We start from the raw sequence: 288358 nt of genomic DNA, 5'->3' as shown, positions 1-288358 counted from the left end.
GTGGTCTATAAACAACTGGAGTTTATTTCTCACATTTCTAGAAGCTGGGAGTTTGAGATCACGGCACCAGCATAATTGGGTCAGGGTGCTCTTCAGGGCCGCAGACTGCTAGCTTCTCACTGTATCATCACAGGGTAGAAAAAAAAAAAGAGTTAGCCAGCCCTCTGGTCTCCTCTTGTAAGGGTACTAATCACACTCAAGAGGATTCCACTATCTGGACCTAATTACCTCCTAAAGTCCCCACCTCCTAATACTATCATATCAGGAGCTAGGATTTCAACAAATGAATTTTGGGGACACCCGAACAGTGAATCCATGCAGAGTTTATTACTCTACCTGTGAACTGAACAGAGCATGCTGGTGTTATTTTCCTATACATGAAGAGAAATCTTAAGAACAAAATGTTATTTTTTCTCATATTCCTATAATTTACATTAGATCCTTTTTAAAATGCCCTATTGTTATTTTTTGAATTGATGACCTAGAATCTCAAAGAAGATAGGACACATCCAATGCTGATGCTTAGCTCTGTTTCATTTCCACATTGATTCATTTTTGAGTAAATATTATTTGTTCCCTTTCCTGTCTTAATTACCCAATGACTCTGTCTTTTTCATAACATAAGCAATATCAGCTTCTCAGTGAGGTCATTTAGACTCTCTTCAGAAAATCAGAATAAGCACTTTTCTGAAACATACCTAAGGGAACTGCTATTCCAACACATCACCCATCAACTGCCTTTAGCAAACAAAAGATAATTTTTAGATTCTGAGCATTAACTTTTCTTAGGCCCATTAGCTACAAGGGCATGGGTAAATTGGGTTATTCAATCTCTGAGCATTTCTGTCACAGAGTCAAAGATGTATATTATTGTCATTTATTTATTGAAATATTCCCTCAGCATTCATGCCTTACCCATCTGAAAACTTTCTTAGCCCCTGGGATATAGTTCTTACTTTTCAACCATAAGATAATAATTCAATGTCTTTTCCTCCAGATCACCCAATTATTATTTGTTAGTAAGTGTGGTGGTGCTAAATAGCTATTATTTCTACTTGGCGATTTTATCTCAGCCCAAGGGGGGAAAAAAAAAAAAACTTTTCAAATAGGGTAAGAAAAGAAATCTTTTAAGTCTTTGACATGACATTTATCACTGAAAATTCCCCAGGCTTTGTTGACCTCCAAAGCCACAGTATTTTGATACTGCTTTTTAAACAGTTTGAAAATAACTTTAATTTACCACTTAATAGTGCTTAAGATTGCGACTTGAACACCTAATAAGTATCAAGGATAAAAAAGCAGAATATAAATAAAAAGGAAGGGCAGATGGGAATGTATTCACTAAATTGTATCCACATTCAATATTTTACCCTTTGTTCTGACAAAATAGGGTAAGCCTCCAAGTTTTATACAGTAACCCTTTAATCCTGGGAAGCGAAGGGAGCGATCATCATAAACATGCTTTTTTTGTTGTTGTTCCTTTTTTCTTTCTTCAGAGAGACTGGAGTTTAAATCTTTCATTCAGTCCTGAAGTAACAGTCAGCACGAAGCATAGCAAAGGTACTAATGATACTGAGTAAAAATAGTAATGATGAATTGCCAACCCAGACTCATGTCATGATGAAAAGGTAGAAAGAGAAAATCAGTGACAATTCTTTTCTCAATCAGACACACAGATTTATGACAGGTGATCAAATTTCATGAGGGTTAAGAGGATTGTAGATAGATTTTAGAACCAAAAAAATCATGGTAGTACAGGTCAGTGACCTCCCGTGGACCAGCAGTGTCCCTGGGAAAAAAAAAAAAAAAACATTTTATGGAAATTTAACCCCAACAACTGTGACATGTTGCAGTTTCTACAGTACAGACAGTCAATCCACCAGATTGCCCCCAGCAAAGAGATAACCCACTGTCTGTCTGTTCCTTAGAACTAGAGAGGGAAAGCTTGCATAACGTGCGGTTCTTCTTGGTTTGCAGGGATCATGTGCTGAAATTACTGGGTCCAGAAACATGGGCTTTCAGGCCTTCTTCAAATAGATAAAACATGCAATTTTTAATAAACAGTTTAAAAAGTATGGCTTTCTTAAAGTGCTCCCAGATAACACTAATCTTGTGAACAAGCTACATACTAAATATGTCATTTAGAGGTTGGGCTTAAAGGCCAAAACAGACATGGATCCACCATTATTAACCATTGATCTAAACCATTGTGCTCAGACTTTATTATTCATTAGAATCAGCTAGAGCGTGCATGCATACTCAGTTGCTAAGTCGTGTCCAACTCTTTGCACCCTAATGGACTGTATCCTGCCAGGTTCCTCTGTCCATGGGATTTTCCAGGCAAGAATACTGGAGTGAGTTGCCATTTCATTCTCCAGGGAATCTACCTGACCCAGGGATCAAACCCACATCTCTCGCGCTGGCAGGCAGATTCTTTACCACTAAGCCACCAGGGAAGTCCAGAATCAGCTAGAGGGCTGCTTAAGACACAGATTGATATAGAGTTCACTCATAGAGTTTCTGGACCACATCTCAGTAGATGTGAGGTGGGCCAGAGAATTTGTATATCTAAGAAGGACAGAGGAGTGGGAAGTGATGTTGATACTGCTCATCCGGGGACCACATACCGACACCACCACTTTAAGGTTCCATCCCTCATGCCTGCTGTGCCTCAGTTTCTTCACCAGTTACTTGAGAATATTAACACCCACCTTCCTGACTTCAGTTCAGTTCAGTTCAGTCACTCAGTCATGTCCGACTCGTTGCGACCCCATGAATCACAGCACACCAGACCTCCCTGTCCATCACCAACTCCCGGAGTTCACTCAAACTCATGTCCATCGAGTGGTGGATGTCATCCAGCCTTCTCATCCTCTGTTGTCCCCTTTTCCTCCTGCCCGCAGTCCCTCCCAGCATCGGTCTTTTCCAATGAGTCAACTCTTCTCATGAGGTGGCCAAAGTACTGGAGTTTCGGATTTAGCATCATTCCTTCCAAAGAAATCCCAGGGCTGATCTCCTTCAGAATGGACTGGTTGGATCTCCTTGCAGTCCAAAGGACACTCAGGAGTCTTCTCCAACACCACAGTTCAAAAGCATCAATTCTTCGGCACTCAGCTTTCTTCAGAATCCAACTCTCATCCGTACGTGTCCACTGGAAAAACCATAGCCTTTACTAGATGGGCCTTTGTTTGCAAAGTAATGTCTCTGCTTTTGAATATGCTGTCTAGGTTGGTCATAACTTTTCTTCCAAGGAGTAAGCATCTTTTAATTTCATGGCTGCAGTCACCATCTGCAGTGATCTTGGAGCCTAAAAAAATAAAGTCTGACACCGTTTCCCCATCTATTTGCCATGAAGTGATGGGACCAGATGCCATGATCTTCATTTTCTGAATGTTGAGCTTTAAGCCAACTTGTTCACTCTCCTCTTTCACTTTCATCAAGAGGCTTTTTAGTTCCTCTTCACTTTCTGCCATAAGAGTGGTGCCATCTGCATATCTGAGGTTATTGATATTTCTCCCGGCAATCTTGATTCTAGCTTGTGCTTCTTTCAGCCCAACGTTTCTCATGATGTACTCTGCAAAGAAGTTAAATAAGCAGGGTGACAATATACAGCCTTGACGTGCTCCTTTTCCTATTTGGAACCAGACTGTTGTTCCATGTCTGGTTCTAACTGTTGCTTCCTGACCTGCATATAAGTTTCTCAAGAGGCAGGTCAGGTGGTCTGGTATTCCCATCATTTTCAGAATTTTCCACAGTTTATTGTGATCCACACAGTCAAAGGCTTTGGCATAGTCAATAAAGCAGAAATAGATGTTTTCCTGGAACTCTCTTGCTTTTTCCATGATCCAGCGGATGTTGGCAATTTGATCTTTGGTTCCTCTGCCTTTTCTAAAACCAGCTTGAACATCTGGAAGTTCACGAGTTATGATAACCAAATCAAGTAATATGTTGAACCCTCTTAATGAAGTGCCTGGCACATATGAAGTTCTCAATCTGTGCGAGCTGTTATAACTATTTAATTCTATGGACCCTGGAGGATTCCAAAAATGAAAACAATGAATGGTTAGTTATAATTGCTTTGATTTTCTGCTTTTAACTTTAGATCAGAGTAAACTCGTGTTTTCAATTGTGAGTTAGAAATGAAAGATTTTGTTTTTCAAGGATGCTAAATTCACATTCAGTTTGGCAACGTGATCTGTTTATGTGGTTTTACATTCCTCATTTGTTTCTCACTCTGTTCAGTAAAATATTCATGATTTCGGTTGGCTGTAAGATACCGTAAAATGTCCCAGGATGAGTGAGGAAAAAGAACTGTGCATGGTTCTACCTTGTAAGATACATTAGGGACAAATTTCTTTCTACTAATGCACACTTGGACTGCAGACAGAGATAATGCTACCATTTCTGGATTTTCACACTTTTAAGTAAATTTACTGTCTCTGGTAATTAAGTTGTCTCTTGGTAAAGATGTTCCTTAGAAGATACAAGATGAGAAACTCAACTCCTTTGCTTATTTGGAAGCAAAGCTGAGTTGGATACCGTTAATGACTGTGAGTTCTTTCTGACAGAATTACCTGGTTCTTATGTAAATAAAGGTATGTTGTTGGTGCCTGTGTACAGAAAGGAAAAAAAAAAAAAGAGTAGAATGCAAGCAATAGCAATGAATGACAAAACCTAGAGATCGAGGGTTAAAAATCACTGATGGTTATGAAAGAAGAAATTATTCTTTTTACTTTATGAACATAAGGGGGAAAATAAGACTCTTGAGTGGTGGAAATGGTTTTGCTAAAAGATTCTGAGCTAGTATGGATGAAGCTTATGCAAGAGTATGGAATAATACGGGTCTCTGGTGCAGCAACTTATAGCCTTGTGTCCTGGATTAAAACAATCAAAGCTCATCGTGTGGTGCTGCGTATTCAGCACTACCGTGCAAAATTACTGCTGTCTCCCTTGGCGCCAGGTAATAGTAGTCTTCATCATATACAGGCTTATAAAGGAACTCATCGGAAGTCAACTCCCAAGTTAAGATACCTTGGGAAACATTCTTATGGTATCGATTTCTTTGCGTATTTTTTTTTTGTCTTTTTATTTTTTTATTTTTTTTTTAGTTTTTTATTTTTTAAATTTTAAAATCTTTAATTCTTACATGCATTCCCAAACATGAACCCCCCTCCCACCTCCCTCCCCATAACATCTTTCTGGGTCATCCCCATGCACCAGCCCCAAGCATGCTGCATCCTGCGTCAGACATATACTGGCGATTCAATTCACATGATAGTATACATGTTAGAATGTCATTCTCCCAAATCATCCCACCCTCTCCCTCTCCCTCTGAGTCCAAAAGTCCGTTATACACATCTGTGTCTCTTTCCCTGTCTTGCATACAGGGTCGTCATTGCCATCTTCCTAAATTCCATATATATGTGTTAGTATACTGTATTGGTGTTTTTCTTTCTGGCTTACTTCACTCTGTATAATCGGCTCCAGTTTCATCCATCTCATCAGAACTGATTCAAATGAATTCTTTTTAACCGCTGAGTAATACTCCATTGTGTATATGTACCACAGCTTTCTTATCCATTCATCTGCTGATGGACATCTAGTTTGTTTCCATGTCCTGGCTATTATAAACAGTGCTGCGATGAACATTGGGGTACATGTGTCTCTTTCAATTCTGGTTTCCAGACCGGAGTCTCCACCACTCAGGAGAATGACTTTCAGATTAGAAGGTAGAAAAAGAGTCATCAAGGCAGAACTGAAATTCGCCACTGAATGGGGGTACGAGGTGAAGTTTGTCACTTTAAAGAAGTGCTGAAATCTCTAGATGAATGATATGTTAGGGATTACAGATGTGTTTCTCCCATGATGGCTATATTTGAGATTTCTAGTGAGCTGAAAAGCTTCCAGAAGATTAGAAATAAGTAAAATATCCCACATTGGAAAGCAAGCAGAGGAATATAAATTATATATAGACAAGTATTCATACCAGATAAATACACTATACATCTATATATATATAGTATAAATATATATGCATATACACATATATGCTCTATTGATATTCAACAGCAAGACCTTAGAACAAATTATAGACTAGAGTCATAATACTAGGGAGTAAAGTGGTGTTACTGGCAGCCCATCTTATATACACAAGGTAATAAACAATGAAAAACTAACTTCATAGCACTTTTTGATAGTGTTTAATACACTGAAAACTCCAGTGGAACAATGCAGACATCATATTTTTATTTCAGCAAGGCTGTGGGCATACCATCAGTTCAGTTCAGTTCAGTCGCTCAGTCATGTCCGACTCTTTGCAATCCCATGAATCACAGCACGCCAGGCCTTCTGTCCATCACCAACTCCTGGCGTTCACTCAGGCTCACGTCCACCGAGTCAGTGATGCCATCCAGCCATCTCATCCTCTGTCGTCCCCTTCTCTTCCTGCCCCCAATCCCTCCTAGCATCAGTCTTTTCCAATGAGTCAACTCTTCTCATGAGGTGGCCAAAGTACTGAAGTTTCAGCTTTAGCATCATTCCTTCCAAAGAAATCCCAGGGCTGATCTCCTTCAGAATGGATTGGTTGGATCTCCTTGCAATCCAAGGGACTCTCAAGAGTCTTCTCCAACACCACAGTTCAAAAGCATTAATTCTTCGGCGCTCAGCCTTCTTCACAGTCCAACTCTCACATCCATACATGACCACAGGAAAAACCACAGCCTTGACTAGACGAACCTTTGTTGGCAAAGTAATGTCTCTGCTTTTCAACATGCTATCTAGGTTGGTCATAACTTTCCTTCCAAGGAGTAAGCGTCTTTTAATTTCATGGCTGCAGTCACCATCTGCAGTGATTCTGGAGCCCCCAAAAATAAAGTCTGGCACTGTTTCCCCATGTATTTCCCATGAAGTGATGGGACCAGATGCCATTATCTTCGTTTTCTGAATGTTGAGCTTTAAGCCAACTTGTTCACTCTCCTCTTTCACTTTCACCGACAGGCTTTTTAGTTCCTCTTCACTTTCTACCATAAGGGTGGTGTCATCTGCATATCTGAGGTTATTGATATTTCTCCCAGTAATCTTGATTCCAGCTTGTGCTTCTTCCAGCCCAGCGTTTCTCATGAGGTACTCTGCATATAAGTTAAATAAGCAGGGTGACAATATACAGCCTTGACGTACTCCTTTTCCTATTTGGAACTAGTCTATTGTTCCATGTCCAGTTCTAACTGTAGAAAATCAAAATTCATTGTTCAGGAGGAGAATGCAATAGTGAAATCAATAGTCTTGCAAAGTACTGAACCTCCCATCATTGAATGTAACCAAACAGATGCTAAATGAAAACCAGGGAAATCTCTTACTCTTCCTGCATAGTAGGCTTACATACTATAAGTTCCATAAAGGAAGGCATTTAACTCAGTTACTAGAATATTTTATGTGCTCAACAAACATGATTTGGTTTTTTTTTTTCTGCTGAATAAATGAATCTCAAGATTCAAGAAGGAATTGGATTTCAGTCTTTCCTAATGTTCAGACCCCAACTCTTAAATAGCTTTGAGATCTACGGGATTAGGTATTATTTGCTCAATGTAAAAAATATTAAAGGTGAGATAATGGAGATAACAATAAGATTAGTTGTTGCTGGGAGAAGTGGGAGCAGGGGAGATGAATAGAGCACAGAGGATTTTTAAGGCCGTGAAAATATTCTGTATGAGATTACAATGATTGTGTAAATGTCATTATACACTTGCCCAAACCTATAGAATGTGCAACACCAAGAGTAAACTCTAATGTAAACTACAGACTTTGGGTGATTGTGATGTGTCAATATAGCTTTAACTTTGTTTAAAAAAAATGCACCATTCTGGTGAGTAATGTTGATAATGGAGGAGGCTACGCATGTGTGTGAGCAGGAGATATGGGGAAAATGTCTATCTCCCTCTCTATTTTGTTGTAAACTTTAAACTTCTCTAAAAATATAAAGTCTTTTTTAAAAAACTTCGGCATTTTTAAATGAAAATAATTACTTGTTCCCCCAAATCTACCTTATATATTTTATCAATCTAATAACACTTCTAATGAAAGGAATCTAATTTTACTTGATATTGGGAAGTTTTTGATGTTAACTTTCTTAAAATTTGAAACTTTATATGTTGGAAAGGAGCTTAGGAATGTGTCAGTGAATGAGCAACCAGGGTTCAAGATTTCTGCCACTTGAATTTTGGATTCTGTTATTAATACTAATGTCATCCAGTGAGAGTATTGAAAATCTCAAGGTGATATTGTCTGTGTAACCTTCCCTTGAATGGAAAATAAGTAAGAGCACTGAGGGGAAAATGCTTGGAAATATAAATGGATATTATAATATGGGTTTGAAACATTTGCAAGCTCAGTTGCCAGAATAATTTAGCTACTGGTTAAGACACTAATCACTACTCTACTCTGCACCAAAATTAAATGGCTAAATGTTCTTAAATGGATTATACAAGATAAGTATCTCCCAGGAGATATTTGAAAATCTGAAAACCTTTTTGTTCGTCATAACTGGGAGGTGATGGTGGCATCTAGTGGAAAGAGACCAAGGATGTTTACAATTTTTGCTGTTGAGTAATAGCATACATGATGCATTTACAAAATCATCAGTAGATTAATCCATTCCTGCAGCCTTCTGGAGAATGTATAGTTTTGACTAAATTAAAGTATATATTTAATTTAACTAAATACCCTTCAGAAAGTTGAAGCAAATGCACTTTGACAGAACAAAATTTTAATATGACAGGAGAAACCCTTTTCACCACTCGTCAGTTTAGATCAAGTGATGTCATTCGCATCCACGGTGATAGGGATTATGCCTACTTTGCTTCCTACTATGCTCTCATCGACTATGATTTTAAGGGAATTACATGTTTATTAAGTGCCTTCTGTATACGAAGATATTGGCTTATATGCTTTCCCATATGTTATCTAAGTTTTATAACAAATGCATGAAATAGAAATGATTTTCCCTACTTTATAATTGAGGAAACAATGGTTCTGAAGGATTAAGGCACTCCCTAAGAGTGCATCACTTAAAAAGGGTGGAACTAGAACCTTGTTCCAATGATTCTGACACACTCTTGCTCTTCTGTCTCCATACCAGACGTAGACTCTAAAAGGTATATATGAGTATTTAGTCTTTCTGATTCATTATTCAGAGGATAAACTGTTGAACAGATACATACATTCTGTGTAAAGACTTCAGGAGTTTTCTCAGTGGTTCGGAATCAAGATAAGACTATGTATATGCATGATAGCTGACATGATCTCTATTTAGGCTGCTATACCAAACTACCACAGACTGATAGAATAGGTGGATGATAAACAACAGAAATTTGCCTCCCACGGTTCTGAAGGCTGGAAGTCCAAGAAAATGCTGGGTGCTGGCATGGTTGGGTTCTGGTGAGAACCCTCCATGTTTCAGACTGCCACCTTCTCACAGTATCCTTCTGTAGTGAAAACAGAGGGAGAGAGCTCTCTGGGATTTTTATTGTTGTTGTGTCCCACTCTTTGGCAGCCCCATAGACTGCAGCCTGCAGGCTCCTCTGTCCGTGAGATTTCTCAATACTGGGCTGAGTTGCCACTTCCTTCTCCAGGAACCTTCCCGACTCAGGGATCAAACCTGTGTTGCCTGCACTGCAGGCAGATTCTTTACCGCTGAACCATAGGGAATATTTTTTTTAATAGGGCATTAATCCCTTTGATGGGGGCTCCACCTTTATAACTTAATCAACCCCAAAGGTCCCACCTATTAATACCATCTTATTGGGAGTTAAAATCTCAACATATGAATTTGGGAAGACATGACCATTCAGTCCCTGGCATTTGCTGTGCTTAAAATACTGTTCTCAGTGCTTTCTAGGCACTTCCTCTTTTATCTGTCAAATCACATAACAGAACTCACTCACGAGTTGAGTACTATGATTACCTCCATAGAAGTGCAGACAGAGGCACAGAGGGGTTAAGGACCTTGCTGTTAATATAGCTGTTAAACAGTAAAGCCTAGATATGTATCCAGATATTGAAACTCGAAAGCAACCGCAGTTGTTAGCTGGGGGGTATTTTTCCCCAGGAGATATTTGGCAATGTTCAGGAAACTTTCTGGGTTGTCACGACCATAGGATGATACTGACTTCTAGTGGATAGAGGCCAAGCATGTTTACAGTGCACAGAACAGCTCCCAGAGAAAAGAATTATCCAACCCCAAATGTCAGTCATGGCAAGTTGGGAACTCTGCTCTAAAACCTACAATTTCAGCATTTCTCCGTGCTTTTCTGCCATCGAGCTGGGGCAAAATCATGGAAATAATGAATGTGACATCTGACATTACTGATGATTAATTCTCACCTATATTTAATCTTACACTACTTCTCAAGGCAATGTTGATTTTAACAGCAGTATATTATACCATACATCAAAATTATCTTGGCATCTTGTGTAAAATAAAAATGTCTGGTCTCAAATCTGAAAATTCTTACTGAATTGGTCTGGAGTAAGTCTCCTGAACCTATATGCAGGTCAGGAAGCAACAGTTAGAACTGGACATGGAACAACAGACTGGTTCCAAATAGGAAAAGGAGTACGTCAAGGTTGTATATTGTCACCCTGTTTATTTAACTTATATGCAGAGTACATCATGAGAAACACTGGGCTGGAAGAACCTCAAGCTGGAATCAAGATTGCCAGGAGAAATGTCAATAACCTCAGATATGGAGATGACAGCACCTTTATGGCAGAAAGTGAAGAGGAACTAAAAAGCCTCTTGATGAAAGTGAAAGAGGAGAGTGAAAAAGTTGGCTTAAAGCTCAACATTCAAAAAATGAAGATCATGGCGTCTGGTCCCATCACTTCATGGCAAATAGATGGGGAAACAGTGGAAACAGTGTTAGATTTTATTTTTAGGGGCTCCAAAATCACTGCAGATGGTGACTGCAGCCATGAAGTTAAAAGATGTTTACTCCTTGGAAGGAAAGTTATGACCAACCGAGACAGCATATTCAAAAGCAGAGACATTACTTTGCAAACAAAGGTCCATCTAGTCAAGGCTATTGTTTTTCCAGTAGTCATGTATGGATGTGAGAGTTGGACTGTGGAGAAAGCTGAGCACAGAAGAATTGATGATTTTGCACTGTGGTATTGGAGAAGACTCCTGAGAGTCCCTTGGACTGCAAGGAGATCCAACCAGTCCATTCCAAAGGAGATCAGTCCTGGGTGTTCTTGGGAAAGAATGATGCTAAGGCTGAAACTCCAGTACTTTGGCCACCTCATGCGTTGACTCATCAGAAAAGACTCTGATGCTGGGAGGGATTGGGGGCAGGAGGAGAAGTGGACGACAGAGGATGAGATGGCTGGGTGGCATCACTGACTCGATGGACATGAGTGTGAGTGAACTCCGGGAGTTGGTGACGGACAGGGAGGCCTGGCGTGCTGCGATTCATGGGGTCGCAAAGAGTCGGACATGACTGAGCGACTAAGCTGAACTGAACTGAGCTAAAGTCTCCTGTAAATCACATATATATTTTTTTAAGTTTCTTATGTGATTGATAACATGCAGCCAAGTTTTGGGAAACTTAAAGAAAGAGTGGAGATTTTTTAAGTGTACAATGCTTTCTATTCTCCATAAAGTAAGATAATAATGGCCCACAGTCATTGAGTGTTTATCTTGTGCCTATGCCAGAGGGGAATACTTTACAGGAATTATCATATTTTGACTCACTGGTAAAGACCCTGATCTTGGGAAAGATTGAAGGCAAAAGGAGAAGAGAGCAACAGAGGATTAGATGGTTAGATAGCATCACCAACTCAATGGACATGAATTTGAACAAACTCTGGGAGATGGAAGACATCTGGGGGATGTCATAGTGGAGGACAGGAGAGCCTGGCATGCCGCAGTCCATCGGGTCACAAAGAGTCGATCGCAACTTAGCAACTGAAAAACAAACAAACAAAAATTCCTCAACACTTCTATCAGGTACATGATCTTATGGCCATTTTTACAGGTAATGAAACTGAAGCATCAGAAGATTAAATAACTTATTCAGAGCATACAACCAGGATGTAACAGAGCTGACAGTTAACTCTGGATCCTTCTTCTTGGAAAACCCATACTGTAAACCAGTGACTCTGAGAAAGGAGCATAACCAGGGCCACCTGGAGGGTAGTGAGGACCCACATGGTTGCCCCCCCACACACACACCCACATCAGTGGTTCTAAGTCAATAGGTCTTGGAAGGGGCCTGAGAATTTGCATGAACTGTTTGAACTTCTCACAAGTTCCCAGGTGATGCCACTGATCCTGCTGCCCTGGGAAACTATAATTTGAGAACCACAGTAGTAAAGAGGGACAGTTTTTTGTTTCTATTTATTTATTTGGCTGCTTTGGGTCTTCCTTGAAGCATGCATGATCTTTAGTATGTGGCATATGGAATCTTTAGTCGCAGTGTGCGAATTCTTAGTTACAGCATATGGGATCTAGTTCCCTAACCAAGACTGAACCTGGGGCCCCTGCATTGGAAGTGCAGAGTCTTAGCCACTGGACCACCAGGGAAGTCCCAAAGAGGAACAGTTTTCCTTTATTTTTTTTTTTAAATAAAATCAAGCTCCCTCTCTTTTATGACACGTCTTTCATTTAAAAAGCTTCATCTCCTATTTAATCTCTGAATATTAGATTTTTTTAAAGGAACTTTTTAATCCTACTAGCTTAATGTCTTGTAACACCAGGGACAATCTAAGTACCACACTGGTATGACAAGTGTACAATAGCTGCTACCAGGCAATGCCAAAGAATGCTCAAACTACCGCACAACTGCACTCATCTCACACGCTAGTAAAGTAATGCTCAAAATTCTCCAAGCCAGGCTTCAACAATACATGAACTGTGAATTTCCAGATGTTCAAGCTGGTTTTAGAAAAGGCTGAGGAACCAGAGATCAAATTGCTAACATCCACTGGATCATCGAAAAAGCAAGAGAGTTCGAGAAAAACATGTATTTCTGCTTTATTGACTATGCCAAAACCATTGAGTGTGTGGATCACAATAAACTGTGGAAAATTCTGAAAGAGAAGGGAATACCAGACCACCTGACCTGCCTCTTGAGAAACCTATATGCAGGTCAGGAAGCAACAGTTAAAACTGGACATGGAACAACAGACTGGTTCCAAATAGGAAAAGGAGTACGTCAAGGCTGTATATTGTCACTCTGCTTATTTAACTTCTATGCAGAGTACATCATGAGAAACGCTGGGCTGGAAGAAGCACAGGCTGGAATCAAGATTGCTGGGAGAAATATCAATAACCTCAGATATGCAGATGACACCACCCTTATGGCAGAAAGTGAAGAAGAACTAAAGAGCCTCTTGATGAAAGTGAAGGAGGAGAGTGAAAAAGTTGGCTTAAAGCTCAACATTCAGAAAAGTAAGATCACGGCATTTGGTCCCATCACTTCATGGCAAATAGATGGGGAAACAGTATCAGACTTTATTTTGGGGGGCTCCAAAATCACTGCAGATGGTGATTGAATTCAAGAAATTAAAAGATGCTTACTCCTTGGAAGGAAAGTTATGATCAACCTAGATAGCATATTAAAAAGCAGAGACATTATTTTATCAACAAAGGTCCATCTAGTCAAGGCTATGGTTTTTCCAGTGGTCATGTATGGATGTGAGTATTGGACTATAAAGAAGCCTGAACACTGAAGAATTGATGCTTTTGAACTGTGGTGTTGGAGAAGACTCTTGAGAGTCCCTTGGACTGCAAGGAGATCCAATCAGTTCTTCCTAAAGGAAATCAGTCCTGGGTGTTCATTGGAAGGACTGATGTTAAAGCTGAAACTCCAATACTTTGGCCACCTGATGTGAGTAGCTAACTCATTTGAAAAGACCCTGATGCTGGGTAAGATTGAGGGCAGGAGGAAAAGGGGATGACAGAGGATGAGATGATTGGATGGCATCACCAACTCAATGGACATGAGTTTGGGTGGACTCTGGGTGTTGGTGATGGACAGGGAGGCCTGGCGTGCTGCAGTTCATGGGATCACAATGAGTCAGACACAACTGAGCAACTGAACTAAACAGAGCCAATGGTGGAGTGGGGTCAATGGAGAGCCATCAAGGGGAGAGGGGGAGAGATCAACTTTTTCTTCCCTCCAATGTTATTACTTCTAACCAGAGGAAAAGAAATCCAAACAGGACAAAGCAAAGACCTAACACAATAGGACATTGCCATAGTGGCAATTAAATGCCTGACAAAGAGGATGAGGGGGAAGGTAGTAGATTAGAGGAAAACAGGAAATCAAAAGAAGTTTTTTGGTCCAACTTCCTTGTTCCTAAGAACCAATTATGATTCAATAAAAAGCAAAAAGAGGGAAGAGTTTTTTTTTCCTTAATCTCTCATCTCCACTGAGTAGCAGCAAGTAAATAAGCCAATAAGCCACAGAGAAGGCAATGGCACCCCAGTGTTCTCTCCCAATGCTCTCCCAGTGCTCTTGCCTGGAGAATCCCATGGATGGAGGAGCCTGGTGGGCTGCAGTCCATGGGGTCGCTAAGAGTTGGACACGACTGGGCGACTTCACTTTCACTTTTCACTTTCATGAATTGGAGAAGGAAATGGCAACCCACTCCAGTATTCTTGCCTGGAGAATCCCAGGGACGGGGGAGCCTGGTGGGCTGCCATCTATGGGATCGCACAGAGTCGAACATGACTGAAGCGACTTAGCAGCAGCAGCAGCAAGCCCCCAAGATGAGAGCTCAAAGTGAAACACAGGTTACAGGAAATGGTGGGAGTAGGTGGTGAGACATACATGGCCCCCTAGTGCTACAGTCAGTCAGCAGGAATACACTCACCCACTGATGGACTCTACGTTTTATTGAATCTCTGTGCTAGATGTTGAGGGACACACAAAGAGAGGGTTTTATCCCTAAGAAGCTTACAGTCAAGGTGAAAGGTAAGCATATAAACAGGATTAATGTAGAATACCAGGACCAAATAAGTGGCAGAGACATAGGAGCCCAGGGTAATCACTGTGGATGGAGCGGTCAGGGGATGCTTTGCAGAGATGATGGGAGTTGAGCAGGGTCTTCAGGAATAGGTCACATGTGCGTAGCTAGAGCACAGTAGAGAGAGACCCTCAGCAGGATTGAGGAAGAAAGAGAAGAGTCATGGAAAAGGCAGAAAAGTGATGAATTTGGGGCAGACACTGAGGTTAGATGGATGACTCTGACCATGATCACAGAGTAAGTACCTGAAGACAGGGCTGCCCCAAGCTGTGAAAATCCAGACCAAACAGGAGATTGGGCTTGTCTTGCGGAGGGCTGGAAAGTTTTTGATCAGGCGAGTGGTGTGATAACGCCATAACTCTAGAGAAATCCCAACCATTTCGTTCTTTCTTTTCTGATCATTTGTCCCTTATTCAGGCTGAATTTGCTCTTTGTGCACGTGCTTTTATCTCCAATCCTGCCCTTTGTGGGGAATGTGCATGCTCTGGGTGTCAAGGTGCCATCGAGTCTGTTTCCATGTTCTTTGGTACCAATTTCCTGGCTCACCAGAGCAGGAGCTGGATTTATTTTCAAGGCTCAGGAGGCATGAGGAGTATCAGCTTCTAACCCAAGATTTGGCTCCCAGCATCCTATGAATGGTGCCTATATTTTTTGTTCCACACAAGGTAGTATTGACTCACCTTTAAGTAGTTCACAGAGAATTCAGCCTCTGCATTTAAATGGTAACACACAAAACATTTGGTATCCTCCAAATCTGTTTGCTTTCTGACTTAAAAAGTGGTTTTAAATAGCTTTCTTACCTATCCTTATTACCAAGAAGTCTTCTAAAATATTATTTCTACTACTATATAGAACATGACGATTACCATGGAAGAATTTAAATGGGATTAAATCCATAGGTTATTTTGTTTGTTTGACTTTTGGCCACACTATGTGGCATGCGGGATCTTAGTTCCCCACAGGGCATTGAACTTGTGCCCCCTGCATTGAAAGAGTGGAGTCTTAATCACTGGACTGCCAGAGAAGTCCCTAAATCCATAGGTTTTAAATACACATGAGAATGTGAACTCCATATTTATTTCCCAGAGCCTTGTACAAATAATAGTAATAATGAATTAATACGTATTGACTGAACAAATACTAATTAGAGTCAATAGTCAAAATGCATGTCTTAGAGATAAGCAAAGGCAAGCCGATTCATTTTCAAGTATAGTTTACTCAGTGTCCAACTGTGCCAAGGCCTTTCACATTTCCTCCTCATACAATTCAAATGGGCAGGTGTTCTGATCCTATGTTGGAGATATATAACCTGATATACGGAAAAAGTTATTAACTTACCCAAAAATTTAAGACCAGATATTCGGATTCAAAAATGTTTTAGTACTTACTAAAAGTTTAGTAACTTATCCAAGAATTCAAGACTAGATATTCTGATTCAAAATCCAAGATTCTTTCTTCAATTTTTCCCCCAATCTGTCTAATTATAATAAATTGTTGTTGTTGTACAATCGCTAAATTGTGTCTGACTCTTTGTGACCCCATGGACTGTAGCCCACCATGAAATTTTCCAGGCAAGAGTACTGGAGTGGGTTGTCATTTCCTTCTCCAGGGGACTTTCCTGCCCCACAGAACTCACATCTCCTGCATTGCTGGCAGTTTCTTTACCGCTGAGCCACCAGGGAAGCCCAATCCCAGGGGCTTATTATTCTAGCTTCCAGGCTCTTCCTCAGAAGACTCAAACTCAGTAGTTGGTGAAGGTCAGGAATCTATACAGTTAACATATGGCTCTTTTAATTCTGAGAGACTTTTCAGGGGCCTCTAGTCCTGACTACCCATTAGAATCACCATGGAAGTGTTTAAAACTTCAGATGCCTTGGCCCCACCTCAATGAAGCGATTTGTTTATCAATGGTAAATAAGAAAGAAATCCCAGGGTATCAGTATTTTTTAACTCCTCAGATTATTGCAATGGGCATCTACAGCTGAGAACCACCGGGCTCAGCTCTACTGTGCTGACAATAATATTTAATGGGTTTTCCCAGCCTCCTCTAAGCACTTCTCCACCCCTTGCCTTTCTTCCCATACAATGTGGGTCAGGAAACAAAGCAGAAATATTTCAATGAAGAAAGGAACAGAAAGGAAAGAGATCAAGAGACCATTTGTGACAAGTGATTAGGGAAAAGAAAATGAGAACTGTTGAAGGTGGTAGGGGGAAGTGAGGGGTGAAGGGCAAGGTTTGAGACTCATCATGGAAACAATTTAGTAACTCTAAGCAAAAGTTAAATAAAGCTGGCACTCATGTGAGCATATTGCTCTCAAATAAAGATCATGCTTTTTTTCTAGGGGAGTCTGAGCAATTTTTACATTCTCATATATTTATCCTTCCTCATGACAAGGCTTGAGGATCAGAAATTCTGTGTCTTTATTGTTCTTATTTTGCAAATGGGAGTCCTGAGACATGCTTGGCGAATAAATTCCCCGACTAGTTCCCAGGCTTTGTTGCCACCTCTGCAGTATGGTGTGCATTTATCTCTGCCTGTGAAACACTCATGGCATAGACAATTACAACCCAATATTTGGGGAAACAGGAATGTTGACTACCTTTATGCAGTCTTCCCTCCCCTGATTTCACTCAGGAGAGGATCCAAAATAATTGGAGCAAATTAATCTGATGGAAACTTATATTCTACTTTGATAATCAGAAATAACTTCTGTTACATGGCATCTGCCTATTGGATCTGTTTCCAAAGGGACAAAAGCAAAGGAGAATTTTGAAATGCAGAAATTATAAGCAGCTCTACACTTCTGGAGGGAGAAAATGATGTTCTTAAACTGCTGATTGTGATCTAGCAGGTGCTGCATTCTTTTGTCTCAAAAAAGAAAAACCAGGGTTCCCCCTCCTGCTTTCCTTGCCTGGGCAGCCCTTCACCTTCTCTTAATGAAACAGAACAGTTGATGCCTCTAACTCCTCTTTCATTTAATCTCATTAATGCAGTCTGTTGGGATTCTCGTTGTGGGGTAACATAGGGACAGTTGTTAGACCTCTAGTGAAAAGTGCAATATTTTCCTGTTAGACTTTTAATTGCAACATCAAAATGTGTGAGAACGAGCTCAAAACCAAAGCTGACGCCACTGGTGAGTTTTGCATTTTCTTCTTTCTTCTGATGCTTAGCTGTACTAACTATCCTTCAGCCAAGACAGTAAGCATGTATAAGCTCTCGGCAAAATAAAGTGATGGCTAAGTGTGGGAACAGTGAAATATTTTGACTTGAGCATGCATATGATAAACAAGTGACTCAAGCTTTATTTTACACTGGAGAACATCTTTGTATATAAATATTATCATATCCTAGAGCAAATAACCGAATGCATAAGTTTTGAGATTGAATTCATGTGGCCCATTACACTAACATGAGGTTAACAGTGTGAACATCCATGTCACAATTTTGTCCCTTTTCCATTCCTGTTGTTAAGTTCATTTTACTTTTCTAATTTAAAAAAAAATCAGTTTATCAATATATTATAGCAGACACTTTCTCGAATGTAAGAAATTTGTTTTCAAAACAATTCTATTTGGCTGAATGATTATTAGCAGTCAGGTGAATTATGTTTGAATTTTTCTTCTAAATTTTTCATAAGTTAATACATAGTTCCCTAAGCACATATCATCTCATAACATAGATTATGTGCATTTATTTTAAAAATATTTCAGGGCAATATGATGATTTGTTGCCATTTTTTTGCTAGTACTAGCACAACAGTTGGAAATATTAAGATGTAAACTGATATAATCATTTGTTTCAAATAATATAACCTAACAACTGTTCAAAAAAAGTTACTAAGCAAATTAAAACTCCTAAAATATTATATTAACTCAGAAGTACATTTTTTTCAAAATACTAGAGCTTCCTAGTGCCTGTATTTTTAGAAAAGAATAGATATTGTTTCAAGGCAATTATTCACTGATGTCAAAATATATATTTAAGGACTTTATGCATGACATAAGCCATTACAAGCAGATTGTAGTTCTGACATCATTGGAGTCTTTAGACAAATATTTATCCTTCCTACTGACAGATTTACTCAGGATATTGTTGCTATTGTTGTTTAGAAATTAATAACACTGGACGTATTAACATCTATGTACTTAATCCTCTTTGGGTCTGAATTACAATTAGAAGAAACTAACAGATAAACATAAGTGTCCCTTTCTCCCTTGATTGGATGTTTTAAAACAACAGGAATTTGTCCTCTATTGCAAAATTACATCAAACACAGAATTTAATTTTTGGAGCTTATATGTGTATGGGTACTCACACACACACACATTTCATTTTTTAAATGAACTATATGAAAAAAATGTGCCTTACATTTTGCAAAGAGAACCAGATATTTTAATTTCATCTTAAATTTAAGTGAATTAAAAGGAATATTCCAGATTAAACCCGCAGGGTGTTTTGGTTTTTTTCTGGTTACTGCAGTAGAAAATTTTGGTGCTGTGCTTAGCAACTGGTTTTCACCAGTCTTTTTCCTCTAGTATTTCCCCCCAAAATAAATATTTCTGCCTTGAATAATTCAAGCCTCTAAAGAAAAACTCCACTTTTTCCTACCAATTTAGACTACCTGGTAGCATCAAAATGCCTTTGGTAGAAATTAATGTATAAGAAATACAGCTAACAAATGGAGCAACCATAAACATCTCCATGAAAATGCTGTTAGAAGCTATCAAGCAATGATCATGAATTTGCTGCTTGTAGAAAAACAGTTCAAAAGAAACTTGTGAAAATGGAATGTGAAAATCACTGTATCTGTTCTTAGTACTTGGTCATCGTTGTTCATAGAACTCCTTCACCAGCTTACGTAAACACTGAATAAAGCTGTTAGGGATTACGTGCAGCATGCTGGATCTGATGAGCTCAAAAATAAGATAGCTTGGGTCCTATAATATTTAGGATTATGCTGGTAATCTCTTTAGGGAAAGTGTGCGGTATCAGCAGAAATGCACTTCAGTCTTCGAGGGAATGGGCACTAATAATTCTGCATTTGTTGGGTAGCTAAAGCTTTGCCTACCTTGATGTAGGGGCTTTGTGACATTTGTAATAGGGTGAAATCATAAGGGAGAGCTTCTGGAGTAACATCTTAAATTATCATTTTACCTCTAAAATAATTCCTGGTGCTACATGCAAATGAGAATACATTCCTTTACATTCCAAGTGTCTCCCTTTTTGAAACAGGCTGCCTATGTAAAGATGAACTAAACCCAAAGATTTCTTTCTCCAAAAGCCTCCAAACTTGTTTTCATGTCTAGAGGTGAAATAAAAATTCAGGTTGTCTTTTCAATACTATATATTTTTTTAAGATTCAATTCAGAAACAATACAGGCCTAATTGCAAGTTTGCTAGAACATAAATGATGTTTATGTAATCTCAGTGCAGAAACTTACAATATATTTTTCTTTTGTAGCATTATCTATGTTAAAAACAAAATCAAAGCTCTTGCAGTTAATCCAAAAAATGAGTTCCTAAAATCTTAGCTCTTATAGGATTAATGATCACTGACGTCCAAGTGTCCTCCCTTAAGTGAAAAATCCCTCATGACATGTTGGACTGCCCATTCATACAAATTTTCCCCTACATCAATCCTGTGATGGGAAAGGAAGTCTTTGGGGCTACTGGTAGTAATTTTTCTTCATCCATCTCATCCTCTTCTCCCCCACACCAACACACACAAAACTGGTGTAAATATCTCACCTATGGTCTAAACTTTGTTTATGTAATTATTTGCTGTATTTATGGCTAAAGGTATGTTTGAAAAACAGATTGTGTGTGTGTGTTTAGTTGCTCAGGTGTGCCTGAATCTTTGTGACCCTATGGACTGTAGCCCGCCAGACTCCTCTGTTCACAGGATTTCTCAAGCGAGAATACTGGAGTGGGTTGCCATTTCTTCCTCCAGAGGATCTTCCTGACCCAAATATTAAGCTCTCTAGTCTCCTGCATTGCAGGCAGATTCTTTACCCACTGAGCCATCTAAAAAAACAGAAGTGTCTGTAAATATGAAAGAGGGATAAATTATACTACTGTTCAGTTTTTGACTATCCAAGCAAATTGTAGGACATTGTGTGCCAATTAAATCAAGCTTTTATTACACTAGTAAGGAGAATGTTACTATGATGCCAACATTCTGATCTTATGTGGACATCATCCTCGTGTAGGACAATAATCCACGCAGGTATCTCATGAGAGACACGATGAGATGCCACATTTATTTCAAAGTTTTCTGTTTTCAAGAACAAAGGCATTGAATTGGGTTTTGGTCACTGTATTTTAGACTTTGTCTTCATCTTTTCCTCTGTAGTCCTGCCTTGTCTTTTGTTTTTATAACACTTCAAGGGATTTAGTCTTTACCATTATGCAGAAAGAAACATGTTTTTCTTATTTTTGAATTCTCTGCAAAAGTTTTGAGAACTTCAGGAATGGTCTTCAACGTTTCTATCAATGGAAAGAGTGAGAAACTAGTATCATGTTCCTTCCACCCCATTGTGCACTTTCAGTTGCTTGGGGTTTTTTGGGGATGTGTGAGTGTCTGTATCTGTGTATGTGTTTAATTAGTGTTGTTTTTTCAAAATTTGAATCCCTTACCTTCAAATATATATGTGTATTTTTTATGTTTACTTATTTATTTTATTTTTGGCTGTGTCATACAGCATGTGGGACCTTAGTTCCCTGCATCCCCTGCATGGGAAATTCAGAGTCTTAACCACTGGACTGACAGGAAAATCCTACCTTCAAATATATAATTTAGTGGCTTTATTTTTATATTTCTCTAATACATCCCTTTTAATTAGCCTTATCAAATATTCTTGAAAAGAACGTAGTATAGGAACCACATCTTAGAGCACACGGAACAGTAAATCTGGGTTGAATCACATGGAACTGGCAGTGTTGCCTATCTCCTTGCACAAAAGGGTGGCAAACTTATATGACTCAACCTGACATATGTGCCTACAGATAAAAGCATAATTATTTGGTAATCCTAAAAGAATTCTGCAGCTATTTATTTTTCATTTAACTCCATTAACTACCCTGCTCTCTTTCTAAGACCTGGCTCAAAAGCCACCTCATCCACCAAATCTTGCCAGTTTTCTCTACTTGAAACTAATGTATTTCTTCTTCCAGGTTTATTTAAGCATTCATCTTAGTCTGCCCTGTGTTGAGGTCATGTAGACCTGTGTGCGGCTATACAATCATTGTACTCACTTTGAAGATAGAAAGTTGGTTTGCATATAAGTGAAGTCGCTCAGTTGTGTCCGACTCTTTGCGACCCCATGGACTGTAGCCTACTGGCTCCTCCGTCCATGAGATTTTCCGGGCAAAGGTACTAGAGTGGGTTGCCATTTCCTTCTCCAGAGGATCTTCCTGACCCAGGGATCGAACCCAGGTCTACCTGCATTGCAGGCAAATGCTTTACCTTCTGAGCCACTAGGGAAGCTGGTTTGCATATACCTGTGACCTAAAACAAATGTTTGCTGAATTGCCTTTGCTGGGCTGTCTCAGACAATTCTCACTACCTCTATAAAAAGAAGCACTTTTCAGTAATTCAATTATTTTTAATATTTACTAGAATTTTTAGTGCAGTTTTAGATTTACAGAATAATTGAGCAGAAGTCTACCCACCCTCATATACAATTTCCTCCATTACTAATAGCTTGCATTAGTGTGATATATTAATGAACCAATTAATTAGTCAACCAATACTGACTTGTTATTAACTATGTCCATAGTTTACATAAAGGCTTATTCTTCGTGTTGTACTGTTCTGTGGGTTTCTATGAGTTTCAACAAATGCATAGACATGTATCCATCATTACAGTATCCCATAGAACACTATCACCACCCTAACACTTCTCTGTGTTTCACCTCTTTATCTTCCAAAGCTGGGATAACTGCTGTTGTTGTTTGTTTGTTTGTTTGTTTGTTTTGCTGTCTCTAGAGTTTTGCCTTTTCCAGACTGTCATATAGTAAGTAGCCTATTCAGACTTTCTTTCACTTAGCAATATGCATATAAGGTTTCTCCTTATCTTTTCATAGCTTGATAGCCCATTTCCTTCCAGCACCAAATAATATTTCATTGTCTGGATGTACCATAGTGGGTTTATCCACTCACTTATTGAAGGATATCTTGTTTGTTTCCAGTTTGGGGTAATTATGAATAAAGTCGCCATAAACATCCAGTTGCAGGTTTTTGTGTGGACGTAAGTTTTCAACTCACTTGTAAATACCTGGCAGAGGAATTGCCAAGTCATATGGTAACATCATGTGGCTGTGTAAGAAACTGCCAACCCGTCTTCCGAAGTGGCTGTACCATTTTGCTTTCCCACCAGCAACAAGTTCCCTTTGTTCTGCATCCTTGCCGGCATTTGGTAATGTCATATTTTTTTTTTTTTTAGATTTCAGTCATTCTAACTGTGTAGTGGCATCTCACTATTCATATTAACTAATTAATATTAAAATATTAATTTGTAATTTCCCAATAACATGTGATGGGCTTCCCTGGTGGCTCAGATGGTAAAGAATCTGCCTGCAATGCAGGAGACCCACGTTCAATCCCTGGGTCAGGAAGATCCCCAGGAGTAGGAAAGTGGCAACCCACCCCAGTCTTCTTGCCTGGAGAATTTCATAGATAGAGGAGCCTAGCAGGCTAGAGTCCATGAGGTTGCAAAGAGTAGGACACAGCTGAGTGGCCGATACAATAATATTGAGCATCTTTCTTTGGTGAGATGTCAGTTTTGATCTTTTGCCCAATTTTTTAGGTTTAAGAGCTCTTTGAATATTTTGCATACCAGTCTTTAATCACATATGCATTTTACAGTATTTTGTCTTAGTCTGTGACTTCTCTTCATTCTCTTAATGCAATTAGATTTTTAACATAGAAAAGTTGTATCTTTTCATCTTCTGAAAGGAGAATTTTTTGCTCTTTTTTGAATGTTTCTCCAGGGAGTGAACTCTGCCTGGTCACTCTGAATCATCCATGTGACCTGGTGTGTGGAATTTCTCCGTCTTGCCATCCATCAGTGAAGCTGGTTCTACATAAACCTGAACTTGCTATTGAAGTTTTCAGTTAAACAGGGACTAGAGAAAAGGGCTCAGAAAAAATTAAGGAACTGAAGACAGACAAAGTTTTTCACTGAAGCAAAATGCTATTTTATTCTCTTTATAAATGGAGAACAGCTATCAAAACAGATAACATGCCTTTTTTTTCTTGTATAAATTTCTCTTCACAGAGAATTGGAGCTTAGGAGACAGGCACCCTGAGAGTTAAATTGTAGAATGTCTTTCTTTTCTCTCTTTCAGAATTTCTCAAGCTGTGCTGTGCATATGCATCACAGTAATACTTTTAAGTGTAGATCCTGATTATATTGGTCTGAAGTAGGACCTATGTGCCCGCATTTCTATCAAGCACTCAGGCAATGCCACATCGCTGTTCTTCAGGGACCGCACTTTGAGTAGCAGGTCTCAAGACAGCATTATGATAGAGGAGAGGAATGTGATGAGTATCCATTATGACTGTTGAACTCTGTGTTAACTAATCTGCCTTCATGAGATGGGGCAGCTTTTCAAATGGTTTATTCCCAGAATTACCATGGGTAGCTAAAATGAGTTCATTTCTGTTTCAAACGTAGCTTGACCCTCTTACCTTTCACAAAAGAAGCAAACTTGGTGTGATTCAATTTTTAAAATAGAAAAAACTGTTGTTTAATCTTCTCAGGCTAGACATTTTTGAACTGAGTGTTGGGAGAGTGAGCTAGCAGCCAGTGCAACTAACAGCAAGTCCACAGTAGAGCAAGAACACACTACCATGCAGTGGTGCAATATGCAAAAGATGCAGGCACAGCTGACAGTCACTGAATCTGCACAAGAACCTGAAAAGCGAACACTGGGTATGCATTACAGTAATGCAGGATGATTCTGGGAATACACATTCACTGGCTTCCTTTCTTCTGCCTTGTCAATTAATGACCAGTGTTTTTTGTAACTAATCCTTCAATTGTCCTACTGCCTTTTGAACAAAAGAGAAATGCCTAAAAGACAATAGCAGAATCTGCTTTCCCAGAATCCTGTGTAGTTTTTCATTTCCCATAGTGTCAGGGAAATTAAAATTTCTATCAGTTCTCATAGTACCTACAACTGTAGTTACCTGGACATCATAGAACATTTGTTCCCAAACTTGAATGCTGTTCCGGAAGCTTGCTACAAAGCAAATTCTGTTGCCATTGGCCTGGGCAAGTCTTGATAGTCTGCATTTCTAACATGGTCCAGGTCCTTCCACTGGTCTACAGACCCCACTGTGAGTGGGCATGGGACACTTTAGTTGTATATTTATAGCTGGACACAATTAGCTGCTTTCAATCTGAATGATGTCAGGTCCTACACACACATTAGCTCATTATAATTAAAACTTTGACAGGACAAGATGTACTTAATGGAAATTAATTGAAGCCACTATGACTTATAAAAGTGATTTGCTTTGCTTCCAAGGGGATATTTAACTTTTTATCAATAGCGCTACTAATAATAATACTAATTTCTTTCTTCATTCTTTGTTGGTCTCATTCTGTCTCGTTTCACTCTTCTGGGGAGTCTGAGGGCAAGTAGCTCTTCAAGGATAAGTGCTCAAATGCAAAAGATAAATCAACTTCCTTCATGATAATCCTATAAATTATGCCTTTGAAAAAAATCACTTTTTGCCATTATCATATGATAGGTTTCTTTAACTCTAGCTTCAGTGATATACAGTTTAGAGAAATACGGTGATATAAAAATAAATGTTATCTTTAGATCATTCAAAAGCTGTCTGTCAACTGAATGGAACTGAGGGTTCAGGGACCCCAAATACTGATAGATGTGAGGGCATTCCAGTAGGAACTAAAATAAAGTACACTGAATTTTATGCACTATATTTGGTATTTTAGCAGGATGCTGGGATTAAGATGCTGTGTGCCCTGATGAGATAAACGAGAACACAAACCTGATCTAATATCAGGAATCTCTTCAAATCACCACATAGCATGATACAAAGACAAAAGCTCAAAGGCTTTTGCTCTTTTCCTGAGGGTCTCATTTTTCTACACTTTCATCCCACCCCAGTCTTCAGGCTGTTTTCTGATAAAGTTACAGTGGAACTAGATTTCAGGAATACCAGCTTCATCTTTGGGGATTGTTGCTATTTGATAGTAGAAAGTTTTGTACCTATTAGAGGTAAATACTTAATCTGCCAGTGAGAGAGAAGAAGAGTACAAACAGGGATTTTAATTCAGATTGGCCACAAATGATAGATGAGATATAATTTAAGTAGGAGATACAACTTGGGCTACTGAGACCATCTGCAAAAAAGATTTTTAACCAAAATGGTCATCTTTCTTGGAAATTTTTACATATGCAAATTGGGCTTCACTCAAGCATTAAGAGTTCTTCCTGCACTGTCCAATTTTAGCATAACTGTAAAATTCTGGGAACCAGGATCTGACAGGCAAACCTAGTGTCCAGGAATGCAAGTTATCATAGCCTGGGTAGATGATTCTTATTTCCCTTAAGAAAACAAAAGATGCTGCAAGGATAGCCCCCAAATGAAAGCCAGAAAATACAGAGAGAGTTACGTGTCACTCCTTAGTATTCTCAGATTCTGGCCTAATCCCAAGATTTTACTTCCTTTGCAGATGGTTTATGTGATACAAAGAATACCTTGTTAATAATTTGATTCATTTAATTCTCAATGGGAGTCTTTTATCATATCAGAATCACCTGGGGGCATTTTTCAAAATACATACCCACTCCAATCTTGCTAGATTTTTATTTCTTCTCCTCATCCCAAATACAGAAAATCAGTATTACTTAAAGCCTCTTTCATAAAAGGGAGTGTCAAATTTGTTGGTTGTATTGAAAAAAAAAAAATTAGGACTAACTGCTTTAAAGAGTAAGAAAAATTCTCTTTCAGGGTCCATAGAAAATATTTAAAAAGAAGTATGACCTGGACTCTGTCCTCAATGGATTTTAAATGCCCAGAATATAAAAATGGCTGGGTTGAAGTATAAGAGCTGGCATGGTAGAAAGGAAATGACGCAGGAGTACACACAGTAAAAAATGTTTCCTCCAAACAGAGAGTACCTAAAAGGCCCATTATCACTATGATTCCTGATGGATGCTTTTAACAGTTAAGGTATTTTGATGGATTAAAGTAATTCATTTTTCTAGTTAATTCATTAGCCTGGATTAGTTTATTTAACCTTAATACCTGGTATTACAGCAGGGGCTTCTGAAGGAGAACTAAAGATATGTACATTTTGAGAAGCAGGAAGAATGAAAAGCATGGTGACTTTGAGTGATGTTTTGTAAGGGTCCCTAGGAAGGACCCTCAGGAGTATGCCAGGGTGAGAACTGCCATCTTCAAAAAGGGAGACAAATTTGGATTACTACTCAATTGTTGAATAAGGTTTGCCTACCAACTCAGGAGATATTAAGCTAGTTGTACATCATAAATTATTCTAATATGAAGTAAAACATAAAATTATTTGTGACATTCTTTTGCACTATAAGAATATCATTTCCAAAGAAAAGATATAGGATCACTTTTATAAAGAAAAAGTTTAATTGGTAAATAAAAATTAACTCTAGTCTCTGCAAAGCTTTACCATAGAAAAATGTAAGTGAAAGGACAATATAAGAAATTGAAAACCTGATAAATGGGCATGTCTCAAGCCATCTCTCAGGGCATTTCAACTCCTCTAAATTTGTCTCTCAGAAGCTACTGTTGAATTAATCTGGAAATCCAGCCAAAGTATGGAAGTGAACTTGCTCCTCAGTCTCTGCCTATCAGCTTCATTGTCACAGTTAGTGAGGTCCAGGCCACCAAATCCTCCCTAGATATCCATCTTGAAACCATGATAAATAATTTGTCATTAGATCTGCAGCCACTGCAAGACAGTCACACAGCAAATGATGGCAAGTATAACAGCAAGACATTTAGAAATGGCAAACACTGAAGCAATGATCTGATATGTTGTCCTACTAGCTGCCATCTGTGGGGTCACACAGAGTCGGACACAACCGAAGTGACTTAGCAGCAGCAGCAGCAGCAGTGTCTGAAATACCCTGCCATGGAGATGTGTTTTATAAAATACATAGTGTGAACTATGAAGCTGTAGCTCCAAAGCAGTGTATTTTAAATGAGAGAAAAGGAAAATGATTCATGCTTTAAATTATTGAAATTCACCTTCACCTATAAAAACCTCAGACAATCTATTATATCATAGTAGATAAAAATGGTCATAGGTGTTCCAAACTGGTAACTCCCTTCCCACATACAGCCTTACACAAATACACTTTTCAGGGACTTCTTTCTCTTTAAAAATACCATTGAAATGTTTATGGTTCTTCAGGATTACATGTTGAGCTAGAATTATAAATATGTATAAATATGCAGATGCTCTATTGAATCATTCCTTATCCCATTTGTATTTCCGAAGTTGTATAAGATAACCTTTGTGGCTTTCCAAAACATCTTCTCTCACCCCAGGGGGCAAATTACCTCTATTTTCATTTCCTTTAGAGTTAGATCATTTTATAATTAAGAACTTATTGAAGCAGATTCTCCCCACGTGTAAGTTACTCCCTGGGGAGTAATTTATGCAAAGAGTGCCTCTGACTTAATATCATATAAGCCTAACAACTGTACAATGGATACCTGGCATTTTTAGTCAGTTTTGCAATCACTGAAAAAAATCCACAGTTAGAAATGTTACTCAAAAGAAAAAAAAGTACAAATAACTTACAGCGTCATTCATTTGGGCTTTTTAATGGTAAGATTTTTAATAAAGGAATGTGTCTTATATTTTTTGTTCAAAAGCATCAGTAATACCAGCTAATGATGACGTTTTTGATTGTGATGATTAAGACTGACATTTTGTAGCTCTTTATTATTTACAAGGTAAAAATAACTCATTTAATCCTCACAAATCTATGAAGTTTGTCAGCTAAACTTTCTAAACCAGAAAATGAGATCAGAGTTTTTTTTTTCCCCCTTGGTCCAATCATTAACAGATTAGGGACTGGAATCCAGGGGAACAGAACAGAGCAGAGTGATATAAAATATCACATTTTTTTCATGTCACAAAATTTTGAAAACAAATACTAGTTCATATATAAGAAGAGAAAGAGATAGAAATACTTAGTCGAGTAAGTTTTTTTCTTTGGATTTGTCTCCTGATATTTTTATTTTTATCTCTTTAACTGCTACATTTGAATAATATAGGAATTCAAAATTGCATTTGTATTTTATCTTTGTGGGAGGCAGTGAAAGGGTTACTGAATGAACTATCAGGACAATCAGCTAATTTCCGTGTTTTTTCCCAAGTCACCTTAAGAACATCATTAATGACCTGAATCCTCAGTATTCTTATCTGAAAAATAGAGACATAACACTGAATTTTTTGCTTATAAAGATGATTTGAACTTATTGTGAAACAATCTAAAAAATTTACTGTGCATCCATAAAGCTAAGTTATTTTTTTAATACTTAAAGCTACATTATTTTTTAAAGTAGAATGGTAAGAAAAAGAGGGTTATGTCATTGCATATTTGTTTTGCATATTCAAGGGTGAGAAACTGCATGAAAGCATCCAAGTGGCAGATTGATGTATAAAGCATTTTGAAGCATATTTTGCATAATTATTTTAAATTGGGAGTGGGAATAGCAGATCTTCCTAGTGTGTATAATTTTAACAACACTGAGAATACTATCAGAGACATGGGAACTACTACATTCTAAATAAAGTTTATATCAGGGATTCATCCATAACCTCAAAGATGATGACTTAAATCATCTTTCTAAGAGGTTCTATACGTGTTCTGTAAGGCATGACACTAAACTGCACACATGAAAAATGGAAGTCCTACGCCCTACCATACTCCACAGAGGAATTGCCTTACCAACCGCCCAGTTATGTCAAGTCTATCATTTAGTCCTACACTGAAGGCTAGGAAGCTACAAGTCACCTTTGATTCTTCATCAGTTTCCGCCTCTTTCATTTACCTTCTCAGTTCTTCCATTGAGCATCTTTCTATTTGCTGCTGCTTCTGCCTTTATCCTGCTTCTGAGGTAATTCACGCTTTCAGCTCCTGACACCCAGGTTGGGAATTTTAATTGTCTTCCATTTGTTTCTGGTCAGCCTGCCAAACTTATCTTTCTAAAGTAACCAAACCACCACTTTAGCCATTTCTTCATTCACGTCTTTGATTCCTTATAGCCAGTGATGTCAGGTGAAAATTCTTCTGCCTGATCCCCAGGAACTTTATAATCTGATATCACTCCCTCTATCCAGTTTTATGACCTAAGTTTCCATTAAAGCCAAGTTACTTGTCTCAGTGACCACCAGCCACAATCATTCGGGGCCATCTCAATTCCCCCCTGCTTGCAGACATACCTTTTGCTTCACACCTTCTACACAGTTTTCAAAATCAAAATATCTTTATCTCCAGTGAAATTGTTTCAGTCCTATTGAAGTGATAGTACCCACATGCTTTGGGCTTCCCAGGTGGCGCTAGTGGTAAAGAACCTGCCTGCCAGTGCAGGAGACTGAGAGACTCTGGTTTGATCACTGAGTCAGGAAGATCCCCTGCAGGAGGGCATGGCAGTATTCTTGTATTCTCGATCCAGTATTCTTGCCTGGAGAATCCCATGGACAAAGGAGCCTGGTGGTCACAAAGAGTCAGACACAACTGAAGTGACTTAGCATGTACCCATATGCTTTATCATTTTTTCCTTGATATCTCCATGTATTATATTTGGTTTATTGATTAGATAATTGGTGTCATTAGTATATCTTATGTCAACAGCCTTTATTATTTTAGTGGATATATAGATACTCAATAAATATTGGACAGATTATTCGTTGGCATTTTCACAAGTAAACCTCCAGCCATTTAGTATATGAAATTACCTCTACCCCTTCCAGTTTTGCTTTATTTACTCATTTAAAGTATCATTGAAAAAGGTAATGTGATCATTCTCAGTGACTTAAAGTCTGAAGTACAAAAAGAAAACCAAAACCACAGGTTCAAGAGATTTTTAAGTCACACTATATGAAGTTCGAAAAGGAAAAAACAATGAAACCAAAAGTTTAGAAAACTTCTAGTCCCTGGTTACATTTTCTAGGTTAAGGAAAACAAAACAAACAATGGTAAATGGATGCCCTTTATCTAGAAAGGGATTCCCAAATGCCTCAGTGATAGAGAATCCCTCTGCCGAATACAGGAGACGCAGTAGACACAGGTTAGATCCATGAGTCGGAAAGATTCCCTGGAGGAGGAAATAGCAACCCACTTAAGTATTCTTACTTGGAGAATCCCTTGGACAGAGGAGCCTGGCAGGCTACAGTCCATGAGGTCACAGAGCCAGATACAACTGAAGGACTGACCACCACCAGGTTACTTAGAAGAAGCTTAGGGAAGCCATTCAGATAGAATAGATGACCCTACAGCACCCCCCGCCCCCCTCCCCGCGCCCCGAAACACTGAGTCTTCAACACTGAGTCACGGCAGAAGTGAGGAGGGAGATGGGAGGGTGAAAGGAAGACGACTCTGTAAGCTCAAAACTGTCTGTTTTCCCCTTTCAGCACAAATTGAAGTGATACCATGCAAAATTTGTGGCGATAAGTCCTCTGGGATCCACTACGGAGTCATCACGTGTGAAGGCTGCAAGGTACGGGCATTAACAAGGCACAGCTGACAGCGTCTGTGTTGGCCTCAGGCATCTGTGTGCTTCACAATGCAAGAGGTGACAACTTTTGAAAGGCCTGCTAAAGGATTCTTATCCTGCTGCTGACACTCAGGAATTCTTGCTTGGTGGTGGGTGGGTTAATTTCTGTTATTTGGCCTTTCACCTTTTTGCCATTGTCTAACTCATCAGGAGCTGCTTAGAAGTGGATTGCTATTTAAAAGCCTCAGTTATTCACATTTACCAAAATATAAATACTGATGTGCTGTATTAACAGTCTTGTGTCCAGTAAACTCCACCACATTTATATCAACATTAAAGTTTAAAATAAAGATTATAAGTTAATGGGCCTGTATTTATTTATCTGCTTGAGAAAGAAGTCAAGGTAACATTTGCAATATGCTTGTGACTATCCTTTATTCTCATATTTCAGAAGAAAAAAAAAACTAGAAGTATGAAATCTTAAAAGTGGAGCAGATAACCTCTTGTCAGTTAAAAATAATCTGCCTCAATTTCATCAAAAAGGTCCTGGGTTATTAACAAGATTATGTCATATGGCCAATATCACTGATCTAGTTCATGAGAGAACATAAACAAACATGTTTGTTTTTTTTTTCATTCTCAGTCCAGTGTTCCCCTCCACGACAAATCCAACTAATTCTTCCAATTCCTATAAGCAAGTTGATTTTTAAAATCTTAAAACTGGATGAATAGCAGTTAACATAGACTAATCCTAAATAAGAGAAATTTGAAACTTAAGAGTAAATGTTTAAATTCAATCCTTAGAAGGTAGGAAAGATGAGAGACTAAATATCAAGGGGAAATGAAAACAGTTCTACAACTAATTTTAAAGGGCACTGTGTAACCAGAACAAATGAAAAGAAGCTATAGTCCAGGAAGAGAAATTGATAGACCGGCAAAGTTATTGGCAAAAGCAATTATTTTTTTGATCCATGATGCAAGTTGAGTGAATCATTAATTTAAGGTCAGTAGAATGAAGGCGATGCGGCACAATCACAGATTCTAAGAACCACCCTTAATCTTGTAAGACGTTCAGATATAAATGAAACAAAATGTACTGAAACTCAGATCGTCATGCTATATGAAAAACTGGCAGTATCTTCATAACAGTCTCGAAGAAATATAATTCCTGGAATTGAAACTGGGAGGAAAGGGAAAAAAAAAAAGGAATAAATGAAAATAAAGTCAGGAGAGGGAATGCAGAGGGGGAATAATAACACAAATGTACTAACGCAGCAACATACCAACCTGCTTTAGAGGTGATAAGCAGTAATCCATGTTTGAACATCATGAGATGTGCCTTGTATTCTGTTCTTCTGCAGACCTATAATTCAGAATTGCATGCTGTCTACCTTAATGTGCCTCAACTGATCTCATGAAACAGTAAAGCAAAATTACAGATCAGCAATTTATTTTACTCTCTTAGAATAAGTCATTACTTCCTCCAAGCAGATAGCCAATTTTCTTCATCAGTTCAGTTCAGTCACTCAGTCGTGTCCGACTCTCTGAGACCCCATGAATCGCAGCACGCCAGGCCTCCCTGTCCATCACCAACTCCCAGAGTTCACTCAGACTCATGTCCATCGAGTCAGTGATGCCATACAGCCATCTCATCCTCTGTCGTCCCCTTCTCCTCCTGCCCCTAATCCCTCCCAGCATCAGAATCTTTTCCAATGAGCCAACTCTTCGCATGAGGTGGCCAAAGTACTGGAGTTTCAGCTTCAGCATCATTCCTTCCAAAGAAATCCTAGGGCTGATCTCCTTCAGAATGGACTGATTGGATCTCCTTGCAGTCCAAGGGACTCTCAAGAGTCTTCTCCAACACCACACTTCAAAAGCATCAATTCTTCAGCACTCAGCCTTCTTCACAGTTCAACTCTCACATCCATACATGACCACTGGAAAAAACACAGCCTTGACTAGACGGACCTTAGTCGGCAAAGTAATGTCTCTGCTTTTGAATATACTATCTAGGTTGGTCATAATTTTTCTTCCAAGGAGTAAGTGTCTTTTAATTTTATGGCTGCAGTCACCATCTACAGTGATTTTGGAGCCCCCAAAAATAAAGTCTGACACTGCTTCCACTGTTTCCCCATCTATTTCCCATGAAGTGATGGGACCAGATGCCATGATCTTTGTTTTCTGAATGTTGAGCTTTAAGCCTGCTTTTTCACTCTCCTCTTTCACTCCTCAGCAATCAGACCCCTCTCCAGTGAAATCACCCTCACTCCCACTGTGTTGGTTTATTATACAATTTTAAGAGCTCTGGTCTAGTTTATACACTATCCATGGGGGGGAAAAAAGGGACTTCCCTGGTGACTCAGATGGTAAAGAATCTGCCTGCAATACCAGAGACCCAGGTTCAATCCCTGGATTGGGAAGATGCCCTAGAGAAGAGAGTGGCAACCCACTCCAGTATTCTTGCCTGGAGAATTCCATGAACAGAGGAGCCTGATAGGACACAGTCTATGGGGTCCCAAAGAGTCAGACAGAACTGAGTAACTAACACCACCATCATGGTGATGGTGATTTTAGACCACTGTCAAAGTGGAAATGTTTTGTTTTATTGTTTACAGCTGGATTTAGAAAATGTCTGATTTCAAAATATGAATCTGTGGTATTCCTAAGGAGCTAAACAGTTTTAAGCAGTAATTTTTAAACTATTGAACTACTTAACAAATATATTCCAACAGGTCAATAGCCAAGAATGAGTGTTTAGGTTCCTGTCATCTCTTCTATTTAAAGAAGGAACCCAGATTCAAAAAACTTGTGTTGTTATTTTGAAGCATATTCTGAGGTTTTAGTCAAAATGACATTGTACATCACACAAATTTTTTTATTTCATGGAAAAACCCACATTTGTAAATATGCAACATTTTTTCTCCAAATAGCAAACTCAAGAAATTCTCCTCAGAATAAGATATCAATGTCAGCACATTTAGTATCAATCTCTGAATTTTCATAATCCTGTTTTCAGGTCAACATAAGCAACCCACATTAAAAAAACATCATTTCAGCGTGTGGACTTATTCAGATTCCTTTTCATTCAATAAAAATTTAAAACGAAATCTCCTTTTCATGCCAAAAACCTCATTTGCAATAATGAGCAACAGATAAGCAAGAAATGCCTTACAATTAATGTCAAATTGGCCTTAAATTAGGGCTGTAGCTGTGACTTCAAAAAAAGCCTTTTCTGTCAATTCCTTTGCTAAGTGGCACTTAGAGTATCCACAGATAAAAACTGCACAATTTTTTTGTAAAATGTAAATTCCAAGTCATCTTTAATCAGGACCAATGGACTGAGGTTATGCTTTCTGACAGCTTTCACGGTAGATGAAGTACATCATTTCAATCCCTGGGGGCTTGGATGTGATCTCTTGTTTAAGGGCTCCGTGAATTCTTTCAAACTGGACAGTTGGATATCTTATTTTGCCACCACTGGTCCATTAAATAAATAATACGCTTGGAACTATGGGGGCAAAATTAGTCCTTGTTGTTGAATGGCTTGGGGCTTATAAACACAAAACCTTAGAGAGGAGATACTTGGCCATGCTTCGTTTTCTGAGTTTTTCACAAGATTGGCCAAGCTCTCTGTTGCAGTGCTTTGCCAAGCCATATGGAAGCCCAAGACAAAAGGAAAATCGGTCATTTTAATTCTGCTTTTATTTAAATTTTTGAGGGGTGTGCATTAATGTTGATCCTTAACATTTAAAATCAGTGTTAAAATATTTATTCTGAGTGCCACATCTTTTGGCAACCCTTAAATATGGGATCAAGATGGTTGCCTCACCAACCTCACCCTAGTCCCAGCCCTGCTCTATCCTCCCATTGATACTTGAGGAAACATGGAAGCTGTTTGAGATAAGTCAGGTGTCCACTTCCAGACCTCTCAGCAAGATGGGCATCGTGGGCATTGGTCAGCCCTCCTGAACATTTTCTAGGCTTCCTGCTGCCAAGAGACAATACTACAGGTTATCTTTTCTTAACATTTGTCTTGGTAAATCTGTTTGTAGCACTTTGCACCTTTGCTGGTTTGCAATTCAAGAGCAAGGAGTGATGAGGAAAACATTAAATAGGTAAACGAAAGGGTGAAGGAAACTTTCATATCTCTGGAGAAAATGTTTATTTAGGATTTTTGCTAAGATAACTAATATGGGTTGTAGCCAAAGAATTAGACAAAATAAATAAATAAATAAACTCAGCTGTGGATTTATTTATAAGGGTGCTGTATGGCCCAAGGCAGTTCATTTTGCACCAGAAAGCCCTAAACTTACTTGCTTGAGTACCTCCTGCATCACTATAGTCTCAGACAGTAACGGGAATGGGTTAATTTTGATCCATGCTGGGTCTACCTCTGTGGCGTGAGCATTTATTTTGCCCCTTTTGTTATTAGAGGCATACATAATGGCCTGCCTCGGGGAGACATGCCCCTCCTCACCAACACCCTCCACCCCTGGGCTAGGGTACCTTCGTCTGACTCACAGGAAGATAGCCTGACCCTGCCCACCTGTGACACACTGGGACAGTCTTGAGTACTTTGTGTGGGAAATGGCCCCCAATGTGGCTTGGCTCAGAAACTCACATTTGGGGGACCAGAATCACAGATAGCTGTGGTATGTTTGTTTATTGATATGACAGGAGATATTCCATTTTACACCACCCAAGAAATGACTGTAAGGAAGTGAAACTAACACATCCGCCTGTCTGAGACTTGCCATTCTAAGAGATAGTTGCAAGAATTAAATTGTCTTCTTACTTTGTTTCCTCACCTCCCCGCATCTCTGATCCATAAAAGAATCTGGCATCCAGGCCCAACAAGATGGTTATTTTGAGATGCTACTCTGCCATCTTCTCTGTTAGCTGGCTTTCCAAATAAAGTTGTATTACTTGCCTCAACACCTCGTCTCCTGGGTTTATTGGCCTATCTTGCTGCAAGCGGAGAGAGCTTGGACTCAGTAACAAGATCAAGCAGAGGGCATTCATTCAGTTTTTACTTATTGTTTATTTTTTTAATTGGCAGTTTATGAACCAAATTTCCTTTATTCAAAAGATGTAGCTGACTCTAATGTGCATCATTGGTTAGAAATACAACCTTCCAGATACATTCGGGCCAAATACAAACATTTTGAAATGGATGAAAAAGCATCTGAAAAACTGGGAAGGTAGTGGCACCTGTTGAACCCACAGTCCTCAGTACCCCAAGTTCCTCACTCACACAGCCTTGACATAAGCCTGTGTTATTGTCCCAGGTGGTGCTAGTGGTAAAGAACCTGCCTGCCAGTGCAGGAGCCTAAGAGACATGTGTTCAATTCCTGAGGCAGGAAGATCCCCCGAAGGAGGGCATGGCAACCCAGTTCAGTATTCTTGCCTTGAAGAATCCCATGAACAGAGGAGCCTGGTGGGCTATGTTCCATAGAATCACAGAGTCAGACACAACTGAGCACGCACGCATTACCCCCAACAAGTGTTGTTGTATGTGACACTCTCCTCTGCCACTCTTTCCCACTGCTCTCTGGAAGCAGAAACTCTGTTCTGTTTCACTTCACACAGAACAGTAAAGATGTCTTTAGTAAATATGAATGAATGAATGAATGATACCCTCATATCTTGGCAGAGTCCAAGTTTTCTCCAATAGAAATGTCTGTAAGCTATCCAAGGAGAGGTAGCCAAAGAGTTGTAAAAATTGAAGTCAGTTACTTTCACTGTAGTATATGTTAATGGTCCCTTCTCATAAATCTACCTGCCTCCCATTCTCTCTCTCCCTCTAGGGATTCTTTAGGAGGAGCCAGCAGAACAATGCCTCTTACTCCTGCCCGAGGCAGAGAAACTGTTTAATTGACAGAACCAACAGAAACCGTTGCCAACACTGCCGACTGCAGAAGTGTCTTGCCCTAGGAATGTCAAGAGATGGTAAGGCGTTGCCTTCCTATTTCTTACTTAAAGGCTTTCAAATGGATGCTTCGCTGGAATCTGTTTAAAGGGTTGGAAGAATTCTAGACAAAGAGAATTGGGGATCCAAAGTAAAGAAAGCTACATGCTGGCAGTGTATTAAGAGGAAAAGTAAGAGCATATAAATATATAGTTTTGCTTATGAAATAGGAAGAAAGGAAAGACTTTCCTGTATCTCACCAAGCAACCTGTGCTAAATAGATTAGGTGAAAGCCACATAGAGTGAAAGGTGACCGCTTGTCCAGGTTTTTCTGTGAATGGGGGATTTCCTGGGATGTGAGAGTTTCTGAGCTAAAACTGGAAAGTTTCAGGCAAACCTGGACCACTTGGGTAAATCGGACTGGTGCACAAGCTGTTTATTATGTGGAGATGCTCAGGAACAAAACGTGCTTCTATAGGAAGCCCAAAATCTCCATTAATGAATGTGGCCTATTCAGATGAAGATAGCAGAGGCTGCAGCAGAACTCCATGTCTTAGAAGGATTGTGTAGATGGTGTCCTTCTCAGAATAGACTCAGATGTGCACTTTACCATCACACCCAACCCAAATGGGTGGCTTGGCACTTTCTTAGATTAATGAAGAGGACAAATAAGCTCCCACAAAGGATTTCATCTAGCTTTGCTTCCATTAAGTATTCAGCTAAACAAATTCTTTCCGCACTGATACTGGCATAGCACTCCGATATTGGATTATGAACAGCCCTGAGTCCTGGGGTCATTTCTGTCTAGTTCCCACTGAATCCTCAGGATCTGGTTAAAAGCAAGCACCTAAGCATTTGCTGAATGAATCATGAAAATGTTTTTTATGTAGAGCTTGAGACACAGACAAAGTCCCTGATACTTATTCTCTTTATGTGAATCATTGTGATTTCTGTGTCTCTGGTCTCACTCCCTCTAACGAAGTTCAAGATAGTATGGACCAAAAAAGGAAAAAGAAACATTTCTAGATTTTAAAGAAATTTAGCTAATTGCCTTCACTGTCTCTTGGTATAAAGGGATTCTATAAGCTATTAAATAAATTCAGGGCTTTTAGTCATTTGGATAAATTTAGCTCTGCTTAGAAGATATCTAAACATATACACTGTTTACTTCTTAGCTTGCCTTCTCTAGATAGCTGCATCTTGAATTTTTCTTATCATTTCTCTAATTTCTAGCTCGCCTAAATTTGCCTTGCACAAAAGTACACCAATAAGATACATTTGACTCAAAAAATTAAAATAATCTGATCTTGAGCCCTTCAGTTTATAGGTAGATTCTAGAGCTACGGAGATTAAGTTTCCAAAACTTTTCTATTAGCCAATCTTTTTGTCTGTTTTTCTAAATTTGCTAATCACATACATTTACTCTTTAGGGTAAATTTGTAGCCCTGTGTACTTATACATTACTAAAGTGAAGAAATTATGAGGTAAGCGTTAAATGATTTTCAGAATTTATTTAGTGAAATTCTGTGGGAATTTGAGTTGATGATTTTGTACTTCATTTTTATAATTTGAAGGTGGCATAATAATTGACAGTGTCTGAAAAGCTCCATTAACAATTATACAGAGACTAACCCACTGAGAAATGGTGCTTCTTCCCATAATATAAAGAAGTATGTATTTGGAATGAGAGATCATGTTGGTGTGGGCTGGTGAGCAGAATCATGGGCAAGGGACGGGTGTTTGGTCCAAGGCAGATTTAGTGACATCAGCCTACAAAATCTAAGAGATTATCTCAATCTCACAACATAAAAGAAATATGTTGGTAGGGGAAGGATTGTTTATGGATAGAGCCACAATTCCTTCTCAAGGGGGAAGAAACTTACTGCAGCATAAACTTCTATGCAAGTAAAAGCAATACAGTACCTAAGGATGCTGAGGATTAAGAATAATGATCCTTCTTGATTTTAAGTCTAGAAACAATCCTGAGGCTTCCAGGAACATCATCCAAATTGCCTCCTAAACATGTCTTATGTCAAACTGATGATGAGAAGAAATACTAAGGGGTGATAGAAGTGGTTGGGAATGAGGAGAAGGGAGTTCAACAGAAGGAAAAAATGATTCTCTCTAAGGGGAAACAAATTCTTCTTTATCATTTGTATAGAGGAAGTTTGTTATAAGCCTTGAATATAAAGGGTACTTTGTAAACTAAGTAAGTCACACTAATACTTGGGAATGGACTTCCCAGGTGGTACAGTGGTAAAGAATCAGCCTGCCAGTGCAGGAGACACAGGAGACATGGGTTTGATCCCTGGGTCAGGAAGATCCTCTGGAGTAGGAGATGGCAAAAATTTCAGTATTTCTTGCCTGGAAAAACCTATGGACAGAGAAGCCTGGAAGGCTACAGTTCCAGGGGATCGCAAAGAGTCGGACATGACTTAGCACACACACGTCTGTCAAGTTCAATACCTGGGAAGCTAAATAGGGTTTATCTGCTATTGATTGCTAATGCCTAGTATGTGGTATCAAAGGATTACAAAGTCCTGAGGTTATGGTTGATTAGCCATGTCTATAAGGACTCAAGAATGAGAGGTGGCATGTCTTCTGCCACTGATTTATTACAGCTACCTTCTGCAGATGAAGCAAGCCTTTTCAAAGTGCTTTAGCAGTAGTACCAGTAGCCACAGTAAGTTATCTCACATCAAACTTCTTTCTACATAACACCCCATTCAGCTTCCCTCAGACATACAGTGGCATCTTCATTTTTATGTTTTTTCATTTGCTCTCTATAAGTTATGCCTGTCTGTAAGAATATTTACTTCACTATAGCCGGTCACTGAAACAGCATGACTACTAGTAGACAGCTTGATATAACTGTTGACTCCACTGGACTTTCATTCTCTCCTGAATTTCAGCTTTGATAGTGGTGGATTAGCCACAGCAGGTATATGAGTAGAAGACACACTCAGCAGTAACAAATTTGCTCAAATTTAGCATTGGCAAAGAATCAAAAGTCAAATCCACTTGGCAAACATAGAAGTGTTTGTGTGTATTAATGGGTGAAGATATTGTATGTACCTGTATGTGTGAAGTGAGGGCATGTATATACCCACCGAACCTTCTCCACCGTTGTATTTCTTTTTTTAAGCGGACCCTTCACAAATGTTAGCTATAGGAATCTTCAGTGTAAACTATTTCCAGTTGTATTAGTACTACTTACAAAAAAACATAAACAGAAAAAGGTTTTGTATCAGTAGGAAGAAACTGTACCCCAAAGGGCAAACATGGTAATTACCTTGCAATAAATAATTACGTATCCTCCAAATGGCATGTCTCTATGAAAACATGAAAGCTGCCTACAGGGGCGGGTGTCACAGGTTTGGCTTCTTCTTATCCAGCATGGCATTGTCCAATAAGGTATCTGCATGTCACTATTTAAATTTAGATTGGTTAAAATTACATAGAATTTAGACTTGTGGACACAGCAGGGGAAGGAGCAGTGGGACGAATTGAGAGGGTAGCATGAAAACATATATAATACCATATGTAAAACAGACAGCTACTGGGAAGTTGTCATATAACATAGGGAGCTCAGCTCAGTGCTCTGTGACAACCTAGGGGGTGGAATGGGGTGAGGGGTGGGAGGGAGGTTCAAGAAGGAGGGAACATATACATAATCATGGCTGATTCACATTGTTATATGGCAGAAACCAACACAACATTCATTGTAAAGCAATTATCCTCCAATTAAAAGTTTTTCAAATGAATTTTTTTAAAATTAAAAAAAATTCACAATTCAGTTCTTTAGTCATACTAGCTATATTTCAAGTGCTCAAAAGCCACATGTGGCTTGTGACTACCACACTCAAAAGCACAGGGAAAGTTCCATCATCACAGGACGCTCTATTGGAGTACAACCTGAGGAGGATGAGAAAGAATATTTCAAAATTATAACTAGCTTTAGGTAGATGGAATCAGATTATTTCTACAAATCTTAAAGCACTATAAAAAAGGCATATCCTTGACATTTAAATGTTAGATTAAGACCGGTTTCCTTGATAAGTAGTGAGATATAAACATTACAGCCAAAGATAAAATAATTTTTAAAATGACTATGAAAAGTCATAGATGATAAGTTCAACAACTGAATTCTTCTTGAAACAAACAAAAAAAAACCTTGTGTCTAGTTGTGTGGTAGAAAGCAGCAATCTTTGAAGAAGCAGCAATCTTTGAAGAAGCAGCGTCTTTGTTTTATCGTTGTTCAGTTGCTAAGTGGTGTCTGACTCTTTGCGACCCCATGGGCTGCAGCACACCAGTCTTCCCTGTCCTTCACCATCTCCCAGAGTTTGCAACTTTGTTTTAAAATTACTCCAAAAACTTACATTCCATTTTGAATGCTATCATTTCAAGTAGACCTGAAAAAGTTTCCAACACATTTACACAAAGTTGTTCTTTGCAAGTGTGGGATCAAAATCAGGTTTAAGAGCACATCACAAGCAAATACTATCATTGTTGAATATTTATGAAGCACTTGCAATGTATACAGAGCTGTGCTAGTTTCTTTGAGAGCTAGCAGTTTAACAAGAGGCTGCCTCCATACTCAAGTGAATCTCATTAATAGAATAATTCAAATTTGAGAGGGGCAAACATTTAAAACACGTGTTGTACTGATTAACGGGTAGTGGAAAGAAGAATGCTGCTGCTTGAAAATATAATAGTAATATAGCCTTTGCTAAAAATAAGTCTATGAATACAATAAATGTATTTACAAATAGTGAGAAGGAATTTTTTATTTATCAGGAAAGTTCAGTAAGTTTATTTTGCCAAGTGCTGTAACTTTTTTTCCCAAATATGTCACCACTTACTATAGAAAGGGACATAAAACTGAAAAACTGGCTCATCTGTGTTTCTGAAATGAACAGAAAATTTATTCTAAACTAATATTGAAGCCATTGTCAGCAAAATCCTTGATTTAGGATTAAGCCTGATTATTTCAAAATGTAGTGGAACTTTAAGTTTTTTCTTTGAAAATATTTAAGTTGTTCAGTGACTTGATAAGTCAGTTTTTTGGAAGAGGCATTACTATTCTCCATTGAGTGAGTTTTCAGATATTTACCAGGGCAAGGAACTTGGCAACGTACTTACTTGACACTGCTAGCTTTGATTGTGAGCAGAATTCTGAACCTAAAATTGCTAAATGTAGGGTGTTGTCTGGGTTCATTCCCACATCTTTTATCAGCTGCAGTTAGTTCTCCAACCCTCCTAATTGTAGTTGGCTTTGACTGAGATGGCTCTGCTGTGTTTCACATCTCTTATCCTCCAGCAGACTAGTTTAGGCACTCACACAGGCACTGTTTAAGTCTCTGTTTGCATTGTGTGTGTGCGTGCGTGCGTGCTAAGTGGTTTCAGTCGCGTCCGACTCTTTGCGACCCCATGGACTGTAGCCTGCCAGGCTCCTCTGTCTATGGGATTCTCCAGGCATGAATACTGGAGTGGGTTGCCATGCCCTCCTCCACAGGATCTTTGTGACCCAGAGATCAAACTTGTGTCCCCTGTGACTCCTGCATTGTAGGCAGATTCTTCACCACTGAGCCACCAGGGAAGCCCTCTGTCTGTGCGTGTGTTGCTCAGTTGTGTCCAACTCTTTGTGACCACATGGACTGTATAGCCTGCCAGGTTCCTTTGTCCATGGGGATTCTCCAGGCAAGAATACTGGAGTGGGTTGCCAGGTCCTCCTCCAGGGGATCTTCCCAACCCAGGAATCGAACCCAGGTTTCCCACATTGCAGACAGATTCTTTACTACCTGAACGACCAGGGAAGCTTACATACATCAATATCCCATGGGCCCAGAGCATGACCCTGAGTCAAAGGGGTGGAGCAGGATGCCTGCACAGAATGAAAGGGCATTGCAAATTTATATGAGAAAGAGAAGGCACACAGGCAAAAAGCATCAGGGTTATTAAAGCAGGCAATCCACTACAATAGCTGTTTCACCTAGTGTGCTTAGTTGCTCAGGCTCCTCTGTTCTTGGGGATTCTCCAGGCAAGAATACTGGAGTAGTTTGCCATGCCCTGCTTAAGGAGATCTGCCCAACCAGGGATCAGATCCAGGTCTCCTGCACTTCAGGCAGATTCTTTACCATCTGAGCCACTAGGGAAGCCCAGGAATACTGGAGCAGGCATCCTTTCTCCAGGGATCTTCCCAACCCAGGAATCAAACTGGGGTCTCCTGCATTTCAGGCAGATTCTTTACCAGCTGAGCTACCAGGGAAGCCCGTTTCACCTAGAGTGCATAGAAATCTAAAGCAAGGAGGTTTTGAAAGAGGTTTGAAAGATACTACAATTGCAGCAGTATTTACAATAGCCAGGACATGGAAGCAACCTAAATTTCCATCAACAAACGAACAGATAAAGATGTGGTACATATATACAATGGAATATTACTCAGCCATGAAAAGGAACGAAATTGTGCCATTTGTAGAGACAGGGATGGACTAGGGACTGTCATACAGAGTGAAGTCAGTCAAAAAGAAAAAAAGCAAATATTGTGTAATAATGCTCCTATGTAGAAAAATGATACAGATGTACTTATTGGCAAAGCAGAAATAGAGACTCAGATGTAGAGAAGTGAAGGCAAATGATGTTACTTAAAATTGTGTTTCTCACCCTGTTCTACATCTTGGTCTTACCCAACCTGCTATTTAGAAAATAGTGAAATAATAGGGTCTTGGCTGACAATCCAGAAATCCTAACGCTTAGGAGGGAAGTTAATGATGAGTGTTAGCTGACATTTGAATAGATACTATGTGGTAGTTTGAGATTTTTGTGAATTTTATTTTCCCCACAAGTAAGAAAGAACAAGGAAATGTGCCTTCTAACTTCACAGCAATGAGAAATACATCCATGAGTATTTAAATTTCTTCCTAGCTTAGACTTAGTTCTCACTATGCACATAAACCATTACAGAAATCCCTGAATATAGCCTTTCAGCAAACGTGGAGTGCAAACCAATGGACTCAGGGGCTATGGGACTTGGACTTTGTGCATTTTGTGTTGAGGAGACAGTCATCGTGAGCTCTTGAACTCCCAGTAGTTAATGAGAGAGATAACCGCAAGTGCCGTTTTCTACTTTTGTCTCCCGCCAGCTGTGAAGTTTGGGAGGATGTCCAAGAAGCAAAGAGACAGCCTGTATGCTGAGGTGCAGAAGCACCAGCAGCGGCTGCAGGAACAGCGGCAGCAGCAGAGTGGGGAGGCGGAAGCCCTCGCCAGGGTGTATGGCGGCGGCATCAGCAACGGCCTCAACAACCTGAACAATGAGGCCAGCGGCACGTATGCCAATGGACACGTCATTGACCTGCCGAAGTCTGAGGGTTATTACAACGTGGATTCCGGCCAGCCATCCCCCGATCAGTCAGGACTTGACATGACTGGAATCAAGCAGATAAAGCAAGAACCTATCTATGACCTCACATCCGTACCCAACCTGTTTACCTATAGCTCTTTCAACAACGGGCAGTTAGCACCAGGGATAACAATGAGCGAAATTGGTAAGTGGAAATCTTCCAGAACATTTTTGGAAATTCTACTTTGAAGTGGCCTTGGTCCTGTTTTGTAAGATCATTTTCTTAGGTTTAAGGTGAATTACTTGCTTTCATGACTTCTAATGTGAAAACTAATTGATTTTAAAATATAGTCTAACAACTGTCATTGTTCCCAAGGCCCATAAAAGTTTATTTCAAGCAAAGGAAGAAAGAAGGAATTATAAATAGATGCTATCTGTAAAGAACAGATGCTATCTGTTGGATTTGGGTTCATCACTGAAGGAAAAATGTTATTGGTATAAACAAAATTTCAGCAAGTGTTCAAAGTAATGCTATTAAAAGTGAAATAGCTAAGGGATATAGAAGCAGTATGTAGAAGAAAGTGAACGAACAGGGCTCCAACTCTCTAAGATAATGGGACAAATGTCAGTTTCCTTCTGTGTAGAGGCAGAAGGATAGACCCAAAGACCTCTAAGCCTCTTGTAAATCTCAATTCAAGAATTTTACATTGGAATAAAGTCTGAATTCCTGGCAATAAAAAGAGTACAATCCACCTTGGATCTGGAATGTAAACAGGACGTGAAAAACTTGGTGGAATCCAAATAAAGTCTAGAGTTCAGTGAAAAAAAAAAAAAAAGACTGTAGTTACAGAAGAGCAACAAATAAGCTCCACTGAGCAGGAAGAGTCCCAGGCACAGCTGCCTGAGCAACACTACCCTCTTGCTGCGGCAGTGTCCTTGCTAAGGAGTGGTGTTCCAGAGTGCATCTGTCTAGGTGCTCTATCTTCTCTCCTCACAACTCTTTTACCCTATTAAGCTTAAGAGTCTGTTAAATGTCTAGTCAGTTGATTTTATTCAGTAATTGCCATAAAAATATGGATGTAGGTTTAACACATTACCCTCCTGGGTGACAGAGCTGCCTGTTAACAGTGTCCCGGAGGAGCTCACAGGCAGTGGCTGTAGCAGGCTTCTTTGCAGTATTCAGTGCACAGGGGAAAGCAGTGTGGAGCTCAGAAGTCTGAGGCCTCCTCAGATCTCTCCCTAAGAGGTAGCAGAAAAGAGTGGTTAAGAACCAGGCCACTTGCAGACTTCCCTGGTGATCTAGTTATTAAGACTCTGCTCTTCCACTGCAAGGGAACTTCCACTGCAGGTTCAATCCCTGGTTGGGGAACTAAGGTCTCACTTGGCATTGCCAAAAAATAGGTACTAGGCCACTTGAATTCAAATCCTGGATCTGTGGCCTATTATCTGAGCTGGAAAGCAAGTTTCGCAATTCCAGTTTGCTTATTCTATTTGTTTCTCCAAAAGTACTAGCTCATAGATCTCACCATGGTTGTAAGAATTCCACGAGTTCATACATGTAAAACAGAGCCACGTTTGGCACTCAGTAAGCACTCAGTAGCTCTGAGCTGTTTCCACTTATCCACCACGTGTTCAGTCACCTTCTCTGTCTAAACAGTGAGTAGGAGCACAAAGCCTACGAGTGTTTTAAATAAAGTTGATGTGAACACATAATGAAGGACATGCCATATGCATCTTGGCTACTTCTCCCATCTGGCTGAGGAAGACGTGGTGTGACACAGTTACAAAACCTGGAACGTTATTTCTCTCTCTCAGCAATTAAGCCTGTGGCAGGGAGCAAAGAAGTGGTCGATAAAGCCCTTGTAGCAACATGCACAGCTGAAGGACGTAGAAAACTGCCCATCAGCGCTGATAACAAAAATATTCATTAGATTTCTCTCTTCAGCAGGGACCATGTCACAGGCACTTCACAAACTTAATTTTCACAAGCATCTTATAAGATAGGTAAAAACTATTATTCCCATTTTACTGATGAGGAAACAGAGGCTCAGAGATGTCTCGTGACCTGCCCATATCCTTTGATTACTAAAGGATAGCACCAACTTCCATCCCAGGCTATCTGATTCTGGAGTTCTCGTGCTTATCCATTACCCTACTATTTGCTCTGGGCTTGATGTCCACAAACTGCACTGTCAGTCAATAGAGGACAATCGGTTTAAGTAAAGTCACTCAGTCTTTCCAAGAGGACATGTTAAAAGGAAAAGGAACTAGGCACCATTTTTTGCTTTTAGCCTACTTAATATCTGAGTGCCTAAGTTTGCTACTGATTTGGAACACATGTTTAAAACATACGGAAGCAGAAACAATTGTTGGGCAGTCTTCTGTTCCATACAGAAAAAAGAAAGACTTCTAAGAATTCAAAAATCTTCGTGATTTAAGTTCTAAATCACAGTTTCTTTGCGATTTAGAATCAGTAGGAGGTATTATAGGAAGGGAACTGCAGCCACAAACATGAAGTTCAGGTAACTCTACCCAGGTCATTTCCCTTCTGTCCTGAACTAGAGAATCTCGAAATCCATCCAGATTTTCTACACAGACATTGACCCCAAAACAAACTAGCATTTATTCTTCTCATTTCCAGATACTATTAGTCTTTAGAGATCTCTAGATCTGCGGTAAATTTTGGAGGTTTCTTCCATCAGACTTTTGGGGATGCAATTACATTGTCCTCCCGAGAGCTCTCAAACTTAGCTGGCTCCTGAGCCTAAGCATTGCCTTGGTTCCCATTTCGTTAAAACGGCAACGCCATCTAGTGGACACAAACTCCTCTGCGCGTCGGATGGAGATCCCTACCGGAGCCACAACAGTGTGATGCGCAGTGTTTCCCTGCACCACCTAAAAGACTGCCATTCATTTCACTAAAGCATCATAACCGTCTCTGCGGGCAGGAGGGCACCAGCGATGCACAGTAGTTAAGAACTTCGGTTCTACAGTCGGACTGCCTGAGTTCAAAACCTGGCTGCGGCTTTTCCTTCAGTCAGTTTACCTAAGCTGAGTCTCAGTTGCAAACGTGATGCAAGAATAGCCCCAACCTGGGCATGTGGATCAAATTAGTTAATATTTGAAAATCCTTAGAACAGTATCTGTCCTGCATAAGCCTTATCATCATCACTGTTATTATCGATGATAATTTATATCATAAATGTATTCATCTCCTTATTACCTAATAACATTCCTAGTCATTACCAGTTATGTAATTACCTTTTATTGAGCACCTACATGGTGCCAAGGAATATTTAATGCTTATAACCCCCTCTTATGCCTGTTATATAAGTATTTGTATATCCATTTTGCAGGTGAAAACATTGAGTCTCAAAAGTTACAAAACTTATTAAAAGCAGAGTAAGCCAGTGAACCCAGGTCGGAGTAACAGCAAAACCCTCTCTTAACTACGTTTCCTCCCATCAAACAAAGGGAGCCCCTCACTAGCTAAGCAAAAGGCAAAAGGCAGCTGCAAATTAATAATTAGGCATCAGGTTTACCTGGTTTTAGCAGGAATTTTATCTCAAGCTGGCATGGTGCATGTGTTTATCTTTACAAATAAGATTTTGCAGCGGCTGGTGGCAGGGAGAGAGAGCTTTCTAGAGGCAGACTGGCAAACAAGCTGAGAAAGAAAGTGAGAGGCTGTGTGTTAGCTCCCTCACCACAGCCTTCCGATGAGGCGAAAAATTCTGCAGGACTAATACTCTTAATGAAAACTCATTTAAGCTCAAAGATGATTGACAGTGTATCTATGAGACACCAGACAGCAAGACAATTCACACAGCCAATCAATGTGCTTTTAAAAACGGGGGGAGGGGAATCCATCAAATTAGCTTCAGTGCTAATGGTATAGACTGCCTTTTACATATATCGTCTGAGTTTGCTGTTCAGTAATTTTCTCTCCAGAAGGACAATGAAATGTGAATTCATTGATCCCTGCTATATAATCTTAACTGTAGATTTACTTTCCTATTCCTTTTGTGTTCTATTTATGAAACCTGGAATTTTAAACATCAAAAGATAGAAATAAACCTCTTTTTAGCAAATTCTTCTATTCAGAAGCTGTGTATTAACAGAGAAGTTTACAAAAAGGGATTGGCCTAAAGGTGCTCTAATCCCTGTGATGTACTACTTTTTTTTATCAAAGCTAAATAGACACATGGAAGATATTTCTAGTGCTGTTTTATTGGGGAAAATTCTATAAAACTTGATCGTGTTTCAGTTGTTCTTTCCTAAGAACACCAAGCAAGTGCTACAGTCATAAGGCAGCATTTTCAATGGCATAGGCTTTTTGAGGTAAATATTTTATAACTGCTTAACTCTACTATGCATATTCAACTGCTCATTCAGAAATGGTACAGAGAATAGAGTTTAACTCCAGCTATGTATTTTCTATGTCTTCTAGTGGCACCTGTATCAAACACACATAGGCATTCCACTTAGGAGCAAGTGCCTAATAAGTCTTTAAAAATGAATATAAGTAGACTAAATCGGTGAGGAAAACCATTCAAGCAGGTCAGGGAAATGGAAATCCAGTGTCTTGAGCTCTTCCTTTTTGCCTTGGTGGAAGACATCTTGTGAACTTCCATTGTCATCTGACACTCCTGTCACCCTCACTGGAACACAGGTCCTATGCAGGCAGTTTAGGAAATCCTGGCTCCACATGCGAGCCACATGAACTTGTTCAAAATTATTCAGCTCTCTGGAGCTCAGTCTCTTCATTTGAAAAATAGGGCCAATGGACTAAATGATTTTGAAGGATAATGGTTCTCCCACTTCCTGGTGGACACTCTGGGCCTATGCACAAATATCCCCTTTGTTACAACTGCTTCCCAAGGAGAAGGGTACAGTAGTGGAGAGAAAAGGACTTATAGGCAACTAAGCAATCCTGAATGATGTCTGTGGTGGGAGTTTCCATAGGAAGTTTCCATGGGTAAAATGGTCCTGTCAACTATACAGTTAATAACCATAGTCACATCAGAAGTGTGCACCACCCTCTTCTCTTCACTCATGCTCTTGGGAAAAAAAAAAAAAGTCAATATCGAGGACAACCAGGAGCTACCCAAGGAGAGGGTGGTGACCAACCCCAAACCATCCCAAGTTTATGTACAATCAAAGTAAAGAGTAAGCTTTTGTATGGGTACAGCTTCAGGGTCAATCCACCTGTCCTCCCTGGCCCACTTCAACCTGATCACCTCCCTGGCTCCCTCTTGAAAGAAAAAGGGGGACAAATGATTAAGATATGTTCTTAGTTGAGCCGCAGGCCTATCCAGGTGACCTTGGTTACTTGAGAGGGATTTACTTGACATCTCTGAGTAGCGAACTATCCATGCACTACATCCCAAGAAGCCGCTTATTTCCAGAATCCCATCTTCTATCTCAAAAAGAAAAAAAAGAGAAATTTCATGAGTGTGGGGGCTGGGCTATGCAGCTCAATTTGTCACATTTCTGGGATCTCTACCATGGTCACAACTGTATTAAGTAGTCAATGGTCATGAGTTATTTTAGACCATCCCAGGACAAAGGACACTGTAACTCTTTCCTGTGGGCATGCTCTGTCGCTTCAGTCGTGTCCGACTCTGCGACCTCATGGGCTATAGCCCACATGGCTCCTCTGCCCACGGGATTATCCCAGCAAGATAATGACTGGAATGGGTTGCCATTTCCTCCTCCTTCTTTGGCAGGTGGATTGTTTTTACTACTGAACCACATGGGAAGCCCGTATTTCTTTCCTAGGTTTTTATTCAAATCCATATCTTTTCTCAGTTCAGTTCAGTTCAGTCGCTCAGTCGTGTCCGACTCTTTGCGACCCCATGAATCGCAGCACGCCAGGCCTCCCTGTCCATCACCAACACTCGGAGTTCACTCAGACTCACGTCCATCGAGTCAGTGACGCCATCCAGCCATCTCATCCTCTAGATATCCTTAAACAATCTGAAAAAAATCTCCAAAGTCACCTAGTAATGTGTTATAGTCACTCACCTATCATGCTCAGTGCAATGATTCATATATATGTGTGTATATATATATATATGCTCAGTGAGTGCAATGATTCATATATATATGTGTATATATATGTATATATATATATATATAAATGATCTACATCATAAGCAATACATACCTATATGCTCAACTGAAGTGCTTATAAGCCTGTGCCTCCACTCACAGCACATGTATGCGCGTTGGCCGTGACATGCTCACATCTCTGTCAGTACAGCTTTCCTTGCATGCTAGCATTCACTACATTAGGTAAATCATCTTTTCTGTTTTGAGTTGAAATTGTATAAAACTGACCTTCCTCAGGAGACTTCTCCTGGAGATACTAGTTTGGAATTAATTTTTGACTCAGGACATCCTAAGAAGACTTTAAAATCCACCAATCAAAAAAAAAAAAAAATTGGGAAGCTATGGGAAAACCAATTTCATTTTCTACACTCAATTTCAAAAGCCATAATAGACATAAACTATTCTGCAATAAGGAAGAGGAAAGGAGATTTCATGAGGTTCTGCTGCTGACTTATTGAAGGATAGAGTGTTTATGCTTATAAGACAGCCTCTGAAACAGCCCCACTGTTGACTAGGACTTCCCAGCATTGCAAGCTTGACACTGATTCTCAGAAATAGCTCTGAATCGTTCTTCCACTGATTGGGGTGAATAGGTCCTGCTTTGGCCACATTTTCAAATACCCATTTTGGGAAGAACTGGCAGGGGTTAAAATACCACATAAGCTATGGTACACAGAAATGTCAACTGATGGGTAGGAGTTGTTGGAGCTTGATACACTTTGGTTTTCATTACCATAGTACACAACCAACTTAACAGGCTCGCTCCCAACCAGTACAGGATTTATTTCTGTGATGTTTACAAGTGTGGGGAAGCCTGTTGAAAATGTTTCTAGCTGGAAAGACTTTTATTTTAGACGTAAGCTATAGATAAGGATATGTGACAATATACCCTTGCTACTGAGAAAAAGAAATTTACTTTTTAAATCTGAGCCCTGTTTATGCAGACTATTGTGGAACTGCTATTTGGTTTTCAGACACGTTTGTTCTAGGAACATTTGGTGCCAGACTATTTAGAAAATACTTACTTTAAAACATTAGTCAATGAATGAAATGTATTATTTAAGCAATCAAGTGACTTTTAAAAATTTAGATTAAATGTTTGAAAATGTAATAATTGCTTCCAAAGATGTCTTCTGATTTAGTTATTCCTACAGGTCAGAATTATATTGGCTACATTTCCAAAAGGGGGATAAGGTTGGGGAGGGATTGCTTCTGTTTAAATTAACGGTCAATCCATATGTCAGCAAAATCCAAATAGTAAAAGTCAATCCTAATGATGGCCCTGGGCAATTTTCATAATTAGGTTTCCATCATCTGTGACCTGCTGAGTGTCCTTTGGGTGACGTGGAGAGGGAGGTGCACTTTCTAAAAGAGAGTGGTTAAGATTTTCATGGGCTCAGGATTATGTTGTTTTTGCTTGTTCTGCTGCTGCTGCTGCTGCTGCTAAGTCACTTCAGTACTGTCCGACCGGCTCCCCCATCCCTGGGATTCTCCAGGCAAGAACACCAGAGTGGGTTCTCATTTCCTTCTCCAATGCGTGAAAGTGAAGTCGCTCAGTCGTGTCTGACTCTTAGCGACCCCATGGACTGCAGCCCACCAGGCTCCTCCGTCCATGGGATTTTCCAGGCAAGAGTGCAGGAGTGGGGTGCCATCGCCTTCTCCGTCTCTAAAACTAGACATGCACTATTGCAGTGAAACAAAACACTGTGTTCCAAAACAGCTTTCCATTATTAAATTATTAAGAAGTCACCCTTTTAGATAGTTAATTTGTTTTGCTGCTTATGGTCTTTTTTCCCTTTGGATATACTCTGTTTAAATATAAATGCCATATGGATTCTTTCAGTTTTTCTTTCTGCTTTAGTTTCTGTTTTCTTAATTTTAAAGTGCTCTCACCTGAGCTTCCTGAAATTTGATAAAATTATAGCCATTTTATTTATTAATCTGTTTATGCAGTCTTTGCCCAGGTATTATTACTTGTAGCATTAATCCAATTTTTCCACTGTTTTTCTCTGTGTGTGTTCATGTTTTATTGAATTGTATTTTATCACATTTTCATCATTTTTATAGGTAATAACATAATCTTATATTTTCTTAATATATCTTTCTAAAGAACTTTAGAGCATTTTGCTTAAGACCTACATGAAGTAAAAATCAGTTATGCCATTCTCTGATATAATAATTGGCTGTAGAATTTGTTTGAAAAGGAGACCAGAAGCTTTCCTAATTCACTGGTAAGAGAGCGATGAGTGATTGGACCTTGAAACTGAACCAACACATGAGTTATGGGTTATTTATGGCTCCAAATTCTTCTTCAAAAAATTTAAAGAATTTGAAATATGTGCTGAAAATCTTTCCTTCCTCCTATTGAGGTTATGGATCACTACTAGATGGCTGTTTTAAGCTTTAATATTGATGTTTCTATGCTGGTAGCACATTTCTACTTAGGCCCTCAAAATAATCATCTCTAAATAGAGATTAGAAAAATCAGAAAGGCCTTAAAAGTAACCTTGTCCTCTCTGACACTGTCGTCTGTTACACCCTAACCAGTAGACTTGTTCTATTTAATGACAGAAAGCTTATAAAACTGGGAGTCTATTGTCAAAAAGACAAAATGCACACTTGGTTAAATGTTCCACCTTTAAACCAATTGTTCTAATATATTAGAGTTACTGCCTCAGTGTGTGGGTTCTGAGGAGTCTTGATATTCTGAAAATCTAATGCAGGCACTTAAAACTTGCCTTGAGCAAGTCCGTGGAGATATCCTGGCATTAATTCAAAGCGAATCCCCTAAGAATTCCACTTCCACACTAGTAGTATAAACTAAACAGGGAATTGAGCAGTTCTCTAGATCCTTAAGGCAAGTGATAAATTAAAAATTCATTAATCATTTCGATTGAGGCTGATATATAGTATTTTAAGAAGAATACTTCCAAGTGTTTTTTTTTTTTTTTTCGTTTAATTCCTATGGAGAAGAATGAATAGGGGCTATAGTTCACAAAGAAGAAACCATCCTTTCTCATGAGAAAAAAAAGGAGGAAGAGAAAGAATTAGGAAGTTCAGATGCAACTCCCTCTAGTACTAAATATAGCTTTGAGCCTCAGCTTTCTCGCCTTGATACAGTTGGGCCACGGGTGCTCTTGGTAATAACACCGAAAGCAGCAGTTTTTAAAGATATACTCAACTTTCCCCGCTCCCAGGATGTGGGATTCTAATGAAACCACCCGTGCAATCCGTGTCTGAGACACTGTAGCCTTTGGAGCACACCATTTGCTGAAATGTCGAGTGAGAGCTAAAATAAGCCCCTTTGGTGGAAAAAACCCGCTGAGTGGTTGAAATCAGAGATGCAGAAGGTCACTTGCTATTTTAGTAGCTGCAAGCTGGTCCTCATTTTATGATATTGCAGTTATAAACAAGAAATTGCCACCTTACTTGTCAGTTTACTTACTTCTCATCAAAATAAGCAGATGTAGCCTTTTTTCTACATAGTACTAGGTAATTTAAATTACTTCTTTCCAAACTTTGCTTTACTATATGGATTAATACATAATAAGTTATTTTTCATATATTTCTTTAAACATTACTTCAAATATTGTTTTATACTGTCTGATATGATAAACCTTTTAAATCCATTGACCTGTGTGTCTCATGTCCATCTCAACCATTTGTAAATACTTTCAGGAGGGACTTTTTTCATACTTCTTTGATTTATTCCACAGATCACAATGAAGATTGACTGGGATTGGGGTAGGGGAGGGAAACTTTACAGTTTCAGAGAGAGACAGGTGACCCAACTAACTTCTGGAATTATTTAGATACAGTCCTTTTGTAAATAGAGGAAGGAAGTTAGTTCCAGATCCAGTGTTCTACAATTTTTGCACACCCTATTGAGAATTACTATCAATTTTATTCCAGTTTTCCCTTCAAAAACTTACTTTCTCTCTTCTTTTTGCTCATAAGTGGATCTAAGATTACTCCTAAAGCTTCTAGGGAAGTGTAGCAAATTTAACAGTATTTTTCATCAAAAAATTATAAAGTACATTTGCCTGCATCAGTTATTTCTTAAATCTCTTTATTGAGGTAATAATTGACATACAAAAATCTGTTCATATTTAATGCATACAATTTAATTAATTTGGAGGTTAATATACACCCATGAAACTATCACCACAATCTATGCCATAAACATATCTCTGTATCCATTATTTTAAAGATTTATAGGATTATTCTTTCATTTGAAATATTGTCTTTTGTATCTTGTAAAGATACTTAACGTGAAGTTACAAATTCTATTAATTGGTTTTAAGTCTTGGGTTCTAATAAGCCTTCCTTCAAGGAAAGTGTAACAGTAAAAGTCTAAAAATAAAACAGGAATTTAAGGGGGGAAAAAAAAGAGATGAGAGAGTAAATGAGAGCAAGATTTTTTTTTTAATTAGCAAAGAAAAAATGAGAAAGGTGGACTTACTATTAATTTGTAATTATACACCCTGTTTTTCCTTGCCAGCATCAATATTTACTTTTCTCCTCACTTCCTATTGGAAAGGAATGACTTGAACTGAACATATGAAATTGTTTTTCTCATTCCTTGATATCATTTTATTAACTATCAAAGCAGCCCATGTACTCTTAGTGAAATGGACAAACCTTTGTCTCATTGACATAAACCAAATCTTAACTACTGAGAAGATGGAGTTGCATTTTCAGATCCACTTAAGAAATCTCTAGCCTCATCCCTGGTCTCAGGGAGAGGAGAGTATAGTCCAGGGGCATCATCTCTGAAGGTGGTAGAATTTCCTATTATTCAGTCATTGGGGCCGTACATCTGTGGACCCAATATCCCAGCATAACGTGAGCCGACTCCTTTCTCAGCATGTGCGGTCTGCAACCCAAGCTGGTTAAAGGATCTGACCAAACCTGGGCTTTGAGAAGCAACTGCAGTCCAAGTCAGGGAAATGGATGAAGGATGTGTGATTGCCCAGAAAGATTCCACATCCCCTGCTCGTTTACTTCAGTCTCTTTGTCTGGACTTTCTCACGTGGTTGGTCCCTTGAGATCATACTGTTTACTCTCACCTTTTCTATTTTTCCAGGCAAGGACTCTTGAAAGTTCCTTTGGCGCCCAGCAGGAACTTTGCATACTGTATTCATTGTCTCTTCCTTTGTCCCCTCTTTTTAAATCCTTCTCCCCGTTTCACAACTGCAGACTCTCAGGCCAAACAAACCATCTCCTCTGATGGTCATGCATCTTTCTAATGGACAGAATGAGTCTTCTGGCCTTGCTCCCTAGGCACCAAGTCTAGCTTTACTTGTGTGGTTTATACAGACCTCACCCACCCCCTGCTGAGCCTTGAGAGGGTCAATCTGGCTTTTGCACAGGGCTCACCTTTGATCTGCAGACCCGAGGAAGGAAGTGGAAAAGGACTGCTCCTGCTCCTGCTGCTACGGTGTCTTGGCCTTTATTGATACAGGTCTTATGTCAGAAAGAGATCTGCCTTGTATTTCTCACCATGAGGGTACGGGAAACAAACACTCACGTTTACTGTTTGACTTCAAAGCTGTCGTGAGCGCTAATGCTTTAAGATCATCCAACAAAGGGTCAGTCTTAGCTTACTAAAATCCTTTATCAAATAAAGCAGAAAACGAGGGGATGAATGGATAGATGGATATTTTCAACATTATCTTTACTAACTAAACATTGGCTGAGTACCTACTGTAATGTTCTCTCTCTCATGCGCGCGTGCACACACACACACACACACACACACACACACACTCCCCTTGCTGATCCTGTGCATCCTTCTTCAGAACTGTCCTAAATTTAGCCCCTCCACTCTTTCTCTGTCATTCTCGCCTTGTCCAGAAATCCGTCACATTGCCTGTATTTTTCACAACAGCCTGATTAATCTCACTCACTCCATAGTGCCGTCTCATCTGCTTTGCCGTGGCCAGGATAACCCTTTAAAAACAGAAGACTGACCATGTCACTCTCCTGCCTCACAGCTTCCACTAACTCTGAATTGCTACAAGATAAAATTCGAACCCTTCGGCCTGGCTTACTCAGCTGCTCCATCTCCAGTCACAGTGTCCATCTCTAGTCTCCCTTTTCCCTCTTTTCATCTCTTCATGCACTCTACACTGCCAACAATATAGATGTTTTGCTGGGAAAGACAGAGCTGATTTCAAAACACCATTTGTTACCTTTGTGAAAATGGGTCTAAAGTCACTCACTCTTTCTGAACCTCACTTTTTTCCTCAGTCAAAGGGAAATTGTTTGTAAAAGGTAAAGATTGTAAAGATGTAAAGTATAATGTCAGCAGTTATCCAGCTCAGAGCTAGTTTTCTCTCTGTGCCTTTCCATCATCCCTTCTACCTCAGGTCTGTCTCTCTCTTTATGTGACAAGCTCCTGCTCAGACTCAGGTCAACAGGCATCTTCTCTATGGATGTTTTTCTGCCTTCCTCAGACTAAGTTAGACATTTTCTTCTTTGGGCTCCCACAATAACTCATGGTATTTGTTATATCACGATATGACAAGATATTATTATAAGATCCTTTACAAAAAAAGAATGTCATTTTTTACACTCTGTATCTTAGCCAGGCATGTAATACTGCCTCAAAAACCATGTGTGAGCGTGTGAATAAATATATGAAAGCACTATGTTGGGTTCTGCAGTCCAGTTCTTGAAGAATTTATAATCTGGAAGTGTGTAAAAACATCCACTCAAATAAGCACAATGTGAGCCTGACCGGAAGTAAGGCCTGGTTGAGTGAGAATTAAGTGTCATGGCAGTTAGCTATCCTACCTGAGGACACAAGCCATTCCTATTTGAACTGAGTCCTAAAGCATCCATGTGGAGTTAACTTTCCATTTTGCTTAATCTGTCCATGTGTTTATTATGTTCACTTCTCTCATAAGCCGTAGAAGCCTAAATTTTGGTGGCAGAGAGCTAGAGAATTCTTAACCTTTGGCCAAGAATTCTCAGGAAATGTTGTAAAAGAACAGATAAAAAGTTTTTCACAGTGCAATTTTGAGTGCAGTTGTAATTTTGCTTATAAACCCTGAAGCCTGTAAATTACTGACAAATCGTATATCTTTGAAAATGAAAACAGACTACACCGAGAAGATAAAGGTTTGAAAACTATAGAGCCATAAAAATCTTATGTTTTCATTATATACCTACTGAGGAATAGATATGTTTTTTTGAGTCTTAGTAATTAGACTGCCCAAGTGAAATTGAAAAATGATGAACCATGACATGCCAATCTATTTTAATATGATGTATAGAATATTTCCTGCCCTGTTTTACAACATAGGAGGATGTTCAATAAAATTTTGAATATAGGATTTTTTTAAAGAAAGGATCTTTATAATATGATAAGCAATGAAAATCTAGAAATGCTCAATGCTGAATCCAATAGAGCATAACAATAATCATAAGTTAGAATTTTGTAGCATCTTCTATATCCATCAGCTTATGGTTCTGACTGAACAACTCTAATAAATATTGAAATATCTTCCTTCAGTAGCACTGATTCCAAAATTAAATATCTCTGTTTTGTCTCCATTGTATGGTCAGATTGCTTCCCTGATGAAAAACTATGTAGAATGTCCCAATAATGACAATTGTGGCTACCATTTATTCAGTGTATATAATGTGCCAGGCAATGGCTATATGAGATTTTTTATTTGGAAGGTTCATTAGAAACTTAAGCTTACCTTTTTAATTCTCTACATTACTAAAACTCAATTTATTTCATGCCATATAAATCAGAAGCTTAACGAGGTAAAAAAAAAAAAAGGTACCTAAGTACTGCTTTGAGATTTCTCCTGCAGAAGAAATGAAATATAGCTACTTAAAAAGACAGAAATTGCATTTAAAATGGCACAGCCTGCAAGACAAGAGAAACTCCACTTCCATATGAGCCAAGAGCAGTTGCTAGGAAGAAACGTCGCTCATCTTCATTTTACTCATATCCCACTTACAGAATTCCTAAGTACTCTGATTTCCCAAGGGATTCCCTGGTGGCTCAGATGGTAAAGAATCCACCTGCAAGGCAGGAGACCCGGGTTTGATCCCTGGGTCGGGAAGACCTCCTGGAGAAGGAAATGGCTATCCATTCCTGTATTCTTGCCTGGAGAATTCTGTGGACAGAGGAGCCTAGTGGGCTACAATCCATGGGGTCACAAAGAGTTAGACAGAACTGAGTGACTAACATACTTTGGTTTCTCAAGATGTCACCTTCATGTGTTCAAATAGCAGAAGGGACTATGAGGGGACCTTCTTCCAGCTCCATCCAACTTCAGGAACTCACTGCAGGTTGTTAGATAGAACTCTTGTGTCTGGTGCTGTGACTCAACTTTCATACCTTGAAACTCAAAATGATCACTATTTAAGATACAATGCCATATGTAACTCATTTGGACTAAATGCCCCACCAAGATTGATTGTGTTTATTTCTACTTTTTCATGAATAAAACTATTTTCTCTTTTTTAACTTTTTCAGAAAAAAACTTTATCTTATGAAAAATTTGAAAGAATATAAAGATACTAATGACCTAACTTCAAAATTATCACCTCATGAGTCAATATTATTTCATCTCCCTCTCCTATTATTTATGGAAGATATCGACATGATTCCAAAGTCAAATCCACAAAATTAATACTATTGGAGAAATCTGACTTCTATCCTTGCCCACTCCCTATTTTCTTCTCTTTGCTCTATAGAAAACTATATTTTTAGATTATTGTTAAATCCTCCCTTTTTAAAATATAAGCAAAACATTTATATTTCAACTTCTCCTTTCTGAGATAAACACTGGTGATCTAGTGATTTTCAAAATATTTTAAAGTATTTGGAACTTAAACCGATTGTTACAGTATAGCAAATGTCACAAGACTGCTAGCAGACTTTCAGGCCAAAAAGCAAGAAACATGGTAATTTGTATCTATTTCAAAAATAAATACTTATTTGAACACTATAACTTTAAGACCCCAGTTTTGTGACCAAAAAGAGGAGGAGAAGGCAGTTAATTTTTATTAAAAGCATGATATTTGGGGGGGGGGGAGCAATAAAGAGTTTGTCTGGAGATGTGTAAATAGATAGTAGTGTTAAAGATACGCTCATATAAGTGGAGCATCTTCAAAATGCATTCCTTCAGGAAACACATTAAGAGCAGGTTTCCTTCAGCAGCTCCTGCTGCTGCTGCTTCAGTCGTGTCCGACTCTTCCCGACCCCATGGACTGCAGCCTACCAGGCTGCCCCGTCCATGGGATTTTCCACGCAAGAGTACTGGAGTGGGGTGCCATTGCCTTCTCCGTCCTTCAGCAGAGTGGGATTTTATTCACAAACCCTCAAAGTGATCTTCTTTCTTATAGATCGAATTGCACAGAACATCATTAAGTCCCATTTGGAGACATGTCAGTATACCATGGAGGAGCTACACCAGCTGGCATGGCAGACCCACACCTATGAAGAGATTAAAGCGTATCAAAGCAAGGTATTCTGGGAAACTAAAGGGTTTTCTGTGACTTCTCTGACTTTTTCAGCCTCAGCCCTATTGACGTTTCAGACTGGACAGTTCTTTGCTGTAAGGACTGCCCTGCACACTGTAGGGTGTTAAACATCATCTTTGGTCTCTACCTACTAGCTGCCAGTAGCATGCCCTCCCACGTAGTTGCGACAACCAGAACGTGTCCAGATTATGCCAAATCTGGAGGCAAAACTGCTCTGATTGAAAACCAGTGCCCTACTCGAGTGACAGAGGAGACTGGGCCCACATTGGATGATGTTAGGACATCTCTTGGTGGCTTCCTTTGTCCAGGCAAGGAACGAGAGCAGTTGAAAATCATAGCAGTAATATTTGCAAACTTACTCTAGAAAAATATTAAACAACACATTCTGAATGTTTTCTTCTTGCCCTACATGTTAAAAAGTGACCAGAGGAAAAAGGAAGAACTCATCCCACATTATTATAATTGGGATGTTGTTTTTATTATAATTATTATTATTTTGATTATTTTGTGTACATTAGAGAAGGTTTTAAGAGAAGGAATTTGTTGTTGTTGTTTTGACTCACATTATTTACAAGACCGAGATCCACAATCACAAAATCTACCAGTAAATTAACTTTTAGTAAAATTTATAAATATATCTTTATCTAAATATATGACTATAACATACTGATTTTTCTCCAGTGGAACAATTAAATGTTACCGTTTTTATATGAATAAGGAGACAAAAGCATAGGTATTATTACAGTCAATAAAAAAACAGAATTAACATACTTGGATTTCCAAAGAAAATAACCCAAGGATCAAAAGACATTTCCGGCTTCTGTTTTACTTAAGAGAGTAATTTGATCTGATGTCTTTTCCATTGAAATTCTTTTTGTACCCAAAAGCAGTCTCCATAAGTTCTGGGAGAAGAACACAACATAAAATATTGCAAATGTTTCAGTCGGATACACATTGAAAAAACCTGTAAATATCAATCTTTATGTACTATTGCAATATTTCCATTATTTTAGCTTCAGTACTTTGATAATTGTGGTGTGTCAAGGTTCAAATAAATCAAAACAACATCTTAGAAAATATTGCCTCTCTTCTAAAGGGGGGTGAATTCCCACCATGAACCCCCAAGTGACAGGTAAGCGCTGGTTAGAGCAACCTTGAGTATTTCACTGAGTCTCCAAGTTGTTCTTGGCTCCATGTACCTTCTGTGTTTTCTGTCTTGAAGTCCAGGGAAGCACTGTGGCAGCAATGTGCCATCCAGATAACTCACGCCATCCAGTATGTGGTAGAGTTTGCAAAGCGAATAACGGGCTTCATGGAACTCTGTCAAAATGATCAAATCCTGCTTCTTAAGTCAGGTAAGCAAGAAGATTCATTGCTGGGCGGAAGGGGGTCTATTTTAGACCAGGATGTGGTCCACCCTTAGCTGAGGTTGGTTCTAGAAAATCCTCCATCTGCTATGTAGCTCATTTTTACCACCCACACTGTCAACCAACTCCCAAAGGAAACACTCAGTAATAAAAATGCCCTGATACTCATTCAGCTCGCCTTTGAAGTCAAATACAATTTTGCTTATTGAAAGTGGAGCTATTAATTGCGGAGGTTGAGATACCCAGCTTGACAGGCAGTGCAAGTAATTAGCGTGTCAAGGTGGCTGAATTGCTGAGCTGGCTCTAAAATGTACTACTTGCCTTCTGTTGGGGGGCTGGAATCCAGGCTGGCTGAGCTCTGCCTCTGTGGTCATTTCCAATCATTTTAATGAGGATAGCCTGCAGCAAGAATATACTGTGAGAAACTCACTCTACTCTAATCTTTGCTCCCCCTTCTCTCCCACATACTCCCTGACACACGCACTCACTAAGGAAGCACCTCAAGAAACTGCACGGGGTTCACTTTGCAGCTGCCATTACCCAAGCAGGAAAACTACTTACTTGTCTTTCTCGGCCCTCTTTGAAAATAGAAGATAAGAACCACTCGGGTGTTTGCTACAGCAAATAACAATAACATAATTTTATATATGTAATAGCACACATATACATGTTTATGTTTACCTATGACTTCTTTTAATCTCATGTGCTCAATACAGTTTCCATCTTATAAACGAGGAGGCAAAGATTCGAAGAACTGAAGGGCTGTGTTCGATACCACATAGCCAGTACCTGGCAAAGCTGGCTTTTGAACTTGAGTCAGATAAAATAATTATTCTAAGCTATTGCTGCTTCTTTACCAAATGATTAAAAAGGAGGTACAAATCTTGACTCAAAGGTGAACTTGATGTATTTGTTGCTGGATTAAAAATCACCCTAAAACTTAGTTCACACAACAATAATAATTCATTTTGCTCCCAAAGCTGATCTGAGCAGGTCTCAGCGAGATGGCTTGTCTCTGCTTCCTGTGGTGTTCACCAAGGCAACCTGACTGAGGGCAGGAGGACCCACTTTCACGCTGGCTTATGCACAGGGCTGGCAGTTTGTGCCAACAAGTTGACAGCTCAGAGTTCAGTCAAGGCTTCAGGCTGAAGGGCCTCAGTTCCTATCCATGTGAGCCCCTCCACAGACTGCTTGGACTTTCTCACAGCATGGTTGCTGGGTTTCAAAAGTTAGCATTTCAACAGAGCAAGACAGACACAGCTTCCAAAGTCTCAGAGTGTTATTTCCACCTGACTAATAAGTCAGGGCAGTGATGAAATCCACTTTGGTTTAAGGGTAGGAGACACGGAATGTCAGTAAAGTGCCTTCCATATTGTAGATACTGAATAAGTGGTTCCTATTATCATTTTGGTCAGAAAAGCATTACGTCCATTAATATTTGTGAATTCCCAATGTGTAAGCCCCTATGCTAAGGTGACATATGAGAGAAAGCAGAGAAATCAGCAGAACAAAGAAATAAGATACCAGATTAAGAAAGGCACCAGGGATACCTCGGGGCACCACACGGGTATAGTACGTGTGTGTGTGACGTTCTCACGCAAATGTGTGACTTCTGACTGTGGATGTCACCTTTCAACCCACTGGGGGGGCAAAAGCCCCATGCAGTCATTCCTCAGGATGTCAGTAAGTATTCAGAGGGACAAGCAGAAGTAGTGAACTAACTCATTTAATAAAGATTTATTAAGCGTCTACTATGTGCCAGAGACTCTTCTAGGTCCTGAAGATATAACAGTGAGTAAAATAGGCCACAATTGCCTATGGCTACAGACAAGGGCCCTGCCACTGCTGGTCTAACAGAAAATTCAGAAATGTTGGGCCATCAAGGTTGAACAAGCTACTTCTTGATGGGATTTCAATAAACCTTCAATAAACCATCTGTGAATGTTGATTATAACTCCCTGGAGTGGATAATGCTCAGTATTTTGCCAAGACTTGTTTGACCTCTTTAAGGAACCCTTGTGTCAAAGGCATGAATACATAAACGATGCCCCAGAAAACATCCTGAAGGTGTCCTTAAGTCATCATATGCAGAAATATAAACAGACTGTGTTAAAAACTGAAGTAGCATGCAAGTTTTCCCAATACCAAAACTTCTACAAAAAGTTAACAGACTGGAGTTGCCTGTCACAAAGCTTCTTTCTGGGCCACTTATCATCACCTGTGAATTTGAAACTAACTTTAATACTAGTCAAAAATGGGCGGGAGGAGGGCAGAATGCATGCTTCCAAAGAAAACAGTGTTGCCCTCCATTTTAGTCACCTTTAAAGTACGTTTTAGCTTTCATTCCTCACATATGCATCAGGAGCATTATTTCTAACACAGTTCTTTTTTACTTGGGAAGGAATCTTGAGGTGTTTCTGAATGTGCATGTCTATGAGTCTGTGTGTATTTTAAAGTTTTTTGATGTCTCCTGACCTACATGCAGTAGTAAGGTCTTTATTATTGTGTATATATACATAACTTTTTTTCTCATAGGTTGCTTGGAAGTGGTTTTAGTGAGAATGTGTCGTGCCTTCAACCCATTAAACAACACTGTTCTGTTTGAAGGAAAATATGGAGGAATGCAGATGTTCAAGGCCTTAGGTGAGTTCAGTTTTATTAGCTACCATCAGTTTTATTAGCTACCATCAGTTTCTCCATTTAGATTATAACTGGTAAAAGAAATGTCCTGATTCTCTAATGAGAACTAGTATCTCATTATTCAATAAGGGTTGTAATAGGTGAGCCTCCAATGTTTCATCTAACTCCTCTGATCTTACAACTGTGCCTCCAAATATCAAAAGAAGGAAGGAAACATATTCTTTGCAGCCAAAGATGGAGAACCTCTATACAGTCAACAAAAACAAGACCGAGAGCTGACTGTGGCTTAGATCATGAACTCCTTATTGCCAAATTCAGACTTAAATTGAAGAAAGTAGGGAAAACCACTAGACCATTCAGGTATGACCTAAATCAAATCCCTTATGATTATACAGTGGAAGTGAGAAATAGATTTAAGGGCCTAGATCTGATAGATAGAGTGCCTGATGAACTATGGAATGAGGTTTGTGACACTGTACAGGAGACAGGGATCAAGACCATCCCCATGGAAAAGAAATGCAAAAAAGCAAAATGGCTGTCTGCGGAGGCCTTACAAATAGCTGTGAAAAGAAGAGAAGCAAAAAGCAAAGGAGAAAAGGAAAGATATAAGCATCTGAATGGAGAGTTCCAAAGAATAGCAAGAAGAGATAAGAATGCCTTCTTCAGTGATCAATGCAAAGAAATAGAAGAAAAGAACAGAATGGGAAAGACTAGAGATCTCTTCAAGAAAATTAGAGATACCAAGGAAACATTTCATGCAAAGATGGGCTCAATAAAGGACAGAAATGGTATGGACCTAACAGAAGCAGAAAATATTAAGAAGAGGTGGCAAGAATACATGGAAGAACTGTACAAAAAAGATCTTCACGACCCAGATAATCATGATGATGTGATCACTCATCTAGAGCCAGACATCCTGGAATGTGAAGTCAAGTGGGCCTTAGGAAGCATCACTACGAACAAAGCTAGTGGAGGTGATGGAATTCCAGTTGAGCTGTTTCAAATCCTGAAAGATGATGCTGTGAAAGTGCTGCACTCAATATGCCAGCAAATTTGGAAAACTCAGCAGTGGCCACAGGATTGGAAAAGGTCAGTTTTCATTCCAATTCCAAAGAAAGGCAATGCAAAAGAATGCTCAAAATACCACACAATTGCACTCATCTCACATGCTAGTAAAGTAATGCTCAAAATTCTCCAAGCCAGGCTTCAGCAATACGTGAAGCACGAACTCCCTGATGTTCAAGCTGGTTTTAGAAAAGGCAGAGGAACCAGAGATCAAATTGCCAACATCCGCTGGATCATGGAAAAAGCAAGAGAGTTCCAGAAAAACATCTATTTCTGCTTTATTGACTATGCCAAAGCCTTTGACTGTGTGGGTCACAATAAACTGTGGAAAATTCTGAAAGAGATGGGAATACCAGACCACCTAACCTGCCTCTTGAGAAACCTATATGCAGGTCAGGAAGCAATAGTTAGAACCGGATATGGAACAACAGACTGGTTCCAAATAGGAAAAGGAGTACATCAAGGCTGTATATTGTCACCCTGCTTATTTAACTTATATGCAGAGTACATCATGAGAAACGCTGGGTTAGAAGAAATACAAGCTGGAATCAAGATTCAGATTGCCGGGAGAAATATCAAGATTGCCGGGAGAATCAAGATTGCCGGGAGAAATATCAATAACCTCAGATATGCAGATGCCACCACCCTTACGGCAGAAAGTGAAGAGGAGCTAAAAAGCCTCTTGATGAAATTGAAAGAGGAGAGTGAAAAAGTTGGCTTAAAGTTCAACATTCAGAAAACGAAGATCATGGCATCTGGTCCCATCACTTCATGGGAAATAGATGGGGAAACAGTGGAAACAGTGTCAGACTTTATATTTGGGGGCTCCAAAATCACTGCAGATGTTGACTGCAGCCATGAAATTAAAGGACGCTTACTCCTTGAAAGAAAAGTTATGACCAACCTAGACAGCATATTCAAAAGCAGAGACACTACTTTGCCGACTAAGGTCCATCTAGTCAAGGCTATGGTTTTTCCAGTGGTCATGTATGGATGTGAGAGTTGGACTGCAAAGAAGGCTGAGCGCCAAAGAATTGATGCTTTTGAACTGTGGTGTTGGAGAAGACTCTTGAGAGTCCTTTGGACTGCAAGGAGATCCAACCAGTCCATTCTGAAGGAGATCAGCCCTGGGATTTCTTTGGAAGGAATGATGCTAAAGTTGAAGCTCCAGTACTTTGGCCACCTCATGCAAAGAGTTGACTCATTGGAAAGGACTCTGATGCTGGGAGGGACTGGGGGCAGGAGGAGAAGGGGATGACCGAGGGTGAGATGGCTGGATGGCATCACAGACTCAATGGACGTGAGTCTGAGTGAACTCCAGAAGAGGGTGATGGACAAGGGAGGCCTGGCGTGCTGCGATTCATGGGGTCACAGAGTTGGACACAACTGAGCGAGTGAACTGAACTGAACTGAACTAGGCCCTCTTGATACCAACCATGTTTCATTCAGAAGTCAATGAAAACTGATTCTAAAGACCTGGGATGCATTTTAAGCACTCTTTATAGGATCAGGTTTCTTTTACTTTCTAGCTTACTGCTTCACAAAGTTTATCGTATAGGCCACTGGTGGTCCATGGGTGATCTCTTAAGTTTCTTATGCAAGTTTATAATCATGAACTAAGATGTTTAAAGGAGGAACTCTTTCACTTGTTTTGCACCCAGAGTCATGGGTTCTCCCTGTTAATTCATGAAGTTCTGAGAGCACAAACAGCATGGGTGCCAACTAGCCCTAAATGATCCCCAGACCATTCTTGTGGGAGGGCAGGATAGAGTCAGTCTCTGGAAGTGTGTCATTCACTTCCAGTCATCAGTGTACGGGGTGGATAAGAATATTAGCAAAGATGGACTGATGCCAGGAAAGGTTTTAAGTATTGGCAGTGTCATTTGTTCCATATCCTGCCCACAGACATCAAAGAAGGCCACTTCCCTTTCACCTTTTGTGCTGTTAGCTGATACGGTAGCCAACAGCAAGTCCACCAGGGCCGGCAGTGTTTCCCTTCTGTAGCTGATACACATCCATGTCATCTCCAAAGCTAGATTTTCAAGAAAGGAGGGAAAACATTGGCAAGCAACCTGGGTATATTTCCAGCTTCATAAAATAAACATTTACCAAGGATCAGTGTAGGGATGAAGCATTGTTTTGTGAGGATCCACAATGGCTAAGCACCTGACCTGTGAGTCGTTCATTAGAAGGTAAAAAGGAATGAATGTTTGCTCCTCAATCAAATTTCCAGGAAAGTACAGGCACTTTATCTCCGTTCTCGTAGTGTGAGGCCCATGGACATCCTATATCACCAGTGACATCCTAAGTGTCACTAAAAATGACAGCCCTTGGCCCATTATACATAATATTTTAGGTTTCCCATGAATGCTATCTCTGTACTAAAGGATCCTCAAATCGCTAATTTAAAGTTTTTTAGTTGGAACTAATTTCAAATTTACAAGATTAGAGTGGGGTTATATAGCCCCAGTTGGATATTACAATGGGCGCACACTGTCTCTATCTGCCCTTCATTGGTAATTTTGACTTTCATTACCTGGTCAAGGCATTGCCCACTTTTCTCACTCACAATCATCACCAAATCACTTCTCAGGTTTTCCTGATGGTTCAGCAGGTGAAGAATCCACCTGCAATGCAGGAGGCACCAGAGATGGGGGTTTGATCCCTGGGTTGGGAAGATTCCCCTGGAGAAGGGAATGGCTACCCACTTCAGCATTTTTGCCTGGAGAATCCCATGGACAGAGGAGCCTGGTGGGTTCATGGGGTCCCAAAGAGTCAGACACAACTGAGTGACTAAGCGCACAGCAGAGCACAAATCACTTCTTCTGGCTAGGAACTTGGAAATATTTTTTTCTGTGTGCTTACTATGCAAGACCTTGAATAATTTCTTGATTATGGGACTTTTTCTTACTGTTATACCATTCTATTCAAGTATTTTCACTTGATTTGCCTTCTTTTATAGGTTCTGATGACTTAGTGAATGAAGCATTTGACTTTGCAAAGAATTTGTGTTCCTTGCAGCTGACTGAGGAAGAGATTGCTTTGTTCTCCTCTGCTGTTCTGATATCTCCAGGTAGGGAGGGCTGAGGTACTTACCATTAAACAAACAAAAAAAAACCTGTTTGCTATCTTTAACATGAATCACACCTACCCAAGCCAAGGTTCTCCGGAGAAACTTTCAAAGAACTATATTTTATTTAGCAAGCTTGTAATATTTTTGGATAATTCAAAGAAAAGTACCCTTACATTAATTTGAATGATCCATTTCATCTCAAATGCAAGAATAGGGTGTGTGGTAAGGTTGACTCCGGGTTCAGAAAAGCATCATCATTTCTTAAGGGATAAATGAAGACAAATAGTGGCCTGAATTATAACCAAGTTCTATTTTGATTTTTAGAATAAAGGACACAGAAAAAATGTCCAATAAGGTGAGGCTTAGAAATAACCTGAATGCACAAGCCAGCATAAGGATTAAAACAAGCACTTTCTTTTCTTTAAATATCTGTTTCACTGGCCTTTCTATCCAAATTATTGTTAGCATTCTTACTTCAGGCAAATGCTGGCGCCTCTTTGTTGTTGTTTAAAGCAATATTAGAAGCTTTAAAAGGAGGTAAGGACAGCAGAGGAAAAAATGGCTCCTAGTGAAGACTGGAAAAGGAAGAACCTCTGATGTGGTGGTAGACACTCTAGAACAGGTTCTATCACCAAGTATCTCGGTGACCTTAAACACTTGACCCCTCAGAATCTCAGTTTCCTCACCTGCAAAGAGGGTTGAGTTTCGTAATAATAAAGACCCAGTCTAGCTCTGAAATGCAACAAACAGTGGAAAGTTTTCAAAGCAGGTAAGGTGTGACATTCATAGATCAAATAGCACTATAGTCATTGAAATTCTTTTTAAAATCATGTGCCAGTTTGAAACTGTATAGAATCCTCATAAATGCATGGTTCCTTCCTCAACCAGAATGAAAAGTCAGAGCTGCTCATTCAGTCATCTGTTGGGTTAGATTTGAGTTCAAGGAATAGCAGTGTCATTAACAGTTCTTTATAGAAAGAAAGACACATTCCTGGTCATTTTATGGTCAAGAGACTCATTCCTTCTATAAACCATTTATCTCTAGAGACTTGCTCTTTTCTCTTTTCTTACACCTAACACATTTTTCAGTGAGGCTGGAAGAAATTAATCTTCCTGGTGATGGGACTTGTTGACATATCACTCTAGCTATGTGTACCCTTAATACAGCCTTTACACTTTGTATCCGGTAGACTTTATTACTTATTTTTTTAATTTTTTAATGATTTTAAAAATTTGGTTCTGTTTTTTATCACTTTATCAAAAATGGAAGTTAGTTATCAATTGGCATATTATTACTAACAGTTTCTTTCGTGGCTCTGTCTAAAATAAAGTTGCTCCTCCAAGCTTTTCCCTTTTTTTTTTTTTAACCCTAGAAGGTTTTCCATACTTGGCAGCACAAAGATAAATGAAAGAAGTGACAAGAAAGATTTATTTCTGGTAGCAACCAAATGCCAAATAATTTTCTGCCTGCCATTTTCTCATTGCATTTGCTTCTTCCCATCAATTATAGTTCAGGAGAAGATTGAGCCTGCAGGTCTGTGATGAGGCAGGTGGTTTCACTCTGATTCCCACTTCCTCAAAGGAAGCAATACAAAATTCATGTCCTCTTAGGTATGTGTGTGGCAAATCAGTAAATTCCTAGCAGCAAATATTTAAGACCCAATATAGCAAATCTAAACAATCCATGAAGATAATTTCCCCATTTGAAAGGCAAATGTGCTTCTTATGAGTGAAAAATCAGCTGAACTATGAGCCTTTTTCTAGGAAGAATATGCTAAAGCCATCAAATTCCAGAGTTTGGAAGCAAAGCATGAGGTTTAGCTTATTCTACCCGGTGGGGACTCTTCTAGCCCTGCTCACAGACCCACACTCAGAGGCTTCTAGAAGCAATTCCAAGATACCATGTTGGCCACCTTGGCATAGTGCCATATTCAAAGAGGAAAGACAGTTTTCCCGTCTGTGGAGGCTCCATCTCATGCCAGACACACCCTTCCGCCCAGGTTCTTGCCATAATAGTTACTGTCTATTCAGCTCCGGATGGTTTAGGGAAGGGAGAAGCAGGGAAACTTAATGTATTCTGATTGACAATGGTCACTAAAGGTTTTTGTGCTCACTTACGTAAGGGTTTGCTTAACTGTTGGCTAGACTTGTCCTGGCCCTGTCTAGGATTACAGAATCGAGTTTCTCACCTGACCTGAACTGTGTTCAGAAGGATCATGTGAAGTTCTTTTCCATGAGTATTTGTTCAGCATTTGGACACTCTGGGTGTCTCTTCACTGAAGTTTCAACCTAAGGCATTGATGCTGGACTGAATTTTGTCACCACAGTATAAAGCATCTGGGAAGAAAGAAGAACAAAATGAAAGAACAAAGAGAGGGAGGGAGGAAAGAAAAAAGAAAGTAGGAAAGGCTAAAGGAAAGGAGGGATTATCCTAGCCATTATTTAAACATTCAATATAGAAAAAGAGGACACGGGATTAATTTTTATGTTGATTCATGTCGATAGTATATAAAATATAACAGCTTATATAAAAGAAGGGAGATCCTGAATACCAAAAATGCTCCTTTACAATAGATTTTCTTCACTTCTATAATTCATTTCTTTACAAATCATTAACTTACACTTTGAAAGAAAATCTAAGCATATGTCCAGGGAATGAGTTAGAGATGTAAACTGTCACAGATAGTAAGACACATGGAGTGTCTTTGAATCACTGTGTCCTTACCTCCATCCTGATTTCCTGTAAGTGTTTTGTACATTACTGTCCTCATGGCATTACTTATAAACTATTTGTTTTAGAAAAATAATTACATGTCTTCAGAAGCGATTTAGACTAATTTGAGTTAGGTCTAAATCTCAGCACTTACATAGGTAGGTGAAATACAACGAAGCTTACCTTCTGTTCCCTTCCTACCTACCCTTTTCCTTTCTTAGACCGAGCCTGGCTGATAGAACCAAGGAAGGTCCAGAAGCTTCAGGAAAAAATTTATTTTGCACTTCAACATGTGATTCAGAAGAATCACCTGGATGATGAGACCTTGGCGAAGGTAGGTCCTCGGAGCACAGACCCCCTGTCACTGACAGAGCCCAGTGAGCAGGGGAGGGCTAGTCATATAAGGCAAGGGACATTTCTCATCAGCAACAAGGTCTGAAGTTTACCAAAGGTGGCATAAACTTCAAGTGTGCGTTTTAAAAGGGACACTGCTGCTGCTAAGTCACTTCAATCGTGTCCGACTCTGTGCGACCCCATAGACGGCAGCCCACCAGGCTCCCCCGTCCCTGGGATTCTCCAGACAAGAACACTGGAGTGGGTTGCCATTTCCTCCTCCAGTGCATGAAAGTGAAAAGTGAAAGTGAAGTCGCTCAGTCGTGTCTGACTCTTAGCGACCCCATAGACTGCAGCCTACCAAGCTCCTCCATCCATGGGATTTTCCAGGCAAGAGTACTGGAGAAGGGGGACACTAGGAAACTATAATAAGCTGAGAGCATAATAACTTCTTAGTCAAGGATGATACTGATGGGTCTGAACCCCAGATAGAGGAAGACACATTATAGGAACCGAGGGTGCTTATCTGAAGAACAAAAGCAAGGAAACAAGTCTTCAAAAATCACATGTGAAGAAAGAGGAGACTTTGCGCCACGAGGGAGTCTGGTCTGGACAAAAGAATGGTTGGATTTTTATTCAAAATAAGGAAGAACTATAAAGTGATGAGAACTGCTGAACAGACAGTAGACCACTGAGTGGAGTGAGGTCCCTGTCATTGGTCAGATTCTTAGAGATTCTGCCTTGTTTCCTTTCAGATATGTTTTTAATGGCAGTCCTACCCAGAGTAGAAGATTAGACTGATGCCTTGTAAATTTTCCTTCAACTCTAATCTCCTCACCTCTAATCTGGGATTTTTTCAAAATGAAATATCTCAAGGGCAGACTGCATGCACAGCGCCTTGTACTTCATTCACAATTCAGCTTAATTAAAAATAGTGATCCCTTAGAAGAATTCTGGAAAAAGTTATGTACCAACATAAAATGATCATAAGAGGAATAAGGAGTTTTCTAATGATATCTAGCATTATTTTAGATCCTAAAATATCTTAAATTTCTTAAGAATTGGAGTTTTTTTTTTAGAGGTTGAGCAACTAAGAAGTAGAGCTTATCCTCAGTTAAAGATGACAGTTATCCGACTCTATATTTTTATCATTAAAACTCTCCCACTCTGCTCTTGAAGTTCTTTATTTTAAAAGGCGGGGGGCGGGGAGGGGGACTCTGCTGGAGATACTATCAGATTTTACTTTGCACATACAGAGTACTACCATAAAAAACCTCCATGAGTTAAATATGCTGTTTCATTATGGTAATATTTTGCTAACATTAACACATCACTAGGAAGAACATTTCTATACCATAGAGTGATAGTTCTCTTTGATGTAACTTGTCACTTATCACATGGGCAAGGACAAATCCCATGCTCTTCATACCTCAATTTTCTCCCAGGTAAGAGCAAAACTTCTACATGCTTTCAGATACACTGTGCAGAAATGATGATACTGTGGATATATCTGTCTCTCTAATTGCTGTGTAGCATGTATGCATAAATGCATCGGGTTAGTTAATGTTGGCAGGAAGAATGTTTCTTGCATTTGGATCCCCCAAAGACTTTAGTCCCCATATTTACCACCCTAAAATCCAGAGTTAGACAAAAACTATTCCACTTCAGGAGATCATCTTCTTATCAGAAAACCATGGTTCTTTTGTCTGTAAAATGAAGATTATAATTTCTTACTCCTATAGAGAAGTATAGGTTCAAATGAGATATATACACTGCATAAATTCTAACACATTGTCACATGGTGATTATTACTTCCCCAAGACAGTAACCCTTGTGCTTATTCCATTTTCTACTACTTGGTTGGTATCCTGATGGTGATCTGAGGTATTTGGGGGTAGATAGGAGACAGAAATTGAAGATGAAACATATGTAATAGCAAAAAAAAAAAAAAAAATTAAAACACCAAGTAAAGTCAGCTTAACTCTCCTTTTTCCATCTTTAGGGGGAAAGGTATACAATTATTTTATTTTTTAAGTATAATTAACATACAACATTATATTAGGCTTAGGTATATAACATAATGATTCAATATTTGTATATGTTGTGAAGAGTCATGTCCGACTTACAAAGACTCAGACATGACTGAGCAACCGAACTGAACTGATATGTTGTGAAACGAACACCACAGTAAGTCTAGTTAAATCCATTCAGTTCTTTTCTTATGGAAAGAGAAAGTTGTAAATCTGGGAATCAGAGAAAGTGTTAGAAAGGATAATTTCTTATACAAAATTCACTGGAGTCAAATGACAAAGCATTGCTTCCACTAGTCATGTGTGGATATTGAGTTTCTGTGTGGACCTTTCGCTGTAACGGTCATCATTTGATAGGATGTTAAGTGAACTAGGGGCTTCCCTGGTGGCTCAGAGGGTAAAGAATCTGCCTGCAATGCAGGAAACCCAGGTTCATTCCCTGGATCAGGAAGATTCCCTGGAGAAGGGAAAGGCTACCCACTCCAGTATTCCTGCCTGCAGAATTCCATGGACAGGGAAGCCTGGTGGGCTACAGTCCATGGGGTCGCAAAGAGTCGAACACGACTGACCGACTAACACTATGTGAACGAATGTGGAGGGACCATGAAATGGAATGAGAATTGGGTTCTCGTTTCTCCCTGCTCTGGACCGTGTGGTTTTGCATAAGTCACTCCATTTGTCTAAGTCTCAGTTTCAAGTGTGTTGGGGAAAGGGAAGGGACAGGCAAGTCTCTTGAGTTCCTGATTGCCTTCATACTCTAAGGACAATGGCGCCATTGACATATAGGGACACCCACTCATCAAACCCACGCTCTCCAAAAGAAATAAACAGCTTCATTTAAATCCACGGAGAACTATTCCACCATACCACAGATACTTTTCATATTTTCAGAAATTTCTTCTTTCACCTTCATAGCCATGGAGCTCTTTTGCTCCATGACACCCCTGAAAGAGTGACCCCTCTGGGCAATCGGGCACACAGTATGAAGCTTATCTCCAGAAAACTGCACATATGCCACTGCTGTATTCAAGTCCAGTGGTTTGGGTTATAGTCTCAGTAAGTGGGGTGGATCTGCCTCTGTGCAAAGGACAAAGATTGTTAATACTGCCGGCCACTTTGACTCTGAACAGGTGTAGCCGGCTTCAAGTGAGGTGCAGGGTTCAGACATAGTTATTAGATTTCATCTTGAAAAAACTGTCTCCAAAACACTTCCTGCATGCCCACTTCCTGAAATTAAAGTTCAAGTAGCAATGCCTTATACTTTTGACCAAACTTGGACCTGGAGAGGATTTTAAATTCAGGAATTTTAATCCATCAACTAAAAGTTCTCAACCCCTGTGTACTAATCAGTTTATTTATTTTTTTGTTTGTTTAGGGTAAAAATAAATAATCTAGTTTCCTCTTTTCATGATCATAATGAGAATATGTACCATATATATAATGAACCATCAGAACTAGCTTAGTTATTCTGCACAAGTGACTTAACCTCTGTGTCTCGGTTTTCTTATTTGTAAAATGTGATTAAAGATAGCATTGATGTCATATGGTTATTTTGAGGACTGAATGAGATCAAATATAAGCATGGTACATGATTCATAACCAATATGTACATGCTGTTGTAGCTGCTGTGGACAGAAGAAACTTTTTTTCCTCAGGGAAATGTTTTATCCAAGAAATGGGTATATTTGAACTAATCGCTGATGAATGCATACTGTTTCAAAGGATGGAAGTTAGAGCTTTAGGGAGGTGAAGTATGGCATTCCAAGTGATGGGGGCAATGATATATATATAAGAAAGTATACGCTGTATGCAGACTATGAATAATAGTTAGATTTGGCTGGATCCCGGATTGGAGAAGTGAGGAAATGAGATAACAGTGGTCACTCTCACTACAGCTCACAAAAGAAATACATGGAGAAGAACATGGACATGTCAACCCACTCCAGTATTCTTGTCTGGAAAATCCCATACACAGAGGAGCCTGGCAGGCTACAGTCCATGGGGTCACAAAGAGTCAGATACCACTGAGCAACTAAACATATATACACATATACGGGCTTCTCTGGTGGCTCAGACAGTAAAGAATCTGACTGCTGGTTCAGGAAGATCCCCTAGAGAGGGGAATAGCTACCCACTCCAGTATTCTTGGAGAATTCCACGGACAGAGGAGCCTGGAGGGCCACAGTCCATGGGTCACAAAGAGCCGGACATGACTGAGTGACTATCACTTACTATGTATATATATGTATATGTATGTATATATGTATATGCATATATACACATATATTTTTAAGCCCCATATGACTAGGGGAGGCAGCCCATCTGTTCTCTGGGCTTCACTTTTTTTTTGTCTCCTAAATAAGGAGGTTGGACTGGATGGTCGTTAAGGTCCCTTCAGTATAACATTCTTTGACTCTAGAAGAGAAAAACAAAGGTTCCTTCTAACATCTTCTTTTGCTTCCCAGTATTCAGTCCTGTGCAGTAGTTTTAAGGACTCTTTAGATGTTCTGCCACTACAATAAGTGAATAAATAGATTTCTCCAGGTCTTGCAGATTCAAATGAGTACTCTATGCACTATTGTACTGAATTTAGGGTGATATTCTAGTCCCAAAGCATACACTGTTTATAAACCCCACATCCAGGGGTCAGCATTCCTATCAGGCTTTCTGTTTCTGGCAGAACAACAAAACTATCCAACACAGAGAGGGGAATTTTTCTAATGTAGCAGCAGCAAGTTTCTAAATAAAAGCTTGTATGAGGGGAGGTTTACACAGCCCTACTTTACAGTGTTAATAATTGAGATTTTTATCTGAAAGAAATCACTCCTAGTCACTCTCACTTTAGTAAGCACTATTAGGATACAGAGTTAGGGAAAAAAACAAACAAACAGCTGTGCTGACTCATAGGTAGGGTCTATGGAGCAAGCAAACACTGATTGAGAGATCAGTGAGAACTGCCAAGGATCATTTACAATGATTTTCATTGCTGTCTCAGTAAGATCAAAAGAGACTATGTCATGATTAACAATGGGATGTTTACGCCTGAAGCCTGCTTATTCTTTGTGCAGGACACTAGATGTCACATTAGAATTCCTAGCAGGTGGGCCTGCGATTCATCAGTTTAATCTTGAACAGCACAGTCTGTCCAGTCACCACTTGAGTCCCTGCTCAGATGATGTGGCCTCGTGGTCTGAGCCTCCCTGTTCTCCTTCATATTTAGTTAGGAATTTGTTTTATATTTAATTTTTCCATACTTTCTTAAACTACAACATACGAGCAGAAAGTTCTTAACTTGTTAGTATTTAGCTCAATGAATCATCACACAGTTAACATACCAGTGTAACCGCTGCCCAGGTTAGGACCAGGCACCCCAGAAGCCCTGCTCAGGTTTCGCCAAGTAGGATATATCCTGTAAAATAATGCAAGAAGAGGCAAGATTACAGAAAACAGTTCAACAGATCATCCAAGATTTCTAATTCCAAATCAATTCTCAAGAAATAGCTTTCTTAGGGAATAGTTTTCTACTTCAGCCTACATGTATAATGAGTGCGTATTGGGTGCCAGATGCAGGGGAGGGAGCAAAAAATAATACACAGTCTTGGCCCATGAGTGGAAAGTTTCCTTGAGGAATCCCTGAGAGAGATCAGATTATTTCAACTCATGTTAGTCATTTATAGTTTGCTGGCATACACTATAGGTCCCACACCCAGAAATGTTAGGGATTGTCTGTCAGACTAATAGTCGATAAGAAGAAGCGAGGTGTTCTTTGTCTGTTTTCTGGCTATTCCACAAGACATTCAGTATCTTAGTTCCCTGACCAAGGATGGAACCTGTGCCCCCTGCCATGGAAGCTCTGAGCCTTAAACCACTGGACCACCAGGTAAGTTCCAGAAGAGAGGTTTTGATGTTACTCCCCACTCACGAAGTTGCAAGTTGATGTATTGGTTAGGACTCTTGGGTTACAAGGAACAAGAACCAACTCCCGCTAGGAAAAGCAAGAAGAAAATAATAAAACTAATGAAGAGAAATCTCATGGAACCTAAGGTCAGAAATCCAGCCCCCATTCAGGAAATGCTGGGACAAGAAATTGAGAAGCCTTCAGAATTTTTCATCCCACGAGTTTCTCTCTCTTTAGGTATCTGCTTTCTTCTTCTCCCTCTCTGAATACCAGTTTTCTCTGCTTCCTTGGTCTTGGTGAAATATGGCTAGCTCTTAGCTCCTTAGGTCACTAGAAAGTAATTTAGAAAGTACATTTAGAAAGTAATTCGCTGGCTCTCTGTCTGATTCCAGATTCCAATCCTAGCTGAAGCAAGTGTCCGCTTCCACTTTAGTCAGCCATTCCAGAGTAGAGAAAACATCCCATACAGCATGGATGTCAGGATGGAGTAAGGATGGTGGAAGAGGGCTGTGACCTGAACAGATACCTCAAATTCAGTGCTGGAAGTCTAGGCCAAATATCTAGATTTAGCTAAACAAAAACTCCAAAAAGAGTGAATGGAGAAGACGAATGGATGTGCAGCCTCACTGTATATTTCCTGTCTTTATCAGTGCTTCTGTGGTTTCTTCTGCTTTAATTAAGCCATTGTTGACTTCCTGCTTCATGTAGGAAGGCATCATGATGGCCTAAAAGCTCACATGATCTCTAGCTTTCACCTTTGCATGTTCCATTTTTTCAACATCAAATGTGTCAATTATAAAATTGTGGGTTTTCTCATAAAACCACCCTCTGGAAAGAAGCATAGGATTATTATCTATTCTCAAGCAGCTATTTTTCTTCTTATAGACCCCTGTAGGTATAAGCTGAAGCTTCTTTCTTACAAGAAATGTTTATCATAAGAGAGTGAGATGAGTAAATGAGTGTGAAAATGCCTTTTTCTAGACCCTCTGTCTACTCCTGCCATGGGGATTATTTAAACATGATGAAATCTCATGATGATTTGAAATCAACTACCCCTTCCATCTCCAAGTGCTTCTAGATCACCACCCCAGCTATTTAAACAGTTGTTGAGCCTTCAACTACTGCTGAGGCTTCTCTGAGCTCCTTTTGACATGGGGGTTTCCCAGCTGCAGTACAGCTGAGTTTCCCAACTGAGTAATATCTTCTCAACCCAAGGTTTGAACCCACTTCTCCTGTATCTTCTGCATCGGCAGGAGGATTCTTAACTACTGAGCCTCCTGGGGAAACCTCAACACACAATATGTGTGTGTGTTCTCAGTCACTTGTCATGCCCGACTCTTTGCAACCCCATGGACTATAGCCCACCAGGCTCCTCTGTCTGTGGGATTATCCTGGCAAGAACACTGGAGTGAGTTGCCATTTCCTCCTCCAGGGGATCTTCCTGACCCAGGGATCAAACCTGCATCTCCTGCGTCTCCTGTATTGCAGATAGATTCTTTACTGCTGAGCCATCTAGGAAGCAAACATACAATACATAGAGAATCAATTTTGGTTGCTTGTTTAGGGGCTAAGCTGGTTTCTTGTCCTCTGTGTTGTTTGGCTGAACAAACATGACCTTGACTATTTCTCTCCTTGAGGGAAGCATTACTGTCATAGATGGCTTGTATTGACTCACTTAACCCTCCCAACAACTCTCTGAGGTAGGGACTGTCATAATTGTCATCCGACAGAAAGGAAGCTAATAGGTTAAGTGACTTGTCCAAGATCATACAACTGTAAAGAGCAAGTCAGGGATTCAAATACAGACAGGCTCATTGAAAGCCCGTATTTTTATCACTAGACTAATCCTCTTTATGTAGTATTTGTGTTTCATACGGAACTCAAGAAATTTCATTACTTGTCTCTCACCAAACTAATAGAACCAAGCAAATGAAACCTTCCCTCTCTAGATATGATCATTTCTGATCAGCCTCCAGAAAAGAAGCTAACTTGACACTCAGTTACCAGGACTATTTCTTATATGATAAAGAATTTGTCACTTTTAAAAAACAGCTGTAAATTTATAAGATTTGAATCTCTTAACAGTTCTTCTCAAAGTCTATTCTATGGACCCAGTGTACCAGTATCCTCAGGATATGTATTTCAAACATGAAATCTGAGCTCCACATCTAGGTTTCATGAAACAGAATCCCTACAAGTGGATTGCAGTAATCTGCATTTTTAGGAAGCACCCCAGCAATTCTTGTGCACACCAAAGATTGACAAGCATTACAGAGTTGCATCTGGGTGTTTTAGGAACTCTGCACACCATCAATTCAACTGCAGATGATTATAGAAAGCTTTCAAAGCCTCTACGCATTCAGTAGCTATTTCAGGGAGAATTGTAATGTGCAAGAAGTTTTCCGAAATTGTTACAGTCTCCTTCTGTGTGAACCAGCTGGTTAAGAAAGCTTGAATAATTTCCCAAGGGACTCTAGTTAGTGGACATTTGTACACTCTTCACCTATGAAAATATAGAGAAGACACTGCTTTCCACCAGGATTCAAATCAAATTTTCAGAATGGGATTCTGATCATCTTTCTTAAAATTCTTCCAAAGACCTTAACAGAGACCGTGAGACCTAGCATAACCTGACTATGCAGCCTCACCAGCTTTATCCTTGAACATGCTCACCCACTGCTCCAGGGACACTAAACTTCTTTTAGTTCTAATACCGCATATGATCCTGGAACATATTATACACCCCCGAGCCCCAGCATCTGGTTAGCTCTCTCCCCCTTCAGAGCCCAGCTTAAATGGTCCTTTCTCAGAAGTGCCTGCCTTAAAGAAGTCAGAGCATCCTATTATGTACCACTTGTCCTAGCATCGTTCCTCCATGGCACTCGCCACAGTTTTTCAGTCTGCTTTTGACTGTGTGGTCATATTCATCTGTCTCCCCACATAGATTATAAGCAATAACACTACTGTTTTGTGAATTCTAGTGTCTAATAGAAGTGTCTGCTACCAGTTTAAGTACCTCACAACGTTGAAAAGTCCTTATTCTTAGCCTAAAACTTAACATCCATTCTGTAAAGATTCTACAGTTTTGTTTTTTTATTTTTTCATTTCTGTCCCTGTGATTAAATAGCAGTGAACTGAAAATTCTGAACCCCAGACTTCTTTGTGTGTTCTAGATCCCTTTAATGAATATGTCAACAGCTCTAATCCTGGTGCTATTTTTAAATGGCTCATAGTGTGGTTATATAGTCATTAGTCGTTAAAAGGAAAGTTAATGAAAGAGTGGAAATTTCTGATTTTGAAAAGTCACAAAGTAACTAATTATCTATTTCCTCCTTTACTTCAAAGGCTGAAATGGTTTCTTATTATTGAATAGAGTAGGGAGAGCAGTGAGCCTAATTGGTGATTAGATGGGTTTATTTTATTTCATCATTGCTTTCAAGTGTACCTTTGGTCAACTATATGAACTATCAAGCTTATCTTTTGTAAAAGTATTATCTATATGAGAGTATTTCTTATTCCCACAGTAATTTGATCACAATGATACTTGGTTTTAAGCAATTTTGACACTAAATGATGGATTCTAAGTGTTTCAGAATTATAAGTGTGTTAAAAGCTAGAATTGTCCAGAACCTGATGACATATATAGTGTTTAACAAACTGTGGGTATTTTAAATTATTAAAACACTGTCTCCTGGGTATTTAAATTTAAAAAATTATATCTTACATGATACATATCAAAACCTAACAGTTATAAGTGGATGTTCTAAAAAATAATAATAATAAGTGGATGTTCTCCCATGACTTTTTAAAACACCTCCCCAAGGAAGCTGAGTGCCAGTGACCTCCCAAATTCTCCCTTAATTAAATATAGGTTTCATTTTGTGCATTAAAGTGGGAAAGGATTACAGAGAGAGTGGCAAGCTAGTGACTGGACAGCAGAGCAGTCCAGAGCATTGTGAATTACACCTCATATGACTGATGTTATACCTTTCTAACACTGTCATCTTCCAAAACTAAAAATCTGATATTCATGTTATAAAAATCTATGGGAAATGGTATTCATGTTATAAAAATCTATGGGAAATGGTAGATAAGGATATTAGCTAATTGTGTTTCATGCCTACAGTATTCTTAGCACTTTCATATTAATTTCGTCACTTGGTTTATACAACAACTCAATGAAATAGATGCTACGAGTAAGTCCATTTTACAAATGAGAAAACTGAGACATAGAGGGTGTCACAGACATATAGCCATTTAGCTACTTTAGAACCAGGATTCCAACTTAGTCAGCCTGCCCGGCCAGCACCTCCTCCTAATGATTAGACTAAACTCCCTTCCATACATACTTTCTATAAGAACAATGAACTAGGAAGCTTGGTCCTGCTTTCTTTCCTGCTCTTTATTTTCTCTTTAGAGAGTGGGGGAGGAAGGTGTTTTGTTTTGTTTTGTTCTAAAGGAGAAGCTGAAAGTGAGCCTTCTTTCTTTTTGAACATCTTTTTCCAAAGTCGGTTCCCTTCATCTGGGGCCAGGGAGGACACTGATTCAGGAGACAGAGCACTAATGAGCTTCCCTCTTTGTCTCCTTCCCTGTCTCTCCACTCTGCAGCTAATAGCCAAGATACCAACCATCACAGCAGTTTGCAACTTGCACGGGGAGAAGCTGCAGGTATTTAAGCAATCGCATCCAGACATAGTGAATACACTCTTTCCTCCGTTATACAAGGAGCTCTTTAATCCTGACTGTGCCACCGTCTGCAAATGAAGGCAACAAGCGAACTGTCTCATAGTCGTGGAATGCATCACCATTAAGACAAAAGCAATGTGTTCATGAAGACTTAAGGAAAATGTCACTACTGCAACATTAGGAATGTCCTGCACTTAATAGAATTATTTTTCACCGCTACAGTTTGAAGAATGTAAATATGCACCTGAGTGGGGCTCTTTTATTTGTTTGTTTGTTTTTGAAATGACCATAAATATACAAATATAGGACACTGGGTGTTATCTTTTTTTAATTTTATTCAGGTATGTTTGGGGAAACAACTGTTTATAGAATTTTATTGTAGATATATACAAGAACAGAGCAGTACTTTACATGATTACTTTTCCTGTTGATTGTTCAAATATAATTTAAGAAAATTCCACTTAATAGGCTTACTGATTTCTATGTTTTTAGATAGGCGATGCATGTATAAATTTGTAGCTGTCTTGGAAAGCACTGTGCAGGTATGTGATAAGTATATAATATCTGAGAATATTATATATGACTATTACTTATACACACACATGCACTGTGGCTTAAAATATCATACCTACTGGCAAAGGAGGTTCAGTCAGGCGCTCTTACGTTATTTACCTTCTGTGTTTTATGTTACCTTTATGTTAGACAATCAGGATTTTGTTTTTTCAGCCAGAGTTTTCATCTGCAGTTAATAGCAGAATGGTATCAATTCAGAAATAAGTTGATAAAGGAATAAATATAACGCATGACCTCTGTAGAAAAACTCTGTTTCGATCAATGACATCAAAGCCTTGTCAAAATGGTACATATAGAAAAAAAAAAATTATTTGGAGCCATTTTCCTGTTTTAAGAATTAGGCCACAGAAAACATTGTGGAGTCCAGGGCCTTTTGACCAAACAACAGATATTTCCTATTTTTTCACCAGGACACAAAAACCACCTTTTTTTCTTTGAATTTCAAGTTGTGAGAGAAACTTGATTTTGGTGCTTATTGTATCAACAGAGAAATACAGTCGGTAGATTATGACCACCAGCAATTTTTTCTAAAAAAATTGGAGTAAAAGAGTAAATCAGAACCCAGGGTCCTTATACCATTTCATGTAAACATTTTTATCTCTTTTGCAAAGAAGTAGAAAGAGAATATACAAAGCAAAAAAGTAGTTCTTTATGTTCATTCTCTTTAATAAGTTTGTTAGAAAAAAAGGAGCAATAAATAAAGGGGGAGGCAGGACTTTCTATGTTCTTCTAGTCTGGGACCTCTAATTTTTTCAACTCCAAAATGCCATATTATAAAAATATAGTAAAACCTTGATAGATTAGAATAAAAAGATCTGTGTTATTCTACAGACCGAATGCACCCCAAAGCCAAAACTCTTTCTGGTGCCGTTTGAAATTGCATCATCCATCTACCCTGGGGTTATTCTTTTAGAAACTTTTAAAAGTACAGAATGCCAGAGTTGAGATCAGGATTAGACAACTTGGATTTCCTAATACAAGATCTCACTTCTCCACTTGCCCTCCAACCAAAGTGATCACCAGAAAAACATAAATTCCAAGGAGCTTGTTCTGCTTGTGTTCTGGAGGCCTTGTGCCTTTAGTTTCATTTGGTCCCAAACAAGAGTTTTTAAAAGGAATCTAGAGAGGAGCTTTGTGTATAAGACAGGGAAAATTATGATCTGTAAGTGTAGCCTGGCCATCAACTCAAGAAGACCTGCTCTTATCTTGTCTAATACTCACACACACACACACACACACACACACACACACATAAACACACACAAATGCACACCTGCTTTGTGAAGTTTCTATCAGTGGAAACTGATTTTTTTTAATCTTATGCTCTCCTGAAGCTGGATGGTTGACAGCCGTCTCCATGATGCCACGGCACCGCTCACTGATGATCAAACAGTAGTGTTCATCTTGTCTTTTAGAAAACAGAGCCTTTTCCCACCTCATGATTGATGAATTCCAAACCAATGGAGAAAAAAAGGCTTTAAAATAATGAATCCCTTTCTCAACTACTGTTATATTCAATTAATTTAACTACACTGAACCAAATTACCTTCAGTGTCTAAGAAGACAGCTGTAGACTGCTTATTATGCTGCTACAGGGACTCAGTTCTTTTTGGTGTAAATGTCACTCCTGTTAGTTCTTTGTATAAAGAATTAATTCCAAGAGTCATATTTCCTTCTAATGGAAAGATTACTTTACTGATTGCTAGGAAAACAGGGTAATGGAAGGCACTCAATTAAACCAAGCTGTTTCCAAATGCAATGTATGTTTTATGATTGGCTTGTGATAGGCAATGCTTAATGTGTCTACTTGGCGTTTCCCTTTGAGCTTTGAACTTATGTCAAACTTTGCTTTCATTGTTCAGTTGGACTAGTGTTTCCTATTGTCAGCCTGTAATTCCTGCTCAGTTGCAAAGGGAACCATTTGTTTCCTCCAATTTACCTTAGAGGATTTAAATTGACTCAATTGATGAAGTGGCTGAGAATTTTCCCTCCCTTGTCCCATGGGTGATGTAGGAAAAAGATTGTTCCCCACACTGCCTCAGGAGGTCCTGGATTTGAATTTGTGTTGTTTCCACTGGTGCAATCATTTCACTGGGACGGCATGAACCTTTTGAAGCTAGGGGACAGGAAACAGCTAACAACTGAACCAGAACAAAACAGTGGAAACCAGTACGCGATCAGCCCCTTGCAGTTGAGAAAAGAGATTTCCAATTTTTGCCACAGTTGCCAAATCTGTCCCTTGAAAGACAGCCAAGTCATGTGTTCAGTGGTAACAAAGTACCTTTAAAAGCTGCCCTTTGAATGTCTCCTGTGACTACCTCTGGAGGTATTTTGAAATTTTGGTTAACAACTTTCTTGACCACATGCAACCTTTGTCCCTTCCCCATGAAGACTCACAAGTGTTTGCAACACATCCGTAGTAAGGTGGGCACTGGAAGAAAGGACCCAGGATCTGTACTTCTCACGTCATGCTTCGTAAATGACAATCACTGCTTGATGCAGATGTTGCACTGTATCCACTCAGGGATGTTTTGTTTTGTTTTGTTTTAAAAAAAGGTACACCAAGAAGGAGGGGGACAAAAACCAGGAAAATGACAACAAAATATAAATGGCACAAATTAAATATGCTAGTGAGAGAACCACTCTGACAAGGCTTTCAGACCAATGAGGGGTAACTTCATGCTGTAAGCTGAATTTACTTCTATGTTTGGACTTGCTGAAAAATTGCTCATGAGTAACAACTTAGCTTCATTTTCTAAAATCTCCTAAGAGTCAAATGATCCAGTTGCCCCATTTATAGGAATATGTATCTCCCAGAGAACCCAGGCTTCCTATACAAGTCCTATACAAGTCAGTGGCATTCACCACTTGACAAGGGAGGTGACTTGTGGTCTGTGAAAAGAAAGGCAAGTTTTGGAGGGAACATAGGAAAATAAGGAATTCCACATCTGGCCTAACATCTCATCTCAAGCCCAACTGTCTGTGACTCTGGTCCTCTTTGTATTCCTTTTTCTGCAGCTCTTTTACCCCCCACCCCCCCGCCCCCAAAGATTGAAAACTGAGGGTGGAGATGTAGTTGACAAACATACCCTTTCTGGATCTCCCTTGTTTTAAAAGTGTCTTCAGGACTCTGAACCACTGGGTAGGTAAAAACAGACAATACAGAGGTCTCTTAGGTAATCAGATTTCTTTGATAGAATCTAAGAGACTCTGGATTTTAACAGTAGGTTCCAGGAGGCATTAGTTCATGTCCTATCACAGCTGCCTGCTCCACACACAACTTCCCAGCAGTCAAGCTAAACTGCTTGTAGAAAACCTTGCACATGGATAGTCAATTCACGCTCACTCTCTCCAGTCCCATGTGTACCAGACTTGACTGCAAAAGCAATTCTTAGGTGCCAAGGACACAACTTAACAGCTTTTTTCAAAGCCATCAATCAGATGCAAATTATGTCAGTTTTGTTCTATATTCTGTTTCTATTTATCATAGAAGCAAGGAAAAATTCTACTGCTATTGGAAATTAGAAGAAAAAACATTTTCCTGATTTCTTTCTCTCTCGAAGTTCAGACAAGGGCATCTGTGCCCTGACAGAACCACCGTTTAAGAGAACAGCAATAACTTGAAAGTGTGCATCTGTAGTGACGGTTTGCACAGAGTCCCCTCTAACGAGAGCGGAAGTCCCACCATCTGCTTTAGATGAAGTAGTATTTGATTTTCTGTTCCCAACTGCTAATCCAAACAGCAATCTGATATGGGCAGCCACGTGTGTCTTTAGACGAGAGTTGGCATCCTTTTGGGGTTGTTGGTAGGGGAGTATCTCAGGACCAGAGAAACATGTTTGTTTAAGCTAAGTTTAAAAATTCAACAGTCTTAGAGGGCCAGGGAGTTGATGCAAATGAGTGAAGCAGTCTGGTGGGAAGCTAGCAAGGAAATGCCCCAATGAAAAGGGGCATCCAAGAGTCAGCTAAAGCTGAAATATTGCTAGTTTCTAAATCTTATGCAATCTCTTGAGTCGTAAATGTCAGTTGATTCAAGGCTTAGTGCAGACCAAACAAACATGTCTTGGGGCAGAAGGTGGTCACAGTCCCTGGAAATCCAATCTTGGGGCCTATCTGACTGGAGCCAAGTCTGACCAGATACAACTCTGGGTGACATTAGAGTCAGGGGTTCAGGGGCAAGAGGTCTTGCTCTTCTGACACTTAATTTGGTTTCCATATTTGACTAGAGGATATAGTAAGAGGTCAGCTTTAAAAATGGCAAACAAATCTGAAAATGAAAATAATTTCATGATGGCTTATAAAAGACACTGTTTTGCCCAAACTTTCAGCTTCATAGAGTCAGGTGATTAGACTTCTTGCCACTTTCTGTTTCTGAAAGTCCAATGCACAATTTTTATGCTTTTGAGTCTCGGTGTGTTTCTTTAAATGTGCGGTTTCATAATCTGCAAGTTCTTATTTTTCCCTTGGTTGTGTCTAAAGAATTTATTCCACAGTCACAATAACATAGTCCTCCATTGTTCTGAAGTGAGGGACCATGGATTTTTTTGCAGCGAATAGGGGTTGTCTGTGCACTTTTTTCCTTAGCTGTTGAAATTCCTCCAAAATGAATTGGCCATAGTAATCTTTGCCTCCTGCATGACTGTAAGCACGACCTCCAGTGGAGCAGACAGAGCAGCTCAGTGATTGTTCTTATGGCCAAAAATAAAGCACAAGTTTACCGAGATTGAATAAACCCAGTTGGGGGAAGCGCAGGGAATGTGCACCCCCACTGGGCAGCGTGATCCTTCTGTTAAACCATACTCTTCAGGCAGTGGCTGATGGAGGGCATACACCTGCCTGGGTCATGACTGAACACACACACACACACTAGGTATGTCAGAGAAGCTCCGGACCACACCCCCAAGCACGGTACCGTCTGCTTCATCTGATTTTCACACACACAACACACACACACACACACACACACACACAGGAATGAAAACTACACCTATAGAAAATTGAGTATGTATTGTAGAAATGTAGAGGAAAAAAAAATATTTTTTCAGATGTAATTACTTTTAATATATGCTTGTGGAAGGTCTAATATGATGTATGCTGTCTCTGTAATTTTTGCTGTAAATAACTGGAGACAGTGAATACACTGATTTTTCTATGTCTCTGTTTAAGCATAAGACTTTGTAATGATTTTTTTAGAGGGGGAAAAACCAACAAAGAGCGAATATGTACTTGCTTCCTTTCTGCGTGTTACGTACTTCTCAGAAACTGGTTGTAATGGTTTAAGCATCTTGATGGGTCATTGGTGTTAAGTGTACGCTTCCTTTTGTAAGACAGCTGAGAAAGGGACAGGGCTGTCAATTAAATCTGCTCCAAAGAATCTGTATTAAGATTTCCCTAAGACTTGTAAACCCTATCTGAACCAGACAACATGAAAAAGGAAAGTTTTTTAAAAAAGAAAAAAAAAAATGTTGCCTGAGTAAGTCCTCTTTCCTTGTAGCAAATGGCTTAGTCCATATCCTTTCTGCACGGAATAGCTTAAGGAAAACAAACTCTGCTTTCTGATGAACAAAATATTTTTGTACACATTTATTTCGTATTAATAACCTAAGGTCAGATCACTCATTCGCTGAAGCCATAACTGACCTTTACCAAATAAATGTTGTCAAGAACCTGGGGGAGGGTGGGGGGAGACTGAGAGGGAGGAAAGTTGAAGGTGTCATGAGCTGTAACAACACAGACAGGAGCAAGTCTGATGAGTCTGATGCTTTTCCTGCATCCCAAACACAACTTTAAAAGGCTAATATTTTATGATGATTGATTTATAATAAAAAAAAAGATATTTAGATTTAAATGAGACTTTCCAATATTTTTGAAATCCCTGACAATAATTCCTTGCTTTTAGGACTGAGAGAAATAATTTTCATGTACTTCCAACATTCAGAGATTTAATGTTTTTACCTGAGCTCCAGCCCACACGTGTCAAGTAGAGAGCAGAGGTCTGAGTCCTCCAGCGTTGAAACCATGTGGTCTGGGGCTTGGCTGTACCTACCAGCCACCACTGCACCTGGAATGTGCAGCTTGCGTCTCTTACTAGCACGCGTGTCATTGCTAGCAACGCACACAACCTGCATTGCCAGACTATGTAAAATAAAAGTATTCACTCTAAAAAGCATAATAATTATATTCTTTTTTTAAAGAAATAAAGCCTCCTAGAGGCTTTGATTTTTCTGGAGCTTAACTTACATTATTACATGCATTATTATTGGCTGATAGGGGCAAAAGGCAAACTACAAATAAACCCAGTGACATATGTAGTTTTAAAATCTACAGTTTTCTGATCTCTCTCTCCTTGTTTAATATGTAAGCCCTAATTTCTGTGTACGTGAGTAAAACTGCAGCCTGAGTCATTTAGGAAGTAAGCATTGAGTTTTTTTATTATAAATATACTAGAATAAAACAGCACTCCCTAACAATTAAAAAAAAGAGTTTTATATTACTTTAGAATGTAATAGGTTTTTGTCCTTATTTTATGTCCTGTAAATTATTAGTTGAATACTGTTAGCATTCCCTGGATAATGCACACATGATTTCTGAATGTTTTCTGTAAATGACAATCAATGTTTATGAAGTTCCCTCCTTTAATGCTGAACAAAATTAAAAGAAGAAAAAGGAAAAAAGTCTGGCCTCATTATTTTCTTTTTCTCACACAGGAAACAAGGAGGCTGTAAAGTAGATAGATAGATTTGGCTTTGAAAATATTATTCCATGGGTTCCAACTTACAAAATTGCCTTTTCCAGTAAATATTGGGTGATTTTTTTTTTCCTGGAAAGTCTTATGTCCTCATGGACCTAGTCTGAGTTAGAAATGCTCATTGAGAAAAGAGCCAGGCTTCATTCATTCTAGCCAAACAGCTTACCAAGTTGCAATTAAAATGAGAACAACACCTCTCGAAGACAGCAACTAAAATAATGCTAATAGCCCTACTTTTCTAGAACTTTCATAAAACGAAGCCCCAGCTAGCTGAGTCATAAGCAACTCCTTTGCTGTTGAAATGTTATAGCACATTTGAAATAGACGAAAGTTTTCAGATAATAATTAATAGTTAAGCCTCTCATCTGATTTTTTTTTAAGCAAAGCATCACCAAAATCAATGCTCACCAACATAGGAATGCTCTGATTCTTATTTGAAACTGCAGTAAGAAGTGATTGAGGCTAATCCCAGACTCACAATAATGTTTTTTAACAAGCAGTTCTAAGAGATGACAGCGATTTTTCAGGTGCTCGGAAGCTGTTGCAGGTTGTGGTCCCTAGAGCTGGCATGTTCTGAGAAATGTAGTTTAAAGCAAGATTTAATAGATTTTAAAACTAGAACCACTGGCCCATATGATAGGATAAGCATCAGAAAGCCTTTCTTCCATAGAGTCTCTCCCAACTTCAGTCTGTGAAATCAGCAGAAACCCTTGAAATATGTATGTTTCAAGACATCCAGATCCCCTGTGGGAATCTTAATTCAAGATCATCACAGATTTCTTGAAACAGAGAAATACACTGATGTTGTCCCTTGGTTTCTAATCAAGTCTTCAAGTGACTAATTAGAGACATCAAATATATTAACACAACCTATCCCAGGCTCATGTCAATTGTCACCAACAATAGATCGTAGAATTTTAACTATAAAATCATCTCGAGTTTTGTTAGAAACCTAGATTTAAGCAGGATTGAAACACAAGACGAAATTTACTATTTTTAAAATTGAGGTTGGATCATATAAGATGATGATTATTAACCTTTGATAGCATTACTAAAATGATGAATTAAGCCCTTTTTGTGCTCAATGCTTTGTTTCATTCATAGATCCTCTTTTTTATTTAAAAGTAAGAACTGGCAGCCTGTTTCCATAATCACACCAGGAATGAGGCATTTCAGGTATCAAAGAAGTAGCCAGGGTTTGGCTTCATACTCCCAAGTCACAACAGCTCCTTGACCCAAATAAAGATGAGGCAGAAGTGAAGCAAACCCTTTACTGTCATCTTGGTAGAGAGGTGTCTCAAATTACCAAACTATGCTATAAAAGTTTTATTTGTTTTCTCAATTTGAACTAGCTAAGCTTAACTAGTTAAGAAACTACAGAATTCTTAATGGCTGTGCCTCACAGCTCTTAAGTCTCCCGTGTTCATGGAGTAGAACATGGCATAGTGTAAGAATTCAGTAAATGTGGCAACTATGCATTGGGGTTCATTCTCCTATTATAATTTTAGCTTCCCAATGGTCTATCCTCCTGTCATCTCACTGGATCTTTCCAGCAGAGGCACAAGATACAGACATGCTTTTTACCATAAGCAGTAAGAGAAAAACAGTGGCCCATTGTCAAAGAGCAGCGGAAGGCTCTTTCCCTTCCTTTCTACAAAGATTTAACCAAAAGCAATAAGGGAAGAAGCCTGAGTGGATATCAGAGGTTAGACTTAATTTTCCAGACTTTTTACAGAAGACTCAGCTAGGCAGGAAGCAAACAGAGAGACCAGGGAGACATAAAAGCCTGGACTAGGAATATTCCTCTCAAATCTCAGTCTGGTTTCATTAAATCACGAAGTCTCATCAATAAGAACGGAATCTGGAGAACTGATGAATTCTTGAGCTATGTCACTGTACAAATAGGAAATTTTAGAGACGATACTGCTTTTTAAGAGATGGAACCCATTATAGCTGTAATCATGTGTTCCTGTTGCAGCAGTCACAACAATAGGCCAAATGTCATCTTAGATGTCATCTTAATCACTGGATACTTTGCATGTGGCCAGAGATGAGGGGAGCAAGAGAGAGCTTGCAGGATTACACAGGAGGTTGAATGGGCCAGGCCTGCACACACTCCATGAATCAGAATTAACCCCACAGCACCACATAATAGGAAAGGTTAAGGGAAATGCAGTCTACCTGTGTGCCCATGGGGAAAGGGAAACTGGACTGAGAAACCCTCAGCAATTCTGACACAAATGTGAAAGGAATCCACAGAAGTCTCTAGCCTGATTTCCTATGAGATACTGCAACAAACATTCATTCAACGAATATTCATTTCCACTAATATATGCCAGGTACTATGCACTGGGAATATAATTGTGAAGTATGATAGATATAGACTCTGCCTTATGGAATCTATGCTCTAGGTCCAAGAAAGGTGCTTATATAAACGGGCAAAAACATAACACAAATAACTATAAAAGATAAACTTTATTACAACTGTTATACTAGCTACAGGAGCCAATACCCTACATGTATATTAAACATGAACCAAGAGAAGGAAAGTTATGACCAACCTAGACAGCATATTCAAAAGCAGAGACAGTACTTTGTCAACAAAGGTCCGTCTAGTCAAGGCTATGGTTTTTCCAGTGGTCATGTATGGATGTGAGAGTTGGACTATGAAGAAAGCTGAGCACTGAAGAATTGATGCTTTTGAACTGTGGTGTTGGAGAAGACTCTTGAGAGTCCCTTGGACTGCAAGGAGATCCAACCAGTCCATTCTGAAGGAGATCAGCCCTGGGATTTCTTTGGAAGGAATGATGATAAAGCTGAAACTCCAGTACTTTGGCCACCTCATGTGAAGAGCTGACTCATTGGTAAAGACTCTGATGCTGGGAGGGATTGGGGGAAGGAGGAGAAGGGGACGACAGAGGATGAGATGGCTGGATGGCATCACTGACTCGATGGACATGAGTTTGGGTGAACTCCGGGAGTTGCAATTCATGGGGTCGCAAAGAGTCAGACACGACTGAGCGACTGAACTGAACTGAACTGAAGAGAATTATAACGCTTTCTCATAGCCAGCTAAAAATATTTAACCAGGAGAATGGAGAATGGAATTAATCATCACTTTAGAGCTCCAAGTAGCAGCAGAAGGGATTTACCAAATGGCAGGAAAGTTTTCCTGGAGCTGTGCTCCCTACTGAGCTATCATGTGGTATCATCAAGGATTTGTTAACAACTTCCTTCTCTGAACTTTCCATCCTTACCACACTTCACAAATCTGAAGCCCTGCAGTTCTCTAACATGCTCAAGTAAAATGCCATTTGACCTTTCCCTTTGGGAAGATAAAACATTTTTAAGGTGGGATGGAATTGACTGACAGTTGGGGTAGGTTAGAGGGGAAAGCAAAGTCAGGAAAGATTTTCCTCAAATAAATAGTAACTCTCATGACCCTCAATCTAAAGAAATTTGAAATGCCACACCTACACCATTGGTCAGGGAACTTTTGTTCATTACGTAGTGAAATTCCCTGTGTACATACTAGACAGATTATATGAAAATATGATGTGTGTAGAAACTTTTTTTTGGAGGATCTTAAGCACAAGAAAGGGGGTCTTATACTTAAAGCCATTGAGCCCTAGATGTTCCTAGTTTTCAAAGTCATAATAATATTATCTATTAAAATAATTCCTCCCCTCAAATAACCTTTTGGCACATATCTAAATTCTACATCAGGATTTCCTAGTGGCTCAGTAAAGCCACTGCCTGCAATAAAAGCATCTGCCTGCAATGCAAGAGACCCGGGTTCAATACCTGGGTCAGGAAGATCCCTTGGAGAAGAGAATGGCAACTCACTCCAGTATTCTTGCCTGGAGAATTCCATGGACAGAGGAGCCTGGCAGGGTACAGACTATGGGATCACAAAGAGTCGAACACTACTGAGCGACTACCACTTGCACTTTCACTTAATTCTATATCATCCAAATGAAATAATATCTTCATCTTTACTGATTCTTTCCATTAAAACTAATTATTTCAGCATAATAAAAAAAAAGGGGAGGTCTCTCACTAAATTCTCCTCTCCAATACACTGTTCCTCCCTGAAATTAGGAATTAAATTCTTAAAAGTACTCTCTATGAACCTGTGGAGATTCAACTCTCAGATAGCTAAATGGCACTATTCTGTGGAAAATACTCTGATATTTCACAGCAGAATTTAAATCTCTTATCTGGACAGGTTCAAGGTAGCAGTAGGATTGCACTTTCTAATTCCCATTCCTGATGCTATCTAGACACTTTCATCCAACTTCCAGCTTTGACTTCATTCACACATCCATTCCCCTTCACCCTGACAAGAATAAATTTCCGTCTCATTGCCCTCAATGGACTATGCAGTAGAACACGCTTTAAAAATAGACTCTTCAAAGAAAGAGCTCAGACATTTGCTCAAAACAAGCAGTAAATCTTTTTCACACTAGTTTTTCATGAAGATTGTATTAACTATTTTTCTGCTTGTCCCCAAAAATCAGGGATAACAATTTCCAAATGCAAGGCATTGTGATCAAATGTAAAAGAAAAATTTGAGAGGCAAAGCAGAAGGAGAGGTGAGCTCAGGCGCTACATCCCAGAATCATGTCCCTTTCCCTCATCCGTTCAACAAATATCGAGTGCTTTGTCGCTGTCATCATGCTTGGTCGCTCACTCATGTCCACCTCTTTGCGATCCCATGGACTGTATGTAGCCCACCAGGCTTCTCTATCCATGGGATTCTCCAGGCAAGAATACTGGAGTGGGTTGCCATTCTCTTCTCCATGGGATCTTTCCAACCCAGGAATTGAACCTGGGTCTCTTACATTGCAGGCAGATTGTTTACTATCTGGGCCACACAGGGAAGCCCATTGAGCGCTTATTATATGCTAAGTATTTGATCAGGTCTAAAGTATAGAAAGATGGTTAACATGGCCCCTATCCTTGAGGTTTTCATAGTGTAGAAAGACTGGCAGCCCAGCAAACAAATGCAGTGACACACATCAAAAGAGGCGTTTAGAGAGGATTTTGGTGACTATAAAGGGGGAGAAATGAAATCAATTAATATTTGGAAATAGCTGTGGGAGCAAAATGAAAAACAATGCCATCTGAACTGAGCCTTGAAGGATGATGCGATATTCTTCTGGAGAAAGAGTATTTCTAGTAGTGGAAGAAGCATATACAAAAAGAGAGAGAGAGAGAGATGTCTAGAATATGGAGCAACTGGCAGCTGCATTCCAAATATTACCCTCAGACATGTTTTGTTTGGTTTATACTTAATTAGGAAATTCCATGTGAAATTAGACTCTCCAGATTCTTTTATAAAAAAACAGAAGATCTGGCAATAATATTCCCACATTCTCACATGGAAAAATTGTTCCTTGGAGGACATGTTTTCTCAAGTTTTGCTCTTTACTCATGTTCTACCAGTCTGGCTCCTTAGATGACTAGGTATATGAACAATGATGGAAGATCAATAGAGAAAGGGTGAAAGTAGGCTAATTATGAAGGCTCTGGAATCCTGCCTGAAAAGCTTTCTGAAAAACTTATCTTTAACTCAGTGTTACTGTGACTATGCCCCCACAGAACTGGTTATCCACAAGTTGGGCTTTCCTTTTAAGTCTTTTTTTCAATATCAGGACTGGTTGCCACTCATCTACATTGATGTACTAGGGAAAAATATCTGTTATTTATAATCACAACTACCTGCTCCGAAAGGCAGTTTCTGTTAAGTAGAAAATGCTCCGTTCTATTCATAGACTTAATAGTATTGGAGAAGAATTCAAAGTTTTCAAGGCTCTCCAAGAAGGAGAAAGTATATGAGGAAATAAGGGGAGAAGACATAAATAAGGAGCGAATGAGATCATGGAACTTGGGTAAAGATAGGCCAAAGAATTGATGAGAAACTCTCAGAGGCAGGATTTTAAGATCAGGGATGGTAATGCATGATTTTAGATTGTTTGGTGCTCAATGGCACCACTACCACCACCAAGAGCCACCATCCCCAGGCTCCTGATTTTCAGTAAGGTCAATCTCAAAATGGTTTATGTGACCATGAGGATTCAAATACCAGGCAACTCACAGAAATCTTCAGAGGATGCTCAGATTTCTTTAGTTAGAGGTTAGCTAGAAGGTAGAATTGTGTGCTTAAGTTAGATCTCATAAAACAAGAAAGCCCTACTCAATATTAAACTTATACTGGAACTTAATCACTGATGAAATACTATGTAAAACAAAAATTGCTTATTAATTTATTTTATGACTAATCTTAATATTTGATAATAATGTATTATTTTCTGTAAGGAGCCACATGACTCTCAGGAGCTCTGACACCTGAAACACATCTGATGAGCAGGAAGCAAGAGATTTTCTGAGGCTCTCCACTTCTTTACTTGGGAAGTGATTCATGGAACTCAACCTAGGAGAAACCAGAGGATGTTTCCTCTAAATTTCCTCTTGCCTCGTATGGGAGACAGTGCCCTTGTGGGAAAGACCCTAGAGAGGTCTGTGCCAGCTTGCTTACTTGCACTTTGTTGGTGACCACAACTCTTTACCTGCAATGGAACTGAATTGCAAAGTCTCACCAGCTGGTGAAACAGCTTTGGCCTCTAATTCACTTCCTGGCTTGTGGTTCTTGTGTCTGATGAATGCAAATCCCCAAGCTACTCATTCTGAATGGTGCCTATGGTAAAGCTTGAGTCTCACAGTAAATCATCAACTCATAATCCTCCCTTCAGCTGGAATTAAATGTGTGCCTCAGATTTCTCAGTCTGGAGACCCTTGCCAAGAAAACAAAGGCCTGCCAGGTGGTTGGGGCTCAGGCAAGCATCTGCCAAGCTTCATGTTTGACCAAAATGACCACTGGGACACATGTATTCTGCAGATGTGTTGTCAGAATCAGCAGCAAAAAATGAAAAAGACCCCAACGCCTGCCTTTCAAATAAACATGTATGCTGTAATTTATTTCTAAATAAATAATTCCCACATATCCACTGTCCCTGGGCATAGAATCTCACATCCCTTTTGAAAAGCACACAGATAACTGAAAAGGAAATATGTGGTAAAGGTGGCCAAGTTAGGTATCAAATCAAATGAACATATTAATTGGGTACCTACTCTAATAATAGTGACTAACCATTGTAAAGTTCTTTACCTCTTATGATATGCCTCATGTATATTATTCATTTGAGCACCACAACAGCCCATTAAAGATAAAACATGCTCTATGGATCAATATTTGTAAGCACTACTTCCAAAATTCAGCTATGGAATATAATTTTCCACCATAAAATCAAGTAAATATAACTGAGAAATATAAGGAAGACTTTCAGATCTTAATATTACTAGAGATTCAAGATTAAGGCCATTGATCAAGTTATTAAGTTATATCACTAAAGTAAATTATATGTCACATTACATTATTACGATAGTAATATTATACCTTTTTACCTGTAAAAATTTTCTTTCCCAAGAAAAATGCTTCCTAAAAGTTATAAACTAAGCTTCACACCTAATAAGTTTGGATTCAAATGAATGTTACATAAAACTAGATTAAAAGAGAAGAGTTTAGAGTTTTACTAATAGCTGCCAAAAAGACATTTCCAATAAAAACTCTATGAGATATTTGAATAGAAGGAAACTGTGCATACCTGTCAAAGAGAAGTAGATTATCAGTGAAAATATTAGGAAAAAAGAAATAAAGTTATGTTTATATTTAAACAATATAATTATATATTTAGAAAATCCAAAAGACTATATTCAAAACTCTATTCATAACGGATAATTTCATTAGATGGCTATATGGATGATAAATATAAAAATATATAATTTTAAAAATACTGTATCAGTAAGAAATTAAGGGGAAAAAATTATTACTACAATAATAATACTATAAAGTTCCACTAGACAAATTGGATAGTAAAAGTACAGAACCTATGTGAACAAAATTATAAACTGTTACTATAAGGCAGAAAATAAAAGACTCAACACACGGCATTTGTAGAGGAAAAAGAGAAAAGAAACAATAGAGAGCATAATATGTATAAAACATATAATAAAAGCCCCCCAAAAAAGTTTATATACATTAACAATTTTTAACCAATCTGTTATTTCTCCATTATAAAACTTGAGGCACAGATCATTTTTTGGTAAAAAATTTTAGTGTATAATATTTTTTAAAGAGCTGAAAACAAATTGATACAGGAAAACTGAAAATAAATGAAGAGGTGACCTAGATAAAAACTAACAAAGATTTTCAAGGATGTAGAAATAGTAACAAAATAGAATTTAAGAATATTATAGTAAGGATTATTAAGTATTTTAAGTTACAAATTTACCTAGAAGATTCAATGAGTGAGTGAGTGAAAGTCACTCAGTTGTGTCAGACTCTGCGACTCCATGGACTACAGAGTCCATGGAATTCTCCAGGCCAGAATACTGGAGTGGGTGGCCATTCCATTCTCCAGGGGATCTTCCCAACTCAGAGGTCGAACCCAGGTCTCCCAAATTGCAGTCAGATTTTTTACCAGGTGAGTCACCAGGGAATCCCTGGTCATCTACTTTTTTATGTACCTAACAATGTGGTTTTGAAATATATAAAGCAAAATTTATTAGAATTTTAAAGAGAAATTGAAAAAGCACAATGGATAAAAATCACAGAGATCTCAGATCCTAGAAGATTAAATAGATTTTTCTTAAAGAAAATTTAGATATTTTAATAACACAGTCACCAAGTTTGATCTCAGATAAATTTAGTTGTGTACCAATAAACAAAGAATTCACTTTATTTTCAAACACATGGAACATTCATAAAAATTGACAATGTAATGAATCACACAAAAACTCTCAGTAAATTCCAAGAAAGAGAAAAATATTCATCACAATGGAAAAATTAGAAGTAAAATCACAACATTGAGATCCCCTTCCACCACACACATGGAAAATCAAAGCATATGAAAACTTAAAAATAAACTTCTAATTCTTGGACTAAAGAAGAAATCAAGATTTAAATTACAAATTATTTAGAAATAAAAGGTATGTGAGCTCTTAATATCAATACTTATGGACTGCAACCATGCAGAACTATGTGGAATATATTGGGATGCCATCACCTTCTCCAATATATATATAATATAAATGTACAGATATATATGTTCTAGAAAACAAAACTAAACTTCCAGCCCAAGAAACTGAAATAAACACAAATAAAATTGACAGAATGTTAGACAAATCAGAAATTAATCAAAGTTAAGTAGAGCTGACCAATAAGTCAAAAAGTTGACTTTGAAAAAAAGCTGTAAAACAAATTTCTAACAGGTCAGAATCTGGGAGGCAATGGGATGGGAAGAGCTACAAATAGACATCATCAGTTAGTAGGAGAATTTCTAAATTTTATATATATTTTTCTATCTCCATAGATCTTGCTTCCAGCAGCAGGGCTGTCTGAATCCTTTTTGCCGACCCAAGAAGGAGCACCTTTAGGATCATGATTATCACCTTTGACAAGTGATGGTCAACACCTGCAGCTGTTGGCCAGCCCTGATCCCAAGGCCTGAAAATCAGTCTACTGAAAAGTTGGGCCCAGGGTTGTTCTTGTCAGTTTCCCTGTCTGTTCCCAACCCCAAGGCTGTGATCAGCCCTGACTTAGAATTGACCACCTACCTGAATGTTTAGCCCTGAGGGCCACCTTTTGAGACTGCAAAAAATGGAACAAAGCAAATGGTTAACAAAGCAAAGAGAGAGACAAACCTGAGTAGGGCTTAGAAAATGTAAGGGAAAGAGAGATGAAATTTTCAAAAAATCATTTGAGAAAAAAATAAATAGATACAAAAAGTAAATCAGAGAGATCTGGTCAATGAAGACAGACATCAGAACAATGGAATAAGGAATAAATAAGGACAAACCTCTCCAAATATTTCAGACTGGGCGAGGTCACTCTGCTCCAGGCAATTTACTAAGAAATGGTCCGTGCCTAAATAAATGCACTAAATGTTTACATTTTAAAGTAAAGAATCCAGGCTCCAACCTGTCACTAAATCCTGATTGTTTTTCACTTAAAATATGACATATCCAGGATCCACCCACTTTTCTCTATCTGTTACCACCAACCCAGTTAAAGACTTTCACCTCTGCCCTTCCCTATTGCTTCAGTCCTTTCTTTTTTCAAGGTTAAATTTACTTATAATACCTTCTTAGAAGGGCTTTTACTTTATATTCTGCATGTAAACATAACCACACAGTTAGGAAACACAGACTTATATATGTTGATTGTGACATAATTTTTATCATGTCATATATGAAGTGCCCAAGATTTCAACTTTAAATACAACACATATTCAAAAAAGAGGGAAAAAAACTGACTCTTTTGTTGACCATGATGGCTACTCCATTTCTTCTGAGGGATTCCTGCCCGCAGTTGTAGACTTAATGGTCATCTGAGTTAAATTCACCGATTCCAGTCCAATTTAGTTTGCTGATTCCTAGAATGTCGACGTTCACCCTTGTCAGCTCTTGTTTGACCACTTCCAATTTGTCTTGATTCATGGACCTGACATTCTAGGTTCCTATGCAATATTGCTCTTTACAGCATCGGACCTTGCTTCTATCACCAGTCACATCCACAACTGGGTATTGTTTTTGCTTTGGCTCCATCCCTTCGTTCTTTCTGTATTTATTTCTCCTCTGATCTCCAGTAGCATATTGGGCACCTAATGACCTGGGGAGTTCCTCTTTCAGTATCCTATCATATTGTCTTTTCATACTGTTCATGGGGTTCTCAAGGCAAGAATACTGAAGTGGCTTGCCATTCCCTTCTCCAGTGTACCACGATCTGTCAGACCTCTCGACCATGACCCGCCCATCTTGGGTTGCCCCGCAGGCATGGCTTGGTTTCATTGAGTTAGACAAGGCTGTGGTCCTAGTGTGATTAGATTGACTAGTTTTCTGTGGGTATGGTTTCAGTGTGTCTGCCCTCTGATGCCCTCTTGCAACACCTACCATCTTACTTGGGTTTCTCTTACCTTGGACGTGGGGTATCTCTTCACGGCTGCTCCAGCAAAGCACAGCCACTGCTCCTTACCTTGGATGAGGAGTATCTCCTTACCACCAGCGTTCCTGACCTTCAACATGGGATAGTACCTCTAGGCCCCCCTGCGCCTGCGCAGCCACCGCTTCTCCCGCTGAGGGCCCTGGCTCGTGCGTGGGTGGCTCCTTCCAGCTGCCGTCCCTAGCCTCGGGCTCGGTGTGGCTCCTCAGGGTCACCGCCCCTGACCTCAGACGCGGTGTGTCTCCTCCTGGCCGCCACTTTCCTGGGACGCGGGGTAGCTCCTACTGGCCGCCGCCCTGACCTCGTTGGCAGGGTTTCTCCCCTTGGCCGCCTCTGGCCTCGGATGCGGGGTAGCTCCTCTCGGCCGCTCCTGCACCATCGCAGCCTGTCACTCTAGGCCTCTGCCCCTGACCTCGGTCGTGGATAGCTCCCCTCGGCCGCGCTTAGTGCGCCGGCCCTCGCAGCCGCCCGCGCTTAGTGCGCCGGCCCTCGCAGCCGCCCGCGCTTAGTGCGCCGGCCCTCGCAGCCGCCCGCGCTTAGTGCGCCGGCCCTCGCAGCCGCCCGCGCTTAGTGCGCCGGCCCTCGCAGCCGCCCGCGCTTAGTGCGCCGGCCCTCGCAGCCGCCCGCGCTTAGTGCGCCGGCTCTCTCCCTTACCATCTTTTATTATTTTTCACTGCATTTGTTGTATATTTATTGGTATGTAGAAAAGAAAGAGAGGTCTCACCCAACAAGAAGTCTGAATTTTGTTCATGGTTGCTGAGAGGTGATCTCCAGGCCCTTGGAACGTACTGTCTCATGGGAGTCCTTTGTGTGGAGGCTTTGATCACTGGACAGTCTAACAATCTGATTCATGATTGGGGGCTTTGGACCATATCAGTTCTGACTTCCAGAGGAACTAGAAATTAAAGAGTTAATCTCAACCTTCAAAAGAAAAGACATTAAAGACAGCTAGGTAGACAGTATGCAATCAAGCCCAGAGAAATATGTTCAGACACTAAGAGCAAGGTGAGCATCCCTGGTTGGCAATATTCCATATGGATTTGCACACATAGTGATGAGGAGTAGATAGTATCACCATGACTCCATGGAGTGAGGACCACTGGAAGCCTCACATTTGGACTTTTCTAAAACTCTACCATATGTGTCTCTTCCTTTGTCTGGTTCTAGTTTGTATCCTGTTCTTAGCTAACTCTGGGTAATTGGGTTACTGTCTTCTCCCCACCCCTACCCCAATTAGGTTGCCATCTTTACAAGGTTTGGCTCACTGCTATATTCCTAGAATCAGTACAATAAATATTTATTGAACTAATCTAAGAAGATAAAACAATTCGTCTTCAAGGGAAACAAATTGCATCTTTTGCACCCATCAATGCTAGAAGACGATAGAATGTTCTTTACCAGCTTTCAGGGAAAAATTTATTACCCAGGAATCCTAGACTCCACCAATTTCTCATTCCTATACGAAGATGCAAAAAAAAAATTATATTCAAACATGCACATTTTCAAAATAATAGTATATACCCTTCCTGGATAAAGAAGGGACTTTCTAAGACATTTGCAAAAACTGAAAGATGAACCAAACACAAAGAAAATAGTAATAGTTGATAGTTTACTATAGGCAAGCCACTCTCCTGGGTGCTTATAGTGGCTCACTTAAATCTTTTTCTGAAAATCAGTGAAATAGCGACTATTATTATTCCCCATTTCCAGTGAGGATGACGAGACAGAGAGGTTCACTTTCCTGCTCAAAACCGTACAGCCAACAAGAGATGGCACCAGAATTTGAACCTTAGCGTCTGGCTTCAAATTTCAAACTCTTAGCCTTCACAAGATACCAAATTTAATAAACCTTTAAACATAATTTAAAAAGTTACCTGATGAAGCTAAATACATATTTCAGTGGCAGAAAATGAAGAGAAACTAAAAAGCTTCTTGATGAAAGTAAAAGAGGAGAGTCAAAAAGTTGACTTAAAGCTCAACATTCAGAAAACGAAGATCATGGCATCTGGTCCCATCACTTTATGGGAAATAGATGGGGAAACAGTGGAAACAGTGTCAGACTTTATTTTGGGGGTCTCCAAAATCACTGCAGATGGTGACTGCAGCCATGAAATTAAAAGATGCTTACTTCTTGAAAGAAAAGTTATGACCAACCTAGATAGCATATTAAAAAGCAGATATATTACTTTGCCAACAAAGGTCTGTCTAGTCAAGGCTATGGCTTTTCCTGTGGTCATGTATGGATGTGAGAGTTGGACTGTGAAGAAGGCTGAGCGCCGAAGAATTGATGCTTTTGAACTGTGGTGTTGGAGAAGACTCTTGAGAGTCCCTTGGACAGCATGGAGATCCAACCAGTCCATCCTAAAGGAGATCAGTCCTGGGTGTTCACTGGAATGACTGATGCTGAGGCTGAAACTCCAACACTCTGGCCACCTCATGTGAAGAGTTGACTCATTGGAAAAGACTCTGATGCTGGGAGGGATTGGGGGCAGGAGGAGAAGGGGACGACCGAGGATGAGATGGCTGGATGGCATCACTGACTTGATGCACATGAGTTTGGGTGGACTCCGGGAGTTGGTGATGGACAGGAAGGCCTGGTGTGCTGCGATTCACAGGGTCGCAAATAGTTGGACACGACTGAGCAACTGAACTGAAATGAACTGAACTGAAACACTAAAAAAGAGTTTATCTTTCAAATGATACAGTGCAGAATCCAAGAAAAAAACAGTGATGATTAAACAGTAGAGAATGCATCTTTAAAACAAAAATACTAAATTCATTGCCTATAAAGCAGAATCAAAATTAATTGCTTTATGTATATTACCATATTGAAACAGACCACCAGTCCAAGTTCAATGCATGAAACAGGGCATGCAAAGCCAGTGCACTTGGACAACCCTGAGGGATGGGATGGGGGGAGGGGTGGGTGGGAGGTTCAGGATGGGGAACTCATGTACACCCATGGCTGATTCATGTCAATGTGTGGCAAAAACCACTACAATACTGTAAAATAATTAGCCTCCAATTAAAATAAATTAATTTTTTAAAAATGTTTTGATTTTGATATGATGATTAGATAACTAAAGGCTTAAGAATGTTCTTTTTAAAGAGCTTTAATGTAACCACTAATAAAATATTTAAAAGAATGTCTAGCTTTAATTCAAATCGAGCTTCCATGGAAGGTATCTAACAATGGTAGAGAGCTGGCAGGGCAGGAGCTCCAGGGCAACAGAAGCAGCTCCTTGGCCCAGCATGCCTGAAACACCAGTCTGCCCTGCCTGTCCCATTCCTTGGTCTCTTGTGAGGTAGAAAAGACTCATACAAATAAATTTCTTGGAGTTCTGGTTCAAAATGGTGAGATAAGAGGCTATGGTTCTCCCTGCCTCCCCTGGACACACAATAATCTACAGTTACAGAAATCAGTATCATGGTAGGGGCTGGAGACTGACTGGAAAGAAGCATGAGAAAACTTTCTGGGGTGATGCAAATGTTTTCTATCATGATCCATATGAGTGTGTATATATGTATACTCATATATATCATATATATTTGTCATACTCATATATGTCAAAATTCATCAGTCTGTATGCTTATATATATGTCAAATATATATATATATTTGTCAAATTCATCAGTGTCTATGCTTAAGATTTGTGCATTTGACTATATATAAATTATATATCAATAAAGGAATATTCACTTTTTTAAAGGCTAAATAAGATTTAGCCATCAAAGAGAAAGTGGGAAAAGAAGACTCCAAGCCCAAGTGGCAGCAGAGCAAAGACAAGAGGAAGAGTAAGGTAAAGAAGAGCATGACCTGCAAGTGGACAGATGGAGGCCACGCTGTATGCCACACTTGGATATTTGTCTATGATATTTGCATGGAAACCCTCCTGTGGAAGAATGACACTCATAACACTGTCAGATCTGCATATGTGATATGTGGGTTTTGGGAAAGACTGGCTATTTACTGTAGCTGAAGCATGGGGACACATGGTGAGGAGGCAGAGGTGTCTAGTTTGAACGAGATGGATCACAAGTGTGGAGACGATGCCACTTCAAGGAATGTGACATGATCCCAGTTGAATGAACAAGAGGAAACACAAAAATAAGCAGTTACAGAGCACATCCTGAGTGCTAGCCTGTTGCTAGTTACCTAGTGCGAATTCCCTTCACCTTCGTGAAAGCCCTAGGGTGTAGCTATCATTAACCCACTTTACAGATGAAGAAACTAAGAGACTCAGAAAATAAGACTGAATTTCCTAAGGCCACACAGCTAGTGGCCATCACAGCTACAACACAAACACAATTCTATCTAGATTAAACATCTGCTCTTTCCAAAATATGTCATCATATTTTTGAAAAACATAAAAGCATGTGAGAACCCTAAAACATAGAGTTTCATCCAGACTGAATGCAGGAGTCAGGAGGACCAAAATGAAGCTTATTCGATAATCCAGGTGAGAAAGGATGGTACTAAAGATGCTGAGATGTGAACCTGCTCTGAGAGCTGAGAGGATTTGTGATAAACTGGAACAAATAGGAATCAAGGATGACTCCACACTTGAGAGTCTTATTAACGAAAAGGCTGCATTCCATTAACTGAAATGGGAGAGGTTACTTAAGAAGTAGATTTGGGGGAACATCAGGTGGTTAGATATTAAATCAATTGAGATGTCTGGTAGACTCCAAGTCTACCAGTCAATGCCAAGCAAGCATGTGGACATAAGAGACTGATACTCCATGGAGTTTTGTTTAAATGTGTGTGTATGTGTGTGTGTTTTCCATAAATGGGATCATATTTTCCACACTGATTTAACAACATTTAGATTTGCTTATAGGTATAAAATGAATGAATGAAACAATCAATCAGTGTACAATTCACAAAGAAAGATGACAAGAAAAAGTTTTAATAATGAGGTCTCTAGGTGGTAAGAGAGTGGGTGGCTCGTATTTTGGGTTCTTAACTGCATTTTTTTAACTTTTTATAGTGAGCACTGGATTGTTCTTCCAAATATAATAACACTGTTTTCAATAGATGTTAGAAGAAATTCATTTTACATATAATAAATCGCAAAAGTGAATATGATCTCTGACACAGAAAGCATACAATAAGTAAACCTGAACACTTGTCTTCTGTTTCACACAAAGAACTAAAATGAGTATGTGTGGACACAAGTTCTAAACAGTACAAAAAAATTGGATTTCAGGTCATTTTGATTAGACCAGATGCCCTTTTATATACTGGTGATACTAGTTGGGCTTGAACCTGTCTATGGAGTGGGAGTATATGAGTAGTGTATATGTCAGCTTATATGAGTGTGTGTGTCTGCAATCTACATTAGTATGTGTCAGGTGCCTTCTGCACCAGTGCTGTAAGACTCCTTGTGAAAGAACCCTGCCTTTTAATGAGTTTACCATTAAAAAAAAAGAAAAAAAAATGGGACACTGCCTGGTTCCACGGTGTTAAATGAAAATAACATTCAGAGTTGAGTTAATCTGATTGCATGGGATCTATTTTCCCCCTTGCTGCAAATCAGAGCAGTTTTCAGCTAACAAGAATGGGTGCCCTACTTGAACGGGCAGTGGGTACTGCTGCTAGTCAGAGCAGCACTTAGCATGGCATTGCCATCATTACATCCCTAGGTTCGAGGCAATGAAACTCCAGGAGCAGCAAAGTCAAATCAGTTCAATTGTCTGATTGTTCATACTCATAAAGTGGGGAAGCTGGCAGGGGTCCAGCATAAAACTTGGAGTTCTGCACTGGAGCTCCTTTAAGGTAATTCATGGCCCTCTGCAGTAGCTTAAATCAGAAGGGCCAGCATGGTCACAGTAAATGCAGCTCCCCACACTGCTTGAGAGCAATGTCGCAGATAGCCGGCTGCTATGCCAGATGTCAAAGGTGCACTAAAAGCACTTGTTTTTGATCTACCCCATTCCTGAGAAGCACAATGGATGGGCCTTTAAGCACTGCCATAAAAAAAGATTGTGATTAATGAAGCAGCACAACTTAATAAACCAAGTTGACTCCCGCTTCCTTCTCCTAGGCATTTCACTGTCCACAAAGCAGTTCTTTTACTTAGCAGCAGGGACATGTAAAATGTTAATCATCAATCTGTGGGCCATTAAAGAAGTTGCTTTCCCTTTCTCAACTTGAAAACCAAGGGGGAAAGATAATAGGTTTGGTTAACAGAGCTGTTCACATAATGGAGATGTGCGGAGGAAAGCTTTGATAGAGTCAGCGTGGGAGCCCTGAGCACTAATCCATTCTGCTCTCGGGACCAGGAGTTCAGAGCCTAGCTGAGGCTAAGAGGCTCAGGATGGAGGCTGGAGGGAATGTATTGATCTGGCTGGACCAATGGGAGGTTACTGCACCTGAGTGAGGACCCAAATAAGATGAGACAGCCTGGAAGCTTTCTGTGTCATGTACTGCCTGATCTTATTTGGCCTTCTTCCTTGCAGAACAGAAGACCACAGCAGCCTTCCCAGGTGGGCAATGGCTGTGAGGGTAGCCTTGACCAAAAGAGCACTCCCTTGCCCAGAGAGCAACAGAGTTTTGGCTAATTCTCCAAAACCCAGTGAAATACTCTCTCTGCTGGAGTCAAAGGTGTATCAGTCAGAGACAAATAACATTTTACTCATGATTTAGGAATTCTGGAATTTAGGAATTTAAGAAACTCTGGCAGAGGCAGGAGTCAGAGATGCAAGGATTGGGCACATGGCCCACAGATGTTTGATATAGTCAATCAATTAATACTGGCAAGAAAAAGAGAAACTACTAGAAGATAGTGTCAGGACATTCTGAAATGTCCACGGTTAGGAAAGTTGATGCTAAAATTAAGAACAGTTCATTGCATCTCTTTTTACTCCTTTAGATAAACTCCTGGTCTTATCTTGTTTTGGTGAAGAAAACTTAGTAAGCATGAGGAGATGCCTCTTGCTCCTGGAGAGTGTGTGTATTGGATAACTCCAAAGAGAGTAGGACCAAAAGTCCATGACATTCTGAGAAACTATTTGATCAGCAAAATGCCACTTCTCTGTTAGAAGTTTTAACTTTTGGATTGAGAAAATTTCCATCACTCACATCAAAGATAATGATAGTGCTAATGACAGGATAAAGTGAATTTGGATGGGGCTGTTGGTATGAGCAATTAAAAGCCCTTCCAAAAAAACCTCTACCGGTTGTAATCACTGGCCAAATTCCAAGCTCCTATGGGCAGTGTCTATGTCATAGTGTTCTAAGACCAAGCAGGTCATACTCAGTGGATGATTGATACATGTCTGCTGAATTAACTAACTAACCTAGAACTGATTATGTTTTAAGCATTTTCTAACTTCCTTAGCCTTCATAATAAAACTTACTCCTTAAGATTGCATGAAAGGCTTTTAACAGTTTATCCATTCTTCTCAGCTTTATCTCATGCTACCTGCTACCTTATTCCAATACGTGATATAGGAACTAGCTAGACAACTATTCAGTATTCCCCAAACATCTCTCCCAGCTGCTGTTCCCTCCACCAGGCAAACTCTATGTTATTCTCTGTGAAGCCTTCCCTTCCCTCTAGAGATAGGAGTGAGTCAAAGTCACTCAGCAGTGTCAGACTCTTTGAGATCCTATAGAGTGCAGCCCCGCCAAGCTCCGCTGTCCAGGCCAGAATACTGGAGTAGGTAGCCTTTCCCTTCTACAGGGGATCTTTCCAACACAGAGACTGAACCCAGGTCTCCCATATTGCAGGTGGATTCTTTACCATTTGAGCCACCAGGGAAGCCCAAGAGTACTGGAGTGGGTCACCTATCCCTTCTTCAGTGAATCTTCCTGACCCAGGAATTGAACTGGGGTCTCCTGCATTGCAAGCAGATTCTTTACCAGCTGAGCTAGAGGGTCCCTCTTTCACTTGAAATAAAGGCATTTTGCAAATGCCTCAATGCAGCTTCTGGTGCAGTGAGGTTGTTTTCTACATCTACCTTCACACAAACCTGTGAGTACCTACCTTACTAATCTTGGCAAACACTAGGCACTTAACAAATCCTTGTTAAGTCAATAAATCAATGACTGAACCAACAAAGTAATGGAGCAGCCACTGAGGAGTTACCAGAAAAATTCACGTCTTCTGTCTAGTCTACCTATGGTCTGTCAGCTATGGCTCTTGAACAGATCATAAATTTTCACAATAGTACTCTAAAAATGTCTTCAATTTTAAATTTTGATAAAGTGAAATATTTCATGAAAATGTTTCAATTCCCCACCCACTGCCCTTCAGGAAATGGTCCAAGATGACTCTTAAAAATCATTTTCATGTTTAAGAATCCAAGCTTTAAAGTCAGAGCACAGTTTAAAGTCTGCTTTGTGGGAAAAGTACATGATAATAAACTCTCTTCAGAAAATTTAGTTAATTCCCATCGCTTATGTATATCCAAGTTTTCCACCTCCACGTTAGCTCTTGCTGGGTGAAAATTTACAGTGATCATGACCATTCAGTGTAGGAAATGAATTAACATTCTCCACAGGATCCTCATTTGTATAGTATATTAATAGGCTCCTTATGTAAATTTCTACTCTTACCTCACTGCTTATATGCCTGCTAGCTGGTGGCATGCAATTTAGAAATGAGGGCAAGAAATGTTTGATTTCATGAAATGTCGCTTAGAGGGATGGTGAAGAGGGAAGCGCGTAGAGGTCAAGCAGTGAAAGTCTACAAGTCTATATTTTATAGCTGTCACCAAACTAACGGTGCTCAAGAAAGCCAGATCTCATTCCAGTAGATCATGCGGAAACAAACAGCAATGTATCTGATGATATTTGAGGACACCTGATGCAAAGAGATATGAAGTGTTAGTCAAAATTGTGCCATGTCCTAAACAAGGAGGACTTTGTAGTAAACATTTCCATGGAAAGAAAAAACCCATTCTCCAAAAGCCATATCAAAGAACATTCCACTTTCCAGAACCACTTTCAATTAAACGAGTATTTGGACCAGATTAAATAATCCTTAATTGGACAGATTTTGTTAGCTGTCCATCAAACTCCTCTTTCTCTTTTATGTGGATACACTTCTAGACCACAGTTCTTAGCCTCTTTCGCAGGTAAGCATGACTGAATTTTAGCCAATGGTATGTGAACAGGACGACGTGTGCCGTTTCCAGGGCTGGCCCATAAAGCCTCCCATGTGTTCTCTTTCCTTTCATGTTATTTTCTTTTTGGTGCCCATTTGTTAAAGATGATAGAACCTTGTCAGCCTGGGTCCCAGAAAGGCTATGTGGAGAAGAGAGCCCAACCACTCACCACAGTCTGCCCTGCAGGGTTAAGTAAGTGAAAAGTGTGCGCTGTGTCAAGTCATCACACGGTTGTGCCTCCTTGCTGTTGTTGTCCAGCGTCCCCTAATACAGAACCATTTCAGTGCTAGCATTCCAGGATCAATGTCACGTACTGTTACTCTTTTGTTTGAAAAGAGAAGCAGATGGAGGCTGATGAGCATATGTGGGGGCAGAGAATACATGGGAAATCTTTGTACATTCTGTTCAGTTTTGTTGTGAACCTAGAATTGGTCATTTAGAAAAGTCTATTTTTAAGTAAGAGAGAAGCATCTCCAGCTCCACCAATCCTGGGTGGGAAATTGTTTTGGGGATGAAATAAGAATATCTTAACTAATAACTAACAACTTCCCAGCATACCTATTGTGTGCCAGATACTGTACTAAGTGTTCTGTGTACAGTCTCTAGATTACAGAGATGAATTTGCTCTACAACACTGAGGTGCAAAAAATGGCATATTACCTTATTTTTCTAACTCTAGGGAGAGGTCTACACCAATGGCAGATTCATGTTGATGTATGGCAAAACCAATACAGTATTGTAAAGTAAAATAAAGCAAAATATATATAGAAAAAATAAATAAATAAAATGATAAAAGAGTCAGTCTTGCCAGTCATGTTTGGGGATTCTAAAACAGGTAAGAACAAAAGCAGGTCACTGAGTGTTTGGAAAACAGAGAAGGGCTTCTAAACTTGGTCACTGGGCCCAAGGGATCCATTCACAGGTAGGTGGCTCCCATTTGATCCTTGACTAGCATGGGTACAGATTGCTCCCTGTGACTTCCGGAATAGCTCTTAAGTCAGTTTTCTTGATATCCACAAACTGGCCCTTCACAAGCCCTATGCCTCTTACCCAAAACACCATCATCTTCCCTGCCTCCAGGAATGAGTTTCTCTTCTCTTGTCAGGTTAGACTTCTTCTGCTTTATCAACTCCAAGTTCCAATCCCCATCAATTTTCCAGATGTCATGGTGAGAAGCTGTTATATTGGGACCTTGTGACTTCTGCAGTAAGCCATTAATGTCCTGAGGGAAAGGCATCTACCTACCTTCTTGGGATGGAAAACAGTGAGAAGAAAGACAAGTCAGTATATTAACAGATTACCTGCCATAGTCAGATGATACGCTGGGTTCAGAGAGGTTCATTGGTTGCCCAAGGTAACAAACTATTCAGTGGCAAAGCTTCAGATCAAACCTAAGTCCATCTGGCCCCAGGGTTTAGAGACTTTCCTACCGTTTCATGTAGACCCATCCGGGAAAATTCAAAGCATGCCACAGGCCTAGGTGGCCTTTGATGACAATAAGGAATAATCATAAATCATCCTAAATAAAATAAGATATCTCAATCTTTTCACTTGAAATCTTCAGCAGTCATCCAAGCCTGGTATTCAAAGAACTACCTTCTATTTATACACACACACACATACATATACACATACAAATAAGCAAAGTGAAATATTAAAGTCATCAGTCATTAATTTGCAATAATATTTTGCGACTAGAATTCTGAAATTAGAAATCTAATGTTTTATCCTCTTTGAAAAGCATAGACAAGTAAATTTTATTTGATTATTCTTAATGAGTCTTGGGGGCTTTCCAGGTGGCTCAGTGGTAAAGAATCTGCCTGCCAATGCAGAGGATGCCATTTTGATCCCTGGGTTGGGAAGATCCCCTAAGAGGAAATAGCAACCCAGTATTCCTTCCTGAAAAATCCTATGGACAGAAGAGCCTGGCGGACCACAGTCCACAGGGTTGCAATGAGCCAGGCATGACTGAGCATGACACATGAATGACAGTCATATAAAGATTCCCAAGTGAAAAACTTAGTCACGGATACATGAATATTTTTCAAGAAAACAGAGAAAATTTTAACACAAGACAAGCATTATTTCCCTTAACCCAAATTCAGTCATTATCAAGACAAATGATAGTGACTTAGAAGACCCGAGTTCTCATCCCTCCTCTGACAATACAGTTATATTAACTTTGAGTGAAACACAGCCTCTTCCAATTTCATTACTTTTATGTACTCTTTTAGTTCTCATTTTTTCTAACTCTGTATTTCTGGAAAAACTGGTACTGCACTTATAAAATTAAAGACGTTTCTTGACCCACATTTGCAGCCAGCTTAGTATAAAAACATGTAACAGAAATAGAGTCAGAGAAAGAAAAATAAAGAAAGAAGGAAGAGGGAGGGAGAGAGGAGGGGGGGAAATGGGGGAGGGAAAGAGGGAGGGAAAGAGGAAGTGGGGAGAGAGGATGCTTGAGAAAAAAATTCTCATTATCCATACTTTCCAAGGCCGATCTAAGAGTCACTTTCAGTACTCTGGAGTCAGTCTGGAATATTGCAGACTTTGGGTATTCCACTCCCACTTAGCAGACCCATTACTCTGGAGAAGATGGGATGAAACAGGGTGTCTTAGCCTGACACCATTAAATGTGTGATTTATCTAACTCTCCTTGTTCTGATTCCATGCACTTCATGTAAACCTTTGATTATAATCCAGCTTCCAAGGCCTCCAGGGACACAGTGTGACGGTCAGGCTGATAAAGGTTTTGTAGTTTGCATAGATGCTATTTTTCACTCTAAATTGATAAACTGGAAGGTCACAAGATGCTATCAAATAGTTAGCTGTTGTATTATTATTAATAACAAATAATAATAATAATTTGTTGTGACCAAACAAATATCTAATTTTCTAGAAAGACATAAAGAGGACAGAAATGCAGTGGAAACAGAAAAATCCATTGGCAGACACAATACCAGATTCAAAAAAGAAGCCACTGGTCAGCCTGCACTTACCTTGTCATGATGTCAAGAGGGAATGGCTTTCACATGGGCTCACAGATTATAAATGGCCATTAACTGTGTGGGGAAGATTTCCTTGACAACGACCTATATGGAGAGGACACAAGGTAACATTCCACAGGTGACAGTTTGGAGCTTCTCATCCAGTGGTCTAAGTTAAGTCCTAACTTTCAAATCTATGTTTCAAACCATCATAGGGATTCAGGCGCTAGTAATTCTGAGTGTGCTGGTTAGTACTGCTTATCGTCTACGCCATTGATTGGATGGAGCTTTAAATTCTGGCTCCCCCTTGGGTAGCTGACTTAACTAAGTTGCCTAACTTATAAGCAGCTTTTTCAAATCTTTGTAATGGGCATTTAGCACAATGCCTAGAACATAATGAGTGTTCAACACCCACTGCCTTATAATAATATTTAAAAGTTATCATTATAACCATTATTATTGTGGGCAATGACAAATCAGTATACTGTAAACCCCTTAATTGTCTTGGAGACCCTCAAAGACAGAAACAGATCTTATTTAACAAGTCTAACGTTAGGGTCAGGACATAACACATAGTAAGGCTCAGTAAGTATTTCTTAAACAGGATATGTACTGACCAGTTGTAGAAAACTAAGGTCTACATTGTAGTCCACACTTCTTTTCCAGTCCCCCAAGATGTCTCCAGAAGCCTTTAAGCAGTAGACAAACATCTCATCTCATGAAGCCCAGCCAATGTTTGTTTTCATCTGTAACACTCGGATGATCTCCAGAACACATCAGTCTCTACTCTCTCAAGAAAATGACTCACCAGTCCTGCCATCTGTGATACTCTCTATCCTCTGCCGCAAAAAAATGGTCAGTGGTCATCTCCTCTCCGTTGCTGTTGCCCTCCTCTCTTCTCCCCAAGTCCCTTTCTACAAAATTCCAGGGTCACATCAGTTCAGTTCAGTTCAGTTGCCCAGTCGTGTCCGACTCTTTGCGACGACATGAATCGCAGCACACCAGGCCTCCCTGTCCATCACCAACCCTTGGAGTTCACCCAGACTCACGTCCATCGAGTCAGTGATGCCATCCAGCCATCTCATCCTCTGTCGTCCCCTTCTCCTCCTGCATAGGCAAGTCCAAAGCATGGCAACAATGTAACAATTTCCTAGGGCTGCCATGATGAAGCAGAACGACTGGGTGACTTAAACAAGAGAAATTTCTTTCCTCCCGTTCAGGAAGCTGCGAGTCCAAGATGTGAGTGTGAGTGGTCTCCTCCGAGGACTCTCACCTTGGTTGGTTTGCAAATGATGCATTCTCTCTGTCTTCACCTCGTCTTCACTTTCAGTGTGTCTCTGTCTTAATCTCCTCTTCTTATAAGGACAATAGTAATACTGAGTCAGAGTCCACCCTAATGATCCACTTAAACTTTATTACCTCTGTAAATACCTTATTTCCAAATACAATTCTATTCCAAGGTACTTGGGGTTAGGATTTCCACACGTGAACTTTGGGGAGACACGATTCAACCCAGAATACATACCAAGGATTTCTTTGGGTTACGAAAGCATCCTGAGGTTCTGTGACCTCTTATTGGAGACCAATATGGAACAGAGAAAGAGATTCATTACAAGCCAAAGTGCAGTCACATGACACCAATGATGATTCCCACCAAATTCCTCCAATGAAAGGCAGTTATTATTATGTCCACATTTGGACAGTCATTAGCCAAAGGTTTTCTACCATAACAATTGCATGAATTTTCTGACTATTAGTAGCAGATGGAATTTTCAAAGGTTCAAAGGGAAACAAACAAATGAACAAAACCACTAGGGGAAGATGAGAATGCTGAAGGAAGTTACTAAAAGATGTACAAGCCATAGGCCAGAATTCTCCTATTACTAAACAGCCCTATACTGACAAACTCTAAATCAGCATTAATTAAATCTTTTATAAAACATCAGGCCTTACAAATACCAAGATTCTAAACCTGCTCTTTTTTCATTCCTAAAAATATCATCAATGATGGTACCAGATTTGGGCTTTACTTATCCTGGGGGGGCTTTCTTTGGGCAGAAGGTGGCCAAAGACTTTGGCTACATAAACCCAAATCCATCAAAAAGAAAATAAGTAGGAGACACTGTGAAATGGTGAACATCATGATTTTGAACCACTTAATTAAGCTTGAAAATAAAAAGGGAGCAAAGAGCTTTTTCCCCTTGGAAAGAGAAACAGCAGAAACCACTTTTGTGTTTATACTAGAACAAGTCCACTGAGCATCCTCTGTAAACATTAAATAATGATCACATAATATCAAAAATGAAAGCCCCTTATTATTTATTGAACTGGATCCCACGCTCACAAGAAGGCTTTTAAATGAGATTCTCAAAGGACTTTATAAATGCTCTCTCATTATTGTTCACCTTTGTTTGAAAAGGTAAGTATCTCATCCTCATTTCAGAGTTAGGGACTAAAAGAAAGGTTAAAAGAAATATATAAAATTAAACCAAATCTGCCAATGCTAGAGATCAAGGGTTGTTATCCCTTGAGGACTTAAAGTTCCTTTTGAAAAATTAAGCAACTTCACTAATTATTTTCAGGAGGGCATTTCACTAAAATATACTTTATCTGTACATCAAGGTCTAGGAAGAAAACTCACAAAATAATAACTGTGCTAAATAAAAAAATCAGTGTGGCTTCCAGAACCCTTTCTATTCTGTGTACCCACCCATGTGGCTAGAGATTTGAAATGCTATTTAAGTCTCATTTTCCTTCAGAAGCTAACCTCTGTGGAATAAAATGCTGTTAAGGGGGAAAAAAATCTTTTCTGTCATTTGACTTTAACTTATGATAAATTAGCTTCAACTAGTTTCTTAGAAAATTGCCCAAGAAATGACTACAGAAAATTAAATACCAAGACTTCAAAGAGGCAAACACACAGCCTTCAAATTCCGACCTCAGAGAATAATCCTTCCTTTCTCATGCTTTGGAGAGATGTGAGTAAAGAAATCGTACTAGGGCATGGTAATGAACCATCTTTCAAATGACTTTTCTATCAATCTTCTTTTCAAAGGGTAATAAAGTGATGATTATTTCTAGGCAGTTTCTGGGAAGTTATCATCTCATTTCAATAGTCACCAGTAAGAAGGATGGTACTCTGGTATTATTGCCATGACGATAAGGGCAAGAACTGGTTGAGAATTCAATAGACAAGGTGTAGGTTGTTAAAAGCTATTTCCTGGAAAATTAAAACAGAGAGAGATCAAAAGAATTGTGTTGGGTCTTAAGGAATTGGTAATCATTCCCTTCTAGATTAAAAATGCAAATCTGATTTGTTAACTAGTAAATGAAATCCATTATCATGTGAAGGTTTTATTATTTCTTTCAACAAATAAAGTTGAACGCTTATTACATGCCAAGCTTTGTGGTAGATGCCGGTGGCTGATGGAGAAAGGCTGCAAGCCATGACGGGAGCATCTATGACATGACTTCTAGAGTGTGAGTGACCCATTTCATCTAAAACAATAACAAACAACAGCAACAACAAAACATTTTTTTTTCAACTTTTCATTAAATGGTTGTTACGGAAGTTTTTGGAGAAGGCGATGGCATCCCACTCCAGTACTCTTGCCTGGAGAATCCCACAGACGGGGGAGTCTGGTGGGCTGTGGTCCATGGGGTCACGAAGAGTCGGACACGACTGAGCAACTTCCCTTTCACTTTTCACTTTCATGCATTGGAGAAGGAAATGGCAACCCACTCCAGTGTTCTTGCCTTGAGAATCCCAGGGACGGGGGAGCCTGGTGAGCTGCCATCTATGGGGTCGCACAGAGTCGGACAGGACTGAAGTGACTTAGCAGCAGCAACAGGGAAGTTTTAGTCACCCAGAAGTTGTTTTGCAGAGCCACAGAAAATAGCATGGTGAGAAAGACCCAAAACTATATCTGATCTCATTCGCCCAGAGTTGTTACTAGAAGCTTTAAGATGTCATGGGGTGAAGTTACCCCAGGAACACACAGCCCCAAGAAGGGAATGCCCATGCTCAGGACGCCTTCAGGAAGGGCTCCCAGGAACGTAGCTGTTTCTCTGGTCCCCAGATTCAGATGCCATCTGTGAGATGGGCTTAGGGCTCCTATAAGGATGATGCAGTCCATTTTTCCTCAGTGGTTCCTAAAACCATCCCAGCTATGTCATTTGCCTTAATTCTCATATACCAGTCTAAATGTACTGCTCACTGGCAGATAGAATATGGGACACATCTCTATGTTCAACATTCCCCCAAAAGTCAAATTTTTCAGCACTCACCAGAAATCCAAACTTGGAACAACAACCCAAAAAGAAATATAAGACATGCCATTTTTTAAGGGCAAAGAAATGTTACATGCACCGCACCCTCATCTCTTACACATTACAGAGAAGGCACTTAATAAATACTTGTTGAATAAAATTAACCAAATGAATGAATTCATTCATTTGTGGTCATGAATCAAAGTCATGATTATCACATTGGTATTTTCCTGTCGGCTCTCCCACGGTGACCTTTGCCCAGTGTTTCATCTTTTTAAAACTGTTATTCTGGTGATATTTTCTTAAAAAGAGAGACACAAAACCACAACACAGAAAAGAAAAATCAAAATGTATTTTTTCAAGTTCCATTCCAGGTAACAAATATTTGACCAATGAATTAATGCTTTCTAGTGTGGCCTTGGATAGGAAAATTGCCTCTTTCCATAGTTCAACATGGTCTGAAGTACCAACAGATCTCTTACTGATTTGCAGAACAGGATAAAGCAGTTAAGCTCTGAAAAAGCATTAACAATTTATCCTCATTGCCAATCAAGAAATCACCCAAATTTCCCACCTCCCACCATCCCAAGACCAAAGAAAAAGGGCTGTAAATCAGTCATCATGCATCTCACAAAAATCATACACTATCCTTGGAAAACCAAATCCTTAGCTTTCCATCCCCCTACCTTTGGGCAACATTTCCCCCAGAGAATAACCTAAGAATACAGGAGCACTGATTTGAAAGGAAGCCAGCTAATGCAAGGGCTAATGGTAAAGATAAGGTGAAAATTTCAAGCCCCAGGAGGCTTGTTGCTAATAGATTGGAATGCTTTTTAATGAGGCAAGGAGATGAGGGGAGTTGGGGGGAAGGTACCCAGCCCTTCAAGTCCTCCTTGGGTGAACAGTTTGTGCTTGTTCTGAGGTAGGGTGACCCTTGATAAGTGTGAAAGAGGGATGACTGACCCCCCAAACATGTTGTACAGTGTGGCTTCCAGGGACCCTTTCTTCAGGTTTCTGAAACTGATCACATGTGCTCAGGCCATACTTAAACTATACACTCCAGCAACTCTTGAAGCCACTAGAACTCTGCACTGCAATGAATCAAAATTTTCAAAGCATGTTTTCATTTAGAAACCCCATCTTTACTTATATGACCTGACAGAGTAATTCAGCTTGTAATATTATATACCCAGCTTTGAAAAAGGGAGTAATTCTTAAGAGGTTGGCTTCCTCAACTCTCTAACCAATAGTGTCCCTGAGCTTAAGGGAAGGGAAAACATTTCTTAATAATTGCTAGTTTTATATATCCTTGTTCTCTTTAAAAAAGAAAATGCTAGGGCGTTTGTCTTCGATTTCCCTTTCCTCTCTTCTAGAGAAACCTGAAATGCCCAGTGATCATATGATCCACTGATGATACTCAAACCCAGTAGATGTCACTAGGATGCTACTTTTCGCTGACTAGTTTGTGCAGGAGCGTCCTCCAGTCTGTGCAAATACACCTTCTCTCCATTGTTTTCCTTTCTGCCACCATATAAAGCCCTATGTTGCTGGAAAGGAGAGAGGAGGAAGTCAAGTGACTTTTTTATGTACAACTATATACATCAATACAATATGAGAGTTAGGTGATGAATAGCAGTGGAGGTTAGAGTCTGCACACAGAGTGAGAAAATAAATTAATCTGCCTGGTTCTTTAAGTGCCCAGCATTCTGCACCAAGGAATGAGGTATGAAGGAGCAGCTTTCCCAGCTGATTCATGCAAATGTCTTCCTGTGCCACTTGAGCGTGATGAACCCTGCACATGCAAAGCACCCTGCACAAGGGTCAATATCTAGGAAAACCCATTCATCAAACAACAGGGAAGTCCTTGGGCAAGAGAGACCTGAGACTCAGAAGGCACGTCCCAGAAGGCCCTTGGGATAAGGCCATTCTGGCAGAGGCTCTGACATCATCAATGTTATATCACCAATCTATGTTACCATAGAGTTCATGGAAGGCAGGGCAAAGGCTGTCATCTTCTTACTTCTGTTTTTTTGTTTTCTGTTTTTTGGTTTTTTGTTTGTTTGTTTGTTTGTTTGTTTTACAATCGTGTGAGGTCTTCTGGAGAACTACTACCCGCTTCCCCCTCTGGAATCTCCTCAGCTGGTTCTATTTTGATTTCAAGTCCAAAGGCAGAATTTATCCTTCCAGGAGAGTAGTCATTTCTTTTTAAGTCTGCAAGGAAGACAGTTAAGACAGTGATAGGGAAACCTTAAGAACATGATGTTCAGATAGACTGGACTTTAGGCCAAGTGCTCAGAGAAGACTCTGCTCCCTCTGATGTGTGAAACTCAAACCCTCAACCCTGTTCAAGGTATACCCCACCAGGCACACATGTATTTAACTCCCCAAGGCTGTGTTCACTGTGGCAAGTCTCGGTTGCTTGGCTCAATACATAGTGCCCTTGAGACGTGACCTGGCCAGAGCTAAGTGAGGCCATACTAGAAACAGGGCATTTTCACTGTTGAATGATGGCAGAATCAGACTGTCCAGTCAGAATGGTGGACTTGAGACATCAGTGGTCAGTTTTCTGCAACAAAAATGTACCTCAGGTTTGGCTGAACCTCTAAAAGCATTGTCCAGTGACCAAATCCTCTGCTTCCTGAAGCCTCCTTCTTTAGTTCAGCAGGGAAATTACCTAAAGAAATCATTAACAAGGGCAACCCTTGGGGAGAACTTAAGGAGGACAGTGAGCTTTAAATGTTTGGATATCACGGTATACCATGTTGATTAAATTTGTTAAGCTTAAACATAAATTCCTTTATAATTTTTTAATATTAAATGGCCACTATCTGAACATAAAACTAATACATACTATAGTTTGATAATAGCCAACACTTATTACATTTCTTCAATCCTTACACCACTTTTATGAGGTAGGTGCTATCATTCCCAGCTCATGGATGAGAATGAGGCCCAAAGTCACAAAATTAGTACAAAGCATTTCTGGGATGTGAGCTCAACCTATGGACCCCATGCTCTTATACACTTTCTGAGATGACTTCTCTTAAAAAAAAAAAAAGTAAAATATAAACACAAAGAAAAATCACCCCTACTCCTGTTTTCTGAGCTAAGCTTTTTTAAATTCAAATTACCAAATGTTCGAGTAAATGAGGATATTTCTTATTTCCATTTAAATGTGTTAACTAAGGTTTTGAAAGGAAATAAGGATTAGATCTAGAAATGGAGGAATTCTTGAATGATTCAAAAGCCACCATGGTAGGGAAAGGCAAGAAGGAAGGGGATGGAGGAATCTTAATCCTATAGAAGAGGTGACTGGAGGGAAGCAGTGAATTACACCTAAAGTTTCCCTTAATCCTGGCTGATCAGATATAGCCCCTGTGTCCTCAAGAACAAGAAGTGGTCCTGCCCAGGAAACAATGAATCAGAGGTGGGAAGAGGTCAGCACCTGAGGATGCTGAGTTAATAAGCTGGATTCTGGCCTGCGATCATAGGCTGGGAGATACGTGTCAGCTCCTGCCTCCAGGAGGACCCTTACCTGGAGGCTTGGATGTGGTTCAGTCCAGGCCCCGCTCCTTCCTGGACTATTTGTAGTCAGAGAGGAGGTCAATAGGCAGCTCAGCCAATGTGCCAAGGACTGTTCTCTTTGCCCACTTCCACTGTATGGTTTGTGAGGAGTCCTGGGCAGCCACCAGATGACAGCGAGACCCCACTCTCGGTACCACTCGAGTCTGACATCCCCACCACAACTTCCCCAGCTGACAAGCTACTCCCTGCTGGAACTGGAAGCTGTTACCCATCCCTCTCTCCTGCGGCATCGTGCCCATAGGAGCAACTCCTACCTTCAACTCCAACAAGATTAGAAATGGCCTTTCGTTGCTGTAAATTTTCACCTACTTCATCCCAAGTTACAACGGATGTTGATCTTTTACTGATTCCCAATTTGGGGTTCAATCACTTATGATAAGGCTGGAAGGGCTACTCAGCTTAAAAGATGTGAAATTCCATTTTAAGGACAAGTGTGGTACAACCTTAGAGAAACAGGGAATGAGCTGAGACAGACATAAAGCGTCCCTTCTGAGATAAGAGGAAAGAATGCGATAGAGCTGGGGCTGCCAACTTGGGGCCCACAGACCTCTGGCTGTTGCCTTTTATGTTAGGAATATTTTTCTGTGCTAAGTCTACTAGTCTTAGAGAAAGCATGTCACACTATCAAATCAGATTTTAAAAACATATCTTGTAATATATGTTGACAGGGGTAGGTTTTTATCATAAAAAGCACTACTTTAATTGATAGCTGGTGCTTCCTTCCATGCCCCAGCCTCCCAAATGTCCAATGAGTAAATAAGAACAGAATAGAAATACTGCGGGCATCACACAAGATCCAAGGGGTGGGGGCGCGGTGGGGGGAATCTGCCTCCATCCAATTTTACCCCCAATTAAGTAGGTGGAACGTTTCCCTTAGAGAGACTGTGACAAGCATTGGGCCTGATGTTGTTTTATCACATTTTGGCAGAACCTGAAGTAAATCTCTGTCCTTTTAATCCCTTTAGAGACTTGAAAAATTTGCAGTCAGAAAGTCAGGCCTCGACTGCGAATGAGATAAAAAAGTGATTAAGATTTTCTACTCCATCCCAGGTTACAATGGCTGTTGCTCAATGAGAGATTTACTTAGAGAAAAATAGAATTGTTTGGGGCATACCCGGGAGTTTGAGCTTCCGGCAGCAGGGGTTGCAACGATGTTTTGCAATGAAGTTTCTAATTGCATCTTCCCCTAAATTGGCTGGTCCAAACACCATTCCTCTTGATCTAGAGGAAATATCAGAATATCAATTAGATCACAGCTAAGAAAAAGGAGCTCAACTAGGATTCTCTCCGATGCTGAACAGTATCCCATAGTAACCCAGTAAACTTGAAGGAGCCAACAAAGAACAGAGCACTTTGGGGAAGCAACAATGTTAGGTCTGCACATTTAAAATTCAAATGCACTTCAATCTTTGTACCCAACTCCAAGACCTACTGTGAAACTCATTTCCACACTAATCTGATAGAAAAGTGAATTTTCTATGTACCACAGTAAAACAAAATACAGTGAGACCCTTTCTCATGCATATGGGGTGAGAGAATGACATTCACTACCAACTGTTCTACTAGAAAACCCAAAAGGTAAGTATGCCATAAAATAAATTTGCTATTGGAGCACCCCTCCTGAAAAGACTGATGTGCATTGTTTCAAACCCAAATACTGTTCTGACCATAATTAATGTCCTCAAACACAAAGCCCAACAAAATCCGACACCCAGGATGCATGGCTCTCTCGATAGCTCCTTCTCCTCTGCAAACGGCTACGGCAGTTTTCTGGGCTCTTAGTGAAAAGACGTGACAACTAGGAGAAAATGATTTTGTGGAAGTAAACTTAGCTGACAAAATTACAAACAGAATCATATATATTAGGCACATTTTGAACACTCTAAAAGTGATCTATTATAGATTCTCATAATATTATAAAATTATAATAGATTCCAGGGTCAAAGTTTACCCGTTATTAGATCATATACAACTATCATTCTTGGACTGACATGCTATACACCATGGAACACAGCACACCAGGAATACCTCCAAAGAAACTTTATGAAAGCTAATATTTTATTTTAATGACATGCTGAGAGGAAAACAGCACATTTTAAAATCTGAACTCAATTACCGCTCTTAAATACCACGTCTTAAGAAAAAAGAAAAGCAAACTATCACAAAAGGAAACAATAAACTTTGCTTCTAAGGAATGTGGTTTTTCAAAAGGGACGTGGTGTAAAAATGGACTTTTTTTTTCCATCTGAGTATTGAAACATTTATCTCAATTTCCACTTCCTTTTGGCAGAATAACAGTAGCTGCTCTGAAGATGTGCCAAGCTCAGAACGAGGGCTGATGTCAGTTTGATCTCAGATTGCCTCTTTGCTCTGAGGCGGGTAGGTGGAGGAAACCTCTTGGGAAGATGACATGGGCAGACACCCAGGATTAACTTTCCTGGTCACTCAATCGCCCTTACACAATACGGCTCTTGCAGTGTTTACCAGGCTGCATAAGCTGCCTTTTGTTAACTATTCCTCTTTCAGTCCACATGGTAAGGCATCACTTCTTTAAGGTGAAACCAAATGTAGCAAAGAAATAGAATCACACAGTATTTAGTACCAGAATTCTATGATGCTGATAATGTGAAAAACAAAGGTGGTTTTTGAGTCACTGAAATTGCAGGATTCCTTTTATAGTCTCTCTGGCATGACCCTACTGGAATATATCACTCTTTTGCCTTCCACACTGCCATTTCTTTCCCCCCAGTAAAGCATGAAAGTTCCCAACTTAGAAATATAACACTGATTCTCAGATAAAAGCTGTAAAAGAAATCATTTCCCTCTATGAGCTTTGTTAAAGTTAAGACAAAAGAATCAAAATTACTATAATATGTATGTATCAGGGGTTCAACCACTCCCTGAGCAGTGGAGAGTGAAGGAAGGTTGTAGGGACACTAACTAAAACACCATGCCTACAGCCTTGCAGTCTCAGACAACCATGCTTGAAAAAATATACAACTGTTTTCCAGATTTTTCACAGCACAGGAAAGCAGGTGGTAACTTGGTTTCACATTTGAGGAAATGCTAATTAGTGCCATGTACATAGAGAGATCTACTAAAGAACATCTCATCATTATCATTTCATACTTGTCAAATGCCTGAAACCATCAATGCAGTAAGTGGGAAAAAAAGAAAAAGATGCAATCCCAAACTACCAATAACACTTGAGGCAACCTCCACTGTGGGTCAGTGACCTGAGTGAGGAACCAAGGCGAGTGGCCAGAGAGGATTTGGGAAAGAAGGTGTAATGATTTGGTCTTCGCATGCAAGGGCAAAGTTCACATGCTGGGGAAAGTTATGAGACAACAGGCATTAGAGACAATATCAGAATTTGCACCACAAAATATCTTCCCTCTTGGTAGAGGATCATTCCTTTTCATTGACCCTCTTCTGCTCACAGGCAAGTTACCATCTCCACTGAGCTTCAGTTTTCTCATTTGTGAACAGGGATTGAAGACGTTTCCTTCTAAGGTTATTGTTAAGAGTAAAATAAGCAACACGTGACAGCACTTGCTCCTCAAACTTTTTTTTTTTTTTTTTTTGGTGGGGCAGAGGGCTGTAGGCTGCACTGTGAAGCATGCAGGATCTTAGTTCCCCTGAACAGGGATGGAACCCACGCTCCCCCTGTAGTGGAAGCATGGAGTTTTAACCACTGAATCTCCAGGGAAGTCCCTCTCAAACTTTTATTTACACCAAATCACGTGAAGATCTTCTGAAAATTCAGATTTTTGATTGAGGAAGTCTAGCAAGAGTCTTTTAAAACCCTGTGCTGGGAAAGATTGAAGGCAGGAGGAGAAGGGGATGACAGGATGAGACGGTTGGATGGCATCACCAACACAATGGACATAAATCTGATCAAGCTCCGGGAGATGGTGAAGGACAGGTAAGCCAGGCATGCTGCAGTCCATGGAGTCACAAAGAGTCAGACACGACTGAATGACTGAACAACAACAAAGGGAGGGTCTCAAGAGGCTGCATTTCTAACCATCTTCCGGGTGATGCTGATGCTCTTGGTCCTGGCCCATGCTTTATGTAGCAAAAGTTTAATATATAAGAGGCATCCAGAAACGTGAGCCTCATTGAACTAATCAGATGTAATTCTCCACATTGTGAGAAAATAGTATTTATTATCTTCACCATGAAGAAGAAGAATAACTGCACCAAAACTAAGTGACCCCACAAAACCAGACAGGCTATAGTGATACCAACCTATCAGTGTCCAGTGTTCCCATCCTCAAGTCATTTAAAAAAAAGTCTGCTATAAGACAGAGGCTCCCAATCCTGACTGCCCATTAGAACCACATGGGAAACTTTTGAAAAATACAGACATCAGGGTCCCATCCTGAGATTCTGACTTGAGGATAATTCTGGGCAGTTTTTTTTTTTTTTTCAAAGTCCTCTGCTGCTGCTGCTGCTGCTGCTGCTAAGTCGCTTCAGTTGTGTCCAACTCTGTGCGACCCCATAGGTGACCCTAATAGAAACTGAGACACACTGGCTGATAGAATGCAATTAAATACTCAACTGTCAAGAGGAATAATATAATCTTCTTAGAATTTGAAAAGTTGGAAATATTCAGGTCATATGAAATATACATACCAAGGTCAAAATTTAATAAATGATATACATAAAGTATACATAAATTTGATTCATTATATATGCAAAATTTTTCACTGCAAAATTATACAAAGTTTCTACTACAAACTCTTGGGCATACAGGACCACTGAAGAAATAATACATATTTTTAGCTAAAAAAAAAAAAAGCAAAGCCTTTTTCTGTACACTAAGGGTTACAACATGAACTCCAGGGTCAAATACCATGGGGTTTGGGTGCAGAGGAGCAATATAGCTCCCTTTTCTCTTCTCTAGCTCACCTGATTCAAAGAAACAGCTAATACACTTTAAGATGTACTTCCTTGTAGAGACACCTACAGATGGTACCATATTTAGATTAAATCATTCAGTAAAAGAATATAGGATAAAAGTAGTGAATAACTACAATATGAGCCCATGGGAGGGAAATAAAATTTTTTAGAGTTTGTCATATAGAAATCACCCATTTTTATAAATATATGTATATATATACATACACACACACACAACCAACAGACCTAGTTTAGACACTTAGGACAACTAAGAAATTAAAATGTCATATGCTAACAGTTCTCAAAAGTGTGGGCTTTAGGCCAGCAGAATTAGAATCATCTGGGAACTTGCAACATTATGCGAACCCATCCCAAACCCACTGAATTAGAAACCAGGGGCAAGAGCTGGAGGTAAAGGGCAGCAAAGTGTGTTTTAACAAGCTCTCCAGGTGATTATGATGCAAGTTTATGTTTGAAAACCACTGTCATTTTTCTATATTGATCCATCCTTAATCACCACTTTTTTCCTTAATCATCACTTCTTTTTACTCCACCGTTAATACCAACTCAGATCCTTTACTGCCAAGTCCTCCCAAGAGCCTGCTCATGGGGTAGAATGTCCATGGGAATTTAAAGGACAGGCAGATGACGCCTCTCTCTGTATAATTTACCGTCCTGAATTAATAGACAATCTGATGACGCCATATGTAAGCCCCACTGTTTGGGCCTCTCACAGATTTGCTGTTACTAAATAGCACACTTTCTGCCCCCAGCTTTAATGTTATAGGCATGTGATGGAAGACACGACCCATGACAAGAATACAATGACTCCACTCTGAAGACAACAAAGGAAACTGTCTCTCCTATGATATTGTCTTCATGTCAAAGCCTATGGAGGCTGAACTTACCCATATTTCTCTTTTGTCTGGGATACTAGAAAACTCAGAGTCAAATTTGCAACAAAGTTATGGCTACAGCATTGGTCTTTATACAATTTCCATTTTTGTGTACTAACAACTCCAGATTTAATCATATTCTGCTTATTTTTTGGCCTCCATTTCCTAAGCTATACATTCTTCAAAACTGTATTTTAAATCTTCCTGTATTTTATCATATCTGGATACAGATATTTGGGGATATAGATACAGACATGGATAAAACCTGCCTCAAAATCGTCCTAGGATCTAGGCAAGATATATAAGTGCTTAAAAATTATGTGTAAGAAATCATGTACGATGTGTCAAATGCAATTTTCTAAATGATAAATTAACTTACTGTTTGTCTTCAGGTTTTATTACAGATGGATCTGTCAAATTTTCTCCAACACCTCCAAGGAAAAAGAAAATTCATTTAGTAAATGGGGAGTTTCACTTTTTCAGAAATTCAAGAAAATAAAAACCAAGTTTTATTTCCTTTCTTTAAACCTACATCCACACTGTGGTAAATCCAACATCATGTGAATTTACTATACTATAAAAATTGTCCACGCAAGTTTGAAAACTTTAGTTAATGCACTATCTCCTGCAACCCCCTCTATTACGCTATAATAAACCTCTAGGCTACAAATGAGTGCATTTTGATGTGTTCACAGTTACTCATAATGGCATCCATCATTCATTTATCACTCGTATACACTAGACAGTCTAATTTTATTTTTTCTAACTCTTGGCAATCATGAAAGAAAAGTAATAGTATGCTGATAGCCTTATTTTACCAATGAGTACACTGATGTTCAAAGATAAGATATTAAGCAATTTGTCAAAGGTTGCATAGACCACAAGAGGTCTAACAGGATTCAAGCTGAGCCAAAGCCTGTGTCCCTCCCCCTAGTCCATGGTCTCTTTAGATGGAGTCCATCAGTGCTCAGCAAGGGGCAAGGTACTGTGTGATTCTGCAGATACCCACCTGTGGTCCATCACAGACACACAACAAATGCTATTTTTACAACGTTTACAAACAGAAGAATACAAACAGCCTACATTCTTGATCTGGGTGCTGGTTACACACACGTGTTCAGTTGTGGAAATTCTTTGAGATGAACACTTACGCTGTGTTCACTTTCTTGAATGTATGTGATCCTTCAGTAAATTTTACTTCTTTAAAAAATGGCACCAAAGCATAAAAAGACAATGTAAGTGTAATTTAAAACAAACATTTATCAAAACAGGTATCAACATCAAAGTGAATCTCTGTTATTAAATGCAAGTGGTGGTGAGACTGACTTCCAGTGGGAGCATTTTCACAAGTGAGCCAGTCAGACGGGTTGAGTGCACCACGTGGGCATAAGCCAGCAATTTCTGAGACCATACTCTAATCAGCACTGGTTCTCTTGGCTTGGAGGAGACCAATCTCTTGGGAAATCTACTTAAAATCATATAAAATGTAAAACATTATTATGTGTTTCTATTTGGTTTAAAAAACATGTTTCTAACAACTATTTTAAAAAAGAAAGGTTTTTATCATGTTCTATACTTTACCATGTTCTATACCATATGCTGACAGCTTTCACAGGAAAATGTAATCTTTATAATTTATAGACCATTCCCCTGAGAAACTGACATCCTTAGGAAAATAACCTGTTTTAAGTGTGTGGGGGGGTGAAGGTTGGGGTTCCAACTTTTTTTGTATCATAATACTCTGTCAGCCTGATGAAGTTAAGGGAACCCCTTCTCAGAATAATGTTTTAAAATGCATAATTTGAATATGTAAGATTATAAAGGAAACCACGATATTGAAATACAGTGATTAAAATATTTTTAAAATAGTTTTGCAATACATGTGCTTCTTATCAGCACATTAGCTAACAGGATCAAGCACAAACCTAGTAACACTACAACATTCAAGTAATAAAAATACAATCTGTATTTTAAGAAAAATATTTGTATTTGCCATGTTAACATCTGTAACTGCTATTGCAAACAGTCATGGGTACTGCTAATCCCACTGTGGTTTGTTGTCTCCATTATAATTGAAGGAAATGATAACTTTCAGCTATAGGTTAGTGTAAAGGTATAACTTTAATTTGTTTTTTCATCAAAGTTCACAGACCCTAAGACTTCTACCCAGGGACCCTTTAAGAACCCCTAGCTTAGAATCTCTCTGGGCACTGATTCTGAATAGAAAAGGGAAAATAAGTCTGAAACATAGGCTCATGCGGAAGTATGCAAATGTGCTTTCCTTTTTAAAGAAAAAGTCATAGGAAGAACATGGGCTCTTTATAGTTTTCTCATTACAGATATAAGAAGAAATAGCATAGCAGGACCCTAACTATATAACAAACATGCAGTAAATAAAAAAAAAAACTTTGTTTAACTATTTTAGTAAATAACCAGCACTATGCAGTAAACAAACAAACAGACATCCCATGTATGACCCACAGAGAGTGAAGGCCACAAATCCTTCACACGTTTAAGCTCAGACCTGATTTTATGCCTACAGCTTCCAGCAAGGATGAAAGCTTTAGGCTGATGTCTGAGTAAATTGTAAATTTAAGTTGGAGATATGCACAGTAATGAAAGAATTGGGGAAAGGGGGACTATATAGGGGGAAAAAAGTCTATCAAAATCATACCAGCTTCCATTTATTTTCAGTCTTGTAGCCTCTTAAATAGGAAGAAGTCAAAGGGTCAGGGTCTCACTCACATCCTCATCACCCTCTAGCTGTATAATCTGGACACGTTTTTTAATCTCTCTGTGTCTCAGTTGTATCATCTGAAAGTGTGAATAATCATGGGCCTTATCCTGTAGGTTACTGAGAAGATTACATGAACCAGCATATACTAACTGCTTAGCAAAACAGAAGAAGGGGAAACATGTCGACTGCTCTTTTTATTGTCTTTGTTCTATTAAGGGACTTCCCTGGTGGCTCAACGGTAGAGAATCTGCCGGCCAATGCAGGAGATACAGGAAGACCCTCTGGAGGAGGAAATGGCTACCCACTCCAGTATTCTCGCCTGGGAAATCCCACGGACCGAGGAGCCTGGCGGGCTACAGTCCATGGGGTCGCAAAAGGAGTCAGACACAACTGAGCAACTAAACAACAATTCTATCAAAAGCTCTTGTTAATAAAGTTCTATTTTCTTACCACTGGTAAAACCAGGCTCTAATGATCTCACTTTCCTGAGGTACCGTTTCCTAATGAACAGAACCTCCTCTAAGACTGAGGGTGAAGAGCATCCATAAACCTCTACATCCCTAAAACCCAATCGGACAGCTCAAAGCTTAACTACTAAACACATCTATTGAGACCCATGAATGGCAGAAGGGGGACTGCAGTGAGTGAAAACCAGAAAGCAGTTCAGAGAACCAATTATGCTGTGCCCACTCCGCCTCTCCCAGCTACCCAGGAGGCACTTGATAGGCAAACCTTAACACAGGTGCCTATCCTACCCACACACACTGTGTGTGCATGTGAGTCGATCAGCCATGTCCACCTCTTTGGGACCCCATGGACTGCAGCCTGCCAAGCTCCTATGTCCATGGGATTCTCCGGTCAAGAATACTAGAGAGGGTTGCCATTCCCTTCTCCAGGGGATCTTCCCAACCCAGGGATCAAACCCAGGTCTCCTGCATGGCAGGCAGATTCTTTACTGTCTGAGCTATCAGGGAAGCCCACCCACACACCTAGATATCTGGAAAATGTGAAAGAAATAAAACATTTTAACATCTAAAAATTCCAGTGGTATCTCTTTACTGGCATTAACAGAGTATATGCCCATGTACAGGCAACACATAGCACACCCTTATGAGAAACTCAGAGACTTACATTCTGATCCCAACCGCTTTGGGATACATCAGTGAACTTCCATATCTATGGAAAGAAGTTATTGCCCTTGTAGCAGCAGAATGTACCATGATGATGCTGCGGTTAAGGCTGACTTATACTGAAAATTGCTTTGTTGAATAAAAAATTAATAGCCCCCAAAGTTCTTTGCGTCAAGCCTTAAAAAAAAAATATGCCACAGACCACTTTAATTTTAAATACAATTGTTTTTCACTCCTATTGCTGGAAATAAAATATTGGATTTCATGTGTAATAATGATGATTCAGGCTCTCACATGTAGGGTTTTTAAAGAGAATGAGACTGGAATACTACAGTATCATTACAAGTGATCAGAAATTAGTCAAGCCTCCATAGATAAACCTATGGCCATTTCATGTTGATGTTTGGCAGAAACCAACACTATATTGTACAGCAATTATCCTTCAATTAAAAAAAAAGTTTAATTATAACAAAAAGAAGAAAAAAAAAAAGAAATTGGTCAAGCCTCTCCCTAAATTCAGCTTCCTGGCCTGATGTGGCAGCTGCTGAGTTATGACTGGCACTCTCCGGGATAAAATAAAGAGAAGAAAAGAAGAAACTGAAAGAATAAATGGGCAGAGTATTTCTCATTCCTTCTTTCCCTCAAAGCAAGAGGGAGCCACAACAAGCTGATCAGGGCTTCATTCTATAAAGGCAGAAGCTGGGATGTCCTTTAAGTTACCACCAGGACTACACAGTTAAGAGGAGACTGCCCACAACTGAAGAGTAACTGCCATGTTAACAAGCCACACAGAGATTAACCCTGAGAACAACTGCATTTACTGTGTCGGGAACTTGCCTCATTTCAGCCCCTGAACAACCCTGTGAATTAAGTGCATGACATGATTTATCCCAATTACAAACGAAGAAGTGGAACTCAAAAGTGGTTGCCCTCTCGTCACGCAGCTAATTCATGGTGGAGCCAGGAGTCGGCCCCAGCACCATGACTTCAGAACTTCTCCTAACTGCGGCTGACTACTGGCCTTTCAGTCTCCACTCCCTGCCACCCAGACAATGCACATTGTCTCTCCAAAGACTAGAAATACTACACAATTAAATATAAAACATAACTGAACTGAAAACTTGTTATCATATTTAAAGACTACATTCTGTTCTCCCATTTTTCCTTTCCAACCTGGTTTGAGTTAAATATATTAATGCACATAAGCCTTTAGCCAAGTACTTGACACAAAATAACTAGGAAATGGTAGCTAGTAGCAGCAGTATTATAACTGCTTATAATTACTATTATAGGATTCACATTCTTCCATAAATTCAGGGCTAAACAATTGGCAAAACACTCCAATAAGTATCTCAATTTCTTCATGCTCATTCTATGATGTCCATTCTTCCCTTCTTTGAAGGTCAGTGTTTTGACATAGTTTATTTGGAGTGGCCTATTTCTGCAGTTCACATAATTGCCCAGCGAAAAAATAAAGTTAATTCCTTTTTCCCCCCAAGACTATCAACGCAGTATTTGTTCTGTTTAATGTCACTTTGGATTACTAAGAGACATAAAAATCCCCAAACATAAACATCATTAAACAAAAACCTATTCAAGTGGAATACAAAACACACTGAAGAGTCATCATTAATTCCTTAAAGTTTTTCTTTGGTTGTTTTTTGGTTTGTTTTTTACTTTTTAAACATCTCCACCCAAACCTCAAAGCACAGACATTCAAGTACAGATGAAAACAATCAACCTTTCCCCAACATGAGCTACAAAAGCAGATGCCTAGGGCATCAGTGTGCTGGGTTTACATGGATCATGTACTTGCTGGCTTAAAACTGAATCATCTTGACTGTTTTAACTTTGTTTATATTGCTTCTTAAAATATTGTGTTTGAGGGTTAGAAATATAACTCAACCTTGTGAGCAGCACAGATATGAAAGGACAGAAGGACTTATGTGTCATTTGAACTTATGTGTCACACAGACACATCCTTGAGCACACGGCACAAATTTCAATCAAAATGGGTTTGCAGTCTTAGCGGACATTGCTCACAATGCCTGCTCATCTCACGAGGATTGCCTGCTCATCTCATCTGTCTCCAGCCTTCAAGCCTGGTTTTGGCATAGAATCCCAGGTCTGGAGAAATGGAAAAGTCAGAGAGGACAAGGAAGAGACCAGATTTTTTTAAAAAAATAAATAAATAAAAGGAATCAGAACATGGTAATATTCTTATGGGTCTGAAACTTACAAAGAAATAAAAGACAGACAGTTACAAAGAAAGAGCATGGATGATCAAACCAGCTTAAGCCTGCATCCTGGCTCCCTCTTAGGTAACTGTGCAACCTTGGGCAAGTTATTTAAACTTTCAGGACATAAATTCCCCATAATATCTACCTCGAGGTGCTGCTTCTGGGATTAAATGAGATAACTTCTATGAAAGTTCCTGGGCTAAATCCCTTATTTGAAACCAAAGCCCCAGTCAGTGAGCCCAGGGACTAAACTTTGACCTTAATACATATCTCCTTCTGTCCCTTCAAGGAAAGCCTGCTAGAGATACTTTGTTTCGTGCTGCAGGATTATAAGTCACATGTGAGGTGTTGCTAGTAGAGAGATGCACTGATCAAAGCCTTCCATTAAATAACAGTGCACTGTGTTGCCTGTCCCAGACCAAGTCTGTACTTTGCTGTATCAAGGTACATAGCAAAGAGAGCAAGCTAAATTATAAACTGCAGAAGTACTGAGCCCGAAATCATGAAAAGTGACCAGAATTGCAACTTTTCTATACATATTAATGCATGCCTAAGTATTATTGTGAACTTAAGTCCAAAGAAAAGCCATAAAACTAGAAATCTGGTACAAAAATCATGCTCCCCTTTAGATTATCATTTTAGATAACTTTAAGTTCTAGGCTGATAATCATCTGCCTATATCATCTGCTACTGATCATCACTGTGCAATGTCTCTGACATAAATGGCCCTAACATGTTTCAAAGCTAGACAGAGCAACTCCATACATGACCTACCCTGGTTCTCACATGATCTCTCAGGATACCTGCCTGATTCTACCCACTTAGGACAGTTCCACAAACAGTAAATAAATTCAGAAAACAGATACCATCTTCTGTTTTCAAATTAAAAAAAAAAAAAGTACGTACTGCCAAGGAATGTCTCCACTGGAAGATCTTAACTGTGACTTTAAGAAAGAGCTAGGGGCAAATGTAGGTGACAATGACAAGGAGAAAGCAATCCTTGGTCCTTGTTTCCTGAACTTCGCCTCGTGCTTGTTCTATCAAATCCTCAGCTATCAATCACCTTGCAAATCTAAAACCAGCAGCTCTCCCCGAGTATACTCATAGGTCCAGTGAGAGAAAGCCAACATCAGCTCCTCCAAGGTGTTGTTGGGGGCAATTTCATCACCGTTGTTGTTATTGTACTTCCGGAACTCCCCCGTCATATACTTCTCAATGGTCAACCACTGCTGGGCTGAATGGCAGTAAATTAAGAAAACTTCCAGGAACCTATGAGGAGGGAAAAGAGGTCACTGTTTTCGCACCAGGCAGCAAAGGCAGGAGTTATATTACTGAACAGAGAATAACAGAGATGTCCTAGCTTGACTGAGTAGCCCCTGCCTTTCTACCGAAAAAAATGTGATGCAAAGATTTGGAGCTTTCCCCACGCTCACCCACCTCCCTGCTCTTCGAGGAACTCTTTATGAGTACTGGATTCAACTTTCCTTGCCTTGCTCTATGAAGTTCCTTGTAAATGGAACAATAAAACTTTACTGTAAGTCCTCAGCACTGAACTATGATCTGTGTTGCTAAGTGATTCCAAGTGCATGGAAACACTCAGGTGAAAGTAATAAGAGTTCATTCCTTTAAACTTCCTAATTTTTATAAGATAATTAGGAGAGGAAACTATGCTTACAATATAAGTGTTTTCCTGCCATAATGTTTCTGGATATTAGTAACAACACCCAAGATCTGCCTGCTTTCATAATCAAGAGTCATGGCCTCTGCTTGATCTGCTCTTTTCCCCTCACGTAAATTCAGTGATTTAAACCAAACATCCCTGGGATGTCTACTTCTCTTTTTACTGTCTCTAAGAATGATCTAAAGAAGAAAACAAAATTAAGCTCATGGGGAACTTCCCCATGAGTCTGGTATTTCTTGGGACCAACAGGGGTACAATGAAATAGACAAAAATCCCTACTTAAGATGAAGGGCCAGGTGCCAATATTTCCTCACCTTGGAGTGTAAGGAATGGTTTGTGGTTTTACTTGGTTGAAGGTATAGATCAGTTTTTGAGCAGCTCTTTGTTGTTGAATTTCCTGCAAAATAAGGAGCATTGACAAAAATATTGGTTTACTACCACATGCCTGCTAATGAATGATCACAGAATTACTAGAGGCCTCCCAGGTGTGATTTTTAGCCTTACTCAGCTTCCATCACTACCCACTCCAAAAGTAAAAGCTAAAAATAATAAAATACCATCACCTCCAAATACTGGAGTGGATAGCTTTTTCCCTTCTCCAGAGGATATTCCCAACCCAGGAATTGAAGCAGGGTTTTCTGCATTGCGGGCAGATTCTTTACCAACTGAGCTATCAGGGAAGCCCCAATTTCAAGATCTCTTGGGTTGAAGTAATGGCCTTCAACCAGGACAGAGCCAGATTCCCTTTCTTCAACCTGTCCATCTGGGCTCTGGGTCTCTGACTCACCCTAAGGCAAAGATGAAGCACAGTACTCTCCTGGAAGATTTCATGCCATGTCTGCACAACCTCAGGAAGAAAGGACTTCACAATGAAAACCTGCCCTGGCTTGAGGATGTCATCCTCAGACCAGGTGCTAATGACTCTCATGGCTTTGCGAAGGCCACCATCCATCTCCTCTTGGGACAACACCTGGATCATAGCAGATCTCCCCCGCTGGGACCAAGAAGACATGCTTTTATCCAGATTCAAGGGGGAACTCTCCTCCAGCCTGTAGACTGTTACTTCTTCTCCTGCTGCAAGGAGAAATGCAGGGGAGGGGTTCAATGAGACTCATGTCTGTGACATGAATGGCCTCCTAAATATCAACTCAGAAGAATCGATTCAGTTTCCCAAAGGATCAGAGGGGAATGGGAATTGCATCTGTTCAGGGTCAGGTATAGACAGCTGGCTGTATCGGAGTCCAGTAAAGAGGGAGAGGAAAAATGAACAAGGTGTTAGATGTCACTTAAGAATTAAGTTGTTCTTATTATAGATTATAGCTAGATGAAAATAAAATCAGATTATCAAGGCTGTGCTTCTTTTGTTAAAGGCAAGTACTCTTAAAGAGACAGTTTAAACCCCGTGTTTATTATCATCCCCCTTAGGAGCTGTTTTAGACTGTTTTTTTTTTTTTTCCCCAACTGTCCCTTCCCTGACATTTTAATACCAAAGATATACTGTATATCTGTTTATAAACTCTGAGTGTGTGTGTATCTGTGCTTTACACACGAAAATAAAAATATGTTTTTGGTCCCTTGGGGGTGATATTACCCCACTGAGACGGGTTAAAGTTAGAAGCAAAGTCATACCCCAGAACCTTTCCCTCCTTTCTTTGTGCCTTTGGACAAGTTATGTAAAGCCTCACTTTGCTCATCAGTAAAATGGAAGTGTTATTGAAAGAGTCACTTCGTTAGGTGGTTATAAAAATTAACTATGGTAATGCGGCTAATGTGAAGCAGACTCACAGTTACAAACCCAATCCCACTTTAAAGATTTTACGCCCACATGTTCTCTAACTGCTCTGCAGCTTCCACTTGTAGGCTGTTGAACAGGGAGCCATTCTTATGGGGCCTAGACTCCACCTAATATAGTGTGCAATGCTTCCTGACAGAGGTAACATACTACATAAAACTTCTGTCCGGCCTGTGTTCTCCTTATACCTCAGTTTCAAATGGCTTTTCTTATAAAACACTGTACTGGTTTACAAAGAAAAGAATCTATTTGCTCACTCCTGCATTTAATTGCTTACCAAAGAACATGTCTAGGTAACGCTTAGTAACATCCTTTTGAATATTTATTCTTGGTGCCCAGATAAATGGCACTGGAGATCTCTTTAGAGTTCTAAATACCTAGAGGATTTAGAACAAAGCTACTGAGTTGTACAACCAGTTGTGGAGCCAAGTGGAAGGAGAAGGCATTTGCGTCAACGATCAGAAGCCACCTGATCTGTCCTTATGTGAAGGATGTGAGAAAATCAAGATCAAGGACAGTGCAGGGACCCTTGTTATGTTGTCAACTGGCAGGACAGAGAAATGCCGGTAGCCTTGGCTAACATGAGTTTGTTGTTCTTTACTACTCCAGCCTTTAAAAATCACGTTTGCTCTCTGAGCTAAGAGCAATTAGTTTACATGAAACAAAACAAACAAAAAGCAATATACCAAGCATTTCTCTTCAGATGTCTGTTAGCTTCTTCTGTATTGACATTTAATGCTTTCTCCTCTGTTTATTAGGTATGACTGGTTGGTTCTTTTCTATTCTACTTTTTCCAGCCTTAAATCAGTGAATGCCAGGTGCAACAGTATTGCTTTTTCCCTCAACTGCTGCTCATTATAGTCCTGTCCCCATAGTATATTAGGTTTTGAGCCTAGATACCAGCCAGTTAATAAGAGTTTCTATTTTAGGAAATTAATATTGCTAAACTGTGACCATGGGTAAAAGAATATCTGCAACTAAAATTATGCAAAATGTTCGATTCACTCAGATGTTTTGCCTTTGCCCTGGTACAACCTCAAGAAGGTAGAAATGGCACTCACCAAACAGTTGGATTGGTGTAAATGGTATGGTCTGAGAAAGCCTCATTAAATTGTTCCTTTCAATGGCTGCAAACAAAAGCAGATTTACTATTTTAAGTACGCATCAGTGGGCTGAATTTATAGAAAGACTCCCCCCATCAATATACTCATATAATGCTACAATATTTTACTTTGAAGACCCTTTGTTTGTTCCTTTATCATACACAGTATCTATAATACAGTATTTAAAATAAACTATGCCTTAAGCAGGAAGGGTATCCCAGTTTTAGTAACAGATTACATAAGATTATCTAGTAAATCCTGAGCTAGGGTTGTCACCTACACCCTCCTGAACAGCAAATACCACACTAATCCATACCTATGTGGAACTTGCTTTTAAAGAGCATTTTAATCTGTGGTCTTCATTCTTTGGTTTCTCTTTTCCAGATCAAATCTAGTGCACAGTGGGCTGTGGGGACATCTACTGTTGATTTTTCAGAGTTCATTTTCTTTTCCCAGAGAGAGCTGAAGACTAATTTTAATTAGAAGCAAGTGATCTGAATTTTCCTGTTAAGAGTTGTATCCTAACAGATCAGAATCAATGTCAGTTACAGTGTTCCTCACCAGACTTTCTTCAGCTGACAGCTGGAGTCAAAATAACAGATTACTGCTGAGCTGAAACACCCACTTATGAGAGCCTGGAATGTGGAGTCTAAAATCCACTGAAACACTATTCACTACAGAGGAAAATTCAGGATAAGGTAGCCTAATACCAAACCCTGAACACATGACCTTGATATAATAATAATGGTAATTATCACACCAATACACTTGTACTCTTGTACCCAGCTTTAAGAGTGTATAAAAAGTTCACTTGTGTAGTATCTAATCCAAAGCTGAGAGCAATGATACCCAAAAGACCACCCAATGGCATGAGTCCAGTTGGTTGTTACGTTACTTTGCATTTCAAAGGGTTTCCTTTATTCTCAACTAGCCCTTTGGCAGATTGCTCCTCAGGAAGGGCAAGTACAATTATTCCCACTTTGAAAGAAAGACTACTGAATCACTGTGAAGCGATGTTGCTTAAGAGAGTCAAGACCCTTGATGTCTTGTTTAATAACATCCCTTAAGGTGTCTTTGTTGAACATCCCCTGTGGGGCTGGCATTCATTCAGTGGTTATGTTCACTGAGGGCCCAATAAGGGTACAAAACCCCTCCTTAGAGAACCAGCCCCAGGCCTGTCTCCTCCCCAGTCCAAAACACAAAGATCTCTGGTTTTGATCTTGTAAGGAATTTTCAGATCTCAAGGTCATCTTTCGCTTTTACAATTCGGAACTTACCAATACAAACTTTTTTTTTTTTTAATCCACAACTTCTTAAATCCTAACAACTTGTTTTCCCAAGTTAAGAAACCTGAATATGCTCTCATCAGAGTAAACAACTTTTTAAGTTGGAGCCATATCAACACCACAAATTCATTAATGCTTTTGTTTCCAAATGCAGTCTCACAGATATTTAGTTCCATTGATATGTCCACGTGTACATGCATCCTACCTGAATAATGATGGTGAGGCTCTTGAGGGCTTTTTAAGGAGTCTGAGATTTCTGAAATTACAGAGAAGATTGACATTTTAATTACTAGGCTGAAGATAAATACATACTTATGAATATATTGCCTTCAAAGTTATTATTGAACAGGTTAATCAGAATGACTTCTCGGTTTTCGAAAAAGATTGCCTAATATCCTTTAACCACATTATCGTGCATGGTATCCTGACAGCTTCCAATCATCAATGCAATATCTCCAAATATATTTATATAGGGAATTGAAGAAAGACAGGTAATATTAGCCTCAAAGATATATTTCCTCTGAACAAATTACACCTCTGGGTTGCAGAAGGCACGCAGCTGCCCATCACATTTCACGACATCCCAGAAGCACAATTCTCTGAGCTCCCTGCCAAGATGCAGTGCCCACATAAAGACGTTATTAATATCAAGTTATTAGCAGACTACTTCACTGACTTAAAAATGACAACAAAATGATGAAAACATATTAAGAGGTACATATCCGAAACAAAGGAGGTGGAAGGGAAGGTGACAGCAAGGGATTTGTGTGGTTACAGAAGGACTCTGTGCTGGGAATACCTCTTGCAAGTTCAACTTCTATCTGCTCAAGTCCTAAATTACAAGGCTCAAGAGAAATCCTTTCCAACAGTTTTGCCGTTTCATAAAGTCAGAATTAAAGTGGAGAACTTTGGTCTCGTGGTGGTAACTACTTTATACTTTGTAGAATAAGCAGCGTAATGAGCCCAGTTTCACAGATGTCTCTGGCTTTTTGCTGCTGCATAAGCAAAGGAATAAAACTCCCTCCCTTTGGGGGTGCTGGGTAAAAGGTAAGATCATCAGAAAAGACTGTTCCTTTCTGGAATAACACTGTTTCAGTTAATTTGGAGGTAAGGAACGGGAGTGGCAGTCTGAAAGCCAGGTAAACTCAAGAAAAGGATTATTTTTTTCTTTTGTACATGGCAAATTTTTTGTAGGTGGAGAAGGAATCAACTGCAAAGGATGTACTGAAAACACAAGAAATTGAGATGGAACCAGACCACAGAAGAGGAAGGTTTCTGATCTGTATCAAGGGGTCAAGAAGACAGAAAGGGGTAACATCTGAAAGTGGCTATAGAGAGTGGTTTTGGTGAGGGAGGTGTCTCACCGAAGCAGGCTTGGTCCTACTTAGCCACTTGGGGCACAGAGTCCCACTGAAGCCAAAGGAAAGATCTACATACAATCTCATGAGTTCTTACTGGGCAATGTGTTAAAACATCACAGTAAGAGTTGTCAAGCAGTCTAAATGAGCTCAGTGACTATACTCTTACTCACTGGAAAATCATGGTTGAAAACTGGTTACTCCAAAAAATTTTAAACCAGATATCATTCCTGACTTATCTGGGGAAAGACATTCAAAAACTTTCTACTTTTCTACCGAATTTGCTACTCTGTATAGTAGACAAAAACCACAAACAGGATTTCAAGAACTAAAAATCTCAGCAGGAGCATAAACCTCACCAATAATAATATGAAAAAAATATAAAAACTTACTGTTAACTCCATTTGAAGTTCTCAATCTGTTTGAAAAATTAAAGTTGTTTAGATAATGCTTAAATTTTTCACTGATCAAAGATAGAAAAAGTGCACGAAATAGTAAATAATACAGAGACTATAAGCATATATGTATATACATGTGTATATATCACTGTAAAGGAAGCCTATCAGTTACATCTGGCCCCTACTTTTAGAGAAACAGTTTACAGCCCTACAATTATTTTCATAGAAAAACTAGCACCAGATATGCATGTAAGTCGTTTACTGTGTATGCCCTAAGCTAACTGAAAAGCAGTTGCTGGTTTTTGTTTTTAATTAGCTGTGTGATCACACAACATATATAAGATTTAACTGTATTTGTATTCTTCTGGATCAATTAAACAAAAAGGTTCCTGAACTATGCAAAGTAGATGCCTACAAATGAGTCTATGAATGTCTCTGGACAAGCCTACAAATCAGTTTCATTAGCCCACGTGATCCCTAAATGTTCAAGGCTGAAATTAGCTCTCTTTAAATGGTTATGTGCCCTGCTCAAGTGCACAAGTGGCCATGGGCAAGTCAAAATAAGTGCATTCAAAGAATATCTCCAGAACGTAAGGTCCTTGGGGAAGAAAGTACAATTACAATTATTGTTTAATTTCATGCTGCAATAACCCACCACTCTGCATGAGCACAAACTACTGAACCTTTGGGAGAAGAAAGACATGTGCACATTAATTCTAGAGGCAGGCTTGCACAGAGAGACCTTGATGGGAGCTTCAGAGAAAAGGCCATCTCAAACACAGCTGACTGCCAGCTGACCATCATATTCCACCTGCCTGACATCAATGACCCCTTTGTAGAGTACAGATGCTTTTGAATTCTGCTCCTTTAGCTATAAGAATAGTCAATTTGATGATATAACTGGAAAGGTCCATAAAACACTACAAACAGAATAATCTGCCTGGTTGGTGTTCAAATATTCTCTGAATAATAAAAATCCAGGAGTCTCAAGTGTACAAAAATGTGAGTTCTCTATCTGCTCTCTCTAGCCCTGTCCTCCTATCTCACACCTTCTCAAATTGTTACTGCTTTGATGAACACTTAGGATGTTAGGGAGAAACCAGAAAGATCCATCTTAGAAACATTTGGGGGGAAAAAAAAACTAAGGGAAAGAACTATCTAGTCTTCACTCTAAGTCTTTTTTTCAGTCAAGACAGATTTATTCCTAATTTTTAATGCAAATTTCACATCAGAAAAGATATGATACTTATTATTTCATGTGTGCTTTTTTGACACTAAAAAACACAAAGTGGTTAATTTGCTGCAATAGCACGTTTCATTATATTCTTAAAAGGCATTAAGGTGAGATTTTGTTGCCAAAACCAGGAAAACTAGGAGAATAAATAATCGTCATTCTTGCTAACAAAAGAAAAATATTGTTGTTGGACACACTTCTCTTTTTCTCCTTTTCTGACCCAATTAAACCTTGGTTCCCAGTCCAGTTTAAAAAAGAACAGAAGCCAAAGATGCTTAAAGACAGACATTCAGAAATACTCACTGAGACTTCCTATTGACTGTGGTGCTCCTGGAATCCCACAAAGAGCTTTTGGTAAGATCCTGAGCAGAGGGGAAAGATCATTACATGCTCACCCAGCTTTCTCCCACCTCAAGCTTCCAACAACACATTTGCAAAACACACTCCTTGGAGGATATGGTTGTTTTCTTTTCCCTTCCTCTAGTTCAATATTTCTTTTACTAAGTATCAAAACGCAAGCTGGAAAGATGAATAATGTTAGCACAATATATGAGTAACTCACTGCAGTGACCAGCTTTAACAGAAAGTATTTTATGGGGACATCAAAGAGAAACTGTAACATATAATGGATTTTACAAAACTGAGAGTGAACATATAACATCTGTTTTGAACTATGGTGTTGGAGAAGACTCTTGAGAGTCCCTTGGACTGTTAGGAGATCCAACCAGTCCATTCTGAAGAAGATCAGCCCTGGGATTTCTTTGGAAGGAATGATGCTAAAGCTGAAACTCCAGTACTTTGGCCACCTCATGCAAAGAGTTGACTCATTTGAAAAGACTCTGATGCTGGGAGGGATTGGGGGCAGGAGGAGAAGGGGACGAGAGAGGATGAGATGGCTGCATGGCATCACGGACTCGATGGACATGAGTCTGAGTGAACTCCGGGAGATGGTGATGAACAGGGAGGCCTGGCGTACTGTGATTCATGGGGTCGCAAAGAGTCAGACACGACTGAGCGACTGAACTGAACTGAACTGAAGGATGTGAAAGAAGGCATGAACGTCAAAGTTGACAGGAAACATTGATCATTATATTGTTATACTCAATCATCAGATCATTGTTTCAGTTAATGATTATTCAGAAAGTTACCTTGGAGATATCTCATTCTGTTTCTATTTAGATTCAAATTATTTCTTAAAATCTAGTATACTCCCAGCACTGTGTGTGCGTGCATGCTCAGCTGCTCAGTCATGTCAGACTCTTTACCACCCCATGGACTGTAGCCCGCCAGGTTCCTCTGTCCATGGAATTCTCCAGTCAAGAATACTGGAATGGGTAGTCATTCCCTTCTCCTGGGAATCTTGCCAACCTAGGAATCGAACCCTGCATTGCAGGTGGATTCTTTACCATCTGAGCCACCAGGGAAGCCACTCCAAGCATTACTCTGGGCATTTGCACTAGTGTTATTTTTGTTATCCACTATTAAACTGGTAAGGATGGCATTAACCCCATTTTAGAGATGCAGCTAATGAAGCTCATAAGGTTAATTGATATGTATAACTTTGAAACCTAGGAAGTGGAAGAGCCAGGATTTGATAGGGCAGACAGGTGCCCTAACTACCTTCAAGGAGTATTCTGTTTCACAGATTACATTCCTATAAGAACATCTGAGGTTGTTAGTATATTTTTATATAGGCAATTTGTATACACTTTCCAAGGTCATAGAGGTAATATTCAAACAAAGATCAAAATTATATTGGGGGGGCTGTTAGGTGGTGGCTAGTCTAACTAATCATGCTTCCCCCATGGTGGCAGGCAATAAAACAAGCACATATTTGCAGACAGAAAGAAAAACAGACTGAAAAATCAGTATTGAAGAAACACTGAAGGTCCTTTACTCTGAAATGTACAAATCCCCTCCAACACATCTACAAAGAAGTTGGCTTAGCCAACTAACCACACTAAGTGAGACATTACCTATTATAAGATAAACCATTCCATCTCTGGAAAGCTGCAGAAGGTAAAAATTCCTTCTCAAATCAGGCTGAAACCTGTCTCCCAATAATTTGTATATGTTTTTTTTTTTTTTGTAAATTCAAATTTTCTTTTTTTTTTTAAGTCTTATCTCTGTTCATTTAGTTATCATTTTTTTATTATTATTATTTTTTTTAATTTTAAAATCTTTAATTCTTACATGTTTTTTTAGCTCTACCTCTGAAAAGTGTATTAGAGGTATTTTTCTTCCATATGGCAACTTTTATATATTTGAAAACAGTGTCAAAAATTCCTAAACTTTTTCTCATTCATGCTAAAATGCTCAGGATAAGTTATTGGATGGATAAATAGCAAAAAAGAGAACAACAAAGAAAGAATAAAGTGGGAGGAGAGGGGGTGAAAACTGAGCTTTTAAAATGTCAAATAAAATGCTTTCACCTCTTGAGACTGCCTTCCATAATCACTGACTTGTATAGGATGTCGTTCAGCTTCTTTAGTTTTCATTTTCTGATATATGTAAGATTCTAGACCTTGTTAAAAGGAAGGAAAAAATTAGAGAATACATGAAAATGTGTTATATGTGAATCACAGTTACAAATAAAAGATCTCAACACTGTATGTTAAGTCACTTCAGTTGTGTCCGACTCTGTGAGACCCCATAGACAGCAGCCCACCAGGCTCCCCCGTCCCTGGGATTCTCCAGGCGAGAACACTGGAGTGGGTTGCCATTTCCTTCTCCAATGCATGAAAGTGAAAAATGAAAGTGAAGTTACTCAGTCGTGTCCAACTGTTAGCGACCCCACGGACTGCAGCCCACCAGGCTCCTCCATCCATGCGATTTTCCAGGCAAGAGTACTGGAGTGGGGTGCCATTGCCTTCTCTGCTCAACACTGTGCATTTACCTAAACTGAAATATACTTTTCTCTTTTAGACAAGTTTTACCAAGATTCTTTTGTCCTTTTTACTCAAGTGGTTAAAAGCTATTTACCCCATTTCTATTCTTCCATAGTTACCCTTATTTTTATAACAATTAATACTACTCTATCAAAGAATTATCCATACCCTATCTTCCTATAAAATACCTTTAGTAATTTTCACTTTCCTCTGAACCTTGTCATCCATGCTTTATTCAAACTACATGAATTTTGAGATCCAAATTGTTAGTAATTCTTCCTTAACAGCAGAATCAAGCATTACTGTAGGCTATTTAAAAAAGAAGACAAAATCAGACTAAGAAAAAAGAAAGAAAAGAATCCCAGCAAATAGTTTTAATTTTTAGCCTTTTCTTTAAAAAACTTAACAAGGACCATTATTGTTAATATTTTTTATACCTGGTATTTATAAAGTTACTGGCATATAGTAGGCAATCAATAATAATTTAATAAATATTTGGTTGGATTAGTTCTGAGAAAAATACTTATTAAAAGTCCCTGGCTAAAAGTTGTTGTTATTTTTTCCTAATATTTGGTGCTGGAAAAAATATATACAGGAAATACAAAAAAAGCTGCTGAAAAAAATCAAAAAATTGTATATGTGATACTTTTTATAACATAAAATTATGATAAATGATAGCTCAGTACTACAATTAAAATAAAATACCTCTATGAAAATCTAAAACTATGCTTTTCCTTCTATAATTAATTTCCTCAAAACTTTACCTTTTGTGTTTAGAAGGAGCTATCTAACAGGGTACCCTCAAATTTTTTTTTAAATTCTTTTTCAATTCTTAACTCAGACAAGCTTTTAAAAAAACAAAGTTCTCAACCCAGAATGTGGATCAAGACACTAGGCCTCCTGCAGTCTTCAGATTAGCCAAATACCTGGATTTAGCCTAATTCTCTAGGTCTTCTCTTTCTTCCTGATCATCAGATTTAAATGAGATTCTTTGCCAGAACCCTCCTGCCACTCCCATCTTTCTCAGTTTGAATTTTTTTGAAATAAGAGAAGATGGTCAAAAGGTACAAACTCCAGCTATAAGATAAATAAACACATGGGGAGGTACTATACAGCATGGTGGTTATAGTTTAACAATACTATATAGTGGCTAAGATAACAGATCTTAAAAGTTCTCATCACAAGAAAAAATAACTGTTAACTATAGGTGGTGATGGACGTTAATTTATTGTGCTACTAGTTTTGCAGCACAGACATACATCTAATCATTATGTTGTATGTCTAAAACTAATACATGTACCTTAAGTTTAGTACTTCAAATAATTTTAAATATTTATGACTTGCTAACCACATAGTCCCTTCTGTTTAAAAATTAGTAAGGGTCTCATCATCAAATGTAAGACGTTCAATGTTCAGTTCGTTGCTACCTATTCTCTTCATAATATGTCCTCAATGTATCTGTCCAGGCTTATTTCACAGTCTACGCTGAGCTCACAGTCTTCATTCCTAGCTCACCGATCTGTCTTCTATCCTCTACAAACATCATTACTATTAAGTTTAAGGGAATCTTGCCGATGGAATAAACACTATATGGGAGCAGTTGTAAATAACCAACTACTGCTGAGTTCTGTGTAAGGGCCCATATCAGCGTCACCTGAACTTTAAAGAATATATAACACTGGACAACTCACCCCGTAAGTCAGACTAAATGAATACTCCTTGATGCAGATTCAACCGCTCTGAATAGGAGACTATCTACATTTTAATTAATTTTAATTTTTCTTTTCTGAATTCTGACAATTATCCCATTAAGCAAATGCAAACTGCATCTCTTTCATAAAAACTAAAAGTAGAAAACAGCTATTTTTCTAAGAAAGTGTGGCCCCTTCTCATTCTCTCACCTCCACTTGAGAGAACAGCAGGGACCCCCGCTGCTCTAAAGACCATAGCCTGAGGAAACCACCAGGGTTTGGGTAATTCAATACAGTATACTAACACATATATATGGAATTTAGAAAGATGGTAATGATAACCCTGTATGCGAGACAGCAAAAGAGACACAGATGTGTAGAATGGACTTTTGGACTCTGTGGGAGAGGGAGAGGTGGGATGATTTTCGAGAATGGCACTGAAACATGTATACTATCATGTAAGAAACAAATCACCAGTCTATGTTCGATACAGGATACAGGATGCTTGGGGCTGGTGCACGGGGATGATCCAGAGAGATGATATGGGGTGGGAGGTGAGGGTTCAGGATTGGGAACTCATGTACACCCGTGGCTGATTCATGTCAATGTATGGTAAAACCCAATACAGTATTGTAAAGCAAAATAAAGTAATAATAAAAATTTTTAAAAAAAGAATGCAGACTGTCACATACTTATCTGATTAAATTTGGACACTGGAATCCAGTTCTTGCTGCCCTTCTGTGCTCCTGAGATCTTATTATCTCCAGGCTCTGGGTTCAATTGGTCACTTTGAGAGCAGGTGTTGACTGTTATGACCTGGAAAGAAAGATACTTGTTGGAACAGAATGACATTAATCTGAATAGATTCCAAATCACAGTAATCACTGACATGAGTTTGAGTAAACTCTGGGAGATGGTGAAGGACAGTGAAATCTGTTGTGCTGTCCATCCTAAAGTCCATCCCAGTCCATGCTAAAGGAGATCAGTCCTGGGTGTTCATTGGAAGGACTGATGTTGAAGCTGAAACTCCAATACTTTGACCACCTGATGCGAAGAGCTGACTCATTGGAAAAGACCCTGATGCTGGGAAAGATTGAGGGCAGGAGGAGAAGGGGACGACAGAGGATGAGATGGTTGGATGGCATCATCGACTCGATGGACATGGGTTTGGGTGGACTCTGGGAGTTGGTGATGGACAGGGAGGCCTGGAGTGCTGCAGTTCATGGGATCACAATGAGTCAGACACAACTGAGCAACTGAACTGAGAACTGAGTGAGGTCTGGTGTGCTGCAGTCCATGGGGTTGCAAAGAGTTGGATACAACTGAGCAACAGAACAACAACTGCATGTTGAAGAACAGTGGTTGTTAATATTGGCTGCACATTAAAATCACCTGGGAAGTGTTAAACTTCCATCACTCGTGCTGGCAGGACACAAGCATCCATGTGACTTTCCTATTTGCAGTCATGACTGAGAACGAGGGTGGGCAGCAGGGTTTCTCAAACTTGAGTGCGTATCAGAATCACCCAGGACTATGTTAAACCCACAGATTGCTGGGTCCCACCCTCAGCATCTGTGTGTGATTCAGTAGGTCTGTGCATGTGTGGTAAGTCCCTTCAGTCGTTTATGACTCTCTGTGACCCCATGGACTGTAGCCCGCCAGGCCCCACTATCTATGGGATTTTCCAAGCAAGAACACTGGAGTTGCCATGCCCTCCTCCAGGGGATCTGTCCAACGCAGGGATCCTACCTGCGTCTCTTATGTTTCCTGCAACTGGGAGGTGGGTTCTTTACCATTAGCGCCACCTGGGAAGCCCTTAGTAGGTCTGAGGAGAGGGCAAATTTGAATCTATTAAGTTTTCAGGTAATGCTGATGGGAGACCACAGTTTAAGAACCACTGGTATAAAGCAAAACAACAAAAACATAAGGGTCTGAAAGAACTGGTTAGAATTCTATCCCTGTCACTCAGAAACTACATGAACTGGGCCAGTCACTTCATGTCTATGAGCTCCATTCCCTTCATCGTTAAAATAACAGGGAGCTAACAATAATGGCTGCCTCGCGTGCTTCCCAGGGGCAGAGAAGAAACGAGATAAACTGACAAACTACAAGATAACAAAAAGCAAGTTATTAGTATTTGAGCTCAGTTAATACTTCTTATTTTAACTCTGGCCATTTTAGAACACAATTCTAAACTCATATTTTATGGGATCCCAGCAACTCTGCATGTTCCCTGAAGGAAGCCATTCTTTATGGACGTTAAGTCTCCTCCAAAAGGTGATTTTGCACTAGTCACTATGGAAAGGCACATGAAACCACTGTGAGATACCACTGTACACTCACTAACATGCTAAAATCAAAAAGACTGAGCCTACTAAGGACTGGCAAGGACGTGGACCACTGGAACTCTCATAAACCACTACCCATAAACTGGTGGCAGTGTAAGTTTCTTCTAAAATTAAGCAAATACTTACCATATGACTTTACTATTCTACTCCTAGTTACCAGAGAGAAATGAAAACACATGTCCACACAAAGACTCGTACACAAATGTTCTTAACAGCTTAAGTGGAATAGCCAAAAACTGAAAATAACACAAAAGTCCTTCAACCTATGAGTTGATAAATGAATTGTTGCAAATCAGCTCTGCTGACTCTTAAGATTTACATCTCCATTCCTTCTAGGACAGTGTTATTTTGTGTACTTGGCACTGTAGAATAAAGAGAAATCAAGCTAAGATAGGATACTACCTCAGTGGCCAAAAACATACAAGGCACTTACTGGCACCTGTAGTCCTTGTGTTTTCTTCTTCTTCTTCGACAGTTTCCTATCCTTGGTTAGCATTTTTGTTTTGATCCATTTTGACTGTCCTATTTCTGAGAATTTTGATAGATCTGTAAGGGAAATGATTTACATGAGACAATAAGGACAGTATGTGGAACCATTTTGTTTCACAGGTAAGACTGAGAGAATGGGGAGAATGAGAATGGGAGCAACGTGAGAATTTAATCCTGGTTTTGAAATGTTTACTTCTTACTTTTAATCTTAGGGATCTTCAACTTCTCCTCCTTGTGTAATCTCGAGCTCTGATTCCCAGTGAAGGGCTTGTCTTTCCGAAGCAGACTGATTCGAAAGGATGTGTTTGGCTGGAGCCGTGGAAGTGCTTCTGAGCAATTGCTCTGGGCCAGTCTTGCCGAGTTATCAGACAGGGATCTGCCCCGGATCTGCCTCTGGCCGTGTTCACTCTGTCTGGAGTCATGGTTACAAGAGGAGGCCACGCTGATTTGACAGTGTTTCTTGGTGCTAAACACACCAGTTTCATCACCTTCTGAAAATGCCCAGTTCACATATCCACCTCCAGGTTGCATGCTCATGACTTGGGAAGGGAGGGAGGTCACTCTCGTGGGTCCAGGTGTGCAAATCAAAGTGGGGAGCACTTGATCCCCCTCGTCTGGTCTGGCTGGTATCTGAGCAAGTGACTCACACTGCTCCTTGGTTTCCACCATGGGGCCCTGGGCTGAGACACGCGGGGTCTGCCACATCAGATGAACAGGGACCTCAGTCTGGCTGACATGTTCAGTTGTCAGCCCATCTGTACCTGCTTTCACAGATGGTCTGGACAGAGGCAAGTCAGTTTTTGCAGGATAAGAAACTTGTTCTAGATAAGAAGGGACCAGGAGATATTGGCCATACTTTGGGTGTGCTTGTCTGTTCAGCATCACCCCAGAAGCAACTACATGATTTTGTGTTTCTTGTTCTCCTTGCTCATCTCTTACATTTGAAGCCTCTTGATGTGTAATCTCAAGCAAGGGCCCTTTCTGCCCTCGTGGAGGATACCAGCCTCTGGCCAGGCTCCGCAGCAAAGAAGGGGGCATGCTATAACACTGATACTTCTTCTCAGAGAGTGGCATGCTGCCCAGAACCTCTGCACAGATGACATTGCTCCAGCTGTGGGGAAGTTTTCTGCGAGCAGAATGCTTTCTGTTGGCCAGGAGAGCCTCATCTTCTTGTAAGGTGTCAACAGCAGAAAGGACTTTTAAGGTATCCACTGTCAGGGCAGAGAGATCCTGCAGGTGTCCCACCTGGCTGTCCAACGACAATAAGGAGTCCTTTATGAAAGACACCTTTTCATTCATTTCTTTCAGCTGGAAGTACATCTCGGTAACCCTAAGGGTAAAGGGAGGGAGAAAACCAATAAATGCAGTGAGCTGATGGGAACTGGCCTTCCTCTCTTCCTGCTCTGCTTCCATGTCTAGGTGGCTGCCCAGCCTACGCGGCTTCCCTATGTTGGGTCTGTCTTCTGCCTTCTTCTCTGTCCAGTAGGTACTCATCCCAGGTGCTCTCACCCACTCCTGTAATTCCCACTATCACCAGAAAAAGGAAAATTGAAAATTGCATTTCTGGCCCTTATTTCTCTGCAGTATTTCAGAACCACATTTCCAGCTTCTACTAGTTATCCTTCCAATCATCTCATCAATCAGCCTATTTGCACTCATTAATGTATTCATTACCTTCCATGACAAACATTTAAAATATCTCCTATTGTCAAGCACTGTGCTATTTTGGTAGACAAGGGAAATCCTGAGGATGAAACTGGAAGGATAGGAATAGAGTCAATAATAAAAATCATAATTAGAAAAAGTTTATAGATCTTTTAAAATAAAATTCCATGTCTACAGTATAAACAAGCATCCCAGGTTTCAAACAAAGCCCATTTTAAGAAACCTACAATCAGAGGAAGCCTGAGGCAATTCTTAAGTGATTTTGAATACTTGAACCCCAAATTATGATATTGAACCAGTGGTTCAAGTAAAAGCAGCATCAGACACCATCAGTTATGCAAGTACAAAAGTACATTGCAAGCAGAGTCAAATTAAATTTAACAATTGATTTCATTCAGAGAATTAGAAAGAATAAAGAAAATATATCTATATCTCTCTCTGTTATATGGGTATAGGTTTTGTTTTGTGTACCCCCCAAAAAAAGATAAGTTGAAATCCTAACCCCCAGTATTCCTAGAACGTGACTTTATTTGAAAGGAGGGCCTTTACAGAGGTAATCAAGTTAAAATACGGTCATTAAAGTATACCATAAACCTGTATAATTCATATTCTTATAAAAAGGGGAAATTTGGACATAGAGGGAGGAAAATGTGAGACAACTACCTTCTGCCTGGAGTGGTGCATCTGCAAACTAAGGAACACCAAGGGCTGTCCGCAAGCAAGAGAAGCTAGAAGGGGTGAGGAAGGACTCTCCCCTGGAGTCACGCTTAGAGAAAGCATGGACCTGCAAACGGCGTAATTTTGGACTTCTAGCCTCCAGAACTGTGAGAGGACAAATTTCTATTGTTGTGAGACACCCAAATTTTTGGTACTTTGTTAGGTGTGCGTGCATGCGTGATACGTCACTTCAGTTGTGTCTCACTTTCTACGACCCTATGGACTGTAGCCTGCCAGGCTCCTCTATCCATGAGATTCTCCAGTCAAGAACACTGACATGCGTTGTCATGCCCTCCTCCAGGACATCTTCCCAACCCAGGGATTGAACCCAGGTCACTTATGTCTCCTGCATTGGCAGGCAGGTTCTTTACCACTAGTACCACCTGGGAAGCCCTTTGTTATGGCAGCCCAGGAAATTAATACAGTTATGACATTTTTATTTCTTTCCTTTTTTCCTCTGTTTCATTCTTTACTTTGCAGAAAGGGATACACTTTCCAATTTCTCAATACTAAAAATCTTTGATAAACAGAAATAAAGTGAAAAGTAGCAAGGGAGGGAATATAGTCAACAGTTTCATGACTCATACCACCATATGCAGAAATAAAAAATTATCCCCACTCTTATTTGGGGGCTGGGAGAAGCAATGATTGATTTTATCATGAAGAGCTTGGCACTCGGTTCTAGGAAGCACTTTCCAAGTGTCAGATGTCCCCTCTCTAGAATATATTCCAGGTCACATGGATTGAGAAATCCTCCCCTTCTTTCTGGAATCTTTGCAGATAGAAATGAAAGAGTAAAGGGTGTCGTATTTTCCATTTTTATTATCATCTAGGTGGGTGGAGCCCTCTCTTGCTTCAACTTCTATAACTCAATAGAGCCTTAGTAAAGGCTTCCTGACCTTCTGGAACCTGTAAAACTAGAGTTGGCAAGGATGATGAAGAAAAGAGCACAAAATATATGTATATTCACTTCCAAATATGCTTCATTAGAGCCTCTCCATCTAGCACACTGTTTCATCTAATTCAAAAACAGTACAGTCCGAACAACAGTAATGGAGACTCATTAAGTTCCATTAGCAGCAGCCCCATCAAAAGGATACAATAGACACCAACAAGTATTCAGAGCCACAGGTAATCTGCTACAATAGAGACTGTTAGGCAAATAACCTGGTCACCCTCACATCAGGTCCTCTTGCTTTCATAGGCACTTCTTTTCTAAAGCTCAATGTCCTATGAAACATATTTTAATTATATTTCTCAACCACGATCTACATTAATCAAGTCTTTCAGTCATTCTGACACGGAAAAGAAATTCTCATAATTTTTGTTTCTTCTGTGCAAGGTCAGAAAGTGAGGGGGAGACCAGGATGGTTACTGTTTCACTGTGGGTCTCTGGACTAGATATTGTAAACTGAAATTATAGAAAGTATTATTATAATCATCATGATAATCACAGTGTTCCTAAGCGCTCATTATGTGCCAGACGTTATACATTATTTTATTTAATCCACATGACCACCCTATAAGGTAGGCATTCTACTATCCCTTCATGAATATAGGTCACATTACCCATCATATGGTCAGTGAAAGAGTGAGGCTTCAAAGCCAAAGCGTGCAACTCCATATTCAATGGCATTAACCACTGCCCTCCAGCACGTCTCAGCAACTCAGCAGGGATCCAAGCAAAGTCCTACTGGGGTCCTAGAGTCCCACGAAGGATGAATGATTTGCACCCACATTTTCCATGCCTGGAGTTGTTCACAAATGTTTCTCAGTAAGATACCATGATAAAACGATGATGGGGCTTGCTCAGGCTATAACTCTGCTGAATTACATTGCTCAATGTGATCTTTTTTTTAAGATGCAGCACTTTCCAAATATAATGTAACCAAACATGCTTACTATGGAAAAATCCCTAGTTAACAACTTATTCCATAGAACAGAGAGAGAAAACACTGGCTTACATCGCTAGGGACAAAAAGTAGCCAGCATTCCAAATAGAGAAAGTAAAATATAAAACAGACTTTATATGTTCTCTTTCCACCTTTACAATTCCCCTAACTCTGTAAGGATACAGATAATCTCTTCTTCAGAGGCAGGCAAACATACAAATGTCTTCCTAATGTCTTTTCCCTCCCTCTTCAAACTACTGCTCAGTTACTGCCAGAAAATATTCTTCCTTCCCTGGTAGCTCAGACAGTAAAGAATCTGCCTGCAAGGCAGGAGACCTGGGATTGATCCCTGGGTCAGGAAGATCCCCTGGAGGAGGAAATGACTACCCACCCCAGTATTCTTGCCTGGAGAATGCCATGAAGAGAGGGGCCTAGTGGGCTACAGTCCATGGGGTCACAAAGAGTTAGACACAACTGAGCAATTAACACTTTCATAACGACCTCAATAAGACCACCGTGTAAAAAGAGGGCTCGTGAAATAGCTCTGTCAAAAAGGAAATTTGATCAATTGTGTTTTGAAATTAAATTAGGGCTTCATAATCAAATACTAGAGCCTTTGAAAGCATCTAAAATATTTTTCAGAAGCTACTTACCCATCTACCATCTAATCCTTCTCTACTCAAATACTAAGAAAAAACTGAAGAAAAGGTAATAGCATATGATGACTATTGGTGTTCAGTTTACTATTGTTACTATCATCAAGATTCACTCTGTATTCACTTGACTCATGATACTGCCTTCTCCTAGTTTTCATTATTCTCGTCTGACCAATTCTTTTCAGTCTTCTCCACGAGCTCCTCTTCCTCAGCCCATGACACAGGTGTTGACACCTCTCAGGGTGAGACCCACTGAGTCTGCTCACTACACTTGCTTCCTGAGCATAATCACTTCCTCTCTCATAGTTTTATTTCCCTACAATAGGCAGGTGACTACCAAATTTCCTATTCAAATTTTGCCCTTCGGGCTCCAGAGCCATATATATAAAGACTTCCAGACATCTCTGGCTAAATATGCCACTAGAATCTCAGGCTCAACAAACTTAAACCTCATTGCTTCTACCCGCTGCCTCAGTCTCTGCCATGCATCTGGTATTCCTTATCCCTGCGGTGCCACCTTTCACCTCATTACCCTGCCTTAGATACTATTCGTCCTGGACTCCATCTACTCCCTTATCACCACATCCAATCCTTAACTCTTCTCTAAATATGTCTTTATTTATCCTCTCTGCTATGCCCTATACGTTTGTGTCCCCACCCAAAATTCATATGTTGAAACATTAATCTTCAAAAGTGATGGTATTGGTACATGTGGCTTTTGGGAGGTGATTAGGTCATGAGGATGAAGCCCTCATGAGTGGGATTAATGCTCTATTTTATAAAAGAGATTCCACAGAGCTCCTGAGCGCCTTCTACCACATAAAGAAACAGAAGTTTGTAACCCAAACAGGGCCTTCACCTGACCATCCTCACACCCTGATCTCAGACTTCCAGCTTCCAGAACTATCAGCAATAACATTCTGCAGCTTCTAAGCCATCCAGTCTGGGAAATTTTGTAACAGCAAACTAAATAGTTTAGTCAACCCTAAAAGAAATCAACCCTGAATATTCACTGAAGGACTGGTGCTGAGCTGAAACTCCAATACTTTGGCCACCTGATGCAAAGAGGAGACACATTAGAAAAGAACCTGATGCTGGGAAAGACTGAAGGCAGGAGGAGAAGGGGATGACAGAAGACAAGATGGTTGGATGGCATCACCGACTCAATGGACATGAGTTTGAGCAAGCTCCAGGAGATGGTGAAGGACAGGGAAGCCTGGTGGGCAGCAGTCCATGTGGTTGCATGAGGATTCAAGTCCACGAGGATTTGAAATAGCTCAACTGGAATTCCATCACCTCCACTAGCTTTGTTCATAATGATGATTTCTAAGGCCCACTTGACTTCACATTCCAGAATGTCTGGCTCTAGGTGAGTGATCACATCATCATAATTATCTGGGTCATGGAAATCTTTTTTGTATAGTTCTTCTATATATTTTTGCCACTGCTTCTTAATATCTTCTGCTTCTGTTAGGTCCATACAATTTCTGTCCTTTATTGTGTCCATCTTTGCATAAAATGTTCCCTTGGTATCTCTAATTTTCTTGAAGAGATCTCTAGTCTTTCCCATTCTGTTGTTTTCCTCTATTTCTTTGCATTGATCGCTGAGGAAGTCTTTCTTATCTCTCCTTGCTATTCTTTGGAACTCTTCAGTCAGATGGATATCTCTTTCCTTTTCTCCTTTGCCTTTCACTTCTCTTCTATTTACAGCTATTTATAAGCCCTCCTCAGACAACCATTTTGCCCTTTTGCATTTCTTTTTCTTGGGGCTGGTCTTGATCCCTTCCTCCTGTACCATGTCATGAACCTCCATCCATAGTTCATCAGGCACTCTGTCTAACAGATCTAATCCCTTGAATCTATTTCTCACTTCCACTGTATAGTCATAAGGGATTTGATTTAGGTCATACAAGAATGGTCTAGTGGTTTTCCCCACTTTCTTCGATTTAAGTCTGAATTTGGCAATAAGGAGTTCACGATCTGAGCCACAGTCAGCTCCCAGTCTTGTTTTTGCTGACTGTATAGAGCTTCTCCATCTTTGGCTGCAAAGAATATAATCAATCTGATTTTGGTATTGACCATCTGGTGATGTCCATGTGTAGAGTCTTCTCTTGTGTTGTTGGAAGAGGGTGTTTGCTATGACCAGGGCATTCTCTTGGCAAAATTCTGTTAGCCTTTGCCTTGCTTCATTCTGTACTCCAAGGTCAAATTTACCTGTTACTCCAGGTATCTCTTGACTTCCTACTTTTGCATTCCAGTCCCCTATAATGATACTTTGGCCACCTCATGTGAAGAGTTGACTCACTGGAAAAGACTCTGATGCTGGGAGGGATTGGGGACAGGAGGAAAAGGGGACAACAGAGGATGAGATGGCTGGATGGCATCACCGACTCAATGGACGTGAGTTTGAGTGAACTCTGGGAGTTGGTGATGGACAGGGAGGCCTGGCGTGCTGCGATTCATGGGGTAGCAAAGAGTCGGACGTGACTGAGCGACTGAACTGAACTGAACTGACCCTATAATGAAAAGGACATCTTTTGGGGGTGTTAGTTCTAGAAGGTCTTATAGGTCTTCATAGAACCATTCAACTTCAGCTTCTTCAGCATTACTGGTTGGGGCATAGACTTGGATTACTGTGATATTGAATGGTTTGCCTTGGAAACGAATATTTTCATTACAAGAAGAAAATCTGTAACTGTGTACGGTGATGGATGTTAACCAGATTCACTGTTGTGATCATTTCATAGTACACAAATGTCGAACCATCATGCTATATGCTTGAAACTAATATATTGTTAGGTCAATTACAGCTAAATTTGAAAAGTGCATATAATCACATGCAATCCTTCATTATTTTAACACCTACAATTAGTAATACATGCACAGCAGCTTTGATCTTACTAGAAGCTGATTTTGTTCACTTTCTCCAACACGTCTCCTCTTTCCTCAAAACTCTGAATGGCCTTCCTGCACTGATTCCCCCCTCAATCACACCCACCCACAGATATCCTCACTGATGACTACCCTGGTTCCTGCAGCCCAGCTGCATCCTTCTGCCACACCCACGCTCCCCATCCTCTCCTGGTCTCCACCATTAACTCCCCTTCCCAAGACTTCACTCAGCAAATCACTTCTTTCCTCTGGCTCCTGCAGCTCCTCCCATTTCCAGGAACACACACATTAATTTTGTTATCGCCACATGAAACAAAAGAATCCCACCATGTGCCCATACCCTGCTTCAGAGGTAAACTTCTTACAAAATCTGCCTCTGATCTCTGTCTCTACTTTCACCCTCAGCTGCCCTCAACTCAGTGCACAAGTGCTGGTCAGGCTCCCTGAGAGCTCCACGACTCCCAGTGCAACCGGCACCCTGCCCCTGCCCTCTTCAGGACCAGCCTACTGCTCCTGGACACATCCGCATCCAGCTTGCGGCACCATCCCTCCTGGACGCAGCCGCATCCAGTTTGGGGCACCATCCCACCTGGACACAGCCGCATCCAGCTTGGGGCACCATCCCACCTGGACACAGCCACATCCAGTTTGGGGCACCATCCCACCTGGACACAGCTGCATCCAGTTTGGGGCACCATCCCACCTGGACACTGCCGCATCCAGTTTGGGGCACCATCCCACCTTCCTCAGGTCTCTCCTCCTCAGCTGCCTCAAAGTGATCCTCCTGCACCTACCTCCTCAACCTACCCAACCCAACCCAACTCCAGCAGACCCTTCACTGCCATCATTCTCTATTCCCTTATACTACTTGCTTTTCTTCATTGCTCTTTTATGGTCTGGCATTAAATTACATATTTCTTTTTTGTCCTCCATTCCCACCACCCCTCCACAAACACGCACTAGAATGGAAGTCCTACAAAGGAAGGTCCCCTGGTCTCATCCACCATTTATCTCCTCTAACTTATAAGACTGTCTAGAACCCTGCAGATGCTCATTAAATGTGCAATGATTACAAGAATATTACACACTACTTGAGAAAATTTTAGAGGATCAAAACCTTAGGTTTTAAAAGTAGACCTTCTACTTTTTTTCAGCCATTCTAGTAAGAATCAGCTTTAAGTGGCAGTTTAGGGGGTGAAAATACATATAGAGCTTTTACCTTTCTGATGTCACTCGGATTTGTTCCTCAAAACTACAATTCAGATTGTCCATCTTCTCGTGGAAGTACTTTTCCACACACTGTTCTTCAAAATCGTGAAGCTTTTTCAGATCCTCCTTACTTAGGTAGAGTTCTGTGGAAGTAAATATAGTATATAAAAAGAATCATCGTTCCCCCTCCATAGGAAGCTAAGACCACGTCTGAGTGACTTTTCTTCTACTGGTGTTGAAAATGAATAAAACTATAGTTTGTGTCATAATAGTTTACGGCCTTGTCACACGGTATGACTAACACCAATTGGGACGCCCTATGCACCAACAACTGGAAGCATGAGGCTGAGTCTCCTAGTTGTTTTCTATACTGAAGTGGGGGTTTGGACGTGACTCATGTGGATCAGATACTTTATCTTCAAAATCTTCCTACGTTAGAATACTTTTAAAGATTTATCATATTTATATGCTTATGGCAGTTCCTCCACCAACTATTTAAACTGCCAAAATGACAACAAGTAACCCACAGGTTAAAATCAAGGTTAGAAGAAGCCTACGTCTGTTTCAGAGAATCCAGGAAGTTTAAGAAAAGTTGTACCTTGTTGCACTGAGTTTATACAGGCACTGAGTTGGTATATACTAAGTTCTTCTATTGAAAAAAGATATTATTGCCAGTATTATCAATGGCCAATCAAGGCTATACATTTTCATTGACAATAACTAATTCATTAAAAGACACATCATTTCATGATGTTATGAAACTAATGCAATCTATATCAAACTTCAGTGATCACATGTGGTATACCACCTTGACTCTTACCTAACAGAAAAGAACATTATCTTTTAAGCAAGTTTCTAATACTTGTTAAATATAAAAATGCTGTTGCAAAAAGGGTAAAATTGGAATGTTTTCTTCCTTCAACCATTTCACCTAAATTAGGGGGGAAAAAAAGAAAAACCAAGAAAGAACCATTAAAGTTCTCCAGAATTAATTAGAAATTCAAAGGTTCTAGAATTTATCTAAAATGCAAATTAACAAAAATATTAATTTTAGAGGATAATTAAAAGAAAATATTCAGCCACAAAAGGTATTCACAATGTTTTCTGATTTTTACAGTATGGAAGAATTTTTCAGGTCAAAAAAAAAAAAAATCCAGTATCTCCCCATCCCTACTCAGCTCTAAATTTTTCTTTGCATTAAAGAATTTTGTATGAGTAAGGAACTTTAGAATTGTGTGATTTGAACCTTCTGTGGATTCCTGAGAGCAAATAATCCCCAAAGCAATTCCAGTGATTGCGATAGGTAGAGCTTGCAGTATGTGACATTTCCTTGCAACTGTCCACCAGGTGGCACTGCTACCCCGTGTGCAAACATCCTGAACCTGAATACAGAGGCTCAAAGGCAATCTTAGAAAAATTAAGAATTTCCTAAAACTCAGGGTGAGTGCACCTCTACCCATCAGAATATTTCCTCAAGTTTTATACCAGAATCACCCTATAAGTTCATATCAAGGAAAGCTCAGGAAAGGGTTCTTTGTTATGGTGCTATAAAATCTGGCCAAATCCTACTTAATTCCAGGATCTCTCAAGTGGTTCACATTCTCCTGTTATAATTATTCTGGGATGGCACTCTATTAGAAGATGAAAAATTATAATATAATTATAAGCCTTTAAGTTAACTTCAGTTGTACTTTGGCTTCCTTATAAAGGCTGAATCTCTTGAGGGAAAGAAATGAAAAAGAAAAATAAATCAGTACAGTGGTTCAAGAAGAGAAAAATATTTCACAGAGTCAATTACCAGCAGGAGCAAAAGCATGCCACCCTGTCAACCTTGTGATAACACTTGTTAAGGGCTCACCAAAATGTACAGATAGTCCACAATTCCATATCTGAAACTCTTGGAACCAATCTGTTTCAGAATTCAGAAGTTTACTTTTCTAGTTTTGGAAATGTAATATAATGCATATGCCATAAATGAAGTAAAATTCCTAACTGGGGCTAGAGCAATATTCTGAAATTAAACACATTATTTCTGCAGCAAAATCAATGATATTCTTACTACAAGGGATAAAGAGGATAAGTGGCTTACATTAGTCCCATTAGCCTCTTCTATCCAAATGAGTCTTTCTCTAACTTAAGAAGAAAAAGACTTTCCATTTTGAGATATATTTTGGATTTAGGAATTGAGATAAAGGGTTGTGGATTTATGCCATTTCCTCTATATCTAGGAATTAGCTAGAAACGGGCCTAGTACCAACGGGCCTAGAGGAACTACAAAAGATCTGTAAACCAAAAGAATGAATTTCTCTTATGACGATTAGTATGACAGTCATATCATGCTGTCAAGATACGGATAAGCAAAATGAACTAGGAAAAAAATCTCAAAATGTGTCGAGTTAAGCTTTGCCAAAAAGAGAGAGAATCCGCATTTCTGCATCCTGAGTTGAAGTTCCTGAAAATACGAGACATCTATAGAGAATGACCTCCATATTCTGTAAATCAGAGAACCAGAGAGCCTTGACTCTAGTGAATAAGTTAGACAAAGTTTGGTTTATCTATTTCCTTTAATCCACAAGACCTGTATCCTTTCAATTTGGATTCCATCTTCATCAACAAGGAATAAGTATGGGTCACTGGGACGACTACTCTCTAGGAGCTATTCCGATGACTTCCCAGTTAAGCAGAGAAAATACAGGCTTTCCAGGTGACAAAAAACCTTTACAAATCCAAGCAGAGATTCTATTCCTACCCATTTCTGTCTTTCAAACTATTAATTACTCTTAGCAAAAGATACTATAACCACATGAGATCAATGTATTTACTTAGACCCAGGTTCCCAACTGATAGTCTTTTAATTTAACTCCCAGGGCCTTCCAACCTGTGCCCTGAATTTAATCGACAATGTTCAGGTGTCTTCACCTTGGATCTCTGCTCTTTATTTTCTTTCTCCTGTGCCACCAATTAAAAACTTACTTAATCCAACATCACCCTCTTCTTGGTCATTTGGAGCTTGGTGCTGGCAAAGACGGCGAAGCAGGAGACCAATGTGACTCAGCAGGATAAAAGGTGGGGGCAGCCAAGGCTTTTCATGGTAGGTCATGATGTAACGATAGCGATTGTATTTCCACAGGTTATTTGAAATGGATTTCAGATCTATGTAAACGTTACTGTAAGTTGCAGTAAAAGAGGGACAGTGTTTTAATACAGAATGCTGAAACATGACAGATTACTGCTTTATTTTCCAGCTTACTATTGGTTCACCTGATGTGACCAGTATTAGCCAATAAAAATAATATCCATCACATTTATGATTCTTCTTCCCCAAACAACACACATTAATCACCCTCTACAATAAAATATGCTAATCAGAATACGCAAAAGGTAGAAATTACAATCAGAGAGAAGAAAATGCTAGCATTTTAAATACAATGAACAGAAACTGCCCTCATGAAGGAACATTATTCTTGATTCACTACCTTTTTTCACATAAGATCTTTTCAGTCCATAAGTCATCCTTAATGATAAATGGTTTTAACGTTCCTCTATGTTATCAGTCTTATGAAGAGATTCTCCTAATTATCAAATGTGAGAAGTGCTAGAATAACCCTAGCTAAAACATTCAAATGGAAAAAAAAAAAAGATGAGGCAGGCAATAAAAATCAATTTATCCTAAAATAAACCAATAAGCAGAACTTTGATTTAGAAGCTAGATCAATTATTTACATTAACTTTATAATAAAAATAACTTCATATTGGTTGGCTACTTTGGATTTTTTCCCCTTTATTATATCACTTACAATATACAAATAGTGCAGAAAAATATGTTGATGCTATAGAGCTTGTGATGGAGTTGTCATGAGTGGTATCCATTCTTAAGCAATATGTCATCCTTAACTATATAACTTTAAGTCTATAATATGATATGGGTGGGGAGGGCACAATGAAATATCTATCTTAACATTTTGTTTAGGCTAATACAGAATTTATTTCTTTAGAGAAAGATGGCAGAGAAGCACTTAAGAAGGGCAGACAAATTTGACAAATAGAAATGCAAGTAACCCTAAACTGCAGGAATGGTAAAGAGAAGAAACTCAAACTACCTCGGAGAAAAACAGCTTAGGATTGAAGAATGGGGAGGGACTTCCCTGCATCCTGTGGTTACGACTCCATGTTGCCACTGCACAGGGTGCTGGTCCTGGAACTAAGATCCTGCATGACACTTAGTTCGATTTTTAAAAAGAGAGGGAAAAGGAAAGGGGAAGTTTCAGATTACGTAAGATAGATGAAGAAAGCACTGACAACCAGATTTAATGGCAATTCTTAAAGTGCAGTCACTGAGCCGGCAGCACTAGCATCACCTGAGAACCTGTCAGAAATACAAATTCTTGGGCCCTACCTCAGAATGGGGCTTCCCTGGTGGCTCAGACAGTAAAGAATCTGCCTACAATGCAGGAGACCTGGGTTCGATCCCTGGGTTGGGAAGATCCCCTGGAGGAGGGAACTACTTCAATACTCATGCCTGGAGAATTCCAGGAACAGAGGAGCCTGGCAGGCTACAGTCCATGGGCTTGCAAAGAGCTGGACATGACTGAGTGCCTTTCACTTACTCACTCACCCTGCTGCTGCTGCTAAGTCGCTTCAGTTGTGTCCGACTCTGTGCAACCCCACAGACCGCAGCCCACCAGGCTCCTCCGTCCCTGGGATTCTCCAGGCAAGAGCACTGGAGTGGGTTGCCAAGTCCTTCTCCAATGCATGAAAGTGAAAAGTGAAAGTGAAGTCGCTCAGTCGTGTCCGACTCTTAGCAACCCCATGGACTGCAGCCTACCAGGCTCCTCCACCCATGGGATTTTCCAGGCAAGAATATTGGAATGGGTCGCCACTGCCTTCTCCACTCACTCACCCTAGAATGACCAAATTAGCTATCCCTGTCTCAGCAAGTCCTCCAAGTAATTCTCTTGCAGATCGCCAGAGCTCCATGCTACTCCCAGTCCAAGTGTGACTACAGCATGTCTACCAGCAGGTGGCGATCTTCACAGTGTTTGTCAGGCTCTTCGTAACCATCAAAGATTCTGGAAAGGGGCTTTTGGATAAGTAGTCAGATCTGGGGTTGCTCAACTTGGATGAAAATCCTAAAGGAAATCAACCCTTAATGTTCACTGGAAGGACTGATACTGAGCTCCATTACTTCGGCCACCTGATGCAAAGAGCCAACTCACTGGAAAAGAGCCTGATAACTGGGAAGGATCAAGATGGAAGACAGGAGAAGGGGGCAACAGTAGGTGAGATGGTTGGATGGCATCATCGACTCAATGGACATGAGTTTGAGCAAACTCTTGGAGACAGTGAAGGACAGGGAAGGACATGGACTGGCATGCTTCAGTCCATGCAGTTGCAAAGAGTGGGACACAACTTAGGAACTGAATAAGAAGCTTGTATGGTTCTCGGTGTGTTCATCGCAGTGACAAGATTGGCCTGTGGGAGGATTTTCCAACCTCTCTTTTGACACCTGCTATTTTTGAGAAACAAAAATCTCATATCCACTGATCTTATTTAAATGTCAGAATAAAAGCTATAATAATTAAACACCAGCAAATGTTGCAAGTTCATAAAATGCTGAGACTAAAGAAAGATGACAGTTATCATATAATCCTGCAATAACTAATAAGATTTTCCTGATATATATGCAACAATAGTTGGTTTTTGCCTGTGTTTTTATTTTATCTGCTTTCGGCCGTATCTCCTCTACTTTCTTTACTTAGCTTCTATGCATTGATTTCCCTTTCTCTTTTCAGTAAGATAATAAATAAAATACCTCATACAGTGGCTGGCATAAAGGAGACATTCAGAAAAAACTAGTTCCTTTCCATCATGTCACTTGATTTCTTTCATCCATTAAACACTTTTCAATGCTTGGGATAAATTCATAGGCAGAAAAGGAAAAAAGAAAACCCAAAAGCAAAAAACCAAACTTGTTCTTATGAAGCCTGTATTCCAGAATGAGATAAATGGGGGCAAAAATAATATATAAATAAATTATAAAATATATTTGTATATATATAAGCGAGATAAAGAAAGAAGAGGAAGGGGGACCAGGCACGCCAAGGAGATGATGGAAGGAAAGGGCAGCTGCACTTTTAAATAGCATCCTTAGGTTTGTTAAGTGTCATTAGGGCTACAGTGTTGAGAAAAGAATACAGGGGCCAAAGACAGAAGCAGAGAAATAATTAGGAGGCTTTGTGGTGGTAGCAGTGAGGTACTGACAGGTGGTTGGACTGAGGATCTATTTGAAGGTGGAGTCAAAGGTATTTCTGACAATCTAAACTTAGAAATATGAGAGGCAATAAGAAGGCCAAGGTTTTTGGCCTGAATGACAAAAAAAAAGATGAAGCTTTGACAGAAATGTGTGCTCTTTTTTAAAGATGTGGGAACAACTATAAGAAGAATAATTGTATATTTGGAAAGAGGGAAAATCAAGAGTTTGGACATTTAAAAGCTCAGAAATCTATTATATGTCTGACTGACAACAGAACAGGGCAGCTGGACCTATAGAATTGGAGTTCAAGAAAGAGATGTAGGTTGAAGATATACATTGAACTTTGTCAAGATACAGAACATATATACAGGAAACTGAAAGAGATCACCAAACAAAGCATAAACAAAAGGTCTGGGCCCAGGGACAAATCCCAGTGTTAAAAGGTTGGAGAGAAGATGATGAACCAGGAAAAGAAAACTGCAAAGAAGTGAAGTGATATTGACGAAAACAGAGAATGAAATATAATGAGAGCTGATGAAGAGAAGTTATCAAGGACTCTCTAGTCAACTTTCAACTCATCAATTGCTATTCTCCATGATTCCAAATTATTGCTTAATTACAGTGTATGATCTCTTTTAATTCTGTTTTTATTACAGTCCCACATTGTTTTTTCTCTTCTTACACTCTGCTACCTTCCTACCAGTAGTCCCATGCCCATATTTTTAAAACCATAAAACCACAGTGATAAAGCATGATATGCATTAAAACAAAGGTTACATGTGACTCTTTCAAAATACTTCACCAATTTTGACTGATACAAAATAACCATATTTGATTAAAATAACCTACTTAAAGAAAGCTATCAACAGGTTCACCATGATGATATATTGCACGAAGAGGTAGACAGCTTGCAGGAATGGAGTAAGAAAAGAACCAGGAGGGCAGGACGGCTGGCTTGAACAAACTGCAAAGAAAGAATTTTAAAGAATGAGAGACAAGGTGAATCACAGTCCTATGACCATGGACAAATATTTAGCACACTAGTTTAGCAGAATACCACAAACTCTTGACATTTTTAAGATTCAGATGGTTGTTTTCCAGAGTTCTTTTCAACTCTGAGTGTCTACAAGGGTTTGATTTCCACAGAGCGGTGGAATGCTCTACATACCATCTATATCTGAAGCATAGACTTCTCCATATATCATCCAGTATGGCTCAAATACGATATCTCGGGCAAGGGTCCAGGATGGGGGCTCCTTTGGTGAAAGGATGGCTTTCCGTGCCACTCCAAAGCTCAGGAGGACGATGGCCATGATGATCACAATGTAGAACATGTTTGCTGTCTACAGAAAAGCATGACACAGAAACAAACTCACAGACTTAGAACATGAACTTATGGTTGCCAGCGGGAAGAGAGAGAGAGGGAGTTTGGGATGGTCATGTACACACTGCTATATTTAAAATGGATAGCCAACAAAGACCCGCTGTATAGCCCATGGAACTCTGCTCAATGTAATGTGGCAGCCTGGCTGGGAATGGGGTTTGGGAGAGAATGGATACATGTATATGTATTGCTGAATCATTCTGCTCTCCACGTGAAACTACCACAACATTGTTAATTCGCTATACCCCAACAAAAGTGAAAATGTTAATAATTCAGTCGTGTCTGACTCTTTGTGACCCCATGGACTGTAGCCCGCCAGGCTCCTCTGTCCATGGAAATCTCCAGGCAAGAATATTGGAGTGGGTAGCAATGCCCTCTTCCAGGGGATCTTTCCAACCCAGGGATTGAATCGAGGTCTTCCACATTGCAGACAGATTCTTTACTATCTAAGCCCCAGTACAAAATAAAAAGTTTAAAAAAATGGCACAGCCAGAATTTTAGCATAGATTAGAAATTCTAAACAAATAAAATATCTGGAGTCATCACAATTATCAGAGAAGGCAATGGCCCCCCACTCATGGACGGAGGAGCCTAGTAGGCTCCAGTCCATGGGGTCGCTGAAAGTCGGACACGACTGAGCAACTTCACTTTCACTTTTCACTTTCATGCATTGGAGAAGGAAATGGCAACCCACTCCAATGTTCTTGCCTGAAGAATCCCAGGGACGGGGGGGCCTGGCAATAATAAGACTGTCTAGTCATTGACCAAAATACCTAGTCCATGAACAACTAGATTTCCTTTCTCTAAAACATCTTGTTTTCTCTGCCCAGTACATGTTTCAGGTAGCCTATGGAATGATTTAAATGTACTAACAGTAGAGAATCTATGCTTTTTTTAAGAAGTGATGAAATATGAATAGCTTTTGATTGGCTAATATCCAAGTTTTCATCAGAGATTATGAAAAGAAAAAAATTAGGGTAATTCAAATTAGTAAAATGGCTCCTTATTCCCAGGATTATCTTCAGCAGTATTTAGAGCCTGAGAAAATTGATCAGGCCAAGAATCTGCTGAATAATTCCAGGCTACTTAGCAAACTGAAGAATTTAAGGGGGGAAAAAAAAAAAGATGTAAAAGCAACTATAAAATGACGTTTGTTAAATCCAGTGGTTCATTAGCTCTCAGTTAGTCTTTGCAGTAAAAAGTAAGCCTGATTCAACCCTCCTACAATGTTGGTGGGAATGCAAATTGTTATAGCCACTATGGAGAATAGGATGGAGGTTTTTTAAAAAACTAAAAATAGAGCTTCAATATGACCCTGCAATCACATTCCTGAGCATGTATCTGGAGAAAAACATGATCTGAAAGGATACATGCAACCCAATGTTCATTGCAGCACAGTTTATAATAGCCAAGGCATGGAAGCAACCTTGGGGATTCCCAGGTGGCTCAATGGTAAAGAATCCGCCTGCTAAGCAGGAGACATGGGTTCAGTCCCTGGGTTGGGCAGATCCGCTGGAGAAGGAAATGGTGACCCACTCCAGTATTCTTGCCTGCAGAATGCCATGGACAGAGGAGCCTGGTGGTCACAAACAGCTGGACATGACTTAACGACTAAACAGCAACAGCAACAAGAAGCCGCTTAAATGTCCAGGGAGAGAAGAATGGTAGAGGAGGGGGCGCATCTGTGCAGTGGAATATTACCCAGCCGTTAAAAAGAGTGAAACAAGGCCGCTTTCAGCAACATGGGTGGACCTAGAAGCTGTCACACTGAGTGAAGCAGGTCAGACAGAGAAGGAGAAAGATCATCTGACATCCCTTACATGTGGAATCTAAGAAGAAAAGATACAAATGAACTCACCACAAAACAGAAGGAGACTCACAGACTTACGGCTGAATGAACTTATGGTTACCAGGGGGAAGGATGGTGGGGAGAGACAGTCATAAGAGTCTGGGATGGACATACACACACTGCTATATTTTAAATGGATAACCAACAAGGACCTATTGTATACCACAGGGAATTCTGCTCAACGTTATGTGGCAGCCTGAACGGAAGCAGTTTGGGAGAAATGGATATATGTATATGTATGGCTGAATCCTTTCACTGTTCACCTGAAACTATGACAACATTGTTTGTCAATTGGCTATACCCCAGTACAAAATAAAAAGTTTAAAAACAAAGTAAGCCTGATTGTTTTAATGCACAATGGAGGACTGCTTGAGAACACATATACTATATACATGTACCATACACACGTACTATAATTTTTAAAGGCTCTCTCAAATAATTCATTTCTATTACTAAATGTATTCATACATCAGATCAACCTACTTGTTCACTGTGGCAGAAACTTATACCATGAATTTCCTGTTAGCTTCCCTTCCATGAGGCAGGAGCCACATGACCTATTCTGGCCAATGGGCTGTGGAATAATAGTGATTTGACTCACTTCCCCTTCAGAGCAGTTAAAAGCTGCTCCATCCCTTTAAAAGCATGCTCCTCCATGGAATTTTCTCCACCCCTCTATTCCCTGTCATAGGAAACCTCAGAAGCCACCTAATGACATGAGTATGCCCCAAGAAGGAAGGATTTGTGATCCCTCAATCACTGGATAGAGGCCAGCCTCCATGAGCACCCATCAGTCTTTGCATTAGGAAGAAATAAACTTGTACTGAGTCACTGGGATACATTGGTTACCTCAACATAGATTACCAAGTTAATACCAATGTCACCAAGACCAGAGAAAATATTGCTGGTCTAAAAGAAAAGCATAAAGGAACAAAAATCATCTTTGGTATCCAGGAGGTTCTCCCTTTACTGTCCTCTTCCTCTATCTCAACACAACTCTTCCTTCTCAAGAGCTTACCCCTTCCCTGTGAGTATTCTAGAAGAAAAAGCAAAGAAGATCTTGAGGTGCTGTCCTTCTTAACTCCTGTGCAAAGTCAGCTGGACAGGGCTTATACAAGTGCACAGTGAGCTCAGATGGCAGACAGAGCCAGGTGGTCCAGATTTGAATCCTGGCTCCCCAGCTTACTCCTTTGGGAAATTTGCTTAAACTCCATTTCCCTGAAGGTAAAATGTGGATTATAGTACCCATCTCTTAAAATTGTTTTAAGATTAAATGAGTTAATACATACAAAGTACTTAGAACATGGTGTGGCCCACAGTAATCACTATTTAAGAGTTGGCTAGCAACAGTTAGAACTGGACATGGAACAACAGACTGGTTCCAAATAGGAAAAGGAGTACGTCAAGGCTGTATATTGTCACCCTGCTTATTTAACTTATATGCAGAGTACATCATGAGAAATTCCGGGCTGAAAGAAGCACAAGCTGGAATCAAGATTGCTGGGAGAAATATCAATAACCTCAGATATGCAGATGACACCACCCTCATGGCAGAAGGTGAGGAGGAACTAAAAAGCCTCTTGATGAAAGTGAAAGAGGAGAGTGAAAAAGTTGGCTTAAAGCTCAACATTCAGAAAACGAAGATCATGGCATCTGGTCCCGTCACTTCATGGGAAATAGATGGGGAAACAGTGGAAACAGTGTCAGACTTTATTTTGGGGGGCTCCAAAATCACTGTAGATGGTGACTGCAGCCATGAAATTAAAAGACGCTTACTCCTTGGAAGGAAAGTTATGACCAACCTAGATAGCATGTTGAAAAGCAGAGATATTACTTTGCCAACAAAGGTCCATCTAGTCAAGGCTATGGTTTTCCCAGTAGTCATGTATGGATGTGAGAGTTGGACTGTGAAAAAAGCTGAGTGCCAAAGAATTGATGCTTTTGAAGTGTGGTGTTGGAGAAGACTCTTGAGAGTCCCTTGGACTGCAAGGAGATCCAACCAGTCCATTCTGAAGGAGATTAGCCTTGGGTGTTCTGTGGAAGGAATGATGCTAAAGCTGAAACTCCAGTACTTTGGCCACCTCATGCAAAGAGTTGACTCATTGGAAAAGACTCCGATGCTGGGAGGGATTGGGGGCAAAAGGACAAGGGGACAAGAGAGGATGAGATGGCTGGATGGCATCACTGACTCAATGGACGTGAGTTTGAGAGAACTCCGGGAGTTGGTGATGGACAGGGAGGCCTGGTGTGCTGTGATTCATGGGGTCGCAAAGAGTCAGACATGACTGAGTGACTGAACTGAACTGAACTGAGGGGTGGAGAGACAAGACAAATCAGAATTTCAGCTTACTGTGCTCAGAGACAAATACAACTCAATCCCCCATCATCTGGCCCTAACCAAAAGGGTAAGATGAGTATCACTGTCAACTATCCATTATGCTATCCAAGGACACTTGTTAAATATGAATTTAAGTTATACAATAAGTGGTGATGAAGTGTGTACTTCTTTAAATAATTTTAAAAGTTATAATACTATTGAATATGAACCATGAAATCAGGTAGAACTGTTAAAATAACACCAGGTTATACAGCAGACAGTACTCACCATTTTTGCGATCATGGTCACATAGGGACCTGCATGTTGATTCACAGCAAAGAAGTCCAGGAGCCGTGAGAACCAGAATATGATGTTGATGCAGTATATCAGTCTTCCCGCTGTGTAGAAAGGTGGGTCACCCCACCGAAAGCCAAATCCCACCAAAAACAGGCTAATAGCCACCGTTTCCATTAAGTTCCAGTACTCGCTAATCCATACCTTCACCTTTTGAGTAAACTTCCCAGGTTCTGAAATACAGACCTAAAACATGATAGAAAGAAAGAAACAAAAGAATGGGTTAAACCTCAAGAGTCTCATCAATATGATCTTCAATACTTCAACTGTTCATTTATAGAGGAACTGAATCCTGCCAAACCTTAGATCATAAGGCATCTAAGTTATCCTTGGGGAATGAATTATTTAAACAATCCTATAAATATAGCTTAATGTGACTATTAATGCTGGTCAACTATTTAAAAACCCAACCAGAAACTTAAGAAAGGAAGGAAGAAAGAAAAGTTTTTTCTAGATTTGATCAGTCCTGCAACCCACACCAGTGTTCTTGCCTGGAGAATCCCAGGGATGGGGGAGCCTGGTAGGCTGCCATCTATGGGGTCGTGAAGAGTCGGACATGACTGAGCGACTTCACTTTCACTTTTCACTTTCATGCATAGGAGAAGGAAATGGCAACCCACTCCAGTGTTCTTGCCTGGAGAATCCCAGGGATGGGGGAGCCTGGTGGGCTGCCGTCTATGGGGTCGTGAAGAGTTGGACATGACTGAGCGACTTCACTTTCACTTTTCACTTTCATGCATAGGAGAAGGAAATGGCAACCCACTCCAGTGTTCTTGCCTGGAGAATCCCAGGGACAGGGGAGGCTGGTGGGCTGCCATCTATGGGGTCACACAGAGTCAGACACGACTGAAGCGACTTTGCAGCAGCAGCAGCAGCAAACTAACACAGGGAAACACTGAAACAGCTTTAAAACTCGACATTGCAATGGACTATAGCTGCAATGCCATTTCATGATGAATAGCCTAGTGCAAAGAAATGACAGAATCCTATAATCTGATCCCACTATTGCTGTTAGTGAACAGTTAGCAAATTGAACGTGACATTAGAACTCACTATTACAAGAAACTACCCCTGCAACAGAATGTCAGGCAAATTGAAATGTCAAACAGTAAACCCATTTTTCCTGAGGCATTAAAAAGAATGGTAGAATTTAGATACCATTTTTCTGCTGAATTGTTTTCTACCATCTATAAACTCCACAATAGTAACTAGCAGACAACATAAATATAATTACTAAGACTATATCTACGTAATATATAGTACTGGTCATAAGATCTCTAGGACAAACTCAATATATGTAAATGCACAAAGGTCGAGCTACATATACAGTGATTCTAAAAGAGTCTAAGTTATACTATATGTGATTACATTATAACTGCATGGGAATATTCATTCCTTTTCTTTTCACTATAAATTAAAAATAAACAGTTTGCTTTGTTTTGTTTCTTGGACTACTTGCCCCAGAGGGATGTTTAGTAGGAACTTTCAAAGACTATACATGAATTCTTTACCATTGTACAACTTTAGCCACTATGTGACATGAAACCAATAATATGTAAGTAATGTTAGACTATATGAAAATCAATCTTATTTTTTAAAAAAAAAAACCACTCTGGGGATGGGAAATCTAACAGTCAGAGGGTCTAATAACAACTAGACACTATCACTCTGGGACTGATAAACACACTAAGATGTCCTCAAAAATAACTGCTTTCAAAGAGCGGCAATCAAGAGAAATTATTTGGCAACAATAAAAGGTTGAGATCAGAAATTTCCCCCAATTACCCTCCTGTAGCATGCCAAGTCAGAATCACTGCCCGCCCCACCTCAACCTTTGACCTCTCCATTTTCACCACCCCATCCCAGAATACCTCTAGCAGAGATGTACAAAAGACAAAGGGAGAAAGGGTAACTCACCTCCCTGACTTTCTCAATGGCATTGGTAAAGATGTAGATAATAACAAGCCACTCTTGCACGCTGGGCTGGGGCTGCATCTCCACCAACACGGTGTAAGTGAACAGCATAAGGAATGCCAAGTACACCATCTGTGAGGGGAACACGCATTCCCTGGTCATGAGTGAGAGTCATAGTGGAGGACACCGAGCAGACAAGGACCCAACTCAACAGAAATCACATGGACTTCAACATGAGAGCAGGGAGTGTACCTGGGACCACCTGGCGCTCAGTCGCGTCCGACTCTTTGCGACCCCATGGACTACAAGATCCATGGAGTTCTCCAGGCCAGAATACTGGAGCAGGTAGCCTTTCCCTTCTCTAGGGGATCTTCCCAACCCAGGGATCAAAGCCAGGTCTCCCGCACTGCAGGTGGATTCTTTACCAGCTGAGCCACAAGCGAAGCCCAATATCAAGGAAGGCACAAGAATCCACGGTTCTCTATTCTATGATTCTGTGGAAGGAAAGAGCACTGTTCTCAAATGCATCAAAGTGGGCACTCTCTCATCTTATTGGCTCCTGATCAGAATTTTCAGAACCCTGCACATTCTGGCATGGACACAGTCAGGCTAAGAACAAGCCAAGAGGGAACTGCACACCTCCTCCATTTAAACGGAAAACATGTGTCCTAAGGATGCCAAAGGAGCAATATTGGTAGGAGACTGTTTTCAAATAAGTTGTGATGTTTATAACTGCTGAGAATTTTATTTTATGCTGATTAAAATACCCTGGTTGATAGAAAAGTATTATCTGATTGTGAATCTTTATAATTAAAGATGACGTTTTTATCTATAGCCTAACACATTATAGACAATCAAGAAATGTATGTTTAAGCGGTACGTATATTAAACCTAGATTTCCAGTCTCTTACAAGAATCAAGGCACAGTAAACACATACACTGGAGAAGGCGATGGCACCCCACTCCAGTACTCTTGCCTGGAAAATCCCATGGACAGAGGAGCCTGGTAGGCTGCAGTCCATGAGGTCGCTAAGAGTCGGATACGACTAAGCGACTTCACTTTCACTTTTCACTTTTATGCTTTGGAGAAGGAAATGGCAACCCACTCCAGTGTTCTTGCCTGGAGAATCCCAGGGACAGAGGAGCCTGGTAGGAGGCCATCTATGGGGTCGCACAGAGTTGGACACGATTGAAGCGACTTAGCAGCAGCAGCAGCAGCAGCAAACACATACATATAGATATATGGTGATTAACAGCTTTGTGATCTTATCTAACATTCTTATGTCTTAAAATTTCCAGAAGTAAAATAGCTACACACATTTAAAAATGTGACACATATTACTAAGTTGCCAGCCAGAAAGGCTTTACCAATTTCTCAATCACCAACAAGGGATGAGACAATGCAGCCCTTCAAATATCTTCAGAGACCATGCACAGTGCTAACTGATAAACACATATTACAAATCCCAGATCAAAAGAGAGAAAAGTGCCTGTGTGTGTGTTCATTCTCATGAGAATCATATTATTTTAAACTGAATCCTTATTTATGAAATCTTTTTGAGCTCTACCTAAGTTTGATAAGTCTGCTAAGCTTAGTTCTGCATAAAGAATGGCTGAAATCACTTTTGACTATACCATATTGGCATATACAATAAGTGGTATTTCAGGCAGGCATAATGGCTTATTAGCATTGTCTATGAGTTAAGAAACTTAATAGAGAAGCATATAAGAAAGTTAAGTAAATTCTATACTTCTCTAGGTCTGCATTTCATAGTTTTAATATGTTTGATGATCCTGTAGGGATACAATTTAAATAAACTTGTACTGTCAAGCAGATGTTTTTTACATCGTTATCACTGGTTTCATGGTGGCCAGACACCAAAACACTGTAGATATTGGTGGTATTACTTCTGACTCTTTTTTTTTTCTTTCCAAGTTTTAAAAAGATATCCAAAAATGTTTACATTTTTGCTTTTCATCATAGCATTTACAACAAGACATTGCTTTAATAAAGCACACGTACCATAACCTAGCAATGTAATGGCCATGACTAAAATGCCTGTGCTCACAGCTGATACAATTCATTGTGGTGTGTAGATATGGTTGGCTAATTTGTTTATTTTCATCATCATTATTGTTGTTGTTGTTCCATTTGCTTAGGTTGCTCCTGTCTCTAAGTGTTCATAAGCTGGAGTTTTCTAAGGAAAGAAACACTTGAATACTCTACCCAATGATGTGACAATGGTTGGGCTTCCCTGGTGGCTCAGCTGGTAAATTATCCACCTGAAATGCAGGAGACCTGGGTTTGATCCCTGGGTTGGTTAAATTCTCGATGCTACTATCAGAGTCTCTATGATTTTGTTGCATATTCACAAAAATGGTAAAACCTAAATCATCTGAATGAAGATTTTATTTTTGAAAACAAAAGTTATTTGGACCTATGTACTTATTCAATAAGTGTATGAAACAAGTGCATGGTTGGGCAAGGAATATTTTGAAATATAACACATTTATATAAATATCCTCTTATAATGACTTCAAATGTTTTAGAAATATACAACCTTGACTATAAGCAATTTAACTATAGATAAGCATTAGAATCCCAAAGAAAGGCAATACCAAAGAATGCTCAATCTACCGCACAATTGTACTCATCTCACACACTAGTAAAGTAATGCTCAAAATTCTCCAAACCAGGCTTCGGCAATACATGAACCGTGAACTTCCAGATGTTCAAGCTCGTTTTAGAAAAGGCAGAGGAACCAGCGATCAAATTGCCAACATCCACTGGATCTTCAAAAAAGCAAGAGAGTTCCAGAAAAGCATCTATTCCTGCTTTATTGACTATGCCAAGGCCTTTGACTGTGTGGATCACAATAAACTGTGGAAAATTCTGAAAGAGATGGGAATACCAGACCACCTGACCTGCCTCTTGAGAAACCTGTATGCAGGTCAGGAAGCAACAGTTAGAACTGGACATGGAACAGACTGGTTCCAAATAGGAAAAGGAGTACGTCAAGGCTGTATATTGTCACTCTGCTTATTTAACTTATATGCAAAGTACATCATGAAAAATCCTGGACTGGAGGAAGCACAAGCTAGAATCAAGATTGCCGGGAGGAGTATCTATAACCTCAGATATGCAGATGACACCACCCTTACGGCAGAAGGTGGAGAAGAACTAAAGAGCCTCTTGAGGAAAGTGAAAGAGGAGAGTGAAAAAGTTGGCTTAAAACTCAACATTCAGAAAACTAAGATCATGGCATCCGGTCCCATCACTTCATGGCAAATAGATGGGGGAATCAGCAGAAACAGTGGCCAACTTTATTTTTCTGGGCTACAAAATCACTGCAGACGGTGACTGCAGCCATGAAATTAAAAGATGCTTGCTTCTTGGAAGGAAAGTTATGACCAACCTAGACAGCATATTCAAAAGCAGAGACATTACTTTGCCAACAAAGGTCCATCTAGTCAAGGCTATGGTTTTTCCAGTGGCCATGTATGGATGTGAGAGTTGCACGATAAAGAAAGCTGAGCGCCAAAGAATGATGCTTTTGAAGTGTGGTGTTGGAGAAGACTCTTGAGAGTCCCTTGGACTGCAAGGAGATCCAACCAGTCCATGCTAAAGGAGATCAGTCCTGGCTGTTCATTGGTAGAAATGATTTTGAAGCTGAAACTCCAGTACTTTGGCCACCTGATGCGAAGAGCTGACTCACTGGAAAAGACCCTGATGCTGGGAAAGATTGAGGGCAGGAGGAGAAGGGGACGACAGAGGATGAGATGGCTGGATGGCATCACCGACTCAATGAACATGGGTTTGGGTGGACTCCAGGAGTTGGTGATGGACAGGGAGGCCTGGTGTGCTGCGGTTCATGGGGTCGTAAAGAGTTGGACATGACTGAGCAACTGAACTGAATTGAAGCATTAGAAAAAAAAAATACTATTAAATAAATGTAAAAACCACTCAATACATTTAGTGTATACTTATTGCTTTCGCTATCTCTCCATCCATGACAGATTTAGTATTTGATACAATTCTTCTAAAATTTGTATTGTTCTCCATATAAGTATTTGCTACTGAAGACAACAACAAAAACTTCCATTTTTAGTCTATGTTACACAACATTCCCACAAAGAAAAAAAATCAACTCCTAACATTTTTTACCCAAGATGGGAAATGAATCCACCCCCATCCCTTAATTCTACAACCACTATTATTCATTTTATTGTTCCACAAAGTTTCAAACGCTTAGTTCCAGCTGTGCTAGCTGTAAGCACTCAGAAGAAGACAAAAATTCCTGTGCTTTCACTCCCAAAAGTAGGAAAGACCTACCCTCACCTTTTCTCACCTCCCTCCAATCTTCTTTCCTACCTCCTTTGCCAGGCCTCCCACTTTTTCTAAACTACATTTTTATTACAAGTTGGTAAATCAGGCATATCACTATCAACATTATCATTAACAATTAACCATCCTGAATACTATATATAATTTTTTAAATGAGACCAACCGTATAAAACCAAAACTTGACAATTGGAGCACTGTAGAACTCATAGACTTTCCTGGTCCAAGGAAGGGTTTGGGGCCCACTCTTTAAATCAAAGTGCTGACTTTCATCGGTTTTCTCATCAGGTCCCCTTTCCAAATCACAGTCTTTCTGTAAAATAAACAAATAATTATTTATTGTCAGAGGCTTAACTAAATTACTAACATTTAAAAATATCTAAAATATTATATATTTCATAAATATATTAGAAATTAATTGGGCATCCACCTGCCAAATTATAATCTTAGTCTTGAATAGAAGAAAAACTACATGTATTATATCGATCTTTGACAAGGTAAAGAGAACAGGGCATTTCTGAAAAGCAAGTTGAGTCTGCCGTAACCAAATTTAGTCAAACTAAGTGTAGTTCCAAGCATTTTTAAATGGTCCCTCTTCCTGTTCTTTTTAATCTCCTTTATCAGTAATTTTGGAACCTACGGTTATTCATATAAATAAAGTCCTTGTGAAATCAATTAAGTAGAGAATAGAATTGTTTCCATATAAAAGGAGGACAAAATGGACAGAGAATGGTGATACATCTTTCCCAAGTCACAGGGAAGTCAGGCTCAGTGTTAGTTTACCAATACAATACTGTAAAGTAATTAACCTCCAATTAAAATAAATAAATTTATATTAAAAAAATACTAATGAAACAAGAAAAGAAAGGGATAAGGAGATTAAATACTTGATAAACATTTAATAATATAATAAATGCACTAATAAAATAATAATTAAGAATAAAAAAAAAGAATTCTGACTTTGACAGCTTCTCCACTCATTAATAACAGAGGTTCTTTACCTGAAGTTCATGAACTCTCTGAGCTTCTGGAGTTCTTTGCACCTGCTGCAATTATTAAATTAAATTATTAGATTATTAAATGCCTGCATCTGCAGGCATTTGTGTTGTACATGCATTTTCTAGGGAAAGCATTTTCCATCAGTTTCTCAAAAGTTATGGGTCAGCCTAAAGGGGTTAACAGTTGTAGGTGGTGAGAAATGAATATCTGTGTGACAAGGAAGTGGTTGCATGAATGTGACTAACAGAGATGTCCACTCAGAAGAGAGAAAAAAAGAAAGAGAAAGGGAAAAGCACTTGCACCCAGGTTACTTTTAAGAAGAGGAAACTTAGGGATGATGAAAGAAAAGCAAAAGAGGTATCATCCTACTTCATAGATGTCTGTATGATTTTAATCTTTTAACAGGAAATGTATTACTTTTGTAATATTATAAAAGTCGTATTACATGAAAAGAAAGGAACATTCTATGGTGCCTCTCAGACTAGCCTATTTCTTCAACCTATCCACAAAAGATGTCTCTCAAACACCAGACCTGCATGATTACCAAGAATTTCCAAGCCAAGGAATGAATCAGGTTTTGCCTGAATTATCCATGAAATAGCAAGAAAATTTAAATTTTGAGGCCTCAGGCTTCTAGATGGGTATTCTCAGGGTCTAACTGATAGTTCTGTCATTCATGTCACTTTGGAGAGTGGAATCAGAGATGTGATTTAGAAGTATAGGAACTGATCCAGTTACTAACAGAGTAAACCAGCCTAGAGTTAAAATGGCTTAGAACTGATTTTAAAAGTCATTATATACTGTGATTTTAATGACATCAGTTCAGTTCAGTCGCTCAGTTGTGTCCGACTCTTTGCGACCCCATGAGTTGTAGCACGCCAGGCCTCCCTGTCCATCACCAACTCCCGGAGTTCACTGAGACTCACGTCCATCGAGTCAGTGATGCCATCCAGCCATCTCATCCTCTGTCATCCCCTTCTCCTCCTGCCCTCAATCTTTCCCAGCATCAAGGTCTTTTCTAATGAGTCAACTCTTTGCATGAGGTGGCCAAAGTACTGGAGTTTCAGCTTTAGCATCATTCCTTCCAAAGAACACCCAGGGCTGATATCCTTCAGAATGGATTGGTTGGATCTCCTTGCAGTCCAAGGGACTCTCAAGAGTCTTCTCCAACACCACACGTCAAAACCATCAATTCTTTGGTGCTCAGCTTTCTTCACAGTCCAACTCTCACATCCATACATGACCACTGGAAAAACCATAGCCTTGACTAGATGGACCTTTGTTGGCAAAGTAATGTCTCTGCTTTTGAATATGCTGTCTAGGTTGGTCATAACTTTTCTCCCAAGGAGTAAGCGTCTTTTAATTTCATGGCTGCGGACACCATCTGCAGTGATTTTGGAGCCCAAAAATATAAACTCTGACACTGTTTCCATTGTTTCCCCATCTATTTCCGAGGAAGTGATGGGACCGGATGCCATGATCTTAGTTTTCTGAATGTTGAGCTTTAAGCCAACTTTTTCACTCTCCTCTTTCACTTTCATCAAGAGGCTTTTTAGTTCCTCTTCACTTTCTGCCATAAGGGTGGTGTCATCTGCATATCTGAGGTTATTGATATTTCTCCTGGCAACCTTGATTCCATCTTGTGCTTCTTCCAGCCCACTTCAGAAAGACTCCAGAAAGCTATTTAAGTAATGATCTTGTTGTTAAATGACTTATCTTATTATTATAAAACATTAATTGAGGGCTTCCCTGGTAGCTCAGTGGTAAAGAATCCACCTGCCAACGCAGAAGACCCAGGTTCAATCCCTGATCTGGGAAGATCCCACATGCTGTGGAGCAAATAAACCGTGTGCCACAATTACTGAAGCCCCTGTGCCATAGAGCCCGTCCTCCACAACAAGAGTGTAGCCCCCACTTACTGCAACTAGAGAAAAGCCATCAACGAAGACCAAGCACAGCCAAAATAAATAAAATTATTTTAAAAAACACTAATTGAGCCTATCTCTGAGTTGAATTCAAAGACCAAATACCATGACGTATATATGAAGTTCTTGATGTTGTATCTGATTATGATATCAAATAAAATACACAAGATTATCTGCCAAGAGTTGTGGCTGGAAGCAGAGTGCTGGGAAAACACATGGGTTGGAAAGATTGCTCAAGCAGGAATATTTCCACCAGTTTTCAAGGAGATGATGACATGTTCTCCAGATAGGGTGACTCAGAGTGAAGTCTCTTAAAATGTGGCCTGGTTTAAAGACAGTTCTTGGCCATGTGCTCTTACCAGAGGGAAAGATTTTGCAGCCTTAAGGCATGAAATAGAACTCCAAATGAGGAAAAATGTGAAAGAAGGCTGTACTGTTAGCCTTGAGACCATATAAAATCAAACATGTATATGTGAATGTCTCACATATAAAGACTGCCTTCTATTTCTAATAAGGTTAGGCCAGCACTACATTTCTTTTCTTTCTTTAAAAAAAAGAAAAATGAAACGGTCTAAACTTAGTAAATATATAATCTAATCAGTACAATCACAATTATGACAACTTGCAAAGCCCAGTTTTGCAACAGAGAATTTCTCACACACTCTGTAAAGATTAGAATGTACCTGGCATCTTGTACTCTGAGAACCCCAAACAGAACTATCAGGTTTAGAAAAGAAAGGAAGGGAGGGGAGGAGGGATAGAAGAGGAACACATATACCCAAAGAGTCATGATAGTCAAAATATTTAATAACTCATCTGGTTAACTGATCTGGCATTATCAATCAGAATGGATGCTCAACCAATCACAACAGATGCCAGCCACACAAACTATAATTAATTATTTTTCATTTAACATTTATCAAAGATGTTATCAACATTATAACAAATACCTCATAAGTACAAAAGTCCATCAGACAAGACACTAGCTAAGACGCCTCACTGAAGTATTAAGTACCAGAAAAGATGTTCACTACACTTCATAGTCCGTCTAGTCAAAGGTATGCTTTTTCCAGTAGTCATATACGTATATGAGAGTTGGACTATAAAGAAAGCTGAGCACTGAAGAATTGATGCTTTTGAACTGCGGTGTTGAAGAAGAGTCTTGAGTGTCCCTGGGACAGCAAGGAGATCCAACCAGTCCATCCTAAAGGAAATCATTCCTGAATATTCATTGGAAGCTGGAGCTGAAACTTTAATATTTTAGGCACCTGATGCGAAGAACTGACTCATTTGAAAAGACCCTGATGCTGGGAAAGATTGAAGGCATGAGGAGAAGGGGACGACAGAGGATAAAACGGTTGGATGGAATCACTGACTCAGTGGACATGAGTTTGAATAAACTCCCAAAGTTGGTGATGGACATGGAGGCCTGGCGTGCTGCAGTTCGTGGGGTCACAAAGAGTCAGACACAACTGAGTGACTGAACTGAACTGAACACCTCACAGTAAATGGCAACTTCATCAGCAATGATCCAAGTTGAAACATAAAATTCAAAAAATGGATGCGCAGACAGCATACTGGAGGCTCTTCAGCAAAGACGGGTTGGAAGAGAACCAGCTCAAGTTACCCATGAAAAAAGTACACATCTGGGAACTCAAGTAAAACCATCCAAACTCATTGGATATAACAAGTGAAAAAACTGCAGCATGAAGCAGTGAAGATTAGCACAAATTGTAAACTAGCATTTTATAAAATATTTTGAAGGCTATAAGACATCCTTTATTATAGCTTTCGATAAACAATAAATCTATTTGTTCCACTAGCCACAAAGAAAAATGAAATATTAAGCAGCTTCCTAGATATAACAGAGTCTTTGATTTTGGCAGAAATAGGATATTTTGCTTAATCATACATGGAGGTTAATCAGAACCACCATACATAGTATACCTGACCATACTATAATATGATTAAGATTGTTAAATAGTTTGTTAATAAATAAGATATGCATCTGTGTATGTTTGTGTGCAGTCCAGGTCATGAAAACTTAGTTCACCATGATACCATACTAACCTGACAAGAATTTTCTTTGAGAGTGCTGGTGTTCTGGTCACCATTATACCATGTAAAGTCCTGGGACTGTGGGACATGTGACATTTCTGCTTTGCTTTTAAACTCCAATGTCAAAATGGCAGGTGGGAAAAGAATACTGATGATGATCTTCAAAAGAGGAGAACAAAGCAGGTAGTGAGGGTTATACAAGGCACACATATGATCCAAATAAAGTCAAGATCTGGGTGTATAGGAAATGTCAGATCCATCCCCAATTAAGTGGATACCCTGATTGTATACATTTTCTGACTTAAGAATTCCAATACCAGAAGTGTCTCCCTCAGAAATACTCATGAATCCAAGCATATGTATAGGGATGTTCATTGAAGGGCTATCTGTAATGGCAAAAAAAATTAGTGTCAACCTAAATGTCCAACTAAGAAACTGAGTGTAAAAGTCCATCTCTAGAAGGATAGCTGACGTGGAACAACCTAACTGGAATTCAGTCAGCCCATCATATATGTGGGCTTTGCATCCACAGATGCAACCAATTGTGGATTAAAAATATTAAAAAAAAAAAAAAAAAAAGAATTCAGACAGTTCCAAAAAGCAAACTTGAATTTGGAGCACTCTGTCCCTGGTGGCTCGGATAGTAAAGAATCCGCCTGCGATGCCACAGACTTGGGTTAAAACCCTGAATCGAAAAGATCCTCTAGAGAAGGACACAGCAACCCATTCTTGCCTGGAAATCCCAAGGACAAATGGACTGCAGTCCATGGGGTTATAAGAGTCAAGACTTAGCAACTAAACAACAACTAGCAGGAAGCTGCTGTATATCATAGGGAGCCCAACCTGGCACTCTGGGATGACCTAGAGAAGTGGAATGGCGGGGTGGGGTGGGGGGAGGTTTAAGAGGGAGAGGATTCACATTAATGTGTGGCAGAGACCACCACAACATTGTAAAGCAATTATCCTCTAATTAAAGACAGAAAACTAGAGGCAGGGCACTGAGAAGTCTTCTTTTTCAATGAGCATAATGCTTGAATAATTCCTTAAAGCCACTAAGTAGTTATTATCACATAAAACACTCTAAAATTTATTTATATTATAAATTAATAAGGTAAAAGCATACCAAGTCCCTCTGTTTACATCCATCTTCCATCACACATATATTTTCTCTGCCCCCAGTAAAACCCACTAGAGAATGTATAACTCTAGACATCCAAAGTTTTCACTCTATTGCTATCATTCATGAATTTATTTATGGTCTATTCAACTTGTATGGCCTTTCAGGGTAAAGAGCTTGGATTTACTCAATTCTGTGAGAATCATCTTGGTGAACATTATCTCTTTCGAGCTAAAATTAAGCCCCAGTATTCTGGGATTCAGTGAATGAAAATAAGATTACCCTGACTCTATACCATTCATGATTAAATAAACTAAAGCTATGCCCTTGTCAATTTCTTCTTTTTTTTTTTTTTCATGATGAAAACTCTTTTTGTTGTTTTGTTTTAAAGCCTGATCTCCTGTGGAAGTTCTCTGGACTTGTCCCAGTTTTGGCAGGGATTGGTTTGTTTGTGTGTTTGTTTTCTTTTCAGATGTTGAACCCAAAAAACATGCAATATTCTAGGTCTGGAAACATCATAGTTATCAAACACAATGATAATATGGCACTAATTAATTCCTAATCTACTTCCGGAAAAGCTCCGCATTCTGTTGCCATTGACCACTGCAGAACAATCAGCTCGTGAAACAGTGTTCAATGACATCAACATCCCATTTCCAAGGAAGAGTTTGGAGTCTATTCCCTAAAAGCACTTACATGAGCTCCTTTCCACATAAAACTCCACAAGGTCTTCCTCCAGTCTTCATCCACTTGGAACTAGTCATTTTACAATTATTTATGGAAGTGTTCCCAAAACTTACAAGCCAAGCACTGATAAATTAGGATCCAGGCATAGAGAGCAATATGGTTTACTGTAAGTCAGAGATTCTAGGTAGCTAATTCAGTCTTGTCAGCTCACCATGTTTGGGGACAAAACATTTAGTCTTACTTCACTTAAGTCTCTTTGTTCATATAAAAATAAAGTATACAAGGAGCAGAAAGTTATTACGTTCTCAGGAATAAGGGTGTCTAATTTCTAATTCGAGATGAAAGATAAGGCTAAACTATAATGGAATACAAAAATTTGGATATAGTGGTGTGAACAAATGTGTTTGAGGGCACCTTTACAAAATAGCCATTTATTTCCTGAAATATTACATTAGATGAGCACAACCAATTGCTAATTTTATTTAGTTTATCATGGGTTAGCATCCTTAAGCTGAGAAAATTTTCAGTAAAAAGTCTCATTTACTTCTATTATAATTATCAGGGGCAGTGGTGATTACTAATAATGAAATCTTACTTATGTCTGTACATGCTTTTAACTTCTAACCACTTTCTCATGAGTATGCCTTTGCAATGGACTGAACTGGCACAATTATCCCCATTTTTAAAAAGAAACCATAGGAGTGGGAGATACAGTAGTTGTCAGAGGTTTCACTGTAAATCTGTGAGAATCAAAAATAGTATTAATAATTGGTTTTCCTGAAAGTACTCTTCTGGAACAAGCGACAAATGAAAAGAGTACAGACCTCCAGACTAAACTATTAATAACATTAAACTCTATAAAGCAAGTAGATATACCTTTAACCAAGAGTTTTTCCTCATTTTCAGACGCCCCATCCACATATCAGTTAGTAGCATTTGGGTACAAGTATGTGAAACAAAGGGCCTCAACCCTCCAGAAACAGCCAGCTTCAAACAGGTGGAATTGCTCCAGTTCTTGAGTTCATAGGTCAACAGCTTCATGGCCATTCTTTCATTCTGTTTGAATGCCTTCTCCAGCACATCCAGGGCAAGCTGGCCAAACTGCCTGCAATGACACAGTGGTGAGCGGCAAACACAAAGGCAGGCCGGAGTCCCAGAAACGTTCAGAAAGGTTACATAGGAGACTCGGAAAAGACCAAGAGAAAAGAGGGAACGGCAAAATGCAGAAGCTACTTTAAAAGGGACTGCTGCTCAGAAAATGGATTGTTCTCCCTTTCTTGAAGGAACAGGACTAGTGGATTTCCACCGACAGTCCCTGAGCTATTCCTGAGGAGAAGTGACTTCACACCAAAAAACAAGCTACGCAGGGCTCCCTGATAGGTCCTAATGAAGAATTTTTGCCAGAAAAGACTATTCAAAATCAAACTAGCATATAAGGAAAAACCGTGGAAACCCCTAACTCCCTTTTTTTTTTTTTTTTTAAGATTTTACAAAATACACAGATGACTTAAGTAAGAAGCTAGACCTGGAGACATCCCCAGGTGATCTTCTTGGAGGTTGTTTTCTCTAAAAAGTAGACACTGTCATTCTCTGAAATTTTTTAAAATAAAAATTATAAAGTAGTTTCTATTAACTCTAGCTTTTCTTCTCTCCCTACTACCATCATGCATTAGTAAATCAAAACAAAACATTCCTAACTTTTCTATTTTCTATCATCACTCTCTGGCATTTAATATATAATATATTTACCTGTTTTCCTGCCTGAGAGGTACTTAAAGTAAACAACAATTTTTAATATAACTTAGTATCAAAGAGTTTGATAGTCAGGAGGGAGTTCCAAAATCATTCATTGAACATTTTATAATTTAAAGTCCCAGGATTTCCCTGGTGGTCCAGTGGTTACGAATCCAAACTTCCCTGCAGGAGGCACAGGTTCTGTTCCTGGTTGAGAAACTAAGATCCCACATGCCATGTGCTGAGGCCAAAAAAAATTTTTTAATAAAAAGAAAGAAACTAAAGTGCCACAGTCTTGGCAAGTCATTTGACGATTAGTAAAGAGCTGGCCCCAGGACAAGAACCCAAGTCTCCTGAACTAAGGGCCACCTCTCTTTCCTTTAATCCTTAAAATGTCTTAAGACTCTTATCTACGGAAATGTCCATGAAATGCACTGCTCTAAGTCCACTCCTCTTATAAGTTCTAGGCTGTGGAAGATAAATGTTTCTAACCATTCTAAGAAGTGTCAATGTTAAATATGAGGTGAAGGGAGAACTCTTACTTTGAGTAATTTTTCAGTTCTTCAGAAGCATCATCGACCATGTTGCTCTCCTTGGCTTCCCGGGCCATCGCTCGGTAGAGGATACAAGCAATCACTGCCTTGACTGTGGCCTCCTCACCATGCTGCCAAAAGAACATGGCCATCTTCTGCCTTTTCATTAGCACAGCCCACACTAGCAGGTCATTATAAGGATAAATAAAGCCAGTAGAATCAGGGTCATCTGATATATTTTGTTCTTCTTTTGACTTCTTCCTTGATTTATGAAGGGCTACAGACTTTTCCTGTTAGAATATAAAATTGGAATGGGTGTCCAAATACTCTGATGTATGATGTTCTACCTGACAAAAGACATTGAGTATCTCAGAAATATTTTTAAAATCACTGAAAAAGGATGGAAATAATAATAGAACTTTATAGCTTTTGTGACCCTGTGAACTATAGCAAGCCAGGTTCCTCTGTCCATGGAATTTCCTAGGCTAGAATATTGGAGTTGGTTGCCATTTCCTTCTCCAGGGGATCTTCCTGACCCAGGGACGGAACCCAGGTCTCCTGCACTGGCAGGTGGATTCTTTACCACTGAGCCATCAGGGAAGTCCTGTAAAATAGGAATGGGTGTCCAAATACTCAGATGCGTGATGTTCTACCTGACAAAAGACACTGAACATCTTATAAATATTTTAAAAATCACTGAAAAAAGGATAGAAATAATAAAAGAACTTTATAAATCAGAAACCAAAACTTTGGCCTTTTATTAATCTATTTCTTGTTGTATCTAATAGTTTCAGGGTCCCTAGGCTAAGATACCTTAAGTCCACTTAAGTTAACACAGCTTAAAACTTAATACAGATTAACACAATATATGGAGAAGGCAATGGCACCCCACTCCAGTACTCTTGCCTGGAAAATCCTATGGACAGAGGAGCCTGGTAGGCTGCAGTCCATGGGGTCGCTAAGAGTCGGGCAAGACTGAGTGACTTCACTTTCACTTTTCATGCATTGGAGAAAGAAATGGCAACCCACTCCAGTATTCTTGCCTGGAGAATCCCAGGGACAGGGGAGCCTGGTGGGTTGCTGTCTATGGGTCACAGAGAGTCAGACACGACTAAAGTGACTTAGCAGCAGTAGCAGCAGCAACACAATATAAAACAACTTAAAACTCTATATCTTTAGAAAAGTCACTAACTACACAACAGTTTTCAATTTCTCAAGGAAATGGGCTAAAATTACATATAAGACAAATGAGAACTATTAAAAAAAAAAAAACTCTAACCTTACCTTACAAATAGATCCACTATCTTCTTTTTAGTAAAATGACACTAGTGTTGCCAACATTGTTACAAATAGATTGGTTTTAATTCTGATCTCCCTTATTCTGGCTATATTTCCATAGTGATGGTAATAGGTAATAATGAAATACCATCTTCTACCTAGTTAAACCCACCCTTTACAACTCATGTCAAAAACCATTCGCTAAAGCCCCACAGTCTTCTGTGTCACTCTGCGTGTATCTCTAGTTCAATGCTCATCACACTGCACTGAGGTTACTTCTTTGGGAGGGCAGGACCATTTCTTAGTTATCGATATATCTTCTCCAGCCCACCTGCATCTCAGATTCAACCAAGAGCCCAAAATAATGCCTGGCAAATGATAAGATTCAATAATTTTTTTTTTAATTAAAGGAGATCAGAGAAAAAATTCTAATAAGCTTCTTCTATTTCTATAAGTAGAGGGAATTTGTGTTCATTGATTATGACCAACAGTAATTTTATGATATAACTTTTCGTTCTAAGAGCTGTAAAAAGCAAGCCTCTTTCAGCCAACGTAAGAACCTTTTCTATGGAAACTCTTGAACAAAAGCATTCATGCCCAGAGGAAAGTGAGACTGAGGTAGTACAGGGAAGGGCAGCATAACACTGCTCACACACATACACACATTCATAAATACATTATCATTACCATACTATAACAATAGGCTAAAATTAATTTCAAAAAACCTTCAAAGGGGAAAAAGAAGATACAAGAGGGCGATGTAAGAGAAAAGCAAAGGAGAAGGTAACAGTCACCTCTCTAATTAGCCTTAGGGAAAGGAGGATGAAGGTTTAATGGTGACTTTTTAGTACCATTCCATGGACTGCCTTCCTGAGTCATCATCTGGACATGGCAGAGGTAGGAACAAGGAAGGCAGCCTGAGGTGCTAGCCCTGGAGATCATTTAGTTCCCCATCCTGGGCATTTGCTCATCATTGTTAGAGAATAGCTGTATCATGTTTTAGACTTATACTATCTGTTTATAGTTCCTATAAATGGTCCCTCTATCTGTATTCCCCATTCTTGAATTTAAAATGATGAAAGGATCTCGGTCTTCAAGGACAATTTTATTCTCAAATTTAAAATAAGTAATCGGTACCTTGACTTTGTAAGGTTGGGCAGTCCTAATGAACTGGGAATGCAGGGTGCTCTCTGTAGATTCCTTTCTATTTCCTGAGCAGCGTCTTCGGTGAAGAGCAGGCTGGGACAGGCTTTGAGCAAGAGTGGTCACTTGCTGGCATGTGTTATTTTATTTTTAAAACAAAACAAAAAGGAGGAAAGATGGTTATGGTAACAACAAAAGTGGTAACAATTAACCTTTTGTTTCTCAGTTCAGTTCAGTCGCTCAGTTGTGTCCCACTCTTTGCGACCCCATGAACTGCAGCACGCCAGGCCTGTCCATCACCAACTCCCAGAGTCCACCCAAACCCATGTCCATTGAGTCGGTGATCCCATCCAGCCATCTCATCCTCTGTCATCCCCTTCTCCTCCTGCCCTCAATCTTTCCCAGCATCAGGGTCTTTTCCAGTGAGTCAGCTCTTCGCATCAGGTGGCCAAAGTACTGGAGTTTCAGATTCAACATCAGTCCTTCCAATGAACAGCCAGGACTGATCTCCTTTAGCATGGACTGGTTGGATCTCCTTGCAGTCCAAGGGATTCTCAAGAGTCTTCTCCAACACCACACTTCAATAGCATCAATTCTTCGGCACTCAGCTTTCTTCACAGTCCAACTCTCACATCCATACATGACCACTGGAAAAACCATAGCCTTGACTAGACTGATCTCGGTTGGCAAAGTAATATCTCTGCTTTTTAATATGCTGTTTAGGTTGGTCATAACTTTCCTTCCAAGAGTAAGCATCTTTTAATTTCATTGCTGCAATCACCATCTGCAGTGATTTTGGAGCCCAGAAAAATAAAGTCAGCCACTGTTTCCACTGTTTCCCCATCTATTTGCCATGAAGTGATGGGACCAGATGCCATGATCTTAGTTTTCTGAATGTTGAGCTTTAAGCCAACTTTTTCACTCTCCTCTCCCACTTTCATCAAGAGGCTTTTAGATAACAATAAAACCAAATATAATATTGCATCCTAGCAAATATCCAATGGTTCTGTCTCTCATTCAAGGTTAGTAATTAATTACTCATCCAACAAGAGCCTTTCATGACCCCTTCTTATTAAGCATACTCTTATTTCCTAACATCTTAAAGAACATCCTTTTTTGTCCCCTATTATATATCTGCATTCCTTCTCTATGTGGAAATTCCATTAGAATCAACAGATGTTCTATACCTGGAACAAGTTCAAAACAGGCAATAAAGATTCACAGGTCTGATAAGAGAAAGTTCCCATTCACAAACAGCTCCAAGGTTAAGGTTAAGCTAGAAAGTTATGGAATGTCTCCAGGTGTTACATAATATCACTACTGGAGTGGAATTCCAGTGGCTAGATCCAATAATAACATAATTAATTGCTTGTCAGTATGAAGCTTTCAGGCTTCCCAAGTGGCACTAGTTTGTAACTGCTACAATCTAATTTACTAGGAAACACAATAAACTCTATACTCCTTCACTAGAAAATAATTAGAGAAATGGGGAATTTCCTACCCATTTCTAGAAAGGGCATTAGAGGAACTCGCCCAACATGCTCCCCACTGGACTGTACCAATATCACAGTCAGTCCTATCTGCCCCTTGTAGCTTCATAGCAAGGCTTATTTTGTTTAAATGAAGGAGCTGATACCTCAAGTGTATGCTTATGTCTGTGAAATTCCAATAAAGGACACTTTCTCTGGGAGAACTGGGTTTCTTTCTGTTTTGCTTCCTCATCTCCTAAAGCCAAGTTGAGTTTTCACTTAAATTCATTCTTTTTAAATAAAGGTAAAAAGCAGCTTGATAGTCTAGACTTTTCATGTGATCTTTCCAGTGTCATCCCTCACAACCTTCTGGCATTGTCCAGCGACCAAGGCCTCCTGGTCACTGAAAAACCATACCCTGATGTCCACAGCACTATGCCTTGTATTGTTCCTGCTCTTCTTTCAAACAAAAATGCCGCAAACTATCTTTTCTAACATTTGCATTATCCCCCAATAAGAACTAAGCTTCAAGCCAGAATCATTCTCATCTGGAGGCTTCTGAATATACTAGTCCCCTCATTTCCACTGCCCTCCCTCCATTCTTGCCTACCCAAGATCTACCACTGTTCTTAACTGAAATGTTGTTTCCTCAGAGAGATATTCTCTGATTTCCCCATCTAAATCATTCTCTTTCAGTGCACACTTTTCTTTCTTCCAAATGCATAGAACAATTAAAATTTACTTATTAACTAACAAAGGAACTAAGCTCTTCAGTTTACTAATCTGGAAAGGCAATTTTAAAAAATGAGCGATATTTTCTCTGCTAATCAACTAACTAGCAACTCTAATTTTGATGTTTCCCTGGTGACTCAGAGGGTAAAGAATCTGCCTGCAATGCAGGAGACCCAGGAGATCCAGGAAGCTCCCCTGGAGAAGGAAATGGCAACCCACTCTTGCCTGGAGAATTCCATGTATAGAGAAGCCTAGTGGGTTATAGTCCATAGGGTCACAAAGAATCAGACACGACTGAGCGACTAACACCTCCACTTTCAGACTGTAAAAACTATGATGGAAAATAAAATACGTATAGTATGTATTTTTACATAGTACATTCTGCATACATCTTCCAATACAAGCCCTACACATGTTCCAAGTTTGTCATCTCCAGGCAATGTACTATTATGAGTTTATAGATGCAATCCTATTAAGCTTTACACATGTGTATTTTCAAAAGAAAAGGAAAGAACTGATCATCTCTCCCTCTAAACTTTCTCATCACATACTTCTATGTCAATATAGCACATTTTATATCCTGTTTTGTATTGTGGCTAGTTATTCATGTCTGTTTCCTCTAAGAGTTGCTAAAACTGTAAGTTTTTTTTTTTTAACTTTTTGTTTTTACATTATTTTACTTTATAATACTGTATTGGTTTTGCCATACATTGATATGAATCCACCATGGGTGTACATGCAATCCCAAACATGAACCCCCCTCCCACCTCCCTCCCCTAAAACTGCAAGTCTTTATGTTCATCCAGGCCAGCATGCTAGCATTTAGCACAGTAATTTACATGTAGCAAATATTCAATAACTATCAATAAACAGAATGTTGTTTGGAAAGCTTCCCACCTAAACTTCCCAAGCCATTTTTCTAAAAGTATAACTCCTAGAAATCATCAGTTCTACAAGGGTGCTTTTCAATTATACTACCTTATGTTTTCTGTAGAGGTTGTTGTAGAGGGCTCTGAAAGTTTTTCTAGTGTAGCTGCTGCGATATGCTCCACCAATAAGGTATTCTATTACCAGTCCGATGTCAATCAGCGTTATCCTGTAGCCTGAGAGAAGGGTATGCTGTAACAAAAACACGTGACAAATTGTAACTGTCAGTTCTCTTTGTCTCTCTTTTGTCATGTGACTAGAGCATAACCAAAGAGGGAGACATATTCTTTAACCCTAGAACAATGCTGAGACTCACAAAAGAAGTGAGAGCCCCGAATATCACTAATAACAAAACAATAACAAAATCAGTTGATGAATTAATACAACTAGCTACTGTTACAAGCTGCTTGTTCAAATGGGAAAAATTACTTAGCCTTAATATGTTTTTAGTTTCACAGACACAGAATGTCTGCTTATAAAGAGTACATTGACTCTCATTTCCTCTCTTTCTCATGCATACATACACTTTCAGAATAAAATACACTTAATGACTGAGTGACTTCACTTTCACTTTTCACTTTCATGCACTGGAGAAGGAAATGGCAATCCACGCCAGTGTTCTTGCCTGGAGAATCCCAGGGACGGAGAAGCCTGGTGGGCTGCTGTCTATGGGGTCGCACAGAGTCAGACACGACTGAAGCGACTTAGCAGCAGCAGCAGCAAAGAAAGCATAAAAGATTTTTTTAACTAGCAATGACAGAACTACCACAACAGAAATATAATCACTAGAGAAGACACTGGAGAATCCAAAATAAACATTAGGTTAAAATCATTAGCCTCTCTTGAAATGGCTATAACATCAAACACAAAAAAAATGAAAGGAAGCAGAACAAACAGAAGGAACATGAAACGGTGAAACAAAATGAAATATCAAAACATGAGGCTGTGCCAAGACAAACGGTATGGTTAGTAGGAGGCCTGAACAGCAGATTTCCAAGTACATGGTATTAGCCTAAATGAAAATTATTTTGATCCCTTAAAACCCACCTTAGTGCCTCTTCTGAACTGCCATGCATACATAGTATACTTTTATAGGCACACAGTGCTGAATAAGATCCTTGAAATGAACAGACTGTGAATAACATTCCCAAAGCTTTGAATAAGAAATAAGGTTATGTATATAAATAAATAATTTAATTTCTTTTTCACATTCATAATTTACTTTTGTAAGGAACACAAATAATGCTCTCATTTTTCTGCTAGTTAAAAGCATATCTAACTCTTTCATTCCTTTTTCTTCAGTTTACAAGAAAACTGTGATAGAATCAGAGTTTTAGGAAATAATCTAAGGAAAATTATTTTGACCCAGCATAAATCAACGCAAACTAAATTTACATCAGCATGGACACTTTTGCTTACTACTGATTTGCCAACTAAATATCTTCCTTCACAGTCCTTTCACTCTGGTTCTCTCATCAAGTCAACATAATCAGAAAGCCCACACTCTCCCCAACAATATATTAGGCTTTAGAATTAAGGCAAAAAAAATGTCTGTTAAAATCAGAAAGTTTTAGTAACTAATGGGAGGTCAGAGATGATTTTAAGTCTGACTTAACTCAAGGTGAAATGAGAACAGCATGAGTAAAATATAAGGAAAGATGGGACCAGTGGATTGGCCCTGGTTCCCTAGAACAACACACAGACTCACAAATGAAGTGAGAGACCCTGAGTTATCAATAATAGCCAAAATGAGAACAAAAACAACAGAAATCACATGCCTGTCCTTCAGTAAAGATAACACAACCAGAAAGTTTCATTTTCAACAGATATTATCATCATTGGCAATATTGTTACATCATGTTAGGCTGAAATTCTGCCTGGAAGTTTCTATGTCTACAATTCATGTTTTATAAGAGAAAATAATTATTCGCTCATGCCACTAACTTGGTGGGTCAAATCTTTTAAAACACAAAGTAAATTACAGGAAAAACTGTGAGTGTGATTTAGTTAAAACCATTCAGAGTCACAACTGTTCAAAGTGAAGTCTCTCAGTCGTGTCCAACTCTTTGTGACCCCGTGGACTGTAGCCCACCAGGCTCCTCTGTGCATGGGACAATTCACTAGAAAATCCAATACTATTCTTAACAGAGAAAAATCTGATAACACTTCACCACAAAGCTAAGACAACACAAGAAGAAATTTGTACACCTTCATAATAAGGATACCTGTTTTACATCTTGGACAAGATGATGCAAGAGCATATTGGTTGGTCCTTGTTTCTGTAATAAAGAACAAAAGGAAGAATTTTAATCACCATGTGTTGGGGAGGAATAAAAAACCTTTATTTCAGAATGTATAAATAATCCAGAATATTGACATTTTTCTTCAACATCTTTAGTAATGAAGCTTAAGCCAAATTAACTCTAAGAAAGTTATTTCCCAAGAAAAGATGTAATTAGACTGAAATATTTTTCAGTGTACAATGTATATATCTAGGTAGTAAGGAAGGCCTTAATTAACCTTGTGGCAAGAGGCAGAAACAAATTTTTAAAGTCTATAACTATCTTTTATTATTTATAAATCACACAATTACAATTCCATCACACAATTACACTGCATCAACAAGTACTGACTGAGCACTGGCTACACTCATTCAAGTTACTGAGGGTTCCACAAAGAATATAAGCACTTTCTTCACAGAATTTTTACAACCCAATATAAGAGTATGGTGCTTACACTAAAAAATAACCAACAATATGAAGAATATATTCAAAACAATGGCCAATGATCTGTATTATTATGAAGTGATTTGGGAGTGATCTGTGGAGTGATCAAGAAGATCTACAGATCAAAAGACTGTGGAGTGATCAAGAAGACAGGGCTTTAAAGAAAGGGGAGGATCCAAAGGCAAGGAAGAACATCTCAAGAAGGGTGCTTGACTTGAGCAACTCACGTCTTTACAAGGAGTAAGCCAGTCTAGTTTCAATAAAAGGTTTGCATAGGAAAATTGCAGGAACAAAATTTTAACAGTGTCCCTAGATTGAAGTGCTCTAATTACTCAATACAAGCAATTTGTTCTTATTCCCATCTTTGGCTTTAATTATGGTCTTACTATATCCTACTTCTGAAATTAGTTTATGCTTTTAATTTATGTATAATTAAATAAAGTGGGAAATGCAGAAATGGCCCTAGGATTTGGTAAGAATGTTTCTTCTTTGGTTGAAAAGTCTGTCTATTTATAAGCTATCTTTGTACATAAGCATTGAAGGAAACTTGAACATTCAAGATACAGTTGAAGCTAAATGTGGCTAATTAATAAGTAATCTTAAGGCAGCAACTGATAAATTGTTCCAGTACTCACTGTATTATAGAGCTCTTCCAGTCGGGAGATGGTAAGAAAGCGATGGAGGTTCACTCCATACTCTATTAAGAGCTTCACAAAATCAACTCGATCCATCATCAAGGCATCTAACATCGCTTGTTCTAGAGAGCCAGGCTTCAGAGGGGAGACATAAATAAGAGATATGGAAACAATTAAGAAAGCAGAAATAACTAAAGAGTTACATGTATTTGAACTCAAAACTATACAGACAAAAATAATCATAAAATACAATCTTACTAAGAAATGTTCAGGACCTAAGTGAGGAAATAACAAAAAGTAAACCAAAGGCCTAAAAGACCTTTTGAATAAATGTGTTCTTGGATGAAAAGACTGACTATGGTAAAGATCTTAATGTTTCCCAAATTAATGTTTGAAGTTAATAAAATTCTAATAAAAATCCAAGGTCTCTTCTTTCTTTCTTCTCCTTTTTTTTTTTTTTTTTTTGGTAATCTGGCATGTTCCCTTTTAAACTATACCTGATTTCTGGGTATAATGGCAAATTAAATACTCATTTACTTTTAATCCCACCTAAAACTTCACTAAAATTATAGTAAAGGGTTAAAAAAAAAAAAACAGAATCCACAAGAATAAGGAGGTCAAAAGTGAAATATTTCAGAAGTTGGAAAGCAGATGGCCCAATGGTAATTGACTTCGTAGTTCCCAGGAAATCAGAAAATGGAAGTTCCCAGAAACTGGAAAAAGAGCAAAGAACCAAACAACCTATGCAATAGAATTCTGGCAGCATAAATTGCTAATACTGGGACCTTTTCACTCATCTTCCCCTACTGACTTCGATAACAATAACAACAAGGCTTTTATATCTTCTAAGCAGGAGACTGGAGGATTTCTTTCTGACAGTGATGAATACAAGAGAAAAATATATGAATATGCTAACACTGCAAGTCTCCCAACAAATGGCAGCCAGATCACCCTACTGTGAAGCCCAAATCTACAGGCTCAGAATTTCTAATTATCTTCCTTTCGCCTACTTTTAAAAAAGAGTACAGGACAAACAGACCAAAAAACATCAACTAGGAAGAATCAGACAATAAACAAAGACGAAAACTTCAAAAGAACTATCATTAATATCCTCCAAAAAAACAAAGAAGATATATACAGCATGCTGTTTTTAAAAAGACAACAAATTTACCCTTAGAAATTAGTAACACACTACCAGAAACAAGGTGGCACTAGTTGTAAAGAATCTGCCTGCCAGCGCAGAAGATGCAAGAGACACAGGTTGGATCCCCGGGTGGGGCAGATCCCCTAGAGAATGGCAACCCACTCCAGGATTGTCGCCTGGAGAATTCCATGGACGGAGGAAACTCAAACTACAGTTCATGGAGCCACAAAGCGTCAGACTCAACTAAGCAACTAGAACAAGCACCAGAAACAAAAAGCTACATAGAAGGCATGAAAAATTAAACTTGAAGGCATATACCAAAGAAAAGATATAGAAGATAAGAGGAAAAGATAAGATTAGAGGAGGAGCCCATAGATCTAACATTTAAGTGATAAAATTCCTGAAAGAAAGCAGAAAAAACAGGAGAGGAAACTCCCCAGAAGGGAAACCCGTAAGTGCCAAGCTGAGAGCAAGTGTCCACTGTAATGGATATAAAGCTATAACAGCACACATCATTGTGAAACCTCAGGACATTGAAACACAGGAAGATTTCTTTTTAATCCCAGAGAAGAAAGAAATGGTCACAAAGGATCAAAAAACAGAAAGATTTTTCACTTCTCAACAGTCACTGCTGGGTGCTAGAAGCTAAGCATTCAAAATTCACTGGGAAAATTAGTCTCATTTTGAACTAAAATATATCCAAACATGTGAGGCCTCAATATTTTTATCTCCCATATTCCCTTTCTCAGAAATGATCAAATAAAGCAGTAAAGCAGGAAAGAACAAAACAGAGGATACAGAAAACAGGTGTTCTAACCAAGGAGGGCATCTCCAAGATGATGAAGGATAATAGCTCTGCACCAGGAATAGGAGGCAACCAGTCCAGATGGCACCAGTGAGGGCCACAGACAGAAAAGTTGAGGCATTAAGATTAATCAGAGGGACTTCTCTGGTGGGCCAATGGCTAAGACTCCTTGCTCCCAATGCAGGGGCCCCAGATTCAATCCCTGGTCAGGGAACAAGATCCCACATGGTGCAACTAAGAATCTGCATGCCTCAACTAAAGTTCCCGCATGCTGCAATGAAGATCCAGTGCTGCCAAATAAGTAAATACAATTTTTTAAAGTTTAAAAAAATAATGACTCAGAGAACTCAAACCAGGGCTCTGTAACAATCTAGGGGAGTGGGAAAGGGTGGGAAGTGGGAGGGAAGTTAAAAAGGGAGGGGACATACGCACATAATTCATATGTACATGAATTAAGCTAATTCATGTTGATGTATGGAAGAAATGAAACCAATATTGTAAAGCAATTATCCTTCAATTAAAAATAAACTTTAAAAAAACAAAGTTTAATAAAATAAATTATTAAAAGGAATCAGAAAACAGCAATATGACTTATTATTTAGAGATATGGAGATTTATAAATGTCAGAGCAGTCCAAAAATTTTCAGTTTTGGGCTCTTGTGGTTTGCAGGGTACAGAATTACTGTGTTTTTGGTAGCTTTTTAGTACCATTTGACATTTTAAACAATGTGCATGAATTAGTTAGACCCCAAAATAACAGACCTGTGGTATGATCACAGTTATATTTTTTAAATGAAATATTAATAGTGATTAGCATTAGCACTATGAATAATCTTTCTTCTTCCTGCTTTCCTCTGTTTTCACGAATGTCTACTGTGAGTATGCATTACATTTGAAAGCAAAAAAAATAAGATAAACTTTAAATTTTAAATAACAATATAAAAATCTACCCATTCAAAAAGTGAATAAAAAACCCTCTCATTTGCCTTTCCCCCAACATCTTTTGTCAACTTCAATTAGGCTGCAGATTCATAGAAAAATGTTTTCAAGAAGGCAACGTAGACAAAAGAAATGTCTTAGCGATCATGTGTACCCAGCATCAGATGCTACCCAGCTCCCCGAAGTAACCTATGTTTCCTCCAGTTTTCTCTTTGGTCCCTCTCTAACAAACCAACACACAACACGTTTCTTCAAAATAACTTCATTTTCATTATACCTTCCAGTGTTGTCCATAAATTAGGATATGTTTCTTGGCAATGTCCATTCTGTCCCAAGCCATTGCCAGATTCAATTGTTCTGATGCTGATAAATTCGTGCCTAGGGTAAAAGAAAGAGATCACATATTCTGTTTACAATATCAACATAAAAAGCACAAAGTGCCATGAGTGTAAAAAGAGGGAAGGAAGAACAAGTATAACCTTATTTAGACACTCACCCTTCAGCAGAGCTGTTAGGATTGCTAAGTCAAGGTCCTGTGACTCCTCAGAATCAGCATCAAAGATAGTAATCTGTAATAGTTGAAAAACAGAAAGCCATACATGTTGAGAACTAGCAAAGGAATGCTTTCAAAAATTTGCTTTTGTACTAATGAATTAAGTGAAACATTCTTTATTAATGTCAAAAATCACACAGTTAAAAAAATTCTTTTTTTCACTAATAAGAGGGAGAACTTTTAAGTAGGGTAATGCAGAATTGTGCACATGAAGGGGGTGAAAAATTAGAAAAATTCCAAGTATCTTAGAGGAAACATGCATGAAAGAACATTACTCCATTAATTTACTATTCATATGCTATAATAGAAACTCAGTGCCAATTCCTCACGTAAAGCAAACTATTCCTCATTTTGAAAGGATACAAAGTGACAGCCTTCCTTCCAGTCACCTAGCTTTAGAAATGAAGGCTTTTGCTTTTTAATGAGAAATGAATACTCAACGACTTGTCATAAGATAAATGAGGCACTTACAACACACCCAGTGAGCAGGTACAACAGATAGCACAGAAAACCTGTACAATGTCAAAGTCACATGCATCCTGGCACGTGACTCATTTTCTTAAGACAAATAAGGACATTTTTATGATAATAATAGGCCTTCTCCTGTTAATGCATGTATCTCAGTCTTTCCAAATGAAAATATATAGTAGAGGGAGCCGTTCATCAAAAAAGAGCCGAGACTGGCAAGGTCCAGTCTGAGATATGCCACTAACTAGCCAGTCTTGGGTAAATATTATAAAGCCACTGCATCTTGGGCTCCTCACCCACAAGAAGAGAGGAACTCACTAACTAATCTCTGAGGTCTCATAAAGACAGAAAAACTATGCTTCTACAATTCACACAAAGAGCCTCTCTACCTAATAGCCCCTCCATGTCCACGATTAAAATCAACCCTCAACTGTATAGGAGTTCAGGACCTAATTTCACTAATGTGTAAACCGTTAGCTGCCTCCACTTGTTTCTTCTTGATTATTACACCACTCCCTGGTTACTCTCCTTGATGACAGGAAGAGGTAAGTATAAGGGCGATCCCTTTAGCATGTCCTTTTCTTTACCTACTGACATTGTGGGGAATATAAAATGTGGTAGATCATATACAAGATTTCAACCCTGAGCCCCAATTTCAGTTCTACTATTTCATAACTGCATGCCTCTGGGCAAACCACTTAAAGTCTCTAGTCTTCAGTTCATTATCTCTGAAACTGAAATAAACAATCACTGCCATACTGAACTCACTCATGAGGATATTTCATGTAAAAAAAAATTATTGGAAAAAAATACATATATTGAAAGCACACTGCTAACTGTAGACATGGTTGCTGTTTTTGTTATTATTAGGTCAGCTAAAATCCCAAAGGGCTTTCACATCTGTTGAGCCATGCCTAGTTTAGACTGAACTTACTGGTTTTTTGGGGCCAAATGCTTTAATAGTACCAAAATCTTGTATAATTTGGTCCACCCTTCAAATTCTGGAAAGATCACTGTGAATCATAATATATCTGCATATTTAATGTAACTGTCAGCTACTTATCATCCCAGTCACTGATAAAAAAATTTTGATCAAAATGCCCTAAAAGATTAAAATCTCCTGAATCTGTATCATGTTCATAGTCCATAGTTTGTGGCCTCCATCTTCCAGCTGAGAGTACATTCTCACATTTTCACTATCCAGTGCATCCCCAGTGATTCCTGCAGGATATACTGAGGATATTGAGAAACGGTCATCTAAGCCAGCAACCTTGAGTTTATTTAAGGCAGGAAGCTGTTCCTTTACCCTCCAAAAATATTCACTTGTAATTTACACTAAATTCAATCACTTTCCTGTAATACTGTTACATTATCTAAGTTCTTTTTCCCAAGTACCATTAGGAATCTGAAGATGGTTCCAGAGAAGGAGGGAACAAAAAGTCAAGTTCTGTAGCACTATATACAACCAAGTTAGAAATGAAAAAAAAAAAAAAAAAGTGTGAAAATAAATGTCACAATTGTTGAACATTCACTAGTGCTCATGCTCAGCAGCTCAGCCATATCTGATTCTTTGTGACCCCAGGGACCGTAGCCTACCAGGCTCCTCCATCCCCGGGATTCTCCAGGCAAGAATACTGGAGTGAGCTGCCGTGCACTCCTCCAAGGGATCTTCCCAGCCCAGGGATTGAAGCCAAGTCTCCTGTGTCTCCTGCACTGCAGGCAGATTCTTCAGCTCTAAGCAATCAGGGAAGCCCCCTGTTGAACATTAGCAGTTTCTAAGTTGGTCAAGTCGTCAGCTCATGATACTCACAGAATCCCTGTGCACCATGCACTCCATCAGGATCTGGAAAAGGTGCCTGGACTGCTTAAGGCTAAAGTTGAAGGTGCTCTGCATCATGCAAATGATCTCCTCCTTCACCTGAGGACGCAGGGTCCTGGGAGAGAGAGAGGCGGCCGTGACTCGGCACGATCGAGAGAGGGGGCAAGCCAAAAGTTCAGCACAAGTACAGCATCACTGCGCCTGTCCACGTGATGGAGGTGTCTATGGACAGCTGCATCAAGAGACAAGTGAGTGGGAGGAAGCAAAGCGGAGCACCAGCATGAGGAGAAGGCTGAACATTAAAACAAGCATGGACTCATATGCCATGCCCCTGGGAAGAAAGCACTTGGGGCAGGTTTTTCAGCTGACAGATTTCCAAGGGGCTATGAATCTCCAGAAATTATGGGCATGGTATCCTTCAAGAATCTGACATTCCAATCATGTAAGAATCACTTGTCTAGGGTAACTTTAGGAAAGAGAGAGGTATAACCAAAGAGGAAACGGGTAGAGGGTGGAAGTGGGCTGAAAGGGGAGAAAAACTGTAAGGGAAAAGTCATCAGAGAACAGCTATAGCTTAAAGTGAATGCATGTTTTTTAAGCAAATGAGCGGGGTCAACATTTCAGTTCCTGGGCCCTGTATTTACTCATGCGGCAGAAGTACCGTGCTTTTGAAATTGAAAGAATCACACTGGGTTTAGGGATGGCTTAGAGAAAAACTCCTATTTTGAAAACAAGAAAGAATTAAAACCTCAACTAAGTACAACATATGCTACAAAAATATCAGGATATCGATTTCTCTAATTTCTGCTATATTTACTGACAGCAATTGAATTCAAAAGTGACTACCATAGTGGTCTTCTCCTTCACTCCCCCGGATATGTTTTCCCTAAGCTCAGACAAGGTTCAAAGTCCTTTGTAGATACAAGCCATTCTACAGCTAAAGAAGCGGTAACTTGCATCACTGGAGGGCATTTTGGTGTTGCTTTAATAAATACAAAAATCACTGAAAAATGAATTCCAATCTCAACCCATCCTCCAAGATATCCAGAGAATTCCGGTCCCTGTCCTCTAAGGATATCCATCCCACATGAGAGCAGAGCTTAGGAAGAGGAAAGAGTCAGCACAGTTTTAGAAATGAAGGCTCAACAGCTCACCCTTCGTCTGCTAAGTGTTTATGGGTGAAGGCCAGGAGGTCAGCTGCCCTGCCTGTGCCTTCGCACACCACCACCGGGTCTTTGTCTTTCACAGTCTCCCACACTGAGAGGATGACATTGGGGCCACCTTCCACCACCAGCCCCACCACGGGCACGCCTTGTCCAGAGCCTATTTCAGATGACAAACAGTATCACATTGTTACAAAGGGATGCTATCAGCAATGCCAATTTCCAGACACAAGCCTTTCAATTACCGCGTATATTCCTTATTTAAACTAGCCATTCTCTTCTGTGACTCAAGTTTACTTAGTTCAAGGCCAAGTCAGAAGCTTGGACTTTAAATAAAAGTAGCCACAAATATGGTTAGAGTATCTTCTCCCAGTTAAAAAGGTATCTAAAGGCTTCCGGTAATTAAAAAATAATAATAAGTAGTAGTCTTCAAGAAATTAACTTTTTATTGTGGAAATTTTCAAACATACATCAAAGAAAACAGAATGATATAATGGATCCCAATGTATCCATCACTCACCTCAAAAAAATGATCAAGCTGTTGACAATTCAATCAACTTTTAATAGAGGTTACTTCTAAGAACAGAATGGGATGGGTAAACCTCAAAGACTTTTATATTTCAACGTATTCCATTTTTCACTAGTTGGCTTTCTTGTCAGACTACATATTGCTTTATTAAAGTAAGGAAGACAAAAAAGGAAAGACTGTGGAGTCATTCTTTTTAAAGATCTTAAGCAAACAAAAGTTACAGATTGATATGTCCAGTATGATCCTATTTAAAACCCTATTTAAAATTTTAAAACTATATATATAGGTATATATTTTATATATACATATATACATACCTATATGTACAACATGTTTTTATATTTACATAAATAACCAGAAAATTCTGGGATGATATACATCAAATTATTAATAGTGAAGGGAGGGGAAGATTTGGGGAAATGTTGACTGTTTATAGGCTTTTTCTTTGATTTATCTTTTACATCACATGTGTATTGATATATTTAATATTTAAATCAATTTTTTTTCCCCAAAAAGAAGGAAAACTGGCGGGCAACACCATGCCCACACCTGAGCAACAGAGGACTTCACTCTGGGTTCCGGGTTCTACCACGCCCTCCTCTGGCCAAGCCCTTCCCCTCACAGTGAGGAGTCTACAGGGTCAAGGTTCAAGGGAAGCCTGTGCTCCCTGTCCTACACTGGACTGTACTAGACTCCAAAATTCTTGATTCCAGGGGCTGCTTGAGCCTCTGCCCCAGGGATGTACTTGTCAAAGCAAGAGGATTTGGGGGGAGTAGGGCTTGGACATATAGATTGGGGTGTCTAGGTGACAACATCTATGTCAGGCCCAGACATTATGAGATTGAGCCACAGCAAGGAAGAGAAGCAGAGAGTGACCTGTAAACCAGGGACCGAGGTGCTGGTTCTGCTTCACCTCCATGATTTCGCTTTGTACTCCCCAGAATCCAGGACTCTAACCTCAAATCTGGCCTTCCAGCTATATACACAAAGGTAAAAGGATTAAACATTATTTTATTATGTTTTTAATCTTGTTATTTGTGTTTGTTAGCTTGATTTAAAACTTTTAAATATTTAAACAAACAGTATGTGGGTTTCCATGTGCACCTTGTCCTGACTCTACAAATGATAGGAATGGGCCTCTTAACCCATTGTTTTTAATATTTCACTTCCTTTCCTTTTCTACATAACTCCACCTCCTTATTACTTTCTCCTTGTCACTAAAAATCAGACCTAAGATGTACCAATTGATAGGCATAATCTTCTTGTAACATCATCTTATAAAAACTAAATTCAAATTCTAGGTTTTTATTTGGAGAAGAAAGGGATAGCCTTCCATATCAGGAGGGATATGTTCTCCTGAAATCATACAGATGAAAAAGTTAACAATGGTTATTTTTCATAGTAAGATTATAGAAGGCTATCTCTTCTTTCTATGTTTTCTTTATTTATCTGAATATGAGAGTATATAATACTTTTATCATTAGAAAAAGAAATCAGTAAGGGTATTTTGCAGGAGAGAGAAAAAATAATTCAATTTCAGTTAGGGACATCTTTCTTGAAGCAATAACTAATCTCCACAAAAATAAATATATTTATTATTATTTTCTACAAAAAGAATCTTATTGATGCAACTAATTAAATCTGTTATAAAAGGAAAACAACTGTGAAGTTCTTGCTTATAAATCTCATGAGAGAGCTGACTCTACTCCTGACTCTCAGTTTAAGCACATTATAGCTCCAGATGAAAACCTCCTAGAATAGGCATCCCAGGAAAGGGCACTCTTCTCCAAGACTTGGATTATGAAGACATGCAGAGTCACCCAATCCTATGCTTTCCATCCTCAGAGGCCTACAGCACAGGAACTGACATTGGCCACATTTCATATGGATGAACCCAAGGATTTCTACAGCAACTTTATGAGTCAGCCTTTTTTTTTGGATAAACATTCTCTCTCAGTATCAAGGGTTTACCAAGGACTACAAGAAGCCCAGGTGGACCTCTCCACAGCAGTGCCCCGAGACAGGACCTGTCGGCTGAGGCCCTGTGGGTACTCACAACTATGTATCTTCTGCAGAGAGAGGTACTTTTCCAAGTTCCTCCTGAGCTTCATCTCATTGCCATACTTGCCCACAGTGCCATCATCAGACAGGATAAAGTGGGAGTGCATGCAGTTGAGTGTTGTGAGCTTGCTGAGGGGGTTTCCCAGAGTCTGGTACAGGCACACTACCTGCAAGATAGCAAGAACAAGGGTCAGAGGTCCTTCCTGGGCCGACTGCTCCAAAGGCCTCTGTAGTGTTTGTGCACTACAGAGTTCTGGTCCATGCCAAAAAGTACTACTAGCTACTAAGAGCAGTGCCTCTCAGACTATCTGCAGTGAAGACTCAATCTGAGTTCCTTTATTTTTTATTTTTCTATGGATGGATATGTAGTCCTATAGTGCATGACTAGTCTGCAGCTTGTGCTACATTAGACTCGTGACACAAGTTCAACGACACTCGCACACACAGCAACATGAGAACACTTACCATATGCTTGGAGTCACAGCACTGTTACATTGCTAAAAATGCTTCCAAATAGTTACTTTCAGTTTCTCTACTTACTTTGTCTGATATCATTGAAAAAACAGTTCAAGGATCTGCACTGATACGCAGAGCACATCAGTGTTCAGAAGCTATGCCTTTAAATAGATCTATTTCAGAATAATATTTGGACACTGATTTATGTTTCTAGTATCCCAAATGAAGTGAAGAGTAAATAGACATGTATCCACATTCAGTATAAATTACCCAGATCCATGGAATTCACCAGGCAAGAATACTAGAGGGGGTTGCCATTCCCTTCTCCAGGAGGTCTTCCCAACCCAGGGATTGAACCTGGGTCTCCTGCATTGCAGGCTGATTCTTTACCATCTGAGCTACTAGTGAAGCCCCTTATTAATATTTACTGATTTTTCCATAAACTACTCCAATTCTTATTTGTTTCCAGGGAGGCAAGCACAGCACAGTCATTTGGTATCCGTGGGGGGTCAGTACCAGGACTGCTCATGGATACTACAGTCCATGGATGCTCGGATCCCTCAGATAAAATGGCATAATACAGTCGACTTTCATATCCTCCAGATCCATGGTCGGTTGAATCCTGGGGATCCAGCGTTGGTTGACTCTTCAGATGCAGAATCCACACACAGGGAGGGGCAACTGTGTTTAGAGTCTAAGAGTCCTAATTTAAGGCTAGACTCTTCTGCTTTCTAACTTTAAATTTGGGTAATACCTGCTTCCTTTCTCAGGCTCATTTTCCTCACGTGTAAGTAATATTAACGGTTCCTATAGCAGAGGGTTGCTGTGAGGTGTTAAAGAAATAAAGGATATAAAAAGTACCATAAATGTTAAAACATTAGTCTTTAAAAGTTACTTTTACAATTCCTAAGCATGACACTGAGGCTAGAAGCCAAAAAGAAAATGATTGATAGATTTAACACATTTTCTTATATATGGAAAGATTTCATAAATAATACAAATTAAAATCTGGGAAATGCAGCAAAATAGCAAACAAAAATGCTAAAATGAATTATAAAAGGTCTTTCAACATTTTTAGCTATGCTTAAAAGTGTCCAGAAACCACATGAAAAGATGTGGAACCTCACTAGTAATCAGAGAAATGTACTTAAGTACAATTAGGTATTAATTTATACCTATCAGAAAAGCAATGTTTTCTAAAAAGCCAGAATATCTCTGAAGCCAGGAATGGTACAGAAAAATGGGCATCCTCATGCCCTGTTGTTAGGAATGGAAACTGTTATCATCTTTCTGGAAGACAATGAGTCACTTTTTTTTCAAGATATAGTTGTGTTTTTTTTGTTTTTTTAGTTTTTATTGGAATACAGTAGGTTTACAATGTTGTATTAGTTTCTGCTATATAGTAAGTGAATCAGCTATATACGCATATTCCCTCTTCTTTAGCTTCCCTTCCCTTTTAGGTCACCTCAGAGGAATGAGTAGAGTTCGCTAAGTCTGACTCTTTGCGACACTATGGGCTGTAGCCTGCCAGGCTCCTCTGTTCATAGGGATTTTCCAGGCAAGAATACTGGAGTGGGTTGCCATTTCCTCCTCCAGGGGATCCTCCCAATCCAAGGATTGAACCCCCATCTCTTATGTCTCCTGCATTGATTGGCAGGAGGTTCTCTATCTCTAATGCCACCTGGGAAGCCACGGATGAGAGTTGGGAAAGCTATTAGAATTACCCAGGGGGTTAAGTTTGAGGCATGAGCAGAGAGAATTTCAGGGTTAGTGCGGGGTTTGGGGCCTGAGCAACTGCAGGTAAGATTGTCACTTTCTAAGACAGGGTAAGAGAGGTAGCATGAAGTCAGGAATTGGTTTGGGGCATATTACACTGAAGATGTCTACAGGTATCCAGGTATAGTGCTAAGATGGCAAGTGGATATATGTTTATTTCCTTTTGCTATGAAAGAATTGTCTACTTACATCTCTTCCAATAAGATCTTTCCGGTTCTCAATGACACCCCAAGGAGGGATTCCAACTGTCCAGATTTTTCTCAAGGACTGCGACGAGTGGGCTTTCAGGGCATCCCCAACATGTTTGGACACACCTATGAGCAACCAGGTTAGAAGTCAAACTTTAACTCACAAATCACACAAAACACTGCAATTGCCAGAAAGAGAATAATAGACAAGCATATGCAAAAGACTGTTATCAGGGAAAGTTGCTGGCACACAGGAATTACAAACATAATAGTTTCACTGTCCTCAAAATCCTCTGTACTCTGTCTATTCATCCTTCATTCTCCCCAGTCCTTGATAACCACTGATCTTTTTATCGTCTCTATAGTTTTGCCTCTTCCGGAATGTCATATAGTTGGAATAATGCACTATGTAGCCTTTTGAGATTGGCTTAACCTGCCTTTTAATTGCAAATACTACATTACACCACTTACTCTTTTTAAGTAGAATCTGACTCTGTATGCGTCATTAGCACAGGAGAAAAAAAGCAAAAACCCAGCATATTGCATGCATCTGAAGCATAGCACTTTAATCATTTTCTTCTCTCTGGCATCCTCCCCTCCAGCCAATCTTTTGCACTTTTCCCAGTCATCTTCTAAAACTGGGGTTCTGGACCACAGAACATATATCAGTACCAACAGAGATTCAGATCCATAGGTTTGGCGTGGATTACCAGGATGGACGTAAGTCTGAGTGCTCCGGGAGTTGGTGATGGACAGGGAGGCCTGGCGTGCTGCGATTCATGGGGTCGCAAAGAGTCGGACACGACTGAGCGACTGAACTGAACTGAACTGAACCAGCATGTGGTGGTGACAGTTTTTCAGCGGCCCACATGTGATCTTAACACATATTACCTGCTAAGACTCCATAAAACCTGATCGGACAATATCATTCCCTATTCATTCTTCTGTTCAAAAATCTTCTGAGGGCTCCCTGCTACACAGAGAATAAACCTCAGCCCAAATAGCATGGTACCCAATCTGGCTCCAGTCTCTCTTGGCTGTCCCCGTGCTCTGCCACAAGGCACATCCAGCTAGGAGGTGTATCACCACTCTCTGCACGTGCCTTAATCTCCAGCTATGTTCCCGGCCTTGAACTGCCACCTTGGCCTAGAATGCTTCTTTCTAGCCTTTTCTCAAGGGAAGAGTATACATCCTCCAGCAAGCCTTTTTCTCAGGTTTCCCAGCTGGAAATGGAATTTGTCTTTCTCCTCCTTTTACTCCCAAACACTTTCTTTGTATCTCAACTATGGCCCATTCAGCATCAATTTTTGGTTAGTTATTTATTGTCTGTTTATCACAGTCACGCACTTCATCACTAAACCCAGGGGCCATATCTTACTCATCTTTCATCCTTGAGTAAGATGGACAATCTGCTGGAGAATGAATAGGCTACCCACTGGGAAGATCCACTGGAGAATGAATAGGCTACCCACTCCAGTATTCCTGGGCTTCTCTGGTGGCTCAGCTGGTAAGAATGCACCTGCAATGTGGGAGGCCTGGGTTCAATCCCTGGACTGGGAAGATCCCCTGGAGAAGGGAAAGGCTACTCACTTCAGTATTCTGGTCTGGAGAATTCCATGGATTGTATAGTCCATGGGGTCACAAAGAGTCAGACATGACTGAGCAAACTTTCAAGAATCATCTGGGGATGTTATCAAAATGCAGTTTTTTTATCCCACTCATCTGGGGAGCCTGGTATCTATCTGGGTTACCATCAAGCTCCTCGGTGATGCTGATGTTACTGGTCCAGGAACCACTTCTTGTGTAGTCAGGCCCCAAGGAGCTGTGCTTGAATCAAGTCAGACCCTGGTTATTGTTTAAGGAAGCTCCAAAGATATCTCATTTATTTTGTTCATATGAACTATATCAATAGTTTTCACACTATTATATTTGCATTCCTTAATTGACCCTAAACTAAAATAATAAATTTTTAAAAGGCAGTAAGTAAAGCACGTGATGTAGTTAGCTATTCAAAGAAAAAACTATGACCAAGTTTACCTTTTCCTGAACTCAATGAACTTCCCCACCCACCCCTTTTTTTTTTTTAACTGGAAATAAAATAAGTACTACACACTGGACTTAGAACTCTGCAACCTTCACTTTCTTTTAAGAATGTGAAAAAAATAGTACCAGAGGTTACCCATTGGTGACAGGCTCTAAATCCCTTGGTTTTATTTTTTCTTCATTTTTTCAATCACTTGCTTTCCTTTTTAGTCAAAAGAAATGATTTCTTATCTTAGTACCTGTTGCTCACTTCTTAGACAAACGTGTAGGCCCTGGCCTCTGCCTCACAGCCAGGGAGGCGCATCTTGACCCAGCCTGTATGTCAGAACACGCACGTGCCACGGGTGCTACAGGCAATAAATGGTACAGAAATTAAGGAGCAAAAGTGAGTTGAGATAGACAGCGCTTCCTGGGTATGTTAGCATCTAATGTCGATCCTAAAGGATGGGCAGAACTTAATAGGAAACACTGGCTAAAACATCCCAATTAGAAACAGAGAGAAGTAAAGGGAAGATGGAAAGCTACAGGAGTGATATTGTGACTTGTAATAAAAACTATTTAGTCTATCAGAGACACAGAGCTCCTCAAAACCCTGGAGTTTCCTAAGTGGTAAGAGTGACAGATGGTTTTGTTATGTTAATGAGACAATTTTTGAACCTATTGTTGTGGGTTGGTTTCCAGGATAACCAACCATCCTTGTGATTAGAGGGTTGGAACTTCCAGTCCTATCCCCAACCTCTGGGGAAGGGAAACGAACTGGATATTGAGTTCAATTATCAATAGCCAATAATTGAATCAATTATGCCCATATAATGAAGCCTATGGGTTTCCCAGGTGGCTTAGTAGTAAAGAATCTGCCTGCCAATGCAGGAGATGCGGGTTCCACCCCTGGCTTGGGAAGATCCCCTGGAGAAGGAAATGGGAAACCACTCCAGTGTTCTTGCCTGGGAAATCCCATGGACAGAGCAGCCTACAGTTTGTAAGCTACAGACTGTAGCCTACAGCAGGCTACAGTCCATGGCTTGCAGAAGAGCTGGACATGACTCAGTGACTCAACAACAACAAGAACAACAATGAAGCCTCCTTAAAAAACAAACAAACAAATGCAAAAACAAAACAAAACAAAACAAAAAACAGGCTTTGGAGAGCTTCCAAGTGGGTAAACATGTGGACATGGGAGGAAGGCACAGAAGCTTCGTGCCCTTTCCCACAGGTGCCTTGTCCTATGCAACGCTTCTATCTAGCTGTTCTTGAGATACATCCTTCTATAATAAACTGGTAATCTAATGAGTAATTGGTTTCCTGCATTCTGTGAACTACTTTACTAAATTCATCAAACCCAAGGATCGGGTAGTGGGAAGTGAAAGTGTGAAAGTGTTAGTCACTCAGTTGTGTCCAACTCTTTGCGACTCCATGGACCATAGCCCACCAGGCTCCCTCTGTCTATGGAATTCTCCAGGCAAGAATACTGAAGTGGGTTGCCATTTTCTTCTCCAGGGGAAATCAGGGATAGAACCTGGGTCTCCAACATTGCATGCAGGCTCTTTACCGTCTGAGCCACCTGATTTGCAGCCAGGGAGTCAGAAGCACAGGTTAACAACCTGGACTTGAGGCTGACATCTGAAGTGAGGACAGTCTTGTGGGACTGAGCCCTAAACCTATGGGATCTGATGCTGTTTCCAGGTAAGTATTGTCAGAACTGAGTTGAACTGTAGGACACTTCAGCTGGTCACATGGGAACTGGTGTTAGAACTGTGATGGGTTAGTAACAGATTGGTAACAGGAGTTTGTGAAGTTACTAATTCTCAACCCCGGCTACACATTAGACATCCTTCAGAAGTTCCACCCTGAAAAACTCTAATTAATTTGGAGTAGAGCCTGTGCATTGTATTTTTGTAATGCCTCCAGATGATTTTGTAACACACATACAGTTCATAAAAACTGATGCAAAAGAGTCGGGTCAGAGGTTCAGGGGCTACTAAATGAAGTTTCTGAATGCCAGATTTCAAGGAATATAAGACTCAGATAGAGATAGTATGTGAAAAGGTAGTTATGTAGTTAATTATCTCCTCATGCCCCATACACTCAATACAATTGTTGCACACGTCCCTGCTTTCCAATGGCTGAGAACGTGACCATGGCGAGTTTAGCTCATGTCTATGCCCACACACTACACACTTGCATGGAGTCCATGTCCTTTGTAACCTTACAATAGTCCAAAGCTCATGAAAAACTATTTTCTTTGGTAAAAGTCTACAAAGTTATATTAAAATAGGAGATTTTAACAATGGTAAAAACACAGTCCAGGAAAGGTCTATGATTCTTCTGGGTTTCTTTTCCAGTTGCTACAGTTTCGGTCTTCCTCCCTCATGCTGCCTATATCTCCTGGGAGCACTGCAGAGCAAACTTAAGTGCTATACTGCCTGATTCCGTTTTAAAAGGAATTACAGAAAAAGAAAAAAAAAAGAGTGAAACAGGGAATGTGCCTTACCTGTATTAATGCCTTCAGTTATTATCCATGCTCCTGTTGTCTCTGCAGCTTTGACCAAACCTTGGCTGAAGATCTCTTTAAGTTTTGAGGGCATCTTGAAGTTCTGGATACCACCATGGACGGAGATTACCAGCTTTGGCAGTTCCATCTTCCACTCTTTCAACATTAAATGTAACAGGTGATCCAACTTTGTGTCATAAGAAGTTCTAATATACTGGAAGATATACAGAGACACGTACACATAAAACAGTGGAAAAGACATGCCAATTCACAATAAGCACACAGCAGGGCAACTGAAATGCCAAAACTTAAAAGAAAAGTGCCTGGAATCTCTTTAAAAGTTCATCTTCCTATGATGGAAATATTTACTTTGAAAGGATCCCACACCCCCTTGAAGTTCCTTCTGGGAATTACAAGTCACGGCAGGAAGGTTTCCTCTGGTTTTCAGCGTTGGTCCATCAATGTTCTCTAGAAGGTCTGAGGTGAGGCAGAAAAATGTCAAACTGGCAAAAACCATTACTCCAGTAAACCCATTTTTAAAACTTGTTTAGAAATAAGTGAAATGAGGCTTTTCATAAATGTTATGGCTTTTCTTAATTTACTTGGTCATTTCACATATGTGCATTTTTTTTCATCCACTATTGACAATTACTGTACATCCCTTGAGATGCATATACTTACATGTTTGCATAATTTAAATTAAGATCCAGGAATATGTATATTTATTTCAAATTTTACATTCTAATGACATTATTTATATATACACACATATATATATATATAAAATCTCTCCAAAAACTTTTTTTCCCTAAAATATACACTTTTCACAAAAGGGTCAATATAACCAAACAACAACAACAAAAAAATGAGACGAAATCAGACAGTCCCAGAATCATTTGTCATTTTGCCCAAAATTAAAAAGTGTATGACTGGTTTTCTTTTCCCAGCCAATGCAGCCACTTACAGATTGTTAAAATCATATTGAGATGAGTGTGAGCCAACCAACAGCAAGAATAAGTCAGATTTATAGGATAAGAGCTACAAGAAACCATGAACCTATAACCACAGGTAGAGATCGCCATAGATATGCAAACAGGAATTATCACATGATCCTCCAGAATGTAATAGTGACTTAAAACAATGGTCTTCACCTTTAAAATTTAAAACAATTGTCTTCACCTTTGAAATTCTTAAAATATAATCCCTTTATTTCATAGTTAAAATATTAGGAATTCTGAACATGAGGATGATACAAGCCATCAGAGAATGCATTGAATAGTAGAAAGAATCTAAGGGTAACTAGGATTCAATTTACAAGTGAGGAAACTGAGTTACCATGGCTTTATCATGTATACAAATAGCACTGGACCTTTGTGCAATGGTTTATGTTGCTCCAAGCAATAAATAAAGGCGGAGAAGCAGCTCCGGGTTAGTTCTCCTTCTATCGCAACTCTTTCTCCCAGGTAGCACTCTCTTTCAACCATTAAGTACTTTTAGTCTTAGAAGATACTTCTTGAGATTTCAGGATAAACACCTTTCATTAACTAAATTATCAGCAGCAGAGGCTTTTCTTCCAAAAACCAACCAAAGGCGATGCTAAGGGTTAACTACTCTTACCTTCCCCTCCTCCTCCTTTATAACTAACTCACCTCCAATTCTTTGTGGAAGGAGGTGGGAGGGCTAACAACTGGGAAGGCAAATGCAGCCAGAGGGATGAGTAACCAGCTCTTACAAGCTCTCCTGCTATGCACCCTAAGACTGAAGTTCAATTCCAGGCTGAAGTATAAGGACAGCTGCTCCTCTTCTGAGAGGTCAAATGCATTCAGGCACAGAATAGGTAACAGGAGCCTAATGCTAAGCATAAAACGTATTAGTGATCAGGAGATCTGTCTGACTATGCTTTCAGCTTTCCTAAATATACCCTATTCCCCCTAGGCCCTCGTACAAGTTATTCCTCATGCCTAGAGTGGTGTTACCCCTCTGCCTCTCTCACCTGTCCCATCTCAGCATAGCCATCCCTACTCTCAGATGGCTTCCCTACCCAACCCAAGAAAAACAGGAGTTTGCTTTTCATTCTCTCCAAGAACCCTGCACTCCCCTTTCATAACATCTACACTGTCTGTAGTAATCGTATGTTCATTTCCTGTTTCCCTCACTAGACTGTAAGCAATGTTAGTACACATGTCTGACTTTTCGCAACCCCATGGATTGTAGCCTACCAGGCTCCTCGGTCCATGGGATTTTCCAGGCAAGAGTACTGGAGTGGGTTGCCATTTCCTTCTCCAGGGATCTTCCCCACCAAGGGATTGAACCATAAAGATCTGCTGAATGGACTGAAAAAAATGAGTAAATGATGATGGTTATGAACCAACATAAAACAAAAGGAAGAAGACAAAAACTTAAGGGAAAAATCACATAAAGAGTTCTGTGAAAGTTAGCTTCCGAGGACAGTTTTCTTGACAACTGAAGGAAAAGTCAGTGCACAAAGTTAGGTGCAAGAGGATTAGTAATCAGAAATGTAGACTACTATACAATTATATTATGAAACCTTATTATTATGGCACTATTAAAACTGTTGCTGATTCGCATTGTTATATGAGAGAAACCAACACAACATGGTGAGGAAATGATCCTCCAATACAAAAAGAAAAAAAGAAACTTGAGACTTGTTAAAACATAAGAAATTTAAAAAAAGAATTATTCTTTCAAATCCATTTAACTGATGGTGACACTCCAGGGCACAGCTGATTCTGAGCTTTCCTGAGGCAAGTGCCCCTTGCATTTTCCCCTGGAAAAGCTGCCTCTAAAAAAGCAGTGAGTAGTTAACAAGCTCAACAGAGACACCTGACTTGTCAATAACTATGCAAATCCCATGCAAAATTACCATGTTAGAGACAGGAGGAAAACTGGCCTGGAAAGCCCAGCACTATCATTCAGGGGGTACAGAAAGAAATCACCCCCATTTCCTTTCCAAGAAGAATTTCTCATGGGGACATATCAGGCTATGGCCACACTTCTGCTGAAATCTGTAACTTTTGTACATTTTGGTAGTAACTTTTGTACATTTCCGAAGGAAGGGCAGCCCTTTGGCAACTGCCTCAAGAGTAATAAGCCATTCTCTTCTGCAGGGGGCATAAAAGCTGGCTTGAAAGAGGTCAATCAAATAAAGAGCTGGCTACGCCACATCTGGGTACTGGGCCTCAAATATAAAGCAAATAGCCGAGTCATTTTTGTCAACAGGTCAACAACATGGATCGCCTTTGCAATAAAATTTGGTCATCTGATCATCTACACTTGGAAATTCTATTTGGACATGCATTTGGAGGTTATATCCTCTGTTTAGAAACCAGCAAAATAATGTGAGTTATCAGCAAACCTTGGAGTGGTGGATGTGCTCTCCATGTTGGAAGTTAATCGTGCCAAAGGTATCCGTAGGGCTTTTCGTTGTGTGCTTTTCAACAGACCATTGTTCATCTTCACTACCGCTGGCAGCTGAGACTGTCCGAGTATAATCTATCCCATGATGGTCTCTAATCAATAGCCCACAGTAACACCTTAAATTTGACATAAAAACCAATTTAAAATAGAAAACACACAATTTTAGAATAGGAAATAGAGGTGATGGGAACTTCCCTGGTGGTCCACTAGTTGACTCCATGCTTCCATTGCAGGGAGCATGGGTTTAATCCCTGGTTGGGTAACTAAGTTTCTACATGTCGTGGTCGAAAAATTTAAAAAGAAAAAAAAAAAAAAAAAAAAACAGATTCAATGTTTCTACATGTTTCTACGGTAATGTATAGATGACATATATCAACAGTTTTAAAACTTTACATTGAGGTTTATATTAGATTTCAAACACTGGGTTGTTTTCTAAGTTTAAAAACATTCTCAGAGGTTCTTTCCCTTAGCTGCACATTAGAATCATTTTGGGGATGCTTTACGAAAACACTAAAAATCTCTTATGTACCCATGTTCATAGCAGCATTATTCACAATAAGAAGGAGCTAGAAGAAACATCAACAGATGAATATATGAACAAAATTTAAAAATTCTGAACATCAACTGATGAATGGATGCACGAAAGGCTAAAGTTCTAAAGCTCCATGACACAACAGTGTGAATAAACATAACACTGCAGAACTGTACCCTTAAAAATGATTAAAATAGTACAGAAAACAAAAACAAACATCAAATTGTATGTTTTAAACATGTGCAGTTTATTTTGTCAACCATACTTCAAAAAAGCTGTCTTCACAAAAAAAACCCAAGACTTAAGAAAATATCCTCATGTAATACGTAAAATGCACATCAAAAGGAATATTAACCAATCCAAAAAAAGAGATGCGACTTCAGAGATATATATAAACATAGAATTTTTTATCTAAGGCTTACCTGATTAAATTCTGACAGACCTGACATCCTGCAGTGCATCTAAATAAAACAGATAAAACCAGTTAGTTTATTAATATATTTTAAAACAAACTTAATTCATATGTAAATATCTGTTAATTTTCTATAGTCTGGAAATCAGGATTACTGAGTATTCATATATACTACCTCCCAAATATTCCCCTATGTCATTTACCATATATAATTACACCTTAGCAACTATGACCTAATTAACGGAACAGCGTTAGGAACCAAAATACCTGGATTTAAATCTCAATGATTTAACAATTCTTCTAAGCCCAAGTTATCATATCCGTAAATAATATCTGACCCATACAATTATTTTAAAAGGATTAAGGGTGATAATATATGTAAGGTGTCTTACAATATCTGGTACACTGCAGTTTGTATAATAATGTTGACTACTAATACTATGAAGATAACAGAATTCTTAAGAATTAAGTAAGAAAATATACATATACAATTTTAAAACCCCAAACACTGTCAAATTGAGGAACATTTGGTGTGAATATAATTGTTATCTTTATTAATCTCTTTTTTATGATTCAAAAAAGCCTCCTGGATTTGGGAGTTAGCATTATGGTCATCAATGATCACATTTTTAAGTCTGAAGATTTTTGGTTTGTCTTGTAAAAATACGATTTTTCAATCTTAGCATCATGGCAGATTCTCTGTTGTAACAAGCAGGCTCTCTAATTGTGCTTCTCGGGCTCTAGAGTGCGTGAATTCAACAGTTATGGCGCAAGATCTTAGCCGCCCTGCAGCAGGTGGGATCTTAATTCCCTGCCCAGGGATCAAACCCACCCTGTTCCCCACATTGCAAGGTAGATTCTTAACCACTGGACCACCAGGGAAGTCCTGAAGAAGTTTTAACTAGAAAAGAAATCTAGTCATTCTAAATTATTCAGAAATGAATGTTCCAGCCTTTTAGAATTTTTGTTCCCTCAACAAGTTCAAAATGAGGGAGGAAAAAAAAAAAAAGCACTGTAATCAAGTCCATCAGATTTTTTTCTTACTAGGAGGGACAAAAAGAATCAGTAAAAGATCAACTTTTATCTAAGTTTAAAATAATGAACCATCACTCTTTTGCTGTGCACTGTAAGGAAGAAAACTGCATGAAGGCTACAGCTTTGAGAATTTTACTAAGGTCTAAGAAAAAGGCTCAGAGAAGGCAATGGCACCCCACTCCAGTACTCTTGCCTGGAAAATCCCATGGATGGAGGAGCCTGGTAGGCTGCAGTCCATGGGGTCACTAGGAGTCGGACACGACTGAGCAACTTCACTTTCACTTTTCACTTTCATGCATTGGAGGAGGAAATGGCAACCCACTCCAGTGTTCTTGCCTGGAGAATCCCAGGGACGGGGGAGCCTGGTGGGCTGCCGTCTATGGGGTCACACATAGCCGAACACGACTGAAGAGGCTTAGCAGCAGCAAGAAAAAGGCTAACATAGGAGAAACAGCCATAAGCATCCATTAACCTTTTTTTTACAATCACAGAAAAAGAGAGACTGCTTTCTTTCAATAAACAGTAGTACATCTTAGACCATTCATGGAATTATGATCATTGATGTTCTTCTTGAGTCTGTGGGCTAATGACCTACAGTTTACCACATTTCATGAAGTTCAAAGTGACTGTGAAGATGATTTTCCATTTACAGAGCAGTGGGAGTCACCTGAACTCAATCTGCCTTCCACTGCATCCATCATCATACTACAAAATGTCATAAAAGATGAAGGGAAAAAACAAGGTTACCCTGACTTTTTAGTCTGTAAACATTTCATAAGCAGGTAAAATGAGGATTTCCAGTCACAGGGCTTATAAACCACAGGTAATTCAAAGAGGGTGGGACTAGTAAATATTTAACAAATGCAAAGAACATTATTTTAGTCATCATCCCCAAAGAACTAGAACTTCAGTGACCTCATGGTGCTATCTTTCATGAACATAAAGCTGTGATTTCTAAACTTCAAATGAATACAAGGCTAACTGCCCAACAGAATCTAAAAATAGAATGGTCCCCCTAATTAAAACACTGCTCTCCTATTTTCCTTTCCTTTTAACTCTTTTCCTAAGGGCAATGCTACCCAACCTTAATTTCATGGATCCATTACCCTGGGGAATTTTCCACAGCCCTGTCTTCCTTTATCTTTCACTGGCTACTGTTTTGAACTTCGTTCCACAAGTAGAATTTTCAAAGGACTGTCAAGAACTCGGAGTGGTCAAACTCAGGTCATTTCATTCTGCTGCCCATTATCTGCTCAAGGAAAAAGCCTGCAGGAGGAAACAATTAACTGTTTCTATATCTGAGCATGGAGTCCTGAAATATCCCAGCTACTATATTCCATAGACACCTGGGGATAAGGAATTCACACTATGTTGAAATATCCAATACTCAAAAGTTATAAATTTATTATCCAAACCCAAGTGGAATAGATGTAGTACTAGATACTTCCCCGGTATCTATCCTCCCACTAGACAAACAAGTGTGTCAAAGACAAAGCAAGAGTAAAATTTACCACATTAGCAACAGGGGCTCTGCCAAGGTAAAGTCATAGCTCTAAATTTCAATAAGCAGTCTTCCAAGTACTGAGGGTTTAAAAAGAAAAATGTAATTAAACATTATACCTGTGAGGGTCTTTAGAACTGGGTATGATTTTGTTACATTCTCTCTTGTTGAACACTCCTTCAATCCAAGATTTCTGGGACTGAATAGAAAAATATCATTATTTTTATAGCCTAATGAAATGAGAACTCAGTATAACCGCAGTAGGCCAGGTAGGCAATATATGTTTAATTATAATAGACACGAATTAAAATGCCAAGACCAACCCCAAACAAACTAAGCATTCATTGACTTCTATTACAAACATATAGATAGAAATAATTTGAATGCAAAAATATTCCCAAAGTTAATTGGTCCATAATCTCATTTAAATGTAAGATCCCTAAATGCATAAAACTCTACCAAGGAAGTAAAGATACAGCTGAAGCATTTTCTTAATTCTTCCAAAAGTCACTTTTAAATCTTGCACTGTAACCCTATAGAGTGAATACGAAGCTCTTAAACTTCAAAAATCTCACTTATAAAGTCCCACTTTGGCTAAGATTTGACAGGAAGCTGGAAAGAATGTCAGAGGAGGGCTGTCATCTCAGCAAGATTCTGTGAAAGAAGTTCACTCTAAAACTAATCTGAAGGATACGCAATGGGGAATACCGCACATGCACCCTCAGAAGGGACCTTAACTGAAACTGATGTCCCGATTCACAAGACAAATGCCCAGTTCACAGGAAATGAGACTCACTTCCTGACCAATAACCATTCACCAACAGTCTCCCCCATCCTCAAGACAATGAATTGGCTGCTTGGACTCTGGCTGGATGCCCCCTTCTTTGCACTCCCTGTCTCAAACCCTCAACAGATTCACCTGTAGCTTGTGACAGCATGCATTTCCCAAATTGCAATTCCTCTGCTATTGCCAAATGAATTCAATTTCTGGTCATTCAAGCTTGCCCCAGTTTACTGCTTTCTTTAAGCGAGAATTTGCTATACGTTGTATAAGCATAGCATGTTATTGGCTAAATTTCAAAATATCTGAATTCATTCAACAAACATTTTAGAATAGGCCTCCATGTGGCATGCTGGGAATCCAATGGCAAATAAAACAAAGTTCTTACTCTGAAGAAACTCAGAATAAAAAGAAGGAAATGGATAACATTGATATCATTAAACCTCATGTGTAACAATTAACTATTAAAAATAGCTCCAAAAAGAGAACTTAATTTAGGGGCCTATGTATATAAATTAAGCAAGCTAGGCTCAAATATTCCCTTCTTTTAAAAGGCTAGACAGCCAACACTAGTAGAACTATCTGGGCAAATTACTTTCTTCATACCTATTTCCTCATTTATTAAATATGGAGATAATAATAATAGTAATAACTTACTGTGCTATTGAACGGAATTAAAAGCTTAGATTTCTCCTTGGGACCTATTAAGGCTGAATAAAGCTTAGTTATTATTATTGGTAATATCAGAGGTAAAAATTAGCTTTTCGGTTGGTAGCATGGGAACTTAACATTGGTGTGAAAATTTTTCATAGAAAAATACTTTGGTGAGCGCCAAGCCTCCCTCCTAGGGCCTCTCATATTACAAAGAATGATTTCTATGGGTCCATTTTTCCCCACCAGACTCCAGTTCCTAACAGGCCCCAAGCCAGTCATTGCTGTTGTCCCAGGGCCCAATCCAGTGATTACAGAATGAGCAACAAAACGAACATACTTAAAATAGAACTTCAAGAATTCATGTATACAATTTTCTCTCCAAGGGTGTAAACAGGAAACCTGTGCCCTAACAAGAACATGGAAACCTTCCTCCTGCAACTCCCATACCTTATCTCAAAACTACAGGAAAAGAAAAGCAGGCTTAATCTGCAAGTGTTTCAAAACAATTCTCAAATTAGAATTTTATTTTTTTGCCCCTACCTCATAATGGCAGCCTTTTGCAATATACACTTCAGCACCTGTGGAAGAGGTCCCCCCATGTTCAGTTCAGCAGAGTACTATTAGAAGCCATATGTCTGTTGGTTTGATTCAATAGCCCAAATCTACTCAGGGCAAATAATTGACATATGTTTGCCACTTGGAGCAGCACATTGTTGTTGACATTAGAGAATGTGCCATTTCTGCAGCAATCGTGGCAGTCTTTATAGACTGGGTATCTTTTACATACTGGGTCAGTGAGGTTGTGTTTTCAATGTGGGCGTTATTTAGGGAAGGGAAAGGCAGACGGAAAAGAAGGAAAATAGTGCCGGTCTCAGGCTGTGTTGGCACAAAGTTTGCCTCACCCTAATGTATATTCAGATTTTACGTGCCCAGAACTGGGGTGAGGGTGGTGAATAGCAAAGAAATGTCCAAGACTAATCCTCTAATTGTAGCTATACACGAATTAATTCCTGATGTCACTAAAAGTATTTCTACACTGGGGCTTTTTAGGGTTTCCAGATAACAGATTCTTTCTCAGGGGAATCTCTGAGAAGGAATAATCTTAGAGGCATTTCTTGATTTAAAAAAAAAATTCTTCTAGATATTCATGAATTTTTTCTTTTTTAATATCCAGTGGACTGTGTAATTAGGAGCTGAAGGGCACACAACTAACAAGTAATTTTTTTTAACTTTCTCATACTTAAGAAAAAAAATTAAACATTTAAAACATACTTTTTCCAGGTTAAACTGACTTTCTTTTATATCTATGTTTTTATACACACAACACTTATTTGCACCTATTTAGTTGTTTTCTTCTCAACATTATTACAGTCTACTTCAAGATAGGCGTTAGTTTATTTATCATGGAGTCTACACCATGCAGGGAAGCATCAGAATGGATCGAATAGAGAAAATATTTTCACACTCCAGATTGACATTTTTTATTTTCTCTACACAGCCCCTCCCTTAAAGCAAGGACACATTCAAATTGTGTGCCAGGCAGATGGATGTGTTGGTTCAGGAAATACATCAATGCAAAGCCAGCCCATCTACTGGGAGACTCAGCTCAGGGTCTCCCATGGCGTTTTGTCCATAATCTAGGGATACTTCATGGAACTCACTTGATCTGAGATTAAGAATCATAGGTAAAGGGCATCCAAATCTAAAATAACCCAAACTAGAGGATCTGGCTCACCATACTGCCACAAGTTAACCTCACCAGTTTTCCAGTAAATAATCTTTCCAGAAGGCAGCATTTAGGAGTACTTCTTCATGAACACAAAATAACCTTACAGGTTTTCTTCTCTTTGGGTAGTCAAAGGCAAGCACTATTTTGATGGTAATGATTTCTTTTTATTTTTCTTCTTTTTTAATGGTAACATCTTTAATAGAACGTCAACTAAATAACTCACAATTCCCTAAAATGCCACTTCTGATTGGGTGAGAAATTTTACTGACATTTTCATATACTGCCTTACTGAGCAAAAGCATTTAGAACTTCAGAATAACTATTTAGATTATATAAACTCATGAGTATATGAGTAAAACATTTATGAATTCTCAACAGAGTCTAATGGGGAATTAGAAGAACTCAACAGTGACCTACTTAGTAGAGTATATCATAAAAGGTTCAAGCTAAAATGTCATCATCCCTCCACAGCCCAAATTGGTGAAATCTCTCTTTATGTTAGCCCCAAAACACAATTTTAAATGGCAATGAGAAGACATCCTTTCCTCTGCTGTCACACATGCTCAGCCTTATGCTTAGGGAATTAAACTTGCAAACAAGATGTTTATAACTTCAGATCATGTGAAATCATTTTTATAAGTAGGGAAAAGGAAATGGGAGGCTTCCCTTAGGAGTGTTCTTTACAACTATCCTGGATAGTGAAATCCAGAGTTTAACTGAATGCTGGGCCTATTTGCTGTAGAACCACTCTAAGAAGGTTTTCAAGTTAGATACACGCAATCTCCAATTTCCACTCAGCAAAACGTTCACAGATTTGTTATTCAGGTACACAGATCGTCTTTATTTATGCTACAAATATCTTCTTAAATTATCCAAAACTTTACTAGTACTACAGTTAAATGAACATAGTCTAGAAAAATTTCTTGGAGTGAAGCTTTACTATCAGCAGAGCTATACTCAAATAATTGACTTTTAGAAAACCTACCATCCTCTGAGACAATAAAGCCTTTACTAGGAATTACAGGCTAAAGGCAATGGCATTTATGTTATTCATAGTAAGGTATATATACAGAGAAGATTACTTGTTTCACTTTCTAAGTGTAACAGGGCAGAAAGAACACTGCTGCTTGCAATTCCATGCAGATACGTATCATATATTTAACATATTTAAATACCACACATACCACATATTTAATTCAAAATATTTGCTAAAAGAGTAAGAGAGGGCTTATCATATTGAGGGAAGTAAGTCAGAGAAAGACAAATATTATATGATATCACTTATATGGGGAATCTAAAAAAAATGATACAAATGAAATTTATTTACAAAACATAAATAGACTAACAGACACAGAAAACAAACTATGGCTACCAAAGTGGGTAATGGGGGGTGAGGGGAGGTGGAAAGAGATAAATTAGGAGTTTGGAATTAATATATACACACTATTATATATAAAATAGGTAAATAACAAGGATCTACTGTATAGTACAGGAAACTGTATAGTACAGGAAACTGTATTCAGTATCTTATAATAATCTATAATAAAAAAGAATCTGAAAAAGAACACACATATATATGCATTATAACTGAATCATTTTGCTGTATACTTGAGACTAACACATTGTAAATTAACTATATTTCAATTTTTTTTAATGGAAAAGAAAGAGAGAGGACTAGAAGAAAAAAGGTGAGAGAAGAGATATAAAATGTTTAGGTGTGGGGAATTTCAGTGCCATTCCACATTCAGGAGAACAGCATGCCCGCAAGAAGCAGCTCTCAAACTTTGGGGAGTTAGAACTCCATATTCATTAATTTACCAAGGACCTCCACAGAACTTTCACTTGTGGAATATAGCTACCAATATTTATATATTAGAAATTAAAACTGGGACTTTTTATAGTATCTCCCCATCAATTCATTTAAAAAGTCAATAATTATAATCAACCTAATACATGTTAAAATAAATATTTTTCATGAAAAGTATTTTTTAAAAGGTTTATGAGAAAAGCATTGCATTTTTGCCTGGCTTTAAACAGCAGGATTCTTATATCTGCTTCTGCATTCAACCTTTCACAAAGTGGTTTTGGTTGACATACATAAAAAGAATTGACCCGACAGGGACATGGAGTTGGAAGAAGGAAATAGTATTTTAATAAACATTTTAGATATCATGGATTTGTCATGTAACGTCTGGAAAACTCCACTGTATGCTTATGATAGAATGAGTGGAAAAGGGAAATAATGTACCAGTATAAAAATAATTTTGACTTTGAGGAACTTTGAAAGGGTCTCAAAGATCCCGAGGAATCCCCAGGGGTACCACACATGAAAGATCACTGCCTAAAAGTGACCACATATTGCACTAGGGTTCAGTGTGAATGAGAGACAGGATCTGCTGTTTCCTGGCTGGTCTCAGGTCCCACATGCACATCCTAGTCTGCACATCTCATCTCCGTGAGTGCACTGCAGTATTTCAACATCACCTATGTAATCTGGTGTTCAACTGAAGAAATTTCCCACATAGAGAAAAGAGCAGTTAGAGATCAAATCTTTGCATACTTCTCTTTCTGAGCAACACAGGAGATTTTTGAATGATACATTTGACTGCATTTATTTTTACCTTTACATCTGACTTTAGTACCTACCACAGGTTCCTCCCAAAGACATCACTGAAGCATGGGAAGTACGAGATGAGCCCTCCAGAACTCACAGGCGGTATATGTTCTGTTAGTCTGCCTACTCTTCCACTTATAAGAATAACAGCTTTATTCATTCATTCACTCAAAATACTTTGATGGGCATATTATATCATTCTAATAAAAATAATAAATAAAATTGGGTCCCAGAGACTAACACCAAAAGAGAAGAACCTATGTTTACTGATAGATATTGATACCAAATATGGCACAAGAGCAGGCTGTGGGACTCCTTGGAAGTAGAAATCCCTTCTGTCTGCCAGTATTTGGGGGAGGCTTCAAGGAGGACACAAAACTTTAAAAAGTCCTTGAAAGATGACAAAGATTTTTTTTTCCCCTGCACGTCACGTAGGAACTTAAGTTCCTCAACTAGGGATCAAACTTACATGCCTTGAATGGGAAGCTTGGAGTCTTAACCACAGAACTTCCAGGGAAGCACCCAAAAGATGACTAAGGTTTTGAAAGGTGACTAATGAAGTTCAATGGTGGTTAGAAATGTGGAGACTTAGGTCTGGAGAAGAATTCAGAAGATACCAATGTTAAGGTACAACAAAAGCCACAAAATCACTGGGGAGGAGAAAAGAGAGACGATAAGAGTCAGGAATCTTTGGGAACATCTAAGCATAGGGTATAGAATCAAGTTCAGGGAATACAAACCAGAGAGTTATTAATCGGGATGACACGATACCTGAAGTTGAGAAGGGAGAAAAATTTTCTCTCTAAAGTTTGTATTATTACAAAAGTAGGTACTTTCAAAGAAATACTGAGAAGTGTTCAATAATGAAAAGAAAGTTAAGAAGGACAATTTCTGTTGTCCATGACAAACACACAGATTGAGAGAAAATCAGGAAGTAGATTGTAAAACAGAGAAGGCAGCTAGTGTAAGATATCCTTGGAAGAAAGAAACAAAACAGCCTCTAGATCAACAATATAAAGCAAAGTCAATGCTTATGTAGACTTTCACATATGTCAAGGGCCGTGCTAAATGCTTTAAATACCATTCACAACTGTGAGACAGATACAATTACCACCTCTAAAGAATGGAGCAGGTCCTATGGAATACAAGCACTAGCACTCTTTTGCACCATGTTTAATAAACAAAGTTGAGACGTTGACTTTATGTTAAGAAAGTTGGAACCATGTATGTAGATAAAAGAGTGAAGATGGAAGAGAGAATAAAAATGACTTTAGAGACTTTGGGGGTGAGGAGCAGGAAACAAAATAATATGATTAGCCAAGGAGGAAGACAGCCTTGAGGAAAATGCTTCTTGTGACAGAGGCAAGCAGTGGAGTGGCAAACTTTCCCTTCTTGGTAATTCTGCTCTAGACCCTCTTATCTATGCTTTTCAGAATATCCTCTATGCTCTCCACACCTCCATTTAGCTGCGATGGCTGCAAATCTCAGCATTCTCCTTTGCTCATCTTAACAGATAGAAAGGCGGGTGATACACATATGGAATCACAGTGCCCCTTTTCATTACTGCTGCTGCTAAGTTGCTTCAGTCATGTCCAACTCTGTGCGACCCCATAGACGGCAGCCCACCAGGCTGCCCCCGTCCCTGGGATTCTCCAGGCAAGAATACCAGAGTGGGTTGACATTTCCTTCTCCAACACATGAAAGGGAAATTTGAAAGTGAAGTCGCTCAATCGTGTCCTACTCTTAGCGACCCCATGGACTGCAGCCTACCAGGCTCCTCCATCCATGGGATTTTCCAGGCAAGAGTACTCTTTACAATACATCAGCATAGGACAGGATCTTTTCTGTGAATCACAAAGCATAGGAAATGCTCTCTCAGTAGAGGATCCAACAAATTTAAAATAGATGTGAGGGGGGGTGGGGGAGGGGGGGGGGACTTCCCTGGCAGTCCAGTGGTTAAGACTCCACTCTTGCAGTGCAGGGAGCACGTATTTGACTCCTGGTCAGGGAACTAAGATCCCACATGCCATGAGGCACAGCCAAAAAAAAAAAAAAAAAAAAAAGAAGAAGAAAGAAAGATGGGGAACACCAAGAGTATCTCACTGTTCACCCTATGGAGAAACTATCATATGACTTTCCAGGCATGTCATACACTAACCAAAAAAAAAAAAGTATGTGCCCAGACGACTAGACTGTGTGACATGTAATTGGAGATTTCAGGCAAGTGGACAAGTCAGGGCAAGGTATAATGAAAGGAAAGGAAGTGGAGAGCAAGGGTAAGGTAAATATGTTTCCTTCTCTAGTCTGTAAGAAATCTCTATCAGAAAACCGGATAAATACAGTTCTTCCTGGGTAATTCACCCCAGGGGTTGTTAAAATAGTTTCCAACCATCCAGCTATCCAGCTATCCATTTTCCTCAGCATTTCTTTAGCTACACGTAGAAATAGGTACTCTACTTACATTTTAAAAAATTAATTACAATCACTTTAGGTAAACATTTTACAACTGTGTGCGTAATTGCTACTTACCGCCCCCCCCCAAAAAAAAACATTTGCTGTAATGTTACAGTAGCAGGCGTAGATAGCTCAAGTGGTAAAGAATCCACCTGCAATGCAGGAGACCTGAGTTCAACCCCCTGGGTTGGGAAGATTCCCCTGGAGAAGGAAATGGCAAGCCACTCCAGTGTTCTAGCCTGGGAAATCCCATGGACAGAGGACCTTGGTGCACTACAGTGCATGGGGTCGCCAAGATTCGGACGTGACTTAGCAACTAAACCACCACAACCACCACCATAATGTTATAATTGTTAAAATTATAACATTAGTTATAGTTCTTGGATTGCTCTTATTTCTTGGACTCTAAGCCTTTACTCTTTCATGGAACATGTTAGCCAGGCCCCAGTAACTTTTTTTTTAATAAGTAATTTTGAAAATGGTATAAATGTCACCAGTACAACAGATAAGAAAGGAGAAAATCTTTTCTGCTCATATAAGCAGTTGGAAAATGTTTTCTGCTCATATGACTCTCCAGAAGGAATAAACTATCCATTGTTCCCCTAATTATATTTAATCAAGGATCGCCTTTGAGGATATCACAGACTTGTTTCCACAGGAGGCAATTTTGGTATATTCTTTTCCAAGAGACTTCCACCTATTATCAACTAAGAATATTACCTACCCTAAATCTTACATTTTAACGCAAGATTTTTACATTTATCTTTAGGATTTTTTAACTTAATTTTTAAAGTCTTTGAAATGTTTAACTTGAAAGAAATTGTTAAGATTTTTATCGAATTTGAGCTGAAAGATTTAGGGTAGGGTACAAATCAGGTTGGTTGGTTGTTTTTCTCAGAAAAAAATCACATCCAGAACAAACAATTCCCCTAAAATTCAAGGAGGAAAAAGATGTTTTATTGGAATGAGGTTGGACCAGGAAGTTGAGAATCAGAAGTCTGTCAGGGGTACCAAGAATTCTGCGAGCATCAGAGGTTGGGAGATATGAAATATCATTTGCTAAGGAAAAAGTTCCCAACTTCTCTTTCTGGTTGTTATATTTGATTTTCAAAGTTCCCAAATAGTTGTTTAGAGACTGTACTTTCAATGTACTTCAGGAAGGAAAGGGGAACACAGTTATTGCACAATGCATTTTTCTAAGTCACTGAAAGCCAAACTACACAACAGGTTTCCACTTCCACTGGGTATTGATTAAGACATTTCTTCTATATCTAATTTCTTCTATTTTAAGATGAGAAAAAAATATATTCTATTCATAAGGAAGAGACCTTGAAATGACCTAAAAAGACAATTCTAAAAAAGTGATTAAACAAAAGAAAAGCAACTTTCTTCTTTAAAGAAGGTATCATTCAAATGATCACATATTTTGTGATTGTATTAAAAAGAAGAATGTTCTACCTTAGTCACTTCTAGCTACAAGCTGAGGAAGACTCTCTTTCCTAACCAAACTTGGGTCAGGCTCTTTCTGACTTGAGTCCTCTTTCTAACTAGGCCACAAACTTGGGCTCTCTCATTAGCTCACTTAGTCAATTTTTAGAATCCAGCTGAGTTAATTTAGCAAAAATCCCCCATGCTTGGTATCTGATCACTCTACTCTGGGCCACCTTCACCAAGTTTCCTGTTGAGTGGTCTAATAAGAATCCCCTAGCCTTGATGTTTCCTCTTAACCCTTTCCATTCACTTATGGTATCCTGCTCCTTGCCAATAAATCTCCACTTCCCTTGTATTTGGAGTTAAGCCCTATCTCTCTTGCCTCCTGAAAACTCCCATTGCAATCATTTTTTCTTGACTGGTCTTCCTTGTTCTCTTTAACAAATGTCATGAAAAATTTTTCTTTTAACAAAACCCATGCACCATACATACACACACAGACACACACACACAAATCACTGTCTGTGGGTTAGAAAACAACACTGACAACATATTGGGATTCCAGTAATTCTTAGAAACTCTCTCCTGGGCTGAAACTTACAGAGCTTGTCCCTTCAGTTAAACTGAAATGAAGGACTCTGACAAAGGAGACCCCACAGAGAAGGACTTTAGATGACTCCTTCTGGGTAAGTGGCTCCTATTCCTTCATCTACCACTCTGCTTTTCACACTCAGTATTTGCTGAACCCAAACACCAGCCAGCAAGATGCACTTTCCAGCTGAAATATCTCCACTAAAAGAGCTGCTTCTCAAAATGTGATTTCTCTTGGAAATAGTGGCTATCCTTGTAAGGAATGGCTATTAGCAGCTCAAGAGACCAAAACATGAGCCTGAGAGGCTTGCCTCTTTATCTCATCCAAGAACAAAGATCCAATTTGTAAAGTCTTCTGCTAAGTCACGGACTCCCTCCTAGTCTGTCTTAACACTGCCCCAGGGAATTCCCTGGCATTCCAGAGGTTGAGACTCCACACTGTCACTGCTATGTCCTGCGTTCAATCCCTGGTGAGGGAACTAAGATCCCACAAGCTGTGTGGTGTAGCAAAAAAAGAAAAGACTGCCCTAAAGACTCTAGCTAATACTATAAAGAGTTTAAATCTTGAGACTTTGGACTCTCTTTGTTTTAATCCAGCAAGATCACTTGACCTGATCACAGAACAATACTGACTACTTGGAATCTGAGTTTCTCTAGGCCAGATAAGGACAAAAATTGGGGGGTTTGGTTTTTATTTGTTTGTTTTAAATCACTTTAAACAGACACTAACAGAGGTGACAAAGTTCAGTCAGGATTAACTGATCCAGGCCAAGGATCTGTAAAGTACCCTCTGGACTGAAATCCTTTTGGAAGGAAAATTCTCTTTCCTAAGATAACAAGACTCAGTTTATAGGGGGAAAAAAAAAAAAAAAAAAACCTCTTAGCTCTTTAAAATATCAACAGAGGATATCTATTTCCTCCAGGAAGAAGAAACGTGTTCTCATATTCAAAGGCCAACCTGCTCCACTATAAGCTAATAACCTGTGCTGTTCTATGTTGTTGTTGTTTGGTCTGTAAGTCATGCCCAACTCCTCTGTGGCTCCATGGACTATAGGCTGCCCGCTAGGTTCCTCTGGGAAGTCCTCCCGAGTTTCCCAGGCAAGAATACTACAGAGGGTTGCCATTTCCTTCTCCAGAGGATCTTCCCAACCCAGAGATGGAACCTGGGTCTCCTGCATTGGCAGATGAATTCTTTACCACTGAGCCACCTGGGAAGCTCATTCTGTTCTATATGCTTGTGTGCTAAGTCGCTTCAGTCATGTCCCACTCTTGCGACCCTATGGACTATAGCCCACCAGACTCCTCTATCCATGGGATTTCCCAGGCAAGAATATGGGAGTGGGTTGCCATTTCCTCCTCCAGGGAATCTTCCCGACCCAGGGATTGAACCTGAGTCTCTTGATCTCCTGCATTGCCACACAGGTTCTTTACAACTAATGCCACCTGGAAAGCCCTAAGACAATATAAATAGCAGGTATCTTAGTTGGGTTACTGTAACAGAATACCATAGGCTGGATGGCTCACACTACAAATATTTATTTCTCAACATTCTACAGGCTGGAAGTCCAAGATTGGGGTGCCCTCATGGTTGGGTTCTGGTGGGAACCCTCTTCTAATTTACAATAGCCCCCTGCTTACTATAATTTCACATGGCAGAGAAAGCATTCAATTGTGTCTCTACTTGTAAGAGCACTAATCCCATTCATGAGAGCTCCACTCTGAAGACCTAATTATTTCCCAAAGGTTCCACCTCCAAATACCATCACATTGTAGATTGGAGCTTCAACATATGAACTTTGGAGGGACACAAACATTTACTCCACAGCAGCAAGTCAACAATCTTTTCAGCACTCTCTATGCACCCACTTGCACAAGGCAAAGCACTTTGTTTATATTAACTCTGCCCCAGAGCATGTGGGAAGTAGTTGCAATTATTATCTCCATTTTACAAAAGAGGACACTGAGTCAGAGAGGTTGAGTAATTTTTACAAGAACACAATAGTTCATAAAAATGACACCAGGATTCAAACACAGGCAGTCAGATTCAAGTCCACGCCTTTAATGACTTCATTTCACCATCATTTACCCGCAGAACTCGCACATGTACCAATCCCTGAAGCTGAATAGTGATTTGGGGTTTACAAATCCCTTTCCTGAAGATCTGATCTTCACACAAATCCCATAAGGTCCTTAGCAGATATAAGAGTGACATAAAACACATGAAATGCCCAGAAAAATCTCTGCTTCATACCCCAACCTCTGTGGGTATCCTTAGACCCAGAGAGAGATATCAAGAGGGTCATGAACCCCTAGAAATTGTATAACAACTTTTGCATGGATATGAATACATGCATTTCTCAAGAGAAAATCTCAAGAGCTCTACTGAAAATAAGTGTTACACAAGGGTCTGAATATGCTGTTCTCCAAAGAAGGTATACAACCGACCAGGGAACACAGGAAGGTTTTTCACATCGTTAATCATTTAAATGCAAATCTAAATCACATGAGATACCGCTTCACACCTACTAGGATGGCTATAATCTAAAATTCAGACAATACAAAGTATTGGCAAGGATGGGAAGAAATTGGAACTCTCATAGATTGCTGGTGGGCATGAAAAGCTATACAGAGGCTGTGGAAAACAGTCTGGAGGTCTCTCAAATAGCTAAACATAGAATTACCATATGATCCCGCTAGTCCACTTCTAAGTATCTATCCAAGAGAAATGAAGACAATTGTCCACACAAAACCCTGTACATAAATGTTCGTAGCAGTACAGATAAAAAAAAAAAGCAAAATCAACAAAATATCCATCAATGGATGAATGGACAAATAAAACATGATATATCCACACAATGAAACATTATTCAGCAATACAAAGAAGTACTGTTACATGCTACAACATGGATGAACCGTGAAAATGTTATGTGAAGTGAAAGAAATCAGTCACAAAGGCATATACATTGTATGAGTCTATTTATATAAAATGCCCAGAATAGGCAAATCCATAGAAAAAGAAAGTACACCAGTGGTTGCCTGTGGCTGATGGAGATGGAGGGTAAGCTAAGGAGGAAGAGGGGTGTGGGTATGTTCTAAAATTGACTGTGGTGATGGATGCACAACTCTGTGAAGATAAAAAACTCATTAAATTTTATACTTTAAATGTGTGAATTATATGATATGTGAATATATCTCAATAAATCCACTAAAAATAAATTTAAGGAGGAAGTGGCACAGGCAGAAAGGGAGAAAAGCCCAAAAATAAACCCATAAATAATTTGGGTTTAACCAAATTGGAAAACAAAATACAGACATGTTTCTAACCGTAGCATAGGAAGAAAGCAGGCCATGAATGTGTTTTGTTCAGCCCTTTATAAAGTGTTTTCAAAAATCTCTGAAGCAACTAGAAAAATGTAAAAATCCAGAGGTTTCATGTTCAACAAAAAATCTATACATCCGCATTTTCCTTAACAAGGAGCAAAGTTTAAACAAACAAGCAAGCAAAAAACAGAATCTGGTAATACCAGGTTGCATTCTAATTTGGCAGTGGTCTGTTAAGGCCAAGGGTGGGCAGTCATTTTTAGACAGAGCTTAAATTGCCCAGTAAGCCTGAGTGCCCAGCAGGTCAGGTTTCCACTGTGAGTTTCTGAGTCACTTATCTATAGCTTTCATCAGATTGTCAAAGGAATCTCCAACTCCAAGCACATTCACAACCTTTAGAAAGAAGCAGCCAGCAAACAGTGGCCATTTGCTTTACAGATAAGAAAACTGACCTAACTTGCCTGAGGCCAGGAGAATGTGCAGTCAGCAGTGAAACTACTTTTTCTGACTCTTGGTTACTTTCATTACTCTTCTGGCCTCCCTGCTGATATTTCTAGAGCATCTACAATTACCATATCCTGTTCTTTTCAGCAGCAAATGAGAGAAATCAGTGAGAAAGGAAAGAACCTCCTAGACATTCCAAAATGGCATATGATTTTCAGGCTCTATGATCTTCTAATCACACACAAATTTTGCCTGGACCTAAATTCCTTTGGTTGGTATGGGCAACCTGAGCCATCTTCCTATCCCACAGCCCAAGAAAGATAAAGAGAATGTTAAACTCTCAGGACAAGGAAATAATCCCAAGAATACGTTTTCTCCAAGGTTACCAGCACTCCTGCTACAGAAAGCACAAATTCCTAACAGATAAAAATGGTTCCACCCTGGGACAGGTGGTTTGCTGATGTCAAAAATGACTATTTGGGCTTCCCTAGTGGCTCAGTCTGGAGAAGCCAATGGCACCCCACTCTAGTACTCTTGCCTGGAAAATCCCATGGACGGAGGAGCCTGGAAGGCTGCAGACGCTGAGGGTCAGACACGACTGAGTGACTTCACTTTCACTTTTCACTTTCATGCATTGGAGAAGGAAATGGCAACCCACTCCAGTGTTCTTGCCTGGAGAATCCCAGGACGGGGGAGACTGGTGGGCTGCCATCTATGGGGTCACACAGAGTCAGACACAGCTGAAGTGACTTAGCAGTGGCTCAGTCAGAGAAGGCAATGGCAACCCACTCCAGTACTCTTGCCTGGAAAATCCCATGGACGGAGGAGCTTGGTAGGCTGCAGTCCATGGGGTCACTAAGAGTTGGACCCAACTGAGCAACTTCACTTTCACTTTCACTTTCATGCATTGGAGATGGAAATGGCCAGCCACTCCAGTGTTCTTGCCTGGAGAATCCCAGGGACAGGGGAACCTGGTGGGCTGCCATCTATGGGGTCGCACAGAGTCAGACACGACTGAAGCAACTTAGCAGCAGCAGCAGTGGCTCAGTAGCCTGGTGGGCTACAGTCCATGGGGCCACAAAGAGTTGGAGCAACTAACACTTTCACTTGAACTTTCACTTTTAGTGGCTCAGTGGTAAAGAACCTGCCTGCTAATGCAGGAGACACAGGTTCCATCACTGGTCTAGGAAGATCCCATAAGTCATGAAGCAATTAATTCCGTGCGCCACAACTATTGAGCCTGTGCTCTAGAGCCTGGGAACAAGGACTACACAGCCCATATGCCAAACTACTGAAGCCCACACACCCTAAAGCCCATGTTCTGCAACAAGAGAATAGTTCCAGCTCTCTGCAGCTAGAGAAAAGCCTGCACAGCAACAAAGACCTACAATAGCCAAAAATAAATAAATAAATAAAATTATTTTTTTTTAAATAAAGTACATAGTAAAAAAAAAAGACTATTTACAAGAAGCTCCAAGTCCACAATAGGTAAAGTGAGGAGAGAATGTCACTTGTTTATAGTCATCTACCCCACCAAGCTTTGAGTTTGCCTGGAAAGAAAATTCTATATAATGCCCACACATAGTTTAGGGAGAAGTGGGAGAATAAAGGACAACCCATTCTCTGAGATCTGCTCTTACTGAAGAGGACTAATGATGAAAATAGCCAAATCTGAGCATCAGAGAAGACCTCTTAGTCCACCTGACATATGATCTCAGTAGTACTGAAAAGTAAAAGAATAATTTAAAATAAGGAGTGTGTGTGTGTGTGTGTGTGTGTGTGTATAAAGGTGACAGTGAATAACTGAAGATTCACTGATGGATATGTGAGAGTGGGCTGGGGATGTGCATGTATGAAAGGCTGATCAGTTCTGAGCAATGATGACAAGGTTTTACTACAGACCTTTTTAACAACATTTGACCTGAGCTCAGAGAAACAGGAAAAAAAAAAAGAACAACAACAACAATCCAGTTCACCAGGCTGATCTCTCCAATCCAAAACACACAGCATGTCTGCAACCCCTGGATACCTGACTCTTATCCGATCTGGGTGGGCTTCAAGATCCAGAGCCAGCAAATAGCAGAGAATCATTCCACATCAGGCCAGGGCTGGAAAATAAATGCCAGCTGGGAAACTGCAGGAGAACCAGGGCCAGGGAAGGCACCTGTCTGTGCCATGCAAGCAGTAAGTCATCTTCTCCAGTCAAAACAGACCAGAAGGCTCTTGCAGAGAGGCACGTGCTTACAAAACCAGGAAAAGAATGAAACTTTTAAGGCAAACAAAATGACCACTTCTCACTTCTCTCAATTGTGTAATTCTGAAATAGTCTCAAAGTTTATCTGTGCCATAAACAACTTAGGAACCTTTTCCCCAGAGATATGGAAATGCCAAAACTCGTGGAAAAAAAATGAAAAATAGCACTGGGCTACCACCAACAAAGGGACATGCTAAAGGTTCTGGTGCCACGAAGAGTTTCTAGGGAAGTCCATTGTTACCTCAACCCCTAAAAAAGCCATGATTCCATGCAAAAGCTGAACCCAGCTGAAAACAGGTTCAATCATGAATTCAAAGTATAGGACAGGGCTACCCTGGTGGCTCAGTGGTAAAGAACTGGCCTGTCAATGCAGGAGGCAGTCTCAATCCCTGGTCTGGGAAAATGCCACATGCCATGGAGCAACAGAACCTAAGCACCACAACTACTGAGCCTGTGCTCTAGACCTCAGAAGCCACAACTGCTGAAGCCCACATGCCCTACAGCCTGTGCTCCACAACAAAAGAAGCTGCTGCAATGAAAACCCGTGCCCCACAGCCAGAGAGCAGTCCCCGATATCTGCAACCAGAGAAAAGCAATGGAGACCCAGTGCTGTGAAAAATAAAATAAAAATTACAAAGTAAAGGACAAACCCCGCTATGGAGCTTGTGTGAATTTTTTTTCTTATTTTTTTAAAAATGGTGGTAAAATACACATAATGTAGAATTTACCATCTTAGCCATTTTATAGTCCACAGTTTAGTATTATTAACTATATTTAAATTTGTGCAACCAAACCCTGGAATGTTTTCACCCTGCAAAAATTAAACTTTATTCCCATTACACAACTTCTCATTTCCCAGTCTTCCAGGCTCTAGCAACCATCATTCTACTTTTTCTTTCTGTGCACTGGACTACTTTAGACATCTCACATAAATGGAATCATTCAATATTTGTCTTTTCATGACTGAGCATTGCATCTAGCAAAATGTCCTCAAGGTTCATCCATGATGTAGCATGGTATAGGAATTCCTTCCTTTTTAAGGCTGAATAATATTCCTTTGTATGTGTATATCGCATTTGTTTATCTATTCAGAATATCCATTTCTGTGTCTCAGAGGTATGGTTCTGTTGCGCTGGTGGCACAGAAGTTATAGAGTCCAATTTGTAATGGTTGTTTTCTACAGAGAAAGACAGACAGACTTGGTTGAATGATGTGTGTACTCCAGGAGGGGAAAAACAAGCTCATTAAAGCTGCAGCTGCACTCAATTCCATCATCTAGAACCATCTCACCATCCCTGTCTACCTCAAAAATAAAGGTTTTGTTAACTGTATATTCCCAGGTTCTGGAACAGGATTTAGCACATAGTTAACACACAGTAATTATTTATTGGCTGAGTGAAACTAGAAAGGTAATTGTTCAGAAAATTTTATATGCTTGATTTTGAATGACTCAATTCATCTGAATATATTACCCAGGAAAGCATCAGTTTGTATTAACATGGAAACATAGTCCAAGAACTACTTTTAAAGGAATCAGGTTGTATATCAATAATCAGTATAATTTCCTTTATGTAAAAATAAATGCACACATCAAAACAATACATTGTATATAATAATAATGTACCTAAATAATATTCTTCAAATCCAATGGTTTGGTTACTTCTGGGTTTGAGAGAGATGAGGACCAAGACAGAAAGGAAACTTTCTGTTTGAATTTCTACTTGTAGGGTTTGAATTATTTACCAAAAGAACATATTTTTGTATTATTAGCGAAACTTTGGTAAGGAAAAAAAATATGGAAGGATAATATGTCACAAGAATACACTGATTCAGGGACTTCCCTGGTGGTGCCTGGTTAAGATTCACCTTCCAAGTGCAGGGAAGTGTATGTTCAATCCCTGGTCAGGGAACTAAGTTCCTGTAGGCCTTGCTACCAAAAATTAAAACAGACACAATATTGTAACAAATTCAATAAAGACCTTAAAAATGATCCACATCAAAAAAAAATATTTAAAAAAAAGGAATGCATTGATTCAGTTTACTTTACATGTAACCTTTCTCAGAGACCTACTGGAGAATGTGCTCCACCAAAATAATGGGAAATAAGAAAGACAACAATATGGGATACAAGAACAGGATCCAGCACTAGAGAGACTCAAAGGGAAACTTTGAGTTAACTATATTCTGAAAATAGATGGAAGGAAGAGAAAAGATGTTAGTGATAGGTGCAGGAACTTAGAAGAAAGCTAAATACTCATATTCCATTCTGGAAAAACAATGCATAAATACTAAACCTGAGAAATCAAGAAGAGTAATACAAGCATTATTTAGACATGAATAAGTACAAACTGCCTGGTGGGCTGCAGTCCATGGGGTTGCTAAGAGTCGGACACGACTGAGCGACTTCAGTTTCAATTTTCACTTTCATGCATTGGAGAAGGAAATGGCAACCCACTCCAGTATTCTTGCCTGGAGAATCCCAGGGACGGGGGAGCCTGGTGGGCGGCCGTCTATGGGGTCGCACAGAGTTGGACACGACTGAAGTGACTTAGCAGCAGCAGCTAAAGAACGGAAAAGGCAATGGCAGCCCACTCCAGTACTCCTGCCTGGGAAATTCCATGGATGGAGGGGCCTGGTAGGCTACAGTCCATGGGGTCGCTAAGAGTCGGACACAACTGATGCGACTTAGCAGCAGCAGCAGCTAAAAGAGATGAACATGACTGCTCTTTCTGAAAATAAGAAAATGACACAAGTTCTGCTGTTTTTGGTAATGAACCTTATGGAATTATTTGTTCCTGAACTACGTGTATATACAACTTCAATCAAACTAAGAAGTAAAAAAGAGAAAAATCACAACTGAGGTCCACATCAGAAAACCATACCTAATGGGGGTAGGGGGTCACCAGGTGTCAGTCAAGCCAGAATATCCAACACTTTATCAGTCATGGAAGAATCCAAAGCAAATGAAAAACGAAATACCAAAATTTTTATACAGGGAAAAAAGAAATTCAAGAACTCAGTCCCCACTTTGGTAGTTAAAAATGAACCACCTTCTCCCTAGGAACAAATGCTCAAAATCCGGTGCATGGTATCCATATTCGTAATGTTTTAAACCACTACTCTGGACTCCAATCTTAACTATTCTCCCTCAACTTCATTTTCCTCACCTAAAAACCAGTGTGGTGGAAGTGGGTGGGTGGTGATAACTTAGATCTTACAGGATTATTCTCTGGGTGAAATAATAGCAAACTTCTGTAATCCAACAAATGTTAGGCGTTATTTGAAATGTTACTGTATATATAGCATCTCATTTAATGTTCAAACTACAATCCTCATCCCATTTTCCAGATGAGGAAGCCAAAGTACAGAGGTTCCAGTAATTTGCTCAATATCGTAGCTACTGGTGAAGCGAGGATGCGAATTCGGCTGATCTGGCTTTAACAGTTTGTACCAAAAACCAGACTATGCCGAAATGCGAGAATAAAATGCGCACAATAAACCGTACTACTTCACACATGTGTGCCAGTCCACACAAAACAGGTAGGTGATAGCCAGTTCGAGGTCTGGCCGCCTCACAAGAGACCAAGGCACAACCAGGGTCTCCACTCCTGTCCACAATTCCCCAAGCTCCTTCAAGGCTCCCCAGCAGCCAGGGGCGCCCTCCCTTTCCCCGCTACAAAAAAAAAAACTTCCCATCGCACTTCGGACAGGAGTCGGGAGGAGCCAGCGCGCAGCTCTCGCAGCGAGCCCCGGCGGTGGGAGGTAGAGGATGGAGCGGAGCCCAGGGAGGGGACTGCGGGAAGGTGTTTGGGGCGGCAGCGTTTACCTTGACCTGCACTCTCATCGCTCCGGGAATCCGGGGCGGGCCTCGCGGGGACCTGTAAGGGTGCAGGCAGTGGCCTGGGCACTTCTCCCGCCGCCTCCTAGAGCCGCGACGCCCGGCTTCTCCAGGTCTGCGCCGCCCAGACGTGCCTCTCCGCTCCGAACCGAGCCTTCTCTCCTCCCGGGTGCCGGCTCACGCCACGTCCGGTCTCCTCCGCCGCCCGGCCGGAGTGGAACCGGAGAACTGCCTCCTCTCCCGGGACGGGTTCCCCACCGCCCTAAGCGGACCCCCAGCCCCGTTAAGTTTCCGGTCTGATACCACCTCCGCGCTGGCCCCGTTCCAGCTCCCGGAACCTGGGCTGTGGGGCGTGCACTTAAGTGTCCTACGATAGCGAACCCTCAAATATGATAATCGGCTCCGGGTGGAGACCAGAGGAGTTGAGAGCAGATATTTCGTAAGTCCCATCTATTCGAGATTCTAGTTAAATAACGCGTGGCCGGCCCCACCTACAAAGCACCCAGGGCACCGGGCTCAAATCTGGTAAAGTCACCAAGGACTCAGCCCCGCCGACTGGCAGCCCGGCTTACCTGTAAGCGCTCCGCCGCGGAACGAGCGTTCATCCTGGACTTGCAGGCCCCGCTACCAAAGCCTTATCTGAGCTTCTGACTTGTGGAGTCAGATCTGAGCTCCACCTCCACACGCTGCCTTTTACAGCAGTATAGATTTGTCACCATACCTTTTGGCCTCAGTTACCTCCCGTGTAGAAAGGTGATTCCGACCTTACCTGGCTTGAGTATAGGGAGGGTCAGATGGGATTTTCATCATCATCACAGATATACCTAATTGTATATTTAATTGTGTTGGTCTTGTTGAGTCAGCGTGGTGTTGGGAGGACACGGGGGCGGGGGGATAACCTAACAAGCAGTCTTTTACTATCTGGGAGTTACTGGATGTTAGGTGACCCCTCTGGGCCTGGGTTTGTTTATCTACACAGTGGGAACGAGGGTGAATAAACCCCTTTCCTCAGAGGCTATTCTGAAATCCAGAAGATACAATCAAAAGCTTTGTGATTTCTGTATTTTCGGTGGGTTACCCTGGTTAGGCAGTCTTTTTAAGGCTGCCGTCAGTTACTGTGGGTGAATCCTAGTATGTTGGCAGAGATGAGGCTCACTTATTACAAGTGCAGTTAACAATGGTAGCTATTCATCCTTAACTGACTTCAAATTAGTCCATTCTGAATTTCTGCCCAGTGAGCTCACATTTGCAGACACTTTTTTTTTTCACTTATTTTCTTCTTCTTCTTTTTTTCCTTCTTGTTGGCCACACCAGGCAGCATGCATACACACTTGCTAAAGTCGCTTCAGTCATGGGACCCTATGGACTGTAAGCAGGCAGGCTCCTCTGTCCATGGGATTCTCCAGGCAACAATATTGGAGTGGGTTGCCATGTTTATATGGGATCTTAATTCCCCCACCCAGGGATGAACCTGAACTCCCTGCCATGGAAGAGCAAAGTCAGAACTGCCGGACTGCCAATGGAAGTCCTTTCTCTCATTTCTCAATGTGGTTTTAATTTTTCTTTGTTAGAAAACTTGAACATCTCATTTGCATATTAACATTTTGTTGTTGTTTGTTTTTCTATTAATACATTTACTCTCTTTCTCCTTGACCCAGTTCCCTCAAAATTTTAATATGAGCAGTTAACTGATTCAGGAGCCCCGCTAAGGCATGTAAGCACCTCTTGATTGGTATTTCTCCATACATCTCCTCTGTTGGTCTGTCTCAGCACTAGAGACTGGGAGCTCTCAAATATCTGCAGACCCCCAAGAAAACTAAATATTTGGAACTCAAGATTCTTAAGAGTGTTGGTACACTGTAATTAACATCTGGTGGCTTAGACGGTAAAGTGTCTGCCTGCAATGCGGGAGACCCAGGTTCAATTCCTGGGTCGGGAAGATCTCCTGGAGAAGGAAATGGCAACCCACTCCAGCACTCTTGCCTGGAAAACCCCATGGACAGAGGAGCCTGATATGCTACAGTCCATGGGGTCGCAAAGAGTCAGACATGACTGAGTGACTTCACTTCACTTAACCTCTTTGGTAAATTTACATGTCAGGGTAGTCATATATACTTTTCAGATCAAGCCTCAAGGCAGAGTCTAAAATATCAGGACACTTCTAGGACTTAAAACATCTGATGTGCTAGTACAAGGTGCCTTTGGTCTCCAAGTTGTAACAGAAACAACTGAGGCATTTGTTAAAAGTGCAGATTCCCAGGCCCCACCCAGGCCACCTAAACCATCTATATAATTTCTGGGGTGGGGCCCAGGAATCTGTATCTTTCATAAGTACCTCACTCAACTTAAAACTTGTCTTAAAAAAAAAAAAAATCTCCTGGCCACAAGTATACTTTTGCCTAGTGGAAAGCAATGAAATTTAAACTTCAGGGTGTTCATTAGTAGTTCAGGGTGGTTTAATTCAAGCCAACAAATATTTCCTGAACACAGACTGCTTGTCAGACATCCTGCTGGGTGCTGGGAAAACAAAGATGAATAAGACATTGTCCAGACCTCAAGAAGCTTGGGTTTGTAGGGAGGAGGAACAATTAAAAGTGAAACAGTACCTGGGTCACCACTGGTAACATTCATCAACATACACAGCTTTATTTTCTCATTTATTGTTCTTTCCTAGTCCCTTTCTTCCTCTTCCCTTCCTTTTCTGCTTTGTTTTCTTCTTTATCAGATCTCTGTTTTTACCCTGAACACTGTAAATGTTTTATTCCTGATCTAACATGGTTTTAAGGCACTAACTTTTAAAGTCAACCTAGTGATTTCAAAATGAAGGGAAACAGCTGATTTTTCAACAGAGAAAAATGAGTAGACAACACTTTTTTTATATGTAAAAATGTTTTTTGTTTGGTTTTGGCCATGTTGCACAGCTTGCGAGGTCTTAGTTCTCTGACCAGGGATTGAACTGGTGCTCCTCACAATGAAAGCACAGAATTCTAACCAATGGACCACCAGGGAATTCCCTATATGTGAAAATCTTAACGAGTCCCAGTTACCAGGGACTACTAAGGAGTAGGTTCTAATATATGCATTCTTCTCCTAAAGAAAATTTTACAAGCTTGGATTTGGCTCATTTTCCTTAATTTGGATAAATAACTCTCTTTGCACCAACAAGAACAACACCATGAGAAACTCATGACCAGTGAATCATAGTGTATCTCCTGTTCATGGCTTTCACTTTGGGTAGCCACCACTAATTTCCTTTCAGAAGCATAAAAGAAACAAAATAAATGTGCATTCTGAAGTGGGTAATGGAAATGATGATAAATCTAGAGGGCATTTCACAGTGGGAGAAGTTTAAAGGTATGGGTTATTAATTTAAATAAAGGTGGGGGCTTCCCAGGGAGTGCCAGTGGTAAAGAGCACCCTGCCAATGCAGACTTTAGAATATGCTTTGTCGTTCATTTACTTCCAACTCTTGCAGCCCCATAGACTGTACCCTGCCTGGCTCCTCTGTCCATGGGATTCTCCAGGCAAGAATACTGGAGTGGGTTGCCATTTTCTTCTCTATGGGATCTTCCTGACCCAGGAATCAAACCCAGGTCACCTGCATTGCAAGCAGACTATTTTACTGATTGAGCTATAAGGGAAGACTTTAGAGACACAGGTTCAATCCCTGAGTAAGGAAGATCCCCTGGAGGAGGATGTGGCAACCAACTCTAATATTCTTGCCAGGAGAATCCCATGGCCAGAGGAACTTGGCGGGTTACAATCCATAGGGTCACAAAAAGTCAGACACAACTGAAGCACAGTATAGCACATGCTTCCAGTAAGGAAGGATAAAATCCAGACCTCCAGTCCATTCTTGTGTGACTGTTTCTGTTTTCAAACCTTCCCATTCAAACCAAAGGTGCTAAGTTTGAATTGCATCCATTTACTCTCCTGCTGCTGCTGCTGCTGCTAAGTCACTTCAGTCGTTTCCGACTCTGTGCGACCCCATAGACGGCAGCCCATCAGGCTCCCCTGTCCCTGGGATTCTCCAGGCAAGAACACTGGAGTGGGTTGCCATTTCCTAAACAGCTACAAATCAAATTTCCTTTTGAAAGGTAGCAATATATTTTCTTATGCCTACTGAATAGATGTTTTTCTTATTCAGTGCTTCTGTGGGAGTATGCTCCCAATTTGTTTTTCTGCTGTGAAAATGGATCACTTATCCTATCACATAAACAAAGATTAAAATATTCATGGTTGATCAGGGGAGAAACAGGAACCCTCAGATACTTTTGGTAAGAGTTTAAAATGAGACCCTTTTGGAAGGCATGTTAGAGATCTGGGGGCTTCGCTGGTGACTCGGCTGGTAAAGAATTTGCCTCCAATGTGGCAGACCTGGTTCGATCCCTCAGATGAGAAGATCCCCTGGAGAAGGGAAAGGCTACCCACTTTAGTATTCTGACCTGGAGAATTCCACGGACTGTGTAGTCCAGGGGTCTCAAAGAGTCAGGCACGACTGAGTGACTATCACTTCACTAGAGAGATTTGGATTCAAGGCATAACCTTTTCCATCACAATTTCGGTATTAGAACTTTGTATTTCAGAAACGCACTAAGATATATGTATAAGGATATACACAGTAGCACCCTTTGTAATGAAGAGAGATTACCAATAATCCAAACAGCCATTAGTGGGTGCTTAAATAAACTGTGATGTGTCCATACCGTAAAATACCATGCAGCTTTTAAAAGAATGAGTTACCACGCAAGGGCCAACAAGCTCCAGAGCAAGACATACCACACAAATTCTCCAGCAACATAGGAACATAACCCTGAGCCTCAATATACAGGCTGACCAAAGTCACACCAAACCCACTGACATCTCAAAACTTATTACTGGACACTTCATTGCACTCCAGAAGGAAGAAATCCAGCTCCACCCACCAGAACACTGACACAAGCTTCCCTAACCGGAAAACCTTGACAAGCCACCCGTCCAACCCCACCCACAGCGAGGAACCTCCACAATAAAGAGGAACCACCAACTGCCAGAACACAGAAAGGCCACTCCAAACACAGCAATATCAGTTCAGTTCAGTCGCTCAGTCGTGTCTTTGCGACCCCATGAATCACAGCACTCCAGGTCTCCCGGTCAATCACCAACTCCCGGAGTTCACTCAAACTCATGTCCATCAAGTCAGTGATGCCATCCAGCCATCTCATCCTCTGTTGTCCCCTTCTCCTCTTGCCCCCAATCCCTCCTAGCATCAGTTCAGTTCAGTTCAGTTCACTCACTCAGACCTGTCCGACCCTTTGTGACCCCATGAATCGCAGCACGCCAGGCCTCCCTGTCCATCACCAACCCCTGGAATTCACTCAGACTCACGTCCATCGAGTCAGTAATGCCATCCAGACATCTCATCCTCTGTCGTCCCCTTCTCCTCCTGCACCCAATCCCTCCCAGCATCAGAGGCTTTTCCAATGAGTCAACTCTTCGCATGAGGTGGCCAAAGAATTGGAGTTTCAGCTTCAGCATCAGTCCTTCCAATAAACACCCAGGACTGATCTCCTTAGGATGGACTGGTTGGATCTCCTTGCAGTCCAAGGGATCCGCAAGAGTCTTCTCCAAAACCACAGTTCAGAAGCATCAATTCTTTGGCACTCAGCTTTCTTCACAGTCCAACTCTCACATCCATACATGACCACTGGAAAAACCATAGCCTTGACTAGACAGACCTATGTTGGCAAAGTAATGTCTCTGCTTTTCAATATGCTATCTAGGTTGGTCATAACTTTCCTTCCAAGGAGTAAGTGTCTTTTAATTTAATGGCTGCAATCACCATCTGCAGTGATTTTGGAGCCCCCCAAAATAGTCTGACACAGTTTCCACTGTTTCCCCATCTATTTCCCATGAAATGATGGGAACAGATGCAATGATCTTAGTTACACAGCAATATAAACAAGACGAAAAGGCAGAGAAATACCCAGGAGGTAAGGGAACAGGATAAATGCCCACCGAACCAAACAAAAGAGGAAGATATAGGGAATCTGATAAAAGGATTCCTGATAGGGAATCCTGATAAAGAATTCTGAATAATGATAGTGAAAATGATCCAAAATCTTGAAAATAAATTGGAGTTACAGATAAATAGCCTAGAGACAAGGATCCAGAAGATGCAAGAAAGGTTTAACAAGGACCTAGGGGAGCCTGGGGGCAGTGAGCAGATACCCCTCCTCCAAGGTAAGGGCCAACCAAGACGGGCGGGTCATAGTGGAATGGTCTGACAGAATGTGGTCCACTGGAGAAGGGAATGGCAAACCACTTCAGTATTCTTGCCTTGAGAACCCCATGAACAGTATGAAAAGGCAAAATGATAGGATACTGGAAGAAGAACTCCCCAGCTTAGTAGGTGCCCAATATGCTACTGGAGATCAGTGGAGAAATAACTCCAGAAAGAATGAAGGGATGGAGCCAAAGCAAAAACAATACCCAGTTGTGGATGTGACTGGTGATAGAAGCAAGGTCCAATGCTGTAAAGAGCAATATTGCATAGGAACCTGGAATGTCAGGTCCATGAATCAAGGCAATATTGGAAGTGGTCAAACAAGAGATGGCAAGAGTGAACGTTGACATTCTAGGAATCAGCGAACTAAAATGGACTGAAATGGGTGAGTTTAACTCAGATGACCATTATTTCTACTACTGTGGGCAGGAATCCCTCAGAAGAAATGGAGTAGCCATCATGGTCAACAAAAAAGTCCGAAATCCAGTACTTGGATGCAATCTCAAAAATGATAGAATGATCTCTGTTTGTTTCCAAGGCAAACCATTCAATATCACAGTAATCCAAGTCTATGCCCCAACCAGTAACACTGAAAAAGCTGAAGTTGAACGGCTCTATGAAGACCTACAAGACCTTTTAGAACTAACACCCAAAAAAGATGTCCTTTTCATTATAGGGGGCTGGAATGCAAAAGTAGGAAGTCAAGAAACACCTGGAATAACAGGCAAATTTGGCCTTGGAATACAGAATGAAGCAGGGCAAAGACTAATAGAGTTTTGCCGAGAAAATGCACTGGTCATAGCAAACACCCTCTTCCAACAACACAAGAGAAGATTCTACACATGGACTTTACCAGAAGGTGAAAACCAAAATCAGATTAATTATATTCTTTGCAGCCAAAGATGGAAAAGCTCTATACAGTCAGGAAAAACACGACTGGGAGCTGACTGTGGCTCAGATCATGAACTCCTTATTGCCAAATTCAGAATTAAATTGAAGAAAGTAGGGAAAACCACTAGACAATATAGGTATGACCTAAATCAAATCTCTTATGATTATACAGTGGAAGTGAGAAATAGATTTAAGGGACTAGATCTGAGAGATAAAGTGCCTGATGAACTATGGACGGAATTTCGAGACATTGTACAGGAGACAGGGATCAAGACTATCCCCATGGAAAAGAAATGCAAAAAAGCAAAATGGCTGTCTGGGGAGGCCTTACAAATAGGTGTGAAAAGAAGAGAAGTGAAAAGCAAAGGAGAAAAGGAAAGATATAAGCATCTGAATACAGAGTTCCAAAGAATAGCAAGAAGAGATAAGAAAGCCTTCCTCAGCGATCAATGCAAAGAAATACCGGGAAACAACAGAATGGGAAAGACTAGAGATCTCTTCAAGAAAGTTACAGATACCAAGGGAACATTACATGCAAAGATGGGCTCAATAAAGGACAGAAATGGTATGGACCTAACAGAAGCAGAAGATATTAAGAAGAGGTGGCAAGAATACACAGAAGAACTGTACAAAAAAGATCTTCACAACCCGGATAAATCAGGATGGTGTAATTACTCACCTAGAGCCAATCATCCTGGAATGTGAAGTCAAGTGGGCCTTAGAAAGCATCACTACGAACAAAGCTCGTGGAGGTGATGGAATTCCAGTTGAGCTATTTCAAATCCTGAAAGATGATGCTGTGAAAGTACTGCATTCAATATGCCAGCAAATTTGGAAAACTCAGCAGTGGCCACAGGACTGGAAAAGGTCAGTTTTCATTCCAATCCCAAAGAGAGGCAAGGCCAACGAATGCTCAAACTACCACACAATTGCACTCATCTCACACGCTAGTAAAGTAATGCTCAAAATTCTCCAAGCCAGGCTTCAGCAATACGTGAACTGTGAACTTCCTGATGTTCAAGCTGGTTTTTAGAAAAGGCAGAGGAATCAGACATCAAATTGTCAACATTTGCTGGATCATCGAAAAAGGAAGAGAGTTCCAGAAAACATCTATTTCTGCTTTATTAACTATGCCCAAGCCTTTGACTTCTGGATCATAATAAACTGTGGAAAATTCTGAAAATGATGGGAATACCAGACCACCTGACCTATCTCTTGAGAAATCTGTATGCAGGCCAGGAAGCAACAGTTAGAACTGGACCTGGAACAACAGACTGGTTCCAAATAGGAAAAGGAGTACATCAAGGCTGTATATTGTCACCCTGCTTATTTAACTTATATGCAGAGTATATCATCAGAAACTCTGGGCTGGAAGAAGGACAAGCTGGAATCAAGATTGCTGGGAGAAATATCAGTAACGTCAGATATGCAGATGACACCACTCTTATGGCAGAAAGTGAAGAGGAACTGAAAAGCCTCTTGATGAAAGTGAGAGTGGACAGTGAAAAAGTTGGCTTAAAGCTCAATATTCAGAAAATGAAGATCATGGCATCTGGTCCCATCACTTCATGGGAGATAGAAGGGGAAACAGTGTCGGACTTTATTTTTGGGGGCTCCAGAATCACTGCAGATGGTGATTGCAGCCATGAAATTAAAAGACACTTACTGCTTGCAAGGAAAGTTATGACCAACCTAGATAGCATATTCAAAAGCAGAGACATTACTTTGCCAACAAATGTCCGTCTAGTCAAGGCTATGGTTTTTCCAGTGGTCATGTATGGATGTGAAAGTTGGACTGTGAAGAAAGCTGAGCACTGAAGAATTGATGCTTTTGAACGGTGGTGTTGGAGAAGACTCTTGAGAGTCCCTTGGACTGCAAGGAGATCCAACCAGTCGATTCAGAAGGAGATCAGCCCTGGGATTTCTTTGGAAGGAATGATGCTAAAGCTGAAACTCCAGTACTTTGGCCACCTCATGCAAAGAGCTGACTCATTGGAAAAGCCTCTGATGCTGGGAGAGATTGGGTGCAGGAGGAGAAGGGGACGACAGAGGATGAGATATCTGGATGGCATCACTGACTCGATGGATGTGAGTCTGAGTGAACTCCGGGAGTTGGTGATGGACAGGGAGGCCTGGCGTGCTGTGATTCATGGGATCGCAAAGAGTCGGACACGACTGAGCGACTGAAATGAACTGAACTGAACTGAGGGGAGCCTGGTGGGCTGCCGTCTATGGGGTCGCACAGAGTCAGACACAACTGAAGCAACTTAGCAGCAGCAGAAGAAGAAATAAAAAGAGTCAGTATATAATGAATAATACAATAAATGAGATCAAAAACACTCTGGAGGGAATCAACAGTGGAATAAGAGAGGTAGAAGATAGGATAAGTGAAATAGAAGATAGAATGGTAGAAATAAATGAATCAGAGAGGAAAAAGAGAAAAGAATTCAAAGAAATGAGGACAACATCAGAGACCTCTGGGACATGTTAAACACCTGAACATTTGAATCATAGCAGTCCCAGAAGAAGACAAAAAGAAAGACCATGAGAAAATACTTGAGGAGATAATAGTTGAAAACTTCCCTAAATGGGGAAGGAAATAATCACCCAAGTCCAAGAAACCCAGAGAGTCCCAAACAGGATAAACCCAATGCAAAACACTCCAAGACACATATTAATCAAGTTAACAAAGATCAAACACAAAGAACAAATATTAAAAGCAGCAAGAGAGGAAAAAAAAAAACACAGAAGGGGATTCCCATAAGGATAACAGTTGACCTTTCAATAGAAACTCTCCGGGCCAGGAGGGAATGGCAGGACATACTTAAAGTGATGAAAGAAAATAACTTACAGCCCAGATTACTGTACCCAGCAAGGATGTCATTCAAATATGAAGCAGAAATCAAAAGCTTTACAGACAAGCAAAAGCTGAGAGAATTCAGCACCACCGAACCAGCTAAAGGATCCTCTCTAGACAGGAAACACAAAAAGGGCGTATAAACCTGAACCTAAAACAATAAAGTAAATGGCAATGGGATCATACTTATTAATAATTACCTTAAATGTAAATGGGGTGAATGCCCCAACCAAAAGACAAATACAGGCTGAATGGATACAAAAACAAGACCCCTATATATGTTGTCTACAAGAGACCTACCTCGAAACAAGGGACACATACAGACTGAAAGGGAAGGGCTGGAAAAAGATATTCCATGCAAATAGAGGCCAAAAGAAAGCAGGAGTAGCAATACTCATATCAGATAATACAGACTTTAAAACAAAGGCTGTGAAAAGAGACAAAGAAGGACACTACATAATGATCAAAGGATCGATCCAAGAAGAAGATATAACAATCATAAGTATATATGCACCCAACATAGGAGGACCACAATATGTAAGACAAATGCTAACAAGTAAGAAAGGGGAAATTAACAATAACATAATGACAGTGGGAGACTTTAATACCCCACTCACACCTATGGATAGATCAACTAAACAGAAAATTAACAAGGAAACACAAACTTTAAATGATACAATAGTCCAGTTAGACCTAATTGATATCTAATGGACATTTCACTCCAAAACAATGAATTTCACCTTTTTCTCAAGCGCACACGGAACCTTCTCCAGGATAGATCACATCCTGGGCCATAAATCCAGCCTTGGTAAATTCAAAAAATTTGAAATCATTCCAAGCATGTTTTCTGACCACAATGCAGTAAGATTAGATCTCAGTTACAGGAGAAAAACTATCAAAAATCCCAACATATGGAGGCTGAACAACATGCTGCTGAATAACCAACAAATCACAGAAGAAATCAAAAAAGATATCAAAATATGCATAGAAATGAATGAAAATGAAAATACAACAACCCCAAACCTATGGGACACTGTAAAAGCAGTACTAAGGGGAAGGTTCATAGCAATACAGGCTTACCTCAAGAAACAAGAAAAAAAATCAAATAAATAACCTAACTCCACACCTAAAATAACTTGAAAAGGAAGAAATGAAGAACCCCAGGGTTAGTAGAAGGAAAGAAATCTTAAAAACTAGGGCAGAAATAAATGCAAAAGAAACAAAAGAGACCATAGCAAAAATCAACAAAACCAAAAGCTGGTTCTTTGAGAAGATAAAAAAAATTGACAAACCATTAGCCAGACTCGTCAAGAAACAAAGGGAGAAAAATCAAATCAACAAAATTAGAAATGAAAGCGGAGAGATCACAACAGACAACACAGAAATACAAAGGATCATAAGAGACTACTATCAGCAATTATATGCCAGTAAACTGGACAACGTGGAAGAAATGGACAAATTCTTAGAAAAGTACAACTTTCCAAAACTGAACCGGGAAGAAATAGAAAATCTTAACAGACCCATCACAAGCATGGAAATTGAAACTGTAATCGGAAATCTTCCAACAAACAAAAGCCCAGGACCAGACGGCTTCACAGCTGAATTCTACCAAAAATTTAGAGAAGAACTAACATCTATCCTACTCAAACTCTTTCAGAAAATTGCAGAGGAAGGTAAACTTCCAAACTCATTCTATGAGGCCACCATCACCCTAATACCAAAACCTGACAAAGATGCCACAAAAAAAGAAAACTACAGGCCAATATCACTGAAGAACATAGATGTAAAAATCCTTAACACAGTTCTAGCAAACAGAATCCAAGAACATATTAAAAAGATCATACATTATGACCAAGTGGGCTTTATCCCAGGGATGCAAGGATTCTTCAATATCCGCAAATCAATCAATGTAATACACCACATTAACAAATAGAAAAATAAAAACAATATGACTATCTCAATAGATGCAGAGAAAAAAAGCCTTTGACAAAATTCAACATCCATTTATGATTTAAAAAAAAAAAAACCCTCCAGAAAGCAGGAATAGCAGGAACATACCTCAACATAATAAAAGCTATATATGACAAACTCTCAGCAAACATTATCCCCAATGGTGAAAAATGGAAAGCATTACCCCTAAAGTCAGGAACAAGACAAGGGTGCCCACTCTCACCACTGCAATTCAACATAGTTCTGGAAGTTTTGGCCACAGCAATCAGAGCTGAAAAAGAAATAAAAGGAATCCAGATTGGAAAAGAAGAAGTAAAACTCTCACAGTATGCAGATGACATGATCCTCTACATAGAAAACCCTAAAGACTCCACCAGAAAACTACTAGAGCTAATCAGTGAATATAGAAAGTTGTAGGATATAAAATTAATACACAGAAATCCCTTGCATTCCTGTACACTAACAATGAGAAAACAGAAAGAGAAATTAAGGAAACAATTCCATTCACTATTGCAACAAAAAGAATAAAATACTTAGGAATATATCTACCTAAAGAAACAAAAGACCTATATATAGAGAACTATAAAACACTGGTGAAAGAAATCAAAGAGGACACAAATAGAAGGAGAAATATACTGTGTTCATGGATCGGAAGAATCAATATAGTGAAAATGAGGATACTACCCAAAGCAATCTACAGATTCAATACAATCCCTATCAAGCTACCAGCGGTATTTTTCACAGAACTAGAACAAATAATTTCACAATTTGTATGGAAATACAAAAAGCCTCGAATAGCCAAAGCAATCTTGAGAAAGAAGAATGGAACTGGAGGAATCAACCTGCCTGACTTCAGGCTCTACTACAAAGCCACAGTCATCAAGACAGTATGGTACTGGCACAAAGACAGAAATATAGATCAATGGAACAAAATAGAAAGCCCAGAGATAAATCCACACACCTATGGACACCTTATCTTTCACAAAGGAGGCAAGACTATACAATGGAGAAAAGATAATCTCTTTCACAAGTGGTGCTGGGAAAACTAGTCAACCACTTGTAAAAGAATGAAACTAGAACACTTTCTAACACCATACACAAAAATAAACTCAAAATGGATTAAAGATCTAAATGTAAGACCAGAAACTATAAAACTCTTAGAGGAAAACATAGGCAAAACACTCTCTGACATTAACCACAGCAGGATCCTCTATGACCCACCTCCCAGAATACTGAAAATAAAAGCTAAAATAAACAAATGGGACCTAATTAAAATTAAAAGTTTCTGCACAACAAAGGAAACTATAAGCAAGGTGAAAAGACAGCCTTCAGAATGCGAGAAAAAAATAGCAATTGAAGCAACAGACAAAAAATTAATCTAAAAAATATACAAGCAACTCCTGCAGCTCAATTCCAGAAAAATAAAAGACCCATCAAAAAGTGGCCAAAGAACTAAACAGACATTTCTCCAAGGAAGACATACAGATGGCTTACAAACACATGAAAAGATGCTCAACATCACTCATTATCAGAGAAATGCAAATCAAAACCACAATGAGGTACCATTTCACGCCAGTCAGAATGGCTGCGATCCAAAAGTCTATAAGCAATAAATGCTGGGGAGAGGGTAGAGAAAAGGGAACCCTCTTACACTGTTGGTGGGAATGCAAACTAGTACAGCCACTGTGGAGAACAGTGTGGAGATTCCTTAAAAAACTGGAAATAGAACTGCCTTATGACCTAGCAATCCCACTGCTAGGCATACCCACCGAGGAAACCAGAAATGAAAGAGACACATGTACCCCAATGTTCACTGCAGCAGTGTTTATAATAGCCAGGACATGGAAGCAACCTAGATGTCCATCAGCAGATGAATGGATAAGAAAGCTGTGGTACATATACACAATGGAATATTACTCAGCCATTAAAAAGAATTCATTTGAATCAGTTCTAATGAGGTGGATAAAATTGGAGCCTATTATACAGAGTGAAGTAAGCCAGAAAGAAAAACACCAATACAGTATACTAATGCATATATATGGAATTTAGAAAGAAGGTAACGATAACCCTGTATGTGAGACAGCAAGAGAGACACAGATGTATTGAACAGTCTTTTGGACTCTGTGGGAGAGGGCAAGGGTGGGATGATATGGGAGAATGGCATTGAAACATGTAAAATATCATATGTGAAATGAGTCACCAGTCCAGGTTTGATGCATGATACAGGGTGCTCGGGGCTGGTACACTGGGATGACCCAGAGGGATGGGATGAGGAGGTGGGGGGGTGGGGATGTTCAGGATGGGGAACACATGTATACTCATGGAGGATTCAAGTCAATGTATGGCAAAACCAATACAATATTGTAAAGTAAAATAAATTAATTAATTTAAAAAATAAAAGAATGAGGTAGATCTACACGTACAGATATGGAAAGGGAAAATAGCAACTAGTAAAGGTAAGTATGTTTCTGTTTTTTTTTTTTTCTAATTTATATGTGTATTTGGAATATTCACAGGAAAGTCCAGAAATAAAAAACTATTTGCTGCTTATCTGAAATTCAAATTTAACTGGGTGTCTTATCACACAAGATTGTTATACAAGCCTAAACCGGTGGCTTCTTCTAGCTGTGGGTGCTGTTTAAAAGTATGTACTGCAAACATTGACACCAAGCCCAAACTCCTTTGTAACTGTCTTCACATGCAACATTGAATGATTCTTAAAGGGAAGAAAGGAGGAAGATGAAGACTGACTATAACAAAGTGCCAGGCACCCTGAGAGACAGCATCATTTGCAGCTTCTTGAAGACAAACACAGCTGATTCTATAACTGATTTACTAACCATATATTCCTCTCAGCCCAGCAGCACACTTTTTTGCAAGGTAATTTTCCAATAGCCTTCCCATGTAGTGACCTAATCGCTTCTCCATCCCACGAGTCTGAGCTAGACTTGTGGCCAGTAAAATGTGGCCACAGTGGTTTAAGTTCCTGACCTAGGCCTCCACTGGCCCTGCAGCTTCAGGCTTCACCCTATTATAATACTGCCCTGAGACCACCATCCTGGAAGAAAAATCACTTGGAGAAACCAGCCAACCCTCAGAATCATGAGAAATAATGAACTGATGGTATTTTAAGCCACTAAACTTGGGGGTTATATGTTGTGCTACAATAGATAACTCAGTTTCTTTCCACATTGTTTTCCTAATTTTGTTCTGCACAAAATCTCTGGTGAGGCTTCACTGAGGGTCAGAAATCTTCATCATGAATGTCACCACTCTCACAGCTAGTTACGTGTGAAGCCAACAAAAATTTGAAAACAGATGTGTGTGACTGTAAAGGTCCATTGTTTTCTCTACACGCACCTTGAATGTAAGAAGCATTCATTAAAAATTTAGTTGGATGACTGTTTGAATCAGAACTTGGTTTTTATTACTTGTATATATCAGAATTAAGAATATATTTATTCAACAAGAAATGTCTGCTAGTAAGAAATTTTTTATGGGGCTTCCCTGATGGCTCAGTGGATAAAGAATCTGACTACACTGTAGGAGACATAGGAAACATGAGTTCGATCCCAGAGTCAGGAAGTACTCCTGGAGGAGGAAATAGCAACCCATTTCAGTATTCTTGCCTGGGAAATCCCATGAACAGAGGAGCCTGGTGGACTCCAGTCCATGGGGTCACAAGAGTCAGATACGACCTAGCAACTAAACCACCACCAGGAGATTTTTAAACCTTAGCCCTCTTCTCTTGATTAAATTACTTGAAAGGAAACAGTATTCAACCTATTATGTTCTCCCTAAAAGGTGAACCACTACTAGTTTAAGGAATTGTGTTTTTCCATTTCAGGTGAAAAACTAAGAGACAGAAAAAATAAATAACCAGAAGGAATCAACTAATTAAACCCTCCATACCTAACTTGATTATCTAGTATTGCCTTTTTTTTCTTAACTCTTTATTTTATCTTTTATTTATTTATTTATTGGCCACATGATGTGTGGCATGGGGAACCTACCCCCACCAGGTATCAAACTCATGCTCCCTGCAACAGAAGCACAGAGTCTTCTCCAGGGAAGTCCAGTTTTTTATTTTTAAAAGAGTATAGTAAAGCCTCACAGAAAGCTGCAAAATTCTTTTATAGAGTCCCTTCAACTAAAATGAAAGTCTTTTAAGTATTTTAAATTATATATTTCCTCCTGTAGATTTTCAGTGTGTGTCATGAATACAGAAGGGAATAAATTACTCCTAAATAGTAATAAGTTGGCACTCACTGTGGGCTAGGCTCTTAGATATATGCCTTATTTTTATTTAATACATTATTAACCACAATTTTATACAATAACTGAGATTCTGAAAACTTAAAACTTGTCCAGAGTCATAGACTGAATAAGTGGTAGAGCTGTAGTTCCAGTTTGTCTGGCTCCAAGGCCCATGGTGTTTCCATCCTATCAGAGTTCCTATCCACAATAATCTTAACTTCCACTTACTAGTAAGGTTTTATTTTGCAATTACAATCTGCACACTTCCAGTACTGATTAAATATTTCTATTACACCTTTCTCTAAACAAACTGCATGTGATTTACTTGATAATAAAGATACTCACACAGACAAACAAAAAAAATTTTTTAAGAAAAAAAAATTTAATTAAAAAAGATGCCCAAGCATTTCTGTAATATCCTTGAGGATATAATAATTCAAATTTCTTTAAGATGGGTCATTATGTTTAGATATTAAATTCAGAATTGCTACATTCCAACCACACAATTTAGTCATCTTAGGCTCTGATAAAATAGAAACTTTGTTTTACTAACCTAAGAACAAAATGCTGTCATAAAAGGCTTCATAATCCTTTGACCCAGAAATATCACATCTCTTGCCCCTCAAAGCCCTAATATGATGCACATTCACATAATTAGACATTTTTACTAAAATTATATACATTAGAAATTATAATACATTTAATACAATTCTAATACAAATTAGAATTATAATACATTAGAAAGTTATTGAAGTCTTTTATCTGACAAGTATTTAAGTGAACTATTAGATGGACAATTATGTACTATTTAAAAATGCTAACAATGAAGAGTATGCAAAACCAAAAAGGGAGCTAGAACATCTGTATGTACTGTATGAGTACAACTGTGTCAAAAACTGACTTAGCTACTAAACCAGCATATCAAAAACCACATTAAAAAAATTAGAAAGAAATGACTTTTCATTTTTCGAGGTATTCTGTTAGCCCAGCTGGTAAAGAATCCGCCTGCAATGCAGGAGACCTGGGTTCAGTCCCTGGGTTGGGAAAATCCCCTGGAGGAGGGCATGGCAACCCACTCCAGCATTCTTGCCTGGAGAATTCCCATGGACAGAGGAGCCTGGTGGACTACAGTCCATGGAGTCTCAAAGGGTTGGACATGACTGAGCGACTAAGCACACAGCACATGTATTCTATAATGAGGCCTTATTTTGGGGAGAAAAAAATGATTAATTTAAAATGAACATCTTAAATATCTTGGAATAATTTACAGGGCTAGTGTACAAGAAATTCCTATATTACATTTTTGTGATGGCAGTTTAGTCGCTAAGTTATGTCCGACTCTTATGACCCCATAGACTGGAGCCCATCAGGCTCCTTTGTCCATGGGATCTCCCAGGCAAGAATACTGGAATGGGTTGCCCTTTTATTCTCCAGGGGAATCTTCTCGACCCAAAGATTGAACCCGCGTCTCCTTCATTGGAGGCAGTCTCCTGCATTGCAGGAAGATTCTTTACCGCTGAGCCACCAAGGAAGTCCTATTACACTTTTAGTGATTGTTTATTCTTCCTGACTTGATAAAACATGCATTTCACTCACTTCCCAGGCCCCTTGAGCCCACAAATTATGTACCAAGGCTATATTTTTTTAATGTTTAAAGATTTGTGTATTATATTGACTCAACTGGTGCTTCCTTTTTTTTTTTAAGCTTAGAACTTCCTGTCCCTAAAACACATTGCACTAACTCAGGATTATTTCTCCACAGAGCTCAGAATTAACCATATTTATTATTTTAGTAATCATAAAATCCCTGTAGAGATGGGTAAAGGAAAAAACAGCTTTAATTTCATAAGTGAAGAGTCAGATCTCAAAGTAGAGAATTATCAACCAATATCAATCAGCCTCTTTGGGGCACCACCCAGACATGGCATCCGACAGTTCCACATGCTCTAGTCAACTGCCACTTGAACATCCTTCTGCCATCAGTGGCCAGTCTTTACTGCCCAATGGAAAGAGGAATTGTGGAACACTGATAATCCCCCTAGACTTTCTATTTCTCTAGTCATCCTCCATTCTGTTTATTCTCCCTACCCATCTTACCTTATTAAAGCCTTTGATAGAATTGCCTCCTGATCATGATGTATACAAGAAGATGGTACCCACTGGCCATCCAGATGTAAAATCTCTTTTATTGTGGTGCTCTTGTCAAGTTTCTACCATCCTTCCTGTTGTTAATTGAATCATGCCCCTCTCCAACAAAGATATGTTGGTGTACTACTCCGCAGTATTTCAGAATGTGACCTAATCTGGAGTTAGGATCTTTACAGAGGTAATCAGGATAAATGAGGTCATTTGGATGGACTCTAAGATAATATGACTAGTGTCCTTATAAAATAGGGAAATTTGGACACAGAGACATGCATAGAGGGGAGATGATGTCCAGAAATAGAAAAAAGACAATCTTTTTAAGCCACAGAGAGCGGCCTGGAACAGATCTTTCCCTCACAGTCTTCAGGAGTAATGGACCCTGCTAACACCTTGATTCTGGATATTTAACTTCCAGATCTGCAAGACAATAAAATTTCCATTGTTTGAGTCATCCATTTATGGCAGTGCTAGCAAACAAATACACTTTCCTACCATTTAGATTCATGGAAATTCTCCTAAATCACATTTTTTAACAAGGGGCATAATAACTTCCTGTTGGCCTAAAATAATCTAAGATTACACTTCTTGAATAGGCATAAATATTAGTAGCACCTCTTTTATTCACAAAAGTGCTCATGTTTAGTCATCCTACCACTTGTGCCACCCACCGTCCTTCCTATACCGTACTTCTATTCAGCCAGGAGTTTCTTCACAATCACTCTGCTGCTGCTGCTAAGTCGCTTCAGTCGTGTCCGACTCCGTGCGACCCCATAGACGGCAGCCCACCAGGCTCCCCCGTCCGTGGGATTCTCCAGGCAAGAATACTGGAATGGGTTGCCATTTCCTTCTCCAATGCATGAAAGTGAAAAGTGAAAGTGAAGTTCCTCACTTGTGTCCAACCCTGAGCGACCCCATGGACTGCAGCCTTCCAGGTGCCTCCGTCCATGGGATTTTCCAGGCAAGAGTACTGGAGTGGGGTGCCATTGCCTTCCCCTAGTGTCTATTACAGACCTCCTTGGTACAATGACAAAAGGGAAATTCGTTTAAAAGTTTTCATCAATTTTTGTTTTGTTTTGACTAGATGTACATCCTGTAACGATAGGAACTGCTTCTTTCTCATTTTTGCATCACAAGAAATGTTTATACAACCAAATTAAACTGAGGTAAGAACTTTATTATCCTTACTAAAGTACATATTTGCTCCAGATGGTGGCTCAGAGGGTAAAGCATCTGCCTACTATGTGGGAGACCTGGGTCCAATCTCTGGGTTGGGAAGATCTCCTGGAGAAGGAAATGGCAACCCACTCCAGTATTCTTGCCTGGAAAATCCCATAGATGGAGGAGCCTAGTAGGCTACAGTCCATGGGGTTGAAAAGAGTTGGACACGACTGAGCGACTTCACTTTCATTCTCTCTTAAAGTTATCAAGAAATAGATTCAAATTGCTAAGTATCTCTATTTTATTGAACTGAGAAATTCTCATTTTTTTGAAAGCATGAAGAATAAGCAACTTGAAGCATTTTAGCTTTTTATGGCATTAGTATGCTTAGGCCAGCATGATTGTATCTACAGGGAGAAACCAAACATATTAAACATGTATTAGTAGCATGTTCCCATTAAGTAATCTACAAAGTAACAGAATAATGGAAATCAAAATTGTAACAGCAGATGATTACTGCAAGTAATGCAATCATCACTGAGATAAGGAGAGATTAGAAGACAAATACTTTCATGTGCTTGTAGACCAAAATATGAACAAAATACATAGAAGGAAATAGGACTTATTTAGGAAATTAGTCCTGAATACTCATTGGAAGGACTAATGCTGAAGCTGAAACTCCAATACTTTGGCCACCTGATGCGAAGAACTGACACATTTGAAAAGACCCTGATGCTGGGAAAGACTGTAGGCGGGAGGAGAAGGGGACGACAGAGGATGAGATGGTTGGATAGCATTACCGACTCGATGGACATTGAGTATGAGTAAGCTCTGGGAGTTGGTGATGGACAGGGAGGCCTGGCATGCTGCTATCCATGGGATCACAAAGAGTCAGACACGACTGAGCAACTGAACTGAACTGAACTGTGTTGACCAAACTTAGTGGTAATGTGGTGGTTATTTTGAGGGAAGACTGTGTACCCTCTTCATTGCTATGGCGACATGAGTGAACAATCCCCTCTGTAAAGTCAAATAAGCCCTTTTAAAGGGCATGGCATAAGTATTTATAGATTTAAAGTCCCATCTGGGACAGCATAGAGAGGACTCAAGAAGCCCAAACACTGCTCTTTGATGCTCTGGGCAGAAATGGAAAAGGATCTGTGAACATGATCATAGGAACATCATTAGTATCAGGACCACTCAGGAAAACAAAAGTATTTCAGAAAGATATTACTAAGAGATATCTAGACACTTTACTTGCTCTTCTTTCTCCTCTCTTAAGGATGAACACTAACTGATAGCAGATTTAGCTCAACATGCCTTAAGAGAAGTACAAGGTTTTCAGTATAATTTCTTCCAGAATGGTGATGTAAACCTAGGACTTAAAGCACTTACGGCTCAGTAGCAATCAGACTCTTTTCTTGACTCTGGTAGGATGCTGCCCAATGGTATCAATGGTGGCTTCATATTTCATTGCAGGAACCAAGGAAGAGGTAGCATCTGTTCCTTTTCAGAGTAAACTTCTCCTCCGTAAAGTTCTGAATCATGTATGTGCCTGTGCCTACTCAGAAGGTACATGTTACTGTACCTGGAAACCACCTCACCTCCACCATGTGCAGCGTATTCTACCCCCACATGGTGGTAGAATGCTCCATATTTTACCTTCCTTCCTACTAAGCATATTGGGAACTGCTTCAAAAAACCTGCATGCAACTCTTTCATTCCAGAATACTCTCATTTTCCTGGCTATAAAAGCAGTGCATCCCAGTTGTAGAGAATTTGGAGAATTCAGAAAGATACAAGAAAGACACAGAAAGTGGGATGAGGGAGAAAGAGAGAATATGAAGAATGAATCACTGGTGACTCTGCCTCTCAGAGACAACAAATATATTATATTTTCATTAAGAAGGTCTCTTCTCAATATTCCTCTGCTTAGTTCTCTTAATAGCTCCCTTGTCTGCACTTCCTCTGTCATTTTTATAGAACTGATAGTTTAGCTTGTGAATACTTAAATTGCTGCTGCTGCTGCTAAGTCACTTCAGTTGTGTCTGACTCTGCGACCCCATAGACAGCAGCCCACCACGCTCCTCTGTCCCTGGGATTCTCCAGGCAAGAACACTGGAGTGGGTTGCCATTTCCTTTTCCAATGCATGAAAAGTGAAAAGTGAAAATGAAGTTGCTCAGTTGTGTCCGACTCTTCGTGACCCCATGGACTGTAACCTACCAGGCTCCTCCGTCCATGGGATTTTCCAGGCAAGAGTACTGGAGTGGGTTGCCATTTCCTTCTCTATACTTAAATTAGGAAAGATTTTATTTTGTGTAATTAAAAGCATATTAAAAAGGGGCTTTTCCTTTAATATTACTCACTGTATGCAGTGGGGGTTTGTAGCAATAGAACTATGAAGAATAGGAGCCCATCTGACATAACAGAGAATCCTCCTCCCTAACTCTCAGAAACCGCACCACTACCACCACGTACAGCAATGATCAGAATTGTTCTGTATACATATTATTTACATTTTGAGTAACCCAGGCCCAGAGATAGGCCAGGGAACCTATAACTCATATACCTCTGTTTCAGGTTCCAAACTGCTTATTTACAAACTAGCCTATAGAAAACAAATTATTTCTAGGAGGGAGACTGTCTATGTTTGGATCACTGGAATAAGAGAACAAGAGTGACAGATAAACAGGTAAAGAAGAAGGATTCCACACAGTGGAATACCACCTGGCCATAAAAATAATGAAACAATGCCACTTGCAGCAATATGAATGTAACTAAGAGGTTATCATACTAAGTGAAGCAAGTAGAAAAAGACAAATACCATGTGATATCACTTGGATGTGGAATCTAAAATATAACACAGATGAACCTATGTACGAAATAAAAACAGAATTACGGACATAGAGAATAGACTAGCGGTTGCCAAGGTGGGGGTGGGGGGGATGGAGTGGGAGGTTGGGGGTAGTAGATGTAAGCTTTTACATACAGAATGGACAAACAGTAAGGTCCTACTGTATAGCACAGATAACTAAATTCAACCCTATGATAGACCATAATGGAAAAGAATATTTTTAAAAGAGTGCGTATATATATACACACACATATATGTATATATGTATAACTGAATCACGACTTAGCAACTGAACAACAGCGTAACTGAATCACTTTGCTGTTCAGCAGTAATTAACACAACACTGTAAATCAACTATGGTGGTTTAGTCACTAAGTCATGTCCAACTCTTGCGACCCTATGAACAGAGGAGCCTGACAGGCTCCAGTCCGTGGGATTCTCTAGCAAGAATACTGGAGTGGGTTGCCATTTCCTTCTCCAAAAATCAACTATACTTCAATTTAAAAAGAGAGAGAGAGAACAGGAATAGGTCAGTCAGTCAGTCATTCCAGTTGCTGAGTCATGTCTGACTCTTTGCGACCCCATGAATTGCAGCACGCCAGGCCTCCCTGCCCATCCATCACCAACTCCCGGAGTTCACTCAGACTCACGTCCATCGAGTCAGTGATGCCATCCAGTCATCTCATCCTCTGTCGTCCCCTTCTCCTCCTGCTCCCAATCCCTCCCAGCAGCAGAGTCTTTTCCAGTGAGTCAACTCTTCGCATGAGGTGGCCAAAGTACTGGAGTTTCAACTTTAGCATCATTCCTTCCAAAGAAATCCCAGGGCTGATCTCCTTCAGAATGGACTGGTTGGATCTCCTTGTAGTCCAAGGGACTCTCAAGAGTCTTCTCCAACACCACATTTCAAAAGCATCTATTCTTCAGTGCTCAGCCTTCTTCACAGTCCAACTCTCACATCCATACATGACCACAGGAAAAACCATAGCCTTGGCTAGACGGACCTTAGTCGGCAAAGTGATGTCTCTGCTTTTGAATATGCTATCTAGGATGGTCATAACTTTTCTTCCAAGGAGTAAGCGTCTTTTAATTTCATGGCTGCAATCACCATCTGCAGTGATTTTGGAGCCCCCAAAAATAAAGTCTAACACTGTTTCCACTGTTTCCCCATCTATTTCCCATGAAGTGATGGGACCAGATGCCATGATCTTCGTTTTCTGAATGTTGAGCTTTAAGCCAACTTTTTCACTCTCCTCTTTCACTTTCATCAAGAGGCTTTTTAGTTCCTCTTCACTTTCTGCCATGAGGGTGGTGTCATCTGCATATCTGAGGTTATTGATATTTCTCCCAGCAATCTTGATTCCAGCTTGCGTTTCTTCCAATCCAGCGTTTCTCATGATGTACTCTGCATATAAGTTAAATAAGCAGGGTGACAATATACAGCCTTGACGCACTCCTTTTCCTATTTAGAACGAGTCTGTTGTTCCATGTCCAGTTCTAACTGTTGCTTCCTGACCTGCATACAGGTTTCTCAAGAGGCAGGTCAGGTGGTCTGGTATTCCCATCTCTTTCAGAATTTTCCACAGTTTATTGTGATCCACACAATCAAAGGCTTTGGCATAGTTAATAAAGCAGAAATAGAAGTTTTTCTGGAACTCTCTTGCTTTTTCCATGTACGTGCTTGGGTAAAATTTGTAAATAGGCGGTTACAAGTTAGCCCCCAGTGAGGAAAGCAGTGTAGTTAATTTACTTAGGGGATCCCTAAGAGTTGGAAGAACAAGAAACAGGACAGTTTTTCAAAATAAATGCCCTGTGAGGTTTTACTTATCTCTAGTATTTTCTCACTCCTCTTCTTGGTCTATTGAACTTATTTATCAAAACTTAGCTCCATGGGAGTATATGCATATAAAACTGGTGAAATCTGGAAAAGTGCTGCAGGTTGTTCCAATGTCAGTATGCCAGTTTGGGTACTGTACTCAAGTTATATAAGATGCTACTATTGGTACATGGGACCTCTTGGAATGGTACATGGGACCTCTTGGTATTATTGGTTTCTACTTCCCATGAGTCTGTAATTATTTCAAAAGAAAAAGGAAAAACACAGCTCCAGAGATTGCTGCAGCACAGTCTTGCCTGACAATCAGAGTCACATTACCTTCCAACTGCTTTGACTTATTGTCCCTTCCAATAATTTCTATACTGCATCTTGCCCACTTACTAATTATCTGTGCCATTCCCACTTAGTATACACATATATTTACATGTGTACTGCATATGTTTATATATGTTTAAATACATTGAGACAAACATAAGATATATATAATACATCTTATTCACTAACTGGTTCAGATATGCATATATTGTGAATCCCTGCAAGACTGTAAGTTCTGTGTTTGTACTTCCTTTCTTCATATCCCCATGGTAGCCCACTGTTAACTTAATGGTAGGTGCTCAATAAATACTACTTAAGTGAACAAAAAAACAGTAAATATTAAAGGGAAAAAATAGTTAACACTTGACTAAATTTAAAAAATAAAAACAAAACAATATAATTTGGTGCCCAGGAAACATTTACTGGCCCAAGATTAGTATTTAAAGGCTGTAGAAGCCCATATATCTGCCTCCTTTAATCTTGGTTATCACCATAAACAGGTAGTTATCAGCTTAGAAGCACAAAGGTTACTCCCAGGTGTGTTGTTTTAACACTTGGCCATAAAATCTGAGTTCATTGAGGGAAATGCTGAAGAAGCACTTTGCTAACTCCAGAATCAACCCGTCCTTCGGTAATCTTATCTGAATCAAAGGGTGAACAGGTTTGCTTAAATTGAGAAGCTGAGTGAAAAAAAAGCGTAAATTTTAAACCTCATGAAAAATGTGTGTGAAGTCACTCAGTCGTGTCCGACTCTTTGCGACCCTGGGGACTATAGCCCGCCAGGCTCCTCTGTCCATGGGATTCTCCAGGCAAGAATGCTGGAATGAGTAGCCTTTCCCTTATCCAGGGGATCTTCCCAACCCAGAGATCGAACCTGGGTCTCCTGCTTTGCAGGCAGACACTTTATCCTCTGAGCCACCAGGGACGCTTTCAAAATCTATATGAATGGTAGGTACCTCCACATTAAGAAATTAGAAATATATCTGCTGACTTAATAAAGTATATTCTTAGAAAAGCTACCTTCTGATTTAAACTGCTGTTTGAACTGTGGTGTTGGAGAAGACTCTTGAGAGTCCCTTGGACTGCAAGGAGATTCAACCGGTCCATTCTGAAGGAGATCAGCCCTGGGACTTCTTTGGAACGAATGATGCTAAAGCTGAAACTCCAGTACTTTGGCCACCTCATGCAAAGAGTTGACTCACTGGAAAAGACTCTGCTGCTGGGAGGGATTGGGGGCAGGAAGAGAAGGGGACGACAGAGGATGAGATGGCTGGATGGCATCACTGACTCGATGGACGTGAATCTGAGTGAACTCTGGGAGTTGGTGATGGACAGGGAGGCCTGGCGTGCTGTGATTCATGGGGTCGCAAAGAGTCGGACATGACTGAGCAACTGAACTGAACTGAACAGAACTTGCAGGTTAAAATACATGGATTGTAGACTAACAATAGGAACTGGTCCTTTGAACAACATTCAACTGTGTGGGTTCACTTACTGTTGTTGCTATTTAGTTGTAATAGCAAGGGACTTCCCTTGTGGCTCAGCTGGTAAAGAATCCACCTGCAATGTGGGAGACCTGGGTTTGATCCCTGGGCTAGAAAGATCCCCTGGATAAGGGAAAGGCTACCTACTCCAGTATTCTGGCCTGGAGAATTCCATGGACTGTATAGTCCAAGGGGTTGCAAAGAGTCAGACACAAGAAGGGAAAGGCTACCTACTTCAGTATTCTGGCCTGGAGAATTCCATGGACTGAATAGTCCAAGGGATTGCAAAGAGTCAGACACGACTGAGCGTCTTTCACTTTCATTTAGTTGAAAAGTTGTGTCGGAGTCGTTTTTGACTCCATGGACTGCAGCCTGCCAAGCTCCTCTGTTTGTGGGATTTCCTAGGCAAGAATCCTGGAGGGATTGCCATTTCCTTCTCCATGGGATCTTCCTGACCCAGGGATCAAACTCAAGTCTCCTACATTGCAGGCAGATTCTTTACCACTGAACCACCTGGGAAGCCCCTGGTCTAGGGTGGATGGAGTGGGTAAGCTGTTCACATATACATGGATATTCTTCGACAAATACAATGAAATTTTTAAAAATATTTTTGACAGTTTGAAAAAATGTGCAGAAGAACTTCATGGTCAAAAATATTGAAAAGAATTAAGAAAAAGGTATATGATGAATGCATAAAACATATGTAGGTACCAATCTATTGCTACATAGGCATAAAGTAATGATATTTAATTTGAATTAATAATGTGTTAGTTTTCTTTACTGTTCTACAATATTACTTTCAAAGAATAACATTACCATACAGTGTGCTTCTCTCTTGTAACTGGAGAAACTGTGTGTCAGCCCATTATCACAGGTAAGTGGTTTTTTAAAAAAACAAAACAGTATTTCCAATACTGTATTATGAATAGGACTGTACTCCTGCATGCTACAAAAATTTTATAATGATTTATTCATTCAGTTCAGTTGCTAAGTCGTGTCCGACTCTTTGTGACTCCATAGACTGCAGCACGCCAGGCTTCCCTGTACATCACCATCTCCTGGAGCCTGCTCAAACTCATGTGTATAGGCTAGTCTACCATGAGGTAATCTTTTTGATTACACAAAGATACCATAAAGCAATTACATTGCTGCTTCTTTGGTATCAAAGCATGAATCATTTTACCTGTAAATAAATGTGAGTTTTTCACACTATCTTTTTGTTTTTGATGTCTAGTATTACTAACATCTACAGTATCTTATATCATATACAATACTGATGTGCCATGCTAAGTCGCTTCAGTGATGTCTGACTCTTTGTGACCCTATGGACTATAGTCCATCAGGCTCCTCTGGCCATGGGATTCTCCAGGCAAGAATACTGGAGTGAATTGCCATGCCCTCTTCCGGGGGATCTTCTCAACCCAGGGACTGAACCCACATCTCTGTGTTTCCTGCACTGGCAGATGGGTTCTTTATCACTAGCGCCACCTGGGAAGCTCAACTAGAGTTGCAACTGCTGAATCCACACGCTCCAGCTATTGAAGCCCGGGTCCCTTAGAGCCTGTGCCCTGCACTGAGAAGCCACCACAATGAGAAGCCTGTGGACCACAACTAGAGAGTAGCCCTCTCCTCACTGCAACTAAAGGAAAGCCCTCAAAGAAACAATGACAAGCCAAAAAAAAGAGAGAGAGACAGACACAAACACATAACAGCATCCTGGCTGTAAGAACTGGAGCAAACTTAAAAAAAAAGTGAAATAAAGATCAGAATATGTGCATGGTATTCTAATTCTACCACTTATACTTTTAAATGAAAACAAATTTTATGCATATTTATACACATACATATATATGTGTGTGTGATATTATATGCATGAGATCTCTGGATAGATACACAAGAAGCAGGTGACAACAGATACCTCTAGGAAAGAAAATTCAAGGACTAGTAGATGAGTTGGGAATATTGATTTTTTACTATATAAAATCTTCCACTTTGAGTATTTTACCACATGGATGTATTATTTTCAGAGATGTTGTTTTATCTTTTCAGTGTAAAATAAAACACAGATAAAGAAAAACCACATGAAACAAATTAATGTCTCAGTAAATTATTGACAGCAGGTCAAAAAATAAAACTTTGCTAGCCACAAAGAAGCCTCTCCATGTGCCCCGTATCTATCACAGACTGTTCCCACCCCTTTCAAAAGTAACTACTATCTTGGCTTTTAGAGTAATCATTCACTTCTACTCTCCTGACTTTGATAACTTCACTTGCATTTCTTTATAATTTTATCAATCAAATGTGCATCCCTAGCTGCTAGAGTCTTGCCTATTTTTAAAAATATGGGTCTTTTATGTATGGTACAGGTTTCTAATTCTCTCTGCTATGAACTAATGGATTTAAGCATATCTAATGGGTTTCAGATTGTGGAAGCCAGAATCCAAGATGGCTCCCAGTGATCCCTGCCTTCCAGTATTGACACCTTTATATGGTCCCCTCCTCTCACATAGGAAGGGTTGGTCTGTTTAACCAATAAATTACAAGCATTCTCAGATATACTGTGAATCAAGTTCCAGACCACCAGAATAAAGAGAATATTGCAATAAAGCTAGTCACACGAGTTTTTTGGTTTCCCCGTGCATATAAAAGTTATATTTACATTATACTGTAGTCTATTAAATGTCATTGTCTTTTTTTTAAAGTACATATCTTAATTTTAAACTACTTTACTGCTAAAAATTTCCAACTATTATCTGAGCCTTTAGTGAGCCCTAAACTTTTGCTGGTGGAGGGTCTTGCCTAGATGTTGATGACTGCTGACTAATCAGGGCGGTGGTTGCTAAAGGTTGGGGTGGCTTTGGCCATCCTAATCAATTTCTTAAAATTGGAGAAGGAAATGGCAATCCATTCCAGTATTCTTGCCTGGAGAATCCCATGGACAGAATAAGACAACAATAAAGTTTGCTGCACTGACTGACTCGTCCTCTCATGGATGACTTCTCTGTAGCATGCAATGATCTGAGATAGCATTTTACCATAGTAGAACTTCTTTAAAATTGAAGTCAGTCCTCTCAGAATCTGCCACTACTTCATCAACAAAGTTTATGCAATATTCTAAATCCTTTGTTGTCATTTCAACAATCTTCACAGCACCTTCACTAGGAGTAGATTCCATCTCAAGAAAGCAAATTTCTTTGCTCATCCATAATATCAAGCTCCTCATTGTTTAAAGTTTTATCAAAAGATTATAGTAATTCAGGCTCCATGTCTAATTATAGTTCTCTTGATATTTCTACCACACCACAGTTGCTTCCTCCACTGAAATACCAAACCCCTTAAAATCACCCATGAGGGTTGGAATCAACTTTTTCCAAACTCCTGTTAATGCTGGAATTTTAAACTCTTCCCATTAATCACAAATGTTCTCTTTAAAAATATATTTATTTGTTTATTTATTTGGCTATGTCAGGTCTTACTTGCATCATGCAGTAATTAAGTGTGTGTGGTGGGTGGGCTCCAGAGCTCGTGGGCTCAGTAGTTAACAGCACATAGGCTTTGTTGCCCTGTGGCATATGGGATCTTAGTTCCCCAACTAGGAACAGAACACACATCCCCTGCATTGCAAGGCAGACTTTTAACCACTGGACTACCAGGGAAGTTCCACAAATGTTCTTAATGGTATCTATCAAATAGAATGGGCCTCCCAGGTGGGGCTAGTGGTAAAGAACCTGCCTGCCAATGCAGGAGACATAAGAGATGTGGGTTCAATCCCTGGGTTGGGAAGATCCCCTGGAGGAGGGCATGGCAACCCACCCCAGTATTCTTGCCTGGAGAATCCCATAGACAGAGAAGCCTGATGGGCTATGGTCCATAGGGTTGCAAAGAGTTGGACACGACTGAAGCAACTTAGCATGCATTAAATAGAATAGTGAATCCTTTGCAGAGGTTTCCAATTTCCTTAGCATCAGAGGAATCACTACCTATGGTAGCTATAGTCTCATGAAATATATTTCTTCAATAATGCTTGAAATTACAAATGACTCCTTGATCCATGGGCTGATATATGAACTTTGTATTTGCAGGCATGAAAACAACATTAATCTCATTGTACATCTCCATCACAGCTCTTGGATGAGCAGGCATATTGTCAATGGGCAGTAACACTTTGAAAATAATCTTTCTTTTTTGAGCAATAGGTCTCCACTGTGGGCTTAAAATAATCAGCTTAAAGACATCAGCTACATAAGCCCCTAATAAGAGAGTCAGCCTGTCTTTGGAAGCTTTCTGAAGCCAGACATTGATTTCTCCTCTATAGCTCTGAAAGTCCTAGATGGCATCTTCTTGCAATATAAGTGTACTTTGTTCATGCGGAAAAATCTCTTTTTTACTGTAGCCATTTTCATTATCTTACCTTCTGGATAACTTGCTACAGCTTCTACATCAACACTTGCTGCTTCACCCTGCACTTATGTTATGGAAATGGCTTCTTCCTTTAATCTCATTAACCAGTCTCCACTAGCTTCAAACTTTTCTTCAGCAGCTTTCTCACTTCTCTCAGCCTTCATAGAATTAAAGAGAGTTAGGACCTTGCTATGAATTAAGGAGATTTGGGGCTCATTTTCTCTTCTATCCAGATCACTCAAAAGTTACCCATATCAGCAATAAGCCTCTTTCATTTTCTTACCATTTGTGGGTTCCCTGGAGTAGCACTTTTCATTTCCTTCAAGAACATTTCCTTTGCATTCACAAGTTGGGTAACTGTTTAGTGCAAGAGACTCAGCTTTCTGCCTATATCTTTTCGACATACCTTCTTCACTAAGCTTAATCATTTCTGGCTTTTGATCGAAAGTGAACACTTAGATGTCACTGTAGGGTCTTTATGGGCCTAATTTCAATATTATTTTTATCGCAGAATAGGAAGGCCCAATGAGAGGAATAGAGAAGGGGGAACAACCAGTAGGTGGAACAGTCAGAACACACATATTTTTTTAAGTTCACAGACTTACATGGGTATGGTTCATGGTGCCTAAAACAATTATAATAGTAACATCAAAGAACATATCATCAAAGATCACAGATCACCATGACAAATATAACAACAACGATAAAGTGTGAAATATTGCAGGAATTATCAAAATCTGACACAGAGCCACACAGTGAACAAATGCTGGTGGAAAAATTGAGCCAAGAGACTTGCTCAATGCAGGGTGCAATTTGTAAAATAAAAGCATTATCTATGAAGTACAATAAAGCAAACCACAATAAAACAAGGTATGCTTGTACAGCAGAAGTAATGGTGTGCCACTTTGGAGATTAGGTCAAAAGTCTTCAGCTTTCATCTTTAGTTATCACTCACCAGACTGCCCTTTCTCCACATTCACTCTGAGGGAAGCCATGTTGTAAGCAGCCTGTAAGCTGCCTGTCAAGAGTCATGTATACATGACCTTCCCAAAGTCCTTAATCATTCCCTTCCCCACAGCAACCATGAGTTCATTTTCTGAGTCTGTGAGTCTCTTCCTGTTTTGTAAGTAAGTTCGTGTACACATTGCTATATTTAAAATGTATAACCAACAAAACCTATTGTATAGAACATGGAACTCTGCTCAATGTTATGTGTCAGCCTGGATGGGAAAGGGGTTTGGGGGAGAATGGATACATGTATATGTATGGCTGAGTCCCTTCACTGTTCATCTGAAATTATCACAACATTGTTAATCAGCTATACTCCAATACAAAATGTTTTTTTGTGTTAAAAAAAAAAAAGAGCCATGTGAATGTGTTTCAAAGTGGATCTTCCCTGCCCAGATTCCAATAAGCATATTGCCACTGAACAGCCTGACTGCAGTCTCCCTAAGGACCCTGAGATAAGATCACAGTTAAGTTGATCATGAATGCCTGACTCTGTGAAACTGCAATATGATAAACTTGTCTGGCTTTAAGCAAGGCTTTGGAGGAATTTTTTTTTTTTTTTAATTAATGCTTTGGTGACTCAGACAGTAAAGAATCCACCTGCAATGCGGAAGACCCAGGTTTGATCCCTGGATCAGGTGGATCTACTGGAGAAGGAAACGGCACCCCACCCCAGTATTCTTACCTGGAGAATTCCATGGACAGAGGAACCTGGCAGGCTGTAGTCCAAGGGGTTGCAAAGATTTAGACACAACTGATTGAATAATACACACTTTTATTTTTTTTAATATTTTATTTATTTATTTTGCTGCACTGGGTCTCAGTTGTGTCCAACTCTTTGTGACCCATGGACTATAGCCTGCCGGCTCCTCTGTCCATGGAATTCTCCAAGCAAGAATATTGGAGTGGGGTGCCACTTCCTCCTCCAGAGGCTCTTCCTGACCCAGAAATTGAACTCATGTCTCCTGGGACTCCTGCCTTGACAGGCGGGTTCTTTACCACAGAGCTACCTGGGAAGCCCTTAGTTGCAGCATGTGGGATCTTTTAATTGTGACATGCAGGATCTTCATTCCCTAACCATATATTGAATCCACATCTCCTGCCATTAGAAGTGGGATGTCTTAACCACTGGACCGCAAGGGAAGTCCCAGAACAACTTTTTTTTACACAGCAGTATAGTTTACTACAGTGTAGTAAAATTAGTTTACATATTTACAATTCATTGCAATTCTTACTGCTACTGAAATTCAATTTATCTCATCTTTCCCAGCGGGGGCTTCTTCAAATTGTCTCCTGAGTTATTTGAGATAATCCTAGTAGTCTTTAATAGCTCTTTTGCTCTCTATAGGTTTTCAGAGTTTTCTTAAAATTGCCTGCTCTAATTTCCTGGTGGTCCAGTGGTTAAGACTCTGAGCTTCCAATTTCAGGGGGCCCAGATTCTACCCCTGGTCAGGAAACCAAGATCCCACATGTTGTGTGACACAGCCAAAAAAAAGGGAAAGAAGGAAAAAGAAAAGTATGGGCTAAAAAAAAGAAAAAATTAGCTATTTCTCCAAGAAGTCCTGGTTTATTTTATTCAGAATGATCTAGAGAATGACCAACGCCTGGGTGCCATGGGTGCTTGGTTGATCATTATTTCTAGATCTTTTCAGTAGAAAGATAAAATATCTTATGAGTTCATACTTAAATTTCCAATCCATATACAGGATTAAAGATTTTTATTTAACTTCTTTTATATTAAATCTAATTCTTTTCAACTACACAGAGAATCCTGGTTCTCAAGGACAGAAGCAACAAAATTAAATAACCATTAATTAGTCATTTGTTTTATTCTACATAAACGTACAACAGTGTCAGAAAACAATTCCCAAACTATCACTAATCATTATGACTTCTGAAGGCCATTTGAACAACTTTTGCATATGCTACCATAATTTTCTCCTTTTAAAATACTTATACCATGTCTATATTCTTTGATCAGGCCATTACATACACTTTTCCTTTTAAATATTCACATAATATTAGTTCTACAAGTAATCATACCGTATGTTTGATGCCTACTGCCAGTACAATCGGAGAAGGCAATGGCACCCCACTCCAGTACTCTTGCCTGGAAAATCCCATGGACGGAGGAGCCTGGTAGGCTGCAGTCCTTGGGGTCGCAAAGAATTGGACATGACTGAGTGACTTCACTTTTCACTTTCATGCATTGGAGAAGGAAATGGCAACCCACTCCAGTGTTCTTGCCTGGAGAATCCCAGGGACGGCAGAGCCCGGTGGGCTGCCATCTATGGGGTCGCACAGAGTCGGACACGACTGAAGCGACTTAGCAGCAGCAGCAGCCAGTACAATGATATGATAAGGTCTCTCATATTATTTTGGTTGGTAAGTTGTTCTTCAGTAGATTACTCAGGGAAAGCACATGAAAACAATATTGTCTTCACTCCCAGCAAGTTTTCCCATTTGAGCACTTCTGAGAAGAAAGCATAGAGGGTTCATTTCAAGAGATGATGGGGGTGGACGTAATAGTCCTTTATGCTTTATCACAAGGCTGCTTGCCCTCACTCACTGGTGGAGTAGGCAGAATCCCTCCCAAGATCAGTCAATGTTCTCAAAGTGCCCACCACACTTCTTAGTGATGATCTGGCCGCATCTTTGAGTTTCTCTTGTTCTCAGTTCATCTGCCACTCCACTGTTTCTTTCTGCTATCTTGCACATAGATGATAATAACATCCACAATCTTGTTGTTGCTGATTCTACCTGATTGTACTCAGAATTTCCTAGAGTTAACTTGTCACTTAGTTTGGTATTTATTCTTCTTGGTGTTCTATGAGCTTCTGGATCTGTGGTTTGGTACTTATCACTAATTTTGGGAAATATCTGTGCTTATCCCTTTCTTCTTCTGATATTGCCATTGCACAGATGTCGTGAGTGTGTGTGTACTTAGTCATACATGATTCTTTGCGACCCTGTGGACTGTAGCCCACAGGCTCCTCTGTCCATGGAATTTTCTAGGCAAGAATACAGAAGTGGGTTGCCAGTTCATCCTCCAGGGTATCTTTCTCACCGAGGGATCAAACCCACATCTCCTTCACTGGCAGGTGGAGTCTTCACCACTGAGCCACCTGGTAAGCATGTATGTTATGCATTTTCTAATTGTCCCATAGGATCAAATATGTCTTTTTTTGTATATCTGACTTTTTCATTTCATTCCCTTTTTCTCTCTGCATTTCAGTTTTAGATGAAATGTTGACATTTCTTCAAAAAAGTTGTTGATTTTCATTTTGTTCAGTTTTTTTCTTGGTGTGGCTTTGGAAATGAAACTTCTCATCTCCTTACATGCCAAAGTAGAAACTGAAGTCTATTTAGTTCTGTTGAAAATATTCTCTATGGTTTTTTTTGTTTGTTTGTTTTGCTATATATTTTATATGTGGGGATTTGAGAGGGTCAAAAAACTACATAGCCACTGCAATCTTTGCAAACTCAGAAATAATGTTTAATAATAAAAAAAAGTAAGAGGTATTTGGTACAAAGTAATTCAGTGTTACAACTTAAGCTAATTTTCTTGGTTTAAAAATGTTTTTATAAACATTTACTATAAGTATAAATTGGCAAGCAGGACTTTCCTGGTAGTCTAGTGCTTAAGAACCTGCCTGCCAATGCAGGGGACACAGGTTTGATCCCTAATCTGGGAAGATCACACATACTGCAAAGTAACAAATCTCATGCACCAATAACAAGTGACCCCACATGCTGCAACTACTAAAGGCCATGCACCTAGATCCCTGCTCCTCAACAAGAGAAGCCACCACAATGAGAAGCTTGTGTACAATAATGAAGAGTAGCCCTGACTCTCTGCAACTAGGAAAAGCTCATACACAGCAATGAAGATCCAGCACAGCCAAAAATCAATTAAAAAGAAAATTTTTTAAATAATAAAAATAAAGGATCCAAAAAGACATTTAAAAAATCAACAAGCAAAAGACAAGAATTCCCTTAATAAAAAACAGACAATTTATAGAAGAAAGTGAAATAAACTGAAGATATTGAAACTCATTAATAAACAATGGAACACCTATTAAAACAACGAGATATCAGTTTTAAGTGTGTTAGTCTAGCAAAAATTAGAGAACTAGATAATAATAAGTTCTCATTTGCTGTTCAGTCGCTCAGGTCATGTCCAACTCTTTGTGACCCCATGGACTGCAGCACGCCAGGCTTCCCTGCCCTTCACCATCTCCCAGAGTTTGCTCAAACTCATGTCCATTGAGTCAGTGATGCCATCCAACCATCTTATCCTCTGTCCTCCCCTTCTCCTCCTGCCTTCAATCTTTCCCTGCATCAGGGTCTTTTCTAAAGAGTCAGCTCTTCACAATAGGTGGCCAAAGTATTGGAGCTTCAGCTTCAGCATCAGGCCTTCCAATGAATATTTAGGATTGATTTCCTTTAGGATTGACTGGTTGGATCTCTGTGTAGTCCAAGAGACTCTAAAGAGTCTTCTCCAACACCACAGTTCAAATACATCAATTCTTTAGCGTTCAGCCTTCTTTATGGTCCAACTCTCATATCCATACACGACTACTGGAAAAACCATAGCTTTGACTAGATGGACATTGCTTGGCAAAGTAATGTCTCTGCTTTTTAATATTTTGTTTAGGATTATCATAGCTTTTCTTCCAAGGAGTAAGCATCTTTTAATTTCATGGCTGCAGTCACAATCTGCAGTGATTTTGGAGCCCCCCAAAATAAAGTCTGTCATTATTTCCATTATTTCCCCATCTATTTGCCATGAAGTAATGGGACTGGATGCCATGATCTTAGTTTTTTGCATGTTGAGTTTTAAGCCAGTTTTTTCACTCTCCTCTTTCACTTTTATCAAGAGGTTCTTTAGTTCCTCTTCATTTTCTGCCCATAAATGTGATGTTATCTGCATAATCTGAGGTTATTGATATTTCTCCTGGCAATCTGGATTCCAGCTTGTGCTTCATCCAGCCCACCAATTCTCATGATATACTCTGCATATGAGTTAAATAAGCAGGGTGACAATATACAGATTTGACGTACTCCTTTCCCAATTTTGAACCAGTCAGTTGTCCCATGTCTGATTCTAACTGTTGCTTCTTGACCTGCATACAGATTTCTCAGGAGGCAGGTAAGGTGGTCTGGTATTCCCATCTCTTGAAGAATTTTCCACCGATGTGGTCCACACAGTCAAAGGCTTTACGTCATCAATAAAGAAGAAGTAGATGTTTTTCTGGAATTCTCTTGCTTTTTCTAGGATCCAGCAGATGTTGGCAATTTGACCTCTCATCACTCTGCCTTTTCTAAATCCAGCTTGAACATCTGGAAGTTCTCAGTTCATATACTGTTGAAGTCTAGCTTAGAGAATTTTTAGTATTACTTTGCTAGCGTATAAGATGAATGCAATTATGTGGTAGTTTGAACATTCTTTCCCAGCTGGGAAAGATTGAAGGCAGGAGGAGAAGGGGGTGACAGAGGATGAAATGGTTGAATGGCATCACCGACTTGATGGACATGAGTTTGAGCAAGCTCCGGGTGTTGGTGATGGACAGGAAAGCATGGCGTGTTGCAGTCCATGGGGTTGCAAAGATTTGGACATGACTGAGTTACTGAACTGAACTGAACTTGAACATCCTTTGGCATTGCCTTTCTTTGGGATTGGAATAAAAACTGACCTTTTCCAGTCCTGTGCCCACTGCTGAGTTTTCCAAATTTGTTGGCATATTGAGTGCAGCACTTTAACAGCATCATCTTTGAGGATTTATATAGTTTCTGTGTATTCTTGCCACCTCTTCTTATATCTTCTGCTTCTATTAGGTCCATACCATTTCTGTCCTTTATTGTACCCATCTTTGCATGACATGTTCCCTTGGTATCTTTAATTTTTGTGAAGATGTCTCTAGTCTTTCCCATTCTGTTGTTTTCCTCTATTTCTTTGCATTGTTCACTTAGGAAGGCTTTCTTATCTCTCCTTACTATTCTTTGGAACTCTGCATTCAGATGGGGATATCTTTCCTTTTCTCCTTTGCCTTTAGCTTCTCTTCTTTTCTCAGTTATTTTTAAGGCCTCCTTAGCAACCATTTTGCCTTTTTGCATTTCTATTTCTTGGGGATGGTTTTGATCACCACCTTCTGTACAGTGTTTGAACCTCTGCCCATAGTTTTTCAAGCACTCTGTCTATCAGATCTAATCCCTTGAATCTATTTGTCACTTCCACTCTATAAACATAAGGTATTTGATTAAGGTCATACCTGAATGGTCTAGTGGTTTTCCCTATTTTCTTCAATCAAAGTCTGAATTTTGCAATAAGGAGTTCATGATCTGAGTCACAGTCAGATCCTGGTCTTGTTTTGGCTGACTGTGTAGAGTTTCTCCATCTTTGAATGCAAAGAAATAGTCAATCTGATTTTGGTATTGACCATCTGGTGATGTCCATGTGTGAGTCATCTCTTGTGTTGTTGGAAGAGGGTGTTCTCTTGGCGAAACTGTTATCCTTTGCCCTGCTTCATTTTGTACTCCAAGGCCAAACTTGCCTGTTACTCCAGGTAACTCTTGATTTCCTACTTTTGCTTTCAATGATGAAAATAACATCTTTTTTTGGTGTTAGTTCTAGAAGTTCTTGTAGGTCCTCATAGAACCCTTCAACTTCAGCTTCTTTGGCATAGAAGCATGGTTGGGGCATAGACTTGGATTATTGTGATATTGAATAGTTTGCCTTGAAAACAAACGGAGATCATTCTGTTGTTTTTGATACTGCACCCAAGTACTAGTTTATAGAAACCCTGAGACAGAATCTGGAAAGGTTCCCACAGGCAGATTTCTTTCTTTTCTTTTTTTTTTTTTTTTAAGTGAAAGAGGCTCTATTTGGGAAGGGAGAGAGCTGAGAAGAGGGAACATGTATATAAACTAATGTTACAATTCTGCAGTGAAATTTAGTACTTTGTAGTCAAATTAAATAATGTATATCCTGTGATCCAGAAATGCCATTCCTGGAGATATAACCAAAATAAACTCTCACACTAGATGTATGAAGAAACAATATGAGATCGTGATATGGTTTCTATCGCTGGGGGTATAAACAGGTGAAATGTGGCGAATTCATAATGATGTCTCATGTAGAAACAACAGATCTATATGGTAGCAATTATGTACAGATCTTTAAAACTTTACCACTTAGTGAAAAAAGAACAGAAATTGAGATCCATAAGGCATTACAGAATATATGCTTTAAACATGTACTAAAAAATAAAAAATACACAGTTTACAAAAACTGATATAAAAAGAGAATACACATTAACTGAATTAGAATGGCTGCCACAGAGTAATGACAATAGAAATAAAGAGGGACAGAAATAAACAGATTTTTTTAAAAAGAGCATGATCTTATAGATTATGATAAAGTACCTTAAACTGAGAAGTATATAAACTTATTTTTCCACATCTGAATTTCTACTATAATGTTTTAAAGTAAATTTAAGCACTTTCCCTCAAAACCTGTACTTTTTGAGAATACTTCAAACCACAAAGTACTATTTATTTTCCTTGTGCTATTAGCATCTCCTCTAGTTATTATCCATTCTTTGACTTCCTTTTCTAGCAGCATATCTAACCTCATAACTTTTTATCCATCTGACTCATACATTTATTTACTCAATAAGTATTTAAGTGTCTACTTAAATATCAAGTGTGTATAAAGTATTGTTGGGCACAAAGAGGACATGTGGGAAACATTTTATGACCAATTTTTCCAGGAACCTTCATTCTCATGATGCATTAACCCACAAAACGGCTCAAAACAGTCCTACGCAGTACTGATTTTGTGTCTGAAGATGAGAAGTGGATGTTAACATGTGGTGGGATCTGGAGAAGACACATAAGTGAGGAATGGAGCAGGTGGGAAAATATGTCAAAAGTCTACCTGTGGGACTTCCCTGGCACTCCAGTGGTTAAGACTCTACACTTCCACTGTAGGAGGCACGAGTTCTCTCCCTGGTGGGGGAAATAAGATCCTGCATGCCATGTGGTGAGGCCAAAAGAAAAAAAAAGGAGTCTAGGTACATTTTACATCTTATATAATGAGTAGGAGAGAGAGAAAGAAAAGGCATCCCATGTGGGGACATGTCTTTTTACAAGGCACAAAGTCAAGACTGAATAAAGCATAATCAGAAAGCATAAAACTAGACGGTGGGAACTGAGGTAAGGAATTAAGGGCAATATGGTTAAACCGGGGGCTTCCCTGGTAGCTCAGCTGGTAAACAATCTACCTACAATGCAGGAGACCCCAGTTCAACTTCTGGGCCGGGAAGATCTGCTAGAGAAGGGATAGGCCACCACGCCAGTATTTTGGGGTTTCTCTGATGACTCAGCTGGTAAAGAACTCACCTGCAACATGGGAGACCTAGGTTTGATACTGGGTTGGGAAGATTCCCCCGGAGAAGGGAACGGCAAACCAGTCCAGTATTCTGGCCTGGAAAATTCCATGGACTGTATAACCCATGGGGTCGCAAAGAGTCAGACATGACTGAGCGACTTTCACTTTCACTATTAAAACAACAGAGAACAAACTGTAGATGAGTTCAAGGTCTCACCAAGTAATCTTGATTTTATCTTGTAGGTGGCAGGAATCTTCTGTAGGGTTTTGATTTGGGAACTGAATAGATTTTTCTGAGTTACATTATCACATCGAATCTTTAACCAAATGCTGCTCAGGATCATAGTTCTCCTTCTGTCCAGTCCCACAGTGGTAGACCTCGTCCAGGATGGGTTCAGTGAATTTTACTATAACCCCTCCCTCCTCCCTTCCCTCCCCAACTTGCAGCCTTTGATCCTTTCACTTCTTCCACCTCTTCAGCTTCATAACTTGACCTCATTCTATCAGAGTTTGGGTTAGCTATGTTTCTCTGGCATCCTATGTTTACCTCTACCACATTAATTGATCATTATTTTAATCATCAAAAGTTTAGTGACCCCTCTGCAGCCATGAAATCAAAAGACGCTTACTCCTTGGAAGAAAAGTTATGAGCAACCTAGATAGTGTATTCAAAGGCAGAGACATTACTTTGCCGACTAAGGTCCGTCTAGTCAAGGCTATGGTTTTTCCAGTAGTCAGGTATGGATGTGAGAGTTGGACTATGAAGAAAGCTGAGCACTGAAGAATTGATGCTTTTGAACTGTGGTGTTGGAGAAGACTCTTGAGAGTCCCTTGGACTTCAAGGAGATCCAACCAGTCCATTCGGAAGGAGATCAGCCCTGGGATTTCTTTGGAAGGAATGATGCTGAAGCTGAAACTCCAGTACTTTGGCCACCTCATGCGAAGAGTTGACTCATTGGAAAAGACTTTGATGCTGGGAGGGATTGAGGGTAGGAGAAGAAGGGGATGACAGAGGATGAGATGGCTGAATGGCATCACTGACTTGATGGACGTGAGTCTGAGTGAACTCCGGGAGTTGGTGATGGACAGGGAGGCCTGGCGTGCTGCGATTCATGGGGTCGCAAAGAGTCAGACACGACTGAGCGACTGAACTGAACTGAACTGAACTACTGTCTACTAGGCTGAGACCATGATGATGAGTAAAAATGGAACCAAAACCTGCCCTCATGTAGCCTAGAAGCAGAGAGAAAATCTGTCTTATTTTGCAATCCTATTTTTCACTGTAGAATTTATTGCACTGCATTTCAACTGAGCCCAGAGTGTCAGGCTGTAGCACCTTGAAGATGCTCAGTAAATGTTAATTGAATAAATGAATGAATAGAGGTTTGGAGAATCCTACTCGTACGGCCATAAGCATTATCATCAGTCCTGGACTGATAATGGCAATCTCATCCATTCTCAGAACTGCTTATCACCTGAAAACATAAATTTTAGGTCAAACTTTTTCTGTGAAGTGCTGGCTAGACTTTACAAGTCATATGGTATCTGTCACAACTACTCAGGTCTGCCATGGTAGTACAAAAGTAGCCATAGATAATATGAAAACAAATTTGGCGTGTTCCAAGAAAATATTATTTATAAAAACAGGTAGTGGATTGGACTTGGCACACAGGCCCTTGTTTCCAAACCTGTGCTGTAGATGAGGCCACTTCTGTCAATTTTTCAGTACTGCCTTCATGCCTGGTCCATACTCTATTCTTTAGTCAGGTAAATTTCCTTGCTACAGCCAACAGCTGAGTTCCCCTTTAAACTCATGCCTGACATCTGCAATTTGTCACAGATTGTGGTATTGTGAAAAAGTATATAATCTGGAGCCCAAAAGACCTGTTTTACTTATCGGTTGACCTTTTGCCAAGTTACTTTGCATTACTGAACTTTTATTTCCTCACTGTACATGGAGTTTTGCTTTTTTTAATTTTGACTAAGAAGATCAAGTAAGAAATGTATACTGAGAACTGAACATGATGCAGACACACAGTAAACAGTTTACAAATATCCCCATATACACCTTTTCCTGGTCATGTTCTTTTCCTATTTTAAATCCTTATCAGGTATTTATGGAGGATCTATTATATCCAAGGTACAGTTTCAGGTACCTTTAACACTGTTCCAAATCTTCCATGATATCTCCCTTGACCACTGGGTCTCCAACTTGCATATAACACGATACACCTAAGAGCCTAAAAGTCCTGATGTTTGAGTCCCAGCACTAGATATTCTGATATGTTTTATAAGGAATGGCCTGAGCATCAGATCTACCCCCAGATAATTTCAATATAGAGCAAATTTCAGGGTCACTGCTCTAGATGGGACTCTGGGTTCTAACCACTCAGAAGCCCTCTTCTTCTGTCTTTCCAGCTGCTTTCTCTTCAATAGTTAGTACCTATATGCACGTCCTTATAGAGTTAAGAGTTGATTGAGTTCTCCCAGCAATTATTTACTCATATTTGGATATATTTATGTTAAGGACAATGGAAAAAAAGAGGATGAAGTAATCCTCTTACCTTGCATTTGACATTTGTTGTGTAATTATCAAGTACCTATTCCCTTTTCTCGTGGCAACAATCTTGATTTTTACTTGGGGATTCTCCTTTCCCCATCTTCAGTCCAGTTGTCCTGCTTGAGGCTTTACCCCTGGGCCCCGGAAGCTCGTGAAACCAGTGTAGTAACTCTCCTGGCTACAGTCACTCTTGGCCTGCTCTGAGGAACTTCCATGTTTTCCAGGATTACTGAAAGACACTCACTTTTTTCCCATTGGATTGGAATCTGAGACAATATGGTTCTTGGAGATTCTGGCAGCTATTCTATAACCTCAAAGAGAAAGCCCATCTAAGAACAAAATAAGAGAAAGAGATAAGATGGACAGAGAGATCACTCTGTGCCATAGTATCCAGCTGTTTCTCAAATCAGGTGCATCATTAAACTGCTATATGAACCAATAAACTCCCTTTTGCTTCTGCTTCTGCCAATTTTAGTCAGGTATCCTGTCACTGACAACCAGAAGAATGCCAGACTGATACAGCCTTCACTCGTCTCCCTCAGAACCCAGTTTATCACCCATATTCACAGAAATTACATGCCAGAGTCAATCACCAATCATTCATTCAACAAATGTACTAAATGTCTATGGAATACAATGTTCAGCCTAGGAGGATGGAGGAGGGATGATAACAGTATGCCATGATTAAGAACTCCAGGAGAACAAGGTGATGGAGGAGTAGGTGGATGTGGAGAAAATCTCTCTCCATGGATACATCAGAAATACACCTTCAGCCATAGAAGTGCATGCAGAACACCAGCTGAGAGCGGACAGGAGTACCTGACCAGCGGAAAAGAATATATAGACCCACGCAAATCTTGGTAAGATGAAGGAACTAGGGGGGGAAACAGGAGAGTTCATAGGACTGGACCTGCCCTCAGCTGGTGGGAGAACTGAAGCAGGGCTCCAATCCCCACATCAGGGCAACTGTCTGAGTCAGAGGAGAAACATTTAAGGCTGAGAGTGAAACAACTGATCTGTGGCAGCCTACGTGGAATGAGAATCAGACAGTCCTTGCCACAGCCATACATACCCTGGACATGAAACTTGGCCCCCTGGAGGGTACAGTGGCTGGGAGCTGGAGTTTAGGGATTGTGGACAAGTCCCAGGGCAAGAGCTGCTGTTGACTGAAGAGAGACGGGTTGAGGGGATTTGAGGGAGGAGATCGTGGTAGAAAACGCAAGTGAAGGAAAGCCAGGCAGCCATGGAAGCAAGATGATACTGCTGAGTCATGTGTAGGGGGTAGAGCCATCACCATAACCTCTCTCCCCACACGCCAACATCAGTCAGCTGAACAATAGAGAGGCTGACACATCAAATGCCTGACGCACTGAACTACAGAGTAGGACCCCCACACAGGGTGCCCCTTTAGGTGCCTGATGCACTGATCTATAGAATAGGAAGCCAGCCAGGGGGGCCCCCTCTATGTGCCTGACATGCTGAACAACAGCGCAGGACCCCAGGCAAGGAAACCGTCTACATGCCTGAATGGGCGGAGCTACAGAGAAAGGCCAAAGAGGCCTGATCGCCAACTGCAAGAGGCTTGAAAAAAAAGACTCTGATAGGGCCATAACTCCTGCTGCGGAGGCAGTTCGTGTCCCTGCACACTTGGCGCCACCAGGGTCCCCTCAAGCCAAGCAATTGTACCACCTTCATGCTCAACTCTTACTGGGGCAGAGCTGCCACAGGCAAAAAAAAGTCTTGTATCTATGCACCCAGGGTTGCTTCCATTGTGTCCGAGTCTTTGCAACCCTGTAGACTGTGCCCTGCCAGGCTTCTGTCAGGGTGTGAGGTTCTCCAGGCAAGAATACTGGAGCATATTGGCCAATATTGGTTGCCATACCCTTCTAGAGCACTCTATTTCCTGCTTCCCTCTAGCCACCAACTCCCCTGAGTACTTGGTGCTGCCAGAACCCCTGCGACCCAAGCAGTTGCACAACCTCAAACAAGACCCTCCCAGGAGCAAACCCAAGTCCTCCAGGGCAGCCTCAGGAGTAAACCCCACTGGATGACCCACATGTAGAGGTGGAAATAAAACCACAATTGAAACCCAGGGGCAGAGTGGCGAAGGAAGACCCAAAACCTTTCCACCAGCTGCACAAGCTGCAGATTAAATCCACATGATTAACTAGGCAGACTGTTTGTCTATGGAATATATAAAAGGACATTGAGAGCTCCCACAAAAGAAAACGCACTAGTTGTGATAGCTGTGGGTATTGGAGGCAAGAACACACAGGACTAGAACCAGATTAGAATCTGAGCTGCCCCCACAGCAGGTCCAGAGATCAGCATAGTGTTGGAGGACAACCTAGGGAGGTTAGGTGGACTGTGACTCCCAGCGAGGGAAAGACTCTGACAGCAGTGACTCAAGAAAAGCATTTATTGTTCTTATTTTTTGACTTGTTCTGTAGATTCTTTTGGATTTTTTTCCCCTTTCCCTTTCATCCCCCACCCCCCACCGTTGTAGTTGTCAATTTTATTGGCACTAAGAATCCAATTAAGCTTTTGATTTTTTTTTTCTCAGTCACACTTTTCATTCTTGTTATAAACCTCTGTCTCTACGTTGGGCTTTTGCAGTTCTGTGGATTTTTCCTTTTTTTTTCCTTCTCTCTTTTTCTAATTTTAATTTTTTTACACCTTATATAGTAAGAAATACAAGAGAAGAAAAAAGATCCACAAAATCAACCGCAAACAATTAAGAACTGCATAAAATTTGTGGAAAGAATACTCAGCAACAATGCCACCCTACTGTGTGTGAAGCCCTGTGCTAGATATTGAGGACAGAAAGGATCATAAGGCAGGAATGATGCAATGTTGCTGTAAAGAATAGGTGGCATTTTCCATAATTTTTCCAACACTCAGAAGAAAAGTATTAAAGTTCTCCAAAATGGAAAGGTTTGGTTTATAGTGGGAAAGAGGCAAATTAAATTCCTTTCAGAGAAAGATCCTTTTCTACTTCCTTTTAAATTCATCATTGACTTATTGAGTTTTATACAAGTGACTAGAAGATATATTCTGATATCCATTAATGTAAGTGCAGACTTAAAACTAGACAAATAATAGCTAATCCCACAAAGTCTTCTATGTGCCCAGGACTGTTCTGGGCCTCAAAAAAGAAATACTGGATTTTTTTAAATTTTGAAATTAAAGGTCACCACAATTGAAATCTACAAGAAAAGTCAGTATTCTAATGAAAGTACTTCTATTATACCCAAATATCATTCTTTATTTTTCCAGGAAAATAATAATTGAAATATCGGTTTAGGTTTCATTTATAAAACTGTTATGACTAACTTCAAATTGATTTTAAGAAACAAGGAAATAAAATAATCTTGCTAAATAAAAACACACAGCCATAAAATAAGTTTCTGCTAGAGTATCTGACATTTGAAGTCTCCCCTGAGATGTTCCATTCAGTTCCTGCTTTGTCTAGTTCCAATAATCAAAATTATTTACCTTTTTGATCACTTAAAACTGTCTCCAGTCTACTTACTAAACAGTTCAACATTCCATCAATGTAGAAAGACATATTAATTACAGTTCAATTAACCAAATAAACTGCATAGTTAATAGAAATAATTTTCTTTTTTAGGAGGAAAATGAAACAATTTTGTTTGGCATGCATGCCTAATTGTGTGTTTTAAATTCTTGGTTTTGGCTTGTGATCACTTAAAAACAACCACTAAACACATCTAAATGGTTGATTATAAATGCAAGATTATGCCTTCTGCATTTTATAGTATATAAAATCTAGCATATGAGAAAATAAACTCAAGAGCAACAAAGAGGTCCAGTCACTTACCCTCTTCATAACCACAGCCAGGGTAAATTTCACTCAACCTTCAGCCATTGAATTTTATTCTGAGGTTTCCATCTACCACACAATCAGATAAACCCTGGTTTGTGGGAGCAAGTAATGGAAACTCTGATGTAAAAAGAACTGCCAAACAAATTTCCATGTGCTTAACTTGAAAGGGAGAAATTCCAGCGTGAACTGAGGAAAAAGTTTTCAGCTGCTTTTAAACCCAAGGGGCTGAACTTTTAGCAGGAACTTGTGACTAAGATTGCCTTGTCGGGAAAATGATTAACACTCTTGTTGTCGTCATCTGCTTGAGCTCTCCAGCTGTAGGAAATTGGGTAAGGGAACCTTATCAATCCAAGACATGTGTGTTGTGAATACATTGTCCTCCTGAGCCAGCATTTAGTTACTTATTTAAATAAAGATGTATTTAGAACCTCGACCAACGTTGTTAGTGGTTATTTTATTAAAACTATGATTAGCAAACACCCTCTTCCAAAAACACAAAAGAAGACTATACACATGGACATCACCAGATGGCCAACACCGAAATCAGATTGATTATATATATTCTTTGCAGCCAAAGATGGAGAAGCTCTATACAGTCAGCAAAAACAAGACCAGGAGCTGACTGTGGCTCAGATCATGAACTCCTTATTGCCAAATTCAGAATTAAATTGAAGAAAGTAGGGAAAACCACTAGACCATTCAGGTATGACCTTAATCAAATACATTATGATTATACAGTGGAAGTGAGAAATAGATTTAAGGGCCTAGATCTGATAGACAGAGTGTCTGATGAACTATGGATGGAGGTTTGTGACCTTGTTCAGGAGGCAGGTATCAAGACCATCCCCATGGAAAAGAAATGCAAAAAAGCAAATTGGCTGTCTGAGGAGGCCTTACAAATAGCTATGAAAAGAAGAGAAGTGAAAAGCAAAGGAGAAAAGGAAATATATACCCATCTGAATGCAGAGTTCCAAAGAATAGCAAGGAGAGATAAGAAAGCTTTCCTCAGTGATCAATGCAAAGAAATAGAGGAAAACAACAGAATCGGAAAGACTAGAGATCTCTTCAAGAAAATTAGAGACCCAAGGGTATATTTCAGGCAAAGATGGGCACAATAAAGGACAGAAATGGTATGGACCTAACAGAAGCTGAAGATATTAAGAAGAAGTGGCAAGAATACACAGAAGAACTGTACAAAAAAGATATTCACAACCTAGATAATCATGATGGTGTGATCACTCACCTAGAGCCAGACATCCTGGAATGTGAAGTCAAGTGGGCCTTAGAAAGCATCACTACGAACAAAGCTAGTGGAGGTGATGGAATTCCAGTTGAGCTATTTCAAATCCTGAAAGATGATGCTGTGAAAGTGCTGCACTCAATATTCCAGCACATTTGGAAAACTCAGCAGTGCCCACAGGACTGGAAAAGGTCAGTTTTCATTCCAATCCCAAAGAAAGGCAAGGCCAAAGAATGCTGAAACTACCACACAATTGCACTCATCTCACATGCTAGTAAAGTAATGCTCAAAATTCTCCAAGCCAGGCTTCAGCAATACATGAATTGTGAACTTCCAGATGTTCAAGCTGGTTTTAGAAAAGGCAGAGGAACCAGACATCAAATTGCCAGCATCCCCTGGATCATCGAAAAAGCAAGAGAGTTCCAGAAAAACATCTATTTCTGCTTCATTGACTATGCCAAAGCCTTTGACTATGTGTATCATAATAAACTGTGGAAAATTCTGAAAGAGATGGGAATACCAGACCACCTGACCTGCCTCTTGAGAAACCTATGGGTCAGGAAGCAACAGTGAGAACTGGATGTGGAACAACAGACTGGTTCCAAATTGGAAAAGGAGTACATCAAGGCTGTATATTGTCACCCTGCTTATTTAACTTATATGCAGAGTACATCATGAGAAATGCTAGGCTGGAAGAAGCACAAGCTGGAATCAAGATTGTCAGGAGAAATATCAATAACCTCAGATATGCAGATGACACCACCCTTATGGCAGAAAGTGAAGAGGAACTAAAAAGCCTCTTGATGAAAGTGAAAGAGGACAGTGAAAGAGTTGGCTTAAAGCTCAACATTCAGAAAACGAAGATCATGGCATCTGGTCCCATCACTTCATGGGAAATAGATGGGGAAACAGTGTCAGACTTTATTTTTGGGCCTCCAGGATCACTGCAGATGGTGATTGCAGCCATGAAATTAAAAGACGCTTACTCCTTGGAAGGAAAGTTATGACCAACCTAGATAGCATATTCAAAAGCAGAGACATTACTATGCCAACAAAGGTCCGTCTAGTTAAGGCTATAGTTTTTCCAGTGGTCATGTATGGATGTGAGAGTTGGACTGTGAAGAAAGCTGAGCACTGAATTGATGCTTTTGAACTGTGGTGTTGGAGAAGACTCTTGAGAGTCCCTTGGACTGCAAGGAGATCCAACCAGTCCATTCTAAAGGAGATCAGCCCTGCGTGTTCTTTGGAAGGACTGATGCTAAAGTTGAAACTCCAGTACTTTGACCACCTCATGCGAAGAGTTGACTCATTGGAAAAGACTCTGATGCTGGGAGGGATTGGGGGCAGGAGGAGAAGTGGACGACGGAGGATGAGATGGCTGGATGGCATCACTGACTCTATGCACATGAGTTTGGGTGAACTCTGGGAGTTGGTGATGGACAGGGAGGCCTGGCGTGCTGCAATTCAGGTCGCAAAGAGTGGGACATGCCTGAGTGACTGAACTGAACTGAACTAAATGATTATAAAAGGCTTTTTCTTACTTTTGATTTCTTTATCACCCTCTTAAAAAAAAGATCCTTCTTCAAATTCCAAAGTTTTGGGACTTCCCTGATGATCCAGTGGTTAAGACATTGCACTGCCACCACAGGGGGCACCGGTTTGAGCCCTGGTCAGATAACTAATATCCCATATGGCACATGATGTGGCAAAGAAATAGAAAAAAAATCCAAAGTTTTATAAGTAATATTAACAATACCATTGTGTTCTCTCAGCCTTTTTTCTCTTCCAAGCCTTGCTTGTGTCTAAAGCTTCAGTGTCCTTTTGAACCACCAGTTCTCAACTCTTCTGGAAACCAGGGACATGGAAAAATGAGGAAGAACTAATTAATAGGTAGGTGTACATACATAATTTGGAGGCATTAGGTAGTCATCAAAGGACTTTTTTTCTTTAAAATGATTGTCATGAATAGCATTACTACCTAATCTGTCCTTCATAAATACTTGTAAAAGAAAAAAGGAAACTCACCCATATATGAGGAAGAAATGCAGAGATTTATTCAGACAAACTTCTGTGCAGTATATATGAATAGGAGCCTAAGATGATAACACAGATGCACGGTTTCCCTTAGTAGGGCTTTCACTCCACCAACATGGTGAAGTAGATGGTGCATTGAATTTCCTGTCAACTGGCCTACGAAAGTTGAAACTGCGTTTCTCATACAGTGCTGAGTAAAGAGTGTAAGAGCTCATTGTCAGTTGTGTTTATTACATTATAAATATCATTTTCCTCATAGCCTTAGACTGCTGATTTAGAAGTTGATTGATGACTCAGAGTTCATATCACCCTTCCTGAGGCATTTTCCATGAATTGTTAAGTTTCTTCTAGGAATTCAATTCCATCACCACCAAAGAAAGCAAATTTGAACAGTTTCAATGCTGTAAAACAATTCCAAATAAATTGAACTAGTTTTTGCCTCTGCAACTTGCTATTGCTTTTCTCTGAAATTTAACAGGCACTCTGAGTTAGTCTGCAGTATCCGCTGCATGCCTAAACGCTGAGCACTTTACAGTTCTAACGACCACACCTTCACTTCATTTTGTTAGGTGGTAACAAACAGCTAGAAAGTTGAAGGAAAATTCCCTCTCCCCCTACTCCCAAAACAAAAGCTCTCAGTGATCTTCATTGCTTATCTTTATAAGAGTGCCTGGATCATAAACACTGAAATTCATTATTATTCAGTTGTACAAAGAACAGTGACAACAAGCACATGAAAAAAGCAAAAGCAAAACAAACAAATCTTCCAGAACTGAAGTTCTTAGCCTACAATTTAAGAAATTCTGGGAACACACTGAATTATATGTAAATTTTAGAACTGTGTGTATTTTTCTGGGGAAAACATGCTTAGAGTTCATCAGATCCTTAACTGAATTGGAAAAAACACACAAAGGAAAGGGCAAGAACCACTACCTCAGAGAAGTTTTAAAAATATATAGTCTCAAAAGAGGACCAAAATAAACAAAATAAGAAAGAGGAGAAATTATAATTAACACCACAGAGATGAAAAAATCA

The 288358-nt window shown here is 39.7% G+C and overlaps 2 protein-coding genes and 1 non-coding gene across 4 annotated transcripts; 2 read left to right on the top strand and 1 right to left on the bottom strand.

Annotated features, from left to right (window-relative positions):
* The first annotated feature begins 24878 nt into the window (after positions 1–24878).
* On the top strand, positions 24879–83325 carry RORB (RAR related orphan receptor B). The gene is made up of 10 exons (XM_069573714.1): positions 24879–24960; positions 31555–31775; positions 37580–37721; positions 44823–45224; positions 60503–60624; positions 61863–61995; positions 64543–64650; positions 68675–68785; positions 71720–71832; positions 82368–83325. Exons 1-10 carry the CDS (start codon positions 24879–24881, stop codon positions 82521–82523), a joined length of 1590 nt encoding a protein of 529 aa, XP_069429815.1. The 3' UTR covers positions 82524–83325.
* A 34205-nt stretch (positions 83326–117530) lies between these two features.
* Positions 117531–240203, bottom strand: TRPM6 (transient receptor potential cation channel subfamily M member 6). 2 transcript variants are annotated; one of them, XM_069576352.1, is made up of 40 exons: positions 239823–240203; positions 238403–239189; positions 217839–217918; positions 215194–215232; positions 214178–214355; positions 210802–211015; positions 206269–206393; positions 203843–204014; positions 201249–201417; positions 200086–200209; positions 197751–197823; positions 197532–197632; positions 194367–194501; positions 193231–193284; positions 191057–191197; positions 187872–188006; positions 185466–185746; positions 184066–184294; positions 181398–181544; positions 176570–176716; positions 172065–172193; positions 170082–170333; positions 165412–165586; positions 165093–165207; positions 160964–161157; positions 158001–158133; positions 149160–150289; positions 148904–149016; positions 146815–146938; positions 143976–144067; positions 141847–141905; positions 140304–140329; positions 138759–138809; positions 137226–137291; positions 135160–135446; positions 134687–134769; positions 133755–133960; positions 126964–127015; positions 121898–122004; positions 117531–119409 (listed from the first exon to the last, which is right to left on the bottom strand). In XM_069576352.1, exons 2-40 carry the CDS (start codon positions 238433–238435, stop codon positions 119276–119278), a joined length of 6105 nt encoding a protein of 2034 aa, XP_069432453.1. In that variant the 5' UTR covers positions 238436–239189; positions 239823–240203; the 3' UTR covers positions 117531–119275. The 2 variants fall into 2 exon arrangements, with proteins under 2 accessions (XP_069432453.1, XP_069432455.1); XM_069576354.1 differs by lacking the exons at positions 172065–172193; positions 238403–239189; positions 239823–240203 and adding an exon at positions 237819–238271.
* On the top strand, positions 233386–233467 carry LOC138434909 (small nucleolar RNA U2-19). The gene has a single exon (XR_011254966.1). It is a non-coding gene; the product is annotated as a small nucleolar RNA U2-19 (small nucleolar RNA).
* Positions 240204–288358: the final 48155 nt, after the last annotated feature.

This window comes from Ovis canadensis, chromosome 2 (genome assembly GCF_042477335.2).
Source record: "Ovis canadensis isolate MfBH-ARS-UI-01 breed Bighorn chromosome 2, ARS-UI_OviCan_v2, whole genome shotgun sequence".
NCBI lineage: Eukaryota > Metazoa > Chordata > Mammalia > Artiodactyla > Bovidae > Ovis > Ovis canadensis.
This window is presented reverse-complemented; position numbering and strand designations above follow the sequence as displayed.

Excerpts from the sequence above, each read along its gene's own strand:
- TRPM6 (XM_069576352.1), bottom strand. The coding sequence starts at position 238,435 with ATGAACGCTCGTTCCGCGGCGGAGCGCTTACAG. Across the intron at positions 214,356-215,193 it reads GTCTGTCAGAATTTAATCAG|GTGTTACTGTGGGCTATTGA; the intron begins GTAAGCCTTAGA and ends GTCAAATTTAAG. Across the intron at positions 150,290-158,000 it reads ATCCGAGTGACATCAGAAAG|GGTTACCGAGATGTACTTCC; the intron begins GTAAAAGCTCTA and ends CTTTACCCTTAG.
- RORB (XM_069573714.1), top strand. The coding sequence starts at position 24,879 with ATGCAGTGGTGCAATATGCAAAAGATGCAGGCACAGCTGACAGTCACT. Across the intron at positions 31,776-37,579 it reads TCACGTGTGAAGGCTGCAAG|GGATTCTTTAGGAGGAGCCA; the intron begins GTACGGGCATTA and ends CTCTCCCTCTAG. Across the intron at positions 71,833-82,367 it reads ATGATGAGACCTTGGCGAAG|CTAATAGCCAAGATACCAAC; the intron begins GTAGGTCCTCGG and ends TCCACTCTGCAG.